Source organism: Podarcis erhardii (genome assembly GCF_964252035.2).
Source record: "Podarcis erhardii genome assembly, chromosome: 7".
In the NCBI taxonomy this organism is placed as follows: Eukaryota; Metazoa; Chordata; class Lepidosauria; order Squamata; family Lacertidae; genus Podarcis; species Podarcis erhardii.
The window spans coordinates 58,074,851-58,342,716 of NC_138511.1; the positions used below are offsets into that span (position 1 = coordinate 58,074,851).

Here is a 267,866-nt window from a genome sequence, read left to right on the forward strand (position 1 = left end):
CTCTCTATCTCTACCTCTTTTTCTTTTTTCGTCCTTTCTCCACCCCCTTATTTTCCTCTGGATCAGTGTTTTTATCTAGATTAACGTTTTAGTTTGGAGGGGGGGAATATTATAAAAAAGGAAACTTTGCAGCTTTTATTTTAGTATACAATAAAAACAGATTAAACAAAACACAAGAGAAGGAACTAGCATAGAAGAAGAAGAGAAAAGGGGAAGAGGGAGGATACAAAGCTATTTACCAGAGGTAGATCTTAACCCTTGCCTCACCTGGGAGCTTCTCTGGGCAGGAATTCCCTCGGCTTAAGTGGGGTGAGGGAAGAGTGGCAGGTAGGGGGGTACCTACCTAGACAGTGAAGCCACATGTCTCTCCAATGAAAATTGGGAGTGGGCATTGTGTGAAGTGGCTGTGGATCTCCTGCCGCAGAAGTGTAGGACTGTATAGAGTTGGGAGGGCCACCCGAGGGTCATCTAGCCCAGCCCCCTCACAATGTAGGAATCACAGCTAAAGAACGCCAGGCAGATGGTCCCCCAACCGCTGCTTAAAAGCCTCCAGTGGTGGAGACCCCCAACAACTTCTGAGGTCACAGAATTGCAGGGTTGGAAGGGAACCCCAGGAGTCATCTAGTCCAGCCCCGGTGGACAGTGGGCACGATCCATCCCGTTGTGCAAGGCTAAAGATGCTGCTCAAGGCTAAAGAGGAAGCGCGCAGCCTGTCCATTGCTCTTTGGGGCTGGGGGGGGAATAATATTTTTTTCCTTGATTTCCCCCTCTAAAAACTAGGTGCGTCCTGTGGTCCGGTGCGTCCAATAGAGCAAAAAATACGGTAAATACAAAAGTTTACCGATCGCTGACCTGTAGTCGTTGTTGTCTGGCAACTGCTTCGAATACTGCTGATTCTTCAGGAAGTCAGTAGCCATCGGTGTAGCAACTGGATATGCGTCTTTCATCTGCATGTGCTCAATTAGCTCGTGGATCTTCTGTCTTTGGCTGAGAAGAAATGAGCCGTCCTCTTCTCTTTCCACCTGGATCCCAAGGTAGTACTGGACATCTCCTAGCTCCTTGACCTCCACCTCTTTGCTAAGGTGTTTTACTATCTGTGTATAGTCTTTCTCACTTGCTGTGGCAATAATCAGGTCATCAACAAATGCTAGAATATGTGAGAATTGTCCATTATTTGACTTACTGTACAAGCACTTGTCAGCGTCGCCTTGCTTGTACCCAAGTTGCGTCAGCATTTTATGCAACTTCTGGTTCCAGGCTCTAGCAGCCTGTTTAAGTCCATAAAGTCCTTTCTGCAGTTTGCACACTAAATGTGCCTCATGTGGTTTTACAAAACCTTTGGGCTGTTTCATATAAATTTCCTCAGAAATCTGCCCATGTAGAAAAGCGGTAGCAATATCTATGTGTTTCACTCTCATTTTCTTGGAGGCTGCAATGCTTAAAAGCATTCTTATGCTGCTGTACCTCACGGTTGGTGCAAAAACTTCATCATAGTCTTCACCAAAACGCTGTGAAAATCCCTGTGCTACAAGTCTAGCTTTGTAGCGCTGCACTTCTCCTTCTGACCCCTTCTTAACCTTGAAAACCCATTTACTGCCAATGGCCTTCTTACCGGGAGGCAGCTCAGTGAGTGTCCAGGTCTTGTTCTGATGCAGTGCATCCATTTCCTCCTGCACGGCCTTCCTCCAGAGACTGTCAGGGGCTCAGGAGCAGAGGCACAGGGAAGAGAGGAAATGGAGAGCGAAGGGGAAGAATCTGAGGGCAGCGTAGGAGAAGATGACAGTGGCCCGAGAGATTCCATGAGCCTCTCCAGCGAATCAGAAGATTCACAGAAGGGGGCGCCGGTGGCCAGGGCAAGGGGGGTCCAAAAGGGGACACTCCAGAAGCAAGGGGCCAGCGGGGACTCCCAGAGCAGCAGTTGGAGATCAGGACCAGCTTCCCCACCAGAGCGTAGTGGGGGGGAAGAGTCCCGGATATCGGGGCCAGCGTCTCCCCCAGCAGGGAGAGAAGATGAGTCAGGGCTGACCACGCCTCCATCAGAGAGTCAGGGAACGGAGGGGAGGTCAGGTCCAGCTAGCCTCCCGGAAGAGGGAAGTAGTGACAGAAGCAGTGTAACGGTCAGGAGGAAGGTCACTGGGTTGGCGCGAGAGCCAAGTTCAAATGTACAGGCGCGCGGGACAGCAGAGAACCTGGATTGGGAACCAGGTCCTAAAGCCCGCCGGAGGCAGGGGGAGGAGTCAGGGGACTCAGCGTCAGAAGAGTCCAGAAAGGGGAATGCCCCAGCGGACAGGAGGACCCAGAGGAGGAGAGAGCAGAGGAAGAGGTGGAGCAGGTCTAGAGTCTTAAACTGGTGTCAGAGGGGAGGAGATTCAGACGGAGCTTCGGCGGTCTAGGGTTTAAGACGTAGAGCTGCGCACCACGGTTTTGAAATAGAGACTGAACTTCAATAAAGACTTTTGTATATAACAACGACCTGGCGTTGGTCCTCTGTGAGCTGGGACTTCGGGCAGCTCTGACAACTGCCAATGGCCTTCTTACCGGGAGGCAGCTCAGTGAGTGTCCAGGTCTTTTTCTGATGCAGTGCATCCATCTCCTCCTGCGCGGCCTTCCTCCAGAGACTGCCTTCTGCAGCTGGCATCTCCTGTATCTCTTCCCAAGTGGAAGGTTCCTGTGGAAACGCCGACCCTACAAAGTAGGACAACCGTAATGGTGGGACACCTCTGTTGGTTCTGGACAAGTGCCTGACCTCTGGTTCTGTGACCGCATCAGCTTCCTCATCCTCCTCCAACGCAGGCATGTCCCCATCTGAGTCCTCCTCTTCGTCTCTGGTGCCGCCAGGGTTCTGGTCCTCTGCGTCTTCTGGTGCGTCGCCTGTAGGGGGCGCTGCAACACTCAAAGGCAGATTATTACTTTGTGGGGTCTCAAAAGGGAAATATACAAACTCTTGAGTCCTTTCTGACTCATCGGAAGAATCCACAACAGTGTTCTTAGTGTCTACTTTTCCATATTCATCAAAATAAACTGCATGGTATGCATTTGTCTTACCAGTTTGTAAGTCCATAATTCTGTATCCTTTGCCTCCAGAGGTGTATCCCACCAGGATACCTGCTTTTGCCCTGGAGTCAAGCTTGTGTCTGTGTTCCTTGGGCACGTGGAAGTAACACGGACTTCCAAACACACGTACGTGAGACAGATTGGGAGCTTTCCCATGCCAAAGTTCAAATGGTGTGCGCTCTGCTCCTTTAGTTGGCAGTCTATTCTGCAAATAGACCGACGTGTATACTCCTTCGGCCCACAGCTTCTGTGGCAAACATGCATCCTTTAGCATGCACCTTGTCATGTCCATAATGGACCTAAACTTTCTCTCAGCTATGGCATTCTGCTGTGGTGTGTAAGGAATTGTGGTTACGTGTGCAATTCCTTCCTTGGCCAGGAGAGCCTGCATTTCATTTGAGCAGTACTCACCTCCATTGTCGCTCATTAACACAGCTGGAGCGCTTTGGAATTTATTCTTGACCATGGCAATGTATTCCTTGAGCTTGTCCACTGTCTCACTCTTCTCTTTGAGGAAATATACAACACAAAATCTTGAAAAGTCATCCAGAAATATTAAAATATATCTATTCTTTCCCAGTGAGGGAACATTCATGGGTCCACATATGTCAGTGTGCACTATGTCAAGCACTTTGTTGCTTCTTTGTTCTGCACAACGTGGAAATGAAGGTTTTACAGCCTTCTCAGTAATACAGCTTATACACTTTGCTGGAGCTTTGTTGCTCTGCTTTACCTGCAAACCTCTTACAAGATCTCTTTTCTGTAGATCCAGAATGACGTTGGTGTCTCTATGTCCAAGCCTTCTGTGCCACAGGTCCAGATCTGCCTCATGCTTCTGGCTGTAATGTGACACTTTTGCAGACTGGTTCTCTGAAAGATCAAGCTCATATACACCATTGATTAGCTTTGCTTGAGCAGACACTTTGTCATTTTTAGTCACCTTGCATTTTCAATTTCCAAATGTGATCTGGAAACCTTTCTTGTCCAAAGTGGACACGCTGATTAAATTGCAGCCCAGCTCTGGTACGTACAAAACTCTAGAGATTGTGTTCTCAATGCATTCATTGTTTATATTGCATTTCAGACTCATGGAACCTGCACCTTTTGCTTTAACAATGTTGCCATCTGCAATCTCAATTTCAGATCCTTCTTCATCATTTATCTCATTTATCTCATTAAAATATTCCCTTTTACATGAAAAGTGCGAGCTGGCACCTGAGTCTAAAATCTATTTATTACGTTTATTTTCACGATTCTGGACAGCTAAATTCCTTTCTTGCAGTAACCATGTGCATTCACATTTCCCCTTCTTTTCCCCTTTTGGCTGAAAGGGGTGGGGTTTCTTTGCTTTAGGAGCCCTGCAATTCTTTGCAATGTGTCCTTCTTTGTTACAATTGAAACAAATCACTTTCTTAGGCATCTCTTTAGACTTTGTACATTGCCTAGATGCATAACTGCTGTCCTTCCTTCTAGCATTTCTCACTGGAGATTCAGCTCTATCTCTGCATTCTTCTTTTAAATAACCAATCAAGTCTTTAAAAGTCAGACCTATGGTCCATCAAACTTACAAATGCGCTAAAGCGTGGTCCAAGTGATGATAACAAAAATGCTATCTTTGTATCTTCATCAAAAGCTTTGGGAGTCAGATCAATTCTTTGAATAATCTCAGTGAACTTGTTGATGTGCTCTGTGAATTCCTCTTTTGAATTCATCCTCAATCTGGTTAATTTACACACCAAGTTTCTGAAGCAGTTTATGCTAGATTCTCCATACACGCGCTCAATATCTCTTAAGATTTGAGATGCATCATCTGTACTATTTATTAATGATAGCTCCTCATCACAAAGTCCACTCAAAATTATGTGTCTAGCTTTGCTGTTCATGCGTCTCCAAGCACTTATCTTGGCTAAAGCTTCCTCAGACGATCCCGTAGGTTGAGGGTTTAAAGCTTCCAAAATGTGCTTATAATCTAAACATGCTATAAAGCGCTGCTTCCAGTGTATGAAATTGTGTTCATTCAGGACAGGCATTCCTAGCTTTGCATCACTATCAAAAGCTGCTCTAGCCATCTTAAAATCCAAAAATTTGAAAATTCTTCAAAATTTCAAAATTTCTCAAAATTTTAAAATCAAAATCTCAAAAATCTCAAAATGCAAAACAATTCTTCACTGCCTTGGGTCACTGTGAACTCTGAGGGAAGGGGGGGCGTTGCTTAATCCCCACTGCACAATGGAACAAAGGACCATGTGCTTACCAGGAAGTTAACTCAGAAAAATACTACTCAACTCAAAATCACAATCCAACGCAATCCTTCAAAAATACGCAGAAATATGCAATACTGGGGCCAATAACCCTTTGTGGGAATGTTCAGGGGTGCAGGAGAGGATATATTGTGAGATTATATCCTAATCCAACTTGTGCTAACAAGTTCCCAAAATATCAGCAGAGTTTATAGACATTCCCCTTTAAGTTCGCAACGGTAACGCTTGCACAGGTTCGCTAGAACCTCTATAGTAATTACTCTGGTAATTTCCCCTTTGTTCCCTCTTAAAATACAAGACACGACACAGTCTTTATAAAAGTATAAAAGAGTTTACTCACGTTCTGTTCACAATATGATCCCAGAAGGCAGACAGCTTAAAAAGGTTACATACACTTAGAATCTATCTTATAGCAAGATAGTCCTTATCTCCTCTCTTGGCTGGGAGCCAAGAGAGCATCCTTAGATGTTTCCTCATTGAAGGAAGATGGCAGAGAGAAAGGCAAGAGAGAGATATGGCTGCCTGCCCTGTGCTTTTATCATTTACCTGCACAGGTGAGGCCACACCCACCTCTGGTCACATGCGGAGGAAGTCCGTCCCCAGGAAGTTTACCTGCTTGCTGGACAGACATCCCTCCCCATGTTTGTACACTCTAGGAATGTTGTCATTGACTGCTCCTGTGTTTTACATCCCACAAGAACCCCCCTGGAATCTTGCTGCCGATTAGCAAGCAATAGGGGTGTAGCAATGAACTAAATTGCAGGGTTGTTGTGAACCACTCAGAACGTGTCCTACATTATTCAAACGGGGCCTTGGGGAGGCAGCAGGTCACAGGTCACCCTTTACCCAGCAGCAGCCCCTTTCAAACTGACTTGGGGGGGGCAATTAAATGCCTTTGCTTTGGGATCTCCATTAGGAAGATGTTCTTTTTTTTAACACCTCACTCTAAATAAGAGCCAAGTTAGAAAGAGTAGGAACCTTGGCTCCTTTGGTGGGGGTGGGGTAGGGGGAGGAGGTTCAAACTTGTGCCCAATCCTGGCAATGTTAAAACGTTAAGCTGTCTCCTATGGGCAATGCTTATTTAAACTAAGCTTGAAAAGGTAAAGGTAAAGCACCCCTGACAATTAAGTCCAGTCGCAGATGACTCTGGGGTTGCGGTGCTCATCTCGCTTTACAGGCTGAGGGAGCCAGCATTTGTCCACAGACAGTTTTTCCAGGTCATGTGGCCAGCATGACTAAGCCATTTCTGGCACAATGGAACACTGAAACCAGAGCAGTGCATGGAAATGCTGTTTACCTTCCCGCCGGAGTGGTACCTATTTATCTACTTGCACTTTTTGGCGTGCTTTTGAACTGCTAGGTTGGCAGGAGCAGGGACCGAGCAACGGGAGATCACCCTGTCATGGGGATTCGAACCGCTGACCTTCTGACTGGCAGGCCCAAAGAGGCTCAGTAGTTTAGACCACAGCGCCACCCATGTCACCAAACTAAGCTTAAGCAGCACTTAATTAAACTAGAGAACTCACTCCCGCAGGAGGCAAGGATGGCTTCCAACCTGGGTAGTTTTTAAAAAGGCATCTGGTTGGCCACTCTGAGAACAGGATGTTGGACTAGGTCAGGGGTAGGCAACCTAAGGCCCGTGGGCTGGATGCGACCCAATCGTCTTCTCAATCCAGCCCATGGACGGTCCAGGAATCAGTGTGTTTTTACATGAGTAGAATATGTCCTTTTATTTAAAATGCATCTCTGGGTTATTTGTGGGGCCTGCCTTGTGTTTTTACATGAGTAGAATGTGTGCTTTTATGTATCTCTGGGTTATTTGTGGGGCATAGGAATTCGTTCATTCCCCCCCCCCCAAATATAGTCTGGCCCAACCACATGGTCTGAGGAACGATGGACCGGCCCACGACTGAAAAGGTTGCTGACCCCTGGGCTAGGTGGACGTTAGCCTGAATCTTATCTTCTTATGCCTAGCCTGCCCTAGCCTAAGTCACACAGAGGCGAGCAAATGGTGGGGGGGAGAGATTCAAAGAGGACACTCCTCCTCCTCCTCTTCCTCCTCCTCCCCTCTGCTCTGCCACATCAATCAACCAATGAGATGGAATCCCCCCCTCATCTCCCTCCCTCCCTCAGACAGCCTCTTTCTGAGCCAGAGTCAAGGGAGGCTACATCTCTTCCCTCCGCCGCACATTTAACCACAGCCACATTGCAAGATTAATGCCAGGGTCCACCTCCCCGCTCCCATGTAACAAAATAATGTAAATGATAAATAATTTAAAACACAAGTGCATCTTTATGTTGAAAAATGGGCTTCCCCCCTACCCCTCCTTTCCAATGATGCTGACCTGGGTGACAAGAAGTCCCTAAGAAGGAGGAGGAGGGGGATGCCTCCATCTGCCCCCCCCTCCTGCCTCCTCTGCTGTGGTGGGCCACGGATGGGCTTTGGTTCATTAATAAAGGCAGCTCTTTATCTCCTCCATCAGACGTGACTCTTGAACCAAAACAACCGCCGGGGCATTAAATATGGATGGGCGGCAGTTGGATGCCACGGTAGCAACCCAGGTAAGTGGGCTTTGCCACCTCCAATTAGCATCCTCGTGGAGCGGCCCCGCCAGGGCAGTTCATTAAGCCTCCAAATGGAAAGGCTAATGCAAGCAGGACTGAACTTTAGGAGCTGCCGACCCCCCCCCCAAATGCCTCAGGGAGCGGGAGGGGAGTTCTTGAGCTGTTGCTGTGACCTGTCCTCTGTGGTTTCTGGCAGCAGCAGGAGAGCAGAAGAGCCTTAGACTGCAACAGGCAATGAATGGATGCCTTTTGGTTGGGGAGGGGCAGGATATACAGGTAGTGTTGATCCTCTCCAAAGGTTGGAAAAGAAGTGGGTGGTGGAGGAAGAGGGGACAATAGGGAGGGGAGACTGCCTAATTGGACTCTCTGTTCCAAATTGGGTTTTATATATGGGACACTAGCCTTCCTGGGGTGGGTAGTGGACAGATGGGGACGAACGTGCGTAGAGAGATTGGGGTCATTGACAAAGCAAAGTTCTCTTCTGGGTGGCCTTCAAATTCTCTGTGGTCCTTCCTAGCTCTTGTAGGAGGGATGGAGACCCCAGAGTCTGGATATATCTGACCCAGGGACTATGCCAGAAGGGTGGCCCACATCCCACCTGGCAGCCTGGGGGTGGGAGCTGCCCTGGAGACAGGAATATCCTTGCCCTGGGCAGAGGGTGGAATGAGACGGATGCCAGGGGACCTTCCAGCTCTAAAAAGGTCTGGTTCTTTATGGGTTTCCCCACCACCACTCCTCGATTGGCTCAAGGACCCACAACTGGGCCAGGTCACTGGGTCAGGGCAGAGAAGGGCGTGGGGTTGCTCTGGGGGAATGGCAAGGCATCAATCACTGCAGAGGTGTGTGGGGTGTGAAGTGGGGGCTGGGAACACGTGGAATTCAGCAGGGCAGAGCTTGTATCCTCATCCATTGCCAGGAGGGGAAAGGCACTCTGGAAGCAGCACCCGCCCTCCAAGCGCATTCCGCATCCAGCCCGGGCCTGTCGAGATCATGCAGGGGTGGGCTGGAGCACCCTGGGCTGCATGGAACATCAACAAGGGAGCCTCTCCCAGCAGGCAGTGTCTGCCCCAAGAGACTCCAGGAGGTGAAGAACGGAAGGGCAGGAGGGCTGCCATGGCAGGTGGGGGCAGCTGGATGCCCCTGGATCGCCTTGCTGTGTCTCATCCATTCTGAAATATGTGCCACATTTCAGGGCAAAGTACTCCCAAGGCAGCTTACAAAAAAGATGAAAGCCACAAAGCAATTTTAAAAATGCAAATAAAGCAACCCAGCTCAAAAAAACTAAAACTAAAACCCACTGAAAACTGAAAACAGCAGCTGTCCTAAGCTATTTAACCCAACATACAATGCTTTTGGTAGAACATAGAATGAAACAGGCAGGATTCAAAGGTCCACTTTCAAATTCACAAGGGTGCAGGCAGCAATGCTTGTGCTTGTGTCCTGCATGTAGGTTTGCAGCATGGCTAAGTAGCTATCAATAGCCCTCTTCTCCATGAATTTGTCTATTATTCCTTTAGAGCCATCTTAGTTGGTGACCATCACTGCCTCCTATAGCAGTGCATTCTACAGATTAAGTGGTTTCTTTTATCTCTCCTGGGGGACGTGGTTGGCGCTGTGGGTAAAACCTCAGCGCCTAGGACTTGCCGATCGCATGGTCGGCTGTTCGAATCCCTGCGGCGGGGTGCGCTCCCGTCGTTCGGTCCCAGTGCCTGCCAACCTAGCAGTTCAAAAGCACCTCCGGGTGCAAGTAGATAAATAGGGACCGCTTACCAGCGGGAAGGTAAATGGCGTTCCGTGTGCTGCGCTGGCTCGCCAGATGCAGCTTGTCACGCTGGCCACGTGACCCGGAAGTGTCTGCGGACAGCGCTGGCTCCCGGCCCATAGAGTGAGATGAGCGCACAACCCTAGAGTCTGGCAAGACTGACCCGAACGGGCACCTTTACCTTTTTTATCTCTCCTGAATCTTCCAATGTTCTACCTCACCGAATAGCCATGAGTTCTAGTGCTATGAACTTGGAAGGGACTAATAAAACTAGGGACTCTCTGGGCTGCTTAGAGAGCACCTCCCCCTTGCAGATCATCTCCTGACCCCAATAACTGAGGCTCCCAGTTTCAGGATACCTTGTAGTGGCATCAAAGGAAGCAAACCATGCCAGCCTTTGCCTCGGTGAGCCTGTTGGAGGCCACATACCCCAGAGGAGTGGAGGCAAGAGCCTTTTGCTCCCTGGCATTGGATCTGCTCCTCTGACAACCCCATGCGCTTCGCACAGAGCAGTATGAAGGAGCCAGAGCCAATTGTTCCAGCTGCCAACATGTCATGGCAGAGCTAGCAAGCCAAAGTAATATGGGAAAGGGGTGGCAGAAGATGGAGGCCACCTGGAATCTCCCCAGAGGGCGCCTGAATGGGATCTGTGCACCTGCCTGCAGGAAGGACTGAGCTGGGTGTGACCCAACTCTCCCTCTCTTCTCTCCCTCTCTCTCACTCCTTCAAAGGCACCGCTGGCTGTTTGGAAGAGCACTGCCTGTGTGTTCTCCAAGTGGCTGCCAAGTGAATCTCCCAAAAGGGCATTTGGGGGACAGGGAAGGAGACCTTGGCCTGCAGCTGGAACAGAAGCAGCAGCAAGAGTTGTTCAGGGGGTCTAACTGGATCAAAAGGTGGTCCTGTAAGTCATGGGTGGGGCTAGATTGATGTCATATAGGTCAACTGCTTCTCAGCTCAGCCACGAAGGGTGGCCTCCCTAAGCCAGAAGGCCTGAGAACTCCTGGTTGCCGGAGGGCTATCAGTCATCCTCATGCACATCAGCATGCTAGAGGGTGGCAAAATTAGGAGGCAGCTGAAGAAAGGCAGCAAAAACGCCATCTGCAGCTTGGAAATGAGTGCCCTCTCTCCTAACTGAACATCAAAGAATAATAGAGTTGTAGGTTTTGAAGGGATTCCCAAGGGTCATGTAGTCCAATCTCCTGCAATGCAGGTATCACAGCTAAAGAAGCCCTGACAGGTCATCATCCAACCTCTGCTTAAAAACCTCCCCTACCCTCTGAGGAAGTCTGTTCCACTGCTGAATGGTTCTTAACATCAAAAAGTTATTCCTAAAGTTTAGTGTGTTGCTCCTTCTGAGGTTAGGGGAAAATTTTGGGCAAAACCAGCCCCTGGGAACCTCCTGTGCCTGGGGGAAAGGAGCAGAGCCTCCTGGGGCTTCTCCAGCTGCAGCCTCATCCCAGAGATAGTGATGCCACCATCCAGAATTCTCCTGCAAGGATCTGTGACTTGAATGTATTGGCTGATTGCAGATCATTCGTTTGATGATATTATTGTCCATTTGTTTCTGCAATATCAGCATGTAGTACTTTTTCTCATCTGTCCTATTAGCCTGAGACCGTGCCCCCCCCCGACACCCCTTTCAGTCCCTTAATCTATGCCTGGGTCTAGGTTCCAGTTCCACCTTGGCCATTGAGGCACCTTGGAGAAGCTGCTTTCGCACAACCAAGGTTCTACAAAATAGGAAAGGGGAAACTCGAGGGGAAGGGCACGGTTGTGTCTGAAGGACAAGAGTCTTGAAAAATAAGGAGCAGTCTCCTGAGTGTTATAAGCAATAATCAATAATTAAAAGCCTTGTTAAAGTATTGTTGGATTGTACTTCAGAAGCAAAGTAGTTAATGCTGCATTTCATGGTTAATTCAATGTCAATTAACTGATTGCTAACTTCCCTCCAGCTAAATCTTACTTGGTTCAGGGAGGAGGCATCAAAAGCATCCTGGCTCTAAAAAGCTGGATGTTCCCATCACTCATCTCTAGCTTCAGGCTTGGAATCAATGTTGACAGATGCACCATTGCACTTTGATCAGCCATTTTGTCATGTCACCATTTCCTGGATTCCACCACCAACCCAATGAGACTAGAAAGATCTTCAAGACAACACCAAGGAGAGGTCATCTCCCCATGGATTGTCTTTTCTTTCCAGAGAAATTGGCCAGCTTCTAAGCCACCCAACCACTGTTGCCTTCCACATGCCAATGGAGAACATGTAGACCCCTGAGGTGAATAAGCCACCAGCAACCAGCAGCCCAAAGGATCAATTATGCTGGGTTGGATTTCAGCACCATGGCCAGATCCCATGGAGACAACTCGGAAGAGGCAACAATCCAGCCATCCCAGAGTGGCCTGGGCACTTCCAGGGGTGGGGCAAGGAACTGTGTTCATCCTCTTCTCCTGCTCGTGTCCCAAGATTCTGCTCCAGAACCTGAAAATGTTTGTAAGGTTTTTTTTATGCAGAAATTTTAAGGCAGCATCTTTTAAGGTGAAAGGGGCAAGGAATCATTGCCTTCCCCTTGGGAGGAACATGGTCAGGCCCGCAAACAAACACTGGGTTCGCTCAAAGCCCAGATCACACCCTTGTTTCTCTACCCAATCTGTGGAGTTTACTGCAGATCCCAGAAAATCTATGTCTGGGGACTCAAATCTGGAACTCACCAGCCACTCTTTCGTTGAGCCACTTCATTTACCTCCAAACGTTCAAGAAAGAAGACAGTGGAAAGGGACAAGCCACAGAACAAGTCATTGATTTATACAAAATAAATTAAAACAAAGGGTTGGATTTCAAAACCTAAAACTCAGTTTAAAGCTGAGAGGCCAAATTGCAAAGCATGTCATTGAAGAAGCTGGTTGAACAGAAAGGTATTACCCTACTTTGGAAAAAATCATAAAGATGGCTGGGAGGTGGGGCAAACCTTACTGAGAAGGTTTTGCATCACTGCAAAAAGAAAAAAGGCCCATCTCCCTTCCTTTGGCTCTTGGAGCAAAGCCTCTGAAGAAAGTCTTAAGGTTCAGAGAGGTAAACATGGGGGAAAGTTGCTTTTCTAATAACTTGGTCCCAAGCTGCTAGGGCTTTAAATTAGGCTCAGAAGCCAGTGTGGGTGACAAGGAAGAGGCATAATCTGGTCAAACTGCTCAGTATCAGGATATAGTTCTGGAGAAACAGCCATTTCTGGGACATTTGTAAAAGGCAGCCTCATGCACAGTGCAAGACACTGCAATAGTTTCAACAGAAGGTGACCAAAGCCTGGGTCACTGTGACCAAGCCAAGAAAGGTCACTGCTGGCATCTCAGCCAAAGCTGGTAAAAGCCACTTCAGGCCACAGAGGTCATCTGAGTCTCTAATGATGGTGCTGGATCAATTAGTTCCCTTCAAACCAATTAGCTTGACCTTTACCCAAAGACTTCTCATCAAGTGGAGGCTGTAACAGCTTCAGTTTTGTGCAAGGTAGCTGAAGGCCCCATCAGCACCAACATCACTGCAGCAATGCAAAGACTGCAGAACTCTGGAGAAAGCCTGTCTCAGAGAGGAAGGCCATTTTCCAACTTTGGAGTATGCAAGTCCTATCCATTCCGTATGGATCACTGATCCACCTTGGATCAGAGGAACACTATGAGCAGACAAACTGGTAGAAGATATCCATAACAGTGGCATGTCAGAAATGCACAAAAGTCTTGTCTCGTAGTTTGGAGTGCAGAGTTTAATCCATCTGCAGTCCTGGGCTCAATAAAACACCATAAGAATTGGATTGGTGGATTGGTGGGCAATAATAAGGACATAAATTGGAGACTAGAAAGAGCCTTTTCCAACTTGTTGGGAGCCATTGACTCCTCTTTGCTTGCCCCCTCCCCCAAGTAGAAGACTGTCCTGATCCCCAGATTTGCAGGTGCCCCCTCTGTGGATGAACAACTGGTTTCTTTTTAATACGTATTAAGCCAAAATAATATTTGAAAGAAACTGCCACGGGCATCTGTCCAATTCTGAAGGCATTTTTGCTTTTGAACTGAGAACACTCATATGATAAGTAAGTAACACTGCTCTCACCAGTAAATATAGTTTTATCTTTATTTGTTTCCCATTGTCTCATGAACAAAATCTTTTCAGTTACAAACTGTGGTCTGTCTCCCCTGGATTTCACATTTTAGGGCAGTTGTGGAGCTATAACTTCCATCCCCCCTGCCCCTGCTTGTTGAGCCAGGTGGGAGTTGTAATTCAGCCATCTCCAGATGGTCAAAGGTTCCCCAAACCTGCTTAAGGATTGGAAAACTCTCCCTGCCCCCAGTTTACCTGTGAGATCACCTTACCCTAAACATGCCCACAGCCGACTCGACCACTTCGATCGACAGAACTGGAACTATTACCGGTGCCACATAATACCCATTCCACATTTGTAAGAAATCAATCTTTTAATGCGAGGGCACTTTACACTTTGGAACTCCCTGCCTATTGACATCAGGCAGGGACCTTCATTTTACTCTTTTTGGAATTTACTAAAAACACTTTTATTTAGGCCAGCCTTTCCAGACGTATAGAACATATAGAATGTTGACGCATGTTCTAATCTGTTTTTAGTCTATTGCTTTTAAAAAAAAAAATGTTTTCAATAGTTGTTTTTAAATGTTTTTACTGATAACTTTATTGTTTCGTTCTCTTTGTAAACTGCTTCCTGGCAAGACCATGACAACCAGCCTCACCCTTCTGCAGCACAGAGAGCTTTCCACGCTGAGATGTGGCAGTCTTCAGGATGGAGGGAAGTTTCTGGTTTCAGCCTCCTCTCTGCTCCAGAACAGCATCTTTGCCTCCACAAGTCTCTGGTCCCTGCAAGCATCCAGGGTACCAACTCCCACCCTGTCTCTCCCCCCTCTTCACCGTCAACTGCAGGCTTTGCATAGCTGGCGATGCTCGGAGTGTGTCACCACCAGCGCGATGCAATCTGAGACACAGCTTGCTTTTCTGCATCTCAGATCTCAGGGCTGAGCCACAAACTGTACATGACACAACTAAATTAATATTTAAAAATAATTACTTGCTGCCTGGAGGTAAACAGAAAAAGGGCAAATAATTGATAGCAGAGGGACTGGCAAACTCCAAGTCTGTCGAGTGTTTGTGATGAGCTGAGGAGGTTCAAAGGGGTTGCGTGCTGGCGGCTCTGAGGAGAGGGTGGCTTTTTTTCCACAGATCAATCAAAGGCACGCATACAGCACCCCAGTCCCACTCAGCCCCCATTTGGGTCTCGGCTGCATTCAGTGGGACTTCTGCACAATTCAGGCAGTTCTAGAACTCAAGGCACACAACTTTTATCCTGAAGATATTCTAAGAGGAGGGGAAGTAGAGGGGTTGTCCCTCTGCCCAGCGACATCTCAAGGAGGAAAACAGATGCTCTCAGCCGGATGCTTACCAAAGACAACAAAGAATTTTGTGTCGCCTGAACGACTAATGCATTTATTACGACACTGATGTTTGTTGCAACAATTGTCCCTCTGGAAATTTAGGATTAGGGATGTTTCCCATTTCTTGAGCACTTCCAAAAGTGTAAAGCTTGTTACAATTTGCATTTGAAATTATGTCAAGTATTGGGAAGGGAATAAAATCTTTTCAGTAAAGGAATGGTACGTTAGCAGCACAGTTCTGTAAATGTCTCGTTATACTAGCATGCACATATATAATGAAATTTGGAACTCATTTATACAAAATACAGTAGGCTTAAAAGTGTAATTGTTAACTGTTAACAATTGTTATAGTGAGATACTATACCCTGTCTTTCTTTCTTTCTTTCTTTCTTTCTTTCTTTACTTTTAAAAAAATACCTTTTATGTTTTGTATTTTTTTTAAAAAATAAACAAATTAGCAAAGGTGAAAATGAAAAATATATTTTAAAAATTGTAAAATTGTTCTATTCAGTTGTTTGGGGCTTACTCTAAAGTAAATGGGTATTGGATTATATGGCAGATGTGGGTGCATTAGCTCATTCTTGCTGCTGCTTAACAAAGTATTACACCAATGGATGCTAAGAATCACATCTGTGAGGAGGAAGGAGGAGGGGAAAGGGTATCTTGTGCCTACCAACTCAAGTCCAACTTCCCTATGAGGACAGGCAGAATTTTGCCACCATCCACATGCCTTTGCTGGAAGCAGCTCAAGCTGAATGGCCTATTTTGCCACATCACTGACAGAGACAAGGATGGTGCCCCCCCACCCCTCACCCACCCTCCCTTCCACACTCCAAAGCCTCTTTGTCATTGAAAGTTTGCATGAGCATCAGAAGATGGGGCAGCTCCAGCCAGAGGTGCACACCCTAGTAACTGGAAGAAGCAGGAGGCAGGAGGCCTCATTGGGGCTGCCAGCTCAGTACTGAGGACTTGGCTGTGTATGGTTCAGCCTTGTCCAAATAGCTGCTGCTAGGAGTTGATTGAACAGGGAACCAAAATTATCTTCCCGGAGCCAGCCTCCCTCCAGTGAATCCAATTGCCTCTGGAGCCCTCTAGAGAGAGTGTGCGGCCCCCGCCCCCACCCCCAGAAGCAACAGGGACCTTCTGCTGGGGGAACATCAGCACCCACCTGTGCGAACCGCTCTCTGGCACCTTCTGCCACCTGGATTCGCTCCTCACCCCCGGTGGGTTATCAGTGTGACGCCAGGCATGGGATTGGCTGTCATTAATAATACATGAGACTGCCACTTGCTGGCTGGGTGCTCTGGCACCCTCTGCCGCGGAATCACCGCACGGAGTGCAGGCAGAAAAGGGGCACCTGCAAGCTCCGAGAAATTGCTTTTAGAAAATAATGTGCCAAGAGAAGCCAGCGGGACTGTCTAGGGCTTTGCATGGAATGTCACTGATATGACTGTCTGACTGCTGGACCAGGCGCTCAGGGCAGTGACTTGCTGGCACTCAGGTGTAGAGTTGCAAGGGATTCCCAAGAGCATCATCTAGTCCAAATCCTCAGTGCAGGAATCACAACTGAAGAATCCCTGGCGGATGGCCATCCCAACCTCTGCTTAGGAACCTCAAATGAAGGAAAGTCCACCTCCTTTCCAAGAGAATCCCTTCCACTGTCGAACTGCTCTTACTGGTGGGTCTGTTCCCTGGAGGTGGCTGACCTGAAAAAGCTAAGAGAGGCACAGAGGTTGGTGGGTGGGGGCTTTCAGGATGTTATACCCGTGTCCTGCATCAAGGGTGACAGCTCCCCTGCCGTCATGAAGCTGGAGCATGTGCAGGGGAGGGCGACCAAGGTGATCAAGGGTCACCAGTGCGAGAGAGCCAGTGTGGTGTAGGGGTTAAGAGCGGTAGACTTGTAATCTGGTGAACTGGGTTCGTGTCTCTGCTCCTCCACATGCAGCTGCTGGGTGACCTTGGGCTAGTCACACTTCTCTGAAGTCTCTCAGCCTCACTCACCTCACAAAGTGTTTGTTGTGGGGGAGGAAGAGAAAGGAGGTTGTTAGCTGCTTTGAGACTCCTTCGGGTAGTGATAAAGCGGGATATCAAATCCAAACTCTTCTTCTACAAACCAGGCCTTATGAGGAATGGCTGGGGGAGCTGGGTTTGTTTATCCTGGTAAAGAGGAGACTGAGAGGAGCAATGATAGTCATCTTCAGATATCTAAAGGGCTGTCACACGGAATATGGAGCAAGCTTCCCCCCACCCCCCAATGTTCTGGAGGGCAGGACCTAAACCAATGGATTAAACTTACAAAAATGAGATTCCGACTAAACTTCCAAAAGAAGTTTGGTTAAGCATTGTTTGACAGTGGAACGGACTCCCTTGGAAAGTGATTAACTCTCTTTTATTGGAGGTTTTTAAACAGAGCTTGGATGATCGTCTGTCATGGATGCTTTAGTTGTGATTCCTGCATTGCAGGGGGTTGGACTAGATGGCCCTCAGGGTTCCTTCCAACTCTACAGTTCTCTATGATTCTATGAGTCAATAATGGTGCATTAAGGTTGGATTTATACTGGGCCGCCCACACCTCATTCTGCTTTCTTAGTTGTTCCGCAATGCTTCCCCACAATGTTCCCACACAATTGCCATCTAGAGAGGCCCTTTTGCATGGTACCCCACAAAAGTGGGACAAAAAATACACCAAAACATTTATTTATTTATTTATTATTTCTTTTTATTAAATATATATCCCACCTTGTGCCCAAAGGAGCCCAGGGTGGCAAACATGTCTGTGAATTTTTTTAAAAATCAATTAAAATAAAAACATATTTAAAACATTTTTTAAAAAAAGTTCAAAACAACACAATAAAGCTTCTTTTTTAAAGAAAGGAAACAATTTTCACTTCCGGTTTGAAAAGTTGCAAGGATTTAACAGGAAACTCTGGGGTGTTCCTCCTGTTGCAAGTGAAGCGGGATGGCAGGCTTTCACAAGTGCAAGTAGATGTGGGTATGATAACATCGTAAGCGAGACAGGGAGCCTCTCTGTGCTGCTCAGATCCCACCCCAATGCTTCCCAGGCGAAAGAATGAACCACAACAGCCTTGGGCTTTCATCCTCCCTAGAGCCAGGATTCCCCCCACTCCCTAGATCAGATTAATTGCACATGTTGCCTCATAGAGATGGTTGCTCTGCCAGCAGTTTTAGGGGAGAGACTCGGGCAGGAGGGAGCACCTCAGTTAAGCAATGCAGGATGGGTGGGGCCTGGGAGCTCCATCAGCATTTCCAGAGAAGGGGTCCTGGAGCAGAGAAATAACTGAAGGCACCACAGCCCCTGCACTATGGACCAGGCCACTTGAGCCAACTTTTGCCACCAGATACTTGCAGAGCCAGCCTGCAAGGGGCAATGGTTCAGCCCTACGTACTTCTCACAGAATCGTACTTGTGATTCCTGTATGGTAGGGGGTGGATGACATGTCCCTTCAAACTCTGCAGGTTCTATGATTCTATGAAGCATGAAGACAAAGTCATGCCATCTCTCCATCCCTTGAGGACAGGAAGAACTATGAGCTTTTCCTGTGTTAACTACCAGGGTAACAGGGCTCCCACTGTACAGTGGTACCTCGGGTTACATACACTTCAGGTTACATACGCTTCAGGTTACATGCGCTTCAGGTTACAGACTCCGCTAACCCAGAAATAGTGCTTCAGGTTAAGAATTTGCTTCAGGATGAGAACAGAAATCATGCAGCGGCGGCGCAGTGGCAGCAGGAGGCCCCATTAGCTAAAGTGGTGCTTCAGGTTAAGAACAGTTTCAGGTTAAAAACGGACCTCCAGAACGAATTAAGTACTTAACCCAAGGTACCACTGTAATTGTTTTCCCCAGCCAGCATTCCCCTGGGATCATGGGAGTTGCAGTCTTGTAATGTCCAGAGGACCTCAGGTTCTCCACCTCTGGCCTAGAAGAATACCACCACTCCTACAGCTTTCCAAATAACTACTAGCCCATGATGGCTTCTCCTCAGAATCCAGGAGACATGGGAGAGGAGCAGGAGGGGAACAGCAGTGTCATGTTGACATCGCTCAGTGGCCTTGTGTCTTCCCAGTGACCAGAGGCAAGGAGAGGTGGGGGCAGTGGCCCATCTTCCCATCATAAGAACACAAGAAGTTCCTGCTGGATCAGGCTAATGGCTCATCTGGTCCAGCATCCTGTTCTCACAGTGGCCCCCCAAAAGGAAACCAGATGCCCCCCAAAAGGAAACCCGAGAGCAGGATTCAGGCACAAGAGCAACACTCTCCTCTCCTGTGGTTTCCAGAAGCTGGCATTCCGAAGCATTGCTACTTCCAGCTGTAGGGGCAGAGCGTAGCCACCCATACCTGTAGACCTCTCGCCACTTTCCCAGGCCACAACTCCTCTCTTCCCACTGAGCTCTGGAAACGGCTCTCAGGCAGCCACCGCCACCAGGAGGATGAAAAGCTCAAGAGCTGCAGCAAGAGCAGCCAATCACCAGCATCATCACCAGCACCATCTCCTCCACCACCAGCACCACAGACGAGTTCAGGCTGGAAGAGAAGCCAATTCCTCCTCGGGGCCTCTTTGACAGCAGTGGGAGTTTGTTGGCGAAACACAGGATGAGAAAGACGAGTTGCGGAGCAGATCTCGGCTCCAGCAAGACGGGTTTGAGAAGTCCTGGGCCTCTGCCAAGGAGGCCCTTGCAACACGCACATCTCAGAGGCAGAACGAAGCAGAGGGAAACTGCTGGGATCCTGGCGTGGAAACAGCGCTGGCAACACCCTCCGAGAAGCCACTGACAGATGCCTCAGACGCAACTTTTCCATCCCATAAGTGATTAACCGCCATGTCACAAAATGAGGTGGGATGTGTGTTTGTGTGTGTGTCTAAGGGTGACTGTTTTTCACTGTGTGCACTGAGATTCACATATCTGTAGTGGGAAATCTCCTCATGTTTCCCTTCACGTATTCCTTCGAAGTGCCTATTAAGTTAAGCCACGTGGAATCCAGTTAGGTGCTCTCCAAATACAGTGGACCCTCTGGATACAAATTTAATTCATTCTGGGGGTCCGTGCGCACCCTGAAAAATCTGTATACAGAGGCGCCACTTCTGCGAACGTGCGTGGTGTGATAGAGCGCTTCTGCGCATGCGCGAGTGGTGAAACCTGGAAAAATACTTCCGGGTTTGCCGCTTTCGCAACCCAAACTTTACATTACTCGAGAGTATCATAACCTGAGGGTCTACTGTATGAAGAGGATGCAAAGGCACCTGGTGACTTAATTGTCTCTTTCTACCATTTTATTATATTATATTATATTATATTATATTATATTATATTATATTATATTATATTATTTTATTTTATTTTATTTTATTTTATTTTATTTTATTTTATTTTATTTTATTTTATTTTATTATTTTATTTTATTTTATTTTATTTTAAAAGATTGATATGCTGCTATGTCATATCTATCTATCTATCTATCTATCTATCACAGGCATAGGCAACCTAAGGCCCATGGGCCGGAAGTGGCCCATGTGGGTTGTTTAACCGGCCCATGGACCCCTGCTGCCCACTCAGTTGGCTCCCATGTGCCGTGCTAAACTGGCACAGAGCAGAGCAGGGACCACCTTCTGCAATGCTGGCCAGCTTCCCATTGGCTGCAAGAAGCTCCTGCAGCCAATGGGAAGCTGCGAACGCCTCCTCCACACTGGAAGGAGTGGAAAAGGTGTTTGTGTGCATGCACAAACACACACACTGGCCCACCATGGTGTCTGCAGGATCGTGTACCAGCCCATGCCCCAAAAACGTTGCTGACCCCTGATCTATCATCTATCTATCTATCTATCTATCTATCTATCTATCTCAAAACTGTTTACAGGCATAAACCGTAAAAACGATACATTAAAAACCATAAAAAGGTTGAAAGAGTTAAGAACCAACCTCAGTTAACCATTGCGGAAGGATGTGTTCCGAATTGCCTGCATAGGCCTGGCAGAATAGAAAATTTTCAGGCAAGTGTTTTATTTGCACATTGACAAGCAGAGGGTTAAAAAGTAGAAGCAAGCGGGACACCTCTTACAGGCAGAGACCCATTTCCCAGGGATCTGACAGCCAAACACATAACAATGCTGGACATTTAGGAAGCAAATCCTTAACACTGAGTGACTTTGGGCCAGTTACTGCCTCTCAGCCTAACCAACGCCACAGGGTTGTTGTGGGAATTAAATGAGATGGGGGCAGAGCCAAGTGTGCGCAGGGGGAGGTGGGATATAAATGCAGTAAGTAAATCAATAAATGAGGGGATTGGAGGAACCTGCAAGTCTTGCTCTACGGATCAACATTTTTAACCATGCAGCTGCTGGAGCATAGCAGGGAGTGAAGGTAACACCTTGGTGGTCCCTTCCAAAGGATGGATCCCCTGTTTCTATTCCCTCTCAGCCCCATATATTGTGCCCAACGATCTCAGCCATGTGGACCTGCAGAACTTAAGGGTCCCCCATGTGGGACCACAGCCTGAAAGGTGTGGGTCACTCAAGCAGAACTGAAAAATAGTCTGCAGGGTTATCTTAATATATCATTTTTTTTTAATTGTGTTTTATCATTTTGGGTGGGAGCTTCCCAGAGAACAATGGTATTGGTGTGGGAGGGTGTGCAGCCAAAATCACAAACACATGATGGTTAGACGGTCACTAACAGAGGCAATGACACCATGGAGGGGACCACACAGAGAGGGGACTCTGTGATGATGTCACACCCGCAAACCTGGTGGCGGGATAAAGAAAATGCATTAACCCCTATCTCTTCCTTCCTGCACTCACTCTTTTCCTGCCTGCAATGGAGGAAGACTTCTCTTCGTTTTCCTCCAGACAGCAATCTCCATTTTGAACTGGACTGTGGATATCTGTAACATTTTAAGGATTGTTTCTTGCCTGGTTTTCATCTGTTGGATACTGGCAAGACCTTTGATGTGAGTAAACTTTGTTTACTAAACAGTCCGAGAGTGACATTTTTGATAATCCAAGTCTGCCTAAAGCATCCTTGGATATCACAATTGTTCCAGAAGGTTATGCAACCTTGTCCTAATAGCATCCAGAGATAAGCTGCACGTGGATGGTGATTTTTAACTCTGCTGAAATAGATATTTGTATTCTCACACAAGTGAGAAAGAGGAAATATAATTACTAAATAAAATATCCTCTCCTACTCATCTAAATCCATCCAACAATTGGGTGTCCTTATATACAGCAAACAATTTAAAACAACAGCAACAGAGCTGCAGCCTCTGAGACAGGAAGGTATGATATCCTAGCTCCATGAGCCTGGCTTGGTCAAATGTTTGCTCAGCTTGATGCCTGCTTGGCTTCTTGAGAGAGTCTGCACATACCTGTACAAACGGAAAACTACCCACAAATCCACAGAAGGTGTTTGTGGTTGATCTGAGATGTTCACCTGAGCCCCCAACTCATCATGCTCCTGACTCAGCTTCCACACAACGGCCCTGTGAGGAGCAAGACAATGAAGTTGTTGCCGGTCCCCCAACAAATCTGAGTTGTGCTTCCTAGGAGGAATAAAAGAGAGAGGATTGTGTGAATTGTTACCGTGGCGTGCACACACACATACACACACACACACACACACACACACACACACACATCCTTGCATGAATCCAGCTGGTAAGATGATCAAGAATAGCACCAATTCCACAGTGGCATGTATGGACAAACCAATTATCCATGTTCAGAATGGTTGGACAGTGGAAGGTGAGTGAAGTGCAATTTGAAGCAAGCATAAGTGAGTGCTTTACTCCCGAGCAAGCAACAGCCGCCAACTTAGATCTTTTAAGCCAATGAAATGTGCCTGAAGGATTTGGAGCAAGCTGCATAAGGCAACCAGACTTCATCAGAGGTGGCCTAGACTTTAAAAAATATATATAAATACTGCCCTTCACCTGAAGATCGCAGGGTGGTTTACAATATAGAAACACTTAAATGCACAACACAGTAACAAACAAGAACAATACCCCCCTTTCCCTTGCATTTTACACCTCATGCTCAGGGCTCCTTTGCCAGGGAGGACACCTTTGTGTGACAGACCTTGGCATCTGATAGCCCATCATGGACATCATGGATGATGAGACACCACTCTTCACCCTTCTCACCCTCCAGGTGATCTATGCAGGTTCTGAACTTTTATTAAACCCTTTTTAAAGGGTTTAATAAAAGGGGAGCCCTTGTGTGCTTATGTAGTCCTTTTAAAAAGTCTGCCATTCTCCCATTTCCTCAAAGATTCTCCACCATTTTGCATTCTAGCAGACCCCCTTCTCTCTTTCCCCTCTCCTCTCTCCCAGAACTCTTTACTTAAATTAACATTTATACCCCATCTTTCTTTGCAGACAGATACTAGGCAGCTCAGAGGGAAACGACAATGCAAAGCCAGAAGCAGCAAAATCACCAATTCTGAAAGCTATACTAAAAAACGTCCCAGAAATTGAACCATTTTTAAAAGCAAGGGGGAGGGACACACACACACACACACACACACACACACACACAGCTAGAACCAGCTATTGCTCAGCCCAGTTCTCCAGAGGACCTCCCCACCGCAGTGGGTTCACATGGAGATATTTTTGTAAAACAAAACAAAAACACCTGGGGACAAGAGCAGCCAAAACCAGAGCAGCGGGTCGTCAGCACCAACTTCTAGAGGACACAAAAGGGCACTGCCAGACCCATCCCAGGACCATCTCACGAAGGAGTTTACAGGGATGTCCAGGGCACTTCCTTGAAAATAAATAAATCCCAAAGTCCATTCCTGGCTTGTGGGATCTTTGCTTTGTTTCCCGCAAGCACCCCAAGATCTGTTCATCGGCCTAAACCAAGTGCAAAAGACAAATGCTTTGCGTCAAAGCATCTCGAGGGCAGCAGCTTCGCCTGAGTGCCCAGAACTGAAGACAGCTCACAAGGCTGCGGCGCAAACTTCCACTCCAGGCTCGCCTCGCTCTCTCGGCAGCCAGGCTCGTTTTGCTGTTGAGCAATGCTGCCTCTCAGCCTAACCTGCTTCTTGCCTCTCCTGCGGGAAGCAATGACAGATCTCGCGCCCCCCCCCAAAAAAAAAACCTTTCGGGTTGCTCGTGCCTTTTCCCTCCTTCCACTTTAGAGGCTATATTCCTGAGCCGCCACGCCACACACAGAGAAGCCGCTTCTTCGGCACTCGCGTCCCAGTAGTGATCAAAAGAGCCTCTGAGCATATGTAGAGTGCCCACTAGCCAACCACTGCACAACCGAGCGCCACCCCAGGCCCTGTCCGCAGCCGCCGAGCGCGGCCCGCCTGGAGTTGCGTCCCCGAAGGCGGGCTGACAGGTGCTTGTGCTCCTGCTTTTAACCTCCGCAAGAATTCGCTTCTGCAGAGCGAGACAAACGCTCCCCTCGAGCCCTTGCCCAGAGGCGAAGGCTGGCGCGAAGAAGCCGCTTGGCTGTCCTGTCCCCTCCGCAGACCACATTTTATCCGCAGAAGAAACCTGCGAGGTAGGCTAAGACCGAGAGGGAGCGAGCTTCATGGCTCGAGTCCACTCCTCTTGTTCGCCTCGCCTTCTTCCTTCTGGCTGCAGATCTGGCGTCGGTCGAACCGGAGCCGGCGCTGCCAGAAACGCTCCGGAGCGGCGGAAAGGGACGCTCGCGTGCGCTCCTTCCAGGCGACTCGGCGCGAGCGACACTCCCGGGCGATTCTCAGGCTAGTGCGGCGGCAGGAGCGGCGCTGAAGCCCTAGGAGCCGCCGGAGCAGGCAGGCCTGCTAAAGCCCCCGTCCCGCCCCCAACTGACCAACATGGCGGGGTCGAGCTCAGCTGCCCTCCTTGTCCACTGGATAAACCGCGTTAGAGAGGAGCTGAGCACCACCCCTGTGGTTTCTGCCCCCGTTCTCTGTGAGGCTCTCTCATGCAATCGCCCTCTGCCTCTTCACCGGCGTGGAAACAGCTACAGAACGAGAAAGTTAGAAGGAACTCAAAGGGTCACCTTGTCCAGCCCCCTGCTAAGCAGGAATCCCAGCACAGAATTTTTGCCCTAGCCGTGCGTGGGCAGTCTGCAAGCTTGTAAAGTCTAGGACTGGGAGGCACTGGAACTGGGGGAGCGGGCGAGTGGTGCCCCCCAGCCCAGCAGCCGTGAAGTATTTTGGCCAGCCACTAGCTTTCAGCTTAACCTACCCCGCAGGGTTGCTGTGAGGATGAAAAGGGAAAAAGGAGGAGCACATGCAACGACTTCAGCTTCTCGAAAGAAAACAGTTTATTCACCAATGCATATATATTGCTCTTTATTAACGCGGGAGGGGGGCTCTTTTCACTCCGAAGCTGGCAGGAAGCCAGCTGCTGACCCAGAGAATGAAGGTCTCATTCATACAACCGCTCGTTAACTCACCAGTGGCTCACGGGCCATCCTGTGCCGGTGAGGATGGACAGCCTGTGAGTCATTGGCCTCCGTGGCTCCTAAGGCGATAGGGTGGTTCCATCGCATCCGTTCCCTCTGAGAAGCAGCACAAACATGATTTGCATAAGGTCAATAAACACATCCTGACGTGGCTGTAGGCTGCGGAGGGATTGGGGCGCAAGGGCCAAATATAAGGTCCACTCTCCTTGTGAGCAAGAAACAAAAACTAGTTAGACCCCCAGCTCTGGAGGAGGGTGACTAGGCTTCTGAGATGATGGGAGCCCCCACCCGCCCCCACCTCTCCAACCGCTTGGCCTAGTTTTGCCCAACAAGCATTTCCGCCTGTGTCCTGCTGCTGCCCTCTGGGGAGAGTGTGAAAGTTGCAGGGGGGTGACTGCGCGCTGCTCTAAATTGCTTGAGGAAAGGGTGGCCAGGGAAGGGGAAAAAACCCTTTTAATTTTTATTTATTTCTTATTTATTGCATTTACATCCCACATTTTTTCTCTCCAAGGAGTTCAAGGTGGCAAACACATTCCCCCCCCCTTCTCATTTATCCCCCAAAACAACAACCCTGTGAGGTAGGTTAGGCTGAGAGGTGGCGACTGGTCCGCCAAGGACACCCAGTGAGCCTCATAGCCCAGTAGGGATTTTAACCCTGGTCTCTTCCAGGTCCTAGTCCGACACTACCCACTACACAACACTGCCCGGTTTTTAGATGGGGGCCACCTTGATGCTGGAACTCAGTTCTCCCGACGCTGCCCGTTCCGTGCTGGGAAGACCCAATGTGGTGCCCTGCAGGCAGGAGCGCCCCTCTCCCCTCTCCCAACTCCTAAATAAAGTTCCCAATGGAAAATGCCCGGAGGAGCCCGGAGTGCTGAACCCGGATCTGGCAGGTGGGCACTGGAAAGCGAAGCCTTCACGAGGGGGTCGAATAAAACCTGAAACGGTTGTGCCCCTTCCAGCTTCCTGCGTGGCAGTGATGCGAAGGAAGGGCTGAGCTCCATCAACGTGGTCTAAGGTGAGTCTCTGCCCCGCCCAGCATGCGGAGCGCGCACTTGGAGTGGCTCAGAAGCCCAGCACACCCTCATAAAAGCAGCTGGGAGGATCGTCTCATCCCCACGGCGTCCCCCATTCTGCAAGGGGAGTTGGGGGAGGAAAGGAACCTCAGCAACACACGAGCCCCTTATCCCATCTTCTCCAACCCAGAACCATCAGACAACTATGGCATCCCTTTCTAGAAACAAGTGACAGGAGAGAGAATTGTAGAGTTGGAAGGAACCGCAAGGGTCATCTAGTCCAACCCCCGCAATGCAGGAATCGCAGCTAATGATTCTATGAGAGATGGCCACCCGACCTCTGCTTACAAACCTCCAACGAAGGAGAGTCCACCACCTTCCGAAGGAGCCCGTTCCTCTGCCGAGCATCTCTTGCAGTCAGAAAGTTCTTCTTAATGTTAAGTCGGAATCTCTTTTCTTGTCATTTGAATCCATTGGTTGCTAGTGCCTAGGATTTACGCTTCTGTCAGCAAGCTTTGGAGAGTAAGGGCCAAACCCGCTCTGGGAAGCTCAAACTCCTTCTGCTTCTCAGAGGAAGCCGTGCGCGGCAGAGCTGTGGAAACAGACATCAGCGTCAGGAATGCGGGCAAAGGAGCGAAGCTAGGCACTCACCCAGCGCTGTGGCCTCAGGGCGCTCCCTCTAGGTCCATCCAGGTCCCACTGCGGAGACAATTCCCGGAGACCCAAACATGCCTGAGGGCATAAGAGAGCGTTGGGCGAGGAGAAGGGCCGGCTTGCTCCCCTTCGGCCTCGCTCCGGAGCAGAGGCGCGCTCTCAGCCTCTCGCAGGCACGTTCCCTCCAAATTGGAGAGGAAGGTACACCCCGCTCCGCCCGGCAGTTTTGCCAAATCGTGGGCCTTATAGTTGTTAAGGGTCCGTCACAAAAGCAAGCCGATCTCTTCTTCACCCCCGAAATTCTCTCCCCCACCCCTTCCCCCACGCGAGACCCTTAGGCCCGAAAAGGAGAGAGAAACTGGGCAATGACGCGAGGAAACCCCCCGCCCCGAGTCTGGAGGGACAGGAGTGCGTATTCCCCCCGCCCCCCCAAAAAAGACCCTAGTGCCAACCCCAGCCGGCAGACTCACCGGGGCAGCGGCGGAGCAGGGGGAACCGGCGCCCGAGCTCCGGGAGGCTCCGCAGACGCGGCGCGATTGCTAGGGCGCCGGCGACCCCGCGCTGACTGGCTGGCTGGCTCTCGCGTCGCGTCCCGTCCCGTCCAGCAGGTGCTGCCGCCTCCGCGGCCGCGCCGCTCCCCCCACGCGCTGAGTGGCCGAGCGGCGCGCCCGGCGCGCCTTGCCGCTCCAATCACGGCCGGCGCCGGCAGACGGGGCGGGGGCGTCTCCCTTCGCCGGGGGCGCCCTATGGAGGTGCGGTGCGGGCTGCCAGTCGCGGGTGGCGGAGCCAATGGGGCGCGCGTGGGGGAGTGGCCGCGCGTGGGGCCGAGCCGGGACTCTAAAGCGCGTCCCCCCGCCGAGGGGGCCCCAGTGAGAGGCGCGCTGCGCGGGCCAGCCGACGACCCGACCCCACGCGGAAGCAGCTGCCGCCATGGCCACCACCACGGCGCAGTACCTGCCGCGCGGCAGCCCCCTCCTGGCTGTGCCCACGCCGGACGCCGAGCGCCTTCACCAGGGCCCCACGTACCGCGAGGTGCAGAAGATGATGCACCACGAGTACCTACAGGGCCTGGCCGCCACGCCGGGGCACCCCATCGGCAGCCTCCCGCACCATCAGTGGCTGCCAGGCGCCACTGGAGACTGGGGCGGCGGCGGCGGGGGGACCCACCTGGAGCACGCCAAAGGGGGCGGCGCGGGCCCGCGAGGAGACCTCGACGGCTTCCACTCGCGCTCACACCTGGTGCACCAGCAAGCGGGCGGCGGAGGAGGCGGCGGCGGAGCGCACTGGGGGCAGGGGGCTCCCGCGCATCACCTGGGCGGCTGCCCCTCGGCCATGTCCCCGACGGCCGCCGGTGGGCACCAGGCGCTGCTCTACTCTCAGGCGGCCTACCCGGGGCTTAACGGGATGCTGGGCCCGCAGGCACCGGCCTTGCACCTGCCCCATGGCCACGCGCCCCACGGCGGTCACCACCAGCACCATCCGCACCAGCACGAGGAGGCGGAGGCGGCGCACCTGGAGGGCTCCCCGCCGCACCTGGGCCACGCGGGGGGCCACGAGCCGGGGTCGGCGGCGTCGGACGAGGAGGCGCCCAGCTCGGACGACCTGGAGCAGTTCGCCAAGCAGTTTAAGCAGCGGCGCATCAAGCTGGGCTTCACGCAGGCCGACGTGGGGCTGGCGCTGGGCACCCTGTACGGCAACGTCTTCTCGCAGACGACCATCTGCCGCTTCGAGGCGCTGCAGCTGAGCTTCAAGAACATGTGCAAGCTGAAGCCGCTGCTCAACAAGTGGCTGGAGGAGACCGACTCCAGCACGGGCAGCCCGGCCAGCCTGGACAAGATCGCGGCGCAGGGCCGCAAGCGCAAGAAGCGCACCTCCATCGAGGTGGGCGTCAAGGGCGCGCTCGAGAGCCACTTCCTCAAATGCCCCAAGCCCTCGGCTCACGAGATCACCTCGCTGGCCGACACGCTCCAGCTGGAGAAGGAGGTGGTACGCGTCTGGTTCTGCAACCGGCGGCAGAAGGAGAAGCGCATGACGCCCGTCGCTGCACCGCACGCGCCCGCCATGGACCAGGACCTTTACGCGCAGGGCGCCGACGCCTCGCCGACGCTCCAGCACCACCACCAGCACCAGCACCCGCACACGCTCCAGAGCCCCGGGCAATGACTCGGCCCGGGCGGGGACGGCTCCCGAGGACTGGACTGGCCTGCTTGGGACTGGCTGCGGGACCTGCCCGCAGGGCCAACGGACTGCGCCCTCGGGGGCCGGCCGAGAGAGCCCCCGGCGCGGCCCTAGGACAGACAGATGGCCGAGCCGCCCCGCCCGACGACGACGCCGGACCGGGCAAGCAGCAGCAGAGCGCGCAGAGGCGCGTTAATTTATTCCTACGCCTGCTGGCGACCGACTCTCTTTCTAATTTAAAGTCTCTGTATTTATTTGAAACTCCACCGACCGAACCTGGAGCAGCAGCAACAGCCTTATGGCCGGCGGGAGAGACGCGAGCGGCCCAAGGTTTGAGCTGGATGCGGTTTCTTCTTGCGGGGGGCGGGGGCGGAGGGGCGCGACCTCTATTGCCAGCCGGGCGGTGTCTGGGAGAGGCCGCCTGGGCTCCCCAAAGCGACCCACAAGGGACTCGGCGCTCGCTTCCACTTTGCCCTTTGAATCCGGCAGGCGCGGAGGCTGAGGGACCGGGTCCGAACTGCCAGCACCCGATTCCCGCCCTGGCCCGCTGTGACTTCCCTTTGCTCGCAGGCCAGGCCCGCCCCGGAGCCGGGCGCCCGTCTGTTGGGCCGGGTCCGCCACTGTATCATCCTGCTCCGTTTTTATTTATGTTACAGCCAATATTTTATTACTCGCATAAAACATTTATCCAGGAACCCGCCTCGTGTCTTTTTCTTTTTTTGTCCCCATAAGCGCCGGGAAAGAGGAGGAGGAAGGTAGGGCAGGGCAGGACAGGGCGCGAGGCAGCTTCCAAGGCGGCGGCGGAGACTCTGGACTCCGGCAGGATTAAGGCGCAGGGGCCCCGGAGACGGCTCTCGCTTCCCGCAGCCCCAGATGTTTTCTTTCCTGCCCCCCCCGCCCCCACTGCCTTAAATCTCCCTCCAACGGTGGAAAAATTCTCCAGTGCCCCCGCTGAGACCCAGCGCCGGCACCCTCAGGCCTACAGGAAGCGGCGGCGACCCCAGTCGGGCCGTGCGTTTGGCTCTCTCGGTTTCCCCAGAAAACGGTATGCTCCGGGCCACCAGGGTTGCTGAAGAAAGGGCCCGCTGCTCTTTGAATGCCCCCGAGGGTTCCTCAACTTCCCTGGGAGGCAGCCATGGGCTGCGGGCATCTCTAGCCGGTCCCGCCCGACCGTACAGAGGCGCTCGCTGGCCGGGTCAGGATCGCTCACCTGGCTGCCTGGTCTCCGCTTCCCCACGGAGGCCCCTTCTCCGTCCTCGAAGCGCTTCGGGGTGGCAGCGAGGCGCTCCTCCCGGGTGCAGAGAGCCCTTCCTAGTAGATTAGGAGGTTGTCGGGACGAAGCCGGCCGGGGAAGGCTAGTTCAGTTCAGACTTGCCAACCAGGTTGCGAAAAAGTCAGTGGAATGCGAGGCGACATTTTTTGTTTTGTTTTGTTTTCCTGCTGGGACCTCTCGGTCCAGCTTTGTGGTCATTGCGGAAAAGTTCTTTCTTTCTGGAGGGTTTTGAACTCTCCCTTTTCAGCGGCTGCCGCGGGGGGCGAGAAATCCTGCCCCCACTGGCCGCATCTTTTGTTATGTAGGAGCCTGGACCAATTTGGAATCCCCGCAGGGCAATAATTCACCAAGTAAAAACAACCTAGCAAACACTTTTAAGACAACAACCTTTGGGAAAAGTTCATAGATTATACAGTGAACTAATTGAAACTGGGTGGTGAACTTTCAAACTGGCGGTTAGCTCATTTTATTTAGGACAATGCTGTAGATGCCTGCGTGAGCTCAGTGAGGCGGGCACAGAGAATGCGCTTCTATGCCACCTTATCCGCTCATCTCTGCAAGGTGGCGCTTGTAAAACGAGGAGCCCTCGGTGTTCTGAGGCCGATCCAAGAGAAAGTTCTCCTTGCCTGAGCCTCACTGAAATGAAAGGGCGACCCAGAGGGCGGGGAGGGAAGCAGACAGACCCCCTACTCCCCAGCCTAGGCCATCTGTCTGCTGGTTCCCCTGAATTCTGCTGCGCCACACGCAGCTCCAAAATTCGCCATTGTCTCCTGGTGACGCCGCTGCCGGGGTCACTTTCTGGCATAATCCGCCTGCTCGCGCTTGATGCAAATGAACACATTTCAGAGTAGAGGAGAGAACATGCATTTGGAAATCTGCTTCCCTCTCTGGATTGCTTTTGTCTTCCTTTTGATAATGCAAATGCCCAGGCGGAAATGAAAATGCAACTTAAAAGAAAGAAAAGAAACCCCCAGAAAAGTCAAGGAGACTCATTCAAAGTGTTTGTTTCGCTGCTGTATCTCCAGGTCAGGGAGAGTTTGCGGTGGAATCTGATAGCCCAAGTGGGGAAGAGTTTAAGGAGCATCATTGGTAAGTCTTTTTGGAGTTAGTCAGTCGCATGGCCTTCCTCCTCTCCCCGCTATTCACATATTGAAAATGCAGAATCCGAGGGGGAAACCAGAGGACCCGTAGTCCGCAAAGTCGGCTGTGAATTAGCCCAAGAGAAGCCGGTAAGGGGCAGGAAGCCCCTCCCTCGCCCACCTCAAGCCAGCCTCAGGCCCTGCTGCTTTCTCCGTCCTTCAGTCTGCACCCCCCCCGCCCCGCCGCCTTTCAGTCTTTCGAGGCCACCCAGGGAGCCCTTTTCCTCTCTTTTTTGTGCTGTCAAAGGTCGTTTTAAGACAACTTTTGTTTAGCCCTGAAATGGCATTTCGTGCGAAAGGCACGACTCGACCAGGGTTGCTGCTGCTGGTGGGGGGGGTGTCTCTTCTTTTTTCTTCAGTTTTTCTTTAAGCTGCCGGAAAGCTGCGCTGAAGGGACCCTCTTTTGGGGGAACCAGCAGCGCCCCCGGATGCGGCTCTTCGGCAGAGCCACTTTCTAGAGTTGTCTCTGCCCGGATGGGGCTTGCTAGTGGCGGGGAGTGGAAGGTGCTGAGCCCCACCACGCCAGTTGCTTTCTCCACTCCCCGCGAAAAAGACGAGGCCCCTTTCCTTGCGTGAAAAAAGAAGCCCTTTGCAAGTGGTGGGGGACTAAGGGGACTCCGTCCAGCTTTTCTCCGCTAAGAAGTCAGAGGAAGGGACGTCTTGGTCGCTCTGCTTAGGCGAGCGGGTTTTCTTGGGGCGGGCCAGAGGAGAAGAAGGCCGGGAGTCTTCGCTTCCAGGCAGCGGCCTCCTCTTCCCTTTGGGAACGTGAGCGCAGCCTATGGAGACGTGGAGGGGAGCAGGGGTGGCGAACCAACCCTCTGGGGAGCCTTTCGAAGCCCCATACGCCTTCCCCGTTTCCCTCCCCAGGATCGTCCTTTGTTGGGGAGGAGAACTGACCGCTCCAGCCCCTTCATTATCGGGGTCCCCCTCTCTTCTGTATCCCGAAGGCTTCTTCTGATGCAAATGGGGGCCATGCGAGAGCAGAGGGCGGCTCCCTTTGTCTCCCCAACAGTCCCAACACCCCGATTTTCTTTTTTCCAGTGGAAAGGGTCTTTCCTGTCCCCATCCTCCCCCCCCCGCGTTCTGGCCCATCGAGGAACTGAGCCCTGTCCCCGCCCATCTGCTGCCCCCCACCCCCACCCCCTGAGGCGCGCAAAGAACCGGCTGCTTCCTTATTGCCACCTTTCCAGAGAAGATGCGCCTCGTCCGCCAGTTGTGTGCCTGCCCTGTAAGCTGAATGACTTATGGAGCCGGCAGCTACTTCAGCTGTGGTGGGTCTCATGGACTTGTCCAAAGGGCCCCTCGAGTGTGCGAAAGTGCATTGTCCCCCAGGGTCGCGCGGGGGGGGGGGGGCGTTTCTGTGAAGACAGAGTGCCCCCTACCGCCTGGCAAAGGAAGCGCAGCAGAATACTAGGTCACTCTGGCAATTTGTGGGGCGTTGCGGGCGGCGGGGGTGCTTCTGCTGGAAGCAGAATATAAATGAGTTGGTAAGTTCCATCAGCTCACGAATGTTGATGAGACGGAAAGCAGGTTTCGGAGTGATATGGAATTCTGGACACATAAGATGCCGTGGGAGGGGAGGCGGCGACGTGGCTTTTTCTTAGGCAGCTGTTTCTGAGCGTGGGGAAGATCCAGGGTAGCTCAGGCCACTGGCTTCCTGACATTTGCTCTTGGCCGGCTGCTGTTAAGCAAGGCCTCCCCCCCTTCATTGTCATGAGCCATTTTCATTTCAGATGTGCTCCAAAATCTTTACATTGTGAGAGGAGAGGGAAGGGAGGGGCGCTCAATCCGTGGCAACCAAAAGGCAGCACTAAGCCCCCTTCTCCGACCCCCACCACGCCCCACTGCGCCAAACCGTGTCCCTGTAAGCCAAACTGGCCTTTGTGGATGCCACCAGACGCGGCCCAGTCGTAACAACCCGAGGTGGGGGGTCCCTCCTCTCTCCCGCAGGATCACCCCAGAGAGCAGCAAAGGGGATGGAGCATACGGGGCCGGGGGCTTGGGAAGCACCACCGATTCAGTGGGGCTCCAAGAAGGGGCAGAGAGCTTGGCCTCCGCCTTGGCACCGTGTCCCGTCCTCTCACACCTCCGCCAATGGCGCGCTGCTGCTGCTTCTGCCACCACTGCACAAATATAAATAGACGGTGCCTGCAGCTTAATCAGGTGTTTTCCTCGGTGACTCACATCAGCTCTATCTGCAAAAGTTTCAATTAGATCTAATAAGAGCGGGCTTTGTTGCTGTGAGTAATCACAGGAAGGGCTGGGGAATTGGGAGGCTGCAAAGGCAGCATTAAAGTGCGCCGGGCTCGGCTTGCGGGGAGGAATAATGCGCGTGTTAAATCAGGCCTCCTGCATAATTCATGCCACTCGGTATCACGTCCCCTTTTCCCGGGTTGCCCTAAACCGATGTGGCTTCCCATAAAGCCCAGGATCATTGTCTGTGGTTGCCGGAGGTGCTTCCCCAACAGCAGGACAGGCTCTGGGGCGGCGGCTGATGCTGCTCCTCGCTCTGGGCTTTAAGTGGAACAAAAAAAAAAAGGGGCTTTCCTGGGTCACATTTCTGGTCACCGGTGCAGAAATGCCCAAAGGCTTAGCTCCAGCATTCAGCTCCCTTTTGCTTCCTAACAGACTGCGGCCCTTTCTCATTCTGTGGGTAGTGGAATGCTGTTCACCAGTACAAAGATTTAAATGAACAGACATAGGATTTCCTTCTAATGATGAGCTTTTTATTTTTATATTAAATTGTGCTCTTCAGGCCACAATGGTTAAAATGTTGTTTTTCAATTTCCCTTTTTCCAGCAGTAGCCCTTAACATGGAATGATGCATTTTTCACTTGTTTTAAACAACTGTAACCTTTTAAACATAACCATTATTGGAGTATTATTCTCCGTGTTTTCATGAAATGAGCTAGAAAATGTGTTTTATTTATTCATGAGGATATTGTGAATTGCACTTAGGACATTTCAATTCAATTAAAATGTACGTGTGCATAATTTTATAATAGTTCATTTGAACTAAAATAAAATAAAATAAAATAACTGGAAACACAAGATTAAAATAAATTAAATACCAGGAAGCCTTTTTGCAAAAACTAGAATTTGGAGAAGTCAAAAGCAAATCCCCCCCCCCCAGGTAATAACTTAAAGGACATCTGCTGGAGGGCAGGGGGACAATTCTCATGATGCTTCCATCTTAAACTGAGTTGTCAGTATCTGAAATTCTTTGCTTAACTTTGCCTTTGCCTAGACTGCCATGAATGTTGCTATAAACTGCACACAAAAGAAAACTTAAGCATTTTGAAGGATTCTTGACAGAACTGGGGGAAAATGCACCACACTTGAAAAAATGGTATAATTATTTGAATTACAATCATTTTTTCCCCTCTTTTAATTTCATTTGTTAAAATGGAGTTTAAAATTCAAGGAGCTCTTATGGATACAACATAAACAGTTCCTTGTTATTCTTAAGGATTTTAATTGTAATCTTGTAATCCAGGTTTTTAATTTTAAAATGGTCAGAAAGGGGATATATTTAAATCTACATGTATTTCTAAATTATTTGGACATGTATTTAAGTCTGTTTCTAAATGATTTGTGAAGCTGCACAGAGCCCACTTGCAGCTCTGTAGTTCCTTGGGGCAGGTATTTCAGGTCCTCAATTCTGGCCATGCATTTGGAGAAAGAAGAGGAATGCCTCTCCCCCACCTCTTGTCCTGTGGCAAGTCTCTGATGGAGGGGTTTTGGTGCAAACTCTTTGGCTGCTACAGCCCTTTCTCTTTGACTTGGGAGGAGTCACCCCCACAAAGCACTCTATAAGGACAAGAACTGGACAGCGGTGGCAAGCTTTGATTAAAGCCCAAATTCTTCACAACATCTTCATTCTGTTCTGTTTTTCACCCTGAAGGTTTTCAAATGTCTGTCACTGAAAGATGCCCCAAAGGGTCCCTGTGGAAAGGGCTGTTTTCTTCTCCTTTGCTGTGTTGGGGCAGGCCAGGGCAGCAGGCAGAGTGTCCTCCATGCAAGTTTATCACCCCATTTCCTCCAGTATAAACAAAGTCAAACAGAACTAGAATGCATCGTCTTTGCAAATAGGTTTCTAGGGAGAACCTTTATGCAGAAATGTTTCTTGTTCATACCTATTTTGCTTTTAACAAATGTTGTGGGTTGCTGGTTTCTTTTTTTAAAAAAATCCTGCCTTCCTATATAGAAACGCGCAGTGAAGTTTGGAACATCTTAGTTTGTAAAAAGTAATATGAAATGGGGTGCACACACATGATAGAGGGGTGTAAAATTGTGCATGGCATAGAGGAAGTGGAGAGATGGAAGTTCTCTCAGCCCCAACATTTTCATAATAGCACAGGAACTCAGTGGGGGGGGTGTGAAGGATGCTTCTTCACACAGCACGCAATTAGACAGTGGGAGTTGCTCCCACACAGTGTGGTGTTGGCCACATTGTGGGGCTTTGGCCTAAAGGAGGATCAGGCAAATCCAAGCCATGGTGTCTGTCTCCAGCCTCTAAGAGCAGAGAGCCATGCCTCAAGGCCAGATGCTGTGGATCAATGGGGAACAAGAGCCTTTTTCCCCACGGACTGCCTGTCAGCTTCCGAGGGGCATCTGGTTAGCCACTGTGGAAACAGGACTTATTTATCACTTATTTATTTAAAAATGTACACTGCGGTATCATTTTATAAAAATATAAAATCAAAGCAATTTACAGCAATAAAAACATAAAACTATAAAATTAAAAACAGCCATGAATTAACCATTGTGGAGGAGTGCGTTCCGAAATGCCTGGTGGAATAGAAAAGTTTTCATTTAAAAGTTGGCACAGAAGGCGACTGCTGAACCTCTATTGGCAGAGTATTCCACAGCGTTGGGCCCATGATACTAATGGCCGATGACACTGAAGAATGATGCTGGCCTAGCAGCAAGCCCTTTGGTCTGATCCTACAGCCAGGCTCATCCTTCCACCACCTCCCGGGCAGGAACACGGAGCAATCTGGCAGCTGATGGCAATTTTGTTTTAATTTTCCTTTGACTTTTCCACGCCAGAGTTTGCTCCGCTCTAGGGGGGGAAGAGCTGCAAATTGCCAGCTCTGTGAGCTTTTCTGCCCGACTCTCAATCCATCAGCTCAGTCTGCTGCAGAATACAAATATTGCTGGAGGAAGATTAAAAACAGGCCTGGAATGGCAAGCAGCTATAACTCTTTCCCTTCACACCAGAAGTTCTTGGCTGTCAACATCCTAAGGGTGAGAACAACGGGCCCTGTTTGTGCCAAAGCCAAGAGGGATGGAGGCCAGATGAGGGGTCATGGCAGATCTCAACCTTGCCCATCTCATCCAGAAGGTCTAATAGAATCCATGGGCAAAAGGATGGAGGAAGTCAAAGGGAGCAGCAGACTTAAGGAAGTCATAAGGAGGGCGGGGGAGGGACTGAAAAAAAACGAAAAATGGCCTGGTCAATTGATCCGCCAAGCCGGCAAAGTAAGGAGCCACTCAGCAGCCTCTGAAGCATGGATAGGATCTAAGGGAGAGACGTCCTAACCCCACCCCAACCTTGTTGCCTTTGGGCTTGCATAAAACACATCACTCCTGGTGGATGGGGGGGGGTTCTCCTAGCAAGCATTCAAGATCCACAATGAATGACTTTTTATGCACAGTTGGTTAGAGCGTGGTACTGATAATGCCAAGGTTGCAGGTTCTATCCCTATATGGGAGAGCTGCATATTTAGGTTGGATAAGATGATCCTCAGGGTCCCTTCCAATTTTATGCATCTAGGTCTCACATGAAGCAAATATGATCTTATGCAAGAGAACTGGAAGGATGGCAGAAATGGGGGGCGGGGAGAAGGGCAAAAGCAAGAAAAACACCAAGGACCTTTGAAGAAGGGCTTTGGCTGTTGGTTGAATGTTTGTTCTTCCTTTCTAGTAAATGGTGCTTAATGTTTATTTGCTTGCTTGCTTGCTTGCTTGCTTGCTTGCTTGCTTGCTTGCTTGCTTGCTTGTTGCATTTATTATACCCCACCTTTTTCCTCCAAGGAGCTCAAGGTGGCATACACAGGTCTCTCTCCCCTTTTTATTTTCACAACAAACCTGTGAAGCTAATAGACAGTGACAGGCCTAAGGTCACACCCAGCAAGCTTCATGCCTGAATGGAAATTTGAACCCTGGTTTCCCAAGCACTAGTAAAACCATTTCACCACACTGGTGTTCTGTTAACAGCAAACACACACAATGGGATAGAAAATAGCAACTGGAACATAAAAACAGGTCTGCAAAGCATTATTAAAACAAAACTAGTAAAATTGAACCAATTCAAAACTGAACCACTGCTCATTGAACCAATGCCCCTCTTCACCATAGACCTGGCTTTCTGCTTTGTTGATGGGCAGGGAAATTCTCCTACTATTTTGGAGTCCTGGGAAGAAAGGAGGGAGGTGGCCTCTGCATTGTTTGATGAAGGTGTTGAAGGAACAAACTGCAAAGCTCTCAGATCTCAGCGTCAACTGTTTCCATGCCTGTGAGTGGCTGGTTGTGGCAAGGGCAGCCCTTGAGCCCTGCCTGCGTTGGCAGTCAAAGCCAGGCTCAAGGGGCAGGGACCTTGCTCCCTGGGCCACCCTTGGAAATTCTGCTGCGCTGCCCAGTGGAGCTTTGGCTCTGCCTTTAATTGCTCTTCCTGGAGGCTGGGAGGTGGGAGCCAGGACGAAATGCCAAGGGATGATCAATGCGACATGAAATCCTCTTTATTGACCACCTTTCACCTCTGCTTAAACTAATGACAGAGCCTCCACTTATCTGTCCCAGGGCTCTAGGCACATCAATTTCACAAGGCCACATAAATAACCAGGGGTCACAGGGCACCCCAGAGCGGCCTGTCAAGTGACCTGCCTGTCTGTCACGGAAGGAGTGGTGGAGCTCCAGCTACGGAGGCCAAGGTGGGCCCCAGATCTCTCACCAGGCCAGGCCTTGCAGTGTCTGGGTCTCCCTTCTGTAAGCTGCAAACCAGAAACTGCTGGGTCCATCAGCCACCGAGGGGGGGGGTGTTTCAGATGGACAGTGAGAAGAAACTGGTGGGCTGGTAGCCAGCTGCGGCGGAGGCAAGTGACTCAAGTTGTGTGGCTCACAAACTGGGCTAAAGGCAAGGGGCTCTCAGAGGCATGCAACAGGGCAGCCTTAAGGAGGGGATTTGCATGCCGAGGTGCCACCAACATTACCCCATTCCAGAGCAGCAGGATTTTCTCTTGGGTTCTGCTGCGTGTGAGATGTCTCCACCAGTGTACTGGGTAAAGAGGCAGATGGAACCTGCCCTTCACATTTGTTGCTGATGCAAGAAGGGGGAAAGTGGGAGTTTGCCTCCGTTCTCCACACAGCAACCACAAGAGCTGCTCACAGCAATGGGAGATGCTTCTCATCTGTGCAAGTTTTTCACAGGGTTCACATGGCATCATTGCATCAATATGTCATCTTGCACGTCCGCACACGCACACACAATTTAATCTGGATTTAATCTGGATTTATCCTTTCTGGGGGAAATATTATGTCAAAACAAAACGGTAGGTGAGCCACCTGCAATGTCTGGAAGACCCATTGATAGCACTAAGCCCCCATCTGGAATGACCCTCAGTTGAAAATCCCCTGCTATAAGGAACAAGTTCAAGAAAGATAAAAGTAAAGAGAACACTTCTCAGCCAAAATGGTGGAGAGGCTGCTGGGATCTCTGACCCAACTGAAGTAAAGAAGCATAACAACAAGGATCTTGCTAAAGCATCACCTTCAAGGAATGTCATTTGGGGTTGCACCAATAATTCCAAAATTGCAAGCAGGGGGTAGTGCTTGTGTTTGCCCTAGTGGTAGGTCAGGGCCAATGTGCTCTGCCCAGTTCTGGCTAACACCTTAAAGAACTGCAGAGGACAGAGTCAGAGGAACACCACAAAGATTTTCTCTCTCTCTCTCTCTCTCTCTCTCTCTCTCTCAGACACACACACAAACAGAGAGAGAGAGAGAGAGAGAGAGAGAGAGAGAGAGAGAGAGCAGGCAAAGGCCAGAGCAACTCTGGGTATTAACTTATGTGATTGATGCAGCGGGGCACAGGTTCTATGCAGCGGCGAAGCTAGAACAGGAGGCAGGGCTAGCCATCCATGGGGATGGCCACCTCCTGCTCAGATAGAGGGCGGCTGAGATGAAGCTAGCTGTTCCAGCATCTGGAGTGGCGCACATGCTGTGCACCCGGGGGTGGGGCTAGCCACCCATAGGGATGGCGCTAGTGTCCCAGAGGGCGGGATGGCGATGACACCCCCTTCAGGGATGACACCCGGGGCGGACCACACCCACCGCACCCTCTTCATCCACCAGTGCGGCCGCAGCCAGGAAGGAGGCAGCTGGAGCACGCTGCAGGCCGCGCACCACACATGTCCCATGCTGCATTTTCAGGCAGCACTGGGCCCATCCACTGGAGGGCACCCTGCAGCTCCAATGCCACCTGTGGCCCCCACCACCCCCTTCCTCCACAACTGCTTCTAAGGATGCTTCACTCCTTTCTCCTGAACTTGGTGCATGGATCAGATTGTTCTCAGCTGATTTGGAAGAGTTCCAGACTATTAAGCTCAAGGTGAGCTGTAAAACATGCACCCTTTTCCACACAGGTGCTCTAAGAAGGCCTGTGCAGTGCTTGTCTGAGACCCAGGTGGGAGTCTTGTTAGAATAAAGTTATAAACTCAAACCAAAAAGTAGCTGGTCCCTGACAGCTCCCCGCCCCACACTAGCCAGCTTAGCCCTCTGAGGATTGGGGCAAGTGTACTTGGCTGTCCCCCTCGCCCACCCCCCACCTTTGCACAAGCCTGGCCCTAAGTGTGTAAGTTGGAAGGTGGTGGACTCTCCTTCCTTAAGCAGAGATTGGATAGTCACCTGTGATGCTTGCATCGCAGGGAGTTAGACTAGAAGACCCTTGAGGTCCTTCCCAACCCTACAGTTCTGTGATTCTCAGTTCATTCTGAAAAATGATGTTTAGAATGCCCAGATCCTATTAGCAAAGACATTCCATTCCATTCCCAAATCAGTCGGGCAGATCTGTGCCAGCTAAAATAGGCAGAGAGGTCAGGAACGACCCAGCAGTAGGCTCTGTTTCCGATTCTCCTGACTAAAGCCTGACCCTGGAGGAAGGTTCAGGATCCGGTGGCCGCAACAGCAGCTCCTCTCCCCCTTCTTGGCAGCCTGGCCAGTGTTGTGCAGGAGGGCCTCAGCCCCACGCCAGCCCAGCGCGCGTCACTGGCTCAGGGCATCCCTTCCTTCTGACGACAGTTGGCAAGCAGCTGCATAGATGGGATGGTTGCTGCTTCCGTCCACCCGAGGCCTCCTGGCCAGAGTTCAGCTCTCCCGTCCTGGAATGCAGCTGGAACACGGAGTGCATTCAGCTGGGGCTGGGCAGGGCGCTGCACTTCACCCAGATGTGCAGCAGGCAGGCAATGCCCCCCCCGACTGTTCCAGCAAGGAGAGAGGCTCCCAAAGCGATCCCACGCACAGGCAGGGCTAGCCAGATGGGTGGCATTTGCCTGTCTGCATCTGGCAAGCACAGCTGTCCCTGTGCCAAGGGCAGTGGGCACATTCCAGCAGCCCACTTTAACTACTATTTATTTTATTTCATAAAAACTATACGCCACTTGATTGGTTTTAAAACAACAACAACAATAATCTCAAAGCGGTTTACAAAAAGGATAAAACTACACAATTACCACTAAGAAGAATTAATAACAATTTAAGACTTTCAAAAAGAGAGTAAAATAGAGTAAAAAGAGATAAAAACTCGCATCCACTTTCTGAATCTGTGGGTAGGCTTGTCTAAGCAAGGATCCTTTTAGCAGGCGTCAAAAAGAGTACAGTGAAGGTACTCGCCTGGTATCAATAGACAGGGAGTGCCAAAGAACCTTTTGGCAGCCATGAACCCTGTGGTGGCCTGGACTGAAGGGACCCCTCTTGCCTGGTCGTTCATGCTCCCACCACCTGTTGTGGGATGTGACATCACTGTAGCAGTCACATACACCATTTCCTGTTTGCCCAGAGTCCAGAGTGGACACACATGGGGATGTTACTCCAGCCAGGAGGACTTCCTGTCACACCTGTCTGGAGCATCCTCCCCCTGCGTGTGACCAGGTAGATGGTCATGACCCTGGGAGACCCCATAAAAGGGCTGGTCACGCAGCCATCTTCCCTTCTCCTTTTGCTGTTTCACCTTGCTCCATCTTGTTGTTCTTTTGCTGTTTGCTGGCTCTTAGCCAGCAGCACATGGGCTCAGTCCCCATATGGGATGAACCCACACTTTCTTCTGTAACTGCAAGCTAAAGCCTGCCTTCAGGATCACACTGTGAACTGAATGTATGTAAACTTCTTATTACTTTTAAGAGAACACTGTTGTGTCTTTATTCTTTTTAAGAGGGAATCAAAGGGGAATTTACCAGGAACAAATCCAATCTGGACAAGCCAGACTGGATTGCTTAACTCAAGAGATTCTAACGAATCTACCAACTAGCCTCTTGCAATATACAGGGGAATGTGCTCTGCTACCAGCTCACTAGCATAAGTGAGGAAAGATAATATTTAATCAAGATATCCTCTCCTACTATCCTCACCATTCCCACACCTGTCACCCTGATAGGATCTAGGCCAGGCAGCTCTGTTAACAAGGCCCTCCATGATCCCAAAGCAGAACACTCTGCCCCTGACCTAGGCAGAAAAAGGGGTGGGGATGTGACTTTTCCAAGAGATGGGAGTGATGGGGTTCAGGCACACCTTGAAGCCCTTTCGAAAGGGTACTTGGCACATGCTCAGAAGCCTCTTTTGGGAAGCAGGTGTTTCCTTTTCAGAGGAGAGCTGCATCGTTTGATCTGGACACTTTGTGCAGGGGGGCTTACTGACTGCTTGAGAGGGGCTGCTGAGCTAAGCAGCACCGCATCCTACCCTTTGTCATTTATGGGGAGGGGGGTGGACTTTCTTACTTTGATCTTCCCTTTTCCATTGACTCTTCTTCCACCAGCCCCAGGTGTCCTTGTTGCCCTTCAAGCCAAGGGGCAGAGGATGTGCCCAAACAGTGCCAGGCCCACAGCCCTCCCCTATTGTTGCTTGCTCTGCTGCAGGAGCTTCTGCCCTCATGGAGCTTCCGCCGGCCATCCCAGGGGAGCTGCACCAGCCCAGCAGCTCACCCACTCAAAGGAACATTGGAAGCTGCCTTATCCAGAGTCAGACCACTGGTCCATCTTGCTCAATACTGTCTACATTGAGTGGCTCTCAGTGATTTCTCCCAAGCCTACCTGGTGATGGTGGGGATTGAACCTGGGACCTTCTGCATGCAAGGCAAATGCTCTACCACTAAGCCGTGTGACTCCTCCTTAGCCTTGGACTGGTGGGCTGCAGCCTGATCCAAGGGCAGTTGCAGCACAAAAATTAAGAAATACCGGTAAGTCCCCCAAATGCATGTTTGGGTTAAAAATGGGTCCTGAATCTGAAAAGGCTAGATATACCGGGATTGTACCCCGAGTTTGTGGTAATTGGGCCCCTTTAAAATCAAATTTGCAGATCTCCATAGGAACTGAATGGAGCCAGCCCAAGTTTCATGAGCAGCTGTGATGAGAGATTTCACCTTTGGGGGGCCGAGACTGTGCTCCCAAGAGAGCAAGCGAAAGGCCTGACGCAGGCAGCCACCTCCCTTTGTGTGCATTTATGTTATTATATGCAGCGAATGGAACATTCTTGCCCAGAAGATGCCCGGGGAGGGGCCGAGTGGCTGCCTGAGCTCCCTTTGTGCAGCCTCAGCCTGCGTGGGCTGAGCCATGGATCGGGGTCCCTCCATGCAGTGAGCACAAGGGCCACCCTGTGAGCAGAGCGGGCCTGGGAGGGTGCCAACAATCCTCGGAAGAATCAAGGCTTGTTTTGGAAGGTCAACCCCCTGGCCCTCGTGTAGGTGGGAAGCAGTAGATAAGAAGGAAACATTATCTCTCACCACGCAGGTCTGCAAGTCCCATTTTGCAAGGCTGGCACAGACCACAGAGCCCTCAAGCCCCTGGGGAACAAAGTCCCCAGTGTGGGCATTCAGCAAAGCCTTTTCTTCTTGGGGGAGGAGAGAAGGGGTCTCAGCATACACTCAGCAAAAGCACACACTGCTGACAAGTCCCCTACAAAGGGCACTTGAGCCTCCGGCAGAGCCCCTCATAAGCACACAATTGTTTATTTGCTCGGGCAGCAGAGAGACCACTCCAAAAATGTGACTCCTGGAACCACAGTGTTTCCCACCCCCGTGCAGTGGGAGGCTAAAGCCACCTTAGAGGGGGCCGGTCACTTGAGGACACGCACATGCCTCCCACCCACCCCCAACACATTCCTTGGTACTCCACCCTGTTTGTTGAGGGATTCGGAAAGACTTGGGGGCATAAACACAAGCAGGGCTCAAACTGGGCTTCTTCAATGCACTGAACCCCTGCCAGCTGGCCACCCACCATGTGCAGCTGTGCGGACTCCTGTCTCTCTGTTCTGCTGTGGTGGGATAGCCAGGTGGAGCTGGTGACCAGCTGCTGCTGGTGGTCCTCTTTGAGCCAAGGCAACCTTATGATTTCCCTGTATGGCCCAGTAAAACCAGATGCTGTCTTTCAAAGGCAGGCAGACAAGGCTTGGTTCAAATTCATACTCTTTAGATGAGGTGGTGGGCTCAGTGATGACTTCTTCTTCTGAAGCGGGTAGCTCAGTCACCACTGCTATCCCACCAGGCCTTTTAACCCCAACCCCCCAGAGAAATGATGGTGCAGGGTTATTTCTGATGCAAGAGGCCTTATTCAGGAGGTGGGGGGAGGATTGCTACCCTACGGGCATTTGTGCTACGAACTCCTTGGAAGTAGGGCATACATAACACTATGACCACAAGGGCCTTTTGAGTTACAGTTTCCCGTCTATGGAATACTCTCCCCAGAGAGGTCTGCCTGGCGCCTTCGTTGACCTCCCTGTCCTAAATGAGGTTCCATACCCTGGAAGGTTGAGGTCCACGGTTTAGGAGCACTCTTGGATGTTCAGGGGGCAGCTGTGGCTCCAAGTGGTTTTACCCAATTTCCAATGTGTATTAATTCCACCTTTCCCTGGAAAAAGAGGTGGTCACTGTCAAACATGCTACCATCCTATCAAGATTAATACCTGAAAGATGCTCTCTGTGGGGCTGCCTTTGAAATAGGTCTGGAAATCAAGAGGCAGTTGCCAGAACTTCACCCGGGCTGTCTCCAGAGTTGTACAATCTGCACAGACTGCCATTTCCTTTCTGGGCCCAATTCAATGCAGTTTGGGGCCAGGATTTGTGAAGGGCCATATTACAAGAACTTACTGATATAACATGAACCTGCTGATATCACACTGTGTTTGCCTTGCTCCAGGTCACATTTCCATTAGAGGTTCACTCAGCTGGGATACAGGAGGCGAGAGGAGTCTTTGCAGTTGCAGTACCCAGGAAACCAAAGGAGCCCACTCATTTAAGACCCTTTGGGCAAACTGTAAAAACATGTTTATTTCACCAAGCACTGAGTGTTTTCCTCCCCTCCACTGCATTTTTTTAGTTAGTTCCAATTTAACATTAAAAAAATGTGTAACAAGTTCTGCATTTTATTTTTTACTGATACATTTTTAAAGATTGCAAGCCACCATAGGGCCCATTTGGACTAAAGAAAGGGAAAGAAAATCCCTGGAGACTGTGCCAGGAGATGGTGCTGTGCTTGCAGAAGGATGAATCCCTGGAAGTGGAGCTGCCAACAAATAGTGGTTAACATCAAAACAGCTCCCCACCTCCCTGCAGGACTCCCACACCTTTGCACACCTCTGCCTCATTTTATCTTCTGATCCGCTCCCCTGTGACCAGGCCAGGCCTGGCCTGTCCACTGCAGATGAACCAGATCTCACAGTGGGGTCTCCGAGGAAGCTTCCTTGCTGTGCAGAGGAACCAATACAGACTGGAAGGAGGGGGGTGTAGGGGTTCCTTCACTGACCATCTTGCATCTTGTCCTCTGCCTCCCTGCAGCAGCCTGGCATGGATCACCCAAACTGGTGGGAAGGTGCTCCTGCCATGCATGGAGAAGGTTAAAGCTCACTCAGGTAGTGGGGCAGGCAAGATTCCCTTTGGTCCTCCTTCTCACCTAATTACTACAACAACCCTGTGAGGTAGGTTAGGCTGAGAGGCACTGACTGGCTGCCAAGGTCACCCAAGTGAGTTTCACAACTCAGGTGGCGATCTGAACCCTGGTCTCCCAGATCCTAGTCTAACACTCTAAGCACTACACCACAGTGGCTCTCCAAAGCCTATCCTGGTCTTGGTGGACTGAGAGTCTCTTTCAGTCAAAGGCTGGAGAAAGAGCCAGGCCTTGCGGGAGCGCCCCCAAAAGGGCATGGAGGGACTACTAGTCAGTAGGAAGATATTTGGGCAGCTGGGGTGGATGGGTGTAGACCTTGCATGTACTAGCAGGGCTCAGAGGGTGGGCTGCATGAGGCCAGGAGCATGGAGTGTGTGCTGGATTTTATGAATGACTGAGGGGGAAGGAGCCTGGGTGCATCTCTCTGATTCTCTCTCTGGGCTCAGGTTTGCACGCAGGGTGGGTGTTTGTTTGCTTGCCTGCCTGCCTTTGCACCTTGGCAAGGCTGCGTCTGTGTCTGTCAAGGGGGCTGGGAGTGGGAGAGCCACGCCTGGAGCTGGGAAGGAAGGAGGCTCCCTCCCTCCGCGTCTTGGCGATAAACTGCCCGCCGTTGCCAAAAATAAATGTTCACGTTCCAAAGGCGCGCTCAGATCGCACCAGCAGCAGCTCATTAGAGATGCATATCGCTTGGCGGAGGTCCCACACCTTCCAGCTCATTATAAATATGCAGTTGCTGCTGGCTCTACCCCAATCATCTCTGCAATCAGAGCTTTTAATTAGGTTAATTAAATTGTATCAAACCTCGCAGGGACACAGTTCCCTGATGCTGATGAGCAGCCAAAACAGACCTCGGCTCCAGCTCTGACTAAGAAGAAAGCCTGCCTGTCCCCCTGCCCCCAGCTCATGACAATGCATGAGGAAACTGCTCACCCCTCCCAGAAGAGCAGCAGAGAGGGCTGACCAGGGGCTGGGGGGTGGCTCCTGGCAGGGTGTCCAGGGCAGCCCATCCATGGGGCTTTCAAGTGCAGGTGTGTGTGTGTGTGACTGGTTTGACTGCTTGGTCCTCTCCACCAGCAAAATTATTTCCCCAGAGCGGACCCCATGCCACTTCTTTGGGATGCTCATTCATTCTGCCCTGAAACTCCACAGAAGCCCCCAGGCTGGATTTGGCTGACCCGTGCTTCTTCTCGCAGCACACAAGTTAAACTATGGAACTCGCTCCCACAGGAGGCAGTGATCGCCACCAACCTGAATGGCTTTAAAAGATTATAGACAAATCCATGGAGGAGGTTATCAATGACTACTAGCTGCAACGGCTATGCTCTGCCTCCACAGTTAGGAGAGGCAGCAATGCTTCTGAATACCAGCTGCTGGGAACCTCAGGAGGGGAGAAACTGCCCTTGTGCTCAGAGTCCTGTTTGCTGGTTTCCCTTTGGGGCATCTGGTTAAGAACTGTGAGAACAGGATGCTGGCCTTGATGGGCCACTGGCCTGATTCAGCAGGCTCTTATGTTCTTCTGCTGCATGCCGGGGACTGGCTTTCAAAGCTGCTGGGGCTGCTTTGGTTCAATGGAAGCCTTGTCAATATGTTCCTGGCACAATGTGGCAGCTGTTATTAACTGCCCTGACCTACGTGGGATAGAAGTAGAGGCTACCTTGGACCTCCTCCTCTGAGGACTCCTCAAGCACAAGGCACCAAAGGCCCCTTGCCAAGGACCCAGCGTGGGGCTCCAACCATGCCAATGCCATGACTTCCTGTGACGGAGTGACAGCCCATGTTCAAGCCACGGGAGGCCTCATGTTGACAGCTGTGCCCAAGATGCAGGCTAGCTGCTCCTAGCAGTGGCAATGGACACAAAAGTGCAATTGGGTTGCTCTTCCTCAGAAGCCACTCTGGAATATATCAAACTACATGCAAAAAGTCCCAGGTTCAAACCCTGACCTCTCCCCTTCCTTTCAGCAAGACACTGCCTGAAACCATGGAGATTCGCAGCCAGTGCCAGTGAAAGCAAGGCTGAGTGAGATGGGCTGGCATGGTGGTCTAGGACAGCTCCCTACTCTATGCAGGATAATGGCAGGGAGGAAAGCTTCAGCCTGAATTAGCCCAGTGGGATTGCGGCCAAGGTGCTCAGTTGCCTCCTATCTGACAGAGAGAAGGCTGCTGCTGCTCCTGCTCTGGGACAAACTCTTGATCAATCTGCAGGCTTGCAGAGAGGATTTAAAAAGAAGCCTGCAGGGCTCTCTTCTCCACAAACACACCTATCCTCACACACCTCTGAGGGAGGCCAAGTTCAGAGAGCAGGGATAGGCAAACACTCTTGGCTTCCCCCGATCAGCCACCCAGAAGCCCAGGCAAGTGGCCCCCAAGCGGCCCAGGCTCAGGGCAGCAAGCGGGCAGCTGGCTCTCTGCCCGGCTGTGGCACAAGCAAGTAGGTTATTTCCCAAGAGGGCTCCACCACCCTTTGCCACACACTGAGTCACCTGGAGCCCAGATGCACCATCACCCAGCAGGGAGACGGGGAGGAGGGAGGAAGGAGCTCCCAGAAACCTGCCTGTTCAGTTCCTGTTACTATAATTATCCCGAGCTGCTTCTCTCCCCCACAGATCCCTCCAGGCAGGCGCTGGGGGCTCAGAGACCCCACCCCATGCTTCCCACTCCAGACTTCACCAGGGTTGAGAAATACAGGAAAGTCCTGCAGTAAAAGAGCTGTATGGGTGCCTCAGCACACCGTGGGGCTGAGCATTGTCCCAGGGACACTGGAAGAGAAGAGAGATCTGAACAGCGGCCCTGGTTGCCAATCAAGGCACTTTTCTGGGCTTCTATCTGTAGCGGGAAGGGCCTGGAGGACCTTATGGAAGCCTTTTCCACATTCCAAGCATGAATGATGCCAGAGCTGGCCAAGATGACCCCAAATCCAAAGAAACTGGGTTGGTGGTGGTAGGGCTGAGCACCTCTTTTGACGAGGTAAGGAGAACCTGGCAACAAGCCTCCAGCAACCCCTAGGCTCAGGAAGCTCCATGCTGACCTGCTAGAGACAGAGGCATGAGAATCACCTTCCTACAAATGGCTCTTAGAATGCCTACTCAGGGAGGACGTTACCAAATGCTACTGCTCACACTGGCTGCATCACCTCCAGGCTCAGAGATGGGAGCATGTTTCTGAATGCCAATTATTGGGGGATCAGAAGGGGCAGGGAAGTGCTCTTGCACTCAACTCCTGCTTGTGGGCTCATTTGGGCCTTGTGAAATAAGAGTGCAAGACTAGACGGGCAGCCTTTCGTTAGATCCAGCCTCCAGGCCCTTCTCATGCTCCTCTGCAGCCTTTCACCTTCACAAAACCCTGTAGGGATTGGATGAGGATGCAGGAAACAATACTGCCCCAGGTGTGAGATGAGCAGGGCGAATCTCTGCAAGTTTGAGGGCCAAACAAGGAAAGGAGGGGCCGCCCTTAGCAAAGATTTTACAAGCCTTGTCTAGGAAGCAAACCTCCCTGCACCTAATCCTGGGTTGCTGAGCTACAGCGTTCTTGTTGTAGGTGGGATTGAACACCTGCCACAAGTGGGCAGGCACACTTCCAGCTGGGATGTCTGCCCCAAAATGCATTTCAGATCCTTCCTTTCCCCTTCTGCCTTATATAATACTGGTGTGGAGAATGCAGAGGATTCTGATGGTGTGCATCATACCAAGTAAACAGGGCTCTGCAGCATCATCAGCCTGGATCACCAAAGCCTACCGCCTAACATACAACCATCAGGAGCCCAGAGGAAACCAGCAATGGCCCAATTTGAAAGAATGCAGGATGCCCTTCACTCTCTTGCCTTCTCATATGGTTGGAGAACAAGGGGGGGACCAGAGGGGCACTCATCAAGGTGAGAGCCTGCAGCCTGTGGTGAGGGTGTCCCAGCTGGGCTTCCCTCTCCTGGCAGCAGAAACCCATTTGCAAAAGTCCACCTCAAGAATGCAGTTCAGCCACACACATTAAGAACAAAAGTAAACAGAAGCCCCAATTGATCTTGCTGGAGACAAAGACCTGAGCCACACCACAGGGGTTTGCATGCTGAAAGCAGAATCAGCATCAACTTCATCAAACAACATTGGCTCAGTTCTTTGGTATCTAAGACGGGAGTCAAGGCAAGCAACCTCTGGCTGAGTGGTTAGGAGCACTCCAGCAGCTCCCTTTCTGCTCTGGCTGGCTTTCCCCCAACTAGCACAGTCCTCTGCAGCCACAGAGCAATACTGCCACCTGCTGGGCATTCCGCACTAAGCCTCCACTGCTAGGCAAAGTCCAAGAAGCTCAGATGGGCAATGCCAGCTGGCTGCTCCTCTGGAAGGCTCTCCCTGCTACCCTATCTGAGTGGCACAATATATTGTACCTGTGGAGAGCAGAAAGTGGGGAGAACTTTACCCTCTCCACATCCCAGGCGGGGCTCAGCCAAACCCCTTCAGAATCCTTCAGAAGCAAAGCAGCCTACGGCAAGCTAGTCAACCAGCACAGCTCACCGAGTGGGGGAATCTGGGGCTGCTATGACTCCCAGCCAATCCTTCCCCTTAGCTCTCTGCCTACACAAGAGGAAACCAAAGTAAGCCCCATCCCAGACAGGGAAAGTCAATATTCTTGTAATCTCAACTGCCAAATAACTTAATACATGGAGTGAAGAAATGAAGTACCTTCTTTATGCAAGTCCCACTTCTCATTTTGGTTTGATTTGAATGTATTATTATCCACCCACTTGTATTCCATACCCAGGTGTTCCAATGCTGAAGTTCAAAATCTGGAGAGGAAGAGACATTTTCTTCCCAGTTCTGATGGGTTGACAAGGCCACCTTAGGGCCCCATCTCTGCATGTTCAATGAGCCCCTTCACACAAGCAACAGAAATCAGAATTGCTCCCACTGGATTTGTTTGAAAAGAAAGTATACAAGACAACATTTATTCTGAAAACGAGAAAATGAATTTGTGCAATGAGACGGCTCCACCAAGAAAGGCCACTTGCTGGAGTGGGGGAACCTCCTCTAAGTTATCGTGGAATAAGATGTCCTTCATCATACCCACCACAGCACACGGCAGTCAGCGCTTCCGCCTGAACTGGAATTTGTAAATAGCTGGCTGGTTGACGGTCTCTTTCTTCAGCTTCACTTTGTGGGCTTTGTCCTGAAATTGGGGGAGAAGAAAGTGGGGCTTCTTAAAGCAACATACCCTTCTCATAAGGCTCAAGAGAGAAAAGCCAGGCATAGGGTAGGGGGTTGGGAAGCAGCAAGGAGTCAAGCAACCCATCTTAGATCTCTCAGTCTCTCAAACTGGTTGTGGAACTGCCCACATAACCCTTGGGAGGCAGAAAGGGCTGACTGATCCTCTCTGAAGACACACATTGACCCCCCCTCCCATGTTCCCTGGAAAAGAGGCAGGAGAAGCCACTATAAGGCAGTAGCAAGATACTGCCACCTCAGCCATGAGCCAAGAGCAAAGGGAAGCAATAGTAGGTGGAAGGCAGAAACACAGTCTGCTCCCTCACCAAAAGGTCCTTCCGGGTCTGGAGCTTCTGAGCGATGACAAACATCTTCCGCTCCCTCTCAATGCGCTGCTTCAGGAGGCTGTACTGACTCTTCCTCTGGCGGGCTAATTTCTTAAGACAAAAGAGAGAGAGAGAGGCACTTATTGCTTTCGGCAATGGACAGAAACAAGTCCTCCCTGAAATGCCAGGTGTCTCCAGCCGATCTTAAGGAGAAGACACCATGCCCAAGGCTGCCTCCAATTCTTTCTCGGAGGGTTAAGTGAAAGTTCCCAGTATACCCCACTTTCAACCCTGCAGGCAAACCTTCCCTACTCCAATGCTCTCCAGGTGTTGTTAGACTTCAATTCCCATCATCATCCTTGACAAGAAGTCATGCTGGCTGCTGTGAGTTGTAGCTGAGGAAGGGCACCTTCACCAGAGCCCATCTCATAGCTAAACATTCAACATGGGAAGAAGCAGGATAATAAGTAGCCTCCTGCAGCCAGATTCTCAAGAGAAGCCACAGACACCCTGCAGTCAAACTTCTCCCCTGGATTCTCAAAGGGACTTTCCCAAAGGAGCATCTTCCTTTCAACCCAACCCTTCCTAACTATTCACAGCAACAGGCCATGGAAGGACATAAACATATACCGGGCCAGTGGGATGGGGTGGGTTGACAAAAGCAGGCAGGCTGCTCTGGGAACCCTGGAGGTCTCACATCTCACCAGAGCAGGTACAGAGGAACCTTGGGCCTCTCCTGTGGGCCTGGCTCAATGCCATTTCCAGGGAGCATGTTGCCGATCTCCACGGCACCCAGGCCCCAGGCTGCCAGACCCAGCTTTCCCGAGCAAGGCCATCTCACGGCAGGTGTGAGCTAATTAGCACCATTGAGGACGACGGATCCAGACTTGTCATACCTTCAGAAGGTGACTCAGTTCTCCTGGAAGAGGAGAGAACCCACCAGTCTGAACTAGCACAGTGACTTCAGCAATATGCCAACAGGAGGGTGGGGACCTTATCTCCCATCTCCCGCCACAGCTGTCTCTGCCTTAGCAGTTCTGGATGGCCTCTGCATTCCTCTCAGGCTGCTGGGTATTGCCCAATGTTTCTGCTCCTCTAGGCTTCCTCCTCCTCCGTATCCCAGGCAGGAGTCATGTGACCTTCTGCAGAGCTTCCTGATAGGCTGGAGCCAATCAAACTGAAAAGGGAGGAAGAAAGGGGGGAATCCCCTTTCCCCACTCTCAAACACACTGAGCAGACGTCTGGCTCCCTCTGGCCCATTTCCCAAATCATGCAAGCCTGAGGACTATAAATAAAATCAGCAGCCGCCAACCCCGGGCTGAGAAATATTTTCCTTCTTATCTGCCTACCTAGATGAACACGTCACCCTTGTATCTGCAGGGAGCTGAGAGAACTCCAGCACCTCTCAGCTAGTCCTTGTGGCACTTGGGGCAATATTTAGCATTACGCAAAGTACCCATAAAAAACCCCTTGAAATCAATAGCTGAGATCCATTCATTTAAGTGGAGCAGAACTCCACTTAAATGAGCAAAACTCAGCTGTCTACAAGCCGAAGTATGCAACCAGGATGAGAACGTGGGTCCTCCCACTTTGATACCCTCAGTTTAGCTCCCAAGCAGAAGACTCTAGGGAGCTGATAAGCAGCAGCTGCACAGACCTTCAACTGGGCCTGGGTGGTGGCCCCCCGAACGGCTTCCTTCCGCAGAGTTTCAAGGGTCGGCCGGTTGTACACTCTGCCCACCAGCTCCGGTGCAGTGTTCAGATGGGTGGCAATGTCAAATCTTTGCACTGGAAAAAAGAGAAGGCCCTGGGGTTGGCAAAGTCAGCCAAGAAACACCACTCACCAGACACTCAAGAGCCCTAAGGAAGGGTCATGCAGAACAGGAAGCAGCCTGGGGGCTTCTGAATACCAGGTGCTGGAGGGCACAGGAGGAGGGAGGCCTCTTGTGCTCAAATCCTGCACTCGCAGGTTTCCCCTAATGGGCATCTTGTTGGCCATTGTGAGAGCAAAATGCTGGACTAGATGGGCCCCCTTTGGCCTGATCCAGCAGGCTCTTATGCCTCTGGCAGCTCCCTCCCTTCCCCTCTTCCAACTTCTATCCCACAACCCCCACAACATTCTTCAGCACAAGTGCATTAGAGTCAAAGGAGAAGGATGAGAAGGAAGGCTCCTCTGAAGGAAAAGTAAACAAGAAAGAGGAGGGTGGGGAGAGAACAGCCAAGTGCCCCCCTCACCCGCCGTACATGCCCCCCTTACCTTCCTTCTTTGTGTCAAAAAAGAATGTGTGCTTGTTCGGCTGCTTGCCCTCAGCTTCCAGCAGGTGGAGCTCTGACTTCAGCCTTTCAATTTTCTGAGGGAGAAAAGAGACTCAAGTCTTCATCTTTGCTGAGAGCCACAGAACCAGGCAAGCTGGAAGTGGTGGGGCAGGACCTGAACTCAGGCAAGAGCACAGGCTTTGCATGCAGACTGTGAAAAGCACAGTCCCCAACACCTCTGCCTGACAAGCAGAGGCCTTCCTCTGCCTGGGATGAGTTACCACCAGTCAGAGTAGGCAACAGAGAACCAGCAGGACCAATAGGCTAGCCTGATAGAAAGGAGGGTCCCCAGGCTCCCTGAGGCCATCTGTCTAGGGCAGCCTCCTAGCACAAGGCATGGCCATCCAGCTGCCAGGCAGCTCTCCACGATCATTCATGAACAAAAACTAGACCAGGGTGCCTCACACAAAACAGAAGCATGGTGGAAAGCTTAGCACATGGCTCTTGCAAGCAAGCCAAACCACATATAGGGCAGCCAAACACAACCACTATTCCTTCCCAGCTCCACATGTGGTAGATCAGGGAGCAGCATTTACAGGGGTGACTGTTAACCCTTCACACACCCACAGTAAGTGCCAGGAAGAGAATTCCCTTTAGCTCCAGTGGGAATCCCAGAGGGTGAAGGGAATGTGCTCTAACCTTGACTTCAGCTACCCGCTTCATCTCAATGTATTTCAAGTCCTGTGTCTTCATCAGCTTCTGCTGCTCCAGCGTGGTTTCTTCTTCCTGCTTTTTAATTATGTGAACTCCATCCTGCCAGTAAGAAAACGTACATACTTTCCGGTCAGACACAGTCAGTGGTGCCATAAGAGCTTAGATTGGGCTGGGGCAACAGAAACCTAAAATGACAACAATCTCTGCAACAGATCTGACTGGTTAGGCACTGTAGAACAAGCCAATAAACCCCCCCCCCTTTCCCTTTGGCAAACAAACAAGCAAACAGAACAGGAAAATTAAACAGGAATACTCCAAAGACATAAATAGCAAGGATGGGGTTTCTTGTGCTCCACAAGATGTAGGAAAGATGGAGCGGACAAATATACAGATGCAAACAAGGGCATTTATCCCTACCACCACCCAGTAAGTCAAGCCATGACGGTCAACAATAGAATCTACACTGCAACTGTTTCTCCCCCAATGCAGCCCCACATAAGAAAAGCCCATCCATCTGGATGAGGCCAAAGGCCTATCTAATTCTCTTCTTACAGTGGCCAACCAAATGCCCAACAGCAAGCCAATAAGGAGGACTTGAATGCAACAGCACTCTCCCCACTTCCAGTCTGCAGTAACTGGTATTCAGAATCAAACTGTTTCTGACAGTGGAGGTAAAATAGAGCCTAATCGTCTATGCATTTGTCTAATCTCTTTTAAAGCTATTCAAGTTGGTCACAGAACACACACACCCTTCAAAAATAGCCCCATCCTATTCTCTACTAAGGCTAATAAGACCATTTGATCCACTATCTGCTTCTTGGACAAACAAGCAGGAAGCCATGCTTCCCAAGGGAGACTCTCACCTGGAGCTGCACACGGGTCATTTTGTAATAGAATTCATCCGGGTTCTTCTCCTCGGCCTTCCTGCGAAGCGCCTGGAGCGCATTCCGCTTCTTATGGTAGTCACTGAAAGGCAACAAAACATCCACATTAGCACAGCCTTTCCACACAAAGAGTTTCCTCCACAGAGAGGCTACGAGTGGGCTAGAAAAGGGAGACAGGGAAGAGTTGCTCCTTCCTTTACGCTTCTGAATATCAGCTGCCAGGCATCACAAATAAGGAAAGTGCAGTTGCACTCAGTTCCGGCTTGGAGGCTTCCCACAGGGATTTGGTTCTCCACTGTGAAACTAGGATGCTGGACTAAAGAGGCCTTTAGTTTGGTTTGATCCAGTGGCATGGCTTTTCTATTTCACCAGGAACTAATGCAAGCCTCTGCCATGAACACACAAAAGTACTACAGATGATTAGGGGAATGCTTTACCCTCCAAATGTTCCAGATTAGTTTACTGTAACACACTCCACATGGTGCTGCTCATGAAGACAACTCAAACCTCAATTTGTTCAAGCTGCAGCCGTCACATTGCAGCCTGGGGCTCCATTTAGATGGCACACAACCCTTATTTTAAAACAACTACATTGGTTGCCAATTCATTCTTGGGCCCAATTCTAGCTACTCACAAGAATTGGGCCCAATAAAATTTATTGAATTGATCAATTATAATCAAGAAAAATACTTAACTAACTGAGGTTCTGCCCCCCCCCAACAAACACCTGCCCCCCAACAAAAAACCTGCCAATGCCCATGGCGGAGACCCCATTTCCTTGCCTGCTGCAAGAAAAGCCTTCCCGTTCATCAAGTGTTGAGCAGGGAAGTGAAGTAGCAGAGACCTCCTGCACACCATTTTGGGGTCAGCACATTTAAGGGTCAGACAAACTTGACACAGCCACATTAGTGTGGTGCAGTGGCTAGAGTGCTGGACTAGGGACCTGGGAGACCAAGGGTTGAATCCCCACTTGGACATGACATTCACTGGGTGACCTTGGGCCAGTCCCTGCCTCTGAACCTAATCTACCTCACAGGATTGTTGTGGGGATGAAATGAGGAGGGATGGGTATTAAATGAAGAGTGAGGAGAACCATGTACACCACTTGGAGCTCCTTGGTGGAAAAGGTGAGATATAAATGCAATAAATGATGGTGATGATGATGATAATCACATTGCTGCAGTGCAAGACACTGGCAGGTCATAGTGAGCAGCTGCAGGAGGCATATTGTGAGAGTGAGGGACATTACTCACTTGGCACGGAGCTTGTAGTCCTTCTTCTTTTCAAGGATTCCAAGATTCTTTCGGGAAGCTGGCTGGGGGATGGGGAGCAGGGAAAGAGAAACAAACACACATGGGAACAAGTGCTCAATAAACATAGTAGGTGGATATATGTGCAAGGTGTCTTATTTAAAACAAACAAGTAGACTACTGAAGTTTAAGCTTGTTTTATAGCACATGTATTAATACCAGGGGAAAGGCCTGTAAGGTCAGTGGCAGGGTGCCTGGCTTCCATGCAGCAGGCCCCAGGTCCAATCCTTGCCAGCATCTCCAATTAGACCTGGAGCAGGACCCTGGAGACTGGCCACCACTGCCAGTCAGTGCAGACCATACTGAGCGAAGTGGGCCCAGTTGTCTGACACCCAGCTACCTTGGAAGGTGGCGAACTCTCCTCCACTGGAGGTTTTTAAGCAGAGGACGGAAGGCCATCTCTCAGCGACGCTTTTGCTGTGATCCCTGCACTGCAGGGGGTAGGACAATATGAACCCTTGGGGTGGGGTGGGGTGGGGTTCCAACCGGGCATTTCTATTGAACTTCTGGACCGTCCGCAGAGACCCAGAGGGCAGAGGGGCCTTTCCGTAGGGGAAGAAGGAGGAAACCTTCGGGTGCCCTCCTAATGCAGCTCCTCGTACAACAGGGAGGCGTCGGAAGCGACACCCCCGAAGGCGGAGAGAGGAGCTCCAGAGACGCCGCGGCCTCGGCTCTTGAGGGGCAGCCCTAGCCACAACCTCTAACCTCTTCCCCACCCAGCCAGGGCGCAGGGCAGCGGCCTCTAAACCAGGCGAGGCCCCTGCGGGTGTCCCTGGCCCTTCCAGCCCAAACCTGGAAGCGACACCCGAGGCGGGGGGGGGGAGGGAAGGAAGGGAGAAGCCGCCACCGGAGATCGTCCGCCCGTCCCGCTCCCCGCAGCGCCTCTGCCTGGTCCGCCCACCTGGCTCCGCTCGCGGTGCTCCCGCTGGCGGGACTTGCCCGCCTTCTTGAACGCCGCCGACATGCTTTCGAGAGCCAGACACTTCCGCGCCGTCGACTTCCGGTCCCCATCTGGCCCACTTCCGCTCGGCGGGGACCGAAGAACTAGGAAGGTGCAGAGGAGAGCGCGTACACGGATGGCAGAGAAGCGACGCCTCCCGTTGGGATGGAACGAGGGAGAAGCGTCAGCCGCGGGGCGAGCTCAGGAGGCTTCGCCGGAATTCCTCACTCGAGCTCGCCCTGGTCCCAAGCGAGGAAATACATCTCCCTCCTCCCATCCACCCCATACCCTGGATCAGGAATTTCCAACCTTATCAGACCCGTGACCCACTTTTTTATAGAATCATTGACCTGTAGGGGTCATTTGGGGTCCCTAAATAGGTCACCTGGTCCAACCCCTTGCAGTGCAAAACGAAGCAGGCATTTGGGGACCCATTTCTTACTCTTTTATCATATATTTGCATGATGGAGTGCGCTTCTCGCAAACCACCTTGGATTAGGACCTATTAGTGAGTCCTGACTCCCGACCCATCCAGTGCCCTCCTGGGGGATCCTGTGAAGTTTAAATGTGGCACAAGTCCTGCTGCCATTTAGTTCAGATGGGAGGGACGAGGGTGTAAGAGGAGCCCCACCCCCAGTTCCTCATTCTCTTCTCATTTGTGGTGGAACAAAGCATATTTTTAGGGTGTTGCTCCCCTGCCCTAGTTTCTTATTCTTTATTTTATATTTCGGCTATAAAGGAAATTTTTATAATACATTCCGTTGTGTTGTATTCGCGTTATTGAAATACCCTCTAATGCAAGATTTTAACCTAAATGTTCCGAACGTAGATGGAGGGGCTCAGGGGAGAAGCGCTGTAGGAGACAGGCACACAGTAGCAAGCAAGGGTCAGTGCCTGGAGCGCCTAGCAGAGAGCTGAGGGCATAGGAGAGGTTTGTAAGGGGCAGAGGGAGGAGAGGGGATGGGTGTCCCCTGAGTACTTGTACCTCAGCCTGGGAGGACCATAGTGCACTCTCCTTCCCTGGAGGCTTTTAAGCAGAGGTTGGATGGCCATCTGCCAGGGATTATTGAGCAGTGATTCCTGCATTGCAGGGGGTTGGACTAGATGACCTTGGAGTCCCTTCCAGCTCTACCATTATATTCTATGACTAAGGCCATACTTACCCTTTTCCCTGCTCTCTACATCCAGGTTGTGATTCCCAGAGTGATTCCAGGCCTTTGCAAATAGGAAGCTTAACTCCATGTTTGTGCTGAATGCTTCCCTTGGATGTGGGGTTAGGGTAGGGTTAGGCTGCTCCCTGCGGTGAGGGAGGAAGCGTCTTACAGCAGTGCAGTGTAGAAAAGTGGTGCAGGGGAGAAAAAGAAGACCTTTAACAGCAGTTGCACTTTGTAGAAAGCCAGTGTAGTACAGTAGCTAGTGTGTCAGGCCACTACTTGGCCATGAAGCTCACCTTGGGCCAGTCACTGCCTCTCAGTGATACAATCCAGAATTCTGCCACCTTCACTTTGCTTTTGAGGTGTAGATCAGCTCTCCGTCTCTGGGTAGTGGCAGCGAGAAAGATGGCAGTGGAGAGGCAGCCCCCCAATGGAGCAGAACCTCCCCTCAGCCGAGGAAGAACTCACTGCAGCTGGGGACCCCGCTCCTCACCCATCTATCCCTTCTCCCATTGACCTGAAACAGCTGCTTCTGGCACTGGCTGGATGAGAAAGCTGCCTAGAAGAGGACCAGGGATGTGGGGACAGGGAATAGAGTCCACTGTTTAGGAAATGCCCTCCACCACCACCACCACCCCGACTTGTGCTGGGACAGCAGAGAGGCCTATACTGCTGCTGTGGGACAGAAATGTGTGTGACAGGGAGGCTGTATCTATGGGAAAGGCAAGGCTAGCTGCTAGTTTACTGGGAGCAGCCATTCCAGCAGTGGGAGAGCTGGGAAGCAGAGCTCACTCCATTATCAGTTCTGCTGGGACAGGCCAGTCCCATCAGGTCTCTTCTCCCTTCCATGTCATCCTGGGGACAGCCATTGCATCAGTGGCAGAGATGGGAAGCAGAAGGCTCATTTCATCAGCTTTGCCCAGCTCCACCAGGCACCTCCTGCCCCTGAACTGAGCCAGCTGGCCAATATAGGAACTGTTCAGAAACTGGTGCCTGAATTTGGAATTTGGTTTTCCTCTTCCCTGCCTGTCTCTTTTCCCTTGTGTGTCATGTTTTGAGTTTTCTTTAAATTGTCAGCCTGTGGGTAGGGACTGTCTTGTCTTGATTGTACCTAGGCTGCCCTGAGAGCCTTTCTTTCCAAATGCTCTAAATAAAATTAATAATAACGTGGGCCTGGGGATCTTTGCTCTTGGAACTAGTGAACCAAACCACTGTGGTCTCCGCAACAGCCCCACAGTTGCCACTTAGGCTCCACCTTCCCTGGCTGTTCCTTTGTGCAGACTTGCTGTTGCTGACCACCTTCCCATATCCCAAGCACTTGCCTGTAGCTCCTTGAGCAAGGTGATGGGAGGCTGGCTCTGTTCTAGAGAGCCTTTCCCTGGAGGCTTTGAGCTGAGGCCGTGTTGTGGTTGGGAGGGGATGGCTGAGTCCACCAGGTGGCATGTCAGGGATTAGAGAATTCAACTCACAGCCTTGGGTCAGGTCGACCCATGAGCTCATCAGTGCCTAGGCTACATACCTTAGGCCAGCACTCACCTTCAAGTTGGGCAGGCTAAGCCCCTTTTGGGAAGAAGCAAAGCCCTCGTTCCTCTTGCTGGGGGTTCCCAGCGGACAGGTAGAATGTGGTGCGTGTCTCTATAACTCAGCACACCTTGATTTGCACATCTCTCTACAATCTTGCCATGCTTCCTGTCTCAGCAGAGCCACCTGTGGGGCACAAACCTTAAGCTGTCCATGTTTCCCCTTCCCATCATCAAAGTAGCCTCCTCACAGTGGGAGGCAATTGCAGAGGCATTCAGGACCATGGCTGGCACCCCTGGGTGGAGGCAGTTGCTATTTGTGCTCGAGTCCTGCTTGTGGACTTCCAATACAGGAACATGGTTAGCCATGGTGAGAATGCTGGACCAGATGGGCCCCCTCTGGCCTGACCCAGGAAGCTCTTTTCCCAACACTGCAGAAATTTTAGGTCCCAGGGCCCAGTTTTGCTCCTTGGAAGTATGCCAGTTTTCCCCTCGTGGAGAAGGCAGTGGGGTGGGTTTTGCAAGTAGCCCTTGGGGAGAGTCCTAGCCCACCTCCCTCTGAAACTATATACTGTCCCAGGGAAGACCAGGCTGCTGCTGGTGGGGACTGAGGACCTCAAGCCATAGTCCTGTCCAGGGTGCAAGTGGCTGAACCAGAGGCAGGGGCATAGGAAAACTGCTCTTCCTGTTGGGGCATGGGAGAGTGCCAGTGGAAACTGATTTGAGTCTCTGCCCTGGACAGCACTAAAGGGGCATTTTTGGAAAGGAAAGGCATGCAGACTTAGATAAACAGGGCCAGGTGCCGAGGGAGGGAGGGAGGGAGCAGGCAATTGCATGGCTGAAAAAGGCACATGGGTATGTGTAAGATTCTCCCCCTTTCACTGTTCCAAAGCATTTTCTCATTCCAAGACTGTGAAGCTGGCAAAGGGAAGGGGCCCAAGGAGGAGTGGGTACCCGCCCCCTGTCCCAGCACACACAGGTGAAAACAGGTCCAAACAAGCCAGCAAGTGACCAGCTCATCTCTCCTGGAGAGACTTCCCTGGACAGAACAGGCGGTGGGCATCTAGAACTACCCAGCCCAGTGAAGCAAGCCCAGCATGGCTCACAGGGGGCAGCTTCTGCTTGGCAGCACAGGCCTTTGCCTGATCCAGCAAGGCACTTTTTCCAAGGCTTTAAGAACTGCTGAGCGTGCACTTTTGCTTTGCAACTTAAACCCTTGAGTGGCCCACACTGGGGTTCCAGGGAAGGAAATGTAGAAGTCAGCATTGAGGAGTGCGCTGCAACTCCTAAAAATGAATGGGTGGGGGTGGGAGAGAGGCACATCTAAGAGCAAAGCAAAGGTCTCAGGCTTCACAGACTGCCTTGCAAAGCCTCCTTCCCTGCCTGAGCCACAACACACATCCCCCCCATGTCACACAGCCCAGCAGTTTCCCTCCCTGTGGTTCCCCAGCCAGAGGAGCCTCCTGCATCCAAGGCCATTCCCACCCCCACCGTCGCCTTCCAGCCTTGCCCCATTACCTCACCACCCTCCCACTCCCTCCCCACAAATAAATCAGGCAGGCAAAGCAAGTCGTGACCCATTCATGTTGGGATGGGATCCAGATGTTGCCGGCCACAGGCAGCTGGGCCATTTCCTTTTTTGGAGAGGAACGCCAGGCCGAGGGGGATCCCAGGGGCCCAGAGGTAACAAAAGCCTGGTAGCTGGATCTGTGGGGGAGGGGGGAGGGCTGAGCACCCACCCCCCTGCGCTCAGAGCTGGATGGGGGAAGCTGCTTTCAGAAGAAAAAAGGCTCTTCCAGAGATGCACAACAGTTCATTGCCCAAGTTTGCAAGAGCGGGAGGGGTTCCACTGCATCAGCGCAGAGATCAGCTGCCCTGAGTCCATGTCCCAGCAAGTCCAGGGAGCGGGACAGGGTTGCAATTTCAAGAATATTTTGTCTTCTGTTTACAAGAGTCCTAGGAGCCCCCACCCTGCTGCAAAGAAGGCTGTATGCAGACAGATTTGGATCCCAGAATGTGTGTGTGTTCGTCCTTCTGACAAACACAGAAGGGGTGGAATTATCCAATTTTCCTTCCAAGCAGCCACAGGGCAAAGTTTTGCATGTTCTCAGCCTGCTCTGAAAGCCACAAATGGGAGGTGAGGTGGGGGGGGGGGGAGAGAGGCACAGATTGCCCTGCCGCCTCCCCCCCCCCCCAATGTGAGAAAATCATTGGGAAATCAAGTGCAAATTCCTGACGGGGCAAATGCAATATTTCCCCCCTCCCTCCCACAAGTTGCTAAGAACGACATCCATGGTCCAGTAACATGGTTTATTATATAAAGCCAGAAAGCGGGGGGCGGGGGGGGGGCAGACACTGGCCAGATAAGGGCAAGGCTAGGAGGAGTCCCCCCACCACCACCTCCGACAGGCAGAGAGAGAAAAAAAAACACACACACACACACACTGACTCCCCCATTGCAAAATATCCAAGGAACTGGCTACACAGTACATGAACAGGACAGGATGGGGAGAGAGAAGGAGCCAGGAAGAAAGTTTAGGATATAGAGAATAGGAGCCGGAAGTGGCTTCCTGCAGCTGGAGAAGATGGGGGGTCACTTTGGTATCGTTCTGGAGATTCTGCTAGGCAGAGCAACTGGCGCTGAGCAGGCCACAAAGTCACTGTGGGTGGAGAGAGTGCCAAGGCCCACCTAAAGGGTCCTGAGCACGCTCAGCGCCCACCCTGCAAGGGAGACCCACTGCTGGAGCCTTGCCTGTTTTGACAAGTTTGCTCCCGGGTCCACTCACCCTCCCCTCCTACCACTGCAGACAACACTTGGGGGGAGAAAGATGGGTGGGGGCAGGACCCCTGGGGGGCAGGAAGGAGCAGCACCCTCCCTCAGAGGCTGCTAAGAGGTGGGTGGGGCGGTGCCCTCCCTCCAGCCTCTGCTTCCACCTCCCTCACTTCAAAAGCAGGGAGAAGGGGGGACTCTTGGCAGGGGGGGAGAGCTTGGAGCTGCTAGCCCCAGAAACTGGAGATGCCACCCTAGAGGCTCAGGGGGCTGAAGGGGCTGCAATTGCTTCAGACATACATCCCCCCTGCATCCCATGCTGGGATGGCCTTGCATAGACAGGCTTTGCTTGGCTGCAATAGCAGGAGACAGGGGACAGAGAGAGGGAGCGGCCTCCCACCTCGCAGCACAACCTCTGGGGACAAAGTTAGGGGGGCATGTGGATCCAGCCCCCGAGGCCCAGCCACAGAGAGGCAGGGAAAGGGGAGCAGGGAGGGAGAATCCTCTCTGCCCCACTGCTGCTGCTGCTTCAGGATGCAGGAAGCCTGGAAGACAACCGGCACCAGGCCCGGCCTCAGAGGTCGCTAGCGCAGTCGCGGCAGAGGATCTCGTCGTTCTCCGGGATGAAGCCCTTCCCCACGAGGGAGGCGGCACAGCGGGAGCAGCTGAAGCAGTTGTGGTGCCAGTGGCGGTCCTCAAAGGAGACGTATTTGCCCCCTCCAAAGCCTGGGGGGAGAAAGAGAGGAGGATGGAGAATGGGATGTGGGCACGGCTGGGACTTGCAACAGGGCACCCCTCCCTGGCCCCCATCCTCAGGGGCCGCAGGAGGCCTCCGTGGCTCCGCCCACCTCCCAATCTCACCTGTGATGGGCTTGGTGCAGGCGCTGCACTTCTTGGCGTAGAGGCTCCCAAAGCACTTGACACAGTAGGGCTGGTCTTCCTGAGAGGTGAACTGCTGCCCGGCCAGGGGGGTCTGGCAGCTCGTGCAGACAAAGCACTCCTTGTGCCAGGGCTCATCCCGGTAGGTCACGCCTCCCTTGGTCAGCGACTGAGCGGGAGAACAGAAGAAAAGTCCAGTCCAGCATCTTGCCCTCACACTGGCCAATCGGATGCCTCCAGTGCAATGGCAGAAAAACAACAACTACATTTTGAAGCTGGAACTGTCATGGGGGCTCCTATGCAACCAGTAATGAAGTTTGGATCACAACCGTTAGCTTCTTCAATAGGGTTGTCCCAACACCTTTACAATGTCTGTGCTGCTGACTGTCAAACTTTGGGATTGTTGAAATATATACAACAAAAATAATCAATTTGTGTTGCATCACTCCAGTTGGGTCTACTAGACCAAAATTGTTAAGCAATGTGGACTAAATTGCTTCTGGGGGCCCTCTGGGGTTAGGGGCTGTGAAGCTTCAGCTTAATTAGTTTCATAGTAGATCTGCCCCTGGTCCAGTGGGAAACCCACAAGCAGAATTCGAGCCTGAGAGCAGCACTCTCCCTTCCAGCTACAGTGGTACCTCAGGTTAAGTACTTAATTCGTTCCAGAGGTCCGTACTTAACCTGAAACTGTTCTTAACCTGAAGCACCACTTTAGCTAATGGGGCCTCCTGCTGCTGCCGTGCCGCTGGAGCACGATTTCTGTTCTCATCCTGAAGCAAAGTACTTAACCCAAGGTAATATTTCTGGGTTAGCGAAGTCTTTAACCTGAAGTGTACGTAACCTGAAGTGTATGTAACCTGAGGTACCACTGTACTGATATCCAGAAGCATTGCTGCCTCTTACTGCACAGGCGGAAGAACAGGAGTAATACGCAAAAAGCCCCCTATTCACCCACCCAACCCAAGCCTGCAGGGCTTGAGGTGCCCCCTGCCCAGCCGTCCCCCTCCCCCCCCCACTAGTTGAAAAAGCAGGCAGGGACCCACCTTCTTGCAGTGGGTGCAGCGGGGGGCGAACTTGCTCTCGTAGCACGGGACGCAGTAGTAGTCCTTCTGCTCGGGGATGAAGGAGCGAGCCCCGATGGGCTGCTGGCAGCCGCTGCAGAGGAAGCAGTGCTCGTGCCACGTCTGGCCGTTGTACTCCAGCTTCCGGGAACCTGTAGTAGGGCATTGCAGGAGGTTGGACTGGATGACCTTTGGGGGTCCCTCCCAAACCAACAGCACTATGATTCTAGGGAACCCACACTAGCCATGGTGACCCCGGCTGCGGAGGTGGCTCCCCTTGCCCCCCTCCCTCGTGGCCGGGGGGGGGAGGGGCAAAGCAGCCCACCTGGCATGACCACCTGCTGGCAGGCCACACACTGGGAGGAGAACTCCCGGCAATAGCAGTCGTTGCAGAGCAGCTCCTGACCCTGGCAGGTGAAGGGCTCGTCAGCTAGGGAGCGGTCGCACCGGAAGCACCGGAAGCAGCCCTCGTGGTAATGCCGGTCCTCATAGTAGAGCTCCTGGAGTTGGAACGGAGGAAGAAGAAGAAGAAGAAGAGTTTGGATTTGATATCCCGCTTTATCTCTACCCGAAGGAGTCTCAAAGCGGCTAACATTCTCCTTTCCCTTCCTCCCCCACAACAAACACTCTGTGAGGTGAGTGGGGCTGAGAGACTTCAAAGAAGTGTGACTGGCCCAAGGTCACCCAGCAGCTGCATGTGGAGGAGCGGAGACACGAACCCGGTTCCCCAGATTAGGAGACTACCGCTCTTAACCACTACACCACACTGGCTCTCTGGAGAGGAGAGGTCAGGGGGCAATTGCAGTGACAGGCAGTGGGAGGGGGCTTGTCTGAGAAAACAACGCCCTTTCGCTATGCTCATGGGGTGGAGGAAAGAGGCAAACACACACCTTTGAGGAGGAGGAGGAATTCAGAGCTCTCCCTTACCTATCTTTCTGTGGAAGAGGCTCTAGGAGGCCAAGAAGCAAAGCACTGCTGCATCATAGGGAGCTGGACTAGATGGGCCCTGGGGTCCCTCCCAATTCTATGATTCCCCAAAGGTCACCAGCGTGGGCCCATTTCCACCCATTTTGGGGGTGCAGTCAGGCCAAAGTGGGTCTACCTGCCCCAGCAGCCTCTTCTCAAGATGCTCCAATGGGAAGCCCCAAGCAGGGCAGAGGCGGTGGCCCCCCTTTCCCATGCTGCCTAGCAGTTAAAGAGAGCCATTTGCCTTCCCCAAGGAGGTATTGTTCAGCTCACCTTGCTGGCTAGCAAGCAGGGGGGCGGGTGGCAGGTCATCTCATTATCCACGAGCAAAAGGTCCTCCTTTCCTAGCCTGTCCTTTCCTTGTATCACAGCTGGTCCCTTTCAGGAGGCTGCACATACACCCCCCCCTTTGCTCACGAACTAGAGAACTCGCTTTAGTTGCCAGAAGGACCTACCAAGTGGGGACCCCCCCACTCCCCTTAGGGGTGCTGCCTGCTGGATCCATTTAGCACATGCTTGGAAAGGGGAGGAAGATCAGCTTAATCAATGGGACTGCTTGTTACAGTGGTGCCCCGCAAGACGAATGCCTCGCAAGACGGAAAACCCGCTAGACGAAAGGGTTTTCCATTTTGGAGGTGCTTCGCAAAACGAATTTCCCTATGGGCTTGCTTCGCAAGACGAAAATGTCTTGCGAGTTCCTGCGGGGGTTTTCCCTCCCCCCCCTTTTCCTAAGCCCTAAGCTGCTTATCAGCTGATCCGCTGATAAGCCGCTTATCAGCTGATCCGCTAAAAGCCGCTAAACCGCTAATAGCGCTAATCCGCTAAGCTGTCAATGGTCTTGCTTCGCAAGACAAAAAAACCGCTATACGAAGAGCATCACTGAACAGATTAATTTCGTCTTGCGAGGCACCACTGTACTTCTAAAGGTGCTTGACATGCAGGAGGGGCGCTGCAAAAATCCCCTGTGCTTGGAGGATCCCAGCTCATACCTGGGCCAAAGGTACCAGGAAGACAAGGAGCAGCCACCGCCCCCAGGGTCAGTTGAGCAGAGGCCTCCCCCCGCCTTGCCCCCTTACCCTGCAGTCGTGCCCGATGGGCTCCTTGCACTCATCACAGGTGTTGGCAAAGTGGGTATCATAGCAGGGGATGCAGAAGGGCCCCTCGTCCACCTGGATGTATTTGCGCCCGTAGAGGGACTCCTTGCAGCTGGCGCAGTCAAAGCCTTCAGTCATCCTGCTGCGGGCCAGGACTCTGCACAAGGGTCCTGGGGGAAGAGAGCGGCTGTTAGCCTCCTTGCCCCGGAAGAGAAGAGGGGGAGTAGGAGAGGACTGCTGCCTTGCTGGCTGGCAGACTAGCAAGGTCACCCAAACGCTTGCAGGCAGGACTGAAAGAGACTCAACTCGTTTTTTCCAACCCCTTGTTGCTTTGGGGAGCTGGTAGAAAGGACAATTCCAAAAGTACTGAATTGCATGCACCCAAATTTCCAGTGCAGTTCCACACACCTCCCTCAGCAGCTCCTAACCCTGACAAGGGTTAAAGTCCCAGTTGGCAGTGACAGAAAGCTGAGCCAAGGCTGTTCCTGAGCATGTGTTCAGCTGGTGGGGAGGGATGCGGAAGCCACTCAACCCTGTAGCAAAGGGGAGTGCCAAGTCCCACTCTGGTTTCACAGATCCAGTCACCTCTTACTCTCTCTCTCTCTCTCTCTCTCTCACACACACACACACACACACACCCCAAGGCCTGTCATTTAGGGCCCGCTTACAGCTGCCCTTTTCTGGAAGCAGCAAATGTTCCGGGAGCCCTGGGTTGATACACTGCAGATCAGGCGCTTAGGAGGACCGAGGTTGCCTCTCCAGCTTTTTGCAGTGGGGGGGGGGGCTCTGCTAACCCTCCTGGAGAAGAGGAGCAAAGTCCCCTTCCGAGGAATCACTGCATTCCCCCAGCCCCGCAACCTGCAGCCCCTTCCTGCTTGTTCCCTGTGCTAACAAAGAGGTCAAGGAACCCTTGGAAGGCAGGCATCTGCTGCTCTCCAGATTGGAACTTCTGCCGCGTGCCTGGACTAGCTGGCCTGGAACCAGAGGAGGGTGAGCCATAGTCCTGGCCTCCAGGAAATTCCAACATTTCAATCCTTTCGAAACAAACCAAAGACAAAGGGGAGGAGGAGGAGGAGGCAAATCTCACGGCCCCCCTGCAATGCTGCTTTGAAATGGGCGTCCCTGCCTGAGCTCCCTTCGGGCCATGGGACAGGGGTAGAGGGTAGGGCACACAATGGTTGGTGGTGCAATCCTATGTGAGAGTAAGCCTCACCAACACAGCGGTGTTTACTTTTTGAGTAAAATACGCATGATTGTGTTAGTACTCGCAACAGATAATTCTATGTAGTGACAATCTATCATTCTTGTAGAGAAGCCAGCAAGTATTATCTTCAGGAAAAGGGTTACAGTACTTGACCACATCTGGCCCAATCCAATGCTGCACGCTCATGAATGCACCAGGACTTGCTCTCCAGTAAAAGTAGACTGGGACTGCAATCTTGGATCCTCAACTTCTCCTTTCGGTTTTATACTATTTGTTTTGTAAAAAAAATTATATACTGCTTACAGTGGAGAACTTTGGGCTCTCAAATTTCTCAAGACCGCCTCTGCCGCTTGATTGCAGAAAAACCTCAAAGCTGTTTAAAAAAAATTGGTTCTATTAGCTGCGCCTCTTAACGGCCGCCTGACATGCAGAAATTCACCAGGTGAAGCTCTTAATGACATGGCTAGACCAGTGGTGGGAAAAGCAGGTTGCAGCCAGAGATTCTGCACATGTCCTTAGAAGAAAAAATACTTCCCTTCTTAGAGCGGAGACAGAACAGGGCAAGAGAACAATGCAGGGCTTTGATCACGGCAAGCTGGGTGACTATTCCCTTCCTGCAATAATACCTGGCATGTATCAACCCAGGTCAGAGAAGCCATGCTGAAGCTTGTGTGCATTGATGGGACATGACTCCTGGGAGGTTTTCTCAAATTTGCCCTAACGCCTTTATGTCGGAAGGACTGCACAGAACCTGGCAATTACTGCTCTAGGTGGTGGTTCTGCCCGCAGCCTCGGCCGTTTAGGAACCTGGTTTTTGGAGAAAAATTACGCACCTCCCCACAAACAGGACCCTGCCGTTGACTCACGTGAACCTCTTCACAAACCGAAATCGGAGCAAAGCTTTCGTGAACAGTCTGCTGATGGCAGCCGCCTGGCTCTGGCAAAGCTCAGGGAAGACTGAAAGGGGAGTATTATCATCGCTGGAGTATTATTGGTATTGTAATTAAGGGCCTCTAGCAGCAATGATTGAGAAATTAATTAATGCAAAAGCTCAGGGTACTAAAAGGCCTCTCAAAATCCAACAAGCTTACTAAAGTGTTTTTATTAGGTGTATTAACTAATGCAAAATAGCTTTTTTATAGCATATGATTTTGCACTAACTTTCCTTTAGAGAAATTATCAGACCTATGCATTTATCTCTTTATCCAAGCCCCACCCCCTTTGTAGGGAGATTTGTATGCTTTTCTGTTATTGGTTATCTTTCTGTCTTTATGGTATCTGTCTGGAAATGAAAAAGGAAAAACAGTAACTTTTCTTTTTCAAGCAAATGCACTCCTGGCCATACATAAAAGCCAAAGAGCACAAACTCTGACATGCTGCTTTAGGAAGCTTCTTGCCGTGGGGCCTTGCCCCAAAGCCAGCCACAATTTTCAAAGAATGAGGAGGAGGAAGAGAATTGACTTCCTGGATACGGGATACAGGAGGAGCAACTCTGTGCCAGAGGAGGCCAGTCCCTTTGCCAGCTGAAACTCTGTCTCTGCAACTGCCAAGGCAGCATTAAGCCCAGCCCAGGCAACACCACCGATCTACCTTCCTTTCTGAATTTAGAAGAGCCCTGTCTGTCTCCTCTTGCTCACCTAAGAGGGTTGCCAGTGCTACCCCAAGGCAATGTGTGCAACCAAGGCCCACACGCCAGGCTTGTATCAGCTGGACAACTTTGCTTCGGAAACCCCTGAAGGTCAGCTGAGCTCCAGGGTTCAGAATTCCTGCAGGACTTGCGTATGGCCACCCAAGAAGCAAGAGGCATTGTGGAAAGTGGCCTTTTGAGGCCGAGGGGAAAGAACAAGACAGGCTGCAAGGCATTTTACAAAAGGCACAACACAGAAATGGGGGCTTCTCAGGGTCCTGAAGCCCGCTGCCCACAAAGCAACAGAGCCCTCCCAGGGAAACAGAGGCACCCTGTCTCAGCCTTGCACAAAGGGGGAGACACCAGCAGTTGGGTGCTCCCCCAGTAGGCAGGTCTCTCTGGCAAGGGCTCTGCTGCATTTACTAAGCACCCAAAGGGGAATCAAGTGCCACAACTGTCCCTCGCTGAGCCTCCATCTTTGAGTATCTCCCCCAGGACAGGGCGGCGTCCTGCTGCTGCTGCTGCTGTAGGAGCAGCCGAGTTTCCCTGGTGGCAGAAGAGGGGGGCCGGCAGAGGCAACAGGCTGATATTGCTCAACGACTGAAGGAAAGTTTTCTCCAAATTTGGTCAAAACAGTCCCTCTCGCTGTGGCTCTTTGTTTGGAGAGCTGCAGCTTAGGAGGGAGTTATTTCCAGCGGGAGGGACATAAATCAGGTATCCAAAAGTGAAGGCACAGTGGCAGCACTTGGGCTGCAGCACAGCCAGCTTTCCTACGTTTGTCCTGTTGCGCCCGATATCACCACCGCAGTGAGAGTTCAAGGGAAGCCATGGCAGGGAGGGGGAGAGAGTGTGCAGCCAAGACCAATCCTGATCCGTTTTCCAGGCTATTAGACAACCATATTCCTCCCCCTGCCCCCCCCCCCGGCAAGCCCTTCAAAATCTGGAATAGCACCAGACCCTAATGAGAAGGAAGTCACTCAGTTTACCATCCCTCATGCAGGCATAGGAATCCAGGCCATCTGCCATGGGCAGGGATGCAAATGGCAGCCCTTTGGGGATGGGAAAGGGGTCTCCAAGAGTGTGACTTAGGGGGCGGGTGATGCTGCAGGCAGGAGGGGAACACAGAGCACCTTTTCCTCTTCCCCCATCAGAGCAGAGGTGGATTGAATTTCCATCTGCACAGCTGAGATTTTCCAGACCTGGTGAGAGTGGGCGCGCACACACATCATCTGGTATCAATTACAGTCCCAGCACAAGCCGAAGCTAACTGCAAATCCGTCTCTGCCATTGCAAAATCTCCCCATGGGGACCAGGGCTCCTTCCTTGCCAACTCCTTCCTCTGAGCAGCCTGCAGAAGGAAAGCGGCTCACAGCTCCAGGCTCTGCTGGCCAGGGCACCAGGTGGTATTAAGGGATCTCGGAGCGGGGAGCAGAGTGTTCTTTCAACAACAGGCACTTCGACTTTTTGGTGCCACAACAAACCGTTGCTTGCTCCGAGATGCCAATTTGAAGCAAAACATTCCATCCTCTTGGGAGATGTCTGGAGGTGCTATGGGACACCTGGCCGCCTTGAGTCCATCCATTTAGGACCAAGCTAAAGGGTGCTGCCCACACGACCTGTGGAAAACAGCAGGCTCTTGCCCACAAAATCAACTGGACAAGACTGCAGAGAGCAAAAGTCTGACTTCTCCTGGCCTGAAGGGTCGAGGCTGAGGGAATTCCCTCTGCTTTCTTAGGAGGAGAGATCAGAAAGTCCAGAAACTGGTGGAAATAGCCTAGAAAAGACAAGATCCCTCCGTAAGGAAGGCCTCCAGAGAAGACAAGCAACCCAGTGGCTGGCCCTCACTGCCTTAAAGAGACGATCCAGAGGATGCCTTCCCCAGCCGAGGCACAAGAGGGGAAAAGCTACCTTTGCACACCTGACACCCCAAAGCACCCACCTCATCAGCTTGGCCCCCTTTGGGGTTTCTCGTCTGCATTAGTCAAACAGGCACAGCTTCCTCGCTGGCTTTTTCAAAACCCTGTGAGGATTTCTGCCAAGTTGCAGAGCCAGATGGGATCTTGTGCTGCTAAAATGGGTGAGGGTTTCTTGAACTGAGGACCACTGAACACATGAAGAGCTTGGCTGCTGGATCAGGTCAAAGGGGGCCTGTCTAGTCCAGCACTCTGTTATCACAGGGGCCAGACAGATGCCTCTCTTCTGGAAAGCCACCAAGCAGGTCAATGGCAGGGCTATCCCCACCTGCTTCTCCAAGCAGCCCATGGTACTCAAAGGCCTCCTACCTCTGGCAGGGCAGGTAAGACCATGGCCTGGGGCAATCTGTTCCATCTTCCCACATGAGGGAAAATGAGGTGCAACCCTCCCACCAAAGCCCTGCTTACTGGGATCGCGTAGTGGCAGCTTCTGGCGAGATCCCACATGAGCTCTGCGAGATCTTACAGAAAGCCGCCAACACTTCTCCTCACTTCTCTGGTGGTGGCGATGGCAGGCTGGCCCTGACCCCAGCCATCGTGAGCCTGATCACCCTCCATGAACTTGTCCAATTCTCTTTTAAAGTCATCCAGGTCAGCAGCAGGTGGCCATCACTACCTCATGGAGGCCTTCTTCCACTGGAAAAGGGAACATTTGCTTACAGGCAGGCGAATCTTGGTGGGAAAGGAAGGCTGACACATGCAACACAGAATCTTCCACCCAAGCTCCATGTGTGACATTTTGGGTAGGGTGTGCAATTGATGGAGGCAGATACTGTGAAAGGGCTGACGGAAACAATTGCTAGCAACAGGCAGGTAAGGTAAAAATTCCACCACACACCCACAGGAAGAGCTACAGGGGTGTGGTTGGCATGATCCAAGAGCCTATAAGGGGCCCCCCCCACCCTGCAGTGCCATGGACCAAAGGGCCTACATTCTGCACAGGGGCCTCACAGGCCAGGTGGGTCGAAGAGGCTGGAGGTGAGTCGCTTTGCCTCACCCACCTGCAGAGAGACAAGCCAGCGACTGTTTGCTCAACTGAAAGGAAACACACACTCAGAGCAGTGGCATCTCCAACCCACCCACACAGGCACAGCTTGCAACACTGGAAGGAAGACGTTTGTCTTCCTACATGCTATGCTGTTTGGTCACAATTTCCATTCGCTGCGCACACAAGCACTTTTTCTGGCCTGCCAAGGTTAGGTGAATCAGAAGGCCCCGTAAAGATGAAAATAACTGAAAAGGACATGTCGCCCGCTGGCTTCAAAGAGGGCTTCCTTGCTTCCTCCCTAGCGGATGCCCTGCTTTTTGCACCAGGTGTTAAGAGGGCACAGCACTGGCACCAGCCCTTTTCACAGCACACGCAAGCCCCTCGGCATGCCCTTGTCACAAGGGCAATGTGGAAGTAGGCATTCCCTGTTGGGGCCCATTGCCAGTGGGGATGGTATTTCCCCTGGGCAACTCAACCCTCCTTTTCTCAAGAGCACTCAATGACACCCCAGACACAGGCAACATCCAAATGGCAGTCAAGCTCATAATAGCGGTGTCTGCTTTCCACTGGAAGGCCTTGACCTTCGCTGTTCCTCTGGCCCACGCAGCTATCAGAAGCAACTTCTCTCCAACTGGAAAGGAGCTCCTGTATTTGGGAGGCAACCCGAGTCAAGCACAGACTCCTGACAGTTGGTGAGTCATTTTCTGGGTTTCCTCTAGCACCTCTCTGAGCAGCAGGCTGAAGCATGAGCCGAGGTCCCTTCGGACTCCCAGCCAAGGAGTCGCTGGCTCACAGTCTCCGCGGCACTCGAGAAGCTACGAAATTACCCCTTTGTGGAGGCTCTGTAACCTCTGCCGTGGTGCGGTTCAAACAGATACCACCAGCAATTCCTCCCAGCCCAGAAAGTTCAGACAGTTTTCATTTTCTGAGTAACAGAGCATTTTTGTCGGGTGAGGTAAGCATCCTCCAGCTGCCAGGTCCTGCTCTCCGCTAGGATTGCTTAAGAGGATTGCTGCAGGAGGTTTGGGTGGTGCTAGTGAGAGAGACAGACAGACACACACACACACACACACACACAGCAGGCGAGAGGCGGCAGGCAGCAACCCAAAGCAGAAGAAGCAGAAGCGCTCCTCTCCATGCAGCTGGGCAGGAGGACTCCCTGGGGCCTGGATTTCCCCTTTGGCACACAAACAAGGCAAAGCCCATTGTTTTGGGGGGAGGGAGACACAAGGAGGGACAAGGAACATGGTCCTCCCTCTCCAAATGCACATTCTGAATGCATTCTCACCGAAACATAAGAGTCTGCTGCTGGATCAGGCCAATGGCCCATCTAGTCCAGCATCCTCTTCCCACAGTAGCCAACTAGATGCCCTACTGGAAAACCTACACACAGGATGCAAGCACAAGAACTCACAGGGCTCCTTTGGTTTCCAGAAAATGGTATTTGGAAGCATGGCTGCCTCCAACTGTGAAGTGAGAGTAGCCATTGTGGCTAGTAGCCATGGATGGCCTTCTCCTCCATGAATCAGTCGAATCCTCTTTTAAAGCCATGCAAGTTGGTGGCCATCATTGCCTCCTTCAGGAGCAAGTTCCATAATTTTAACTACGCCCTGCTTGAAGAAGGACTTCCTTCTATGTGCCCTGGAAGCCAAGCTAGGGCGTCTGTGTGTGCAAATGTCTGCGTGTGCGCACAGTCCCAAGTGTGAATGTGTTTGTTTTCCACGGTTTGCTGCTTTTAAGTTATATGCAGCAGGCAACTGGGGAAGCATCAAGTCCCACTCATGTATCTTTCCAAGTGCTGAAAAATATGCCCAAGTGCCCTGTGCTGCAGACGGCATTCATATCCAGTAAGTGATGAGATTCAGGCCATCCGAAAACAAAAGGCACTATAAGAAACCCATGAAAAAGGGTCCTGATGGGTTTGTCAAGGGGGAGGTTGCTGCGCCAGAGAATGGTCATCCAGGTGGACAATGTCAGCAGGTGAGCAAGCAGCGCCTGAGAGGTGCAAGTGACACATCACAAACAAAGCTGGGGGCAAAAGAAAGCAGTGACAGGGAAGGAAAACCATTGATGCCAAAGATCCCCCCCCCCACTTCAGAATGGGGCCCCTTGCCTCTCTAACTGTGCCTGAGCCCTACATCAGACCAAACAGAGATGGTCTTCCAACCTCCCCCCCCCCCCCCCGCACACCACCCATTTCTCCTGGAGTTTGGCCCCTCATCTCTCCAGACACCATGCAGAGACCTCGGGGCTGGCAGGAGGGGCCTGAAGGTTGACAAGGAAGGCAGATGTGAAAATCCTCCGGTCTATTTTTTGCCCCTGCACGATCCAGGCTCAAAAAAGAATAGGGAGGCATCTCCCGAGGATGGTGAAAACAGCAGGTGGGAAAGGGCAGGCTCTTAAATTGGGAACGCACCAAGACAGAGGGGGTCAGCTGCCTCTGACATTTTGTGCGGCCACGTGACGGGGCACAAGGGGGACCCCTCTTCAAGAGCTGCCTCTATTCTGGAGTTGTATTTTTAGTCTGGGAGATGCCAAACATTCAATGAACGTGTGTGTGTGTGTGTGTGTGTGTGTGGAGGGGGGGGAGAGATTAGAGACCTGGAGGCAGCAACTGCTCTTGGCTCAAGGCTGTAGCTAGAAAGCAGAGTGGCAGGGAGGGTGTCCTGAGAGGGCTAATGCCACCAACACCCACCTGCCAGGCTGCGAAGGTGATGAGATGGATCAGTCGCCCCAGAGAAATGTGGAGCTTACAGGAGGTGCTGCAGCCCCAGAAAGTAAAGCCACCCAGTTGGGAGGCCAGAAAACTTTCTTTCCTGGGCAGCTTTAGAAGGACGGGGTACCTAAAAAGCAGCTGCCGACACATTACACTCAAGCTGTATAGAGGCACCCTCTGTGCAGTGGAGAAGCCTCCTTTTCCCACCACAAACCTTCCCATGACATGCTGAGAAATGGGTGCAGAAGACACCGGTCCAGAGGGGTATCTGGGCAGGGGTGCTGGGTTGGGTGAAGGAGCCCAAGGGACCAATGCAATGAAAAAGGTCCCTTGAACCTCTCAGTCCAAACATCCAGAAACACTTTGTCAAGAGCAGCATGAAGGTTTTCCAAGCTATACTGAGGTTTTTCCTCTCTTTTTCAGAAGTACAGATTTGGATCTGTTTGAAGCCTCTTAAAACTTTCCTTCTGGGGATACCCAGTTCTGCAGAGAGGCTGGGGATTGAGTAAAAACATTCCCAGCACCCTCACACAGCTACGATTCCCAGGGGCTGCTGTGACAGTCAAAAAGGATTTTCATGCGATTCAACTCTGCTCTGCAGACATGTGCACACAAACACTAAAGGGTGTGTCTGATGTCACACGCAGAGAGAAAGAGCACGCCTTACCCAGGGCATCCAGCAGGCCCCTCTGTTGCACAGCATGGAAAATGCCTGGAACAAGTCCAAATCCCAGGCAGGGCTGAGCCCCAATTGCCATCAGGGGACCAGGCAATAAAGGCTGGGAGCAGCCCAGAGAGCTATTTGGACTTCCACCACCAGATCTCTCATGAAGGGGCTCTCTCAGGGGCTTAGGAGCTTCCAAAACTGATGGACGGGTGGAATGGCCTATAGAAACAGGGCAGAGGGCAATGCTTGCAGCTCCTGGCTTGGCTGGAAAAACCCCAAAGCAGCCCCCATTTCCGGGAGAAAAACAGAAAGGCAACAGCCTTGCTGTACCAGGAAACCCTCTGGGGCCAGATGGGGACCTCCCAACGAGGAACTTTCTTCGGATGAAAGATGTCCCATCCCTGTGAACCCAGGATGTCTCCTGGGAGGAAGGAGGAGTGATGGTTCCCTGGAGGAGAGCTGGAGAAGGAACATTCCAGGCTGCTGAGTCAAACTGCGGGGGGAGAAAGGGGTGGATGTTGTGGCTGCCTCACTAGCCTGAATAACTGCCAGCCAAAGGTAACCTAGGGGTCTCAGAGCGGGTCTGGGCATGCACTGGGTGAAGCCAGGAGGAGCTCCCCAAGGGCCTAAGGCTGGGGCCAGCTTGAGGAGCTGTCCAGGGTCACAGATGCTCCAAGCTTTTCAGGTCCTGCAAGAAATCCTGGCCACTATTCCTCTTAGGGACACTGTGAACCCTCCATATGAAGTTCAATGGCCAAATAGGAACACTGAAGTCATTTCCCAAAGTGGCTGTTTCAGCCCTGAACATAAATTCAGGCAGCCCTTCAGGAAGCACCTTTGACCTTCCCAGGTGCAGAGAAAAACCAGTTAGCATGGCCTCTTACATGACCTCCAGATTGCAGCAGAGCTGCCCATCAACTTGAAAGGCGAGAACAGGGGAGATCCAGCCCCAGCCACCTTACGGAGCCTCGTTCCCCAAAGAGAGCAGTCTGCTGGGGCAGCACAGCAGACCTGGACAGTCCTGAGCTGCCCCAACATGCCCTTTTTCCTCCAGAAGGAGGTGTTCTCAGCAGAAGAGCTTCCACCGAAACACACCAGAAGCAGCGACAGAGCCTGTCCTCAGCAAGACTCCTATGGCCCCATCATCACTCAGGTGCAGGCAGGGTGAGCCCAGCCAGGCACGTAGCTCCAGAGAGGAAACCCCCCTCCCCTGGATCCACCTTCGTTAATGATTTCCTAGTGCTCAGAGACATTTAACCCTTTCGGATGTCTCCCCAGCCCACAAGGGAGGCAGCTTCTTCCCACCAAGGCAGGAGCAGCCAATAAAGAAGGAAAGAGCTGCTTTTCTGCCATGGTCAGACCACCCCCCACCCCCTGGAGGCCTGTGTCCAGTTCTGGGCACCACAAGGATATTGACAAGGTGGAGTGTTTGCAGAGGAGGGCGACCAAGATAATCAAGGGTTTGGAATTAAAGCCTGAAGACGAACAGTTGAGGGAGTTGGGAATGTTTAGCCTGGTGAAGAGAAGACTACCTAGAGTAGGCAGGGCTGGATGTATGTGAGAGAGACAGACCCAAGAAAGGACAATGAGCTCAATTTAGTTCTAGGACTGAAAGCAAATTCCTGGGCTCAGAATGTTCTCCGAGGAATCCACTGTGTTAATTCGGTGTCTTTGCACCCGGCTCTGGTTGGCAGATCTTGGAGTTCTAGTAAAAAGAACAAGGAGATCTGACAAGTCTGAAGTGTGCCCACCTCCCAGAGGTCCTGCTTAAGTTTTAAAGGAGGTGCGGAGTGCTGTTGGCTCAAGCCAGCCTGCCTATGGCTGGGAATTCCACCACCTATTGGAAATCTGGATTATGTGGGGATTGTTTACGCTACAAGTTATAGAGCGCAATCCAGACAAAGGATGTCCTGCATGCCCACAAGAGCACCCATTTGCAGGCTGGGCCCTGGCACTGAACACAGATGGCACTGAGACTGAGCCCCATGGAAAGAGTGGGCAGTATGGTCATCCCAAGCTCCTGGGGTGGGACACGCTGCCAGCTGGCCTTGTAAAGACAGGCAGGGTGATGGTTAGCAATGAGAGAACTACCATCCTTGCTGCGAGTGGACATATTTGCAGTGATGAAAGCCAAGAGAGAGGAAAATCCTGGCTGTGCAACAATGGAAGCCCCACTGAATCTGTCATCAGATGCAGCTGCTTGGCCCCAGATTGGCAATGAAGGGCACTCCATGGGGAGAGAGGCCAGGCTGCTGGGGTGGGGAGGGGAGGTTTTTGCAGATCCCTCTGCTGGGATTCCAAGCTGCTTGCATTTCCTGTGCCACATCCTCTTGCTGGGGGGCTGATTCAGCAAGCAGTTCCCCCTCTTGCCATAGAAGGGTGGCAGGCAGACGGGAGAGCTTGTTTGTGGCACACTGAGTGCAGGCTTGGTTCTGGTTTTCAGAAAACACTGGGCACCGAGAAGAAGTAAGTCAGTCTGGCCTGCCCAAGTGCTACTGGGCAGAAACACCACTGACCGGAATTTTTTGGGTTCTGGACTGGAAGGGTCCAGTGTCTCCTGCTGCAGGGAATCAAATATGGTATTTTAGTAGAAAAGGAGTGTGCCTGCAAAGATGATAGACAGCTAAGAGATGTTCCTACAGCCAAGTCAAGTCTGTGGTGCAGTGGTGAGGGTGTTGGCCTATGACGGGTGACACCAGGGTTCGAATCCCCACTTGACCATGAAGGTCGCTGGGTGACCTTGGGGACCAGTCACAGGCTCTCAGCCTAGCCTACCTCATAGGGCTGTTGTGGAGATTAAATAAGAACAGGGAGGAAAAGCAGGTAAGCTCAGTGGGGAAAAGGTGGGATATTAATGCAATAATAAAATAATAATAAAGGAATAAATAAAACGAGTCATTTGTTTGTCTTTAACCTAAGAAAAGCCCTGCAGCTGCATCATAACAAAGGTCCCTATAACAGATCAGCAGGTTCTTGCAGCAGCCAATCAGATGTGCCAATGGGAAGCCCACAAGCAGGATCTGAGACCTGTGATTCCCAGCAACTGGCATTCAGAGGCAGAGCACAGCCATGGTGGCAACTGGGAATCAATAGCCTTTGTCTAATCCTCTTCCAAAGCCATCCATAATAGTGTCCATCACAATAAGTAGGAGTGGATGGCATCCTTTAACTTGGTGTGTTACGTGAAGAGGTCTTTGCTGCTCTTTGAATGCTTGCAAGCAGCAGCAGCCCAGCAGAGCATGGACCTTCCTCCCCGTCACCTCCAGCCTCCTCTGTAATGAGTCACTGAGCACGAGTCCCTTTAAGAGCTGAACAAATAAATATTAGTAAAAATGAGGAAGCCAACAGAGGCTGGGTCTGCACTCTGCTTCTTCTGCCTCGCACATTTCCCACAACAGGAAGCCCCACATCCGCTGCCTTATTCCAGCAGCCTTGCGGAGGGCTTCCCATGTGGGGAGAAACAGGATGCAGAACCCCAAAACCACCTGCAGCCTGTTCATGGCCCTCAACTGGACGGCCCTCTCCACTTCTTGTGCAGAATCGCTGTGTCCTACTCATTTTGGGTGCAAGCAACGCCGTGAAACAAGGTGTTGTGGTCAGAATGTCAGACTAGGCCCTGGAAGCCTAGAGTTCAAATTCCCACTTGGCCGTGAAGGTCACTGGGTGACCCTTGGGCCAGTCACTGCTTCTCAGCCTCTATTTACAGGAATCTTTTGAATTCTGGACTGAAAGGGTCTAGTGTCTCCAGCAGGGAATCAAATGTGGTGCTTTAGTAGAAAAGGAGTGTGTTCACAAAGATGATAGACAGCCAAGAGATGTTCCTACAGCCAAGTCAAATGTATGGTGTATTGGTGAGAGTGTCAGACTACAATCTGGGTGAGACCAGGGTTTAGGATCCCCATTTGGCCATGAAGCTCACTAGGTGATCTTGAGCCAGTCACTGCCTCTCAGCCTCACCTACTTCACAGGGTTGTTGTGCGGATGACATGAGGAGGGGGAGAACCTTGTACACCACCTTGGGACCCTTGCAGCAAAGGTGGGACATAACTGTGATAATAATGAAGCACATGGCTAAGAAATGGTTTTCAATAGGATTCGGAGGCACCAGATTCTGACACTCCAAAGCTAAACAGCGAAATGTGTGCCAATCCCACCACCAAGCCTACACGGCATTCTGGGGACACCCCAGAGTTAAGCTGGGCTCCATACCACACAGCACCTCCTTTTTGCACATACAGTACTCTTTCTGTGCTTTCAGTAGTTGTCCAGCAACCACACTGCCCCACAAGCATGTGTGAAAGGCCCAGGATCCTGCCCCCGAGGTCCCTATGAGGCATAAGCACAACCATGAAGTCCCCAGGAGTTCTGGTACTCAACCCCCTATGAAGAAGGGTTGAGCACTGAAGGAGCCACGCTTGCCAAAATCCAAACCCTGCTTTGGGAAGGGGCATCTCAGCACAGAAAATCTGTGTATCAGGTTCCCCTTTGGGAGCCAGGTGCCTAAACTCAGCAGTTCTTGCCTCCCAGCCTTGGAGAGCCACCAGTTTTAAGAGCCTGGGGTTGATCAGCTGCTTTGCATGCAGAAGGTCTCTGGTTCAATCCCCAGTGGCATTTCCAGGGAGGGTTGGGAGAGACCCCTGCCTGAAAGCTTGAAGAGCCACTGCTGCCAGTCAGTGTAAACAATACTGAACTATCTGGACCAATGGTCTGACCTGGTAAAAGGTAGCTTCATATGTTCATATCTCTCATTTCCCTAAGCATCAGAGTGAATGCAGTATCTGCAGCTTCACCTTTTTCCAAATGCCTCTCCTTTCAGAGTGCAAATATCTATCTCACAGTTATATGTCTTTGGATAAGTGATACTAGTAAAAAAGAGAGAGAGCATGAAATGCTGCCGCCGCCACTACAAGCTGGGTCTCCTGTGGTCAAGGCAGGCTCTGAGTGCCCCAAAGCAAAAAGATGCTTCTTCCAGGAAAGGCACCCACAGCCTTGGCAGCAGAGGAAGATTCACCAGATGAGGTGCCAGATTGGCATCTCCAATATGATGCTGGCACCATCTCAAATAGATTAGTCAGTCTATTGTCTGCAGTGGATTCCTTTGTCTGAGGATCTCTTGACGTGATAAGGCAAGGCTGCCCCCAGAACACTGATGCAACAGCAGCCTTGGAGCCCGGCCTCCAGCCTAGCCCCAAATGGCAAGGAGCCCTCCAGCGCAGAAAGCGCAGGCCGGCTGGGTATGGTCAAGGGTTCAGGCCCAGCCGGCCTCCCCTAACTGAAAGAGGAGAGTCAAAATCTAGCTATGAGGCATCTATGCAAAGAGACCACATTGGCTTCCAGCTGCAGGCCCAGCACCCAGCAGGTTGCACAAGCCTGTGGGGGCAGGCCAGGTCTGAGCCAGCAACACCCATGTTTGTCAGCTCCTTAAAACGCCGCCCATTTAGCTAAACAGACCTGTCCCTTATGCTCAGTGCTGCCATAACAAGAGAGGAGTCAGGGGCAAGGTCTCCTCTTCTAGACCAAGGGAGGGCAACTTAGGTGGCATGCACACCCATTTTACAGTTTGCTTCAGCTGCTTTTAAGCAAACATGGGATGAGAGTATTCACACATCATAAGAAGATTCCCCTGCCACCCAAGTGTTGAACCAGAATGAAATCACATTGGGCTCTTTGGAAGCTTATCAGAAGCTCTACAAGAGGAGTTTGGCCAAGCAGCCCAAATGAAAACTTCTTGCCTTACTAAAGTAGATCTTCTCCTGCCATGTTTTGCTGCAGAGCAAGAATGAGATCCTCAAGTAGATTTTGAATGGCATAAAAAGCATCCCTCGATGGAAGGAAGTCATAATCCACCAAGGAGCATTTGCAAGAGTGAAGCTAAAAGCAGTGGCTTCTCGTGAGAAAGGCCCTAAAGTTGGTTCAGGCTGAGGGCCCAACTAGTCCAGCATCTTGTTCTCATAGCAGCCAACTAGAGAGCCAGTGTGGTGCAAAGTGTTGGACTAGGACCTGGGAGACTGGGTTTCAAATCCCTACTGGGTCATGAAGCTCACAGGTTGACCTTGGGCCAGCCAGTCACGGTCTCACATACTAACCTACCTTGCAAGATTGTTGTGAGGACAAAATGTGGAGAAAGAGTAGCATGAACTACAGCACCTTGAGCTCCTTGGAGGAAAGGTGGGGTTCAATGTGTTTCTCAAACTTGGGTCTCCAGCTGTTGTAGGACTACAACTCCCATCATCCCTGATCACTGGACCTGCTAGCTAGGGATGATGGGAGTTGTAGTCCAACAAAATCTGGAAACCCAAGTTAGAGAAACACTGCAAACTAACCAGATACCTATAGGAAGCCTACAAGCAGGACTTGAGCATAACATCTACTCTCCCCACCTATAATTCCCAACAACTTCAGAGGCATACAGCTTCCAACAGCAAAGGGGGAACAAAGCTTTATCCTCCCTGAACTAATCTAATTACCTTATAAAGCCATCCAAGTTGGTGACCATCACTAGAGCTTGTGGTAGTGAATGCCATAATATGCACTGAGCAAGGAAGGACTTCCTTTTGTCTGAATCTCTGAACATTTAAAGTCAGGAGGCAGCCCGGGGGCTCAAGGCTTCATATTTCCTATCAGTTTCTTGTTTGTGCAAAGGCAGTTGCTTTTACTGCATTGCATTTGGTATGAATATATATATATTCTCTCTCTCTCTCTCAATTATGTTGGAAGCCATTTGGATGAAATATTTTAATTTAAGAAAACCATGTATGAAATATATTACTCAGCCACCCTGCTGACTCAAGATGAAAAGGTGTCCCCATGTGCTGCAGAGATGAGCCCAGTCACCTTGGGGCACAACACAAACTCAGAAAAGTGGATTTCCTTGTGAACGACAACACATCCTTCCTTTCCTCCAGCCCTGAACTGTCCACAGCTGGACAGCCCAGAGACACCCACAGCAGCAGCAGCAGGAAGAGAGGGCAGGCTTCCCCTTTCCGCAGGAAAAGCAAACATGGAAGGCAGGGTAAAAGAGCATGGTGGCAGTGGAATGAATCTGGAAATCCTGGAAACTTGATTCCCAGCACACTTTTTCAAAAAACAATAACGCACAAAGCATCTGTTCACAGGGAGTTCATTTAAGCCAGTAGCCATAAAAACAAAGGAGCTGGAATGAATCCATTTACAAATGTTGTGGGTGGGTGGGAATGTTAGTTAGACATTAACAATCAAGAAGCCTGGTGCTTCAACTCAATATCTTATGCCAAGTCAACTGTGGGACCCTTGTGGCCACAGCTGGCTCCCCTGCCTGCACAAAACTTATTTGCCATATTCGCTGTGCTGCCTCCTCGGAACCCTGTAATTGGAGCACCTACATTCCCAAGATTGTCAATTAGAGCATGGTCATATTTAGGACACACCCATTTGGGACAGGGTCTGCACTGGGATGGAAGAGAACCTGACTTGAATCATTCTGTCTCATTGACCAAAACTGTCATCCTGTCCAAAATTGAAGGGAAATCTGGCTGTGCTCATTTCCCACATATAACCCCCTCTCCAAAATTTCTTTGAGCGTCCAGAACTCTCAGTTGAGGTTACAGATAGGTAGCCGTGTTGGTCTGCCATGGTCAAAACAAAATAAAAAAATTCCTTCCAGTAGCACCTTAAAGACCAACTGAGTTAGTTCTAGGTATGAGCTTTCGTGTGCATGCACACTGTGTATCTGAAGAAGTGTGCATGCACACGAAAGCTCATACCTAGAACTAACTCAGTTGGTCTTTAAGGTGCTACTGGAAGGAATTTTCTCAGTTGAGGGTTCAACAGTCACATGAAGAAAATTCTCTCTTGGGGGAGGAGATTCATAACACAGGAAGCAGCAACCTGAACCTGAGGGTATGAGCTCCCCCCCACCCTGCAAATCCTGTAACACATCCAAACGAGATGGGGCTGGTGTTGAAGATGGACACAGCCACATGCAGCAGCTGGCGGGGGGGGGGCGTGTAACCCGGACCCCCAAGCTCAGCTCTCAGCTGGTCTTTGCCACTCACAAGACACGGAGTGGAAAACAGATCAGAATGGAAGGGGTCTTGGGGGAAGGCAAGGGATTTCTTCTCTTTATAACTTGGTCTTACTCTCAAAACCTTGTAGAATGTTGAGGGCAGGCATACCCTACCGTTAAACAGGGTCAGGCTGTCCCAAGCGCAGATTTTGGGGAACCTTTGCAGGGCCCACCCCCCAGGCCAGCTGTTTAGCACAAAACTCCTAGTGGTCGTCGGAGTTTTCTGTGATAACCATCGGCAGGGACGAGTCAGCGCCATTTGGGCTTCCTGACTCAGGGACTAAGCGGGGGGGACACCCCCTACCAAAGCGCCATGGAATTCCCAGGTATTATTCCAACTTTCCGCAAATTCTCCTGCCACGAGTTTTCTCCCGCATCCTCTGACCCACACGGCGCTCATTCACACATTTGCTTCCGACGTGAAGAGTGCAGGTGGGAAAAGGCCTTCCGGAGACGTGGAGACCCCTGGGCCTGTTTTGTTGCCCCCCTCCCCGGCGTTGCTGGGCCGGAGCGCTTTGTCTCGGCGCGTCGGAAGCTGCACGGGACGGGGAGGTCCTCCCCACCCCCTCTGCCCTACCTGGGCGAGGCTGCACAGCGCGCTTCTAACCGCGAAGCCGGGGAGGGGAGGGGAGGGGACGCCTCCCTCCGCCAAGCTCGGTTTTCAAGCCCCCCGGCAACCGTCGGGGAGGAAAGTTCCAGGGCGCGTTCCCTTGCGGGCAAACTTTCGCTGCCTCCCGGGACCGGTGAGGGGACCCGCTTGCCCGGGGGTCAAAAGGGTCTCAGCCCGCGCCCGACGTGGGGGAGAGAGAAACGGGTCTGAGCTCTTTTTGCGCGCGCGCACCCGAAAAAAAAGGACGCTTTCTTCCGTCGCGCAGGCAGCCGAGGAGTCGCGCGCCGGTTCGCCGTGTGCTGCTCCCGATGCCAGGCGCTTGCCACGCGGAGCCGGCCAGGGTGCGAGCGCCGGGAAACAAAGCCGAGGCGGTGCCACCCCCCCCCCTTGCCCCCCGCCTCGCTCCCTCCAGCCGCCGCCGCCGCCGCGCCCACCTGCTGCGCCCTGTCCAGCCGCGGCTTCGCCAGAGGCGCTCGGCTTGTCCCTCTCTCCGCCTGCCCGAGTCGAAGTGGCGGCGGCCGCGCCTGCTTCCCTGGCCTGCCCTCGCGGGGCGGAGCCGGAGCCGCCGCCGCTGCCCACTAGGGAGGGGAGGGGGCCGCCGTCGCCGCCAAAGGGCCCACCCAGCAGGAGCCCCCTGCCGCCGGCCCAGAGGCCTCCTCGCCGCGGCTTGGCCCGGCTTCTTCCTGGGCGCGGGGCAGGCTGCCCCCGGCCGGCCGGCTGGAGGGGCAACAGCAGCAGTCTTCGCCGGGCGTCCGTCCTCTTGATCCTGCCCCGGGACTGGATCCAGGCGGCTCCGCTGGCCCGACGGTGCCTGCCCTGTCCTGGAACAGCAGCAAACGCAGCATAGCGTACAGCAGCCCCAAGGCGGTTGCGAGTGGTGGCATCGTCCCGGAGCCCGCAGTTCCACTGCCCCGGTGCGCTAATTCAGATCAAAGGCGCAAGAGGCTTCCGCTGCGGGTTTCCTTGGAAATGAGACCCCCTATACCTCGGATTTAAATGGGGTTCATGTCCAAATAAGCGTGCACAGGATTGCGGCTTTGATCTTATACTGCTCGTGGTTATATTATACTAAAAGTAAAGTTCCATTTAAGACATCCGTTTCCCGTTTAAGGCAGCCCCATCCATTAGGACGACTCCAGTGGACTCTTAACATAGTAAATAGAAGCCCTCCCCGCTCCGATGCTGCTGGGTCAACCCTGAACGCGGGCTCTTCCCGGGCTTAGCCTGATAAGTCGCATCAGACCTCTGCTGCCTCCCTCCTCTTTGTTGCTCTGGGTTGAATTCCCTCGAGCCAGGCTTTCCTGCTTTACAAAACAAACAAAAAACCGTGAAAGATTTAGCAACCCCCAATCCTCGTTGCTTCGATTCAAGTTGGAACTAGAGTCTCTGCAACTCCGCTTCCATTTTTCCAAAAGGGCTCGTCCTCTTTTCAATACAAAATGACAAGAGTGTTCACAGCATCCCTAGAAACAAAGCATGGCAACCTGGGATGGTCCTGGTGATGACGCCAACACACAAGCATGAACTTACCACAATAGGGAACACACACCCCTGCCAGAGAGACCCGCCTCACAGCTGATACCTGCTACTGTCTGTCTCCACACATAGGGGGAACAGGAGGCAAGAGACAAGGATCCCACAGCCCTTCTGGGCCAAGGGCTCAAGACCCACTCAGGGAAGCAAAGTCTTTTGACAAGGAGCCAATGGGAGGGACAGGAGACCCTACAACAGCTGCTGTAGCATGCCTCCTGTTGGGCACTTGTCTGGGGAGCTGGGGACGGAGATGGAGCCTCTGCCCCCTACTCACCTTTGGCATATCTTGGGGGGGGGGACCTCTAGTCAGGGGCAAAAGAGAAAGATCAAGGCCACAATACCAGCAGCTCCACAGGGCAGGTTCCTAACAGCCACAGCAGCACACAGGAGTCAGGCACTGAAGGAGGCTTTTGCTACTCCACCCCTTGCCCCACTGCCTTAACTCCTGATTATGAAGGGCTGGCACCCTGGAGAGGTAGAAGAGCTCGTGTTTGTCATGCAGGGGTCACAGGTCCCCATGCAGGATATGACCCCACACCAGGACACCCACCCTTCATTCATATGTACCTAAGCGCATCAGGTGAGCATTGATTAGACCAACCTTCTGGCTCCTGTATTTAGCCCCCCACTCTCCCCCCACCCTATGACCACTTTCTCTTCTGCCCTATTGGCCAGCCCTGCCCTGCTGGGCAGCATCTCAGCATGACTCTTCATTGCTGCCCACAAGTGATTTGAGAAGCCTGCAGGGAACCTGAGAGGGGAGAACAGGAAGTAACCTATAGAATTTAAAGGACTGGGGTACAGACCCATTACACCCACACATTTGAATATCACCATGGTGCATCTGCAGCAGCACAACTGGACACCTTCATCTGCCCCAGCTGCAACAAAACATGTCTCTTCCACATCCATCTCTGCAGCCACAGCCTCTGGGCAAATTAAGGTGGATGGTTGTGGTTTCACCTGCATTGTGTTTTGCAATTCACCCAGCCACCCTGGAAGAAAACTTGGGTTTTTTAAATGAAGTTTTTAAAGGGGAGGAGAATGGGTCAAGAGATGGGGCCGTGGGGGTGGGGCGTTGCCCCCTAACAGTGCCTGAGCCCTTCAGACTCCAATCCCTCTCTATCATGCCCTATCAACAAATATGCAAGTTCACAGCCTTTATTGAGCAGCATCCAGGATGGAGGTGATTCTGAGCAGCAAAGACACAGGAATGAAGTTGCTGAGCCCCAATCAGGAATCCCAGGAGAGCATCTGAGCCTGGGGCAGTGGATTAATGTGTTCCCGCTACAAACAATACTAGGAATGTCTTAACATGTTGCCTTAACTGTCATGGCGCTTGCCAAGGACAGAGCAAAGAGGTAAACCCCATGCAGGAGCATCTCAGCCACTTCTGCGGGTAATGGGGTGAACCTCCCTGCTGGATAAGCAGAAGGGAGGAATTTCAACTGGAGCACACAGTTCCTGAGCCAGCATACTGTTAAATGTGTGTGAAGTGGGAGAGAAGGGAGATTGTGCCACCTGGGTACAATGCTGTGATCATGACTTAGCCTCTCCCACTCCCACCCCAAGCTAGGAGGGGAGGGGAGATGGCAGTGACTGTGTGTGTACCCACACACCCTGTCCTCTTGCAAATTACGGGGGTGGGGGAGTGATCCTTGAAAGGTGTGTTTGGCCAGTCACTCTCATGGCTGGGCAGCATCATCCTGGAGGAGAAACTCTCTTAAGAATATTAGGGGGATGGGCAAGGGAAGGACTACACCACGTGAAAAATGAACATAATATTTTAACTGCAGTTCATTTATTTTCAGCTTTGTATTCTTGTTATAAAAAGTGTGCCCGTAACCTAGGTTTAAGGTGCCATTCAGCTCCTAGCTTTCTTATCTCAGTTTCTAACACTGTTACTCATATGTAGCAAAGGGAGGGGACAAGAGTAGGTTGTTGGTTTGCTGCAGACAGCACCTTGTTTCAGCAGGAAGTTGGTGAGAGTTATGATTGGGAGTGACTGTGCTTTTTATCATTATAGTGATGGGTGGTTTGGCCTCCATTGTGAAGAGAAGAGAGCTTATGCAAAGAGAATTCCCGTGGAAAGTCTAGGAGCCTCTGAGCCCTCAACAGTGATCTTCCAGCTAGTCCCCCACCATAATATTAATGAAATGTTCAGAAGGCTTTTTTTTTGTAGGGTTTGGATCCCTTTTGAATTTAATAATTAATATTGTACAAATTTACGGCCTGCCTTCACTCAACAACTTTGTTCCCCCCCCCCCCAAAAAAGTTTTTGTGTCCCTATTTATGGGACACAATTTATGTGTCAACCCTATTTATAACTTCCAGGACAAACAAGTGTGGGAATGTGCCCTGGCCCCCCTGAGCCCCCTCTCCATAAACACCCCTGCAGCCCCTAGCAAACTTGTCAGAACATTACCAGGTGGGGGAAGGGACCAATTTGCCATTTTGTGGAGTACAGGGTGGCGGCAGAGAATGAGCCAGTTCAGCTTCACAGTCAAAATGCCCCCTGCTGCTTTCACACTCATTGAAGAAATATGGGTGAGCAATAAGTGCCCAGGAATGGGGCACTTATATGCAGCTCTCAGACTAAAATTAAAATTAAAAAATGTTCCTTGCTATAAGGTAGGGGTGGCCAACTCCTAAGAGACTGTGATCTACTCACAAAGTTAAAAACTTGCAGTGACCTACCCCCTTTTTGGGGGTTCAGGTCAAAGTTTTTTTAGGGAGGGGGAAAGCCCCTTTTTGGTGGTCGCAAGGCAGTAATGTTGAGCTTTTTTTTAGGGGAGACAAAGTTGTTTAGCTTCTTTGGGGGGTGCCAGTGATCTACCGCAGATGTCTAGTGATCTACCAGTAGATCACGATCTACCTGTTGGACGTGCCTGCTATAAGGCAAGCATCTGACATTTACAAGTTATGAGGAAGAAAAGGCACTGCTACTGTGGCACAAAGTTGGAGGGCAACTTTGGGCGATCACGAGTTCTGTATTGCTCGCGCGCATCCCCGTCCTCCGCCAGGGGTTGCTACATCGATGGACAGGGCAGCTTCGCCCCACTGCTGGGGATGGGGAAAGTCATGAACCTCCCACTGAAGGCAATAGCCGAATCCAAGACGCTACTTCCCTCCGTGCTCCACCAAGCCCAGGACGGGGCACAGCTTGATTTGAGGCACACCCCATCCCCACCTCATCCCACCTGCTGCAAGGGAAGGTCCTCCGGCAGGGTGTCCCTGAAAGGCTCCTGGCCCGTTGGGCGCCAGCAATCGCCACGCAGCAAGTAGGGGAGTGGGGTACCCCCACAAAGAGCTTCCTGTCTCATCACTTAATCAGGCGCCCCCAAAACACACACACACACACACACACACACACACACACGTGTCTCCTTTATCACGTCTGGCCCAACGGGGGCTTCTTCCGGGGCCAGCAGGAGCCGAAACAGCCATCTCTTTAAAAATAAAAACAATGGGCGACTCTCTAACCCAAACCCCACGAGACATTCGCGTGTCGGAATGGTCACAAAACTGGGCACGATCCTCTTCCCTTCACCCCCGGCTCTGCAAGGGTTAATGTCGCTCGCGGATGAAGGGGCGGTGCGAGGGTTCGTCCCCCACCCTCGCCAACCCCGAGCAGCCCCATCCGCCTCTGCACATCCCGCGCCGACCCCCATAGTGTTTCCGCCGGAACTCTCCTGCGCCGGGGAAGGAACTGCGAGGGACCGCTGGAAGAGTGGCTTCCGGTTTTGAGGGTTCGCCACTTCCGGTCCCGCCGAGCGGGACTCGAGTCGTAATATCGGCCTCCTCCTCCGCTGCTGCCGCTGCCGCCGCCGCCATGGAGACCATCCTGGAGCAGCAGCGCCGCTACCACGAGGAGCGCGAGCGGCTGATGGACGTCATGGTCAAGGAGATGCTCACGCGGAAGTCCACGGTGAGGAGGGGGAAGGGGAGGCTGGGGGCGCCGGCCCCGCATCGCCCCACACCCGCGATTGACCCGCTCCCCCCTCATCCCTCTTTGTCTCTCTCTCCCTCTAAGCAGCTTCGAGACCAGATCAACTCGGACCACCGCACGCGGGCCATGCAGGATGTGAGTAGGCCGGGCCTTGTCTTGTGGGGAGGGGGGCTTTACCTTACTGTTTATTCATATGCCGCCTTTCAACTAAGAAGGCTCCCAAGGCGGCTGCCCAGAATAAACGGGTATATACAAATGCAAGAAAGCAAGTCCAAAACAACGCAAATGCAAATGATAACATATCTGAAGGATTCCAGCAGGATTGAAAACTGAACATATCCACACTCCTGCCAAAAAGGCAAAGAGCATTCCCTAAAACAAACCTTAAGAAGAGATAAGAATGCTTAAGTCATCATCTTTGCCTTATAAGGGTTCCAGGTGGGGCTGGGAGGGGACAAGGCAGGTGAGAAAGCTGGTGCCTCTTGATGGTCCCAGCAGACTCTCCCCTGTAGCAAATGATTGGCATTTGACATTGGTTACATTGGCATAGGTGGCACTAAGAAAGCTTGGAAAGCAAGTAGGAGGCATAATTCAGTGACACAAGATGCAGGAGCAGTAAGTGCCTCAAGACAACCAGAGAGGCAGAAGGGACAGCTGATGGTGCAAGGTGGGCAGGGAGCTCTGCTGCCATTTTACCATAAAGCCCAGCCCCTTCAAACTTGGGGAGCCACCTCCTGCTGCCACCAGAGCTGTTATGGCTGACTCGTGGGCCCTGTCCCTCTTTTCCTTCCAGAGATACATGGAGGTGAGCGGCAACTTGAGAGACTTGTACGACGACAAAGACGGGTAAGAAGGGTCTTGTTACCTGGCAGTTACTTTGAGGAGGGGGCAGCAGACTTTGAGCTGGCAGGACCTGGTGGGGGCCTCCAGTTGAATGGATACTGGAAGGGAGGGGGAACACTTAAAATCCAGAAAGCATGCACTGCTGTTGTCCTTGTTCCATGTGCAGCACCAATCAGGCCAGAGCCCTCATTTCTTTCCCCTTCTGCAAGCAATCCTGCTAGCCGATCTGAAAAGGCTTCCTCCTCCTGTTTTCTATAGGTTGCGGAAGGAAGAACTCAGTGCCATTTCAGGGCCCAATGAGTTTGCTGAGTTCTACAATCGTTTGAAGCAGATTAAAGAGTTCCATCGGAAACACCCAAATGAGGTGAGGTTGTGTGTGTAATGAATCCTCAAGGAGTAGCACCACTGACTAGTTGCCCTACTTGGTCTGAAGACCCTGGGATTTCATGGTTGCTTCTGGTATTGCTAAAGTGACTTGACTGTCTGTGACTGTCTTGACTGCCTATATGCTATATTTTCTAGTTTGAACTTTGCTTCCTGTATGCATCTTTCCATACTAGAAGCAATCTCCACTACCTCTTTTCATGCTGTCCTTTTATGCACCAAATACACATTGTTTTTCTTCCCAAAACCTTTAGGCAGTTGTTCAACTTCTCTCCTTGTCTGCCTCCCAAAATTTGGTAGTGCAGTGGTTCCCAAACTTTTTCATTCTAATTCCCCCTTGGTTCCATAAATTCACCTCCAGTGCCTCCTTACCTTACAAAAAGCATTATTCAGAATAGTGGTTTGCACAACTCACTAAAGAAGATAATAACAATAAAATGCAAAACAGTAACAGTTAATTGCACACTTATTCAAAAGCCAATTAAACTATTTATCTTAATTAATTCAACAGAATTGATGAACTTGATCCAGTAATACTTGCTTTTCAAAGTCTGATGGTTATTTAGCAAGATTATTAATTACCACATTTAGTATCTACTTTACTATTCAGTAAACTCTTAATGTGATGGACAGACTTAATAAAGTGAAATCCATTTCCCAATGTCTGGTTTAAAGTCACTTTGCAGGAGCCTTAAGTCTCCATGCTTTGTAAGAGTTGATTTCTTTGCTTGGAGAGAAGTTGGATGACTACACCAAAATCACATTCCACCAAATATGATGTTGGAAATGCAACAAGAACCATTGTCAATAGTGCAGGATATCAATCAGAAATTGCCTCAAAATTGATAAGAGTAAAAGAAATAAGCAGTAAGAAGTGAAGAAAGTGTTTCATTCTAGGCTCTATCCTGGTCAATCATAAATAAGCGGAAAACATGCTTGTAGAAGCACATCTGCAGCAGCCCCTAAGTAACCCCACCCCACCCCAGGAGGCGATACCACCCACTTGGGGAACCACTGTTGTAATATGTCTGTTCCCTTAATCTTCTGTTGTCTCTTTGCAAACATTTCTTTCCTTCATGTCTTGTCTAACTATTAGCATAAGGTCTAATGTATTTTGGATCAGGTATCACTGCATTTATTACCTGTTCATTATCTGGCCTGTTAATCCTAAACACCTGTAGTAATCTGTCCCTTGTAGATTTGTGTGCCGATGTCGGTGGAGTTTGAGGAGCTCTTGAAGGCCCGGGAGAATCCCAGTGAAGAGGCTCAGAGTAAGTTTTAAATCTAACCTGTCTGGCATAACCCCTTGCTTGGCCTCCTATTCTGATGCCCATTACACTTTCCAGATAGTTGGAACAAATGGGCAGAGGACCTATTGCTGCAAGATTGCTACTTGCTTGTCTTCATCTGCACTGTAGCCAAGCTAGAGGAAATGCTCTTTGTTCTTGGCCTGGGGATTCAGTTCTCTTCCTCATTATGCCAGTTCTGAGTTGTCTGTCTCTATTTGTTTTCTGCAGACCTTGTGGAGTTCACTGATGAAGAAGGATATGGCCGCTACTTGGACCTGCATGACTGTTATCTCAAGTACATTAACCTCAAGTCCTCAGAGGTGAGATTTCCAACCAGGTTGTCTAGGATTTGGAAGCAACAGGTGTTCAAGCACTAATTCTTAATAGCTTCAGAAATATTTAATAACCAGGGAGACAGTTCTGGGAAGAGCAAAATGGAGGCAGGTGGTCCCAGCTGAACCAACATAGTTGGCCTTTCTGTCTCCCTCTTCTGCCTAATGGAATGCAGTTAAGGGGGTGAGCGGCAGGGAGTAGGGATTATCTAGGAAACGATTCAGTGCCTGCATTGGGATCTTGCATGAAGTCACAGTTAATTATCTCTTTTTCCCTGTCCTCTGCAGAAATTGGATTATATCACATACCTGTCCACTTTTGACCAGCTTTTTGACATTCCTAAGGAGAGGAAAAATGCTGAATACAGGAGGTGAGAACTCAGAACTTTTGGGGGGGGGCGGGGAGAGAACAGACATTAAACTCTTCCAAAGCCTCTAATGTATCTTTATCAGTCTGGACTATTTTTTTGTGTTCTGCTCCTAAGGTTATTAAAGCCATTCAAGTTGTTTTATGCCCCCCAAAATCCATTGTGACCAGATTTTCTCTGTCACCCACGTGGGCTTAGTAACAAGCCGAAAGAACCATAAACCTTGTTTGGCATCTTTCTGTGTAGGATCTCTGTTGGCGGGCTCCTTGCAGTGGGGTGAGGAGCATTGTTTGAGTATGAGGCTGTCACCTCATCCCTCTCTTCCCTTGATGATTGATACAGGTATCTGGAGATGCTCCTAGAATACCTGCAGGATTATACAGACCGAGTGAAGCCATTGCTGGACCAGAACGAGCTGTTTGGCAAAATCCAGGCAGAATTTGAGAAGAAGTGGGAGAACGGCACTTTCCCTGGTTGGCCGGTGAGCAGTGCCCAGGATGGGGTGGGAGCTGGAGGTTTGGCAAGATCATGGTCTCATGGAGCAGGTCTCTGCTGACAGCCTCCTTGAACCACCTTAGGAGCTCTAAGTAATTGGCCACCAAAGCTTTGGACTGTGTTTTGGGGGATCTTGAGCCACTAACCCTCTTGTTGTCTCTTGGCAGAAAGAGACCAGCAGCGCCCTCACCCATGCTGGGGCCCACCTGGACCTGTCAGCCTTTTCTTCCTGGGAGGTTTGTTTGCCTTTTTGAGCCTGTCTTGTTGGTGCTGGGAAGGGAGCAGGAGGGGAAGGGCTGCTGCTCAGAGGCAGAACACCTACTTTGCATGCAGAAGGTGCCAAGTTTGATCCCCAGTGACATCTCTGTTTAGGGCTGAAACCTTGAGGAACCATTGCTGCTAGTAAGTGTAGACGATACTGAGCTAGATGGACCAGTGGTCGGCCTCTGTATAAGGCAGCTTCTGAGCTTTCCAGAACAGTTGTTGCTGCCGCCTTTGCTCTCTGTGCTGTGCGGGGACTTTGGCCAGGCTCCTGCTACCCATTGCCCAGCTAGACGAGGGAAAGGAGATGGTTAACTTACACCTCTGTGCATTTGTGCTTCTCCCACAGGAATTGGCCTCCCTTGGACTGGACAGGCTGAAATCTGCACTGCTGGCTTTGGGTCTGAAATGTGGTGGGTAAGTAAAGGATTTGTTTAGAGCTGGCTGTGGGGGAGGGTGTTGTTGCTACTGGACCCCATGTATGACACCCAATGAAATTAAAAGAAAATACTTCTTCATGCAGCACAGAGTTAAACTAAGGAACTTGCTTCCATAGGAGGCAGTGATTGCCACCAACATAGGTGGCTTTAAAATAGGGTTAGATAAATTCACGGAGGAGAGGACACTTGATGGCTACTAGCCCTGATGGCTATGCTCTGTTTCCACAGTTGGAGGCAGTGATGCTTCTGAGTACCCTTTGCTGGAAACCACAGGAAAGGAGAGTGCTCTTATACTCAATTCCTGCCTGTGATCTTCATACTGGGGCATCTGGTTGACCACTGTGAGAAAAGGGTGTTGAACTTGATGGGCCACAGGCCGGATCCAGCAGGCTCTTATGTTCTTATGTGAGAGGTCTGGTTTTTTGGATGAGCTCTGGGTTTGTCCAGATCTGGAGATACAAGCACATAATGCATTTCTTCTCTTCCTCCTCTCTAGGACGCTAGAGGAACGTGCTCAGAGGCTGTTCAGCACCAAGGGCAAGTCTCTGGAGGCCCTTGACCCTTCTCTCTTTGCCAAGAACCCAAAGACAAAGGGGAGCAAGCGGTGAGGCCCATGGCTGGGGTGAAGTTGAACATGTCCTGCTCAGATCACCTTCCTGCAGAGGGGCAGCTCCTTCCTTCCTTCCTTCCTTCCTTCTCTGTCAGTGGCTGGGTGGGAGAGATGCTGTCCTTGGCCTTAGCTTTGACTAGCAACCTGAGCTGTGCGACCCATGTGGGTCCTCCTGGGGTGTGTGTATCATTATCCCTTCATCAAGCCGTTTCCTTGACAGGGACACTGAGAGGAACAAGGACTTGGCTTTCCTGGAGGCTCAGATCTACGAGCACGTGGAGATTCTTGGGGTAAGCTCTGTCTCCCATCCTTCTCCCTAGCCATTGGGGTTCTGTTGTGGGTCAGTAGGCCTCCTACTGTACTCACTGGCTCTCTTTCCCACCCCCTTGTAGGAGCAGCGGCAGCTGACTCATGAAAATGTGCAGCGCAAGCAGGCACGGACTGGTGAGGAACGCGAAGAGGAGGAGGAGGAACAGATCAGCGAGAGTGAGAGTGAAGACGAAGAGAACGAAATCATCTACAACCCCAAGAACTTGCCCCTTGGGTGGGATGGCAAAGTAAGCCCAGCTCATTTTGGGGCTCGCAGCACACCCCAGGGGATGGGAGGAAGCGACTGCTTTGTGTGCTCACTCTCTCTCTCTCCCTCCCCCCCACCTCCTTGCCTTCCAGCCCATCCCTTATTGGCTGTATAAGCTCCACGGCCTGAACATCAACTACAATTGTGAGATCTGTGGGAACTACACCTACCGTGGGCCCAAAGCTTTCCAACGACATTTTGCGGTAGGACACTGGAAAGTGCCACAATATTTATTTGGGGGGGGGTGTGTTTGATTGGGCCTCAAAACAAATTATCAGTTTGCATAAGGTTCAGGGCTCTTGCTAGGCAGCAGCCCTCGAATCTTAACACTTGCAGAGCCCCCACTGTGCAATGGGGAGGGGGACCCTTCCCAACTGGCTGCTTTTTAGCTTAGCCTTCTATTTGAGACCCAGGTTGTGTGGCAGTTCTGCATGGAGGGCAGTGGCACAGGCCAGCCTCTTCTCTGCCCTCCTTCCCCCCTCCCTCTGGAGCACTTTGGCTCCGTCATGGCCAAGCCTTGATGCTCCTCTATGTTCCATAGGAATGGCGCCATGCCCATGGAATGCGATGCCTGGGAATCCCCAACACAGCTCACTTTGCCAACGTCACACAGATTGAAGATGCTGTTTCATGTAAGTGGCCACAAGTTGCCTTCCTGGCCCTGGGTTTGCCTGTGGCTGCCAGTTTCACATTGTGGGGGGTGGGGGCCATCCTGTCAGAGTGATGGACCTGCTCTGTCAGCTACTGGCTTGTTCTGTGATTTGTTTACCTCTTTGCTGTTGTGCCAGGATCAGCAGAGTGACTGGGTGGGTGGAGCTTCTCAGAGGGGCAACTCATGGTGTGGCAGGAGCCTGATCCTTTACCCCTGGTTGGGCAGGGGTGCACAGCTTCTGGTGCTTCCCCAAGCAGAGTAGCAGCTATCCCTCCACCTGGGCATCTTGGGTTGTGACTGGGAGCTAGCAGTTGACAGTCGCCTCTGACAGTTTGTGCATGTGTGTTTACAGTGTGGGCAAAGCTGAAGCAACAGAAGGCTTCGGAGAGGTGGCAGCCGGACACAGAAGTAAGCTGGGTTGGGACATCCCTTGCAGTTGTCTGTTCGGAATGGGACTGGGAGGACCAGGCCGGGGGTTAGTGGTGTGTGTGCCTTCAGCTCTGGTCACCATGCCAAATTCTACCGAGGTCCCCAATGTTTAGCAAAGGGAATGCAAAGGCTGGTGCTGGCTAGCAAAGCCCACTGAAGTCAAGGGGGATAAGAACTATTGGTTGTTACTAGTCATGTGACCAGGGGAAATGTCCCAGGGTGGAGAGGAGTTCCTCCCATGTCTAGATTGGCTGTTTCCTCCATAACTGTCCACCCTATTTCCCCTCCTACACAGGCATCTGTTGTGTGTCCCTGCCCCACTCCCAGCATGTAGTTAACTAGCTGGGGGGTTTCATTGGTCTAAACATGTTTCAGTGCATTGGTTTTCTCCCTTGGCTACTGATTCCTCCCTTTTGTGTTTGGGTGAGGCTGTTTCAGCCACATAAGCAACAGCACTCGGGGCTGAATGTCAGAAACAGGGCATGACAGCTCAGTGGAGCCTCCATATTCAGATGCATCATAGAGGGGTGCTGGAATGCTCTCTGTTGTTCTCCTGCCTTGCTTCAGGGCTTCCCAGAAGCACCTGATTGGCCAAAGGAGGCTGGACTAGATTGGCTCCTCAGAGAGTCTCAGCAGAGGCAGTGCATCCCACTTTGCCGCTTGAGGCCGATGCCGCTCCACTTCTCCCCCAGCGGCAGGGCTGGCAGGGTGCCTGCAGAGGCTTCTGTTGCCTGTGGCAGCAGCTTCTGGGTTTCAGCGCTTTGCTGTCTCCATGGTGGGGGAGACCTTCGCCTTAGGGCCCGGGTACTGCTTTCCTGGTTTTCCCCACACTTGGGCTTCTCTGTCAACCTAGGAGGAATACGAGGATTCCAGTGGGAACGTGGTCAACAAGAAGACCTACGAAGATCTGAAGCGCCAAGGCCTGCTGTGATCAGAGGAGACGTTGGCTCGACGCACCCCACCCCAGACCTCCCATGTTGCGTGTGTGCCTGTTCTTCCCTCCTCCATGGGAGCGGGTGCTTCAAGGACACTTACAGCTCACAGGGTGATGATTCCTGTAACAATTTTTTCATAAAAAATAAACCTTAGTTTTAAAGGCAGAAGGAATGGGCACCTGGTGTGGTCTTCAGCTTTATTTGATAGACATGTTCAGGCTTCCAGCTTCTTTCACACGTAATGCATCCTTGTTCACTAGAAGTGGAACACAAGGCACAGATTCAGTCCCTCACTGAGAACTAAGCCAGAGTTGAACTTTCGCTTCCCAAAGATACAGAAAATACTCCCTCAGAAGCTGGTGGACTCTTTCATTGGATATATTTAAGAAGAGATTGGATCGCCATCTGCCAGGGATTATTTAGCTGCGATTCCTGCATTGCAGGGGTTGAACTCAAGCCTTTGGGGTCCCTTCCAACTCCACTAGTCTATGATTTTAGGGTTGTTCCTTTGTACCTCCTTGTAGTTCACTAGGCCCGTTTCTGTTTCAGTTGAGCGGGGAGGAAAAGAAGAAAGTGCCTTTGTTTGCAGCTACTCAAGGCCTGGCTGTGACAGGCAATTGTGTTCACTAGGTTTCCCCAAACCCACCCGCTTCTTCAGCAGCTGCTGGTAAATATCCTGCTACTGCTTCCAGCTCCTGGGTCCTAATGCCTACAGGCACCTTTCCCTCTGAGCAGAATGCTTCTCTTAAGGGCCATTTGCTCTGGAATACAGCTATTGTGGCTCTGAGGCAGGGAGTTGCTGGGTGGAAAGGACAGGCATGCCCTTGCAGGTCTCACATGTGTATGGGGCAAGGGGGTTGCAATCTAGTTGGAAAAGGAAGTAAAACCATCCAAAGTTGCTACAGTGTTGGTGGCGGCAGCTGCTGCTCTGGCAAGCCACAAGGGAAGAGCATAACGACCCACCACATGTAACATCTGTATCTTCTGAAGTCTCTGTTTGGGGAAGGACCACACCTCAATTCTAGAGCATCTCCCTTGCAAGCGATGATCCCAGGTTCAGTTTCCTGCAGCATCTTCCGGTTGTGTTGGAAGAGACTCCCACCTGAAATCCTGGAGAGCTGCTGCCAGTCAGTGCAGACAGTACTGAGCTAGATGGACTAATGGTCTTGATTCAGTATAAGGCAGCTTTCTGCGTTTCTCTTCTCCCTGGGTTTAGTTCCTCTTTTTCTTGTTATTTCTCTGCTGCTACCCAAGGACCCCAGAGACCTGCTGGGAACAGAGAGTGTGGCTAATTACCCTAATTGGGATGGATTTGTTGCTGTAATTGCCTGAGGAAGGCGAGGCCCTGATGGGCACCTGGGGGTGGCTGCAGCCTGATTGGAAGTGGGAAAAGGGCAAATTGGCTGAGCTGTGTTCTTGGGTGCCCTGGTTGGGGGAGATTTGGGGTGTTCTGCCATGGGGAGCGGGGGGGCTAAGTTCAGAACCTATTCCATCTCACTTGAGGAACAACCCTAGACTTGTAATGGAACAGCAGCATTTATATACAGTCACACAGACTCCCTTTCTTGATAAACTGTATTGGCAGCATTTAGACACACACCCAGACTCTTCTTTGAGAAACTCCCTCCCGACCCTCCCCAAAGTGGCCACTACACTTTGGCTGGCAAGGACTTCATTTCTGCCAAGTTTCTGCAATGCATCGCCCAGGTGAGGAGGTCTCTAGGAAAGGGTGGGGTGTAGGTTTTGCCTCCTAGCTGTGGCTTTCAGCAAGGCAGCTGCTCCATCCTCAAAGCTGGCAGTCTCTCCCTGCTTCCATCCCAAAGATGCCTTCCCTGGCCATTTCTCTCAGAACAATATAAAATCCTCCTATTGACTCTTCCAAGCTTTTTAAAAAAAGAAAGGGTAGCCCCCTCTCCCCAGGGGTAGTATGAGGGTGGTGGTCCCAAGTACTGCAGGTCTCCTGCCCCTTCACTCCACCCCATCCTTTTCGTTTTGTTGCATTGCTGGTGAGACCCCCCCCCCATCACCCACCACCTTAATTTATCTCTGTACACCTACACCAGTCTATGCCAATCAGTATTGTGGACCTGCCCCCCAAGTAGTACCCCTCTCCACAGCAGCCTAACCTTTTGTCCCATTGCAAGATGTTTCGTAGGTGGAGAGGAACTTCCAGCTGTTGAGCGGCACATGCCGGTCTTTCTGATACCAGAGGTCTGCCTGAAAAGCTTGAATTGTCAGATCCTTATTGTAAACAGCATACAGTCTTTGTTGGGGGGAAGGATGGAACTCCTTTCCCCATCTTTTATGAGGATTATCTTAAGTGCTCTGATGCCTTTACTCAAAGACTCCCTGAAGCCAGCCTTGGTGACTGTGCCTCATCCCGCCATGTGTTCTGGGCCCCATGTGGGGAGAGCAACCCTCGGTTGCCCAGAGCATCATGGAAGCAAACCCCTCCTTTCTCCCACCACTCCACTCTATCTGCTGGTTGGTGCCATCTCTGCCTGGGCGGGGAGGAGGGCTCCCCAAGGGGCACCTCTTCTGCCAGCACAGGAGGAAGACATTGCTCAGACAGGCTTCTAGGGCGAGGTAAGTGAGCGCAGCTGGTGGGTTCCTTTGGGGGACTAACTAAGGAAAGCGGGAGGGGGGGTGCATGCTTGAGAGTGTGTATGTATGAGAGACCTGCCTGCTACAGAGGGGACTGGTCCTCTAAATGTATTGAGTTGGGCTTCTGAATGAGACAATCCATCCCTGGATGAAGCAGAGTTGGTTCCTCAACCTGCATCCTTAGCGTACGATGGGATCCTGAACGAGCAGTGATCAGGTGGGGTGGAGGCCCTCTGAAAGAAAAGACATTCCCCAAACCGTACCAAGCTCCAGCTCCTTAGCTGGAAGGATGGTCTGTGGATTATACATTTTTCTGGATTAGAACTTGAATGCTTTGGTTCCTGAGGACTCCCCTGAATTTGCAGCGCTTCCTTGAGGTTCTAAGAGGGTTGAAACCAAGCAAAGGAACAGAGCATCGTGGCATGAGCTTTGGTGTTCAGTTCCTTTCTGGCAGACCTGTTTTGGGAAAGTGAATGGGCTGCACTTCATCATCCAAACTGGTATCTTTCTCAGATATGCAGTGCCTTTAGGGAAGAGCCCAGACCCTGCTTTTTCAACTAATGGCTCAGCTGGTCCCCCAAGCTTCCAAAGTGGTTGTCAAGAGTGGTGGGGATGACCCAGGGCTGAGATGATGAGGTTTTTTGCTGACTGTTGAGTGTAGGTTGGCTGGCCGGAGGTGCTGGTAGGATATAGGCTTCTGTTCTTGAGGGTTTCAGTCTTTGATGCCTGTCTACAGCTTTCCCATTTTTCCTCTGGGGCTCAACCAAACACAGGGTTGCTGGGCCAACGGCACATGTCATTAGCGAGGAGCCCTGGGCCTCTGGGCGTGTCATTTTCCAGTCTCCATGGCAGCCACTGCTTGGGGACCTGCAGGGGTTCCTGGAACTCAGCCCACAGCCTTCATAGGTCTTTGTACTTGTTGCTGCAAGTGCTCTTACCCCTTTGACCGCTTCACCAGCAGCTGCTTTAATGGCCTTAACGAAGCACCACAAGAGATCAAGGCCTTGGAGAGTTATCAGGCTAAAGGCTAAGCAGATTTGACCAGGGAATGAGACACAGAGCAGCCAAATGCTCAGTGTGAGAGCCGTTGTTGCTGGTGGGAACAGATAATAGAATCATAGAATTGTAAAGTTGAAAGGGACCTCAAGGGTCATCTCATCCAACCTCCTGCAATGCGGGAATGTAGGAATCTTTTGAAGGATGTTGACTGGTGGTCAGTCTTCTTGGTGGCACAAGTCAAGGTCCCACAGTGGATCAGTGAAGCTTCCGATGGTATGGACTCCTTGAATTTAGCCTGCGCAATCCTGCCAATATGCCCAGCGCAGATAATGGGGGTGCCCTAGAGATGAGGCAGGGGCAACTTCTGGTTACAGGAATGTGCTCCCTGGAGGAGGCTTGCCCATGGCTGACTCTGTTGTGTTTTCTGCACCGATCAGAGACATTCTCATTCTGCCTTTGACTTACTGCTTGTTAGATTTTTCTATGTTCCTGCATTAAGTATGTATTCTGTCCTGCTGGTTTTTCTCCCCCCCCCCTCTATTTTTCTTGGGGTTTCCTTGTTAAATCCTTTGTATTTGTTGCTAAGCCCCCTGAGAATAGTTACACTATTAACTGTTTTAATGACTTGCTTTAATTAAGAAGACATTGCAAGATTTCCCAAGGAGGAGGTGGGGGGGGGGCGTGATACAACACTGCAGGGAAAGGCTATACCAGCAACAACCCATAATGGCACTTCCTGTCCTCTTGTAATTTGGATAAAGCTTCACATGGAATAAGATGCATGAGACTAATTGTAGAAGACACAAGAGAATCATAGAATGAGAACTATGTAGAGTTGGAAGGACCTCAAGGGTCACCTAATCCAACCCCCAGCAATAGATAAAGTGATCCAGAGCTGAAGCTGCTCACCCCCCCCCCCCCCATCCATCAGTTTGCAATCAAAAGCAGCCAGACTTTCCCCAAGACTTGCTCAGTGTTAGGTTTTGCTGAGTCTCTGAACAAAGAAAGCTTGGCAGTTACTAAAAATGCACCTCAATGTGCACAACTTGATGCTCCAAATTGGCACTTACTTTCTTTTGTCAAGAAAGCTCCTTAGGTTGAGGTAACTATGCCTTTTCCTTTAAAACATAGCAAAACTACATAAGAAGAGCCTGCTGGATTAGGCCAATGGCCCATCTAGTCCAGCAGTTTTCATTTTGTGAGGAGAGATTGTCATCTCGTCACCGCCATTTATTAGACTTGCCTGCCGCAAAGGTTAGTTCAGGCACCAGGAACTGCCCTACACTATCTGCCGTGAAGAGAGCTGCAAATAATTCATTCAGGTTCTCTGCAGCTCCTATGACTCCTGCGGTGTATCCCCCCACTGTCAACTCTCATCTTGTCCCCGCTTCATCTCTAGCACACTGCCAACTAAACATTCACCATGTCACTCTACCAGAAAGTGACACTCCACCCATCTGTACACTGGCTCCCTGTCTGCTCCAAATCCAGGATGCACCCCCCTGCAGAGCCTGGCATGGCCTTATTCCTTTGCTGCTCTCATAGCTAAAGGCCTCTCTGCCTGTGACCTTTCCACAGCCTTCAGCCATCCCAAGGTGGTCTCCCTCCAGCAGCTCCTCTTGCATGCCTAGAGCTGCCTCCCAGGATGCCTGCCTGCAAAACCCCATCCCTGGCTTTCTGCAATGAAGCCCAAGACCATGCAGCCAAAACGGAGGCATATCCAGCTTGCTTGCTCTCCTCTTTGTGGTCATATTTAAGACTGGAAGCTCATCAAGGGAAGGTGCTACCCTCCTGTAAAAGCATCAGGCACACAGATGACACCACACAGAAATAATGGGGAAGGGGGACGATCTTCCATGCGGGTCTTCTCCTTTTGCTGGGTTTGTTTAGCACTTCATGGTTCAAAATTGGCAGCATCTGTTCCAGGAGGTGCTGCAGGGCTGGGATCTAGCAACAGCCTGAGGCAGTGAAGCTGTTGTGAGGGACGGGGAACAGCAGCCTGTGCATAATCACTCTCATAGAGAAAGACCCAGCTGACTTTCCCCAGGAAGGCCGGGGTAATGTCTTCTGTTCAGACTCCCTCCAGTGGATGTTACAGTACTTGGGGCAGCTCAAGTTCTGTCCTTGCAGACTGTGACCAGATCCAGATGCTCTGCACTGGGGCGAACCAGCTGGCTCCAACTATACTGGCCAGGTGGAGAAAATGGCTTGGCAGTCCAGAGCATCTCCTTCTGCCTTTTCTCCTTGAGTGAGCCACTTTTCAAGGGTCCACTGGCAACCGCCTTTCTGACTATTGTGGGCACAGCTGATGCCCTGATCAGATTCCTAGCCAGTGATTGCACAGCCTCATTACCTGGATGAGAAGAACAAAACAGAGGAATGTGCAAAGGGCCCTGCTTCATTCGACCCATTGCTCCTAGTGAACCGAGATAGGTCCTGCCAAGACCCTGTATAGGATCCTTTCTACAGCTTTGTCTTGAGTTTAGGGGTTGCTTGCATTGCCTCCTTGTGCTTGGGGTGTGCGTGCTGAGAAATCTGAGAAACGCATACATACTGTATGTTCCTTCCCTGTTGCCCACTCTGCAGGGTCCTACAGGATTAGATCCCCTTGTCTCGAGATGGCATGTCCCAACAACCACCGGATTCTCCCAGCCCAGGGTAAGAGGCTTCATTGTGGTGGAATTTCTGGCAGAGGTGACAGCCTGACATGTGACTTGCTCCTTGGCGAAGGTGACATTTGGAAGACACAGAGTGTCTCCTGAGCAAGTCAGAGGAACCAGGGTAGTATTGGGGAGTGGCTGTTTGTTGGATTTCTGCTTGCCCAACCATCTGGTAAAAGAACAAGAGCCCCACCCTAAAGAACTGACGGAGGAAGAGGGGGCAGGGGGGAGTGCACCGCCCCCGGCACCACGATCCTGGTGGGGTGCCATCGTGGCTGCCCCTCCCATGCTGGCTGCCCCCCTGGACATGTGCCAGCCATGCCCCCGCCTGCTCTCCACCCCTGGTGCCGGAGCATGAAGCTCCGCCACTGCCCTAAAGAACAGTGGTCTGCAATGGGATCCATCAGTGACTTGATGGGACATTGTCTATGGTCCCCTACAGTGAGCTGTGGGTGACAGAGGTGCCTTTTCTCTCTCCCTTTCAAGAAACAAACAAACATGGTCTTTCTTTTTTCCATCTGCAGGCATCTTTCTCCTCTGGGTTGTTCTGCACTTCAGCACTTGGAACTCTTGTATACTGGCAGGTGAGAGGGCTGGCTGGCTGGCTATGTGCTGGGAAGGGGAAGGTTTTGTGTAGGGCACAGCTCCTGGGGCACAGGTTGAGGAAGAGGCGGATCCTTGGAACTTCCTGCCACTTTCCTATATGCAGCTCCTGAAACATAAGCATGGCTTCAGTTGCAGTCAAGGCTTCTGCTCCACTCAGGAAACCATTAGCTGGAGCAGAGACTTCCTTGGCTTGCACACCAAGGGATTTACTAACCTCTTGCTTCCTCTTTCAGAGCCTGGGCCCATTTCAGGAGCACCCCTCGTCCCCAGCAGCTCAGCGAACAGCACAGGCATGATGAACGTAAGAAACTGACCCAGCATGACGCTGCTGTATGTGGGGTGTGTGTGTTGGGCATTTCCCAGTTGGAGGTGATGGAATGGGACTGTGTGGGTGGGGGGCAGGCATGGAGTGTCTGCTCCTGGCTGGCTGCAGCCCTTTGGTGAGAAGGGACGTCCTGCCGATGGAAGTATTCATTGGGCAGGTTTGTATGTGAGAGAGATGAACCAGGAAATGATTCAATTGGGAGGCCCAAGTGGAGGTGGCAGGTTAGGTCCAGGTTGCAGGTGAGAGGTGCTACTAGGGCAGAGGATGCTTGGCCTGGGGAGGCCAAGGCAGCTGTCTAGTTTTCTTGCCATGAAGGTTCAGCTCCATCTCCCTCTGCAGCTCACATGCCAGAGCTTCCAGTGTTCCGGGGAGCGATGCTACCATGACGAAGCTCATGGGAACAACACAGAGACCTGCCACAACGCAACACACTGCGAGGTAGGGAGCCAAGAGGTGTTGCCTATTTGAGCGGGGTTGTTTTAAACAGTTTTAAAGTGTTATATGTCAATTTGTAGTTTGTCTTTGTATTTTTTGGGTTTTATAAAGTTGATTAATACTCTATAGCCTTTTAAAATGTGTTTGGGAGGTATTGTTCTGATGTTTTTGTTTTAACTATTGACTTGTGTTTTTACTTTGTATTTTTATCCTGTGAACCACCATAAGATCTTGAAGGGTGGTACAGTATATAAACCAATAATAATAATAAAATAAAGCCCCCCCCCAAAGAGGCTGCAAAGGACTGTGGGTGGCCTTGGCCTCCATCCTGGACTGTGTCCTTACAAGTGTGGGGGGGTGTCAGCTAAGGTGGGGCTGTGGGGTCCAGCCACTCCTGCTTCTCTACATGGATCATAATGCAGCGATGGTCAGTTGTCAGCCTTGTCCTGCTAACCCTTTGGTGGGTCTTGCAGCTCTTCCGCCTCAACACTACCAGCTACACAGCCCGGTGCAGCAGTGAGTGTGGGGGAATCAACGGCACCGACATGTGCATGCAGAACGGCACCATCAGAATGAACTTGTGTTCGATGGAGTGCTGTAGCTCCCCAAACTGCCTGCTCCTCAACGCTACAGCCTACGGTAAGCTCCCCCAATGGGAGGCCTCTTAGGATGCTCTGCTTGGCAGGATTCCCTCTCCCTGGGGAGGCTGAGCTGACCTATGGGGCTTCTGGGCTGCCAAGCAGAGAGGCCTTTCTTGGCTCTGGGGACTCAGTCCCTGGAGCAGCTGAAGGGCAGGATTTCAGCCTGCAGCCAGCCTCTCTCCGACCTGCCAGTCTGGCATGACAGCTTCTCCCATCGGTCAAGAGGTCCTGGGGGCCTCAGCCAGCTCCTCCATCTCTCATGTCTGTTCTAGGTGACCTGCCACCCACCACCACGCCAGCGCCCACCACTACCACCACCAAAGCACCTCCCAAAAATGTAGGTGTCACTTCATGTTCTGGCAGGGATGGCTTGTTTGCTGGCGGGGCAAGTGGGCAGGTGGCATCCTCAGAGTGGGTGGGTGGATGAGTGGGAAATGGGATCCTGGTTCTTTTCCTATGTCCTCCCTCCTGCCCAACACCCGGGCTGCACACCCACCCACCCCACAACACATTGGATCAATCATTCAATTGATGAGCTGTTAAGCAGAGGGGGAAATCCCTGGGAGCAGGAAAGAAGTTGGGCCCACCTCCTCCCAGAAGAGTATGGGCTTTTTTGTGTGGTTTGTCTGCCTTGCCTGCCTCTCCTTCCTTCCTGACAGCCATGGATGGCTCCAGGCCATCCAGTCCAACCTGCAGAGATGTGTGACTGTCTGAACCCAACTTGACAAATGCCTGCGTCCTTCTGAACAGTCCTGATTTGTCTGGGGATTTGGCTGAATCCAGTGCACAGCCCTGGTGTCCACAATTCAATGGCCTGCCTCTCTTTCCTCCCTCGCTCCCTCCCTCTGTAGGGGAAAGTGTGCTCAAGCTTCACCTGCCACGGAGAAGGATGCTACAAGGGACAGAAGCACGCGGCCAGCTGCATCGTGGGCTTTGATTTTTGCGAGGTACCGTTCCTGAAATGATAACACCCCCTCCAAACGCCCAAGCTCTTGTTCTGCCCTCTGAATGAAGCCCTTCCACAGGGCAGGGTCCTGAAGTGTTGCTGCAGTGCCTTAGGATGCAGCTGCAGCCTTGTAAGCTCCTTACAAACCAGCAGGAGCTGCGTGCCTCAAGAGAGCAGCAGGTACCACAAGGCAAAGTGGAAGGGGGTGGGCAGTGGCCAAATGTACACCCTGATGGCTGTCGTGAGGATTCTGAAATGAGAATAGTTAGCTAAATGGGTGCTGGAGCATCCAATGGAAGTCTGCTTTTTAGGACGAGAGATCTGAAGTCTGAAGAAGAAAGGGGGAAGCCTGCCAAATCCCCATCGGCAGCCCCGAGTGCCAGCTGCCCTCTGCAGGCACCCTGCTTGATCCTGGGCCCCCACACAGCACCAACGCCTGAAACAGCAGCCAAGCTGGTTCCTGTGTCTGCTACTTGTGTGGGCCAACACCTGCTCCTTTCTCTCCTTCCAGATGAAGAAAACCGGCCCCCACTTTGTGGCTGGATGCAGCAAAGTCTGCAAAACGGCTGGCCCACCCTGCTCCGCGGGGTCCAAGGTGCCCTGCTACCAGGAGTGCTGCCCAGCGATGCCCAAGACCAGCTGCCTGAAGCTGGATGGCAAAGTGCACTTCAATGGAGCCAAGCAAGTGGTAGCCCTCACTCCCCTGCTCCAGCTGCTGGCGTGTGCAGCCATCCTCAGCCTGAACTATGCTCTACTGTTCTAAGCTGGGCATAACTGAAGCTGAGCTGGCCTGTTCGGGTCCTTAGGTGGTGGCAAAAAAGCAACTCTCCCTTCTCTCTCTCTCTCTCTCTCTCTCTCTCTCTCTCTCTCTCTGCCTTGGGGAATCCACTTGGTTTGGGCCTTTCTCACAAGGCATCCAACAAATGCCTTCCTCCCTTCCCTCCTTTTTCTTCCAGGGCCAAGTGATTTATGAACCTTTGGGCTGTGTGAGCTTGCGATAAAGGGTGATATATAAATCAAATAAATAATAATAATAATAATTTAGCTCAGACCTACATAATCAAGAGTCACTTTCCTTCCCTCTGCCCTGGTCTGAAAGATGGCAGATCTGAGCTGGAGCCAGCAGGTCACAAGCCTGATCCTGGGGGCAAGTGACAGAAGCGACAGGAATTCTCTTTTGGATTAAATAAGGGAGGATCTCCTATTTATCCAGGAGCAGCTATTTAACTGTTTTGAGACCGTTTCATGTTTGCAGAAAGCTGAAGGTTGCCTTCTGTTATTTGACAGAATCCCAAGGGCTGTACAGAAAGCCTCTAATCAGGGTAGGGAGGTGAAGGAAAGGGGGAGAGCCCCCCCACCTTCTTCTTTAAACTAGAGTGACCCTGCTCTCTCCTGGCTTCCTGCTAGCTGGCTCTGTGAACCCCCTTCTGGCTCTGCAGGGGTGATGGGCCAAGGGAGAACTTGGGGGGGAGTTTGCTTATTCCCCTTAAAGTTCCTTGCTGCTATGGCTGATCTTAGCTGCTGCCTTAAATGAGGGACCCACTTTCTCGCTGGGCTGCCTGTCGTTCTCCACCCACCGCCCCACTCCTAGTATCAGAAATGTTTCTCTTGCCTAAAAATTGCAAATAAATCTATTTAACTAGATGAGCAGTGTGTGTGTGTTTAAAGTCCACGTCTCTGCCTTGGGCCTGCACCGTGTCTCCTCCACAGAGGCAGAAAAACCACCCAAGGTTTTGCAATCACTACAACAGGTAACTGCCAAGATCAGCGGCAGATCAATGAGGTCTGGCCCTGGGCGCCTCCTTGCTTTTCGGAGGTCGCTTGCCGTCCTGGGCCTTCTCAGGCGGCCACACTATGTACTGAGGGTCGGGGGGGGGGCTGCACCTTCCAGGGGGAGCTGGCAGCATCATTTTAGGGAAGTGGCAAGCTGCGCTGCCTTGCTCAACTGCCTTGCTCAACTGGGTGTCTAGCTTCGGCGAGTCTGTCGAGCAAGAAAAGGGTTTGCAGCCCGGGCAGTAGCCGCTCCGTGGGGGGGAAGGCCGGTGGCAGGAGCCCGGAGCCGCCCTTCCTGCGCCTCGTCGGGGCCTGTGAGCGCCCATGCGTCGGCGGCCTCCTCCTCTCGCCTTCCTGCGCCCGCCCGGGAGGCTGGAGCTGCCAAGGCAGCCGCGGCCAGGCCAGAGGCGGGACCCGTCTTCTCCCCCCGCCCCGCCGTGCTCAAGGAAAAAGAGGCCTGCAGGCTCCAGCGCCGCCGCTTCCTTCTCGGCTCGGTTCCTGACGCTCCCCGGTTGCAGAGGGGGCTGCCGGATCCGGGCGACCCTCTCCCTCCTGCAGCAGCAGCGGGGAGTGCCGCCTGCTCCGCCGTCCACGCAGGATGGATCAGTCGGTGCCCATCCAGGAATCGCTCTCGGCGGGGGAGACCTGCCTGGTCGTATCCTTTGGGGGCCGCCCCGGGAAGGACCCAGTGGGAGGGCGGGCAGTGTGGGGCGGGGGTCGCTCGCCACTCCGGCACTTTCCGGCCCCTTCCTTGACCTCCGGCTGCAGGCGGTGCAGGGGCTCCTGGCTGGTGGGGAGAGCCGGCTGCTGGGCCTGGTGGAGAGCCACGGCAAAGCCATGTAAGTCCGCCGCGCCCGGCAGGTGAGACAGGTGAGGGCAGGAGCTGGGCGTGGAATGGAGGAGGCGGGTCTCTTCCTTCCTCCCCGCCCCTCCGTGCGGCTGCGGCTGCTGCTCCTCCTTTCCCGGCTCCTCCGTCTCGCGCGGCCCCGGAGAGGAGCAGGTTCCCGGGAGCGAGCGGAAGGGGGCGCTGGGGATCCCAGGAGGGGGCCGGGGGAGGTGGGCTGCGGTGGAAGGAGAGGGACAGCAGCATCTCCGGGGTGCTGAGCCGTGGTGGCCGAGGAGCTGGGGCCACGATCCTGGTCTCTGATGGGGAGGGCGCGGGGTCTCCCGGTTCTGTCTCCGCAGGATCTGCCTGTACAGCCACCGGCGCATGGCCATCACCGCCGAGGACGTGCGCCTGGAGAAGGTCCTGCTCCTGCAGGAAGGCTGTGCCGTGGAAGAAGGTGAGGAGCAGCTCTCCTTCCTGCCTTATTGACTTCGTTGCCACATTCCTCTGCAGGGAAGGCTCAGCTGCCTCCTCTCCCCCCCACCCCCGCGACTCGGGGCACATGAAATGATTCCCGTTTTCCCACTTGAGTAGGAGGAATCCAGGACAAATAATCCCCCAAAGAGCCAGGTAGTGGATGCACTCTTTGGGGAAGTTGTCACCTGTGTTTCTGTCCCTTGGCCACCCCCACCCCCAGATAATGAATTGACCAGGCCTTATGGGGGGAGCTTAGGGGAACCCCTTTGGTGGCATTTGTATGTTTTTAGCTTTCTGTATTTTATCTGCGTTGCTTTAATTTGTGTAAGCCGCCTTGAGTCCTGGGCTAGGAAGAAGGCAGGATACAAATAAATAACTAAAATAATAAAAATAATTTCTCCTTTGACAGTCACCGGGGAGAATGACCTGCACATTGTAGGTAAGCTTCTGCTGTGGTTCTTGTAAACAATGATTCCCCAGAAGTGTGATGGTGCCTGCCCTTCACTTCTTGGATTGCTTCACTCACTCCCTGGCAAGCAGAGCTGTGAGCAGCACCAATGGGGCCATGGATTGTTCTCCACACTACACAAATAACCATACTGTTGTACCTGGGAAATGCTACAGCATTCACTGACTGGGCAAAACGCAGGCCCAAGCCAGCCAGTTCCCACTGAGATGAGCTCCTCTGCTTGCTTCGTTTGCTTCCACTAAGTCTTTGTTTCTTATTTAATTTCTCTCTCCCTTCCCGCCTCCTGCCTTCGTCATGCCCCACCCTCTCTGAATTCTGAAACTTCACCAACCACACACTTCAAAGCCAATCTCTGTAACCCATGTGGGCTGAAATATTGCTTTTTGAAAGATTAAAACTTGCCTTGTTTTTGTGTACTAGGCACACATGTGGAGCTTTGCCTGAAGGTGCTGCCACTGATCCCCACTGCTACGTCCATATGTATATTGTTCATTTTATAAGTGTCAATGGTGCCCTTCAATACAGATATTTCCATGGTCGCTTATGGGGAACGCGAATGATGTAGCCATAGGCTTCTGGGTAGCTTTAGCTGTGCCCAGGTTTGTCCATGCTGCTGCATGGTGGGGCAGCAATCGGAGTGCTCCTGCAGCTTATTCTCCAGAAATGCTTCTCCCAAGGTCAGCCCACAAAGTTGTTTATGCTGCTCTCCTTTCTCCTTCTCCTATAGGCTCTGATGTCACTGTCCAGATCATCTCAAGCGACGCCAACTTGCTAGTGCAGCTGCCTTTTGGTTCCCAGACACAGACTTTCTTGACAGAGGTCAGGAAGCGCTGCAGCCCAGCAGGTTTGAGACTCTGTTGCTGATGGGAGGACCTCAAAGTTTGGGCTACATTTGATTTTGCAAAGGACTGGAGTGGGGGTTAGTGTTGAAGTCCTGAGGCTTGTATGGGAGCTTGCCACAGTGACCAATTCTTTAAAAGGCTTCAAACCACCATATACTTGATTGTCACTGATGCGTTCCAGTGCAGCATTTCATGATAAGAAATATGGTCTGGGCTTCCAAGCCCTGGGCTTCCCTTGGTCACAGAGCTTGGCAAGGTTACAGGAGCCTATGTTGTGCAAGTAGTCTAACAACCCACTGAAGAACAGCTAGAAGTATCTTGGTCCCTGCTGCTGGCAAGGGTGTTGCTTGGATCCTCCTTGTTACAATAGCTCCACTGTTGTTACAAGGCTGCCTAGTTGTTTGCAGTTCAAAACGCTGGTTGTGACCATAAAACTCTATATGGCTTGGGTCCAGGCTATCTGAAGGACTGAATCTCCCCAAATTAGCCTGCCTGGGCTTTGAGATCTCCTAGGAAGGCCTTTCTCTCAGACTCATGACTTTCACAGGCCTGTTTGGTGAGGACATGAGAGAAGGCCTTCTTAATGGTTGCTCCCAGATGGTGGAACTCCCTTCCACAAGAGGCTAGCTTTCCTTTAGCCAGCAGTTAAAAACTTTTTTGTTTTGACAGGCCTTTGGCCACTAACTGGCTGTTGTGGTAGGGTTTCTGAGCGGTGGTGTGTGTGTGTGTTTGTTTGTGCGGTTTTAAATGGTTTTAAGTGGTTTCAGTGCTGTTTGTAATAGGGTTAGTTTTTAATGTCTGTATTGTTTGTTTGTGCTTGGTTATACTATATATGTTTTAATTTATGCTGTGAGCTGCCATGGGTCCTGCACTGGGAGTATAAGTCAGAATATAAAATAAACAATTAAATCCTCTGCCTGTGAGAGGATGACCTGGAGAGAGCAAGTGAGCAAGATGCATTTGTCATGGTGGGACAGATCCGGTGCTTGCTTGCTAGTGCAATGGGGCCTCCACCAGATGCGAAACCCCCTCTCCGGTGTCACTCTAGGGCAGGATGGCAACAAGACAGCAACAGACAGTTAGGACAACAAGAAGGAAGAATCCAAACTCTTTCTATGTGCTGTTGTAGTTGAGTGGAAGGACTAACCAGAAAGAGAGCCTCCGAAATATATCCCAGTGCAGCACAGTGGGTCTTTCTACCCCCCTCCTTCCATTAATGGGGTCCTCCTTCTACCTAATTTATTAATTTCATAAAATTTACACACTGATTGATTGCAAACAATCTTAAAGTGGTATACAAAAAAAAAAACACAACCAGGATAATGTTATAAATAAGAAGCATTAACAACAATAATAATTTACTTAATAGAAGTAAAAATAACTATAAACAAAAACAGATTCAAACTCACATAAGCTTCATGAATATCTGGGTAAACTAGTCTAAACAGATGTTTTTAGCAGGTGCTGAAAATAGTAGGGTGAAGGTGCCTGCCTGATATCAATAGGCAGGAAGTTCCAGAGTGTAGGTGCTGCCACACTAAGATATTGAATTCTTACAAATGTGGAACGGGTATTATTATGAGGCATCTGTAATACAGTGGTACCTCAGATTAAGTACTTAATTCGTTCCGGAGGTCCGTTCTTAACCTGAAACTGTTCTTAACCTGAATGTGCGGGTCGTCAGCGCACACGGAGCTTCCCAAAGCATGAGGGGGCCGGTCCGCTTGCAATGCGAGAAAACGCTCATTGTGATGGTCATGACCATCAACGATGAATCAAGGCATTTTTAGCCGCGGCAGCGCGAGGCGAGGGAGTCCGCATCTTGCCAATCCTCCTGTGGGGGCGCTGCTGAGCTCCGCTGGGCTGATCTGGATCCGCTCCACCCTCGGGCGGGGGCGTTTCTGGAGGCGAACCCCACTGTGATTGGCTGAGCCGAGCGAAGGGTGTGGCCTGGTGGGCAGCCGCTCCTGGGATTCAGACCGGGCGATGTGCGCTTCTTGGCTGCGGCGCGCAGGTAGGAAGAGGCGCGCGCTGAGGACTAGGCGCTTGATCGCGACTCGGGAGGAAGAGATGGCCCGCCGTTGCCTGCGGTGGCCGGCTGGCCAGCCTACTGGCGGGAAGCTCCTTGGAGCAGGGGGTTCTCCAGACTGTGCCCTACCTCGCAGGGCCGTTGTGAGGGAGGCAGGGCCGCCGCCACTTGCATCGCCTGGAGAGGCGACAGCAGGTCCCGCCCATACTAGAGCCCGGTTAAGGGAAGGAAGATGCTGGGCCCCTTCCCCGACGCGCGCTGCAGCCCTAGCAGGTGCTGGCTGGGCGGGGGCAGCCCCGAGGCGCGCCCTCTTCCTGCTGCTCCGGGCTACCCGCCTTTTCCTCGGCTGGCGCTTCTTCCGCGCAGGCAGCTACTCGGGAGGAGGAGGAGGATTTCACCCTTGTACTTTGGCTGCATTTTCCACACACCCAAAGCGGCTTTTGCCCTGCCTGGAGGGATGGAGAGAGCCGGGCTCCTCTGCAGGGAGGAGTCGGGAGAGATCCGTTGGCCCGGCGGCAGGAAATCCTTTGGCGGCAGACTGCCCGCCTCGGGTCCCTGGTTGCTCCTGCAGCAGCAGCACCTGCTGGTTTCCTGGCTGGGAGCCCATTCTTCCTGCGGGGAAAATGCTCTCTGGGCGCGGTGGGCTTCAGGGCTAAGGGGTCTCCCCCCCCAACACTTTCCTTCTCTGCCCGAGCAGCCCCCACCTGCTGCCTGGCGATGCTCCATGTGGAGGCAGGAAGCTCTTTGCAATGTTGCAATTTCAAGGCTCTTTTCCCCAGTCCCAGGCACGGCTGGCTTCAGGCTTTCCTGGTGGGTGGGGGTGGTGCAATCCCCCACCCCACCCGATGCTCTTGCCTGGCCTGGGCTTGTCTGCAAGGGCAGCAGCGGTTGGGCTGCTTTTGGCCTCAGAGAAGTTCGGCTGGTTTCTCTCCCTCCACCCCAGTGCCTCTTCCTTTCGTCATCCTGCAGAAAGTGGATTACCAACAGGAGCGGATGTTGCCGTTTCAGCCAAAAGAATATAGAGCTGTTGAAAGTGGAGCTTACTCACAAACACTTGATCCGTAGTCTACCGAAAGAAAATTCTTTACAGACAGTATTCCTCATTTTGGACACTGGGATGTTGGGCTTTAGGAGGGAGCTTAACCTGCTGTTTAAAAAAGTTCAGGGTCCCTAAAGCATTAATCAGAACTCAGTTTCAAATATTCAAACTTCTGAAGTTTGAAGGTTTGCTAAATTGTGACTGTGGTTGCACTTCTTTTTCAGTACCCTGGAAGCCCACCCCCTCCCCAGTATGTGGATCCATTGGCTCCTTGAGCTTTGAAATGTGACTTAAAAACAAAAATACAGCACCATCAAAAGCTCAGTATCTAGGAATGTAAGAGATTGTGAGTGATTGGTGTGTCCGTGTGCTATTTGTGGACTCAACCTCCCCCCCTCCCCCATGCTGCTGAATCACTTTAGATGTTTCTGGCTTTGCTCAGGCAGGCTTATCTGGTGCAGAGAGGGTTGCAAAATGGGCAGCTTTGCCTGCACCCCATGATTTTAATACTCTACTTCTGGCCTGGAAGAAACATAATGTGAAAAACTGCTAATAACACCATTGGCATTCGGATAATCTGCTAATAACACCGTTGGCATCTGTCTGTCTCGGGAGCTGATGGAGGGGTGTGCTTTTGCAGGTGAAGTCAAAGACCACTTGTAATTAAGTAGTCTAAAAACCCAGTAACGTGAAGCACAGATGACATTGTCGTTTCTCTGGGGCACGTGATTGTCCTGCTGCCTGCTTTTCAGACTAGTAAGGGGTGAGAGAAAAGGTGGCTTTTGTGTAGGACCAGAACATTAATCCCTTGGAGAAGGCAGGAGCGGGAATTTGAATCTGGGAGGCTGCCATTGGCTATGCTGGATCCTCTTCCCTAGCCCACAGGGCTCGCTGCTTCTGCTCTCATTGTGGCCCGTGGCTCTGATCTTTGCTAAAAGGCAGCTTGCTCGCTTTCCTCCCAAGTTCTCCCTCTTGCTATGTTCATCTTTTTCCGCTTGGCCATCCCTGAGACCAACTGTGAGGAGCGCAGCATTCTGGCAGCCTGCCCTTCCCCCCACCCCAAGGAATGGTGTAGCCGAGATAAGGAGGAGCCTCCTCCTTCTCTGAGAGTCAGCCTTGGGCAGGCTGAGATTTCCCAGGCACTGGTCAGAGACAGACAGCTTTCATGGGCTTCCTTTTGCTTCTAGGAGTTGCTGGGAATGAGGACCCAAAGCAGAAAGGGAAACAGCCACCAGCTATGAACCAGATGGGCAGCACAAGTGGTGCCAGTCCTGCTGCCGCCGTCCCCAAGTAAGTTGAACATGACAGCCACAGCCAGCCTTGGAAACATGTAACGTAATGGGGTCAGAGTGCCTCTGTGCCTTTTGCTTCTAGGGTTGCCGGGCTTGGATTGCAGTTCAGAGAGTGTCTTTTTCTCAGGCAGACTTCCAAAAGTTAACAGGAGCAGAGCCTCCCTGAAATTTCTTTTACTATCCCTTCCCTCTCTCTTTATAGCAGTGGTTCCCAAACCTTATCTGGCCACTGGCCCCTTGGTTCTATAAAAGGCATTATTCAGAATAGTGGTTTGCATGACCCACTAAGGAAGATAATAACATAATAATAGCACACAGTAACAATTGCATATTTATTCATAATCCAATTACAGTGGTACCTCGGATTACATATGCTTCAGGTTACAGACGCTTCAAGTTGCAGACTCTGCTAACCCAGAAATAGTACCTCGGGTTAATAACTTTGCTTCTGGATGAGAACAGAAATCGTGCTCCAGCGGCGCGGCGGCAGCAGGAGGCCCCATTTGCTAAAGTGATGCTTCAGGTTAAGAACAGTTTCAGGTTAAGAACGGACCTCCGGAACGAATTAAGTACTTAACCCGAGGTACCACTGTAGAACTAATTGGTTTAATTCAACAAAATGAATGAACTTGATAATAATAATAATAATAATTTATTATTTATTATTTATACCCCGCCCATCTGGCTGGGCCTCCCCAGCCACTCTGGGCGGCTTCCATAGAAACCAAAAATACAGTAAAATATCACACATTAAAAACTTCCCTGAACAGGGCTGCCTTAAGATGTCTTCTGAATGTCAGGTAGTTGTTTATCGCTTTGACATCTGCTGGAAGGGCGTTCCACAGGGCGGGCGCCACTACCGAGAAGGTCTGCCTGGTTCCCTGTAGCTTTGCTTCTCACAATGAGGGAACCGCCAGAAGGCCCTCGGCGCTGGACCTCAGCATCTGGGCAGAACGATGGGGGTGGAGACGCTCCTTCAGGTATACTGGACCGAGGCCATTTAGGGCTTTAAAGGTCAGCACCAACACTTTGAATTGTGCTCGGAAATGTACTGGGAGCCAATGTAGGTCTTTCAAGACCGGTGTTATATGGTCTCGGCGGCCACCCCCAGTCACCAGTCTAGCTGCCGCATTCTGGATTAGTTGTAGTTTCCGAGTCACCTTCAAAGGTAGCCCCACGTAGAGTGCATTGCAGTAGTACAAGTGGGAGATAACCAGAGCATGCACCACTCTGGCGAGACAGTCTGCAGGCAGATAGGGTCTCAGCCTACGTACCAGATGGAGCTGGTAAACAGCTGCCCTGGACACAGATTTGACCTGTGCCTCCATGGACAGCTGTGAGTCCAAAATGACTCCCAGGCTGCGCACCTGGTCCTTCAGGGGCACAGTTACCCCATTCAGGACCAGGGAATCCTCCACACCTGCCCGCCTCCTGTCCCCCCAAAACAGTACTTCTGTCTTGTCAGGATTCAACCTCAATCTGTTAGCCGCCATCCATCCTCCAACCGCCTCCAGACACTCACACAGGACCTTCACCGCCTTCACTGGTTCTGATTTAAAAGAGAGGTAGAGCTGGGTATCATCCGCATACTGATGAACACCCAGCCCAAACCTCCTGATGATCTCTCCCAGCGGCTGCATGTAAATGTTGAAAAGCATGGGGGAGAGGACAGAACCCTGAGGCACCCCACAAGTGAGAGCCCAGGGGTCTGAACACTCATCCCCCACCACCACTTTCTGAACACGGCCCAGGAGGAAGGAGCGGAACCACTGTATGACAGTGCCCCCAGCTCCCAGCCCCTCAAGACGGTCCAGAAGGATGTTATGGTCGATGGTATCAAACACCGCTGAGAGATCCAGCAGAACTAGGAAACAGCTCTCACCTTTGTCCCTAGCCCGCCGGAAATCATCAACCAGTGCGACCAAGGCAGTTTCAGTCCCATGATGAGGCCTGAATCCCGACTGGAAGGGATCCAAACGGTCCGCTTCTTCCAGGCATGCCTGGAGTTGTTCAGCAACCGCTCGCTCAATCACCTTGCCCAAGAATGGAAGATTTGAGACTGGGCGATAGTTGGCCATTGTGGCCGCATCTAAAGATGGTTTTTTAAGCGGTTTAATAACCGCCTCTTTCAGCGGGTCTGGGAAGGCTCCCTCACGGAGGGAAGCATTCACCACCCCACGAAGCCCATCGCCCAGTCCTTCCCGGCTAGCTTTTATAAGCCAGGATGGGCAAGGATCCAGAAGACAGGTGGTTGGTTTCACTCGTCCAAGCAGCCTGTCCACATCCTCGGATCTAGTGATCTAGTGTTACCAACTTTTCTAAGTCTGGTAGTCATTTGTACCGGCGGCACTCCTCCCCCCCCCCCTCTTAGTACCCCCACGCAGGGTATCTCACAGCCCCTCAGAGGGCACCACTTTGGGAACCACTGTTTTAAAGAGTAACCTGCCTGACAAGTACTATAGCAATTTGGAAGCAAAGGACAATCCCTACCGTGTGCTTGTGCAAGGCTCCCAAATTGGATTGGGCCCACAGTTGGGCCACTCCAAAGTGCCAGATAAGACCCTGTATCTAATGGGGGGGGCAGTCCTCACCTGTCCTCTTGCAGACCTGTAAGGGGGGCAGTGGTCCTGTCTTGAGGATGCAATCCTTGTAAGTCTAGAACAAAGTGGGCTTTCCCTCCTGGCACTGACTCAAGGCAGTGAGGAGGAGGCATGTGGGCTAGTGTTGCAGCCCCACTCTGGCCCTCCTTGTGCCAGCGTGGGACTCCTGGCTCCTCTTTGCTTTCTGCCGATAGCAACAACACCTGAAATAAACCAACCCCTGCCCCCCTCCCCAATCTCCCTCCCTCCCTCCCTCTGCCCTTTCCTCTCATTTCCAGGCCCAAGAATGACATCACCAGCGAGATGGTCCGGTCCTCCAGTGTGCTGGTGTCAGAGGAGATGCGGGGCTTGTCCATGCAGACCTTTGGGCTGAGAGACACCATCATCAAGTCTCAGCTCCTGCAGAAGGAGGACGAGTACACATACCTCCAGGGCTTCAAGTAAGGGTGATTCTGAGAGCAATGCCAGGTGTGTGTGGCAAAGGCAGCTCCACGCTTCCCCCAGAGGGATTCCTTGAATGACGCTGAGCCTTTTCCACCACAAATGCACAAGCCCCTTGGCTATTTGCCTACTAAATTTATTTATTTATTGCATTCATACTCCACCTTTTTCTTCGGTGAGCTCAAGGTGGGATAGGTGCGTGTTTCTCCCTTCCTCATTTAATCCCCACAATGGCCTTGTGGGGTAGGGTTTGCTGAGAAGCAGTGACTGGCCCCCAAGGTCTCAGTTTCATAGCTGAGAGGGGATTCAAACCCTGGTTTCCCAGGTACTAGACCAACACTTTAATCATTGCGCTATGCTGGCTCTCACTTGGGTGGGTGGGCCTGGGTGTAGAAATGGCAGTGGGGTTCCTCCTCCTCATGTGCTGGTGGGGTAGAGGTGGTTGGCAAGATCCGGAGCAAGATTTTGTGTGTTTCCTGGCAGGTTTTTCGTGGGCACATACAACGTGAACGGCCAGTCCCCCAAGGAGACTCTCCAGCCCTGGCTGAGCCACGATGCTGAGCCCCCAGACATTTATTGTGTGGGGTACGTGTGGGGTGCTTCTTATCCATTTATTGTTTTGTTTCTCGTCCACCTCTTATCTCCTCCAAGGAGCGAAAGTAACATGCATGGGTCATCCCCTCCTCATTCTGTCTGTACATCAGCCATGTGAGGTAGGCGAGCCTGAGAGGCCGTGACTCACTCTCAGGTCACCCGGTGAGCTGGGCGGGAGGGATTTGCACCTGCCATCCCCTCCTGCCCTAGTCCTCCTCCTCCTCTTGATGAGCATTGCCCACTTGGATACACGTGTGTGAGCACTTGAACACTTGGATGCCGTCTGGTTTAATTGACCCTTCATCTTTCTGCTTCACTAGGTAGAGGAGGTCTCTTGCTCCTGCAGTGCCTCAAGGCCACAGGAGGCAGTGTTGGCCACCAACCTAGACTGCTTTAAAAGAGGATTGGACAAATTCATGGAGAGGGTTACCGATGGCTATTAGCTTACAATGGCTAGGCTCTGCCTCCAGAGTTGGACACAGCAGTGCTTCTGAATATCATTTGCTGGAAACCACAGGAGGAGAAAGTGCTGTTCTTGTGCTCTATTCCTGCTTGAGGACTTTCCATGAGGGCATCTGGTTGGCCGCTGTGAAAAGAGGATGCTGGACTCTATGGGCCATTGACCTGATCCAGCAGGTCCTTCTTGGGTTCTTCTCCATGGAGGGAGGGTATGCCCCTAGCTCATGGTTTGCTCTCTTGAATGCAGCTTCCAGGAGCTTGACCTGAGCAAAGAGGCCTTTTTCTTCAACGACACGCCAAAAGAAGAGGAATGGTTCAAAGCTGTGACCGAGAGCCTTCACCCGCAGGCCAAGTATGCCAAGGTGAGCTGGCTTCAGCTGCCGAGAGGGCCCAGTGACCCCCTCTTTCTCACTGAGGCTCTTCTGCCCCTTTATGCAGCCCTCTCTGTGTGTGTTTGGGGGTGGGATGTTCTGCAGAAGAGGTTAATGGCAGGGGTTGGGGACAAGGGGACTCTGCTTCCCTGTGAAGGACTGTAAAAGAGGCTCATGCCTTCTCCAAGTCCACAGGTGATGGGGAGGCAAAAAGGGGCCTTTTGCAAGGATTGGGAGGAGGCAATTCCATTCTCCTTCCAGGGCAATGTGGGCAGCAGCCAGTGAGGTCACACCTGGCATATTGGCAAGCTGGAACGTTAGCAGAGGGCAACCAATAAAGGGCATGGAAAACAAGCCTGATGAGGAACAGTTGAGGATGTTTAACCTGGAGAAGAGGAGACTGGGAGGTGATATAAGAGCCATCTTCAAATATCTGGAGGGCTGTCACATGTAGGATGGAGAAAACTTGTTTTCTGCTGCTCTGGGGGTAGGACACGAACTAATGGACTCAAATAACAACAAAGGAGGTTTCGACTAAACATTAGGAAGGACTTTGATAGTAAGGTGGTGGAGTTTCCTTTATTGGAGGTTTTAAAGCAGAAGTTGGATGGCCATCTGCTGGGGGTTCCTGAGCTGTGATTCCTGCATTGCAGGGGTGTGAACTAAATGGCTCCAAGAGGTCATTTCTCTACAGACCTATTAATCTATAGCCTTTGTGTCTTTGTTTCCCTGGTTAACATGCAGGTAAAGCTTATTCGGCTTGTTGGGATCCTGATGCTATTCTACGTCAGGACTGAGCTCGCTGTGCATGTTTCTGAGGTGGAGGCTGAGACGGTTGGCACGGGCATCATGGGGAGGATGGTAAGTATTCATCACCCTCAAACTGGGGGTGGGCAGGGGAGAGTCTGCTGTTGCCATTCTGGGGACACCCAGACCTCTCTCTATGAGAGCCTTGCAGGGTGGTGCCCCCTCATCCTTTCTGGGGTGTGATGAGGCTGCTGTGGGCTGCCTGTTAATATTCAGGTTTTACTGCCGTCACCAGCATCTCATCTACTCTTGCAGGACATGGACATTAGGGGGCCTCTGGGCTTTGTTTGGCCTGGGTACCAGGCTCCCCTGCAGAACATGGGCTGCATCTGGACCCTCAAAAGGTTTTGAGGGGTCCCAACTCAACCCCACCCCCACAATTTGCCAAACTTTTAAAAAAAACATTTTTTAAAAAGTTGTTACTATTATTGCATTTATATACAGTGGTACCTCGGCTTAAGAACTTAATTCGTTCTGGAGGTCCGTTCTTAACCTGAAACTGTTCTTAACCTGAAGCACCACTTTAGCTAATGGGCCCTCCTGCTGCCACCACACCACTGGAGCACGATTTCTGTTCTCATCCTGAAGCAAAGTTCTTAACCTGAGGTACTATTTCTGGGTTAGCAGAGTCTGTAACCTGAAGCGTCTGTAACCTGAGGTACCACTGTACCATTTTTCTGCAAAGAGTTCAGTGTGGTGCACACACTTCTCTTTTGCATTTTATCCTCACAACAGCCCTGTGAGGTAGGTTAGGCTGAGAGGCAGAGACTGGCCCAAAGTCATCCAATAGAATTTGTGGCTGAGCGGGGATTCAAACCCTGGTTTCTCCCTGATACTAGTCTGACACTATAACCACTCTCATCCTGCACTATCTGCTCCTGTGGGTCCTCTGCAATGATTCTGTTATGCCCAAAAGTTTTTGTGAGTCACCAAAATTTCTCCTTTAATTAAAACTTGGCCATTCCTGCTATTACATAGTTTCGCTTTAGCCCCTTGGCCCCCAAAAGGTTAGCCACCCCCTGCTTTGTAGGCCCTCTCTTTGCACCTTCCTGCTTGCTTCAGAGAGGTCTTGGCTGGTTGCTTTGGAGTCTGTTCTGCCTGCTCCTTCCATAGCAGGCAGGGAATAGAGTCGCCACCTTCTCTCTCTCTCCTGGCTTCTCTTCTGCTGCGAATGAAGGGCAACAAGGGGGGAGTGGCCATCCGCTTCCGGTTCCACAACACCACCGTCTGCTTCGTGAACGCCCACCTGGCAGCCCACACCGAAGAATATGAGCGGCGGAACCAGGACTTCCGTGATATCTGTGGACGCATGCAGTTCTGCCCGCCAGAGCCAGGCCTCCCACCCCTCACCATTGGCAAGCACGAGTAAGTGGGGGCAGGGGGAGGGAAGCAAGTGGGAAAGGATCCAGCCTCTTCTGTGAAGTTGTGGAGCAAATATGGAAACTTGGCTTTATGGGTTTGAGAATAATAATAATAATAATAATAATTTTATTATTTGTACCCCACCCATCTGAACTGTGTTTTCTGTTGTCTTCTTATGGTATGTCTCCTCAGGACCTTGTCTCTTCTCTTCACCCCCCCCCACCTCACCCCATTTCCCTAATTTTTAATATTTGTTTGGCTTCACGTAAATTTGATTCTATTACCTACCATTTATTTCTTTTTAAAAAATGAAAAGTAGTTTAGGGAGTGGCTGCTTAACCCCATTCCTTCCTGCCATTTTCCCTTTCAAAGTACAACCCCACCCCATCTTGCACGGTGTCTTTCTCCCATGAAGGAGGGCATTTTGGATGGAGAAACAGCTGGAAGGAAAGGGATTCAGCAACAGCAGCCCTCCAATCTTGTGCTCATAGACTTCTATAGTTGCTTCTCATTTGCTTTTGGAAAAAGCCTCCCCCAGGAGACAGTTGCATGTATCTGCTGTGTAGTTTGGTTGTTCTGCTTTTATTTCATCAGCCAAGACAGTTTGCCAGTGATGGGAGTCCTCTGGACTACAGTTCCCATTATCCCTGACCTTGGCTGTACTAGTGGGATTTGGAATCCAACTGGAGGGCTACAAAGCAGCTCTCTTTGCCAGCACTGTAGTCTGCTGCCTGTCTTCCACCTTCTAGCTCTGTGAGGTGGCTTCAAGTCTAGGACTTGTGTGAAGGATCATCTGTTTCCCAGACCTTCTGGTGGTCACTGATTTGCTTCCAAGTTAGTAGGAGGAACTAGGAAGGTTGTGGGTGGGCAAGGAGCTGGGAACATCTCTTCATTTGCTGGGTTGACACTGTGCATCTTGGGGCTACGTGGCTGGGAATAGGAGCTGTGAAGAGCCTCAAGGGTGCTGGAGCCATTTCCTTACACAGGCGCCTCCCTTGCAGTGTGGTCTTGTGGCTGGGAGACTTGAACTACAGGCTGGAGGAGCAGGACGTGGAACAGGTGAAGAAGCTGGTGGAGGCCCACGATTTCGCCACCCTTTATCAGCATGACCAAGTATGTGAGCGAGCTTTCGGTAGGCAGGCAAGATCTGCCTTCCAACAAGGGTCAACCTTCCAAAGAGAGAGTGCACAGCATTCATGGGCAGGTGTTGGGGGAATGCTGCTCTGTTGCTGCAGCTGGTTCCAGAAAGTGGCTAGGAATGGCTGGGGAATCTTTCAGCTACAAGAGTCCCTTTACTTCTCCTTTGAATAAATGTTTCCATTCAATTTTTGAGAAATCTGTAAGCAAATTTAACAAAACACAACTGGACTGTTGTTCCATCAAGACTGAAAACAGTCCCAGTGAGTTCCAAAGGAGCCTTAAGACATGTAGCATAACCAATCAACTATTTTGCTCTACTAAGTCAGGAGTTCTAATGGACATGGTTGGCCTGCATCAGGAGGCAGGATTTGCTGCAAGAAAGCAGGAAGGGAGGCGTGGACAGTCCCGAGGGAGGCTTGGGTTCGAAAGATGCTTTGCTGCTCAGTTTCACCTCTCTGCTCTCTTTCCTTCTCAGCTGAAAAAGCAGATGGAGGCCAAGGCGGTCTTTGAAGGCTTCCTGGAGGGAGAGATTTCCTTCCAGCCAACGTACAAATACAACACTGGGTCTGATGATTGGGACACCAGGTAGGCTTGTCAGGAGCGCCACAGCCATTTTGGGTGCTCTGTTCTTTGCATGCCACCATCTCTAACAGGGAAGTGGTGATGGTCCAGAACAGCCAGAGGCTTCTCTTGTGCAGATGCTTCTCTGTAGCATCTGCACAAGACTAGACCAAAAAAACCACACGCATGCAAAGCCATTTTAACCTGTGAGCTTCTGTTTTGTTTTTTAACATCCAGTTAGTAGCTCTTAGAATGCTGCTTTGGAGAAAACCCCCCTGAAATACGCAAGCTGGTGATGGCCCCACCTCAGAGGGCTTACAAACTGGGGAAAGCACAAGCAAAATGTTCCCCTTGGCTTAATGCTAGCAAGGGGATGTGGCAGCCCTTCCCACCATTTTGAAAGCTGCCACTTTTGGTTAGTACAGTGGTACCTTGGGTTACAGACACTTCATGTTACAGACTCCGCTAACCCAGAAAAAATACCTTGGGTTAAGAACTTTGCTTCAGGAAGAGAACAGAAATTGCGCCGGTGGCGGTGCTGTGGCAGCAGGAGGGCCCATTAGCTAAAGTGGTGCTTCAGGTTAAGAACAGTTTCAGGTTAAGAACAGACCTCCAGAATGAATTAAGTTCTTAACCCAAGGTACCACTGTAGTTGGACTTTAAAATGGCATGAAAGGGTGTATTTTACTGGATGCATCCCACGACGTGGGAAAAGTCATCTCTGTTTAGAAAGAGGCCTTGGAGATTTCTAGTGCAGAAAGACTGCAGATCTAAAAATAAGCAACTATGAACTTTCGGTTACCTTTTATTACATGTTACTGTTATTTTTATGAGATGTTATTTTTTGTGGTTGTATTTTTAAACTAAGTTTTTTTTTTAAAAAAAAGTTTTTAATGTTGTATTTTAAATTGTTGCAGTCTGCACTGAGATTTTGGAGTGAAGGGTGGGTAATAAATTAAACAACAACAACAATGTCCCTGGACTTAGGAAGCTAACCTCTCCTGATATAGTTTACAGCAGCCTTGTAATTTTATTTGGCAGTTACATATTTCCCTTTTGGGAGGTTTCCAGTGGGGTGCACTGTTCTCTTTCCAGGCTCATCCCATGTGGCTCTTAAGCCTGGGGCCAGTCCACTCACACTCTCCAGAGCAGCTGAATTAATAGAACAGGAACATCCGTGTGTAGTATGGGGAAGCTAATGGAGCAATGTGGACCACCATTCCTAGGACATCTCTAGAAACCGTCCCTGCAGACTTCAATTGTGGGCTGCCAGTGACTCCTACATCTCAGAAGATGGCAAGGCTTTGTTCTTGGGTTAAAAACAGCTGGTACACCCAGAGCAAAACATTCCTCCACATAATAGATCACCACTCCATAGAAAACTAGCCTATTGGGGAGAAGGCTAAGCTGGAACCAGCATGTCTGATATGCTAGTTTTCTTCTGGCAGGGACTCCTTTGGTTTTGGGTATGGAGTGACTGAGGTCTCCCATCTCTCAGGGTATTGCAGACGCTGTCTGCTGTTTCCACAGTCTTCGTGTGCTCTCCTCCTGACAGAGCAACAGCAGAATGGACAAGAGCTTCCACGCCAAGTCTGGTAGCCGAAATGACCGTTCTTGTCCTTGCTTTGCCTCCCATGCAGTGAGAAATGCCGCACGCCAGCCTGGTGTGACCGGATCCTGTGGAGAGGGAAGAATATCTCTCAGCTGAGCTACCGGAGCCACATGTCCTTGAGGGGCAGCGACCACAAGCCAGTCAGTGCCATCTTTGACATTGGGGTAGGTATCCGCCTCCTTCAAGCCCGGCTGGTGTGAGAGCCTGGGGAGGGCTCCCGTCACTCTGGCTCCCTCCGTTTTGCCACCCTCTCCTTCTCTTCTACAGAATCATAGAGTTGGAAGGGCACTCCAAGGGTCATCCAGTCCAACCCAGAATCCCAGCAACCTTGGCTAGCTCTGAAGCTGGCCAGACACTGTGCTGCACAAGCAAATGCTGCATCTTCCACCTTCACTCCCTCCCTTGCAAAAAATAAAATAAAATCTTGGGCCTCCTTTCTGTAGGTCTTTCCTGTGCACCTACCACATGGTGACATCTCTCCTTATCCGCTGAGCTTATACAGTCCAGGGGTGAAAGGGCTGGAACAAGGATTATGGCTGGTGTAAGCCAGAGGAGTGGGATTGCAAGACCCTTGATCACTTTGGGGGGGGGGTGCCCCATGGGATGTGTTTGACAGCCAGCTTCTTCTGCAGCTTGCGTGTTGGGTGCTTAGTTAATATGGCAGGTGATGCTGAGGACTCCTCGGAGGGGGAACCTCCTCCCCTCTGTCTCTTCCCCCCAGTGACCCTTCTGCTGCTGCATGTTCCATTCAGGTGAAGGTGGTGGATAAGGAGCTCTACCGCAGATCCTTCGAAGAAATAGTGCGCTCCTTGGACAAGATGGAGAACGCCAGCATCCCGTCGGTCACCCTCTCCAAGAGGGAGGTAGGATCTGCTGCTGCTGCTGCCCTGGCCAGTGGGCAGCATCAAGAGGCTTGCTTCTGGAGATACAGCCCCACTGGGCCTGCTGGCTCAAGGCCACGTATGGGGTACTGCAAGCTTGTGGCATCCCACAGAACGAGCTTTCCAGCAGACCTCTTTCCCAAGCTTGCCGCTGGGACCTGGATGTTCAGTGGAGCTTGGAGTCAAGCCCTTGGTTCATATAATTGTAGAGTTTGAAGGGACCTCAAGGGTAATTTAGGGTCCATCCTCTGGCATGCAGGAATCACAGCTACAGAATCCCTGACAGCTGTCTGTCTGACCTCTGTTGGAAACCCCCCAATGAAGGAGAGTGCACCACCTTCTGAGGGACTCTGTTGCACTGCCGAATGGCTCTTACCCTCAGAAAGTTTTTCCTAACCTCTAATTGGAATCCCCTTCCTTGTCACTTGAGTCCATTGGTTCAGGTCCTCCCCTCTGGAGCAGGAGAAAACAAGCTTGCTCCATCTTCCACGGAGACAGCTCTTCAGTTATTTGAAGAAGGCATTCCTATCTCCCCTCAGTCTCTTCTCCAGGCTACATATACACAACTCCCCTTTCCCTTCCCACCCTTCTCCTCTGTGTTTGTGGTTCTTTCCCCACCCACAGTTCCTCTTCAAGGATGTGAAGTACATGCAGCTCCAGATGGCGTCCTTCACCATCCACAATGGGCCTGTTCCTTGCCAGTTTGAGTTCATCAACAAGCTGGATGAAGAGGCTTACTGCAAGCCATGGCTGATGGCAAACCCCAACAAGGGCTTCCTGTTACCTGGTGAGCTGGGAGGTCACTGTCATTTCATTGGGTTTTACCACTCTTCCTGCCTGATCTTCCCTCTGGGTGACAGCCACAGATTGCTCTTGGCCAGCCCAACCTGCTTCAGCATCCTGTGGCTGTGTGCACCTGATCCATCCAAGGCCCTCCAAATATGCTCAGTTTGATTCAAGCTTCAGACAAATAGCCACAGTTGCTCACAAATTAAAATATCACTTCATTGATCTGGAGAACAGCCATGTTTTTAGCAAAAACAGAAAAAGTCCAGCAAAAAATTAAAGACAGATTTATTGCAACACAAAGTACCTTTTGCATTTCACCAGCTGTCAGGGCAGGGAGGGCTCTGGGTGTCCATGAGCAGACTCTGTCAATGCCTCATCCAGGGATCCAGACAGTCTTCTGCCTGCAGCTCTTTGGACTCACAAAGCAGCCACCCCTCCCTTTTCTTGGAGATGTTGTCAAGTGAGCAGCTCCAGGCCCCTCAGTTTGCATTTATTTATTTGCATTTATACCCCGCCTTTTTCTCCAAGGAGCTCTAGAGTGGTGTACATGGTTTTCTCCCCTTCCTCATTTAATCCCCACAGCAACAACCCTGTGAGGTGGGCTGGGCTGATTGGCTCAAGGTCGCTGGGTGAACTTGGTGGCCAAGTGGAGAGTCAAACCTTGGTCTCTCCCAAGTCCTAGTCCAGCGTTCTAACCACTACACCACACTAGCTCTCAGTTTATCCTTTGATGCTTTTGACTCTGTGGATCCTGGTGTGTGTTGACAGTGGGGCTGGGTGAGCATTTTGTGGGTTTGCTCTGGAATGTTTCTTTCAGCAGAAGCTTGCTCATCTTCCATCAGGGACCTTCCTTGTAGGGATCCATCTTTCCTCCTCTTTCTCCCCACCCCACAAACTACATGTGGTTGTGAGATGCTTTGAGGCTCGGTGTTGTCAAACTGTCCATCTTCCTTCTCCCTGAAGATGCCGAGGTGACGGTCGAGTTGGAACTGTTTGTGAACAAGTCAACAGCAACGCGCTTGAACTCTGGAGAGGACCAGCTGGAGGACATCCTGGTGCTGCACCTCGACCGGGGCAAAGATTACTTCTTGCCCGTGTCAGGGAACTACCTGCCCAGCTGCTTCGGGTGCCCCCTGCAGACCCTGTGCCACATGAGGGAGCCCATCCAAGAGATGTCACCAGAGGCCATCAGGAAGCTAGTGAGTTCTTATGGCCAACCAAGTCTGCTGCCCTTCATCCCAAAGACATTTTGGGGGAGTTGGCTTGGGAGGAGGATTGCAGACTAGGTGACTCTTTGGGGACCTTCCAACTCTGCTTCATGTGCAATGCTGCTTTGCAGAGGATGCTGCCTTAGACTACACAGTCTTTCCAGTCCAGGACTGTTCACACTGACTGGCTATGGCTCTTCAGGCAGGGGGGCATTCCATGTCCTACCTGGAGATGCCATAGGGAATTGAGCTTTGGAGTCTTCTGCATATAGAGCAGGTGCTCTACCACTGGGATGATGGCCTTTCTCCAACCCTGTTGCTCCCTTCCAGGTTCTGCTGCCTTTGTGGTCAAGTGATGATGATGCCTCCTGGCCCGAGAAGCCCTTGGACATTCCTAAGGAGTTGTGGATGATGGTTGACCACCTGTACCGCAATGCTTGCCAGCAGGTTAGAAGGATGCCGCTGGACCTGAACTTCCTTTTGTGTGCTTGGCCTTGTTATGGGAAGAGGGAAGGATACGAGCTTAGCTTTGGCAAAGCCCAGCAGGAGCAGGAGTGCTCATTAAATGCTGGGGAACAAACAGTATCTATGGTGCTTGCTAACTAACAAGGGGGTTCTACACTGTTTGTGCCCTGGAGTTTGGCTGCATTGGGTTCATTGTGCCCTTGGGATGTGTGATTGTATTAATGTGTGCAGCTCCACAGGAAGGCACTTCCAGCAGATCTAGCAAAGTGAAACTGATCTTTTTTTGCCTTCTTTGCCTTTTACTGTGGCTGCTCACGTTTGCAGGAGGACCTCTTCCAGCAGCCGGGCCTGAGGGTCGAGTTTGAACAGATCCGTGATTGCCTAGACACAGGGATGATGGATACGCTCAGTATCCTTGGAGGAAGTGTGTTTGAAAGCGGGACTGGCATTATCTTTCTCTCTCCCACCCCTTGTAATTCAGTACAGTACAACTGCATATTATGCACGATTTCAACCATATGCGGTTGAAGGCAGGCTGGTTGAAATTCTCAAGTTAAATGCAAGCAAGGCAGAGGGCTTAAATGCTCTTGCCACGCTGGGAAAGCCTTTTAGTGTTTCTGGAACGTAACCCCTGCATAAGAGGCAATTGTACTGCATTCCCTTGTGGAGTCTCTCTGCAAAGTACAGTGGTACCTCTGGATGTGAACGGGATCCGTTCCAGAGCCCTGTTCGCATCCTGAAGCGAACGCAACGTGCGTCTGCGTGTGCACGGGTCGCGATTCGCCGCTTCCAGGTAACGTCATTTTGAGCGTCTGCGCGAGCGGCAAAATCTGGAAGTAATGCGTTCCATGACTTCCGGGTCGCCGCGGAGCGTAACCTGAAAACGCTCAACCTGAAGCTACTTCAACCCAAGGTATGACTGTGCATGTTTACCCCCTCCCTCCCTTAGCAGTTCAGCCAACCCGATCCCCATCCCAGCTACCTATGAACTGGGTTTCTGTGCCAGATGAGGCAAACATTTCTCCCCCTGTGAATACCTTATTGCAGCTAGTTGTCATCTTGCATTTTTTTACTGCCTCTGTGGTTGTGCGGCCCCCTACGCTGGGGCCTCCTTATGGATGAGTGGGCTTTCCCAGTGTCTCAGCATTGCAGCTGGCACTGGCCTCATCTTGGCGACTGCCTGTTCCTTAAACATCACTGGCCAGATGGCAGCAACCACTCGGTGGCAGAAGCTTTGCTGCTCTTCTTGGAGAGTCTCCCTGAGCCGGTCATCTGCTACATGCTGTACGACAAGTGCTTGGAGGCTGCTGACAGCCATGTGCTGAGCAATCAGGTGAGCCAGTAGAGGCCGGCTGCCAAAATGGGAGACATGTAATGCCAAGAGGCTGCCTGGTCCCTTGGTGGGGGAAGTGTGTTTGCATGCATGCGACAGCTTCCTTCTCTGTTGTTCCCAGGTGGTTTCCACGCTGCCCAAGTGTCATAAAAACGTCTTCAGTTATCTGATAGCATTTCTGCGGGAACTACTGCAGCACTCTGTGAAAAACCACTTGGATGTGAATATTCTTGGTAAGAACTGATCCTAGCTTTGGTGGATGATCCTAGAATGAGTGAACTGGGATAAACGGGCTCGTGACCTATTTGATTTAAATGTTTTGGCATGTCACACACCTGACAGGAATGCAGCTCATTAAACTATGCCCTAGAGCAGCTTGTTTCAAAACATAGGTTGAGCCAAGTGGAGGTGGTGAGTTGGCATCTCAACTCCTGTGCATTTAATTATTCGGGACACCGTGCCAAAAAACTATCAGCTGGTGCGGTGGGCCTTGAGAAGGGCAGTCATCCCCCTTGATAGCTCCTTACATGGAACTCAGATGCCATTTATGTATGCAAACACTAATGGATTTTTTTATCATGTTTCCTGTGCAGGTAGCATATTTGGGGGGCTACTGCTCCGTCCCCCTCCTGGTCACACCAAGCCAGGCATTGCCGAGAAACGGAAATCTCAGCAATTCATCCAGCAGTTCCTCTTGCGGGAAGAGATCACACTGTGAAGGCCGAGGACTAGTAACTATAGGCAGGGCTTGTGTAAAAAATAGTTTTGTATATTCAGAAAATTAGATTTTGCAGTAATTGTGTTTTTTTTTTTTAAAAATGTAAAGACATGTACATACTTTTTAATTCTGGAGCACAGGTCAGGTGGGAAGAAGCAGCTGCTACTGTGTTAGCAGCACTATAAAGCACAGTGAGTTTTTATATTAAACCAGCAGTCAGTCTGCACACTGGATCTTGACTGTGGTATGTCATGTTTTGTGACAAAACAATGTCCTCCTTTATCTGCCATTGCCTTAATGCTTAATCTTTGATAACCTAAATCAGCTACTTTTATAAGCAAAGAATGTAACATAAATATAATTAAACATTTTAACTTATTAACGTCCATGCTGCTTGCTCTCATTTTTAATCCAAGGAGGTGTCTGGCTTGGCAGCAGCAACACCTGAAGAGCGCCTTTGGGATCTTAACATAAGAGCATAGAATCTGTTGCATCAGGCAATGGCCCATCATGAGCATAGCCATCATGGCTAGTAGGCTTCGATAGCCCTCTGTTGGATAGAGATCAGGAGTGTGCACAAAGCTGGCTTAAAGCTAAATCTCTGGCCATTCAAATGCCACACTGGCTTCATGTCTAGTTCATGGCACTTGCTGGGAACCTGGTTCACTCTTTTTGACTGGAGGGAGTCTGTTGATTCTCTGAATGGGGTTGGAGGCCCAGGACTGTGATCACATTTTGTGTTCCTACAAGGTATGAAGGCATCACAGCCAGGATTTGCTGCCCTGACTAGCAACAATGTTTGATGCTGTAACTGCAGGGGAAGTTCTCACTTCTTCCTTTTCAGTCCTGCCTTCCTCCTCTTAGTGGTCTTACCCTCTGGCCCTCCTAGCCTAGAAAGTTTCCTGTGCCCCTCTAACAACCACAGTGGAGGGTTAATGGAACACACAACCCTTCATAAATTGAAAGGAAGTGTGTGGTGGGGCTCTGAGGATGTGTGCGCATGCCCCGTGAGAAGTGAGAGAAACATTTCTCTCCATTTTCTACACACTAAGCTATTGTGTCCCTTTCATTACCTCTTTCTTAAGTCTTCAATTGTTGCAAGCCTACTGCTTGATTATTTTGGCTGCCTGTTTCTGCCCTGCTCCCCTGGTGTGGTGATGGGGCACCTGCCAGGTTCTTTCAAGCAAAGAGCAGCCTTGATTGACTGGGTTACCACCTACACGGAGACTGGAGTGATAGGGAGTCGAGTAGGCAGGCAGGAGACCCCCCCCCTGCTCACTTGGGGCCCCTCCAGGCAACCTGCTCATTAACGAGCCTTTTAATTAGCAAGCCTCTAAATTATCGAGCCTTCTCCCTGACTTCAATAGTACCTGCTCATCCTGGGGTGCTTTTATAAACTGCTTTGGCATTATTATTGTTTTCAAATGAAATAGAGGTCTATAAAATAGATATGCCAAGGAGCGAATCGTCCTGCGTTCTTCAGGCTTTTAAAGCACCTCTCAATCAGTCATTCACGCCACTCTTTTCCAGTGCATTCCCTCGCCCGCTTTCCAAGCTGCTCGAGCCTTTTTCGGGTGGGCAATAAAACCGTTTCAACTCCAGCTGCGCGCCGCGACCTGCCTCCCGCCCCGGCATCTTCCCGTCCACTTCCCGCAAAACAGATGCAGCCTGGACTCGGTGCCAGAAGAGGCTTTTCGCTCTCCATAAGGGGAGGGAGACTGCAAGGCCGGCCTTGCCAGGGTCTCGGATGATTCACAACAGCCCTGCAATGAAGACGCGCCTCGCCGACGCTCCAACTCCTCGCGGGTTTGAAGGCATCCGTCCCTCCCGAGTAGACACCGCCGACGCACCGCTCTAGCCCCTCTCCATCTGTGGTAGGAGGGGGCGTGGCCGGAAGAGGTGCTTTCCCGGCCTGCCCCGCGCTGCTCGGAAGCGGAAGCGCGAATGTCTGAGGAAACCTCGGGCGGACGGACCGAGCGAGCCGAGCGAACTGACGGGCGGGCGGGCGGGCGGGCGAGCGAGCGAGCGAGCGAGTGCTGGCGCTCGGGCTGCGCGTGGCAGCCGGGCAGGCGCCATGGCACTGACACGGGCCGGGCTGGGCCTGGAGCTGGACGCGGCCGGTGAGATGCGCGCGGGGCGGACAGGCGGCCCTGGAGCGAAGCGAGCCTGGAGCTCGGGCTGCCCCGAGGCTGGCCCTGTCCTCCTCCTCCCTGTCAGAGAGCCGCCCTCACGCGGCGACTCGTGGGTCACTGTCGGGGGTGGCGGCGAAGCGGGGCCGCGAATTCCTTTCCCCCACCGGGCGCGGCGGCAGCTCCTTGGGATTGTCGAAGCGGAGCTTGTTGGGGCGACAGAGCCCTCCTTCGGCTGAGTCTCTTTTCAGCCGCCGCCGCCGCCTCCTCCTCCTGCTGCTGCTGCGACTCTTTCAGTATTAAGCGGGGAGGGGCAATTAGTCAGCCAGCCTGGTGACCGAAAGAGTGACCCACATAATGTAGCCTTTCGGCTGGGACATTTGCAGAATTTAACAAGCAGTCGATTTACTGTATATACACGCATATCGTTGGCTTGTTTCCTTCAAAAGCCAGAAGGCGCCATGCAAAACCCAGCAAGTCTCCAATGCTGCGGGGGGGGGGGGGGAGAGGGAGAAGTAAGACTTTAAAGATGCATGTTTTTTGTAACATTAGCACGACACATTTTGACTCAAGTTATCTGTAGAAAATATAAGGGTGCTGGCTTCACTGCACTTTAAAAACCTTGTAAAGCACGAAGAACTGAAGCAACTGTGCAATAAAGGAATCCTAAGACAGTAAATTGGGTGTCAAATGGAAAACAGTACTACTTACTGAATGTTCATGAGTTCTGACTGCTCTGTTCTACGTGATCTTTTTACAGGTGAGCTGTCTTATGTTCATTCTGTGACCCTTCTGGAATGCCACTAAACCATGGGGGAAAACAGTCCTGAGAATGTCATCTATTACAAAGTGGAGGAAGATGACTTGGCCCAGGATGATAAACTGTTGTGGTTTGTGGACAAGAATGGCCTTGTCCCATCCTCATCCAGGACAGTGTATGACAGAACAACAGTCCTCATTGAACAAGACCGAGGGCCATTGGAGGACGAGGAGGATGAAGGGCAGTGTGGGGATCACTTGCCTTTTCTGCCTGATGGTCACGAGGACAGATTTCCTTTGATAGCTGACCATGAAGGAATGTCCCAGGGTTATGTTCAGCACATTATTTCTCCGGATCAGATTCATCTGACGATCAATCCTGGCTCAACTCCTATGCCACGAAACATTGAAGGAGCCACCCTTACTTTGCAGTCAGAGTGCCCTGAGACGAAACTGAAAGAAGTAAGTAGCAGACTCTAATCTAATCCTGCTCCTCTATCGGGAGGCCTGTCATATGACTGTATGGAAGCCTGTATTGCTTTTTGTGTTGCATTTAAAACTCACAGGGTCAGTTCTGGAAAAGTCATCATCCGAAAACGCCCAAGAAAACAAATTTCCTGATTCTGTAGTGTTTGGCCTTTTCCCATACTTGTGTCAGAGAGGCCATGCCTCAGCTGATCCTGGATGTTTTCACATGTTGCTCTTCAAGTCAGGTTTATATAATACAAAAATGCACTGTTACATTTCCAAGTATCTTTAGGAAAAGAGTGAGCAGAGCTTCTCAGGTTTTGGGGGTGAGAGAGAGCAGTGGTTTCCCTTATATAGCAGCCATATAGACTTGCCTACTTTCCATACTAAGCAGTGCATGGTTGAAGGGAAGCTTTTGCTACTTTTTAATGCTATACACCCTGCCTTGGGAGTTTTCACAATAGTAGAACATTATCGCTAGGGCTGTGTGTGCCATGTGTGATTTTTTAAATAAACGTTTCTGCACTAGAAAACAAAAATCTATGACCAATATACATTATTAAGGTTTGCGCTGAGTGCTACATCCTGTAATAATGTATAGTCAACACTGTGCATAGGTGAGACAGAACAGACAATAACGGAGAGAAGCTCCGAACTGTCTGAGTTTTGATTTATGGATTAGCAGGAGGGTGTATGCTTTAGAGAGGCAGCTAAGAGATATTTCTTGACTTAAATCTTGGAATCACTCACAAAATAATGAAGAGGACCTTTAGTTTTTGGAGTGCTGATAATGAATAAAATTCCTCAAGCTTTATTTTTTATGAATTAATCTATCTTGAATTTAAGGGTGTTTTATTTTTATTGGTTCAATTCATAAACAAGCAAGCACATACATTGAAACTGGCTTAAGATTTAAAAAACAGAAAAATCCTATTTTTAAAAGGCAGGATTTAAACGTTACATCCACTCAAAGCCACAGATAATTAAGAGCCAAAGTCCTAGCGAAAAATAATTGTTTTTGCCTGACATTTAAATCAGTTATCATACATCCAGTTAAGGGAACCACCCATTAATGGTGCGTCAGTCTTATCTGAATTGTGCTTCGGTTTATTGGCTCTCATCAAGACCATTACCAAGGCAAGACATTGGTTCAGCACATCCACTGCTGTACCCACAAATGTAAAGGAGAAGTAGAACTTCTCTTATAAGGAAGTAGATTGAAACTGCACAAACAGAATCCTGAGAAAGTGGGCTTAGCAGATTGTTTCTGGCCCTTTGAAATCGTAGGTTGCAGTTTTAAGTCTGCAGATCTTAAAGCTGTTCTTTTGGTTTCAATATGACTGCCACAGTTTGGTTTGACGACTTCAGCCGTATATAAGCCCAGTACTTCTGCAGATTTAGAGAAGGGCTGAAAGTTCATTTGATAAACCTTTTGCCTTCTCAAAAAAAATTAGGAATATTGAGACTGACTTAACTTCAGGTATAATAGATTAACTATCTCTTTCTGCTGCTCTTATGGAGGACAAAATCCGCCAGGAGCTTCTAGTCTATTGCCTTATGTTCAGATGATTATTGAAAGCAGCTGCTTGGGAAACTATGGAAGAATACATATTTGTGTATGTCTGATAATTACAGAAGGGGGCAGCATTTAATAACTTATTCTGAAGAAAAACTACTGTTCACATATGATTATGACATGGCCTTCTCCATGCTGGTAGACTCCCAACTCCCATGTCACCCCTGGCCATTGAGCAGGCTGGCTGCTGGAAATTATAGTCCAGCATACAGGTGTTCTCCACCCACCCCGGTGTGAATAATACTTTGTTTAGTTGTAAATTAACATAACTTAGAAGTCACTGTTTGGGAAATATATGAATTAATATCAATGGGAAACTTGATTTGATGCATATGCCCCTTTGTCAGAGTCCCATGTGCTCCCATGTGGCACAGAAGAGTCGTGTGCACAATTAATTGCACATTCTGTTGCCAACCAACTCAGACCTGCACATGGAGAACAAGCGCACCCTGTGCCAAAGGGAGCTTCCTTTGCAAGTTGTGCTGCTCACTGCTTTGGGAACCTGGCCAGAACTACAAAGTCTGGTCATCAACCCCACAGCTGGCAATGGGAGTACAGGAGCAGCACATGGCAACCTTGGCAAAAAACTAAGTTAAGCCACTGAAATTAGTAATGTTGCATCAGTTGCCAAAAAAGGTCTCTGACCCTTCAGGTATCCAGAAAGATTACATTCTGCGGTTGTCCCTGTTTGTAAGTGGCACCAAACTGGGCAAAGTCTGAAGAGCTGAATAAAATATCTGAGCCTAAAGCACCGGCGACAATCCAGGGTCCATTGAGAAAGGGACAACAGTGGCAGCAGCAGGGTCTTTTCTCCTTGGAAACAGCACAGTCCACAAGGGAGTGATAGCAGCTCAACCAGAAGGAGTAGCAGCAACATCTGTGAAGAGGGAGTTGGGGAGTGCTTTGCAGGGAATTGGGGGATGCACTTCTCTGCCTTAGGCCTCTCAAAACTAGGCAGGAATCTCTAGTCTCTCTTGTAATAATTTTAACCATCTGCAACCATTTCAGGAGTCTTTTTAGGTTCCAAAATTTTGCATGTGCAAACCCACAAGCTACATAATCCCTTATGTTCATTTGTTTTCTTCTTATAACTAGCTTTCCTTTCCTTTCTTATTTTCGATACATTTTGCATGCTTTCTTTTTTTACCTGTAGAGGGAACATCTTTAAAACCTTCCCCTACCTACAGGGTCTTTTTTTTTTGCAGCCAGTATTCATGATGGGCCTTTGGCCTGATCTAGCAGAGCTGTTTTTATGGTAACTCTTGAAGTTAACAGTGGAACCCTTTATGATTCTTTGATCAAGAATGGAGACTTAAAGTACATAATGTTTCTGGCAGGTGAAGCGTTACCAGTGCACATTTGAGGGCTGCCCTCGGACCTACAGCACCGCAGGTAACCTGCGCACCCACCAGAAGACACACCGCGGGGAGTACACTTTTGTGTGCAACCAAGAGGGGTGTGGAAAGGCCTTCCTAACATCCTATAGTCTCAAAATTCATGTTCGAGTCCACACCAAGGAGAAACCTTTTGAGTGTGATGTCCAGGGTTGTGAAAAAGCCTTCAATACACTGTACAGGTAAGAGCAGGAGCATTTCCTCCTCTGTCTCTCAAGACAGTGCCTTATTATACACACACAAATGAAATGTCAAAGATGTAAGCACAATGTTAAGCCCAAGGGCAACTAAGTTGTGGCTCTCCCAATGTTGTTGGACCTCCAACTCCAAGTAAACCCCAGCATGGCCAAAGTTCAGGGATGATGAGAGTTGTAGCCTAGCAACATCCAGAGAGGGACCTACAGGTTAGCCACCCATGCATTAAGTGAAACATCTTTCCTGGAGAAAATACTATTTTCTTTGCAGAAATCTCTCTCTCACAAACACACCAGTTCTTGTTAGCTCCTCCGAAGTTTATTTCTCAAAGTCTAGTTTCCAATTGAGAGGCTGCTGTTCTAAGCTGCCTGCAAGGGTTTTGGAGAGGAGCCTACTTGACTGCTAGGAAGGTGCTTGGACTACTGCAATGCACTCTATGTGGGGCTACCTTTGAAGGTGACCTGGAAACTGCAATTAATCCAGAATGTGGCAGCTAGAATGGTGAATGGGAGTAGCCGCCAGGAACACATAACACCAGTCCTGAGAGATCTGCATTGGCTCCCAGTACGTTTCTCAGCACAATTCAAAGTGTTGGTGCTGACCTTTAAAGCCCTAAACGGCTTCAGTCCTGTATACCTGAAGGAGCGTCTCCACCCCCATCGTTCAGCCCAGACACTGAGGTCCAATGCCGAGGGCCTTCTGGTGGTTCCCTCATTACGAGAAGTGAGGTTACAGGGAACCAGGCAGAGGGCCTTCTCGGTAGTGGCACCCGCCCTGTGGAACACCCTCCCATCAGATGTCAAGGAAATAAGCAGCTATCCTGTTTTTAAAAGACATCTGAAGGCAGCCCTGTTTAGGGAAGTTTTTAATATTTAATGCTGTATTGTTTTTAACACTCAATTGGGAGCCGCCCAGAGTGGCTGGGGAAACTCAGCCAGATGGGCGGGGCATAAATAATATATTATTATTAATATTATTATTATTAGCCGATTTTGCTTCTCGGATAGAAGCTGCTGTTTCCCTGTGCCTCCCTTGTTGGTGAGGCTCAGTTCAGAAGAAAGAGGCCTGTGGTAATGGAGCCCACTTCTTTCCTTGTAGGTTAAAAGCCCATCAGAGGCTTCACACGGGAAAAACATTTAACTGTGAATCAGAGGGTTGCAGCAAGTACTTCACCACACTCAGTGACCTGCGGAAACACATTCGGACCCACACCGGAGAGAAGCCATTCAGGTGAGCCACCTGGCTGGAGGTCCTGATGAATCCTGGGTCCTTTGTCAAGCCTTCTGCTGTAGAACAGGCCTGGTTTCTCCTAGCTTCCTGTCTGGCCCTACATGGGAGTTTTGGACTCTTACTCTTGAGCCACATGGCTTTTGACTCCTCTCTGGCCTGCAAAGTGTTTGTATTGAGGCTTTCTTGCCCTGGGTCCACCTCTAGTGAATGTCCTGTGTGTCTGGCAGGACCCATATAGCCTTTCAAATACATCATCATCCACCTAGTATTTTTGTTGCCCTGTGGTTGTAGTCCATATGTGGGGAACTGGTGGCCCTCTAGATGTTGTTGGACTCCCACTTCCACCAGTCCCAGCTTGTGTTGCCAAGGTCAGGTGAGGAGAGTTGTAATGTAATGTAGCAACACCTGGGGGTCCCCACCACTTTGCTGCTTAGGAGGGAGAATTTCAGCAGCAGTCCCAGTACTGCAGTAGTGGGAGAAGTCACCGGTGCAGGGTTTTCTCTCATTGCAGGTCCTCAAAGGCCCAGGAGCCCTGCCCCATGCTGATGGTGCCCTGGTCAACCACTGAGCTCCATCTCAGTGGGATTGTGAGACTACATTGGCGGATGTTCTGCTTGCTCTCTTTAAGTCTTCCCTAAGTTATAATACCATGTTCAAGAGCAGGGCTTCCCTTCTGCAGAACTTTCCACTACCCTGTGTGCAGATTAATGCATGGCCTGAGGCTGCTAGGAAGCAAGAGGTGTGATTGGAACTGGTTTCTGCATGAAGCTCCTTGCTGATTTATCCATCCCTCTCCTGTAGGTGTGATCATGATGGCTGTGGAAAAGCCTTTGCTGCAAGCCACCACCTGAAGACGCATGTCAGGACCCACACTGGTAAGGCTGGGTCTATTGAATCTCTTTCCTGCTTCCTTAATGCTAAGCAGCTGCAGCCTAGATGTGGCCTCATGGAGAAGATGTTTGGCGCAGCTTGCCTGATAGGTCTGAGTGGTTAGATGATGCTGACTCAAAATAAAAGGCCAGTTAAAAGTTTAATAAACTCAACCTTGCTGAAAGCAGCCCAGGATATCTTGGGAAGGAGAAGGAAGCACTTTATGAGGTGACAGTCAGGCCACATTATTTTGTGTTGAAGCCTGCTACATCAGGATCTTGTACAATGGGCTCCTGGGCACCCCTTACCCCTTACACACACTGAGCATGGGAGTGTGATTTAGTCTCTGGCTCAGTATTAGCGATCCTGGAGCTGCTGAGCAACAAGGAACCCAGAGGGTGTTGGATGTGTACAAATCCATAGATTTTTGCCATTGTAGGTGAAAGACCTTTCTTCTGTCCCAGTGATGGCTGCGAGAAGACTTTCAGCACACAATATAGCCTCAAGAGTCACATGAAGGGACACGAGAAGGGGCCCTCCTATGCTATGCTGTCCAACAACAGCATCTCTGAGGTGGGTGCCTTTTTCTCAGAGAAAATGTCGTTATTGGTGCACTAGATAGCATGGTGTGCCTTGGTGAGTGCCTGTCAGTATCCAGAACTCTTGTGGAAATCCAGCCCCTTTGGGACCTTTGCAGGTGAAATTACACATGCATGCAGAAAGGTAATCTGCTTTTTCACACAGTGCATCGTGCTGTGGAACTCTCTGCCACTCAAAGAGATTGATGGCTTGATATGAGCAACACTGTCTGTATCTGTAAAATATGTTTTCATGCTAATGCTATAATCGTAATGCTGGTATTCTTGTTTTTATGGAAGGCTAATGATGAGCCTAGTTAGATGTGTAATGGATTTCAGTAATGCTGATTTATTCGGTTCAGAGAAATGCTAGATAGGGATACTGAATATAAATGCAGACTAGAGAAACTGATGGGGGAAAGTAGCCCAATAAGGGTTAGAATTCCTGAAAAAGGAGCGGAATCACAAAAAATCCTAGTGAGACAGAGAAATGGGAAACCTCTAAGAAAATGAATGCTTCTGCACAACAATCTTTTTAAGGAGTTCAAATAAATGAAAAGGCATGTCTTAAGAAATTGGAGGGGCAGGTCATCAAAGATGGGCACAGATAAGCAGCTCAGACTTGTAGGGACAGTGTCAGAAAAGCCCCTGTCTGTGATCCCAGAGAGTCACTGTTAGCCACGTAGACAGTGCTGAACTATTGATCAAGGCCTGGCTCAGTACAAGGCAGTTTCCTCTTTTCCTGTGTCATCCCAACAGCCATAGTGAGGGCCTTTGTGAATCCTTGGAGATAAATGGCATTTGTTGTAGTTTCCTTCTGCTACCAGCTGCCTTTCTCAGTTAGTGATCTGTGACATTTCACATAAATTTTTTTAAGAAAGAGATAGAAAATGTATTTGGGCCTAAGACTCTGATCACCCTCACTGTTGATAAGTCAAGGACTGGTGCTCTTGAAGAGACTGGCATTGTAGGGCTAACCCAAGCTCATAGTTGCAACTGCTGCATTGCTTAATGTAGGCTTCCTCTCCACCTCTGCAGGATACAAACCACTCACTCTGTCTCAGTGACTTGAGCCTCATGTCCACAGATTCAGAACTGCGGGATAATTCAAATCCAGTAAGTATCTCTTCTGACAGCACAGTGGACAGTGTGGGTCATAGAAGCAGCCTTCTGCCATTTTTTAAAGAACTCACCTGCTGCCATTCCCGTGGTGGACTTCTGTGGTGTGGCTGGAAGCAAGCAGGCTTCTTGTATCTCCCTGAGCCAGGTGCTTCAGGGATGTCTGTTCTGAGCAATGCAGCCTGAATGTATTGGTGGCCTCGCCACCAGGCTCAACCACAGACCAGCTGTCTTTGCATGCCTCACTGCTCCCTCCTTTCCCCAGATGCATGGACAAGACCTGAGTACAATCTCACCAGCAAGCATTTTTGAGTCCATGTTCCAGAGTCCGGAGCCTCCTGTAAATCAGGAAGACGCTCAGCACACAGGTACAAGTCTGCATCTTCTCTTTCATTTGCTCCATAGATCATTATTAATCTTGGACAGCACAGAGAACTTAGTGAACTGCCCCAAAAGCTTAACAAGTGGAGGTCTTGGTAGGCTTTTGGTGTCAGGTGTGCAGGTGTGTATGGTTGGTGGGAATTATACGTGCTGCATCATACTATAATTCACAGAGCAAAGCTGTTGAAGAAAAACACTCTCTGGTAGCCCTGGGTGGGAGAAAAAAGGTCCAAAGGGAATTGGCCTGTTTGAGGAAGCCTGAGATGGACTGCACTGAATAAAAATGCAGTGATTACGTTTTCTGTCTGTGGCTTCCACGAGTCTCACCAGATCTCAGACAGCAAGAGCAGTGTATGGCCAGTGGGGCCTCCCTTTTGCAAATGCCCATGGGCCTTCTTGATATAAAAACTGGTGCTGTTTCTGCCTGGGCTACCATCCAGACGTATCCTGGCCACAGCTGGGATCCTGCATGAAGTGCTTTTCAGGATCCTACTAGAGCTTTCTCACCATATGCTTCTCTTTTGGCAGACACCTTGGTTAAAGATTTTGGTGGTGATGCAGACCCAGCCCCTGCTGCCCAGCCACCCCTCGGAGAAGCTGCTCCTTTGCCTCTGCCACTTGTTCTTCAGCTTGGCATCTCTGAGCCTTCTCCCCCAGCACTGCTTCCTGCCTCCACTGGCACTCAGCAAGCAGCCTACGGAACCCCTGCCGCTGTCCTCCAGTCTCCAGAAGTGCCTGCTCCTAATAGCACACTCTTTGCACCCAACCCCCAGGACTTCCTACAGCACATTCAGGCATCTCCGCAGCCTGTTGGGAATCCCCCTGTCCCAGCAGCAGCACCGAGTGTTGCTGAGGTCCTCCCCAGTGGGGTTCAGACTGTGCCTGTTGGAGGGAACTCTGTGCTGGCTGGCAGCCCAACCATCACCATCACCCCATCACAAAGTGCAGCCATTCTGCAGTCCAGCATTGTCATGGGAGAGCAAAACCTCCAGTGGATTTTGAATGGTGCCAGCAGGACCTCCCAGAACCAAGAACAAATGGTGAGTGAACTGAATCCCATGCTTCAGCCCAGAACGTGTTATGAAGAGGGATTGAGGGCTCTAGAGGTGGGGTAGAGCTGGCACTGCCCTGTTTCCAGAGTGGGCTGGGGTACTAATATACTGTTTGTTGATTTCTGGACTTGGCCCTTGCATTCAAAAGTCTTTCTTCTTTCCTTATGCCAAAGCCACAGGCTCCAGTGCTGGAGAAGGTCTTCTTTACCACTGCCCTTCCTGTTGCTGGTAATGCAGGTAAGTGACACATCCAGGGATGACAGTCTTCCCTTTCATCACTGACACTCACAAGGGCAGATGCTGAATGGGCTGGAACTTGTGTCATGTCAGGCAGGCAAGGGGGCCTGGGAGGGGGACGTTGAGGAACTTGCCATTAGTTTTCTTCTCTGGGGTGTATTAGCACTCAGCGAGGGATAAATCCTCATCCCAGGGCATTTGCTTCCCTTCGCTTCTCTCAGTGAGTGAAATCAAAGGAAATACATCACCTTCCCATGTATTTGACCTGTGTGCGTCCCTCTGTCATATTATTTCAAATTTATTTATTCTTCATGAATAAATTGTATAAATTCCAAAGGGAGCCCAGCCCAGCTCACAAGAATAAAATGACATAAAAACATTGTTAGCATTGTTGAAATATTACAGAAAGCAAATAAAACCAGCCATGTACAAGCTTCATAAAACTATTGGCCAAATGCCTGGATAAATAAAATAATTATATGTTTCCTGAATGCAAGTAAAGGGGCGGGGGGGGGGCTTCCTGATTTCCCTTGGGAGGGAGTTCCATAGCTGTGGATGTGCCACCAAAAATTCCCTGTGTCTCAGGTGCCTGTCCTTTGCACTAGTGAGGTGCCTCTTTCCCCAGATCACTGGATGGCACTGGTGAGGCCACTCTTAAAGCTACTTGGTTCTAAATATTCATATTAACCCCTTAAATTGGGCCTAGTGGCTTATGCAGTGGCCTGAGGAGTGAGATGATACAATCTCTTGCCATACTGCAATAGCTAGGTGGCACAGCAGTCAGTCAACCTGGGAGAAAAATTGTGAGAGCACCTTTTAGCTATGAGTGACTGGGCCATGTGAACTTTAACCCCAGGTTATGGACTAACAGTTGAGCCAGAGAGAATGATTCATTCCTCTCTGAGCAGAAAATGGTTACTGGGTGACACAACCCTGCAGCCAGGTCGGCTGCTAGAGAGTCTGTGTCACCCTGTTTGGTTTCTGATTCCTCCAGTTTTGTTCCATCACCTGAGCTACTTCCTGTTGCCTCAGCCTCGGGCCAGGAATGGGCATAACTTGATCCCAGCAGCACCCAAGCTTTGCACCTGGTGTCAGGCATGCAGAGGGAGAGAGGGAATGTGGGGGAATCATGTCATGTGAGAACAGGCTGGCAGCAGTGGTGGGTGGCAAAACATGCATTTCTTCCCATTAGCATTTCTGTTGGGAAGCCCTGAGAGGTGCAGATGGACAGGCGCAGGGGAGTGCTGGTGCCTCTGAACTGATTGTTGTTTGTCCCCAGGGAGCTCTGTGCAGCAGATTGGCCTGAGTGTGCCCGTGATCATCATCAAGCAGGAGGAAGCCTGTCAGTGCCAGTGTGCCTGCCGGGACTCAGCCAAGGACAAAGCCAGCAGCAAGAAGCAGAACTGCTCCTCACAGGGCTCCAAGGCATCAGGGGAGCCTCCTGCGGCAGCACCAGCGCCTCCACCTCAACCCTTTCCCATCAACTTGGCTGCCAGCACCTCCTCTGCTGCTGCTGCTGCTGTTGGTGCCGCCACCACCCTCTCTTCCACGTTGCCTCCTTGCGAGCAAAGTACTCTGGCAGGGAACCCCTCAGACTCACAGAACCACTCCCTAAGTGCCATGGATGTCTCAGACTTCCTCTCTCTCCAGAGCCCCGAGGCTTCTGCCTCTGCCTCCTCCCCACTGATTCCAATTGAAGCCCTGCTACAAGGGGAGGAGGAGCTTGCCCTGGGCGGAGGCCGTGGTGGCAGCTTCCTCAAGTGAAAAGGCGAAGGCAGTCCTGTCTCTTTATTACGTTGGCTTGTTGTGACATGAACCCAAGCATCACTCTGAGCGAGTTTTGAGGGCCAGCTGCTCTCTGGTTGCACCTTGCCAGGGGCATGGGAGGTTCTTGTTACAGCTCCTTGGGGGTGCCTTTACTACTAAGTGTGCACTATTATGGGGGGAGGGGGAGAGAGAAGAAATGTTTGTTTGTGAGGGAGGGAGGGAGGGAGAAGCAAGACTGTGAGGCGATCTCTTGTTGTAGAGGCAGCTGCACTTTGGCAAGGTGGTGGACGGGGAGACTCGAGTGCTGAAATGCAGGCCAGGCACATCATCATCATCTTCATCATCTCTCCAGAGTTTGCACATGTAACTCAGTCGGCTTGCTCCAGAGTAGGGGCCCTGTGGTTTCCACATCTTTTGACAGATTAGCTGCTTGGAAGGGCGAGTACTGCTGCCTCTTTCCAGGTGGGCTGCTTGGGGGTTTGCACAAGTTCAGGGGCTGAGAGGATTTGCACTGATGCAGCTTGATCAGAAACAGTCACCCAACACAGCAGCTTCTGGGGCCCAAAAACGCCCCTGTGGAAGCTTGTCGGGCCTTTGCAAAGGTGGATTGGCAGAGGTGCCTGTAGACGACTCAGCTAGTGAGGAGGGGCTGCTTCTGCCACTTAGGACCCACCCAGCTAGTTCTGGTAAAGCCCATTCCCTGAATGTCTCATGGCTGCGTCATTTCATGAAAGTGCTGGTGCTAAGCTGGCCAGTTCCCCCAACCCTCCAGTCCCCCCCCTAGGTTTCATCTTCACTGTTCAGCCTTCCCAGTCCCGCCCTCAGCCTGTGCATTGGAAGGGGCATCCTTTCTTCTAACTTACTCAGGGTAAAATCCTAACACGGACTCTCCCTCCCTCTCCAAAAGCCTCTAAGGTTTCAATGTAGCCTTGGAAATGTTTTATTTATATGCCATTGTTACTTTTAAAAAAATAGATGCCATTCATAGTGTTGTTCTGTTTGGTAGCCAGCCTCCTTGTGTTCTAAGGGAGACTTCATTCATCATGTAGGCAGAATATTTGCCTGGCAGACAGCGGCTGTGGGGTGATGGCAGGCTTGACAGGAACACCAACAGGAGTTGCGGAGGAGAAGGGACTTGAGTGTGTGTTTGTCTAGCTTCAGTGACAAGCTACCTCTGCTGAAATCCCCTCTTCTCCACAACTGTTGAAAGTGTGTGAGCAGCCCACCTGGCCTCCCAGCCTCAAGGGCAGGCTTATGTGTGTTGATGGGTAGCAGAAGGATCATCTGCTCTCATATCCTAGGCAGTAGCAGGGCAGAGACTGTCCTTGGGCTGGAGATCTTTTGGCTGCAACAGTTGGTTGGCCTGCTGCCTCTTGGCCATAGGGCATAGGCAATTGCTTGTCCTAGAACTCCAGGTGTGGCGGGACTTGGTACTCTTTGCAGGGCTTCTCACTTTAGCAAACAGCTGAGGACTTGAGTGAGCAGAGCCTGGAGAGCTGCCCGTGACAGCAGCCTGTCCTGTCTTGCAGGCTGCTTTAGGCAAACTTCATCTGGCATTGCTGCCCTGCTTGGGTGTCTCTGGGAGGGCTGCACATGGTGGTGGAGAACAGGACAGCCCTTGGGGTTCTGTTCCTTTATTTATTTATTGTGTTGTTGTTGTTGTTGTTGTTAATTTGACCATACAGACTGAAGCCTTTTGAATCCCTCTCCTCCTCTTCCTGTGCTGATGAGGGTTGCAGAGCCCAAGGTACCCCATATTCAGGCGTGGGGAGGGTGCCAGGCTGGGCAGTCAAGAACTGGGCTTTGCACAGTTCAACCCCTGGGCTGCTGACCGTCTGTGACTTCCAGGCCTGCAGGAAGGCTCAGGGTTGGGTGGCTTGGTCAGGTGAAGGAACCAGGGGGCAACTGAGGACTTATTTCTGACCCCTATAAAGACCCTACTGGGGGTGGAGTCTGCTGCATTTGCTGGAAGCTGCTGCTGGACTTTAGAGAAGGAAACATTTTGCTGGGGCTCCTCCAATGACACTAACATGCTGGGCCCTAAAATGCACTTTAGTTCTCTTTAAACTGACTGCTGCAATTTTCTTTTGTAAATAACTTTTCACAAAGTTATTAGGGTTCTTTCTCCCCTTTACCCCCTCTGAGTAAAAGTTAAATGTGGTTACGCAAAAAGAGCACTTAACCTCTGTGCAATATGTGTAGCTAGTCCTCGTATGCTCTGTGTGTGCGTCCAATGCGTGTCCATGTGTGTGTGTGAGAGATTAACAGAATTGATGTGGGAACTGGCTAAGCTGTGTGCTCTGCCTTCTTCAGACTTATGCATGTTTTAAGCAAATGTCCAGTCTATGCAAAACTTCCACTAGGAGCCTGAACTGAATGGGATCAGGTTGGGTCACTCACTCATTCCGAGGTGACTTTGGTTACAGTTGGATACTTTCATAGGGTCGCAGCTGCCATCCTTGTCTTCTGAATGCCCCAGAAAGGGAAGTGGAGGGCAGGGAGGCAGATGCAAGCCGTCCTTACATTGGCATGCGGCACCTTCTAGGGTGGATGTCACATTCCTGCCTTACTGCACTGCAAGGGTCTCTACTGCAAAACTGGAAAAACCCTTCATTTCCCAAAAAGGAGTGGTATTTTCCTCTGGCACCTTCTCCAAGCACATTGCTAGTGACTGATCTGTAGAAGTGAGCTATTCAAAATGCTAAAGGTGCCAACGAGAGAACCTACTCTTGAGAAATAAGAGACACAGAAGGAGGCAGCTGCATTGCCTGCTAGCTACCCTCTGCAAAACCACAAAAGGAAAAGCTTATTCTTTTTAACATTACACACTCTGGATTTTTCTTTTTTTTATCAGAGTATTATTTCTCCTTTATGTCTTTTAGAAATTGTGTCTCCACTTTTGGGTTTTTGTTGTTTAAATAAGCATCCCATGTAGCTGGGTTGGGGGCTGACCTTTCAGCTTTTTCCATCTTACATTGTTTCATTTGGAGGTTTGGACTCTGGTTCTGCACTGAGAAATGCCAAGGAAACTGGATATTTATGTAGGGTGTGTGTGTGTGTGTCTGTTTGTGGAAACAGTGTGTAGCCCACACTGTCTTCTTAGTCGTATGCATGCTGGCCAAAAATGGTTTCTATGCAGTGGACACTTTCAAGGAAATGCAGTTTCTACTTTCCTTAACAAATGGGTGTTTTGGCTTTTTGTTCCCCTCATATGAACTTCACTGGTAAAGCCCAGGGAGATATTTTAATTTTTCTTCTTCTGCAATCTGTTAATAGAAATGACTCATTCCTTTGCTCTGCAGTGTTGTGTCTTTCCAAATGCTCTTTTTTGTGGGGAAATGGGAAGGAGCTGCCATTCATTCTGGTGGAGACAGAAGTTAAGGTTCCTGGGGTACCTGAGAGAGGGTTTAGGCTGCCTCTTTCCCAGTCACTGGGTAGGGAGATGTCACCATCTGTTAAGACTGCATGTGTGAGATAGAGGTGGGGGGGGGGAGAGAGAAAAACCTTGCACAAGGGGGAATTTCAAGCCCCTTTCCCATAACTGCCACCTTCCCACATGGTGTGTGGGCTTGTGCCCTATTGTGGTGTAATTGGAGGCCCCCAAAGGCTCTCGGGTAACTTTTGCAAAGTGCCTTTCTGGGTCTCCCCTCCTAGCCCGGATTTCCTCCACAACAACACATGGCATTGCTATGGCTTCATTCCAGAGCTATGCAAGGAGTGAAGCGGAGATCATTTGAAGTTGCCAGTTTCTCTCAGGAGTATGTGTTTTGTGTTTAAACCAATTTAATTTAACTGAAACATGGGAACAAATGTCCTTGCATTGAGTGATGTGAAGATGTTAGTTACAGGTACAGTACTTCCAAAGGAAGAGCCTCTCCAAAACCCCAGAAGCATAAACATGAATTTGTATTTTTGAAGAATGTAAAATGTGAAATAACCGTGTTTGCTTAACTGCTCCATTTTGTATAAAATTAATATTGTACTTTGAAATACCTGCAAGGAAGTGGAAATTAATTTTTTAATTGAAAGCAATATTAATACCACAGGGATCCTAATTAAATGCTTATTTAAATCTGGTGCCTTTGGACGAATCATTTCTGGAGGTGATGGGAATTATTTTCAGCGGGTTTCAGCTTAGTGACAGAGCATGCACTTTGTATGCAGAAGGTCCCTGGTGTTCGATTTCTGGTATTTTCAGGTGAAATTAAGTAAAGGCTTCCCTGAGATTCTGAAGACCCACTTAGACAATATTGAGCTAAATGGACCAAAAGTATGACTTGGGATAATGCAGCTGCTTGTGTTTCAATGTACTGGAGAAGGCAAGAATGCAGTGCTCCAGTCTGCCTGAGCTGAAGTTTAGGAGGAAGTGGTAGCTGGGGATTTAATCCAATAATTAGCTGACCCAAGACCCAGAAGAGTGACATTGCCCCGTGAGGTATTCCATCTTTAGTTTGTGGTTAGTGCATCCACAATGCCCCATGCTCTGGAAAGCTGCTGACTAAGCTACTGTAATGCATTGTAGAGGGCTTCTCCCACAGGCACCTGGCTGGCCATTGTGAGAACAGGATGCTGGACTAGATGGGCTCTTAATTTTCACCGTGTGTCCTGCGAGGGCAAACCTGATCAGTCGATGAGGCAGGGTGGAGCCTTCTCTGTGGTGGCGCCCCATTTAGAGAATGCTCCCTCTCCCTCCTGGTTGACTAGTGCTGAGGAGGAACCTGGGTGAAACGGGGGCGGGGGGGGGCGCTTTGCCTAATCACTAGGAGGAGCCCAAGGGGCAAACGCTTCTCTCAGCTGCCTCAGTTGCTGCTTGTTTATGGTGCTTGGCTGCTCTCTCCTTTGGACACTTCTAATTATATTAATAACTTTGTACTAATATTAATAATAGTACTTATATCCTTAGCACCTATTAATAATAATGTTGGGGTGTTAGGCTGCGACCGAGCAACCTCCACCTTTTATTTATAGCAACTATTATGTTACTAATTATAACGGCCGCTTGCGGCGCGTGTGTGTCTCAGAGGGTTCCATGTCCTTCCCCCCCCCCCCGCCTCTGTCCAGGATGGCGCGTGTGAGGAGGGGTCGTGCCTCCGCAGCCCCCCAACCCAGTCCGGTTCTCGGAGCTCCACCCGGCTAGCAGGGGAAGAAAGCAACTGCGCAGCCGCAGAGTGGCGAGCCTCTTAGCACGCCTCGGGCAACGAGACACATAGGCGGACTCTGTCCCCTGGGAAAGCCAAGGCGAGGTCAGTCTACCACTTCACACGTCTATGGTCTACAATTGGCGTCCGGGGGCTCACGCAGAGCCTAAACTTCCTGTAAGGAGCGGAAGCAGTGCTTGCTCGGGACTGTCTAGGGTTATCGCCTCTCTCGGCTTTCTCCTGGGCGGCGCCGCCACTCCTTCCGCCCCGATAGCCGGCGCCGGGCAGAAGTTGCGTCATGGCCGCGGCTTGCGACACAGGAAGTGTCCCCGTGCGAGGCAGCAGCGCCAGGCGGATGGAGGGGATCGGCGAAGCGGCGAGTGTCGTCGTGTTCGCTTGACTGGCTGAGCCGCGGGCCAGAGAGGGACCCCTTCGCCTTCGCCCTTCCTTCTGCGCATGTACAGAGCGCCTCTCCTGCTTCGTCTGAGGCTCCGGCGTTGCTGGTGCTCCTCGTCCTTCCCTGTCAGACCTTGGAGCGGCGGCGGCGGCGGGGCTGCTGCTTGTGAGGAGGGCGCACCTTCCGTTCCTGGACTGCCGGCCATGGCGAGGGTCCCCCTGCCGATGCCTCTGCCGGCTTCCGGGCCGGACCGTCAGTCGGCGCTGGTGGCGGCGGCGTCCGCGCTGCGCGAGGGCGGCCTGGTGGCGCTGCCCACCGACACGGTCTACGGCGTGGCCTGCCTGGCGCAGGACTCGCGGGCGCTGGGGGCCGTTTACCGCCTGAAGGGCCGCGCCGCCAGTAAGCCCCTCGCTATCTGCCTCGCCGACGTCGAGCACGTCTACAGGTGTGGCGGGGTCGACGAAGGAGGTGGGGGTCTTGCAATGGGGGGGGTGGCCCTCCCTCCGCCTCTCCTCCTCCTTCCTTCGGCGAAGCAGGGAAGTCGGTGGATAGGGCCCCCGGCCGCTTCTGCCCCTTCTGCTTGCCTTTGGCTGCGTGACAGAGGATGGGCTCACCTTGTGCATACTTTCTCCTTCCCCTTTTGTAGGTACTGTAACGTTTGCGTGCCTGACAAGCTGCTGCAGGAACTCCTTCCTGGGCCAGTGACGCTGGTCCTGGAGCGCTCAGACACCCTCAACAAAGACTTGAACCCCTTCACCCCAGTGAGTCTTGGCTAGCAAGTTCTATAGAGACCCTTTTACCTTTTGGAGAGCTCCCATTTTCCCAATAGGGTGCTTACCAGTTGGGTGTGCTCTTAGGTTGACATCAGAGTGGACCTTCCTCCATTCCAGGCTAAAAGGCAAATCTGATTGGTTGGGAATATTAGTGGAGATTTTAATTTTCCTCGGTATTATTTTTTTTAAAGCTATTGCCGAACTGCAAGTCTCAAGCTAAGCATGGCTACTTCTTTTCCTGTTTGAGTTTCACTTAGTTATGTGGCCTGGGAGGGGTGGCTGCATTCTGAGATGGGTGGGATAAAGGTGCAACAGATTCCTACTTCCTGTCCTATTCAAATGAGGAGGGGGTGTATGTGGGTTGTTCTTCTCACAGTGCAGAGTGGGGAAATCTCCATACCAACCTGCCCACAAGATCTGCTAGGGATGCTCTTCATGACCTGGTGGTAGTAGTGGAGGCTGACTACTTAGGAATTTCTCTGTGTCTGTGCATTAGGAAATTTGTTGATCCCCCTTTCTGTTGCCTAGCCTTTTTATATTCTTATTCCAGCAGGCATTTAATTTAGTGTGTTAAGGGGTTTCCTGTGTTTTGGTAGATGAACTTCTTGTCTTATTTGCTACACCTGCCCTCTTACGTTTTTTTTTTTACTGAATTTAACTTGTGTTGGACTTCACTGTAAGCTATCCTGAATGCTGTTGTGCAGTGGAAAGTGGGGCATATACTGTACATGTATGCATGCTTTCATATACATGCATGTATAAATATCTTGCCTTTTAAAACTATATATACATAAAAGCTAAAAGTAAGTAGTGGTACTCATTCATCTCTTTCTCTCCCCCACCCCGCTTTTGTCACAGTTAGTTGGTGTCCGCATCCCCAGTCACTGGTTCATCAGGGAGCTGGCCAGGGAGTGTGCTGGCCCTCTGGCCTTAACAAGCGCAAACATCAGTCAGGGGGCAAGCTCCCTCACAGTCACGGTAAGGGCTGCTTGAAACCTGTAGGACGGGATGATAATGGAAGCCTGGGTGGCTCTCCAAGTCCCCAGGGAAAGGCATTATGTTCCATTTTGTTTTAATTGGCTTGCTCCTCTCAGAGGGTAAAGCCACTGTGTGTCTAAGCAGGAGCTTATGGTACCCTTTTCTCTGTGGTGGTTGGCTATTAGCATCTTGTGGCGCACACTGGCTCAGGAGCCTGCTAAGCTCTTATGCTCTTCTTTTATATTTCAGGAGTTCCAAGAACTCTGGCCTCACCTGTCACTTGTAATTGATGGGGGCCCCACTGGGGACATCCATAGACCAGAGTCCCGCCTAGGCTCTACCGTGATTGACCTTTCTGTTCCTGGCAAGTTCAAGATCATCCGGGGAGGATGGTAAGCCTCACACAGCCTCCTCTCCACCTGAGTGGCATTTGTAGGCTGCAGAGTTGTCTTCCTCTGAATAGGATGGAACTATTTAGCCCTAGGACAGTGGTCCTTGGGGGGGGGTGGTCCTAAAGGAGGCAGGCTCCTGCTGCAAATGATTCCAAGAAGCACACCTGCTTACTCCTGCAGGTGGAGTGCCTTGTGAATTGGGTCAAACCTCCTATTTTGACTTTGCATTTAACACACAGATGATGCTAAATTAGCCTTCAAGAATATTAAGCTGTAAACAATGCAGATCTTGTCCCCAGCATCTTACTCCTTCTTTTCTTTTCTGCAGTGCACTTATTCAGACCGTTGAGATCCTGGCAGTCAAGTATGGCCTGACAGCTGATCTGCCTATATGTGGTCAACTCACACAGTCTCTGGGCAAGTAGATGGTGTGTGACATATCAGGAGGCTGTTTACAAGAGCCTTGTCCTGGAAAGTATAACTCTGCCCTTCTTGGGTGCAAAGGGAGCCTCCCCTCCTTTCCCAGTTGACTTCTGTGACTCCAGAAGGATCTGGCCCTGCTGGGGCCGAAGTATTTTCTCCTTCCTGGCATTTCCTTTTGGATTTAGGGAGGGGCACACACTTCTGTGCCTAAGTATCCCTCCCTTTTAGGAAGTCTGTCCTCTCTATCCCTTGAACACTTGGCCTGGAGGGGTTGAAGCATTTGAACAAGACAGTGCAGCTGACAATCATGGAGTGTATAGAAAAGCAGGAAGATGCATTTTGAGGGGCCCTGGTAGGTGGAGCTTGCCTGTGACCAGGGGGGACCAAACTGCCTTGAACCCAGCTCTACTGAAAACAGAGACCAGACCAGCCACTGACGGGGAAGCAACAGGCTGCGTTTTTGACCAATATCATTAAAATGGAAACCTAGTGCATGTTGGCCTCCATGTTCTTTAGTATGCGGAAGGTGGGGAATTCTAAGACTGGGGGGAAATTACCTATTGGAGGGTGACATACAGTATTGATAATCCTAGTGGTGTAGGATTAATGGTAAAATGAGAATCTAGCTCATTTTCCCCATGCAACCACTGTAGAGTTCACTTAGTAACTTTGCCTGAACTGCAGGCATGGGGCCCAAACAACACACTTGCTCGTCTTTCCAGCCCAGCCCAGCCCCCAAACTATTCATAGGATGGAGTACAGCACAACTCACTCCACAAAGTCTGCAACAAGCTATTAAGGAGCAGTCTCCATTTGAAGCAAACACCAAAACTCCACGCCCCATTAGGTCACTGGAGCATCACTTTTTCTGTTCTTGCTGCCTGTCTTGAAGGAATAAATGCCAACACCAGTGAGGTTCTTGTTTTATTGCAAGACTGGGTGCATTTCTGATCATTGGAATTCCAAAGACATAATACAGCATGTGGTTTCTGAGAACTTTCCTGCATACACAAATTGTCTAGGTTTTGTTTTTTTAATAAGGGTAGGGCTCCATCAGGTTATGTTTGCTGGGAGCAGCAACAGGGTAGAGGTCTAAGTAGCAGTGGCAGCAGAGAAGGAATAAATATCCCTGGAACTGAATAGTAACAGGGATGTGCTGTTCAGTTTAGCACCTCCTGCAGAACTCAGATTTGAAATGCATTGTCCTCTTGGCTTGCAGCAGGCAAAGAGATTTATTCTTTTAAGGAAAGCTGAGGGCTTGGAGTGAGGAGGATTGCAAGAGCACTAGCCCAACTATATCTGGGGAGTTTTGCACAGCCGTATATCGGTGTGCTGCCCTGCAGGAGCATAGCAAACCTCTCAAGAGGTATTTCAACATGAAATGCAGCTCATCCCTCTTCACCCAGGTTCCAGAAACTTACAGCTCTGAGAGCAGCTTCCTCCACCTGAATGGCTACCAGCTTCTCTCTGGGTCTCTTCGTGCCCAGGAGAATCAACCCTCCACAGCTTTCTCACATGAGCCACTGCTCTTTCTCTTTGCTGTAGTGCTCTGCCCACCTACGGGTTAGTTCCAGGTACATGTCCGGCTGGTGGGGCAAGTAGTCCAAGTAGAGCCGGGTCAGGGTCTTCTTCGGCGTGGCCTTCTCGATCTGGGTGCCTTCGTGCCATTCATTGAAGGACGTGATGGAGACTATCTCCGGGCGCACCATGAGGGCGGCCTGCAGGGCCGTCTCGTAGTACTTGCCGTTTACCCTGTTCCTTGTGTTGTGGTTGTTCCAGGGGCGGATGCTGGTGTCGATGTAACCAGGGCCCACGCTGGGGATGAAGAGGAGGTTGTTGGAGTCACAGAAGGCCTTGATGGCTTTCCAGTTCTGGTGGGAAGAGCCGTAGGAGAAGCCGTTGGAGGCAAAGTAGGTGTAGAGCCCGTTGTAGCCGGCGGAGAGGATGTCGTGCTTGTGCCCCTCCTCCACCAGCAGGGCGATGAAGACGGCGTCATAGGGGGTGTTGCGGAGAGAGTGGGAGCCGGAAGGGGTGAGCAGGTTTGCCCATGCTTCGGGTGGCGTAAGGTACGAGTCATAAATATAAAATAAAGGCAGCCTCCGGCCCGTGCTGGTCTTGTATCTGTAGAAAGCATCATGTGTTCCGTACCTGCCAAGATAATAGGCTGTTTAATGCCCCACATTTGGCCTTATAAGTCCACAAGCAGCCTAGAGAAACTTGGTCCTGCTCTTAGCAGAGAAGGCAGGTTGCCTGGTTTTTCCCTGCTCTGAATGTTGCATCAGCACACTCTTCGCTTCCAGTTTCTCTGATTCTCTGTCTGCCAACAGATACCCAGTGAAAGCTGAGCTCTCCAGCACTGGGGTCCTTTGACAGGGAGCAAAGAGCAAATACTGAGCAAAGAGCCAGCTTCTCCCCCTTCCAGCCAGCCCAGCAGGCTGACTGCATCACCAGTATCTGAAGGTTTTTAGGTTTTCATATGCGGCCATTTTTCTCCAGCCAAAAGAGCAGATTGCCACAAATTCAATAAGCATTTAAAACTTACAGTTTAAACACTATTTATTAAATAAGCAACGCTCACCTTCAGCCCTGTGTTCTTGGGTTTCACACAGGCAAAAGTGGCCCTTTGTTCTACCCAAGCCTCTCAAGGGTAGGAATGGCCTCTCCTATCTTTTTAACCCTTTGCTTTCCAAATTGGCCACTTTCTTGTCATTTGGACTCTGGCTGTTGTCATCTTTGGGCCTCTGAGTACTGTACTTACCTGTCTATGATATATTTCACATTGCTGTGCAGAGTGTTGTCGTCGCGCCCTTTATATGGCTGTATGTGGAAGGTGACCTGCAGAAAAGGAACACGGGGCAGCAGCAGTTGTGCAGCACCCCCAGCCACACAGTCAGTGGGCAGCAGCAACTGCAGGAGTAATCTCCCACCCCCACTCCCACCTACATTAGTCCTATCCCTTCACCACAACAGTCAAAAGTTGTTAAAGGAAGGTGGTGGACTCTCCTTCACTGGAGGTTTTTAAACAGAAGTTGGACAGCCACCTGCCATGTAAGACTCATTCTTTCCCTCCATTTTTGTTCCTTCTTATGTATCAAAATCAGTTTTAGGGGTGGAGAGAGAAAAGACTGAACTGTCACAGGCAAGCATGGCTCTGTAATACTACAGTCATACCTCGGGTTGAATGTGCTTCAGGTTGAGCACTTTCGGGTTGCGCTCCGCAGCAAGCCGGAAGGAACAGAGCGCGTTACTTCCGGGTTTTGCCGCTCGCGCATGCGCAGACGCTCAAAATGATGTCACGCGCATGCGCAAAAGTGGCAAAACACCGCACACGCAGACGCGCCATTGTGACTTATGTTCTATTCAGGATGTGAATGGGGCTCCGGAACGGATCCCGTTCGCATCCCGAGGTACCACTGTATTCTTATTCCATGAACTTCCAGATTTCGCCACCCCATTACAAGGCTTCAAGCAGGGAGAAGCTAACCAATTAACAGGGATCCCCTGTAGTTTCCCCTTGCACCGTGGATGACTGCTCATGAGTGGAACCCCCACCAACCCTGGCTGCCACATAGTTGGAAACAGCTGTCATAAAACTCGCCTAATAGCCCCAAGCAGTGGCAACAACAGGCACCTGGATTGCGTATCTGTGTGCGGCGTCCAATATGAAGGGCACCAGGCTCTCAGAGGGTTCACCGTTGTCATCTGCTAGGCCAGGGGGGTACCAGGACAGAACCATGACTCCTGCAGAGACAGAGAGGATTGTGCCCACCTGCAGGAGCTAAGACTGCCTTCAGCATCTGGCCTCTTTACAATCTGAAGATGATGATGCCCCCCTTAAATATGGATGCTGAAAGCCTGCTAGGCCAAAAAGATAGTCAAAACCATTGCACCTACCAGCCCCCACCCCTCAAAGAACTAACCTGCCCCTTCTTCACTTGATGCATAGAAACTATGGAACTCCCTCCCACAGGACGCAGTGATGGCCACCAACTTGAATGGGTTTAAAAGAGGTTGAGACAAATTCAGGGAAAAGGTTATTGATTGCTAACCATGGAGGCTATGCTCTGCCATCACAGCTGGAGGCAAGCAATGCTTGGGTATAGCTGTTGTCCTGTATAGCAGTTGCCCCCAAATCCTGCTTGCAGTTTCCCACAGGCATATGATTGGCTCTTGTGAGAACAGGATATTTGGCTCTGACTCGGTAGGCTCTCTTTCCTGATCCCTTGTTCCGTGCCTGCCAATAGCAAGACATCTGGCCTCTGCAGCAAAAGTGGTGATGGGGGAGGAGCTGTCCAGGACAAGGCAGTGCTGAAATTTCATCTGAGGTCCAGATGCTGAAATTTCAGACTCCAGCCTCTTGGGGTTGCCTGGAAACCCCAGAGGAAAAAAAAGAAAGGTCTTTGGCTTTGGATGCCGCTAGCGCAGATGGCATTTCCAACCCCCCCTCCCACCCGCCAAAGCTAGACGAGTTGCTGGCAGGGGAGGCTGTTATCCTTTGAGGAGCATCTCTGGGCTTCCCCTCTGTGATATGAGGGACATTTTGCGGCCTTGGATGCTCCCAGAGATTTCAGCAGCCGCTGATTCAAGGGGCGACGAGGGGCTTTATGGGGCAGCTTCTGAGCGGGGCTCGGGGTCTTGTAGGGTGCTCGGCCTCTGCCACCCCTCCCCCGGCCTCCTTCCTCTCCGCACCCCTACCCCGCGGTCGGCTGGGGACGCGCCCTCACTGACCGATGGCGGCGGCGCGGAGCTGGCGCATGTGCTCCTCCAGGACTGCCGGGTCGCGGGAGCTGTAGGGCCCGAGGGCCGGGTAGAAGCTGGCTCCGATGTCCTCGGGGGGGCTGTGGCGGCCTTTCGGGTAGCTGGCCGAGATTTTGGGGTCCCAGTGGGGCACCATCACGTGGTCCCAGTGGAGGTAGCGGCTGTCGAAGCGCGGCGTCCCATACCACGTGTAGTAGAAGACGTGCAGCGAGGAAGAGACGGACGGGGCGTCCCGGTCGGGCGGGGGCTGCGCCCCGAGCGGGGGCGCGGGGGAGTCGGCTCGGGCGGGGGCCTCCTTGGCCTCCTTCTCCTCGGGCCAGGGCCCCGGGAAGCGGCGGCGCCGGGGGTCGTCGGGTGGGGGCTTGAGGGTGCGCAGCGCCAGGAGGGCGCCCAGGACGAAGAGCGCGCAGAGGAAGAGCGCCAGGCAGGCGCGGCGGCGCAGGCGCACCATCCCGGCCCCGAGCCCCAGCTGCTGCCGGCCTGGGCGGGCAGCCTCCCCGCTAACGGCCCAGGCGAGGCGCCGGCGCGGCACTTGGGCCCGTTTGCCTCCCGCCCTGCCCTCCCAGGCGGAAGAGCCCAACGGGCGGCAGGCCGGGCGACGCGCACTCTTCCCCCCGCTCCCGGCCGTTGGATGGTACGGTCCATGCATAGGGGCGGGGGGAGGAGGCCGGCGTTAACCTCTCATTGTCCAGCCAGACTGCGCTGGGCCTGGGTCAAGGCACGGCAGCTCCTATTCCAGGCACGGGCGTCTTTTCTCACGAGGGAGAGGACTGGGCAGGCGGCGAGCCGCGGAAAGAAGGGCTGATGGCAGTTATTGCAGCGATGACCGAAATGTTGAACAGAGAGTTCCCCTGCACCAGGAAGGGTACCCGTTAGAACTGTACAGTATAAGCCATATTCGGCTGCTGTGCCCAGCCCTAAGTCGCCAGAGGAGCCCAGCAAGCCTCTATCTGCCGTTGAGCCATCCAACTCAGTCTTGGTGGTGCTGGCTGACAGGTGCTCCCTATCCCTACTTGGGCCTTCTGCATTCACGTGGGTGCGCTGAGAGAGAGAGAGAGAGAGAGAGAGAGAGATGTGCAGCCTGCTCTTCTCAAGAACAGCAGGCGGTGTGAGGGTACATGCTTAAAAAAAAAAAAAGCGGGGAAATGATAGCCCCAAGAAGAGGGCAAAACACAAGTGGAGGATTGCAAGTCGATTCTTCAGCTGGAGAGCTCCTCTGCCTTGGACAGTGCATTGACACATCGCAGGATAGCAAATCTCTTGTTCCCAGAGGCGTAGCATGGGGGAAGGGGGAGCCGTGGCCCCAGGCGCAATTTTGAATGGGGGCGCAAACAGTCGCCCCCACAGCAGGCTCCTTCATTGGAGCCTGGCTCCGTGCCAGAAGGAGCTGCGCCTTGGCTGCGGCGCTTGTGCCTGGTGCAGCTCCGCCCCCCAGATCAGGCCTGACCTGGGGGAGAAGAGCAGGAAAGTCGGCGACAATTCTGACGTCCACCCACCTTGGCAGCTTCCCGCCCCACTCCTAACCCTGAACTGTGGCGCGTGGAGGGTGCCCTCCGCGCCCGCGCCCCGCACACACACACTGGGTTGTGCCAGCATACGGTCCGATGCTGCCTGTTCCTTCTGGCACCACCTGGAGTCTGGTCCTAAAGCTCTAGCTGGTGCAGAATGCAGTGGCTGGATTGCTGGTGGGCAGTCAACTGACAGCATGTGTGACCCCTCTGCAAAAATATCAACACTGTCTGCCCATAGGTTCCAATTCTTTGCATGGTTATTCTTCAGCTTAGAGGAGCTTGAGGACCACTGGAACCTTTATATCCCAGTTCAGTCACTGAGGAGTGCTGCTAGTTGCCCCCCCCCCCGTTAGTTGCCCCTACAAGAAACTAGAAGGGAGTGTCTTCGTGTAAGGAGGAGTTCCCTGTACTCCAGGGGTGATGAGATACTCTGAAGAAATATGACTTGCTTGGGCTGAGGAGGAGCAAGGTATCAGTCTGGGTCTTTCCAGGGATGAATTACTGGGTGTGGTGCTTGGGCTCAGCTGAATGAGTGCCCTGGCAGCCTTGCATTACATGCAAAGAACTGGAAATGCCAGTGGAGGAAAGCCAACTGGAGTTGGACTGTTGGGGGGGGGGGTCACACCCTATCGGTTTCCCTGCATGGTATTGGAGAGAGCATCCTCTGCCAGATCTTGTGATACAGGTCTGCTGTAGTGGGAATCTTCTGCACAGGTCTCTCTTACTGGCCACTCCCTTTGAGGCTGGTGGCCAGGGAAACCTGGGCCTTACCACTGCCATTCTGTATGCGGCGGGGCTCTGTTCTGTTCTCACAAGGGAGTCCCTGCCAGATGAATGCCTGCTGGGTGGCACTGTTGCTCATCCTCTGCCTACTCCATTGTTCTTCTAGTTCTGGACCTCAGTTTACATGATAAGCAGAGTTCACCGGATTAGTGGTTCCCAAACATTTCCAGGCCATTGCTTCCTTGGTTCCATAATTCCCCCCCCCAGTACCTACTACCCTACCCTATAAAAACATTCAGAATAGTGGTTTGCACAAGCTGAAGAAATCAACAATGGGATCAAAGTTTAAAGCTGTAACAATTAGTTGCACATTTATTCAAAATCCAATTAAAACTATTTAGTTTAAATAATTTGATGAAGTTGATGAACTTGATCCAGTGATACCAGCTTTTCAAAGTCTGGTAGTCTTTAATATCCCCTTCCTCTTAAAAGCCCCTTAGGCAACCCACTTTGCCACTGCACTAGACAAAAGACAGTAGATGCTGGTGGAGGCGTATCTTCCTGTTGGATGCAGTTTGGTAGATGGGCATTAGATGGCACTTTATCACTGTGGGGAGAGAAGACAGGAAATAGCAACCCCCCCCAAGTGCCAGGGATTCTGCTTGCCTCATGGAATGCCTTGCTGCCCCTCCATCCAGAGTGCTGTCTCGCAAGAGGCACATCAAGAAGATGTTCAACTCTTTCTAGAAGTGGAATATGGCCTTTCCATTTGCTGCATAACAAGCAGGAAGGGGGCGAGCCTAAGACTTTCCTGACTAGTGAGAAACTTGTTAGCTCAGTTGGTTGGAGCGTGTTGCTGATAATGCCAAGGTTGCAGGTTCAGTCCCTATATGGGCCACCTGCATATTCCTTCATTGCAGGGGGTTGGGACTACCTTCCAACTCTACAATTCTGTTGTTTAGTCATTTAGTCATAGAATCATAGAGTTGGAAGAGACCACAAGGGCCATCGAGTCCAACCGCCTGCCAAGCAGGAAACACCATCAGAGCACTCCTGACATATGGTTGTCAAGCCTCTGCTTAAAGACCTCCAAAGAAGGAGATTCCACCACACTCCTTGGCAGCAAATTCCACTGTCGAACAGCTCTTACTGTCAGGAAGTTCTTCCTAATGTTTAGGTGGAATCTTCTTTCTTGTAGTTTGGATCCATTGCTCCGTGTCCGCTTCTCTGGAGCAGCAGAAAACAACCTTTCTCCCTCCTCTATGTGACATCCTTTTATATATTTGAACATGGCTATCATATCACCCCTTAACCTCCTCTTCTCCAGGCTAAACATGCCCAGCTCCCTTAGCCGTTCCTCATAAGGCATCGTTTCCAGGCCTTTGACCATTTTGGTTGCCCTCTGGACACGTGTCCGACGCTTTGTGACCCCATGGACCAGAGCACGCCAGGCACTTCTGTCTTCCGCTGCCTCCCGCAGTTTGGTCAGACTCATGTTTGTAGCTTTGAGAACACTGTCCAACCATCTCGTCCTCTGTCGTCCCCTTCTCCTTGTGCCCTCAATCTTTCCCAACATCAGGGTCTTTTCCAGGGAGTCTTCTCTTCTCATGAGGTGGCCAAAGTATTGGAGCCTCAGCTTCACGATCTGTCCTTCCAGTGAGCACTCAGAGCTGATTTCCTTAAGAATGGATGCGTTTGATCTACAATTCTATGGTTCCCCAAAGATGCACAGATTAATGAATCACTGCATCCTCCAGCTGGTACTGGGCCATTCTGCAAATACTAGCTTTCAAGGTGCCTCAATGCAGGTGCATTGCTTCTTCAGCTCAGCTTAGCTCACCTCACAGAGTGAGTGAAATGTCAGCTGCTACCCAGGCACCCTCCTCTCCTCAAGAAAGTGCTTGTCAAATTGTGATTGTGTAGAGTATGGGGGAGCACAAATGTGTGTGTATTGGGTGTGTGTGATTATGCACTCCCAACTTAACAACTTTTAACCGTCAGCTACAGGAAAATTAATCTAGATTCATGCTTGCTATGCTAAATGCAACCAGCCCACAACTCTTCTCTGACATTTTGCTCATCAAGGTCACATCAGAGGAAGGGGTTGCCACAGAATTAATCTAGGATTTGGGAAGAGTTAACACTTCTGCCTGCTTTTATGGAGGAAATCACAGCATGTGCAGCTGCTTGACCCCTGTTCCCTTTTGCGAAAAGCCGCATTCCCTTCCCTTGTCTAAGCTAAGGTTGACTACATTTTATTTCATTTCTGACTAGGAGTCTGCTTGACTTACATTCGTCCTTATATGACCAAAAGATAAGGCGGGAGGGCATCCATGGGCCTTTGTGAATAAGGGAGGTATAAACTGGGCCCATGGAGCAAAGGCGGGGAGCTAGCAGCCCAGGTGTGACTTGTTGGATCTCCTCCCCCCCAGCACCACATTTAATTGATGACCAATTAAGACATGTATAGATGCCCCTTTGTGAAAAGGCTGCTGGGCTCTTTACATTGCAAGTACAATATAATAGCCATGCAACATGAGCACTTACATGCAATGAAAATATATATATATATATATATATATATATATATATATATATAAAACAGGAATGTCAAACTGTTCACAGATCACTTCAGTTGCCATTCCCCTCACCTCAAATCTCCCAAATGCCTTCATTTGGAGGTACCAAGCCCCTAACCCCAATGGCTTGCTCTCTCTGCAGTGATTGTAGAGAGATGCAGGAGGGGGTGTGGGGGAGAAGGAGGCTTCTCTTGCTTGGTCTTCTGCCTTCTTTAAGATCAGGGCAGGTTCACATCTGGCTGACTTCTGGGAGCCTGACCTCTTCAACAGCTCGGAAATTCTGCATCTTTTGTTTGGTGACTGTAGGGAAAGTAAAGTAGTAACTTTATTAAAAGTGGCTTCTGTGAATTAGAACTTTGGAATCACACAGAACACTTTGTCAGACTTGGTTAGGGTTTCTTTTCATTTTGTTTAAAGTGAAGGAATGGGAGGAAGACCTTGGAGGAGCCTACGACTCCAGGAAATTATTATTTATTCATTTGTTGCATTTATACCCTCCTCTCCCTCCCTCAAGGAGCTCAAGGTGGTGTATGTGGATCTCTGTTTCCCCATTTAATCCCTACAACAAGCCTGTAAAGTAGGCTAGGGCAAAAGGCAGAGACTGGCCCAAGGTTACCCAGTGAGCTTCATGGCTGAGTGGAATTTTCAACCCTGGCCTCCCAGGTCCTAGTCTGACACTCTAACCACTGCACCACACTGCCCATCTCCCCTCCCCTCAATGCCCCCACTCCTTTGCCATCTTTTCTTCTCTGCAGGCTGGACTGCCCCACCTGATAGGGATGGAATAAAAGGCTGTGGGCAAGCAAAGAGGGCTTTGTGGACCGCTTGCTGTGCTTCCAGGGACTGCTGGTGTCCGTGGGCTCCAGATTCTGTAAGCAAGCAGCTGGGTGCAGCTCAAGGAAGGAGAAGTAATCCTGGGAATCACTTTGCTTTGATCCCTTGCAATGGCAGGGATGGAGTGCCCTGGGGCTGGAGGCAGAGGCAGCTCTGCTCCCTTTGGAAATGACTCCTCTTAACTAAGCTGGCTGCTCAGCCATCCCACTGTCAGCATCAATCTGAGGTTAATTGTCAGGAGGCACCTCCAAGGTGGCCTTTGCTAGTTAGCGCAGGACAGGAAAGGAGATCGCATTGATGGGAGCTGGAGAGAAACCAGCACTTCCCTGCTCATTTTCTCTTTTCTGTGGAGGGAAAGAGAAGCCAAGGCAACTTAGCAGCATTTACATTTTAATGGGAAATGTCTTGCCTGCCTGCTCCTCGAGGGCTCACAAATTGCTTTCCAATTCTGGGCAGCTGCCTCATATGACATCAAAGAGGCCCCCCCCCCCATTGTAGCTCAGTTACAGTAGGGGGGGACATTTTCCCACTTATGGTGGGAGTGCCCCCTGGCATCCAAATTTTGGACTAATGTTTTTGAAGCACTCTTCAAATGCTCCATCCAAGCCTGCCCCACAACTTGCCCTTGTGAACTTCAATTCCAATCTCAACCCTTGATCAGCATATAGACAAAATCCTGAAAGGTTCGATACAATAAAATCACGCAATCAAAACCTGCATGTAACAACTGAAATACTGTTGTACTGTACATAACATTCACAAATCCTCATTGTGTGTTGTAGATCCCCATCCCAGTTAAATGTTAGAAAGGCCACCTTACATTCACCTGACTGTCACTCCCTGTTAACAAAGAACTGATCAATGAACTTGCGGTAATCAAATTGTCTGATACAAGGGGCTGTGCAAAAGAACCTGCTAGAGTCAGACTGATTCTATATGGCTCTGTCCACAGGGGCATAGTCTCTCTGTGGATGGAATCTCCCCTGTAGTATTGCCGATGGTAGCTTGCTAAGAAGAATCTACACCAAAATGCTGAATAATTTTCATGAGGATCTTTTTTAAAGCTGCAAATAGTTGCTGAATTTAAGAGATCCACAAATGACAGATCCTTACCTCCCTAGTGCGGACCTCTCTCTCTAGTCTAGAGGGCTCCTAAGAGGGAAGGGACAGCCACCTTGAACAGTGAGCTGCATTGCTCTCCATCTGGCCTACAAGGTACCCTCCAACTCTGCATGGGACTGATCCAGGAGTGATGTTGTGGCAAAGGCCACATCACTAGAGGAGGAGGGTAGGGAATGTCTTTTTCTCTGTGTCCTGCTTCCCCCTCCCTGAATTTGGCCAGGCTGCTTCCCCCTCCTCCCTCTGCTCAGTGGCCCAAACAAGCTCTCTAAGGATGCTCACTTCCAACATGAGGATCAAAACTATTAGCCAAGTGATAAGAATGAGCACGGGCACAATGGAAGCGTAATTACTCTGTAGTTAATTGAGTTTCATTTGTCAGATGTTCTTCTAAAGGCACACCAGAGATGAATGAAGCTTTCCGCAGTGATCTATATTAAGAACATAAGAAACAGGCCAAAGGGGCCCCATCTAGTCCAGCCTCCTGGTCTCACAGTGGCCAGACAGATGCTTGAAAGAGAAGCCTGCAAGCAGGACCTCAGTAAATCTCTTACAGCTCCCAGCAACTGAAATTTAATAAATAACCGGTATTCAGAGGCACAATGACAATGGAGGAAGAATGTAGCCATCCTGGCTAGTGGCCTTCATGAATTTGTCTAATCCTCTTTTAAAGCCACCCAAGTTGGTGGCCATCACTGCCTCCTGTGGGAGAGAGTTCCATTGTCGTGTGAATAATTTCCTTCTTTTGTCCTAGATCTGCCAACATACAGCTTCATTGCATGGTCCCAAGTTCCAGCATTGTGAAAAGACTAGGGAAAACTTCTCTCGGTCCAGTGACTCCACATAATCTATAGTTTAATGTGCCTCCATCATGTTCTCTAACTTCTCATTTCCGTTCCCCTCCTAAACTAAAAACTCCCCCAAATGTTGTTTCCTCTCCTTTTAAGGGGACTTGCACCAACTACCTGATCATTTTAGTTGCTGAACCTTTTCCAGCTCTTTCAGAGGCAACCAGAACTGTACACAGTATTCCATGTGTGGTCACACCACATATTTCTATAATGGCATTAGATACCTGCAGTTTAATTTTCAACCCCTTTCCTAATGATCCCTAGCATGGAATCTGCCTTTGCCACAGCTGCTGCACACTGGCTCAACATCTTTTAACAAGCTACCTGCTACAGCCCCAAGGCCTTGTTTCTGATCTACCACCACCAGTTCAGTTTTCATGAGGGTATATGGGAAATAATAATAATTATTATTATTATTATTATTATTATTATTATTACTACTACTACTTGCCCCAACATGCATCACTTCACACTTGTTTCTGTTGAGGCTCATCTGCCATTTTACCACCCATTCACTCAGTTCAGTGAGGCCACAGCCAAAGGCCTTATCAAAACCCCTTCCTGGGTTCCTGGGCCCACATTTTGGCCTGTTACATGGTTGGAAGCATCACTTCCCATTCAATGTAGGCCTCTGTCTTCATCTACCTATCAAAGCCTGTAACTAATTGACTGTTGACCACGTGAGGCCCTTGTGAGCTCCAGGCTAAGTTGCTGCAGGAACTTTCTTCCAAAAGAAACTTGGAGAAATTGCTTGATTAGCAATTAGTAGTGCAAAACCAGCAGGTTGGGACTTTCGCCAAAGGTGGACAAGCATCAAAACGGGCTCGTGGCCTCGGCTGCTGCTGATTGTGCCTGGCAGGTCTGTCATCTAATTTTTAGAAGCTGGTGGGGGGTAGGAGACCTAATCTAATTGTGTTGGTCATATTTTGCATCTTTTAATTACTTGCCCTAGAATTAATTAATGTTTATACGCCTGGTTCAACAGAGGACAGTTCTGGAAATCTCAGTTTGGAGATGCTAGGAACAGGCATTTTTGCCCAGGTGGCTCTTCAGAGCCATGCAAGGGCCGCACTCCCAGGTAAAGGAAAATGGGGTTTCTTTTTCACAGCACCTTCAGCTAACATCTGAAGGAGGCCTGCTCTGGGGGCAAGGTGAGGGCTGGCTTCATGGCTTCTAGTCCCCACATCTGTTCATGCAGGATAGGGCTCTCAATAGCCATGACCCATGAGGACAACATGGGACTCAGAGGCACCTCTGATTTTGCATCTCTGGAGGCAAGCACCAGAGAATGGCTCTGCTCTTCTTGGAGACTCCATAGGAGCACCTGGCAGCCCATTACAGTAGTACCTTGGTTCTCAAACTTAATCCGTTCCGAAAGCTCGTTCCAAAACCAAAGTGTTCCAAATCCAAGGCCTGCTTTCCCATAGAAAGTAATGCAAAATGGATTAATCCGTTCCAAACTTTTAAAAACAACCCCTAAAACAGCAATTTAACATGAATTTTACTATCTAACAAGACCATTGATCCATAAAATGAAAGCAATAAACAATGTACTGCAGTCATACAGTCAATCAGTACCTGAACTGGGTTCCACACAGTGATAAAAGCAAAACAAAAAAACCGCAAAAACAAAAACGCAAGATAAATAGCAAAAATAGACAGACCTCAGTGTAACACTCAAAATAGAGCATGTTCAGTTTCCGAAAAAAGTTCACAAACTGGAACACTTACTTCCAGGTTTGCAGTGTTTGGGTTTGAGTACCAAGACATTTGAGAATCAAGGTACCAATGTACTGACAAAGGACTCAGTTTAATGCAGCATGAAGGCATAATTTATGCCCTCACTATAACCCTGGAGTTCCAGATACAGTTGGACAGTAGGCCAGAGGGCTGTTAAGCTCTGCTCCCAAGCCTTGGACACCTCTAAAAGCAACCTTGAGATGGAGGATCAGTATTGGGACCAGGGCTTTTCGGCTTGTTCACAAACCATTTGGAGTAAGGAATGAGCAATGAGGCAGCCAAGTTTGGTGGTGGTAGTAAATTGCCCAGCCTGGCAGTTGTTGTGTCCTTTTGAGGTGGCAGGTAGTGGGGTCCACTGGTGCTGGGAGGTGGGCTGCGAGCACACCATTGGTCTCTGTACTCTGCACTGTGCCTAGTTTCCTCAGCCTCCATATGAATCCAGAAGTCTGCTGCAATCCTCTGAGGGCTGTTGATCATTGTTAAAAGTCTGTCAGCATCGTAGAGATGTGATTTATACTTGGTAATTTAGATCATGAATTGCTTCTGAAACATCAAGCTGTTCTTATCCTAAGCCCGTTGCACAGTTTTCAAGGTATTAGGAATTAACGATTCATATAATACTCCCAACCAGTCAGGAGAGATGAGGAGTCTAAAGGAGGGTAAGGGGGCGTCTCCTTCTCCCTTATGGAGCCCCTGAAAACTGAAGGCTCTTGTCCCACGCATAGGTGTGAGTGGTTGCATGCTTGCCCCATGTTTTCTAGGCATGGGTCTCAGCAGTTTTGCCTTTGCTATCAATGCTTTCCTCTGGAAAAGCCATTATTTAGTACTAAATAGGAGCAAACATAAATCCAGAGAAAATCCAATTGACATTTGCTCTGATTCAGTGAAAAACAGTGTTTTCTTGGGTGAAAGTGATGGGGCAACAGAAGGGTGGGTGAGCCCTCGCAGGCGGCCGTGCTCAGGCTGTGTATGGTTAAACTATGGAACTTGTTCCCAGAGGAGGCCATGATGGCCACCAGCTGGGTGGCTTGCAATGACAAATTCATGGAGAAGAGGGCTATCGATGGCTGCTAGCCATTATGGTGGTGCTCTGCCTCGACAGTTAGAAGCAACAATGCTTCTGAATACCAGTTGATGGAAATCCTGCCGGTGGACATCTCTTTGGGGCATCTTGTGGCGGGAGCAGGATGCTGGTCTAGGTGGGTCATTGGCCTGTCCCAGCAGACTCTTCCTCTGTTCTTATGTAATGCACTGTGTAGGTTGCGACTGCGTCTCTTACGTCTGGGTGGTGAAGACATAGGGCAGGCATTGTGCTGGCAAGTGGATTATTCAGACTTCCAGAGGAGACATGCAGCGAAACGGCAAGAGCTGCCGAACGGACGAAGCAGGTTTTGCATAGCTTCATGAATGAATCATGAAGTCCTCAGTGAAGATCTTCAAAGGTCTACATCCGACTGACCCAGTTGTCCAAATTGCCAGCTCAGCACATTTCCAGGGCTTCCTGTTGATATCAGAATTATCACATGAGTGTGTGCGAGCAATAGCACTTTTTGCAGAAGCACAGAGCAACCACATCACCTGTATGAGCCTGCCCAAGTGCTCAGATAAGCCACAGAAGTTCTACTTGAGTGACCACCAGGTGGGGTTATTATACATCAACTATAAGTAAATAAGTTACATAGTTTGAAGAGCTCCTTTTGGAGTTCCTCACAATCTCCTTTTGTGTTTACCACTCTGAATATATCCCAAATATTAGCTAGATTATGACATTCATTAATGTATTGGGTTCAAAACAGTAAGATCTTTGTGGTGCAGCAATAAAACTGCTAGCACGTTTAAGCTAGCTAGGGCTTCAAATTGAGTGGGGAAGGTTGGACTTGGGGTCCCTTCCAACTCTGTGATTCTAAGGAAGAGATGGCTCTTCCAATTGGCTGCAGCATTTCTGTTTAAATGTAACGGAAAAGCAGAATGTATTGTGTGGCATTATTGTCTCTGGGAAGCAATTATATCCCCTAATGGAAATTAATTGAAATCTAAAGCGATCAGCTGAGCAGTTAATTGCAGCTCTCTTTAATAAAGGTGGAACAAGTGTGTGTGTGAGAGAGAGAGGGGGGGGAGGGAGAGGGGGGGAGGGAGGGAGAAAGAGAGAGAGAGAGAGAGAGAGAGAGAGAGTCATCATGGAGGCATTCCAGATCCAGTTTGGCATATCAGGTGGGATATTGTCAGTCAATACCCCATTAAAATTCCTGCTCCCCAAAGCCCCTTTTGGAGCTGTTCTTGCACAACAATAATTCTTGCCAGCCTCACTTTTAGCTGTTGCCTGTTAATGGATTATTGCAGAAGGGAAGTCAATTCATTAGTAACACAAGACAGGCATTAGAGGGGTGAAGGAAGAGGATGTGTGAAGCAGCAAGGGACCAGTTCTGCTGAGCCTTCATGCCTTTGGGTAGAGGGTGTTTGAGCTCTGAACTGTCATGGAGCACAGGAATCAGGATCAGGGCCTTGAATGCTGGGACCAGCACCTCCTGAGATCAGGTTGGCTTCTTCCCATGCATTGCCAAAAAAAAGAGGACATAAATTTACATAACATTTGCATATGCTGAATAAAATGGTATAGCTGCAGATTTAGGCAGAAATGCCAGGGAGACAAGAAACATCTCCAAATGCTACGGTCTGGAACTGACGCTACAGGTAGGACTGGGACCACTGTAAAACAGGACCTGACATCTGAAAATGAGCCATTCCTGGAGGACTCCCTGACCATGGAGATATCAAGCAGAAGCAGCAAAGTCACCCCTCCCCCTGTCCCTCTCCCAATAAAGATCCCCCAAAGGCTGATTTGGTTCACAAACCACGTCTGAACACAAACTGAAATGGGTCTATGTAATGTTTTATTAGGCTGAGTTGTTTTCTATAATGACTAGATGTTGTTGTTGCAGGTGTGTGTGAGCGTGTGTGTTTTAATGGTAGCCTGTCAGAATAGTCCTCCGGGTTGAAAACGCAGTGTAAAAAAATAATTTTAAAAAAATCTGAGTGATGATAATAAAAAGAGAAGCAGGAATTCCACAGTGGCTGTTTCCTCCTCTTTCTGCATCTCATAAAATCATAGAATTGTATAGTTGGAAAGGGCCTTCAAGATTCATCTAGCCCAATTCCTTGCAGTACAGGAATCGCATCTGAAGAATCCCTGGCCAACAGCCATTCAAACACTGCTTAAAAACCTCCACTGTCAAACTTACCACCAGAAAGTTCTTCCTGATGTTTAGTCTGAATCACCTTTCTTGTAACTGGAATTCATGGGTTCAGGTCCTCCTCTCTGGAGCAGCAGAAAACAAGCTTGCTCCATCTTCCATGCGGCAGCCCTGGAGCTCTTATATCATATTGGCATGTGTGGAAAAGCTTTCCTCACTGGTTTTGTCTATATTCTGCTTCTGATGATGCCTCTCTGGTCCCCTGCAAAAGCTGGCTATGAAGGGCCTCCCCCCCCCTCCTGTTCCTGCCTTTTGCTTCAGCTCCCCTATCTGGCAACTGCTCTGAAGTGGGGATCACGAGGCAGAGGCTGCCTGATGTCTCCTTCAGCAGCAGGGAAAGGACCGGCGGACTTTCCCTGTCCGGGCTGGTGCTGGTGCTGCTGGGTTTGCCAGCTTCAGTCTGGAAGGATATCCAAAGGGCTTGGCGAGCCATTGCATCTAATCCCCTCCAAGTGGCAGGAGATTCAAAGGGCAAAGCAACCAGTGCTGGCTTAGGCAGGGATCCCAAGAGGGGAGTGACTTTCCATCATCTTGGCATCTTGAGCAGCTATCAGAGGTAGCAGAGCCAGGGAGGGGATTAAGAGCTTAGCAAAGGAAAGGGAGCAGAGCAAAATGGATTAACATGCCCCCACCCCACGCCACAACCTGGTTCTGTTGCCCTGCGCCAAGAAGAAGAGCCCCCTGGGTCATGGCTGTTTCCCCAAGGCTGCAATGAGCAGAGAAGGGCCGCAGGACAAATTAGTTAAACCCACATTTTGGCATGAATTTGGGGTGTTCTGGCACCCCAAAGGCTGCCTGGAACAAAGCCATTCCTTCTTATTTGTTTTCTCATTTGGAGGAGGAGACTGATGGTGCTCTTTTTTTGGCACCACAAAATAATGTTCCATGTTATGGAGAGAGAAAAAGACAGAGAAGGAGCTAAGTGCAAGGCTTTCAGTTTTGTCTTTCCCGTGACAGCCCCTCTTTTCCTTTGCATATGTTTTTTGCTCTGTTGCTACTGAGAGGGAGGAACTTTGTCTGCCATAAGTGAAATGTGGGCTAGGTGTGGGAATGTTAAGGAAGGTAGGAGAGGATATATTGTTTTGATATTATCCCTCATCACTCATGCCAGTGAGTAAACAGCAGAGCACATTCCCTTTGCAACTTATTGGAAGCAAGTTGTTGATTTGTAATTAAGCAATCCGGTCTGGCTTGTCCAGTCTGGCTTGTAAGTTTCCCCTTTATTTCCCTCTTAAAATAATACTGTAACAACACAACACAGTCTTCTTTAAAAGTAAGAATAAAGTTATAAAATTTTTACTTGCATTCAGTTCACAGCAGTAATCTGAAGGCAGGCTTTATCTTGTGGTTACAGTGAAAAGAAGTCTGAGCTACATCTTAGACTTTCTACTTGTGGGCTACATCCTATGTGAAGGTTGAGCCATGCACTGTTTAGAAGCCAGGAGAGCAAGAGTCCAAGACCAGGAGAGAGATGGTTGCATGGCTAGCCTTTTTATTTGGTCAGCTAGGGTCATGCCCATCTACCTGGTCCCAAAAAGGGGAGGAAGCTCCAGAGCAGGTATGACAGGAAGTCCTCCCTGTCTGGAGCCACAGACCCCTGTGTGTCCATTCTAGGCAACAGGAAAATGATGTACTTGACTGCTCTAGTAATAATACTAGTAGGAATAATCCAGTAGGAACAGTTGCCAAACCCATGGGGTTGTTTAATCTATTTCAATTTGCGTGATCTTTTTTGTTGTTATGTGGGTATTTGGTTAAATTGGAAATATTATTTTTTGCTGCTGTAGTTTTGCTTGCTTAGCATATGATAGAATCATTTTGCTGTTTCTTAATCCTGTTTATACAAGTTTGTAATTTTTGTACATTCTCTGTTTGTTCATCTTTTTATTTTCCTCCCCACCCTGGGATTGAATACATACAATTAAGAGTGGGCCATAAATACTGTTACTAACTAACTAACTAACTAACTAACTGAATGTTACATAACCTCTTTTTATAGTAAAAATAAATAACTCAGGCATTGCTTTCCAATTCACTGCTGTAAACAACTAAGTTTCTCAAAACTGAGTGGATTCCTGAAAAGGAAGCTGAAAGGCCAAGTCAAGAGGGTGAAATCACTCAAAAGCGCTTGGGAGTTGGTTTTTTAAAAATACATACATACATACATACATACATACATACATACATACATACATACATACATACAATATTACAATCTCAGCTGGAATGTAAACCTCAGATCAGGAAGGGGACAACCAGAGCCATGAGGATACCAGTCAAAGAAGTCATTAGAGGCAAGAAGGCTTCCTTCCAAAAACAAATAGGAGTCTGGCCCAAACAGGAAAACAAAAAGGCACACAAACAGGCAACCCCCCCCCCCATAAAAAACCCCACATGCAAACAAATAGTAAGGAATGCTTTTTAAAAAATGAGAAGCATGTTGCTAGAAAGATAAAGTGATTGTTTTAAGGTATGCAGCTAGTCACCTTGGGTTCATTGAGGAAAGGTAGGGCAATGAATGTTTAAATAAAGAAATCAGCTCCCAGACTTGTGGCTCCACAGCAACATTGCTCAACTCCGGAGTGTGCACAGATCAGCAAAACTTTCTCTGGATTTAATCCATTAATGTGGAGCATCTCCCTTGGCTTGGCTTTCAGATGTTGAAAGTCAAACTCAGCCTCTCATCTCTGAAGGAGAGAGCTGAGCAAATGGTTCCTCTTGGGGAGGAAGAGCTCAGCTCCCTGGCCCCGTCTCCTGACCTTTGCCTTCCTGCAGAGAACATCACCGATACGCCCGCTTTTCCTCCAACCTCCTTGACATCCTTTGTGAGTGAAGAAAGAGACTTGTTAATTACTATCTCTTTTGCAGGCTTAAAAAACTGGATCATCTCCCAGTTGGCAAAGCAGGAAGAAAGAAAAAAGCTCAGCTCTTAGATCATGTCACTTCTGCAGGAAGAGAGCTGCCTAAGCGCCTCTCTGGATTTTGCCCTCCTGAGGGTTTCATCGGCCTAAAGGTGGCTGCGGGTGAGAAGGAAGGAGGAGGCAGCAGGAGTTGTCTGGTGAGACAGGCCTGCTTGAGAAAGTGAGGCAAGGAGCTGGGGATGAAGGAGCTGGAGACCTTCAGGTCATTGGGGATAGTTCAGTGAAGACGTTAATGCAGTGTGCAGTGGATGTGAAAAAAGCAAAATCCATGCTAGGGATCATTAGGGAAGGAATTGGAAATAAAACTGCCAATGCCATAATGCTATTCTACAAATCTATGGGGTGTGACTGTATTTGGAATAGTGTGTACAGTTCTGGTCCCCTCACCTCAAGAAGGATATTGTAGAGTTGGAGAAGATTCAGAAAGGGGCGACCCAAAGGATTAAGGGGGTGGAGTGACTCCCCTATGAAGAAAGGTTGCAGCATTGGGAACTTTTAGAGAAAAGGTGACTAAGAAGCAGCATGATAGATGTTTCTACAATTAGTCATGGCATGGAGAAAGCGGAAAGAGAAAAGTCCCTCTCCCCTCCTTCTCATAACACTAGAACTCATGAACATCCAGTGAACTGGATGTTGGAAGATTCAGGACACATAAAAGAAAGGACTTCTTCATGCAACAGAGAGTTAACAGAGAGTGTGGAACTTGCTCCTGCAGGAGGCAATGATGGCCCTAAACTCAGATGGCTTTAAAAGAGGATTTGATGAATTCATGGGGGAGAGAGATATTGATGGCTGCTAGCCATGATGGCTATTCTTTGTCTCCACAGCAGTGCTTCTGAATGCCAGTTGCTGGAAACTACAGGAGGGGAGAGTTGCTCTTATGTTCAGATCCCACTTGTGGGTTTTCCATAATGGGCATCTGATTGGCCACTGTGAGGAGAGGATGCCGGACTAGATGGGTCATTGGCCTGATCCAGCAGGCTCTCCTTTTGAAGGTTTCACAGAGAGAGGGAGCTGCCTGTTTGCTTGGGTGCCCTGTGTTCTGTTGTCACTCCAGGCAGATGCTTCATGCTTCAGCTGCAGATGGTCCAGGCCTATAGGTGGAGGAGGAAAACTGTATCTCCCTAAAGTCACCCTTCTACTGTTTCTGGTGGAATTGTAGCCATAGCAAAGAAGCAAGTCCTTGCCCAGGGACAGGCTCCCTTGCCAACCTGCCAAGGCCCCTCTGCTGATTCCTAGAGAGATACCTGGATGAGGGCATGAGGAATCCGAGCCCTCCCCTCATTCTAGGTCTGCTGTTGTCATTTGCTTTCACCTTGGGATAAATTCTGGCACTACTGCTCTTGCCATGATGTCTTTGTTTCTTTATGTGTTTTATATGCACACATCAAATGCCCCCCTGGCCCATCCCCCTAGGCTGCTCCCATTCATTTACCCCAACACTGACTTTTATTTCAGCCTGGGCTGTGCTCTGTCTGATGCTATCAAAGCCAATGGTGCTCAGCACCCCTCTCCTGGGTCTTTTTGTGCCAATAAACATCATTCAGGCTCCAAGTGTTTACAGCTTCAGCAAGAGAGTCCTGTAGGAAGCAGCTCAGCTGGGCACAGAAGTACTGCTGCGCACTGCACTTCTCATTGCAAAATCTAGCAATTAGCATTATATTTGCAAAACCACCTTTAGAACCTGCCACAGGCTTCCTAACTCACAGACATACAGGAAGGAAGATTCAAAGGAATGCAAAGGCAGTGTAAATACAGCCTCTTGGAAGGAAAGGGAGGAAGGGCCACCAGACCTAGGAAGTGCGGGTGCTAATTATTTCTCTGCATTAGGCAGCCACTGGGGCTGTCTGCTGCTTAGGGACCCCCTCCCATCCCTCTAGGTTGCAATGCCTGCCGCAGGCTGACTTTTCAGATGCTGAGAAAGCTTAACTGGGGAAGGGCTGTCGTATCTCACCTGTTCTGTATGCAGAAGGTCCCTCGTTTAATCCCTGGCACCCCCAGGTAGGACTGGGAATGGCTCCATCTGAAATCCTGGAGATCTGCTGCCAGTGAGAATAGACATTACTACACTGGATGGACTAATGGCCTGGTTCAGTTTAAGGCACTGTCTGCACCCCCAGTGTTCAGTGGAGAATGCCCATCACTATCCCTTGACATATTACATCAACAGGTTAGGTTCACCTGAACTTTGGAAAGAGATTTTTTTCTTTGGGGGGGGGGGAATCCTTACAACCATCAACTGGTAACTCCAGAAAGCAATTGCAATTGTGCTTCATGATCTCCCTGCCCCTTAAAATTGTTATAATAAATAATAATAAAATAAATTTTTATTTATATCCTGTGCTCCCCAGCCGAAGCCGAAGCCGGGCTTATAGCAATAAGATGTAGAACTGTAATACTGTAAGCTGCTTTTGGGGGGCCCTTAAGGTCACTAGCTGTAGGGACGTGGGGCAGATTCCTCTTAAGCTATGGTCCACACAGGTGTCTTTTATAGGCTGGCAGAGAGAGACAGACAGAGAAAGAGACAGAGATTGAGAGAATTCGGTAGCCCAGAACCCCAGCTCCTGTCTAAATTGTGTTAGTCCTAAGAACACAAGACGAGCATGTGGGCTCAAGCCTATGGCTCATCTAGTCCAGCACCCTCTTCTCACAGTGGCTAAGCCGATGCCCCAATGGGAAACCCACAAGCAGCACCCATGCACAAGAGCCCTCTCCCCTCCTGTGGTTTCCAGCAACTGGTATTCAGAAACATTGCTGTCTCCCACTGTGGAGCCATTGATAGCCCTCTCCTCCATGAATTGGTCTAATTCTCTTTCCAAGCCATCTTGGTTGGCGCCCACCACTACCTCCTGTGGGAGGGAGTTCCATAGTTTAACTACACACACAGCATGAAGAAGGACTTTATTTTGTCTGTCCCATATGGCAGCAGTCAGGGTACCAGTTTCTGACAGATAACTCCCTCCTCTTGCCTTCTGCAATAGTGGGCGGGCAGGAGCTGTCTCAGGTAAGGATGGAATTCTCTCTTTGATCCATGACACAGATAATTTTGATTCCATTGTGTGTCAGCACCTAAACCCTCTTATCAGATAATTGATTCCCTTTGTTTACCCCTAATCCCTGTCAATTGTCTCTCAGATACCAATTACCTGTCTGGGGATTGCATTGTCTCATGTCTCATAGGACAAAGAGCTCCCCAGAGAGGTTCATTCTCTTCATTTGAATCCTCGCTGATTCAACAGAAGAAGCACCAGTCAGTCATTTGCCCAGGGAGAAAAAAGTCTGAGTCTTATTTTGGGATGGATGCAGCTACAACAGGTAGAGAACAAACACCACAAATTCCTATAAAAATCTGGATCTCTTTGGAAGCTTAATCCAGGCTTGTATGTGTAGCACTGAGAGGCCTCCAAATATGTTTTGTATGCTCTCTGCCTTGTCCCAATTTAATTCATTATTCTGGTCTGAATTTGTTCTGGTGAGGCTCTATTTCACCCGTGTTTATTGTAACAGGGGATCTAAAAATGCCTGCATCCTTTTTTCTTTTCAGATATGCGGGTGAAATTTGCAGGCAAGGAACCTCCAGAGTGGATTAAGCCTGTCAAATCCTGCCTCCTGAGATTGATGGGGGGGGGGATCTCTCTGAGCCTTAGTAATGGGGCTTCCCTGTTCTGCTTCAGCTCTTGGTCTTATACCTAAAGGAGTGTCTCTACCCCCATCATTCAGCCCGGACACTGAGGTCCAGCTCTGAGGGCCTTCTGGCAGTTCCCTCATGGCGAGAAGCAAAGTTACAGGGAACCAGGCAGAGGGCCTTCTTGGTTGTGGTGACTGCCCTGTGGAATGCCCTCCCATCAGATGTCAAGGAAAGAAACAACTGACTTTTAGAAGACATCTGAAGGCAGCTCTATTTAGGGAAGCTTTTAATGTCTGATGTTTTATTGTATTTTCAATATTTTGTTGGAAGCCGCCCACAGTGGCTGGGGAAACCCAGCCAGATGGGTGGGGTATTAATAATAATAATAACAGTAGTAAAGGTAAAGGTAAAGGTAAAGGTAAAGGTAAAGGTAAAGGTAAAGGTAAAGGTAAAGGTAAAGGTACCCCTGCCCATACGGGCCAGTCGTGCCCGACTCTGGGGTTGCGTGCTCATCTCGCTCTAGAGGCCGTGAGCCGGCGCCGTCCGAAGACACTTCTGGGTCACGTGGCCAGCGTGACGAAGCTGCAGCTGGCGAGCCAGCACCAGCGCAGCGCACGGAAACACCGTTTACCTTCCCGCTATAAAGCGGTACCTATTTATCTACTTGCACTTAAGAGTGCTTTCAAACCGCTAAGGGGGCAGGAGCTGGGACCGAACGACGGGAGTTCACCCCGCCGCGGGGATTCGAACCGCTGACCATACGATTGGCAAGTCCTAGGCACTGAGGTTTTACCCACAGTGCCACCCGTGTCCCCAATAACAGTAGTAGTAGTAGTAGTAGTAGTAGTAATAGTAATAATAATGATGATGATGATGATGCAGTACTCCCTAGGAAAAGACAGGTGCTCATCTGCCTCCATGATGATGTAGCCTAGAGGAGATTTGGGGGGTGTCAGGCCGTCTGAGCTCCATTTTCTGCTCCTCCATAGCCCCACCATCACCAAGCTCACTTTGTACCCTTCCTCCCTTCAAGGCAGGCCTCTACAGCTGTTTTTCCTGGCTGACTCATTTTGCAGCTCTTACACTTGTTAGGGGAAAAGTCATCTGTCAGCAAAACTAGTCAGTTTTGTTCTGTACTCCCGTGGCTTCAATTTCCCCCTTCTCCCATGGAGGCTTTCAGCTCCTGTCTCTGGAATTTATGTCCTTAAAGTCTCCTAGGGGTTGGTATTGATTTCTGAGTGTTATTTTCACAGTTGTTTCAAACACTCTTTCAGAACCAGCTCAGAAAATCTGTGCCTATGGGGGGGGGGCAGAGGAGCTGCTCTTGGTCCCTTGGGTCTCCCTGACACCCTCTTAAGAACACAGGAACATTACGAAGAATGTGCTGGATCCGGCCAATGACCCGTCCTAGTCCAGCATTCTCATCTCATCATGGCTGACCAGATGCCTGTGGAAAACCCTCAAGGAGGATTCAAGTACAAGAGTCCTTTCCACTCTTGTGATTTTCCAGAAGCTGGTATTCAGAAACATTACTGCCTCCATCTTATAAGGCTATAACTATTGACAGCTACTCGTCGTGATTGATACATCATTATATCTGTATGCCACCTTTATATCTGTATGCTCAAGCACGATACAACATGGAAAAACAACATACGGTAATTACAAACATAACCAAAGTGATCATAAACAATATATGATGGCTATGCTCCCCCTCCATGTTCAGAGGCAGCAATGCTTCTGAACAGCAGTTGCTGGAAATCACAGTAGGCAATGGTGCTCATGTGCTTGGGTCCTGCTCTCTGATTTCCCACAGGCATCTGGTCGGCTACCATAAGAACAGGATGTTGGACCAGATGGGCCTTATCCCAGCAGGCCCCTTTTGTTCTCATGCAAAGAACTGACCTTAGAGAATATCAGAGCAACTGAGAGATACAAAAATCCATCCCTGCCATGCAGTTGCTGTGTTAACCCAAGGGCATCTTTTTTGCCCATCCAGAAATGAGGTTTCTGTCCAAACCACAGCATTGCACAGACATCTGCATGGGTTTCTAGGCAGGTATCCCTCAGGTACTCAGTGTTTAATCAAATGGGGCCCCAATGAAAGGAGGCATATAAGCCATTTAATTTGGAAGTGGCAGTTCATCACAGCAGGAGGACTGCATTTTTGATCCTGAAGTGAGAGTTGCAGCACCAGGGTTGCTTATTATATAGAAATATAATCATTACTCCTGCCTCCTCAAAAAAGAAGTTGCTCAAAGAGGCAAAGGAAGCCTAAAAACAAACACCATTATCTCATAATTGAATGAAGTTACACAAAAACCCCCCACAAGACTAAAACAGCATCAATAAAACAAAGCTCTCCTGAGAGGCAGAACGAACCACAAATAGATTCAAATGAAATTAAGATGCAGCAGAATCAAATGTTTGTTTTAAAAGATATGCTTTCAAAGGCCAGCAGAGAACAGATGGAGAGGAAAGCTTGGACCCTCATGATCTCCCAATGCTCGCCTCCACACCGACCCCTCCCACCCCAGCTTCAGCCCCTGGAAGCAGATGGGCTGCTTTCCTTCTTTTCCCTCCCTGCTGATCTGGGAGTCCTTCCACAAAATCCCCTGGATGTGTGGAAAGTGTTTTAACTCACTCAGATGGAAATGCACTCTGTACTCGCACACACGATTATGCAGATGGTGGATGTGAAGACCAGATCCCCAAAGAGCAGGTCATGTGAGTTTACTTCAGTGGAAAAAGACGGATCAATTTGTATGTGATGACTTCAAGGGTGGATGGATTAAACGGCAACTTTTCCAAAGCTTCATCCTATTTGTGATGTTATCTCAGTACAGCTTCAGCCTGCAAAACCCACTGAACGATTCACCTCTCTTGTCACTCTGACCACATAAGCTTAATGCATCCTTTCACTGGCTTCCTGCTCACTCCTGGATCCAGCACAGTTCAAAACCCTCCTTGGCAGGGTCTCTTTAATAAGAGATTTGTTAATCCTCCTCATCAAATAATCTTTGTGTTTGTTTGTTTTTTTTTTTTAAAATATATGGATGAGCTTATTTGATTGACAGTATCTGAGTACCAAGACCAGTGTTTCTCAACCAGGGGAGTATATGTATGAAGATCGGCAGGGGAGGATGAGTGCTTCCAAAAAATATGTACAATATAAGTAAAAAAACCCAAACCCACCCAAATTAAATTATGAAAGTGTGAAGTGGTATGTGAAGATCACGTGCCGCTTATTACATGATCAGCATGCCATCATGGGTGCACAGGAGTTCAGCATTACCTCTCGGTTGGTGTGATGTACAATATATACAGCACAGTAGCGCATTATGCAGGCTGCAGTGAATTGTGAGAATTTCACACATACTATATATGCCATTGCTATTACCTATAAAATTATCTTTGATTTAAGGGAGATATTTTTAGTGTGTGGTTGAAACAACAATTGTGCAGCTGGAAAAGTGGGGAGGAAAGTGGGAAGAAACACGCCAGGTGGATGTAGTTAGGAAGCACTTCAACGACTGGCAACAGCTGTGATTCTGGCATTTCAGGAGCTGGACTAGATGATCCTTTGGGCAACTTCCAACTCCATGGTTCTATTGTTCTATAGATCAGGCACGTCCAGCTCCCAAGAGCCTGCGATCTACTCCCAGTATAGAAAAACTGGCAGTGAGCTTTTTTGGGGGGAAGGATTGACCAGAGTTGTTGAGCTTTTTTGGGGGACCAATAACGATCACCCAGGAGATCACTAGTATAAGTGATACCGTGATTGACCACAAACATCCCCGCAATCAACCGGTAGATCGTGATTGACGTGTTGGACATGCCTGCTATAGATGATTAAATCAACTTAGTTTCCGCTGAGTTAAACTGCTGAAGCCATGATAATATGTGTCCTTTTTCTTTGGGGCCAGAAAAACAGCCTCTGCTTCACTTACACCTTCAGACAGGCATTTTTTCCTCATATCCTTCTCAATACTCTTCAAGTCCTCCTGTTTTTGTATCATTGCCCTGTCTAGCACCCCATGTTCCTTCTTCTGCAGACAATGCAAAACAGAGCTGGTCTAGGGTCCTTCTCAGCCAATGGTGGCATATTATTATAGATGTAAAATTAATAGGTTTTCTGTTTCTACAGGTAGTTGGGCTCTGAACTAAACAATTTTTTGTTTTCTTAGAAGAGTACTACACTCACAATTCTCTCCCCTGCCACTTCAGCTGGGCATGAGAGACAGAGGAGCTCCATTAGCAAGCCAATCCAGGAAACTCATATTGCGGTAATTTTTCAATCCCTTTTGGTTTCGCTCACCAAATGCCTCAATCCCCTAGTCAGGCCTCTCGGAGTCACCAGACCTGGACTGAGACCATCTAGAAACCCTTGGGGAAAGCAGCCTAGGTTGGCAACTTGATTCTGCACACAATGGATAGCTCAGTTGGTTAGAGTGTGGTGCTGATAACACCAAGATTGCAGGTTTGATCCCCATACGGGACAGCTGCATATTCCTGCATTTCAGGGGATTGGACTAGATGACCCGTTAGGTCCCTTCCAGCTCAATGGTTCTGGTAGAGGGAACTGAGCAGACCATCCTGCCAATTGCACAGCACCCTGTGAGGAAGCCTTTCATCACTGCGCTCCAGTCCTTGCTAGAGCATCTCCAAGAGGAGTTTGGGAGAATCAAGTGTGATTCAGCTGTCAAGGACGTTTTGATCCAAATATCTTTGTGAAGCTGGTCTTCCTGCTCTTATGGCTATTAAAAAAAAGACATTTGATAAGCATGCAACATCTGTTCACAGATTAATAATAATTAAAAAAGAAAATTAAAAGTTCATGTCAAGTTTTTGATTTTTTTGAAAATTGTAAGCACTTTGATTCATTGTTATTTTTTAAACCCCAAAACTTTGGAAGGCGGCGAATTCTCCTCTCTCGGAGGTTTTTCAACAGAGGCTGGATGACCATCTGTCACGGATTCTTTCGTTACGATTCCTGCATTGCAGGTGGCGCGGCTGGGCTAGATGACCGGGGGGGGGGTCCCTTCCAACTCTGCAATTCTATGATTTGTAATTAAAACTCCCGGTATTGCAGTCGTTTAACATAAGGGGAGCCAGGTTTCAAGGTGGGGGCGGGGGGCATGGGATTTTTATATAGCTAAAAGGGGGAAACACTGACGTAGACCAACTACTGACCACGCCCCCGGGCAACCCCGCCCGCCCGCCCCGCCTCTCTCCTTCGCCCGCCGAGCCCTATTGGCCGGTGGGCGTGGCGGCGCGCGGAGGCAGTTGCCTGGCAGCAGCGGGCAGCTGGAGCGGGTTGGCAGCATGAGGAGTCTCGCCGGCGCGCGGGGCCATGGCACTGCCGCGCCTCGTCCTCCTCGGGCTGGTCGTGCGCGCTGCCTCCGCGGAGCAAGGTAGGGGGGAGGAGTGCGCCTAGCCAGGGAGGCTCCACCGAGGGGACGCCGCCCTCCGCCAGGGCCAGGCAGTCCCATTGGAGAAGAGCCACCTCTCGGAGGTAGAGTGCCCACGAGCATGGATGCTCTGCTGGGTCATCAGCCCCCTCCCCCCCCCCCCATGGAGGGGTAGGGCGGGAGGGCGATGCTTTCCTAAAGCGCACCCCCCGCCAGGGTATCCCAGGGGGTTGAGCAACCAAGGAAAACCCCGTCCTCTTCCTTTCCTCCCCTCCCGCAACCCTTTCTTGGTGTTTTTGTGGGCCGGGTGAGTGCTTGCAGGGAGCGAGCCCAGACGGGACGGAGGGGTAGACTGCGGCGGCACATGGAGGCTCCCTTTGGCTCTGCCCCGAGCGCTGCGCCGCCGGAAAGCCCGTCTCCTTCGGGGAACGTTGCCGCCAGCGCCTCCGGAGGGTGTTTGGGGGGCGGCTGAGAACGGGGAGCCCGCCGGGAGACTCAGCGGTCGTCGGGGGTCCTTAAGGTCGCTCGCTTGCTTCGGGAACCCTCTTCCTGGCCCTGGCAGGAAAGTGGTTGCGGAGGAGCGCCATCTCTCCTCAATGGGCTCGGCGCGCCCCTTCTCGCCCAGTGGCCCTGGCAGGAACGCCGCTGCCCAGCTTGGCGGGGGGGGGGGGGGGCGGAGGCGGGACGGGACCGTGCAGCGTCAACGGGGCTCGACCTCGACGGCTTTCTGGGCTAGGCTTGTCACCCCCGCAGATGTTTAGAAAGCTTCCCTCCCGACAGCTCCCGGGCTCAGGCAGGCAGCTCTCCCATGCTCCTTGTTCCTGCTGCCTCCGACACCCCCCTTTCCCCAATCCCAGTCTTTGCCCGCGGGCAGGGACAGTCCTGGTTGCTGCACAGAGCTGAACCTCCCATGCCCAAGAGAGGCCGCGTCCAGAGATGCCAGCCCTCAACTCAGGGCGGTTTCAGTGGCAGCTCCTAGCAAGAGGGTCCAGTAAGGTTTCCTTCAAGAAGTAAGAGGATGGAGCCGCCTTTGAGTCTTGCTGGGGAGAGGATGTTCCTCCTGCCAGGTAAAGCCTCTCCTCCTTTGTTGCCTGCTGTCAGCTGTGGGTTTTGCTGCTGCCTCCAGATGAGCTTTTGACTGCAAATATGCTGCCTGCTATGCCTATCATCTGTTCGGTTTGGCTCTAGAACTGCTTTTGATAAAACAGGCTGGTGTTTTGTTTCCTTTTGTTTTTTGCCCTGAGAATTTTATTTATCAAATTTATATCCCACCTTTCCATCACAAGATCGCAGGGCGGTTTGCAGAATAAAATACAAGATAAAAACACAAGTAAATAAATAAAACTAAAACAATAACCCAATCCCCTCCCCGCAAATTTAGAAGACCGTGGAATATTAACCAGCCAAAGGCCTGGCTGAAATGCTTTTTATTATTATTTAAAGAAAGAAGTGTGTTACAAATAGGGAATGAAATAACCAGAGCACGCTGCTTCTGTTCCTGCGCTAGCTGCTGTCTGGCTTGCAAAGAGCAGTGTCCCTAGCAGACGAAAGCATTCACTGCTTGAACATTGCACTGCTTTGGTCTTGTGGGAATGAACTGGCTTGGATTGGCAGGAGCGTCCTACGAAATCTTTATTATAGTCACTGTGGCAGCTGCTGCTGCTTTGCTTGTCAAGGGGAGGATGTGCCCTGAATCTCTTGGTCAAACAGCTTCTTCTGTGAGATGCCTGGGCAGGATGATGAAGCTGTCATGAGATCAAGATGACTCTTTACCTCTCTCCACCAGTCTCTGCTCTGCAAAACTGCCCCCGGGGGACGGAGGGAATTGAGAAAAGGAGCCTTGGTTCAAAGTGGGAGCATCCATGTTCAGGGTCACAGAGCAGAAGCAGTTAAATCACATGACTGGCACCTCTGGGCATGTAAGGCAGTCAGGGCTTCAGGGCAATGAGCAATTGGCAGAAAGGCAGAATTAAACCGTTTGTGGCCTCACCACAGAACCGACTCTGGGTGGCCTAGTCCTTCCAAGTTCTGGGCCTTCCCTCAAGTACTTCCCAGCTCTGAGGGGACCTCTCAGATATTAGGAACAGGCCTCCTGGGAGCCAGCAGTTCTCAGAAGCTCTGGCAGGCAGCAGCTGAGCCCTCAAGCCCAGCTCTGGTAGGCAGCAGTCAGGCCATAGATTTGCTAGTTTCCATTTGGATTACTTCCCTAAAGATCAACCAGAGTGAACCAAGAGGGCCTGTAAGGGAGAGTTCAGGGACAGGCTCCCCTGCATAGTCTCCTTCTAACGTTTCTCTCTCTCTCTCTTTCAGTCATTTTGTTGGATTCTCAGGAATCGCAAGCTGAACTGGGCTGGACGTCACACCCTTCCAATGGGGTGAGTGGCTGTTCTGGGGCATTTGTGGTTCTAAAACACACTTACTGAGCCTGGCCTAGTAGGCCGGCTTGGGAGTGGTGGTGGTGGTGCTGCCACCAGCAAAGCTGCTGAGGACACCGAGGCCCAATGTCATGTCTTCTCTTTGGCCAGCTGGTGATCTCCCCCCCCCCCCAGGTTAGTTTTGTTTACTGATTAAGAGAATGGCTGCTTTGCGTCTCCCTCAGCAAGGACCCTGCCTGCTGCCTGAAGTCACTTTGGTGGCAGAGAGAAGGGCACTCATGGTCTCTCAGGATGGGCAAGCTGTTTCGCTAATGGCCAGGCAATTGCAAGAGGATGGCTCCCCATTGGCTTTAACTGTTGAAATCTGGTTTGAGAAGCCCCAGGTGGCCTCAGAAGCCTGCTAGGCTTTTTCTTTTTTCTTTTTAAACTTTTAAAGTTTGTTATTAGTAAGTAAAATAAACCAAAGAAAAATTGTGTGAAGAAGTACTCACAATATTACAGCAGGGTGAAAGCATAGAGTCATTATAGTTAAATTTATTGCTCCAAAACATTACATAATATACTCATTTCTTCCCCATAAATCTGTTAGGCTGGTTTATTTGTATTCTTTTGTAATAAGTTAGCTTTAGTTACTATAGCCCAAATTTTAGCAATCCATTTGGATGTAGCAGGAAATATGTCCAACCCCCCCCCCCCCATTTTTAGCTACCATAATCCTAACAGCAGTTATAAGATTAAACACAATTCCTCAATCATTCTGTGGAATAACATCTTATAGATAACCAAGTAGAAATCTTTGACGTTCTAAGGGTATACGATACCCTAGCATATCAAGGATATTGGCCTAAATAGATTTCTAGAATACAGTGGTGCCTTGCAAGACGAAATTAATTCGTTCCACAAGTTTTTTCTTCTTGCGAGTTTTTCGTCTTGCGAAGCACGGTTTCCCATAGGAATGCATTGAAAATCAATTAATGCGTTCCTAGGGAGACCGCCTTCAGACCAGGTCCGGGGACAGTCTGTCCCTGGACCTCTTCTGAAGGCCGGCGGGGGGGGGGGGAGAAGGACTTTTCTCCCCACCGCCAGCCTTCAGAACAGCCAGGGCTGCCTAGGCTACGGATAGCAGCCTGCTGCCCGGTGCGAGGGACGCTCTGAAGCAGAGCGCCCCTCGCGCGGGGCAGACATTCGCAGCTTGGGGAGCCCTGCAGGACTTCCCCGCAGGGCTCTCCAAGCTGCGGATAGGGGTAGCAGTCTGCTATCCGCAGCTTGGAGAGCCCTGCGGGGAACTCTTCTGAAGGCTGGCGGGGGAGAAGGGCTTTTCTTCCCACCGCCAGCCTTCAGAACAGCCTTCTGAATGTTGGCGGTGGGGAGGAAAAACCCTCCTCCCACCGCAAGCCCCGGGAACAGAGGAGAGGCACTGCGCGCCTTCTCCTCTGTTCCCGGACCTCCCACCGCAAGCCTTCAGGACAGGTCCGGGAACAGAGGAGAAGGCGCGCTGCGCTTCCCCGCTGTCCCCGGAGATTTCCCTATGGGCTTTCATCTTGCGAAGCAAGCCCATAGGGAAATTCGTCTTGTGAAGCTGCTAAAAAATCGGAAAACCCTTTCGTCTTGCGGGTTTTTCGTTTAGCGAGGCATTCGTCTTGCGGGGCACCACTGTATTGGTATCTGAGAACAGTTCCAAAAGATGTGTATATAATCTGCTTCATTTAATCACATATCTTCCTTTTTTCTGCTAATTCTCATGGACTATGAAACAAACACCAGAGCACCAGTCCTATTTTTCTAGAAAAAAGAGGTGCTGGAATTCTTATAATGGCAATGGAGCCTACCCGAGAGGTAACAGAACTGAGTTCCAGTAGAAAAAAAAAGCCCTCATTGGCACCAATGACAGACGGGCTCCTTTGCAGGGAGGACCCCAAGCATTGCGAAGTAGCCATTTCCACGGAATAACAGGTGTGTCTCCTTTCATATCCTCTGCAGTGGGAAGAGATCAGTGGGGTGGACGAGAAGGACCGGCCCATCCGCACATACCAGATCTGTAACGTCATGGAGCCGAACCAGAACAACTGGCTGCAGACCACGTGGATTTCTCGGCAGGGTGGCCAGAGGATCTTTGTGGAGGTGAAATTCACCCTCAGGGACTGCAACAGCATCCCAGGGGTGGGGGGCACCTGCAAGGAGACCTTCAACCTCTACTACGCAGAGTCTGACTCCAGCCTGGGCCCCAACGTCAGCGAGCAGAAGTACGCCAAAATAGACACCATCGCTGCTGACGAGAGCTTCACCCAGGGGGATCTGGGCGAGCGGAAGATGAAGCTCAATGTGGAGCTGAGGGAGATCGGGCACCTCAGCAAGAGGGGCTTCCACCTGGGCTTCCAGGATGTGGGCGCCTGCGTGGCACTGGTGTCCGTACGGGTCTATTACAAGAAGTGCTTCTCCACGGTGCGGAACTTGGCCACCTTCCCCGACACGGTAGCGGAAGCTGCCTTTGCCACCCTGGTGGAAGTGAAGGGGGCCTGCGTCAACCACTCTGAGGTGGAGGCAGATGGCCCTCCCAGAATGCACTGCAGCGCAGAGGGGGAGTGGCTGGTCCCCATTGGGAAGTGCACCTGCAGGGCTGGCTTTGAAGAAAAGGGCAGCAGGTGTCAAGGTAAAAGGAACAGCTGTCTGTACCCTTTCCCTTACGCCGAGGCTGCGTCATCCACCCACCCCGTCACCTGGTTCTAACGGGCAAATCATGTGTTTTGTAGAACTCACCATTTGCTGCAACCAGCCCTTACTGTGTATGTGCACCCAGGGCCTTTGGGCTAAGATATGATGGCATCTAAAGGCAACTGAGATTGTGGAGCCTCTCCTCTCCTCTCCGTGCCAACAGCAATACTCCCATTGTTGGATTTTTCTCTCTTGAGTTGTGGAATCCCTGAATCATTTAACAGCCATCCTTAAAAATATTACGAGACTGGACATGATCTCATGCGCTGCAGTCTTAATGAGCCTGCAGATGTAATCATTTTCAGGATCAGCAAAAGCAGGAGAGTCTTGTCAAGGGGCTTGGTTAAATTAAAATTACAGTAATTTAGAAACACTTTTTTTGAGAGAGAGAGAGGAAGTGGATTTCTTCCAGTCTTTGCTCTCTTCTGTTGATTTACGCACATGCTCTGAGGGCAACTGCCCTAGGTCCATCATGCGAGGCTGACACATTGTCCATCAACTGCCCAGCTCCTCCTGTCAGGGTGACCAGAAACCTGAAGGGTTTGCAAGGTGGTTTTTACCCCTGCTTGGTGTCCTTCTTCTCACAGTTGATCTCAATGCTCCAGGCTTGTGGGCTGCTTAGTTTTGCTTCTGACTTGATGCTCTCCTTGCTTTTCTTCATTTGGAAGTGGGTCCAGAACCTGGGCAGGAAGACAACTCTGCTCTTCCAGATGTGGTTGGTTGGACTCAGATTTCTGCTGAGCTCCATTCCGCCCCAGCCAGTGATCGGCAATGATGGGAGTTGTAGTCCAGCAACATTTGGCCTAGAATGAAGGTGGAGGCGTAGGATGCAGGGCAGTTTAGGGGACTTGCAGCATTTGCTAAGGGGGGTGGAGTCGGGAAGGGGCAAACGGGATGTTGTCCCTCAAAGTTATTCTGACTGGTTGAGAGTTTCCACAAGTCTTATCATTGGGCAACTGTAGATGAGAACTTAACTCCAATGACATCTTTGGAGAAGCTTAAATTATCCCAGGGCAAAGTGGTGATTCTGGCCTCAGGGCCCCCCAAGTCCTTGGCAGGTGTTGGGCAACAGCCAGTTCTAACACACAACTTTGACACAGCTCTTACGGGTTGCCAGGAAGGCTTGAGAAAAGCACACAGTCTTCCCAGCCCCTCAAATTGGCAGCAATCCCTTTTTTTTCAGTGTAATATGACTTTTGTGCATTTTAATTAAAAATGGCTTGGCCAGCCCACCCCACCCCCCTCATTTCTTTCCATGACTGGCCTGGATTTGTCTGCAGAAAAACTGTGTTTAATAAGCATTTTTCAGTTTTGCATATTTGGCTACTTGGGGGGAAGACACTCCTTATTTAGTTTTCTTCTCTCTTTTTATTTTGACTTCTTCCAGTTTGGGAGCCTGCTTGCAAAACCCAAAGCACCAGCAGTATTGACCGTCTCCTGGTTGGCTTTCATGCCCTGCTTTGACCTTGTGGAGATGATGGGTGTCTCCCCCTCCCCTCGCCTCCCCTGCTCCATGCAGCAGTTCCCCCCTAATGACATGATCAAACACCCCTGACACATGTATGCTAACTAGGGCAATTTCCTGATTAAAGAAAGTTGATTAACTGATTAAAACTGCATATATTTGAATATGAATGAATGAAAATAACCCTGAAAGAGAGGCCCATTATTCCTTTCCTTTTTTTGGAGGCTATATCTAGGAGGTTTGAGGTGAGATTGGAAGAAGGGAGGGAGGTGTCCAGTTCTGCATATTGACAAGCTAGAATGTATGCAGAAGAGGGTGGCCAAGTTGATCAAGGGTCTGAAAAGCAAGCCTTGTGAGGAATAGTTGAGGCATATTTAGCCTGGAGAAGAAAAGACCGAGAGGGGATACACTTGACATCTTCAAATATCTGAAGGCTGTCCCATAGAAGATGGAGCAAGCTTTTTTTCAGCTGCTCCAGAGGGTAGGACCTAAACCAATAGAATCAAATGACAAGAAATGAGATTCCAACCAAGCATCAGGAAGAAGTTTCTGATGGCATGAACTATTTATGAGAAATGGGTTCCCTTGGAAGGTAATGGACTCTCCATTGGAGGTTTAAAGCAGAATTTAGATGGCCATCTGTCAGGGATTCTTTAGCTTGATTCTTGCTTTACAGGGGGCTGGACTAAATAATTATTGTGATCCCTTCCAAATGTACAATTCTGTGATTCTGTTCCCCTGATCATGAAGTGAAGTCCATATCTTGAGGACACTGGCAAAGCAGGCATTAGGTGACCTGATGGTGACAGCTCCTCCACTAGCTCAGCAGACCAAAAAATTTCCTGCAGTCCATCTATTTTCATAGTTCTCTATAAAGAATGGAAATGTTTGCATGATATTGGTTCAGCTGTTTACTGTTTTAAAACCTGTCTCAGTTGGCAACAGCAGCCACCTTAAGGATGTGGCAAGTTTATTCCCCACTCCCCCCAAAAAAAACTTAAGAGGAACTCTGTGACTGTGTATTTGCAGTCAAATGCTCCTCTGTGCTTATTTGGGTCTCAAACCTCACCCTGATTCCCTTGGAATGGAGGGGGCGATGAGCCTGCCTAGCTTTGTGACTGCTCATCTGCTGGTCTCTCTCTGTGCTGAAGTCACTGGCTGTGCTTGGATGTTACTCCAGTGAGTGGAGCTTCATGATGCAGTAGATGAAGGAGAAGCCTCCCCTCCCTTTCAAGTTCTGAACTCCCCCTTAACTCTGATGCAGTCACAAGGAAGCTGAAAGATTCAACTTCACTTATTGATTACCTATGGTTTAGCTTGTCATCTGAAGTTCATAAACTGTGGTTAATCTTAATTATAGTTTTAACTATGGCTGGTGCAAAGGAGCCAAGATCATATCATACATGGTTTACACTAGCCATGGTTAAAACTGGATGATTTGTTAAGCTGCAGTTAATATAAAACATAAGTAAAGTCTTCTAGTCTTGTTGCACCTGTGCTGGAGGGGAGGCACACAAGCCCCAGAATAGGATAGGGTCATTCTCATGCTAAACTATGGTTAGCAAGCTAGCCCACTGGGCCTTCCATCACTGGCTGTAGGAAGGCGAGAAATGTTTTCGCATCCTGCTGGGCACGTATTTTTGTGAATCTGGAGCCCTCCAGCACAAGAAGCAGCTAACAACTCCTACAAACGCTGCCCATCTTTCTCACACCCTTCGCTCAGCAGCAGCAAGGAGACTTCCAGCGAAGTCCAAGGTTAATATTTATCAGCTGGGTTTCTTGCAAATGAGACAACTTCAACCAGCCATCAAATTAATATGATGGAGATCCAGTTCCAAAAATAACTGTCAGCCACTTCTCCTTGACAGAGGCATAAATTGGTGCTGCAGGAGAATTTCTATTACAGCATGTTCCTCTCTGGCTTTGACAGCAGTGGTGGGAGGCTGTACTGTGTTAATATTCCGCTGGCTTTGTGGCAGGCAGGCGTGGCTGAGGAAAGTGGCCGCTTTGCAGGGAGCCTCTGTTGCAGAGGCAATTGCCAGCCCTGTGCCAAGAAATGAAGAGATAATTTTTTGGCTGTGCCTCAGGCCTCTGAAAATCTTCTGAGCAAAGGTAGTGGAAGAGCCTGAACTCATTTCAGGGTGGACTTGGAAAGAGGCTCAGAAATTAATTTCTTTCCTTTGGGTTAGGGAAAGGAGTTCTGCCTCTCAAGTCCACCTACTCTGTGAGAAGCGCTTGCAGGATTTGCCCCTCCTGTGTCATTACAGACAGAAGTCGACTTGCCGCTCACAAAGGAAGGACTTCATCTTGTTCTGCCTGCTGTTAAATTTGGCACGAGACAGTTGGAGGAGGGGGGAGAAGGAGGAGGAAGGATCCTGCCTCTTAATGGCTCCTGTGCCCATTAAACCAGGGGACAACTTTAATTGGCTGATGGATTCTACAGAAGTGTCCAGGAACATAATTAAGCTGCATGGTGTAATTGGGGTTAATAATAATTAGGCAAGATGGAGTGAATTGCTGTCTGGGCCCTTCTGTTTCTTTCTCAAATTTGACCTTCAGTAACTGATAGCAGTCTGGAATCTGCATAATCCTCTCTTGCAGAAGCCGGTGTAGCTGAAAGGCCCTGCTGGGGCAAACCAGGGTTCGTATGCTCTAGAAGTTTGCCTGGTATCAGTGTTGAACTCTCTGGTCTGTAGTTTCTGCACTTTTCTCTTTTTTGCAGTTAGGGAGTGGAGGACATTCACCCATCTCCACTTCTCAGGCAATTCTCAAAGGCTGCAGTCAGTGGCTCTGAAATATCATAATAGCCACAATCTGCTTTCGCAACTGAGGCTGCAATTCATCTGGCCCTGTAGACTTAAAAATCATTTGTTAAAATTTTCAGTATACTACCTTGTCTTTCAAAGGACTATCAAGGCAGTTTACAGGGCAAAAAAAAGCAGAGCATAGTATAACAACAAAAACCATGTAATTTATAGTAGTCTGGTTTCTCTAACCATCTCCCTATTTATTCTGGGCTACAAGACCCTCATTGTGTCATTCCTTCCACTTTCAAGATCAAATCAGAATCTGGAGCTAATCTGTGGTGATTTGTCTATCATTCCATCTCCTGCCCACCTCCCCTCTTCCTCTCAGCTCTCCTGGTCAGATTTCCTGGTCAGGTTCATGAAGCTTGTCTTCTAGGAGAAAAAGCCATTCAAAGAACCTGCTTCCTCTGTCTTCACAATTGTGTATGTGTGCAGATTAGACAGTGGAAGAAGAGCTGTCTGCTTTCTCTGTGTCTGCCAGATGGTTGCAAGAAAGGCACCCCTGCGACTGTGGAGCTTTCCTCTTTTCCCTCCTGGACTTGGCAATGCATGAATTGGCCCTGCCAGTTTGTGTGAACCACAACTCTGCATGTAAACATAGCTGCTCTGATCCTGCAAAAGACCAGTGGCCTGTCCCTTATGGAGGAGTTTCTTGCATGTCCAGACAATGGCAAGTCTAGCCTGATGTATCAACCGTGTGGTTCACTGGAAGATCAACAGGAGCTGCAGCTCAGGCCTCATGCAGCTAGACTGTGGACTCAGAACAGCTGAAAGAGCCGCTTCTAATCTCAGAATTGCATGAGTGACGTCTGCCACCCGAGAACTCTGTAACACCAGAGCAGAGGAATCAGAGACCTGCTGCTTGCTTTTGCAGCATGTCACTGATCCTGCCACTTTCTGCCTCTTTGTTTCCTTGGCGCATCCTCCCTCTCATAGGGTCCCTCAAACCTCCTGCTTCATTATTGTGCTGAGCCACATATTACATTGCCTGTCTGAAATAATTACGGGTATGGAAATCACAGCAGAGGCTCACACAATTTTCCCCCTGACACTTAATTTTCAAGGAGACAACTCTGAAAATTACAAGCATTGCTACTTGTTTTGTGCAATCCTTGTCAAGCGAATGGAATCTTTGGCTGCCCTGGGGGGGACCCATTTGTTACACAAGCGCAGGGAGTAAATGTAGTGGGTACCAAGTGAGAACAAAATTGGTAGGTGATTTTCTTTGGGGGATTAGACCTATCCATGCCAAGAGCTTGCTATTTTCTCTGCCATGCTACATATTGCATGCAATGACTTGAAGAGGCAGAAGCAGAAGTTGCATTTTGTGTGTGATCTTCCTCTCCTGACATTTTGCTGAGAACTCTGTGGAGAGTGATGTGTCTATGCTAGGGTTGCCTGATTTCTCCCATAACCAGAATACCCCAAGCCAGCCTTCTGCACTAACTTTCCACAATTAGTTTCTCCTGTGTAAGGTCTTGGTAGAATGGTGAGGAAGATGCATGATCTAGTAATTTGTCGCTGTGATGCACAGTTTTACAAGGGACAAACCTTAAGGAGGTTTTGCATTCGAATATTTGGAATGTATAGCTGAAAGACCACTGGCAGAAGTTTTCATAGTTTCCCCCAGATAGTAAGTTGAAAGAACCATTTTAAATGGAGACCTTGTGATGGGCAAAGGCATCTCTGACTCTTTTGATCGCTGGTTTGTTGTCTTCTTTTTGCAAAGCATAAAGAGAAGGAACAAGGTTTGCCTTCTCTACTGCTCCGTGGGGTTCAGTCTTCATGCAGGGCTGGAAAAGTCTTCTGCTTGGAACCCACGAGAGCTGCTGCCAGCCGGGGTAGGCAGTCCTGAGCGAGATGGAACTGATGAGCTTCATGTATTCCTCTGGGTGCAGCAACACTTCCCCCAATACACCTTTTAAATATATTCCCCTCTTTGCAACTCATTGCCCCAGTTTTGTGCTGGGTCCTTCCCCAGGAATGGCTTGGCCTCAGCTCTGTTGCCTCTTGCTGTCTCCTTTCAGCCTGCTCCCCTGGATATTACAAGAGGTCTGCTCGGATTCTGCGCTGCTCTCCCTGCCCTCCACACAGCTTTACACAGCAGGATGGTTCCACCTTTTGCTTCTGCCAGGCGACCTACACCCGGGCCCCTTCAGACTTGCCGTCTGCACCCTGCACCCGTAAGGCATCCTTTTCTTTCTGGTAGTAGAGATTGCAAGGTTGGCTCATCCATCAGTGAGGGGTGCTAAGAGGCATCCTCAATCACACAAGCACCTTTGCAAGCAGGTGTGTGTGTGTGTGTGTAACCAATGGGTGTGTGGCTTTTCTGAATCTTGGGCCTGGAGTTGCAGCACGCCATGATGGCATTGCATTGCATGACAGCTCCAGAGGCGGAATAGCAAGAAAACTAGTGGCAGAATGGCCACCTGTTTTGCTTATTTAAAAACAGGGCTCTACCATTTAAAGTGCCCTTTGAAGTTAGGCTGCCATGCAACATCCCCACCCCTTGCCGCTGATATGCCTAACCACCGTCTTGTTTGCAGGACCCCCATCGGCACCTGTGAACCTCGTCTACCGCTTGAAGCAGTCCACCCTAGTCCTCGAGTGGAGTCCCCCGGTTGACTTGGGGGGGCGCAGCGACATCTTCTATAACCTCCTGTGCCTTCACTGCTCCCCCTCCTCTCAGTGCACACCCTGCGGCCATGGGGTGAGCTTCGTGCCCCAGCAGAGGGGCTTGGTGGGCAGGACAGCCACCCTCATGAACTTGCTGCCCCAGGCAAACTACACCATCCGCGTGGAGGCTGTCAATGGTGTCTCAGGCTTGGGTAGCTCATCTGAACAGCCATATGCAGAAATGACCATCTTTACTGGGGTGACAGGTAGGAAAGCAGGTGGGGTGTTTTGTGGGGGGAGGTATTCTCCCTGCTTGATGTGCCTGCCTTTCAGCCTGTTGCTTACGAAAAATTTTATGATCTCTGTGTTTAATGCATTTATATCTTTCCTTTGAGAAGCCTAAGGAGACACACGTGATTCTTCCTCCTTCCTCATTATTCCCCACAACAACCTTGTGAAGTAGGTGAGGCTGAGAAGCAGTGCCTGGCCCCCAAGGTCTCCCAGTGAGCTTCATGGCTGAGTGATGATTCAAACCCTGGTCTCTCCCAGGTCCTAGTTTCACACTCGAAACACTGCGCCACACTGGCTTTCAAGATGGCTTGTGGGTGAAGGGGAGAGAGATGGCCTCAGAAGTAGCTGCAAGTTATCTTGAGAAACTAAGTACTGATCTTGTGGGGGGTGGAGGAGGGAAATCAGAGGCTGAACCTGGATTTACCTACCTGGCCTCTGTAGGGCACTCACCTCTTTTGCCCTACACTCAATACCTATTTGCAGGGCTACAGCAGGGCAGGAAAGAGAAAGGGAGAAAAAAACTGTTCAGAGTTGCCTTGAATTCCTCTCTGCCAGAAAAACAAGATCATAATAGATTACAGTGGTGCCCCGCAAGACGAATGCCTCGCAAGACGAAAAACCCGCTAGACGAAAGGGTTTTCCGTTTTTGGAGGCGCTTCGCAAGACGAATTTCCCTATGGGCTTGTTTCGCAAGACGAAAACGTCTTGCGAGTCTTGCGATTTTTTTCGCTTTTTTCTCCCTTTTTCTAAGCCGCTAAGCTGCTAATAGCTGCTTAGCCGCTAAGCCGCTAATAGCCGCTAAGCTGCTAATAGCGCTAATCCGCTAAGCCGCTAATAGGGTTGCTTCGCAAGACAAAAAACCGCAAGGCGAAGAGACTCGCGGAACGGATTCTTTTCATCTTGCGAGACACCACTATACTAATAGACAGGGTTGGGCATTATGGGGGGTGGGTGGAGCTCATTGCCCTCTTTTCAGCTTAGTGGGGCCCATCCCTGAGGCTCACCCCACTGCTGAGCCAGAATCCTCCTATGGCCTATGTGAAACCAGTTCACAGGCAGGGTCAAACTCCTTATGAAACATATCTTCAGGTCTCTGCAAAGCAAGAGATCAGAGTCTTCATTGGAAAGTGGATGAGAAAGCAGCGGGGAGCTGTTCAAAATCAGAGTTGAAAGAGCCTGTGACACAACCTTTGCTTTCTCAGCCTGTTAGATAGCAGTGGGGGTGGTGAGAGAGAGATTTGGTTTGCACTTCCTGGAACAATATGTGAACTGAAATGCAGCTCCCTTTCAAAATTTGCTACGCCGATCTTCAACAGAAAGGCTGGACTCGCTTCCTGCGAAGCATCTTAAAGTGATTTCACAACACAATAAAAACATATATTTAAAAACGGCATAGCTACAAAACCTATCTCAAGTCTAATATTAGTGAAAGCATTATGCAAATACGCATTGGAAGAGATTCCTTTCATTAGTGTGCCTCTGCTTGGGGAAATGAAATGCTGACAAATGCTCAGGCTTGACATTAATAAATTGCAAACTGATGTAGACATGTGGAGAAAGAATGAGAAGCTGAAATAGGCTGTCCTTTGCCCACCCTGAAGGCTGCAGCTGCCCAGAGTGGCTGCGGCAACCCAGTCAGATGGGCAGGGTACAAAAAATAAATTTTATCATTTTTCTCCACCACCCCTCAAAGCTAGGCTCACTTGCTCAGTTTGTTTCCTTTCCCATCCATGCTCCTATGCTGTCCTTTTCCTCCCTCTTGGTTGGCTTCTTAATTAAGGAGAGCATTGGTGTCCCAGGGAGCCAAAGTGATCAAATCAAGCTATGGGGTAGTGAATAATTTAATGTTTGCTTTTCCGGAATATGGGCAATGTGGTGGTGGTGGTGGGGAGGTGTGTGTGTCTGAAATATGAATGAGCACAGAGTGTATTTACAGCAGTAGTTCACAGCATGAAAGCTTGTGTGGTGGTTTTAGCCTCTTTAAAAGAGCTTGCATGCTTTCTGCTTTCCAGCTTGTTGGTGTACGTCTGTCTCAAGAGATAGTGGAGTGCACCTCTGTGGGTGAAGTCAAACCTGATGCGTTAGCAGCCCCAAAGTGACCTCTCTGGGGCGCAAGCCTGGGCAGTGTGCATAGAGGCTCTGGGCTGCCCAGACGACAAGACTCCCCTCTTGGCCATGCTGATGTGGTTCAAAGGAAAGCAGAGCAATATGTTTGGCACCAGCTTGGCTGCAGGAGCTGTCAGAAATAGGCATACTAAGCGCCATCCAACTCTCTTAGGGACTCCACTGTGGATTTGTGTAGGGTTTACTGCTTAGCCTTTTCTTGTCCCAAAGATGTCCCACAAGGCAATGGAGGTTTAGGACCAGAGTTTTTCTTTTGGAAGGGCTACCTTCCCAGGTTGATGGGTTCCCTTACCCCCTCACTTCCTTCTACAGCATGTGCAGAAACCGCCTTCTTGATTATTGGGCTACTATTGGTCTTGTCTGCTCAATCCTTCACAGCTTGTCTTCACACTCAGGGGAAGTCCCTAAACCCATCATCTACCCTCACCTGGTTTAGCCAGCCAGCCAAAACCATTCCTTGGGTTTGGCCGCTGTCACAAACTGACAACTTCCAGGAGCCACAGGTGAGAGCTGAGTGCAGTGTGGGGACCAAAGGAGGACAAACTACCCCAGAAGGAGCACAATGTGCCCCCCACCAGAGATACTACCCCTCCCCTAATATACCCCACCCCACCCCATGCTTTCTAGATTCTCTTCAGAAAATTATGTTCCTTTTCATACTGGACTTTTGGAGCCTTCCAGCCCTTTGCTCTCAATCCTGGCCCAAATAACTTTGACTGGCACTAAACTTGATTTATTTATAGGAATAGCAAACTGGACTAGGCTGGTGGGTTATGCAAATTGCCATTCTGAATAATGGTTTTTATGGGGTTGAATAGGGGGAGGAGTTTATGGATCCAAGGGTGTAGTGAAAAAGTTTGGGAACAACTGTCCTACAGCTTCATGGCAAAAATAAGGAGCCCTACAGGGGTTGCCTAAGGTCTTGTGGGCCAGTCATGCCCAGGCAAAGCTGCTGGCGACCCACCTGCCTTTCTTCTCTTTGGCTTTCTTAGCCCAGAGGCTCGTCACTGACATCCGCGCTGAGAGAATTGAGCAGAAGAGCATCTCCTTGTCCTGGCAAGAGGCCAGTGCCCTGAGCGCCAATGAAACAGAATATGACATTAGCTTCTATGAAAAGGTAACTGTTTCAGGAGGGGTGCTGTTGTCTTCAACTCTGAAAGGCAGGTCCCCTCATTTTCTGCACTGAAGCTGCTCTTTGGGACATGGTCTCTCCCCACCCCACCACCCAGCACTTCCACCATTGCTGCTTATAAGAGTTCAGGGATGGTGAGAGAGAATATGGAATCCACACACCAGCAGGGTGGAGAGGGACAGCACCTTCATCTCTGCTTGACTTAAGCTAGTTCCTGGTTTGTTATTTATTTACAGCATTTCTGTACCGGTTCTTCACCAAATTCTTGAGGCTGTGTACATATTAAAAGACACAGCAATATACACAGTAAATATGTTAATTTTTAAAAAAGGAAAATATAGCTGTGCACCACCCCAATTTACGAGCAGAGAAAGACCCTGGGGGTTCCAGGCTCTTACCCAGGTTCAATTTTCTTGGAATGAAGGTTGGCAGAGACAATGTCTTTGGGATATGTGGTTTTATTTACACATATATACAACCTGAGCATAAGATGGAGGGGCTTTCAGCATCAACACACCAACAGATCTTGCTTCTCCATTAGTCACAGCTTTGGATCCAGCACAGAGCAAACATTTCACTGTGTCTCCAGATTCCAGATTGCTTCTGGCTCAACTCGTACACAACCTCTGGCTATTGTTTCCCTACCTAGCAGCTGGATTGGGGTGGGTGGGTGGAGAAAAGTCTCACCCATTAGCCTGGAGGGCACCATCACTTAGTTGCAGCTGTCACAACCTAGCTGATTCTTTCGGGATATTGATGAGGACACTTAAGTGGACAAAGAGACTTTTCTGACTAGTTCAGCTATAGAATCTTCTATTAGATTTCAACCCTCATTTGATACAGGACTCCAAGAACTGGAGGGGACTCAGGGCATCATTCAGACTGACCCCCCAAACCCACAACTATATATAGAATAAAATGCAGCTGTAGGAGGGCAGAACACAGAGCCCTTTCGTTTTGTGGCCTGCCGTGGCTGGAGCCTCCACATACAGCCTCTTGGCTGAGAATCTTAGACCTTAATTGAACAAAACCAGACGTCTGTGTCTTTTCCTTGCTGATTTGATTTACGTTTGGCTTCTAGCAAAGCCCATCCCAAGTGCCTTCTCCCTTCTTAACAACCTAGAGTGGAGCAAAATACCAATCCTAGAAGAATGAGCTAGTCTCTTAGATCTGGGGAGCAGCGTCTCACCTAATCTGAAACTCTGGGGTCCCATAGGGTCAGAAAGAGCAGAGCTACTCATCCCTGAAGACCACCTTCCCAGCCGTGACAGTGGACAACCTGAAGCCCAGCACACTCTATGTCTTCCAAGTCCAGAAGTCGTCTTCCGCTTTCCAGGACCACGGGAACTGCAGCCACAGCATTGAGGTGGAAACGCTGGGGGAGAGTGAGTGTGCAAGTGTCTCTCGAGAGGCTGCAACAAAACCACTTGGGAGGCTTGCACCCTCTGTGACTCCAACTGGCTTACTCTTTGCAGCTCTTACCTGGCCTAGCAGCAGCCCCTCAGTCCCCCAGTGAACAGGGAAGGGGGGCCGAGAAGGCCAGGTTTCAGCTTAATAACTCTGTCTAGCTGGAAATGAAAGCACTGGGGTGATGCACCCAGTAGGAATTCTACAGGCTGTGTTTAATGGGGCTTTAAATTGCATCCATTTGCCACACAAGATGCTTTTGGAACAAACTGAATTGAATAAAAAATTTCTCATAGAACGTAGCCATTTGCAAAAGCCAGAAAGCCAAGTCTTAAAGTGTTGAAGTAAAACCACTTTGTAAGCCATACATTTTAATGCCTCTCTTCTAAAGAATATTTCATTAATGCTGCCTAACAGACCATGAGGCAGGGGGTGGGAGGATGAAAACAAGCTCCTGGCTGCTCGCCTACAATGCTTTTGCACTGCCCTTTGACCCATTCATGAAGTCACTTACTCTTGAAATTAAATGAAAATAGCAGAGGAAGCAATAAGTACCTTAACTAGTTTATGCCAAAGAGAGTTTCCAGAGGTAGAGGGAAATAAGTCTGCCTGGATCAAAAAGAAGCAGGTAGGAGCATTAAATTCCAAAGTCCTAAAAGGCTCTGACTTGGATTTCCTGATGCATCCAGTGACTTTTGCCCACTGTGAGTTTGCCCAGAAGTCAGTCCTTGGTGGCAACTGGATTCCTTTCCCACTCCTTTAAATGCCATAAAGCCCCTTGCTGAGAAACTTCTGTTTCTTGGACCACCAACTACAGCGAAGTGGTCTTTGTTTCCAGGGGCAACATGCCTGATCTTTATTTATAAAAAATATCTGTACCATAAAAATATATATCAAAGCTGTTCACAGCAACAAAACCATACAATAAAAACTATAAAAAGTTATAAGCAGACATCAGCTAACCATTATGAAAGGATATATTCTTAACTGCCTGCATAGGCTTGGCAGAATAGGAAAGTTCTCAGAAGGAGAAAGATGTCTCCTCTCCCAAGGTAAGGAAGAAGAAGGAAATGAGGAAAGAAAGTATGAGAGTATCAGTCTAGTACCCAAGGGAAGGTCAGCACAGGTTAAGGGGCAGTCTGGGAAGTCTGGAGGTTCCACTTACTCTCTTATTTCTTCCACGTATTCCAACACCTCCAACAGTCACAGCTTTCAACAAGGAGTGGGAGCTGAAAGCTCAGACCGTTTCTGCATCTCCATCCTCTTGGGACTTAGGACCAGGCCAGATATGGCTTCCGTTGCAGGACTAGCAGTAACATTGGGAGATTAAAAAAATTATATTAAGGCTGCAGTATGCAGAGAGGGGCGTTTTATCACCTCCACCCCCAGCTGTGATCCTGACAAAAATGGCCTCTTTGGCAATGGGAACTTTTCACCATAAAGCTAACTAGGGCACAGGGTATTTCCATCAGGATTACAAGTAGAGAGGGACAGAAAAGCAGAACTGTGGCCCTAGGCATAGAATTGTACAGTCGTACCTTGGTTCTTGAATGCCTTGCAACTCAAATGTTTTGGCTCCTGAACGCTGCAATCCTGGAAGTGAGTGTTCCAGTTTGCGAACATTTTTTGGAACCTGAACGTTCAACGCGGCTTCCAATTGAGTGCAGGAAGCTCCTGCAGCCAATCGGAAGCCACGCCTTTGTTGTTGAACGTTTTCAGAAGTCAAACGGACTTCTGGAACAGATTAAGTTTGAGAACCAAGGTACGACTGTATTGTTAAAGTCTCCCAGCTTTGCTGCTTGCCAGTCAACCACACAATTAAAGCAAATGTCCTAGTGAGGTTGTCTTTGGCCCTTGAACAGGCAGTTGCTCAAGATAAGCCAGGCCCTGCCGCTCTTGGCTTCTGTGGGTCTAACTCCCATTTCCTTCTATTTCTCCCCCCCTCAAACTTCTTCCTGCAGCCACTGCTGTCGCTTTCCATGAGCAGAGCCCCATAGTCCTTGTGGTCATTGTGGCGATTGCTGGGCTGATTGTGTTGGTTTCTGTGATCCTGGGCATCCTGACCTGGAGGAGGTGAGCACATGACCATCCCATGTTGCCCACTCCCTCCCACTCCTCTGCTAAGAGGTTTCTGAGTAGGGCAGCTGGAGCATGATCATACTAGCTTAAAAAAAGACAAGTGAGTCGGGCTGAGGACACAGCTCTTTTTGGGACTTGACGCCTTTCTTCACAGCTTATATTGGGGCTTTGCTTGAGGCCACTTCTGGGGTAGGTCCTGGCTGAGAAGGTATAATGTGGCTTTTGCTTCTCCCCCTTGCAGGCAGTGTGACTACAGCAAGGCCTACCGGGATGGAGAGGAGGAACTGTACTTCCACTGTGAGTTGAAGGCAGAGGGAGGAGAAAGATGCAGGGGTGGCAAGAGGCTCTCCTGGAGTCCAGCTTCTGAGATGAACTACAGTGGTGCCGTTTTAGACTCCAAACATGACAGCCATCCTGGGCCTCCCTCCTCTCCTCTCTAGACTGGCTCTGAAGTGTGCATTTGCAGGGCCCCCTCTTCATTCTGCCCAGGCAGGTGCCCTAAGGAACTGCTCCTGCAAGGAAGCCTCCAGGGCCTTATGAGGCCCTCGTGAGGCTCTTGTTTTCATGTACTCGAAAACGGCTGCAGCTCGCCAAGTGGGCACATCCTGCTCTGGGTTAGGCTTCAGCAACTGCTCTGAACTCCACAAACTGTGGCACTGGAGTGGTAGAAGGAAGGCACCAGAAATGCATGCTGGATTCAATACTAAAGCTCAGGGCAGATAAAATACGGCACTTCTCCACGCAGCAGATAGCTAAGCTAGAGAACTCCCACAGGAGGCAGTAATGGCCACCGACTTGGATGCCTTTAACAGAAGATTGGACAAATTCATGGAGGAGAGGGCTCTTGATGGCTACTCATCATGGTGGCTATGCTCTGTCTCCATGGCTGAAGGCAGTAAATGCTTCTGAATGCCAATTTGGAGAAGAAAGGGCTCTTGTGTGCAGGTCCTGCTTGCATGTTTCCCATAGGGGCATCTGGTTGGCCAGGATGCTGCACTAGAGGAGCCATTGGCATGATCCAGCACACTCTTCTTATGGTCTGATGTTAAGCTACAGCTTGGTCCTTCAGAGGACTCCAAGGCAGATGGAACAGAGGCCATCAACAGTCAAGTAGCAAAAGCATCTAATTTCTTGGCTGTATAGAAAAGCAGGAGACCAAACAGTGGGGCTCATGAATTTCAGACCCCCTCAGAGGGTCCAGGCTGAAGGCAACCAAGACCAGTGGGTGAGACTAATGGTACCTTTTCTCACCAGTTCCAAACCTTCCTTCAAAGTGTGTCCAAAGCAAGTTAAATACTTAAGTTTGCCAAGGCATCAAATATAAACTTATTTCCTTCATGAACTTGGAAGTTTTAATACAGTCACTTACAGGATACTTTCGGTAAGTGGTTAAACTACAGCATTGCTCACACACATATCTACCTGGTCTGTGCCGAGATGCCTGTGTTCCAGCCAGGAAGGAACTGTTGCTATGTATTAACTCCCTAGAAAGATGTTAAATGAGACTGGTTTTCCCTTTTCCCTCCAGTAAGGAGAGAGATCCTGGCTTGTTGTCTAACTGCCACATTAGTGGGTTTCTTTCTACAGGTCCAGCCTCAAAAGTAACTTTATTCTGGATCAGTGACAAAAACGGATGGACATGGAAGGCAGGTTTCCATGATGGAGAAGACATAGGGAGGGGGGAGGATGGCAGGAGCAGGGGAAAATATTTGTTTCTTGGCTGGATTCTGCCAGGTCAGGGAAATTTGCAGCACCTCAGTGTTGGCAAAAGGCCTTAATGCCATCTCTGATGCCCCACTGTAGTCAAGATACCAACCCGGAGGATGTATGTTGACCCCAAGACCTGTGAAGACCCCCTACAGGCTGTCTCTCTCTTTGCCAAGGAACTCGATAGCTCCAGCATCAAAATGGAAAAGCTGCTCGGGACAGGTGAGTGTTGTGGATCCAGGCCCTTTGTTTTTCAGTGGGCCTGTTGGGCAAGCTCCCCTGAGGTCCCTTCCTTCCATGCTTCATTGTGCTGGGGAGGCAGCTGTGCACCTATGTAGAAGCCCCTTGACCTGGAGAGGACACAGCCCTGCTGCTGTCTTCTCCATATGTTGCATGCCCCCCTCCTCTTCTTAAAGAACCTAGGAAGCTACCTTGTACTGAGTTAGGTCATCAGTCCTTATAGTTCAATACTGTCTACAATGATAATTGTGAGCACTGAGAAAAAGGATGTTGTGATTGCTTAAGACCCAGCATGGGTTTCTCAAAAATAAGTCAGGTCAGACAAATCTCCTTCCTTCCTTCCTTCCTTCCTTCCTTCCTTCCTTCCTTCCTTTCTTTCTTTCTTTCTTTCTTTCTTTCTTTCTTTCTTTCTTTCTTGGAGTTACAAACTTGGTGGATAAGGGGAATGCTGTGGACATAGTGTATCTTGATTTCAGTAAGGCTTTTGACAAAGTCCCTCACAAATTCTTGTGAGGAAGCTGGTAAAATGTGGGTTGAACATGGTATCTGTTCAAGCAGGGGAAGCCTGAGGATAAACTGTAGGAACTGATTGCATATGGTTAGGTATTAAAACAATGATTCCCAAATGGGGGCAGTGGGATTACCTTGGGCGGGGGGTAGCAGGGGAGCAGCAAGGGAGCACTGGAGTGTGAATTTGACTTTGAAAAGCTCCTATCACTGAATCAAGTTAAATTAGACTTTGAAAAGCTGGTATCACTGGATCAAGTTAATCAGGTTTGTTGAATTAATTAAAAAGTGTTAATTAGATTTTGAGTAAATGTGCAATTAATTGTTAGTGTTTTCAATCTTATTGTGTTATTTATTATCTTCCTTAGTGGATCATGCAAACTGCTACTCCGAATAACACTTTTTACAGGGAAGGGGGCACTGGGGATGAATTTATGGAACCAAGGGGGCAGCGGCCCGCAAAAGTTCAGGAACCACTGTGTTAGAACAGTTATGGGTCCTGAATCATAAAAGGCAATAGATAATCCAAAACAGCACAATAGCACAAACTAGATGAAATTTAAGAGAAACAACAACAATGGCATTGGGTCTTCTCCCAGAGCTGCAGCAGCACCCCACCCCCACCCCTTTCCTCCCTTTCTCAACTGGCACATGCCAGCTTTTGCCTTTCTCTGCCATTCCTCTCTGCTAGAACTTTTCCAATAAAAAACCCTCTGTAGGAAGCCATGAGGGACTGAGGGGGCCTCATATTTTGGCAGTGGCTCCCTTTCCACTTTCAGAGTCTGGAGGGAGGGTGCTGTTGCATGTGGATTTCTTGCTTACGCAGATAGGGAGTTTGGTTCTAACTCCGGGTCCTTCTTCCGGGCAGGAGAATTTGGAGACATCTGCCAGGGGTGCCTGAAGCTCCCCAGTAAGCGGGAGCTGCCTGTGGCCATCCGGACCCTGCAAGCCAGCTGCTCCGAAAAGCAGGTCCACACCTTCCTCACTGAGGCCAGCATCATGGGCCAGTTTGACCACTCCAACATTGTCCGCTTGGAGGGAGTTGTTACCAGAGGTAAGAAGCACTTATGGATTCTGCCCATTTGCATGCCAGAAGATGGTGCTTCCTTCAGAACGCTAGGTAATCATTCCTTGCATAGCCCCTTGAAGCGCCTGTGTTGCACACCTTCAAGGGAGGTCCAAGACTGTGTATCAGGCACTGACCTCTGCTCCCTTGCCAAGTGTATGTTGAGAAGATGCCCAAGTTTCATTTCAACTCTCTCTCTCTCTCTCTCTCTGTGTGTGTGGAGGGGGAGAGAGAGAGAGGTGGCTCTCTTCCGCATTTGTATTCTGGAACCTCAGGCTGCTCTACCTGGGGTTTGAGATTATTTCCAGGCAGTGCCCCTAACTGTTCCTGCTTGAGGGCATTGGGAATCTCCTTGCTGTGGTGATGCCTCTTCCTTGCTAAAATGGAGGTGTGGTGTGTTTGTGTAAAAAAAGTCTGCCTTTTGTGTGGATAGAATGTATCCTATTGCCATGGGTGTAGCCAGGATTTTTTTTGGGGGGGACAGGCCTTTTGTTTTTTGGGGGGGCAGAATCTGTTAGCTATGTATTTTTATTAATTTTTATTGATTAAGGGGAGCAGCTGCCCCTCCCTGCCACCCCTTGGCTACGCCCATTCCTACTGAACAAGGATAAGGGTCACATTCATTGCCGAGCCCATTACTAGTGTGCAGCCCCAAGACCTAGGAGGGAATGCAGCCCTACAAGTGAGAGAACCTGCTGTCTTTTTTCTCCCATGGGGAGTGAAGAACACATTTCTCTCTCTTCCATATCACTAGAACTCATGGACATTCAATGAAACTGAAGGAATATCGATGCCTACTAGGTGGACCATTGGTCTGATCCAGCAGGCTCTACTTATGTTCTTAGAAAAGATGGCTTTGCATTGAGGCAGTGGTTGCTGATCCTCCTGCACATGGCGCTCCTTCTAGGAACATGGTGTCCTATGCATGAAAAGCAGCAGGAGCCACCAGGTTTGGTGTTTAAGGGCATGCTGGCTTCACACTGTGAGGCAGTTCAGGTGGTTCTGTGAACAGTTTACACCAGGGAAAAGTGTGATCAGGCAGGCAAATGCCCCAATGCCCTTCCTCTCCTTAACAGTCATTAAGGGACTGGAATAATTACGCACTTACTTGTGGCCAGCAAAAATGAAAGCAGCCGCTGCCTGGCTTGGGTTTTTTTTGTGTGTGTATAGCTGCAGTTCTGCCTAATTGCCTGGGTGATTTAAAAGCCATCTCAGGAAAGTGACTGTCCTGTGTGAAGGCAGGGAGAGAATACTGATGGTTTTCTTAATTGCTTGCAGTGGAGTCTGTGGTGGTTAATGTTGTTTAGAAAGACGATTATCCAGAAATGCTGGGACTACACACTCTGGAGGCCAAAGGTTCATTTATGTGTCAGTTCCAGCCCACAACATTAAGATGCTTAGGGATTCTGTAGCTAATTTAATAAGCTGGGAAGCCAATCTCACTGCAAAGGGTTCATTGAGCAGCTGGTCTTCATTCATCAGGCTAGTCCAGAGAGAGGAGAGTTTTAGGGCAACAGCATAAGCAGGTGGGCAATTGCTCCTTGTGTGGCACCGCTCTATGGAACTGCCTTACTGGGACCAAGCAATTGCTTCCTCCCACAAGGGCACTTCAAAGGTAATCTACTCCAATTTGTTACTAGTGCAGGAAGTACAGCACTACAACACTGCCTCTGTGTGAACATGCATGTGATGTTGCTACCAGCACATGATTAACAACTTCCTGACCTAATGTCACAGATAGAGCCCTCTGTCTCATCCAGCTGGTTTTCAGACAGACAGACAGACAGACAGACAGACTGGATTCTTGTTTCTCTGTGTAGGGAACCCGATGATGACTGTGATGGAGTACATGGAGAATGGGGTGCTGGACTCCTTCCTGCGGGTGAGTAAGACCTTTCCCCGATAGTGGGAAGAGCTTTATGCCAGCCACCTGCCTGGCAGAGTCTTCTGCTGATGCACCTGCAGCCAGCCTCATGGATCTTTCCCCTCCCACCCACAGCGGCATGAGGGGCAGCTCATGGCTTCCCAGCTGATTGGCATGCTGCAGGGGATTGCCTCCGGGATGAAATACCTGACCGAGATGGGCTACGTCCACAAGAAACTGGCAGCGCATAACATCCTGGTGAATGGGGAGCTGGTCTGCAAAATCTCTGGCTTCAGGGTAGGCCATGAGGAGAAGATGGAGACGGTTTTCAGCATGCTGGTATGTATTTGGGAGGGGGCAGGAAGAATAATAGATCCTTGGAAGGGACACCAAGGATCATCTAGCCCAACCCCTTGCAATGCAGGAAGCACAGCTCACAGGTGGCAATCCAAACTCTGTTTAAAAACCTGCAAGGAAGGGAGAGTCTTGGAAGACCGCCTTCTGAAGTAGTCTGTTACACTGCCAATGGTGGTGGTTTTCCACCTGTCAGGGAAGCTTCAGCTGTGATTCCTGCATTGCAGGGAGTTGGACTATATGTCCTTTGGGTTTCCTTCCAACTTTATGATTCTGTGCACATTTTAAGTATCAAAATACACACCAAAGCCTTTGAATGACACCTTCCAGATGCCACCAGGATGAGCATTTTTGGAGCATTTTGATGAAAGCAGAGGAGAAGGCAGGCAGCGGATATACAGTAAGCTGTATGTGCAGAGGCATAAGGGGAGCACTGCAAGGGGCATTGGAATCACCCCTTGGTGTTTCCTGTGCTTTGAATGAGGAAGCCCTCCTGGCTTCCCTGTTCTTTCTCTTCCTGCTGCTGCTGTGATCTTCCTTGATGAAAGACATTAAATGGGTTGTGCTGGGCAAGCGACAAGCTGCCTCATGAAATATTAATTGTAAACCATCTAGCAGGAGAACTTAACTATTGCCTGAATATTTCAGGACTTCCCTTCCTTTCCCTACACACACACACACACACACACACACACACACACACACACACCTTGCTTTGAACGTTAACTAGCTCATTTTAAATGAATTTGGGACAGAGTTTCGCCTGAGCAATCCAGCTGTGCTGCATGTGCAGTATAAAGGCCAGCTTTCCGGTAGCAGGTGGGGAAGAGAGAGAATGGAAACGGGGATCTGGCAGCAGGAAAGACCTGAACTTTGTTTCTCATTTTGTATTTTTATGCTGTGAACAACCCTGTGATCTTTGGATGAAGAACAGTATACAGATTTAATACATAATAATGATAACGAGGCAGATGTGTGTGTGTGTAGTGTTTTCTGTAGAACAACAGAATTGTAGAGTTGGAAGGGATTCCAAGGGTCATCTAGCTCAACCCTCCGCAAAGCAGGAAACAGAGCTAAAGAATCCCTGACAGGTGGCCATCCAACCTCTGCTTAAAAACCTCCAGAGAAGGAGAGTTCACAACCTTCCAAGATAGTCTGTTCCACTGTCAAACAACTCTTACCATCAGAAAGTTCTTCCTAATGTTTAGTTGGAATCACCTTTCTTCTCATTTGAATCTCTTGGTTCAGGCCCTCCCGTCTGGAGCAGCAGAAAACAAGCCTGCTCCAGCTTCCTTGAGACCACCCTTTAGATATTTGAAGATAGTTATCATAACACTTCTCAGTCTTCTCTTCTCCAGGCTAAACATGCCCAACTCCCAAACTGTCCCTCGTAGGGCTTGGTTTCCACATTCTTCAGCTTGTCAATATACTTCTTAAATTATGATGCCCAAAACTTGACACAGAACTCCAGGTGGGATCTGATCAAAACAAAATAAAGTAGTACTAAAATGTCCCTTGATCTATAAATCTATAAATCTATCACTATAAATCTGTTGACGCGGTCTAGGATTGCATTAGCTTTTTTTGCTGCATCATCACACAGTTGACTCATGAGACTCATGTTAAGGTTGTGACTTACTAAGACCCAGATCCTTTTCACATGTACTGTACTGCTGGCAAGTCAGGTGTCTCGCAGCTTATATTTATGCATCTGGTTATTCCTGCCTAAGTGTAGAACCTTACATTTGTCCCTATTGCAATTAATTTTGTTTCTATTGTTACTTATTTTCTGGTCTTTCTTCAATGCCTTTTCTTTATGCGTGCCCAGGGTGGGAAAAGCTTGGTGCTGTGGTTGGCCCCTGAAGCATCCCAGTACCACCGTTTCAGTTCAGCCAGTGACATGTGGAGCTTTGGCATTGTCATGTGGGAGGTGATGTCCTATGGAGAGAGGCCTTACTGGGACATGTCAAACCAGGACGTAAGTGGCTCCCCAGTCTGCTGGAGGTGGTGGTGTGGATGAGGAGCAGAAAATGGGCAGGCCAAGACTCTCTGGGCCTCTGCCTCTCCACCACTCTGTTGTGCTTGGTGGTGGGTGTGGTTGTGCTTTTGGTAAAGGTTGCAAGCGAGAGCATCCTACCACGTTCCTGCTGGGTGTGGCTTCTATCTCCAACAATTGCTTCTAGGTGATAACAGCCATCGAAGACGGCTTCCGGCTTCCTGCTCCTGCAAACTGCCCACTGGCTCTGCACCAGCTGATGCTAGATTGCTGGCAGAAGGACTGTACTGAGAGACCAAAATTCTCCCAGGTCCATAGCACACTTGGCAACATGCTTCAGGCCCCAGAGCTATCGAGAAACAGCATCTTCACCTATGCCAGGTGACTGCATTATCCCCGACCCTCCCACCTTCAAGCCCATGTAGAAAACAGCAGTGACAGAGGCTGTATTTGCACACATCTGAGCTTAGGGGGAGGTGGAAGGTTCTGGGGCATAAGACCTTCCTTCCTGTGATGTCCCCACATAGCTCCTCTCTCTTTCTTTCCAGGACTGCCAGCTGCTCCCTCCCTCCCCCCGACTGCCCCTTTTCTTCCTTCCCATACTTCAGCTCTGTTGGGGAGTGGCTGGAAGCCATTGAGATGAGCAGGTATAAGGACAGCTTTGTGGCTGCTGGCTATTGCTACCTGGATTCAGTGGCCAGAATGACAGTACAGTAAGTGAATCTCCCCTCCTCTAGAAGGATGCTGCCAGCCAGCCACACCTAGGCTTGGCTACACCCAACTATGGCCCCTTGTAACAGGGAAGGGCCCAGAGAGCAGGGCGGCAACCTGGCTCTGGGGTTGGCTTCAGGCTAACCTGAGAAAGCTGCTGCTGCTGCTCCTTGGGCGGCTTTCTCTTTTGAGTGGTGGCAGCTAGGAGTCTGACGCACACTTCCTGGGCCTCCTGAACAACTGACTTGGCTTATGGTCTCTCAGAACTCTCCTCAGGGGTGTTCTGCTGTGCTTTGCACCCAGTTCCCACTTGCTGGCTCTGGTACTGCTGAGGACCTCCTCACCATCCATCAGCCCCATTTCCCAGTCTTAGTTGCTTGATGGGACCAGGTGAGCTGCTGTGCTCAGACTGACTCTGGTATGGAGTGGGCTTCTCACTTTTTTTTTTTATTCCAGAGATGTTCTGAGCTTGGGGATCACCTCTGTGGCACACCAAAAGACCCTCCTAAGTGGGATCCAAGCGCTCCGGGCTCAAGTGATCCAGATGCATGGCCACGGAGTGCAGGTGTGAAAGCAGGGCAGCGGTGTGTGTCTGCAGAACCAACCTGAGCTGCCCACTGGCCCTAGTGAGGCCACGTCTCTGAGACTTTACCTGAGAGCAGATGATGTTGGCTGCTATGTCCCGGAGACACAGGAAGGTAGTGGGAACCAACTGCCCCCTTCCATGGGTGGTCCAGAGCGACCTCTCTGCAGCAGCTGAAGAGCTGGTCTTTTTCTTCCCCATCTACCCCAATGGCACCTTGGAGAGGAGACTGAGCAAGAGGGTCTGCTGGTGACCCTTAAGCCCCTTGAGAGTCTGAACTCAGAGCAATGCATCTTCTGAGAAGCTGCCAATTATTGAAATTTCCTCAATGGGCAGTAGAGTGACTGTTTCTCCAGTGAGCCTCCTTTCCCAGCCTCCTTCCATCACTTCTTGGGCAGATGGGAAGACTGCACACCCCACCTCTACCTGGAATGAAGGCCACATGGGCAAGAGCAGGAAGATGCACAACTGGGAACAGGTTTACTGCAAGAGTATGGGCTACTTTGATGGTACTGTGTTGATGCCAACCTTGTCCAATATGACTGTGCACAGCCAGAAAGAAAATCGGTTAAAGGGTAGAAGGATGATGGCTCCTGCCCTGGAAATCCTTTCTCAGTGGGCACTGGAATCCTGCCTCACATGCTGCTGAGTTCCAGCCCGCTCAGCTGTTGAGTGCCAAATGCTTGCAGCAGTCAATTATGATGGCACCTCTTCCTGAAGTCATTAGCCACAGACACCTCTCTCTCAGACTCCCATTGCTCCTGACTCCTCAAAGCAGAACAGCCTTCGCAGGATGCAGAGAAATTATCACAAGCTTCAGCTGACTTAGCTGGTCTCTGCAGGACAAGCAAAATTCAGGAGTCCTTCCCTCGTTCCTGATCTCAGCCAACAGCAAAGCTGCAGGTTAGCATACCTACTTGCGCTCTTGGAGGCCTGGACCATAACAGCTCCTAGCACTTTATTGGCTTGGGAGCTTGCATTGGGTGATGGGGAGATCTCCCCAAACTCTGGACCAAATGAACAGAGCTGATGGGAGGTGGAAGCAGAGGCAGGCCTCTAGGCTGTCCTAGATCAGGGACCTTTCCTTTCTGGACATTGGGTTCTTTCCCAGGTCATGAGTTGGAGACAATATATGTTGCAGGCAGCAAGATAAGAAGCATCTGTGTGTGCTGTCCAGCAGGTGGTGGTTTGAGCCATGATGGAACCCTCTGGCTAGTCTTCAGAGGCCACACTGGGCACCCAGGCAGGTATCCTGATGCAATTTTGAAGGCCACGGCAGGTACTCCTGGGAGAGCCAGACTCCTCTTTCTCCTCCTATGTTGGTGGGTTTTTCCCTTCACTGCCCACTCCTCTTTGTCTCAGTGTGGCATTTGCCAAATAGACTTATGCTTTTAGATAGACTAACTTAAGTGGGCCTTTGCAATCCTCCTTTGTTTGGGTCCACAGCAGTTTACTGTATGCTTATCAGTGTACATGGTGGTTGTTTTTTACAACTCCATAATCACTGGAGACAGACAGATTTGAAAGGGAAAGGAGTCCAAAGGGGAGGGCTCTCTTGTTCCACCCATCTGTGTTCCCAGCTCTGGAGCACAGACAGTGGGCATGCTGTTCTGAATGGCACCACTGCACCTCACGTGAGCTGCAGCTGACATTTCTTTGTGGTGGGGATTGTGGAGATCCAAGTCCTTCCATGCCAGCAGTGCTTTGGAGAAGAGGCCTCCTTCCCTCAGGATGCCCACCTCTTCAGCCCAATACACACAAGCTATAGAGGCTTCAGACTCAAGGGAAGCTGCAGGTGAGAACTCTGAGCAATGCAGAAACTCACAGCTGTCCCTTGTTCTGGAAGAATACAGGAAGAGCTGATGAACGTTGGGAAGGAGAAGACCTGCTCTTTTGGGCAAGCCAACCAAGTACATGCCCTAATCATTGGTTCCACGTTTGGCTACTGAAAATATTAGTGCCTGCTGGACTTGAAAGACAAGTGGATGGTTCTCACTTGCCTTGCCAGCCAGTTGGTCCAGATCCTCTGTGGAAAGACTACCTTCCCTTTATGAGGCACCATCTCTCTGAGACTGTGCAACATGAATCTTTTTGTTTGATCTAGAGAATATTTTAGAGCAAGAAATTGAATCACTTGATTCCTGTTCACCTCACCAGATGGGGAGTTTGGGTGACCTTGGGCCAGTCACTGTCTCTCAACCTAACCTACCTCACAGGGTTGTTGTGAGGATAATATGGGACGGAGAACTCTGCACACCACCTTGAGCTCCTTGGAAGAAATGTGGGATATAAATGCAATAATAAAATAAAATAAAGTACAGTATGCTTGAATTAGCTGAAAGACACATGCATGGCTGTTAATGCAGTGTTTCCCAAGAGCAAGAATCCTTCACCATTTTATGTGTTCCCTAGCAAGCACCTTTTCTCCTTAGTTTATTTTTTACCTGTAAAGGTGAGCTAGGAAGGATCTAACTACACAGAGCAACTCAAGTTGCAAGTTTCCTACGGAAACTCTCTATTGCCATGGAGAGAGGAGTAACTCCCATCTTCTAGTCAGCTTGTTTGGGACCTCCCGAGATCACAAATGCACAACTTCCTCCAGTTCTAATCAAATCTTCACTCACTGATTGATCACTGGGAATGCTGAGAAGGGTGATATGCAACAAGTCCTGTAAAACTCCCACTGTAGCCTAAACCCCTTTTTTATTTTATTAAACAGAGGCCTCTCCTTTGGGGCATATCTCAAAATTGCTTTCCCAGGACACCTCCCTTTGTGCAATAAGCCTCCCCCACCCTCCAAGTCTAATATGCCCTCGCATGCTAGAATCCCCGAGTCTGCCCATGCCCTAAAAACAGTTCTGTCTCTCTGCCAGTTCCCCCCTGGGCTTCAACTCCCGCCCCCCGTTTCTCCCGTCTTTTCCCTCCCTAGAATTCTTGAACTCCCAGGTGGTGTCCATCCTTGCACTCTCTTGAATCACCACCTCCTCTGGTGCGCCTGACACAGAGTGGAAGGATGTATGAGAGAAGGAGTAATTCTCCCTTCTTTCTCACTGAACCTCTCTCCTTACCTTTCTAAGGCCGTGTACACACTCCTGCTTACTCTGCATCCAGTGCATTCCCACCGTTGGTTTGGGAAGTGGGGTATACACTTTAGTCACAATCCATAGCTATCCTGTATCTTTGAAAATACTGTGTTTTGATGCAATCAGCTTAGATTCAAATTGAGAAAAAGAACAAGCCTGCTGAGTTTTAAGCTGGTAATGTTTATGCTACAGTGAAGTCATCCTGGGCAACTGTGCCATGGACTCACTCTCAAGTCCTCTTTCTCTCTCCCTGGGAAGCCTTCCCTGGCTTACCGTTAATTGCTACTTTGTGCTTTTTTTCTCGATAAAAATAATTCATAGAAAGTTTCTGCTATCATATCCTTTGCTTCCTTGAATACTAAATGATCTGAATGTTAACCCAGCTTGGGTGTCTTATATTTTGGCTAAAAAGTGCCAGCTCTGGACTAGCTTTAATCAGACTGACAGCAGCCTGTTCTTTGCAATGAAGCCCGGATCACATAGGAAAACAGTCTCCTGGCACAAGATCAGAACTAAATTCTCTCATGAACTGAGTTTGTTAGCTTTTCCAAAGGCCCCTCAACAGGTCAGAGGGAAGAAGCTCTGAGCACTTCACAAGAAACAGCTGCTTGGGAGTGTGTTTAATGGCACAAGCTCCAGCAGGCTGCTTGCTCCGCCCCAACAGTTGCTTGCAATGATAAATGCTCACTTTGTGGCATATCCGAAATAGCTCTGCAGCCAATGTACACATCCATCACGGTGCTCTGCAGAGAGGCAACAATTGAAGTCATTATCTTACCGAAGGTGGCTGTTTGGTGCTCAGTGTCAGCCACAGCTCCTTATCTTTCTCATTATGTTTGGAAGATTAAGTGTTTCAGTTCCCATCATGAATTCTGGAGCCACAAAAAGACATATGGCAAAGTGCATGCATTGCTTATACACTGGAATGGCAAGGAAACAGTCTAGATTGGGTTTAGCTGGATGCATTTTCCTCCATTAATAACATTATCATATTCCTGTTGTCTAAATACAGTTCACACCTCCTCAGTTTGCTCACCCACATGCTTGTTTATTCTGCAGCAGGAATTAGGCTTCCAGGTTCTTGCTGTTCCTGCTATCAACATGCAAGTATTATGGAAATGGAGAGGGAGGCAAACTCTGGAGCCAAAGGAAGGCTTTTGGCTTCTCTTCATGCAGAAGGTTCTAGACTCAATCCTTAATGCTTCCTGACAGTGCTGGTCAAAACTGCTGCCACACAGTGTAGACAAGACTGAACTAGTTGGGCCAATGGTCCACAGCTATATTTGCACCACGAACTAACATCTAGAACAACAGACTCAGCTCTTTGGACTCCCAAAGACTAACTGTTATCAAGACTGCAGGGCAGGGGGATTAGGCTGATTCTAGATGTGCCTGGGACAATTCATCTGGGTAGAAAGATGTGAACTCTGAATCTATGAGATTTCATCCTTCCTCACCCTGTGGAACAAAGGGAGGGAGGAGGGTGACTTTGGCTTTACTGACAAGAATGCAGAGCTGTGATATTAGGAGGATGAGAGCAAAGGCATGCTCATAATGGTATCAGACAGCTATACAGAATCCCGCTTTCAAAACTGCACCTGCAGACCTTTCAGGGTGAACGTACTGCCTTGTTCCCAGTCAGTGCGGGTCCTGTAATCTCTTGCTGAAATCCTATTACTTTTTATACTATGAATGCCCCACTTTTGTTGGGTGATAGTGCAAGAGTCCCAGTTCTGAGGGTAATAACGTGGTAACATTTGAGGACGCACTGAAAAACACAGAATACCGTAGAATGGCATGTGGATGGTCCAGTATAAAGATGCTGCTAACGCTCTGTTGTTGCATCAGTACACAAGTCTCGAGAAACATGGAGAATGTTCACAACGAGGGGCAGGAGTTCCCTAGTGATGCCCAGCTCTGTTTCTCTGCAGCATCAGTGTGTCAGGAGTGGCCCAGAAAAACCTGGCTCAGGGCCTGAGCTTTGTGGTGGGTTGAATGCGGACCAATATGTAGATTCTGAATCCTGGCAACGGGTGGAGGCGCTGTGGGCGGATCACCAAGTCTGGGCCGCCTGCTTTGGGGGTCTCATTGCAGGAGCAGGGATCATAGCCTGGGATGCTGCTGCTGCTGGATCCATTTATTCACTTCGAGCAGTTTACACAAATCTGGCCTTGAAAGAGGGAGGAAAGGAGCGCTCTGCACATGCTCCAAGGAAGTGTAGTCTGCGTCGCCAGGCAATAGTCACCTCGCCGCTGCCGTGTCGCCATGGCAACCGAGAAAGAAAGCGGCGCGCGAAAAGCCCGTTCGGCCCAGCCCCTTCCCATCACCTTCGGAGCAACCAGCCAATCAGAGGCGCGGGAGTTGGACCAATGGAAACTCGGCGGGAGGTGGCAAAGCGCGCAAGCGCAGATTGAAAGAGAGAAGGGACTACATTTCCCAGCACACCCCACCCAGAGGAGTCCAAGGCCCGAGCGGCACTCGCGTAGCGCCGGCCAGGAAGGGCTGAGGTAGGTCCTTGCCTGGCAGCAATAGGCTTTTGTGCCGGAGAGAAGCAGGTAGGTCAGGAAAGCTGTATTGTCCCTGCTCACCACCACCTCCGTCCAAGGAAGGCAAAGCACATCCTTGGGGCGGAGGGAGCCGTGTCAGCTTCACCTACAAAATGCCGAATATTTTCGGTATTTAAATCCTATCAGCCTCGTAAGAATTTTCTAGGCAGGTGCTGGTGAGGAATAACATGCCCAGAAGTCTTGAAAATAATGAATTATATGAAATATATATATTTTAAAAAAATAAAATTTAATACACCATTTGATCGCAAAGAAAACTAAACCCTCAAAGCAGTTTAGGGCGCAGGAGAAAACACGTGGCAGTTTGCTGCCGACTTGCTGGAGAAAGGAGAGCAAACCGGTTAAAATAGAAAAGCAGTGCTTCATGAACTTGCACCAGAGATTCAAAATAAATAAAACCAGAGCAACATTAAGGATGCAATTCTCTGGACACTTGCTGGGCGGTGCCTGGCATCTCTGCTGCACCCCCAAATGCCTGATGGGGACCAGAGGAGGTTTTGCCAGCCTGTGGAAGAAGGAGGACCTTCTGTGTGTGGACCTTCCGGGGCAGAGTGTTTCAAGCCTTGGCAGCCACTGTGGAAAAGGTCCTGCTGTTTCTGCTGGATAGCATAAAGGGAAAATCAGTTGCTTAATTTGGGAGTGTGCTGCATTGAGCACCATGGGGCTGCGACACTTAAGCATCCAAGGCTATAAAGCTGAGCAACTTTATTCTCAGAGTGTCATGCAAACACTGAATGCTCCAGAAGCTCACCCAACACTTCTGGTATGATCAGCGTCCTGACACCTAAAGTGACTGCTGGATGGCTCTTCAGTGGAGGTGGCAAAGTTGTCATTCTTTCCTGCCTTCAGCACTTCTTGGTAGGCAGAATTATGTAAACTACCAAGCACTTGGTCAGCTTTAGTACAAGTTTCCTGCCACCTGCACTCTGGTCATCTACCAGCTGCTGCAGCTCAGTAAACAAGGTGCAGAGCAGACTCTGTGACATCAGAGAGGACTCCTGGGAGCAATTGTGTCAATATCCCATCTCATTGCACCGCCCCACAGTGCGACCCAGGCTTTGACTAGATCACCAGCTCTATCCACTGGAAACCTGCACCGTCCCAGCCTGCCGAGCATTCAGGAACCTACTAGGTTCCATTAATCTCTGGGGGCAGACCATAGAATTGCTCTGCAACCCCTGCAGAGTGGGTCTGCTGCCCAAAGTTCATACATTCTGGCCATGACAACAGGGTTACCATCATCCTTCTCACCATCCCTCTCCCTGCTAAGAGTAAACACTAAATCAAGAGTATGTTGGGATCGGCAGATGGCAATGTGAGACTTTCCATGGAGGCCATGAAATCCAGAGCTGGCCCTGAAAAGTACCCATGAGGATAGCTTGGTGATGGAGCATTATCTGCTTGTAGCAGTTAGGCTGTGCTAGCATTGCTTCAGAAAACAGTATTAAAAAGCACTGTAAATGACTGGCATGATAGACTGTGGCTGAGAAGTTCACCTAGGAAATCCACTCGGCTATAGGACTTGAGAAGGAAATTTTAAAAAATGAAAAACCGGAATCTATTTATTAACTTGGTTAATAGCATGAGGAAATCCCAGCTAGCAACCTTCAGCCCTTCTAGAAAAAGGCAGGGAAGATGGGTTTGTTCTCCTCAAAGCTTTACCTAAACTCTGAGGGATGAGGGACATAGTTGGCACCCTCCTGGTGTTGTATTAAACTAGGATTTCATTTTAAACCAGGTATTCTTTTAAAAAAAATGATACACAGTAGTGTGTGTGTTTGTATGTGTATGGTTTTGAATCAGTTTTGATTCAGCCTACTGCTATGACTTAACTAACTTGTTTTGAGTCCTGCAAACATGTTTGATGTTCTGCAAAAGGAAATATCTGCTTTGTTTTTGATGCAGATGTGTGACAAGCCAAGTGAGGGGAAGGGCAGGTTGAACCAAGCCTGGTGTTGCTGGAGTCTTGTTATCTGGGCTGCTTCTTGACCTGACTTCTGTGTTTTGTTTCCAGGATGGCTTCTGGGGACTCCAGTTCCCTGCACACCATTCACAGTGCCCTGCAGGAGTGTTTCCGTGCTCTCCAGGAGCAACACGAGGCTTGGAAGAGAGTGCTAGCTGCCTGCACACCTCTTCTCAGTTCCTTGGCCAACCTGGCTGAGCAGATGCAGGCCTCCCAGAAGGTCTCCTTTGCCAACACCCCCTTGCGAGACTTCCCAGATCTGCCAGAGAGGCTGAGGCACAAGCAGCAATGTGCCATGGAGGCTTTGCTGGAGGTGCTGCAGCAGGACCACCTGTAAGGGCATCTGCTTTGCATTGTGGGTAGGGCAGAGGGGAGGGGGAATTGCATCTCTCTGAGTCATTCACAGTGTGAAAAAAGTTCACGTCAAAATTATTTGGTAGGAGGCAGTTTTTTGCAGGCATGAACAATTCTATATTATTACTCTATAACTTAAAACTGTGGCATCTTAAAAGTACATCTAAATTTATTTGGGTTGGTGTCAGATCTTAAGTTAATTGAACTTAATTCCCATTGAAATAAGTAAGTTCAGCTGACTTTGTCTAGCTTCAGTTAGTTATTTATGTTGCACTTTCGCAGTTAAAAAAAGTAGTTTCATGTTTTTACTTATTTTCATAACAGCAGCCCACATGGGGTAGCTCAGACTGGCTTCCCTTGGCTCTACCCAGTGAGCTTTGTGGCAGTTCCTAGTGAGCTGCCCAAGCTCAGCTCACCATTCCCATTGCAACAGGTTGAATTTAGGTAAGACCTTTGTTCATATTAGCAACGTTTGCCTTTTGCTGAAGTTGTCTACACAGCTTTTAGAGCAGGCATAGGCAAATTCGGCCTTCCAAATGTTTTGAAACTACAGTTCCCATCATCCCTGAGCACTGGTCCTGTTAGCTAGGGATTATGGGAGTTGTAGCCCCAAAACATCTGAAGGGCCGAGTTTGCCTATGCCTGTTTTAGAGAATCAGCCAAAAATTTCTCATCTCCAACCTGAGCTTGGGCAGCAGAGATGCGCAGGCCAGATTCTCACGCCGTCTTAAACTTGTGCAAGGCCCTTCAGACAATATGGCGGAAGTGCAAACAAGAGAGAATGTAACAATGTATGATGAAAGCCAGTATTAGCACACTTAAAATGAACCAGTAGTTTCTCTGGGCGATTGATCTCTATGGAAACCACCCCAGAGTGTGACATGAGTGGTCTTTGTTTTGTGTAGACTGGAGCTCCAGAAGGTGAGGGATACTGTTGGGGTCCGTGTGGACAGCGTTTTCTGGCTCTGTGAGCAGCCAGGAGATGGCCTAAGCCTGGAGACGACCTTCCAGCGCTCTGCATCATGCCCCTCATTGGCAGACATGCTCGAGTGGCTTCTGGATGTTGAAGAATTTTACCACCGTGTGTATCCTTTGAAAAAGTTCTGCATCTGCAAGGTCCTCCTGTTCTCCAGAAACAGACCTTTATTAAAATACTTATCTATGCAGCCTTTATGTCTGTCTTGAAAAAGACCCCCAAGATAGCTAACAGTTCAGTTTAGCAATAAACACTGAAACACAAGCCAGTAAAAGAAAACAACATTAGCACACCAGAATCCTTGTTGCCTCCAGCTCTGGATAAGATGCCTCACTGTTGATTCAGTTGTCACTTGTGAGAGTTGCAGGGCCCCAGCCCCAAGGCCATTCTTCCACAACTTTTCAAGCTGTGCAAGTGTGGAGGAGGCAGGTTTCAAGCCCTCTGCCCCCAGAAACACTCCTTTCCTTCCATGGAGTTCAGCTCTTCTCATCGCCCCTGAAAAGCTCCTGTTGAGAGCATCTGGCAAGATGTAAATTTACCAAATAAACCTGTTCTGGACTGCTCTCATTTGCCCCTCTGATTTGTGTAGCTTGAAATGAGTCTCTGTCATTCCACTTTGAGCTGGCTGCTTATCTGTCCTTAACACCTGAAAAGATACTTGGGGCTCAAGTTTCTCCTCCTTCAGGTCAGCTACACGAACCTGATGGAGATGCAAGCTCTTCCAAAGGCCTGGGAGCAGGTGCTACAGCAGGGCCTCCAAAACACAGCAGAAGGTAATGACACCAATGTGGAACATGTCTTTGGCGATGAGGTGGGGTCAGTAGCAGACACAAATCCTCAGCTTCTAGTAGCTGGATAGAGGTATAGTACCATGAATATGGAGGCTTCATGTTTGGGTATCTTAAATGTTAATACTGGGAGAGTGTTCAGTGCACCTTCACGTACACTGCCTTGTTGTGATCCTTACACCATTCCTGCAACATAAGGCAGTGTGCTAGTGCTGATGCAGGGCAAGGTTTCATGGCAGAGGTAAGATTTTGACGGGAAAGTCTTAGTCACTGGCAAATAGCCACCAACAGGCCCATCATCTGTGAACAGATGCACAACTGAACCAATATTGGCCTATAGAAAACAACAATGCTTTGCACCTGCAGTATCCCTGCTTTGAAGTTTTACCCATGACCTGTTCCTCACAAAGAGTCCTCTTCTGATCTGTCTCTCAGAAGTGTTGCTGAAGGTCTCCTTCTTTCTGGAAGCCGTGTGAGGACATGGAACTTGCTCATCTTCCCAAGAGAGGCCAGCTTTCCTGGGACAGCTCACCACCATGTGAAGAGGCCCAGACCTTAAACAGGGCTGCTTTTTGTTTGGATGGAGCTCCCCAGCCCCGTAGTCAGAAGATGCACAATTCCGGATCCTGCTCTGTGTGAAGACCTGGGCTGGTGCTGGCCCTCAGATTTGAAATGAAGAGTATGTGAACCAGTAGCTGGGGATCGTTCCTTATTGAGCCACATGCCACCATTTCTGGTAGGCGCCTCTTTGTAAATTAAACTTGATGTCGCACTCTTGGAGTGCAAAATGTCCCTTTTCCTGTTGTGCCTGTAGCTGTCCAGAGTGGAACAGCTGCAAGAAGCATAGCCTGGGTGAGGGTGTGTGGGGTAGTTTCTCCAGAAGATCAACCAGGTGTCCCTTTTTCCAGGAACAGATGCATGTAGCCTGGCTGAATTTGTATTTAGCCACAACAAAGAGGCAACATTTCTACATACTCTAATGACAGTTGGTCGTGGCACCAAACAGAGGAGAAGTTATGTGCATCATTTAAGTGGTGCTCAGAAACGGGTGTAAAATGTAAGTGTTGGTGAACTGATTTGGAACAGTGACCACAGTGCTATCAAATTCAACAGATGGGGAACAATGACTAAGATAGAAGGAATTGGAAGAAGGTCAATATAGCAATGCTGTTATACAAATCTATGGTGCAGTTGCACCATATGCAGAAATGCAGAAATGGAAAAGGTTCAGAAAAAGGCTACCATAATGATCAAGGGGATGTAATAGCTGCCCTATGAGGAACAGTTACAATATTAGGGGCATTTTAGTTTGGAAAAAGGGCAAGTAAGGGGTCTGGGGGAACTTGGGACCATCCAACAAAGCTGAATGTTGGAAGATTCAGGATGGAAAAAGAAAGTACTTCACACAGCATATAGTTAAACTATGGAATTCATTGCCATAAGATGTAGTAACGGCCACCAAATTGGATAGCTTTAAAAGAGAATTAGACAATTCATGTCTCCTAGCCATGATGGTTATGTTTTACCTCTACTGTCAGACGCACTATTGCTCTGAATACCAGTTGCTAGAATCACAAGTGGGAAGGGTGCTATTGCATGCAGGTCCTGCTTTGGCGCTTCCTATGGGCATCTGGTTGGTCACTGTGAGAACAGGATGCTGGACTGAATGAACTCCCTTTGACCTCTTAGAGTTTTAGGAATTGCCTTGCAGGAGTTGTTAGGAGCAAAGATGAAAAGGGTTGTGCCTTATCCCTCCCACAGCTTTCCCCCACTTTTGGTGGAAGTGCCGTTCCCCTTGAGAAGCAGGCTTGAGCAGTCAGCTACTGTAAATCAGTTTTGATTGTATTACTTCGGTGGTACTGTTAAATTGCAAAGTGTTCTGTCTCGACAGCCCTGTGAAGAAGGTTGGTAATATTCCCATTTCTATACTGTGGCATCACTGTACAGTGGTGCCTCGCAAGACGAAATTAATCCGTTCCGCGATTCTCTTCGTCTAGCGGTTTTTTCGTCTTGCGAAGCAAGCCCATTGACGGATTAGCGGATTAGCGCTATTAGCGGTCTAGCGGCTTTTAGCGATCAGCTGAGAGGCGGCTTGTCAGCGGAACAGCTGATAAGCGGCTTAGTGGCTTAGGAAAGGGGGGGGGGGAAAGCGAAAAAAACCCGCGGGAACTCGCAAGATTTTTTCGTCTTGCGAAGCAACCCCATAGAGAAATTCGTTTAGCGAAGCGCCTCCAAAACAGAAAACCCTTTCGTCTAGCGGGTTTTCCGTCTTGCGAGGTGTTCGTCTTGCGGGGCACCACTGTATCTATGGAAGGAAACTATTCAGCTTTTAAAGTGTTTGTGACTGTATAACAAAATGGGATTGAGTTCTTACTGCTTCCCTGCATGCTGTGTGTCCACTTGAGGGCGCTTGCAGACCTTCCTACTGAGGGAGCGGCTGGGGCAAAGCAAAACCCTTTGCCTCTCTTACTTGGCATATTAGGTCAGTGGTTGTTCCTCATTTCATACTCTGGTATTTTAAACAGCCCTGCTGCGCACCTGCTAGAGGAAGATCCCACCTCTGCGCAACGGGAAAAATCGCCTGCCTTCAAATATAATTGGTTTATTTTATTATTTATAACACTTTATTGTGAGTTGTCTTGAAAGCTGGGATGAAAGTCATTACAATAGCATTGTAACATTACAATAGCATTGTAAACTCACCCTGGTTTTATTCTACCTCCTCTGTGCTTGTTTCTCTTTTTTGAATTTCTTAAAAGGCTCCTAAAAACTTCTTAAAATTAAATAGCCCAGTGCTTTTAGCTCCTGGTCCTCCTTTACTGCATTTTCCATCTCTTTTCTTTTTACCAAATGCATTTTTATCATCCCATATGATAATACTTAAAATACACTAAGCAGCTTGGAGTGGGTGATGGCATCTCGCACAAACACTCCCTTGCTGCATCCAGGAGTGAGCAGCGCAGGGCTCCAGCAGGACACGTGACCAGCAGGTGCCTTTGATCCCTCCCATCTGGGCAATCTGCGTCAAAGCTGTGCATTCCTACGGTCATCTGGTGCTTGTGCTTGTTACCCACAAAACACCTGTCCCTGTTAACATTGCACGGCTCTACTAATGTAGTGTTTCTGGCTGGAAATGGTGATGGATGGGTTTGAGGCAACACACATTAAGGCACCCAAGAGCATCCTGCACCGCTGCTGCAAGGAGCTTCCCTGCATTTGGTGTTGCGGCTGTTGAAGCGACGAGCTGTGTTTCTGCCTCTTGTGCTCAGAGCATCAGCTCTTCCACCTGCTGAGTCTGCACTTGGCTGTAGCTTTCTCTCTTCCATGTGGCCTCCAAATAAATCAGTCAGAAGAGCAGCCTTTTGCAGCAAAGGCAACAAGAAGCTGAAGAATGCAAGAAGTGGCTGTTGAAGTTGGAGGGTCTACAGACTCTGAAGCTAGAGCAGGGTTTCCCAAACTTGGGTTTCCAGCTGTTTTTGGACTACAACTCCCATCATCCCTAGCTAGCAGAACCAGTGGTCAGGGGTGATGGGAACTGTAGTCCAAAAACAGCTGGAGAGCCAAGTTTGGGAAACCCTGAGTTAGAGAAAGGGAAAAGGGGCTTCTCTTTCTATGTATCTGTCCCAAATGCTTTCTGTCCATCTTCACGCATCCTGCAGAAATATGTCATTCAGGCCAGTTGTGAGCATGGCTGTGTCATAGTAGCGAACATGCTTAGCTTGCTTTCTCATTTGCTTTGGTGGATCTGGCAGGGTTTATCACATCTTGCCAGCAGTGCATGGAAATGGCAGCCTTGTCACATTTCTGGGGCCAAGCCCACAGCTGACATTTCTGGATCACGCCCCACCCCAACCCCACACAATCGCTCTGGGGCGATGTCACCCAAGGAATCATTTGTGATTTCTGCTGGAGGGCCTTTTGGGGAGTGGAGGTTGCCTGAGAAGTGCCACTCACCCCAGCAGAGCAAAAGCCAAGCCCGTCTCAGACTGCACCCAGCTACGGACCTGAAACCAATTAGGCAGGGCGGTGTGCCTTTCCGAGGCAGTAACCCCAAACCGTCACACACATTAGGCTGAGATGGACGTTGAGAAGCATTTGGAATTCGTTACAGAGCAAAACACACAACTTGTGGTGCTGAAATAGAACCAGGTTCCGCTGGTACGACCCCTTCACATCAGAGAACTTAATAGAATTATCCCATCAGGGGACATTTGTTGAAGGTCAATTTATTCAAGACAAATGGAATCTTATAAAAACAACAGAGTCTTGTGGCACCTTAGAGACTTGCTAATTAATTATGGTGTAAGCCTCTATATGCCGTAAGAAGGCACTTTGTTGGTTTTTGCAGCAATGGGCTGACGCAACTATTCTGTCCTTCTGGAAATGCCAAAATGTGGTTTGTTCCAGAGTGTCTGAAAAGGGCCAGCTGGGAAGATGGGATTTTGAATGGACCCCTCAGAACAGGCATCCCCAACCTTTGGCCCGCCAGATGTTGTAGACTACAATTCCCATCATCCCTGACCACTGGTCCTGTTAGCTAGGGATCGTGGGAGTTGTAAGCCAAAACATCTGGAGGGGCGCAGGTTGGGGATGCCTGCCTCAGAATAAAGGAACCCCAAAGAGCCACTCTAAGCCACCTTCTTGGATAAATGAGAAGATTAAACTGCTTTACAGTGAATAAGACCATCTAGGTTAGTTTTCTTTACTCTGGCGGTGGCAGCAGCAGACCCTCAAGGACTGGGGCAGAGGGAGGCCTTTTCCAGCACCTGCTATTGATTCTCTTTAAGTGCAGTTGCTGGTTCTGGACTGGGAAGGTCCTTTGCATTCTTGGTGTGCAGGAGGAGAATGGTGCCATTTTGACCAGGGACATCTGTGTGGTGAGCTGAGCTTCCTTTTTGTTCTGCCCATCTCTCCCCCTTCCTCCCTGGCAGGAGCGCCCAACCCACCAGAGTACTGAAATAGGTGATGTTCCTTGTTTGACTGAGTCCCACCAGAAAGCCATTGGGGGAGACGGAGAACGAAGCCTTGGTTTGTGCAGGATTTCTGATGCTACGCATGCCCACGAGATGCTTTCTCACAGCCTGCCACAAGATGGAGACATCCTGGCTGTTCCTTCCTTCGCAGTTTTGCTCCTTGCCCAAAGGCAGCTGCATGTGGGCTGGCTGAAGGCCCAACAGCGGAGAAGGGAGAGGAATTAGATCTCATTTAAGCCCACTTTGGTTGTAAATAAACTATAATCACTTCAAATGTTTTGCTTAATAAGGAAAGGATGTTAACCATTAGGCAAACACTCAGCGAGCCCGTTACTGCCAGACTGGAGATACCAAAGGGGAAGGCGATTCAACCCAAGCTGTTAAAACAAACCATTTGCGGGTCTGCAAAAGGCGGGTTTGTATTTCTTTAGATCTGGCCCCTTTCCGGGTCCAAATAATCAAAATTCGCATTGGGGATGGAGGGGAGAGGAGAGTTAGTATCACTTCTGTAATGCCCCAAGGGAGAAGAGCTGCACAAACCAGGATCTGCTCATAAAGAACTGCTGATTCCCCCTTTCCCCACTTCTGTGGCAATTCTGTACCTCTCCCATCCCAAAAGCTTTTCACTAAGAACTTTAGTCCGGCTCACAAATGGGGGCAGATGACTTGCAAGGGTGAATGATGCCATTGCATTAGGTTGTGACAGAGGGAGAGAACGGAAGGAGGGCTGCTGCTCCACGGACTCTGCTGAGAGACTAGGTCTCTGGCTCTTCCTCAGCCATTACCCAATAGCATCCACTCTGTCAGGTTGCCGCAGTGTGAGAGATGGGAAGCAGGGCTACTTTGCTGGCTCTGCTGAGAGAACAGCTGCCTTTTGGCTCTCCCTCATCGCCTAGTGGCAGCCATTCTGCCAGGCTGCAGAAGAAAGGGAACGAAGGGAAGCAAGGCCACTCCACTGGTTCTACTTAGAGATTTGGCTACTTTTCTGTCTCTGAACTGACCTATCCCAGCTGGTCCATGTCGGTACTTCGTAACTGAGAACTGGTGCTTGACTTTGCTTTTCTTCCTCTCTCCCTCCACCTTTGCTTATGTTATGTCCTTAAGGACAGGAACTGGTGTTTGTTTGTCGATCTGTAAGCCACTCTGGGAACCCTTTTTGGCCGAAGAGTGAGATTTAAAAAATATTTAAATAAAATAATCAGCTATACAGTATTTCTCACATACATATGTGCTGCATGTGTGCAATCGAAAGCATGCAAAGGGGAGCTGTTTGCAACCGGGGAATGAGAATTTCAGTGGCTGCTGGGAAGATCACCTCCAGGACTCGTCTACTGCCACACTCAGCAGTGACCCTTCCAGAGTTGTCTTCTTCCTCCATCCCCTTCTCCTCCTCCATCTCTGCTGGTCTTTTTCCATCTGGCCAGCAAGAAGACCAGCTCACTCATAGCTGCTTCAGCGGAAGGTACCCAAGAGACCCTTGACCTGTGGGTGCTGCAAGACATCCTGCTCAAGACGCCTGGAGACAATCGTGGGGGGTGGTAGTGGTGGTGGTAATGTTTTATGGGCTTCTATTAGACCCAAGATTTAACTTTGGTTGTATGTTATTTTTTTCTGTTTTTGTGATTCTGTTTTTGTATTTTGTTGTAAGACATTATTATAAGGGGTTTATTTAATTTTATTGAATATTTTTTGAGATGCCTTCATTAACACTTACATTTTGTTACATTTCATAACTCAGTGAATTATGTAATTTTTTCCTTGCAAACTGTCTTGGCCATAGTTTACTATGGAAAAGTGGTGTACAGATAAGTTATGATGTTGATGACGGAACATTTGGCACTTCCAGGCAGATTTGTTTCTTTTTGCACATCAAAGGGAAACATTTTTCCTTCCTTCCAGTGTTGCCCGTGGATTGCCACTCCTTTGTTCTTCTCTGACCTTCCACCCACCAGCATGAAGGGGCAATTGGCTTTTCCCCATAAGAGTCCAGGCACTATAACTGTCTCATCTGTAGGCGTGTGAGTGATCAGGGATCTCATAGTTGCCATGGTCTGACTTTAATGGGATGTGTTGCTCATTCCCCAGAACAGATTACAGGCAAGGACAGAAAGATGCTGTGAGGACCTCTGCCAACTCTCTTGACTCGGGTGAAATAAGCCAGTTGCACAAGTAGAGAAGATCAATAACAGCTGTAGAAAAAGCCAAGAACAGCAGCAAATAGATACGGTTCTCAACATTTTTTGAGGAAACCATTCAAGCAGCATGTTTTGTTGAGCTGGAGTAGAAAAAATTTCCCCAAGCAGTTTTTATCAAGAAGCATCCAGCATTTCCCTTAACAAAAGAGCGTTCTCGAAATGCTTTGAGGACCATGTCCATTGGGCAGCTGCCTCTTCTGTTGCTGTTTTTCTGGGCTGATGAAGCAACGAACATGTGGTAGCGATTGGCGCCTGCTACTTTCTCTGACATCATGACTGAGGGTTAGAGTTGAGCCAGAAGCCTGGGAGAAAGAAGGGGGCATTTTGGAGTTGGGGGTGGGGGTTGGAATCCTGGACTGATTACAAAATGTTATTTATGAAGTGGTGAGCTCATAAGCAGCCCAGATACTGCCAAATTTAAAGGTTTTTTCATCTAACAGAATGAACATAATTTTAACATGAATATCCAAGCAAAGACCCATGGATTCTGGACAGCTTTATGGACACAAGCAATAAATTCTGTGCTCAAGAGCCTCTGCAAGTTGAGTGAATTGGTGGTAAAATGACAAATGCAGTTCAATGTAAAGAAGTGCAAAGTGATGTGTGTTGGGCCAAAAAAAATGTTAATTTCATATATGCGCTTCTAGGATCTGAACTGGATGTGACTTACCAGGAGTCATAGTGGATAGCTCCGTTAAGATGTTGGCAGTGTGTAGCAGTTGTGGAAAAGGCAAATTCTGTGCTAGAGATAATTAGGAAATGAATTTAATATAAAACTGCGCGTAATGCTGTTACGCAACACTATGGTGCAGCCACTTTTGGAATACTGTGTACGTTTGTGGTGGCCTCATCTCAAAAAGGATATTGTAGAGTTGGGAAAGGTTCAGAAAAGGGTACAAAAATGATCAAAGAGATGGAGCAACATCCTTGTAAGGAAAGGTTGCAGTATCTGCCACCAGGAACATTAGAGAAAAGGTGAATAGGACATGACATGATGGAAGTTTATATAATTATGCGTGGCATGGAATGAAATGGGTAGAGAGAAGTCGTCCCCCCATAACAGTAGAACTTGTGGACATCCAGTGATGTTGAATATTGGAAATTCAAGACAGATAAAAGAAAGTACTTCACGTAGCTCATGGAATCCGCTTCCACGGGAGGCAGTGATGGGTATCAACCTGTATGGCTTTACAAGAAGATTAAGGAAATTCAGGGAGAAGAGGGCTATCAGTGGCTGCTAGCCATGATGATTATGCTCTGCTTCCACAGTTGGAAACAGCAATGCTTCCGACACTGGTGGAGGAACAGGAGTGCGGGGGAAGCGCATCGCCCCCGGCGGCATGATCCCGGTGGGGTGCCATCGCGGCCCCCCCCCGCTGGGACCATGTCCCTGCAGGCGGTGCACCCCCCCCCCAGGACATGTGCCATACCCCTGTGGGCGGTGCGCCATGCCCTCAGGGTGCATGCCAGCCACGCCCCTGCCTGCTCTCTGCCCCTCCACCGGCGCTTGAAGCTCCGCCACTGGCTTCCGATCACCTGTTGCTGGAAACCACAGTTGGGGAGAGTGCTCTTATGCTGGAATCCTGCTTGTGGGTTTTCCAAAAGGGGCCTCTGGTTGGTTACTTTGAGAACAGGATGCTGGACTAGATGGGCCATTTGCCTGGTCCAGCAGGCTCTTCTGTCATGTGATGTCGCTGGGCTCACTGACCAGATGCTTGTGCAGCCCACTACTATAGATGCTGCTGTCGATACGCCAACAAGTGCAGAAGCCAGCAGGCGAAATATTGTGTGAATGCAATGACACCTGAAGAAATGTGAGGAAGAAATCGCTAAGGAAAGACACTGCATTTATTGCACAGTAAAGCAATTTGTCTGTGCGGAGGTTCTGCCATGTCAGTTCTCACAAGGCCTGAGTGTAAGCAAGAGACTGGTTTCTGTGATGCTCTTTTGTACATCCCTGCAGAGGAGTCTCACAGAGGGGAGGGGAAGCTCATCCTGTACAGATTCACCCCCTTTGCTTTCCTTTTTGAAAAACGTGGCTTGCATTAAACTTACAATGTTTTCTTTGAAAAAAATTATGTGTATGTATTTCCACATTCCAAATTTGGAAGATTTAAAATGTATAAATAATCCAATAATTTGGGGGCACTGCAATAAGATTTCATGTGAGGAGATAAATCAACCTCTCATTTACATGCTTAATTCATTCCACATTTCGTTCACCAGCCTTCTTGGAAAAGGCTCAAAGGTATTTCTCCGAAGGATCTGTCTTTTGCAACTTCTCCCGCTGCTGCTTAGCCTGGAGGCAGAAATGGAGCTCCACCCTAGGGCCAAATGTTGCACCCAGATGTCACAGAGTCAACCTTCTTCCAAGAATGCAACAGCTTCTCTGGGTTTGCCGTCATCCTTACCAGGCTGGGCAAGGAAGACGATGGGTGTGCCTTTTTTGGAATTCTTCTGCGGGGCCAGGAGGGGTGATTGGGACCAAATCCCCACCCAACCATGGCTGACCTAGGGCAAGTCATTATCTCTCAAGGAAACCACATCGCAGATTTGTTGGGAGGAAAAAATGTGATGACCCTTTGTGAGTGACTGCACTGAGCTCTGTGGAAGACAGAGACTGCCATGGAGGAAGGAAGAGCCTTGGACTGTGATGTGGCCTTTGCCTGTTATGATAGCTGGTGTTCCTGGAGGCTCCCCCCCCCCCTGGTTCTGCCCCGTCTCTCAAATCTCTCCCAAAGTCTGCTAGGTGGAGCTTGGCTTCCTCTCTCCTTCCCTGAGGTTTGTGATCTTCGTGCCTAGCACAGGAAGATGTGCTCAATGACGCCATCCAAGAAGCTTGCCCACCCTTCTTCCTCAGGGCCTGTTCTGCTTTGTGTCCAGGAGAAACAAATCCTGTTTTGTCTGCTCCAAAGGCTGAAGAACAGGTGCGGAGACACCTGCGTCTGTTGAGATGTTGCAGAACTTGGCAGCTTGGGCTTCTTTCTCTCTTTTTATAGGCTCAAAGCATTTTTCCAGAGTGATAAATTACCCACCCAGTTGTCAGCAGATGAAGATGGCAGGTTTTATGGACTCACCAGCACTTTAGAGAGGGGGTGGGGGCTGTGGGGGCAACAGGTGCAGGAGGCCAAGGAAAGAACCCTACTTCCAGGCATGACAAGAAATGTCTGGGGCATGTCAGTGTCTCCCCACAGTTGTGAGTGATGGCCTGACAAATGGGGATGGACTCTTGATTCTTGGGAATATGACAGCATGGCAGGAGTGGAGATCGAAAAGCCCAGGCCAAAAATTTATTTATTGAATTTATATCTCACCTTCTTCCCCAAGGAGCTTAAAGTGGCATACATGGTTTTCCCCCACCTCAGTTATTCCCCACAACAACCCCGTGAGGGAGGCTAAGCTGAGAGACTGTGACTGGCCCCAAGGTCACCCAGTGAGCTTCATGGCTGAGTGGAGGTTTGAGGCCTGGCCTCCCAGGTCTTAGTCCAACATGGTTTGTTGAGGCTGACAGTGAAGTTGAATCCTCTTGCTGCCACCAGCACCTTTACTGACACTCAAGTCACAGCAGAGAGCCAGGAAGCAACAGGGAGGCATCAGTGGGAAAGAGCAAGTGAGCATAAGCCAGGCTGGGATGTCAGTTTCTACCAGCCAGTGGCCACTGACTTGGGAGTGGGCAAAATTCCCCCTCAGTTCTTTGGCTTGTGGCTACTCCAGGCTGCCTCCTTCCTTTCCCAAATGCAGCCCAGCCCAGATTCTGGGGCCATCAGCTTTGATTGATTGGTTGGTTGATATGCTGCCTTTGTACACTACTCAGTAGCCATAAAATCTCGGAACGGCATAAAAGCTGTTCATCAGAGGAGAAAAGAAATGTAACAAACACAGCAGGGCCGCAGTACTTGCAGGTCTTAAAACTTCCAGAACCCACAGAGTCATAAAAGACGTCAACGTTAAAAAGATTAAAAGGCCCTGAGAAAATATAAATATAAAAAGGTCTTCAGCTGGCACAAAAAAGCCACAGCAGAGATGTCAGGTGAACCTTTCTGAAGGATGGGGATGCTTCAGGTGGCTTTCATTTTTGCTAGCTGCCTGTTGCCAAACCTCCTTTGTTGGGGGCAGCCAGGCAAGAGCCTGAGAAGGTGACTTGAATGTCTGTGTGGGCTTCCTTGGGGGGAGGCATCTACTCCAAGCTCAAACATATGCAGGAGGCAAGAAGGGAGGAGGGGGCGCCTCGTCAACTCCTCTTTCCTGCTTCACTCAGTGGCAGGCTTCCATAAGAGGTGTAAAGCTGGTGGTGATCTTTGCTGAAGTGACATACTAATACCATAGCTTTCTTTACCTGTGCTTCCTGCATTGCAGGGGGTTGGACTGAATGATGCCCTTGGTCCTGTCCGACTCTACAGTTCTAGGATTCTAGGCTTTGCCGATCCTGCGTGTTGGTGGAAGCACATCAGTTTACCTGGCAGGAACGGAAAAGGGCCAACCATCATTGGCGCCTTAGAGACCCCTTCTGATGAGACATTTTCAGCAGCTGCTCTACTGAGTTTTGAGTTCTGAGAAGCTCAGCCTGAGCTGGTCCTCCTCATACCCTTCATGGCCAACAAGAATGCCAGAGTTGGGGGAAAGGTGCCAGCGGGGGTGGGGCGTCGGTGTGCCCACAGTTCACTGTGGCTGACTCTTCTTGACAGCTGTCTCCACCATGTCTCCCTTGTGGGGAGCCACATCCCTTGAACCAGCTCTTCACTCTCTCTCCAAACCACTGTCTGGCTGAGGAGTGAGAAGTTCTGCCTTCCCCACAGGGTGTCAAGCTGTGGAAAGGAAGGAGGAGCCAGTTGGCAGGCAGGCAGGCCCCACAGTGGAGCCAGGGGAAGGGGGGCACTGTGGCAGATAGGGGATAGGGGGGCAGCAGTGCTTTCAGGTCCTCATCTGCCTCCACCTGGCACTGCAGGGTTCTAGGGGCTGGAGCTCCACACCATATTCCAGGCAATGGAACAAGCAGGCACTCAGGGCAGTGGGTCAGTCACTTCCTAGACAGAGACTTCTTTGCTTTGAAGCTGCACAGGCGGTGATTCTCAGGCTCTGGTTGCATCCAGTGCATCCCAAACGCAGGTTTGGGAAGTGCTGTGTGCATGGTGTTGGCTGCACTCCATATCTAGCCTATGATTTCTTGTGAAAGGCTGTGTTTTGATGAGTTCCCCCTACACTCAAACCAGCTTTGGTGTGAACTGAGAAAAATTGCAGCCTTGCTGTATCTGAAACCAGTAATGTGTGCCCCAGCCACAGGTTGCACATAAGAAGAGCCTGCTGCTTCAGGCTAATGGTCCACCTAGTCTAGTATCCTGGTCTCACAGTGGCCAACCAGATGCCCGTATGGGAAACCTGCAAGCCAAACCCAAGCACAAGAAGACCCTCCTGAATTTTCCAACAATTGGCATTCAGAAGCATTGCTACTCCAACTGTGGAGGGAGCACACAGCCATTGTGGCTAGTAGCCCTCTCTGTGGATTTGTCTTATCCTCTTTTAAAGCTGTCTAGGTTGGTGGCTATCACTGCCTCCTGTGGGAGTGAGTTCCATAGTTCAACTCTGTACTGCCTGAAGAAGACCTAATCAGAAGGCCTGATTGGACTTGTCAGCTTTCCATAGAGAGGCATGGGCTTGAGGCAAGGGAGCTCGCCCAGCTCCTGCCATCCAGGGCCTGCGGCTTGAGGGCTGAACCTGCCTCTTGTTGCAGCCATAGGCGCCGACTCCATGGGGCCTGAGGGGGCCCGAGCCCCCTCAAAAATTCGTTTGGGGGGGCTCAGCCCCCCCAATAATTTAAGAAAATTATTAGTTATATTATGCTTTGTAAAATCACAAAATTATGTTGGTATTTTTTATTTTCCTTGTTTGACGATAGTTACCTTTTAAAATACATTCAGTAATGAGTTAAAACAAAGCCACTCCCGATCTCGACCCATCAACAATCTCGCGGGGCTGGCGTCAGCCCCGCGAGAAGCGGGGATTCCCCCTAGCTCATTAATATTCACCGCCCACGGCGGCAGCCAATCGGCTGCCGCAAAGGGCGGGCCCTCACAGGTTCACTTAAGGTCGGGGCAGCCCGGGCTCGCCCCTTTCGTTCCCCCAGCAGCAGCGGTTTGGAGGTCTTGGGCCCCCCCAATATTTTTTATAAGTCGGCGCCCCTGGTTGCAGCTGATGGTACTGTCTCCCAGCACCCACCACTGGAGTAACCCAAGTCCAAAAGGAGGTCCCCAGATGAGCCTTGAATTTGGCGGTGGGCAATCTTTAGAGGTGAAGGCAGCTCCCAGCCACACAAAGGGCATCTTTCCACGAGCTGCTCCTGCCCTTGTGAGGAGGACAGGCAGCCCGGTAGAAGACACTGTTACATCAGCAGCACCATGAACATGCATTGCAGAGCATCTAAACCAATCCCAGGTCTTGCCCAAAGTCCAATTTTACTAGCCACAAGAGTCAGTCTAGATGAGGGGAGAACAATTTGCAGGCATTTCCCACCCCCCTGCTGGATGGCAAAATAGCAAAGTGGTGTGTGTGTTTCACACTTGGGACCTTCTCTAAGCCCCAGCTGACATTCTGAGGAGACCTCAAAAATCCTGAATGAAAACAAATGTAAAAATTATAGGTACATTTGTAACCTATTACCACTCAGCCTTTATGAAACCCTACACGTGCTGGCAAGGGGGAGAAAGAGTGGTGCCGTCCAAAGTATTTCCTTTTAAATGAGAAAGTTGCTCCAGACCCCATCTGGGCTCAGGCAGCTGCCTCTGGAAGGGGCCAGGCTCTGTTCTTGAAACAGAAAACACTGAAGGCAGGGGGAAGATGCTATGATGCAAATGATCCCAGTGCTGTCTCACAGCAGGGCAGGGCAGAGGCACAGGGTTTAGTCTCACCTCTCCAAAGGTGGGAAAGAGCTGGGCATCTTTGCTGTGTGACTGGGCCTACGCCATGGAGACAGGCTGCACTCTCCCCACCTTGGGACTTGCTGGAGAAAGGGCTTGTGAGAAAAAGAAAAGTGGGGGTGGGCTAAAAACAGGGCATCCAAAGTGGGCAGGGGAATAGGAACACCTCCCTGCATTGGCCTTCCATTAAAATGCCCAGTCATGGGTTCAGAGAAAAGGTACATATGAGGCGGAACATGGAACTAGAACTTATGGACAGCCAATGAAGCTGATTGCAGGAAGCTTCAGGACAGATCAAAGAAAGGACTTCTTAATGCAGCACATCGTTAAACTATGGAGCTCCTCCAGGAGGCAGTGATGACCAGCAATTTGAATAGCTTTAAAAGAGTGTCAAAATCATGGTTGAAACGGTGATTGATGGCCACTAGCCATGATGGCTATGCTCTGCCTCCACAATTGGAGACAGCAATGCTTCTCAATGCCAGCTGCTGGAAACAACGGGAGGGGAGTGCTCTCGTGCTCAGGTCCTGCTTGTCTGTTTCCCTTTGAGGCATATGGTTGTTCACCATGAGAACAGGATTCTGGACTAGATGAACCAGAAGGTTATTTTTATGTTCTTATGTCCTTATGCAAGTAGTGTCAGTGTAAACCACTTGCAGGTGAACTTCAAGCTGGTGGCAGCCATGCCTTTAATGGCCTTGCATCTGAATTCATGTTGTATTGGAGTAGGGCAGGTGGGTACGATTTCAGGGAAATGGCTCTTAATCATACCTACTTGCCCAGAGGCTCTTACCCTTTTCACCCCCCTCTAAACCTCCCTTAAAGGAAGTACCCAGGGAAATGTTGTTGCTGGCAGAGTCCCTGCTGTGGCAGTGTTTCTAGAGACCCTGGTGCCATGACAGTCATCTTCACGCCATCTATTGATTTTCTCTACAGCATGTATCCCCCTGAGTAGCAATGCACCCCCACACCCTTGCCAGCATCATTCAAGGCCTTTCAAAGGAGGGAAGTGGAGAGAAATCATACAAAGACAAGTATGTTTCTGAAAAAATGATCCAGCAACATTTAATAGGGTACCTTTTTTGTTTTAAAAAAGGTTGATGCAGTAGTCAACTCTTGGCCAAGTTGACAGCTACAGAAGCAGTTAGACCAATGTCCCAGATCACTTCTCTGACAGTACAATACTATGCATGTTTACTCAAAAGCTTGTCCCACTGTGCTGAATGGGGCTTGCTCTCCAATATGCACACTGCCTCCTAGAGCGGTTTGGCGCCATGTTTCCCTCTTGCTGGAGCTCAGTAGCAGCTCCCAGAGGAAATGCAGATCAAGAAGCCTCAGAGAGCAGTGACCACATGAAAGAGCCCCCTGTCCTGCCCTTCCTCCTCCAGAGGCTTTTGTGGGATTAGCAACTCACCAGAAGGATTAGGGAGAGCAGGGAAAATACTCCAGAAGCAACATCTTCCCTCCAGCTTTGGAGGTCTGATTCCAGACTAGGCAAGAGCTGCACTGGGGGAAAAGCAACACCAGGAAGGCTCTGTGAAGATGATCTCTACAAAGGCAGCTGAGCAAGCAGAGAGGAACCAATGAGGCTGCACAGGCAAGGAGGTGAAAGCTGGAGTTTGGCTGGTGCAATGAGAGAGATGCAGCTGCAGTGAGGCCATGGGGCCTCCCCACACCCAGCCCTCTGCACAGTGTAGTGTGATAAGCATGTGAGCAGCTGGTGGCCCTTTGGGGTCCCCAGGATCCCCATATGTGTCCCTCTTTCTGTTTTTGTGAGACAGAGCTTCCGTGAGACTCTCAGTCTGTCTTCCATCTGGGCTCAGATCAGCTGCATCCTGCCTTCCGAGTCCCAGGGCTAGAACAGCAGCAGTTTTGCAGGTATGGGCTGTGGGCCAGGCTTGGAGCCACCTCCTCTTCTCATGCAAGCCCACCTAGTACAGCAGGTACTCTTCTCAACCAGCTGAGCTTTTGAGGATCCCTCATCTAGAGAACCAGTCTTGCCCACAGCCACTCCCCATGGCAGTTTTGAAAGATTAGATAAATTGATGTGTTTGAAAGTGTTAGCAGTGATGGCTCAATGGAGCCTTCATGTTCAGAGGCAGTCTGAATGCAGGTGCTGGGGCAGGTGCTGGGGATACACAATGGCAGGTAGTTCTCTACCCCCCAGCTGTCTACATTGGTTTGCAAGTGATCTAGAGGCATCTGGGAGCTCTGTAGTTTAGTGGTAGTCCATCTCCTTTCCATGCAGAAGGTCCCAGGTTCAGGAGGGCTAAGAAAGACTGCTCCCTGAGTCCCAGGAAAGTCAATGGGGATGTAGTTCTGAGCTAGAAGGGCCAATAGTCACACTCAGGAACATAGGAAGCTGCCTGGTGCTTCCTGTCCAGTCACTGTTGGTTGAACTAAAAGGATCCACCTTGGTCTCATCTAACATGTCACTATGGATATTCCTATTTCCTTCCACTCCTCCCTGGCTTCCTAGTATCACTAACAGTGGGGCTCTAGACACACTGCCACCTACCCTGGCTCTGGTGCACTCCCACTGCTGGTGTTGGAAGGTGTGCACATGTGACACGAACCACAAACTGTATCCATCCTGCAGTTCCTTGAGGAATACTTCTATTCAATGTCTTTCCCCTCAAACCTGCTTCCACCCCACTTGGAAAAGTAGGCTGGGGTTAAGCTGAAGTGCGTACAGTTCAAATAGCCATCATGCAAGTGCAGAGAACAGCTACATGAATAGGAGTTGGTGGGTTCAGGAGCAGGGAAACTAAACAAGTGAAGACATCTCCTTCCCCACCCCTGTCTCTGGTATGTACAACCCCATGTGCAAATGTGACTTGAAACATAGTGGGAGGAAAAGACCTCACTGTATTTTCAGCAGCTAATGGGTCCATAGCCTCAGTGCCAGAGGGTGACCAAGATGGCCAAGGGTCTGTAAACCAAGCCTTATGAGGAACGGTTGAGGGAGTTGGGTATGTTAGCTTGGAGAGGAGGAGACTGAGAGGTGATAGGATAGTCATCTTCAAATATCTGAATGGCTGTCCCATGTTTTCTGCTGCTCATGAGAGTAGGACCCAAACCAACAGAGTCAAATGATAAGAAAGGAGATTCCTACTAAACATTAGGAAGAACTTTCTGATGGTAAGAGCTGTTTGACAGTGGAATGGACTCCCTCGAAAGGTGGTGGATTCTATTTCACTGTAGGTATTTAAGCAGAGGTCCAATTTCCATTTGTCAGAGATTCCTTAGCTGTGATCCTTGCATTGCTGGTGGTTGGAGTAGATGACCCTTGGGACTCCTTCCAGTTATACAATTTTGTGATTCAATGGAAAGAATAGGGTGGGGAGTGAGAGGCCTGTCAAAAGCAGGAGACCCTGCCCAGGCTCTTAAAGCCTTGTAGCGAAACCAGGGTTGGGAGATGGCTTTGCCAATTGACCTCCTTCACTCCTGGACTCTGTCTTGGTCCCCCAGGGGCCCTGCTCCAGAGCACCCAGCTCAAGTATCTTGCAAGGACTGTGATGAAAGGCATATTTATTGTACTTCATTGAGGCAAGTTGTTTCAGATGTTTCCAATTCATTGGCTGGTTCAGACATCTGTTCTTGGTTGAATAAAAAAGAAAAGAAAAAGGGCTTAACTTGCAAGAAAAAATGTGTTTATCTTGGAGACTTATGACATTCTCTCTAATCCCAGTAAGTTGTCTATTATTGCTAATGGACAGGTGAGCTACAGCGAGGGCCAGGCATCTTACATCCAGGGTTAGTTCAAAGCAGCCATGGAGAGGCCAAGCAGGTCAGCTCCAAGCAGCCCTCCCTTCCAGCTGAAAGGTTGGCCGGTCATCTGCGTCCCTCCCATAGCACCAGAATTTCAACTGGGCTTGTACTCCCATTGTGCTCAGAGGGACCCAGAGATAAACTCTAGCACCTAGAAGCAGGGATGCTTTTGGACTTGAGTATTTGGGATATTTGCCTCAAGTATGCTTAATGGGAGCTTATGAAGAAGGGCAATGGCTTAGTGGTGGAGCATCCGCTTGGCCTGCAGAAGGCCCTGGGTTCAGTCTCAGATTTCATCTCCAGGTAGGGTTGTGGAAGACTCCTTGCCCAAAACCCTGGAGAGCTATTGCTACCAGTTTGTGTTGACAATACTGAGCTAGATGGACCAATAAGGACATGAGAAGAGACAGCTGGATCAGGCCAATGGCCCATCTAGTCCAGCACCCTCTTCTCACAGTGGCCAACCAGATGCCTGTGGGAAACCCATGAGATGAACCTAAGCATAAGAGCCCTCTCCCCTCCTTTAGTTTCCCACAACTGGTATTAAGAAGCATTGCTGCCTCCAACTGTGGAGGCAGAGCATAACCATCATGGCTAGTAGCCTGGTATGTCCCACGGAGGTCATACAAAAACATCTTGGAGGTCCCGGGCCACAGAGAGGTTAGGCTGGCCTCAACCAGAGCCAAGGCTTTTTCAGCTGTGGCTCCAATCTGGTGGAACGCTCTGTCACAAGAGACTAGCGCCCTGCAGGACTTGACATCTTTCCACAGGGCCTGCAAGACAGAGTTGTTCCACCAGGCCTTTGGCCAGGACACAGACTGACCCCCTTCTTTGGCAATCTTCACAGAACTCTAGCCCAGTGGTTGTCATTAATCTGATTTGAGCTGATTTTATAATGAAATGATTTTAGAATGTTGTATATTTTACTGTTGTTAGCCCCTCTGAGCCCGGCTTCGGCTGGGGAGGGCAGGATATAAATAAAAATTATTATTATTATTAGCCCTCTCCTCCACAAATTTTCTGACCCCCCCCCCCTTAGTAAAGCAGTTTCCTACCCTCATAGGATTAGCCAGAGGGATCTGTCACTTCCAGCTGAAGGAGGGAACTTAGTCCATGGGTTTTCTCATCCAGTTCCAGAACCATCTCAAAGTAAAAATAGGGTGCAGAGAAGGGAATCCCAGGTGGGACTCATGGCAGGAACATTATGGAGTCCAAAGGCCAACAACAGTGTTGGGCTTGCAGTGCAGAAATGTCTGGGCTCTCCTGATACACTCAGCCAGAATTCCCCCAGCTAAAGGACTTGACGTCCTTCATGGGCTCAGCCCCACCATTCTCCCTGCGTTGCACCTGCAGGTGGAGAGGGCACCGCTTGGACATCGTCATCCTCACGGCATCTTTGCGGTTGCCCTTCCTGCCCCCCTCCTGAGCCAGCCCAGCACTTGTTGCAGCTGCTGCTTTGCTTCCAATTAGCTCACATCTGTTACAGCTCCAGTGCCGCCCCCAGCACCCCTCCAGCAGAGCGCTGAGCCGCCTGCAAGTGATTTCATGTGGCAATAACGGGAATCACGAAACCTGAAAAGAATCTAAACAAGAGAAGCCACTCCAATTAACCTTAACCCTTGAGAGGCTGGGCGACACCCACCACTGAAGGGGGCTTCATGGTGTCCTTCAGAGATCCGATATTAGCTGTGACTTAGGGGACCTGAGGAACTTCAGGGACACAGGCGTCTGTATGTGTGTCTATGTCTTTAAGACAATGTTTGGAGTCAGGTTGCTGAAAGGGTCTGGCTCAAGGAGGCTGCTCAAACCCTCACCCCTGAAAACCAGAGAAGGCTCGGAAGAAACCAAAATGGTTGCAACACCAACATGTTTAAATGCATTGAGCACAAACGGCCTCATGCTGCTTCTCCCAACCCCACATTCCAGATGTGCCTCCGGTTGCCAGAACCAGACCAGATCCTTGAAGGATGTTGTGACACTCTGGTTTGTGTTAGGCGATGAAATAGTGACCTTTTAAGTTTCCCAAAATTCCTTGGGGTTTTTTTTTGGGGGGGGGGGTTGAACTGCTAATCACATCGCTCATGAAAGTAATACCAAAAAGACCACAAAAGTGTTGTTGCTAAAAAAAATAAATTAAAATCAATTCAGAACTTTCCTTAAAAATGTTAAGCAGAACCAGAAATTTCCGTTTAATGTTTTGAATCTGCAGAACTGCTAATTTCAGAAATAGTAAGTTTCAATTCTGCTCCAAGCCTATGCAGATGTCAAAGAGCATTTGCTGCTGCTTGCCAGGGCTCCCCCCCCCCGAACAATTCCCCGTTCCGCCTGGATAGCAGCTGAACCTGAGATGTGCCTCCATGTCAGGGAGCTCAGCAGGGGCCTGTGTACCTTTGCAGGCTCACGTGCCTGGATGGTGCTCTCATGAAGCACATGCCTGCTGTTTGTGCTGCCTTTGGCATTTGAGCTGAGACCCACCTGGGCTCTCCAGCAGTCAGGGAAGAGGAAGCCACCCTCTTGCATCGTCTGGAGAATTGGAGGCAAAGAACCAGAATTGGGATCCACCATGATCCAACTGGGGGAAATGTTTGTGGGTTCTCATGAAGTGGCCCCATTAGCCATAGATGATGACTGATGCTTGCAGTTGCCACACCCCTCCATCTTTGTTGAGAAACCAGGGAGGCCACGTGGAGCAGGCCATGCAAAACTGCCTCCATTGCTACCCAGTTGCTGCAGAGTACACTTTACAGAGGGCAGAACATGTGTTTGGATTAGTTATTTCTTTTATGGCATTTCTATCCCACCTTCCTTTCATCCTGAAACTTAAGGTGGCCTACACGTTCTCTGGAGGCCCTTCCCCATCCAGGTCCAGAGGCACTTACTATATTTTTCCATGTATAAGACAATGCTTTTTGCTAAAAAGAAAATAGGCAAAAATTGGGTGTCATCTTATACATGGATAGTGAATGCAGAGGGGGGATGTGTGATTAATGGCAGCGGCAATTGGGTGGGTGATTGGTGGCTGCAACAAGGCCTGCTGGTGATTGGTTGAGGCTGTGGCAATCGGCTGTTGGCAAGCAATCTGCAGTGGTGAGCAGGCGGGTGAGCGATTGGCAGAAGTGACCTCCCCCCACCCCCACCCCCAAAAGCTAAACAACTTAATTTCTTAATTTTGGTTTTAAAAAATAGGGGTCGTCTAATACATGGGGGCGTCTTATACACAGAAAAATACGGTAGCTTCAGCAAGGTGGTGGCCTCAGGCACCTGCATCATCCAGAGAAGGAGCTCAGGGGGCAGAACTGGGTCTTCTTGAGAACTCCCAATGCCAGCAAGGGCAGGCAGGGTTGGGCCAGGGAGTTCCACTATCTCTTGCACCTTGTTGGATTGTGTTTGGCAATGGGTGGATGTGTGACAGTAGGTCTTCCAAATTTCCAAACACTTCTTTGTTTTTAATGTTCTAGTTATAACTAATGCTGCATTATTAGTGTGCTTTGGCCTTTGTTGTAGAAGCAGCACAGTAATGCCATGAAATATACTCAGAGTCGCAAAGTGATTTCATGCTCTTTATTCAGCTCATAGTGGTGAGGAGGAATGAATGAATGTCCCCTCAAAGTATCTGCTTTATATACATTATTTACACAATGGGCTGCACATGATTGGCTAATTCCAGGATTCTACTGTAGGCCAATCAGGTTGTGGATTCACTTCTATCTGGAGCATGATTGGGTGGTTCCTGCTAACCAATCATACTGCTGCATTGTTCTAGGACCAATCCAACTGCTGCATTCTGAATCCTATTCAACTCAGTACATAACACCCCTCCCCTCTAAGTTCCAGTCCTGCCCGGAAGGTCGCATTCATAGTCCTCAAGGTACGCCGGTGGCCTACGTGTGCGTTGCGGCCTGGGGTGTTCCCTGGTCCGGGGTTCAGGTTCTGGCTCGTGTTCCAAGGATGGGGCTGTTTGGTCTGGCGCAACCGGCTCGCTCAGTCGTGGTTCTGGTTCCGGTGTCCTTTCGGCCTCGCGGGTCCTCTCTGTATTTACTGATTCTGCCTCTCCTGCTTGCCCCTGCTGCTCTATGGGCCTCACTGCCCCACTGTTCCCTTGGGACTCCTCTGACCTGTCCTCCTCCTCCTGGTTTTCTCCCGGGAATCGTCGCCGTATCTGGTCGCAGTGGCGGCGCCAGCATTGCCCCCCATCTGTTAGCACCTCGTACGACACGGGGCCCGTGACCCTGGTGACTGTGGCAGGTACCCATGCAGGGCCTGCCCCAAAATTCTTTGCGTACACTGGGTCCTGGGCCTCGAAGGTCCGGGGGTTCCTGCCTTCCCCCACCACTACCTCATCCTGAGCTCTATCGGGGTGAAGGCGGTCCAATCTGATTGCAAGGCGCCGACCCATTAGTAGTTCAGCGGGGCTCCGGCCAGTCGTTGAGCTGGGGGTGCTGTGCTGTGCTAGAAGGAATGTGGCAAGGCGGTACTCCCAATCCCCTTGCGTCATGCGGCGAAGGGTGTCCTTGGTGGTCCGCACCATGCGTTCTGCTTGGCCATTGGTGGCAGGGTGGAATGGCGCCGAACGGATGTGGCGGATGGCGTTCTGCACTGTGAAGGTTTGAAATTCTCCTGATGTAAATGCAGTCCCGTTGTCTGAGACGAGAGTGTCAGGGAGCCCGTGGGTTGCAAACAGCCTGCGTAGTACCCGGATGGCTGCGGACGTAGAAGTGGACGGTACCAGTGCGACTTCCAGCCATTTGGTGTAGGAGTCCACCACTATGAAGAATGTTTTCCCCTGAAAGGGGCCAGCGAAGTCCACATGCAGGCGTGACCATGGTGCTCGGGCGGACTCCCAGGACTGGACTGGGGCCCTTGGGGGATCTGGGCGGGATTCCTGGCAGGCCTGGCAGTGTTTGACCCAGGCCTCTATCTCTCCGTCGATCCCCGGCCACCACACATAACTCCTGGCAAGGGCCTTCATTCTTACTACCCCTGGGTGTGTCTCGTGTAGGGCTGTGAGGACCCTTTTGCGGAGGGGCTGGGGAACAACGACCCTGCTTCCCCATAACAGGCACCCCTTGTGGGCTGACAGTTCATGTTTGCGGGTTGTGTAGCCGGCGAATTCTGGCCCGGGGCTGCGGCTGGGCCATCCCCTCCACACCCAGTCCAGGACCCGGGAGATGACCCTATCTTTCTTGGAATGGTGTGCAACTTCTTGTGCCTGAATGGGGCGGTCAGGAAGCAGCTCCAGGCTCATAACCTCTTGTGCAGGTGCTGGGTCGGGGCCTGTTTCCGGTAGTGGTAGCCTGCTGAGGGCGTCTGCATGGCCCATCGCCTTTCCAGGGCGGTGAATCAGTGCATACTGGTAGCTGGCAAGGAAAATTGACCACCTGAGGACGCGAGGAGACAGCACTTGGGGGGTCTGCTTTTCGGGGGCAAACAAGCCAAGCAACGGCTTGTGGTCAGTCACCACGGTGAAGGGCCGCCCGTACAAGAAATCATGGAATTTTTTTACTCCCTTCACGATTGCCAGACCCTCCTTGTCGATTTGCGAGTAGTTCCGCTCGGTTTCGTTGAGTGTCTGGGAAAAGTATGCTACCGGTACCTCTCTTCCATCCGGGAGTTGGTGTCCCAGGACAGCGCCGATGCCATAGGGCGAGGCGTCGCATGCTAGCACCACCGGCAGCCTCTCGTCGAAGTGTGCCAAGATCGAGTTTGAGACAAGCAAGTCCTTGACTGCCTGGAATGCGGCCTCCTGGCGCTGGCCCCACACCCAAGGGGCCCGCTTGTCCAGGAGTCTGTGTAGGGGCTCCGCTACCGCCGCCTTGTGGGGAAGGAAGGAATGGTAAAAGTTCAATAATCCCAAGAAGGCCTGAAGTTCAGTCTTGTTCTTGGGCGCTGGGGCATCACAAATGGCCCGTACCTTGTCCCCAGTCGGGTGAACCCCTTCTGCATCCACCATAAATCCCAGAAAGTCCACTTGAGGCACTCCTAGTAGACATTTTTCCTGCTTCACCTTGAGACCCGCCATCTGGAAACGGTGCAGAACAGTGCGGAGGCGGTCCTCAAACTCCTCTGGTGTGGGCCCGGCAATCAACACATCATCAAAGAAGGGGGTGACACCAGGAATCCCTTTAAGGAGAGAGTCCATTAGATTCTGGAATATGCCTGGTGCCACGCTGACCCCGAATTGCAGCCGCTTTACCCTGAACGCTCCTCTGTGCGTCACAATCGTCTGTGCCTCTGCTGTGGCCTCATCTACTGGCAGCTGTTGATATGCTTGGGCCAAGTCCAGCTTGCCAAAAATTTTCGACCCAGCCAGGGTGGCAAGGACATGGCTGACCACTGGCACTGGGTATGCATGGGCCATGAGGGCCTTGTTTATGGTACATTTGTAGTCTGCGCAGATGCGGACCGAACCATTAGGCTTGACGGGTGTGACGATTGGGGTTTCCCAGGGGGCATTAGGCACCGGCTCCAGCACTCCTTGCTCCACGAGTCGGTCCAATTCCTCGTCTATACGGGGTTTCAGGGCGAATGGGACCCGGCGGGCCTTGAGCCTGACTGGTCGTACTGCGGGGTCAAGCTGTAGAGCAATGGGGGGGCCCGTATACTGTCCCAATTTCCCATCGAAAACCCCCGGAAACTCCTTGCATATGGCGTCCACGTCCACTTGTAAGCTCATGTGGTTCACCCCGGTGATGGCTAGTCCCAGTGGTCCAAACCATGCCAACCCCAGTAAGCTAATGTAGGGGCCCTTGACCACAAGCAAGTCCAGTTGCCGCGTCCGCCCTCGGTATTGCACCCTGAAGGTCCCCACCCCCATTGTGGGGACCTTACGTTTCTGGAAGTCCCGGAGGGTGAATGGGGCCGGCCTGAGTTTGGGACCCCCAGTAGGACACAGTTTCCTTAAGGTCCTTGCCGAGATTATGGATAGAGTTGAACCCGTGTCAAGCTCCATGCGGCATGGGGCCCCCTCTATCTGTACCTCTACATAAATTTTCTCTACGTTGGGGTGGGGCAACTGGTATACCTGGAAGTCTGTGAGCTCCGTCGAGTTGCCTTGGTGCGTTGGGCCCCGGGACCTGGGGCTCTTGGATTGGTCATCTGATGCCTGGCTTCGGGTGGGCCGAGCCCGACACACCCGGGCGATGTGTCCCAATTTTCTGCACTGCCTGCACTCTGCGTTGCGGAAACGGCAGGTCCTCCTCTCGTGACTTTCTCCACAGCTTGCGCAGTTCCCTCCTTCTCGTCGAGGCAGCTGTGGTATGTGGGCTGCTTGAGTGCGCTGCTGTACTCGGTGCACCTCCTCCCTGTCGGATCCCGAGTCGTTGGTGAGGTCTTCGTGGTGGACCCTCGGTTGGGACGGCTGGCTCAGCCGTGCCTCTTGCGTCGACCTCTCAGCAGCTTCCGTTGCCAGGGCCTCCTCCAGAGCGACCTGGAACGTTAGGTTCTTCTTAGCGTAGAGGCGTCGTTGCAGCTTCTCATCCTTCAGGCCACCGACGAGGCGGTCACGAAGCATGTTCTCCAGCTCTGAGAAGTTGCAGAACCGGGCAGCTTGGCGGAGAGAGGTCACAAACCCAGTTATGGTTTCCCCAGGGGCTTGCCGCTTTGCGTAGAAGGCATTTCGACGAGCCACCACTGAGGGCTGTGGCGAAAAGTGCCCCTTCAGCTGTTCCATTATTGTTTTGTATGGAACAGTAGCGACGTCTTCAGGCGCAAGGAGAGCCCGGGCGATTTCAAATGTCTCCTCTCCGCAGACGCTGAAGAATATTGCCCTCTTCTTGGCGTCTTCTTCATCGGTGACCCCTTTGGCTTCTAGGAGGAAGGTGAAACGGGAGGCGTACGCTTCCCAGTCTCCAGATGCTGGGTTGAATGGCGAGAAGCTGCTGTCAGTTGCCATTCTGAGTTCCTTGTGTCCCGGAGCTGAAGCCTGGATACACGGTGCGAGGCAGCGGTGCGGCAGGTGGCGGTGCTGCGGTGCTGTGTGTGGCAGTCAGCTCAGCGGGATCCCACCTTCGTCGCCAGTGAAATATACTCAGAGTCGCAAAGTGATTTCATGCTCTTTATTCAGCTCATAGTGGTGAGGAGGAATGAATGAATGTCCCCTCAAAGTATCTGCTTTATATACATTATTTACACAATGGGCTGCACATGATTGGCTAATTCCAGGATTCTACTGTAGGCCAATCAGGTTGTGGATTCACTTCTATCTGGAGCATGATTGGGTGGTTCCTGCTAACCAATCATACTGCTGCATTGTTCTAGGACCAATCCGACTGCTGCATTCTGAATCCTATTCAACTCAGTACATAACATGCCACAAGCCACTCAGTGATACTGAGGTGTCCTCTGACAGGTGGCCTTCCAGCCTAGCCACCTTCTCAGACTGTGTTAAGGTCTGATCTGGTTGACCATCCTCTTTGAAAACTGATACCAAAGAAACTAAATTAGCCCCTCAAGGTGCTGTGGTCAATTTTCCAGTTATTTTTCCAAGGGACACATACGCAAATATTTAGTTTTGTAGTTCCAGTTTTGTACTTCCCTTTTCCTGTCGTTAATTAAAAATAGCATTTGGGTTTGGGTTGATCCCATGATATGACAATAAAAAAAGGCTAATTGAATGGTGTAGGGAGTGATGGGGGGGTTGTGTGCAGAGAGCCCCAGAAAGCCACATATGGTGTAATAAAAACAAATGAAGAGACTCAAATGTGTTTTGTGTCAGGCACGAGACTCATCAACATTAAATATCACTAACATGGAGAATGCATTTGAACTTGTAACATATCACAAGACCTTATTGGCTGATGAATTCAAAGGAGAACATCTTGGCTTTGCAATGGAGTCTTCTGAATGGAACGTGACCTCATAAGTGAAGTTGATTCCTGGGGGGGGGATTGTGGCCCCCGCAGATTCCCGAGGTGAGGGTGCATTCGCCCTTTGAACTTCCAGACTGTTACCGTGGAATGTTTTACAACCATTCCTCGGTCTTCCATGCACCACTTTAAAGCCTTCAAAGTGTCTGTGTCTTCTCGTTCTCTCGGAATTTGCTGCATATGGCTGAGGACTATCCAGAGCATTTGAGCAATTGCAAGAAGTCGAGCCGCAGGGTTGGCTTATTTACTGGGAAAGGTCTGTGCTCAAGACAGCTAGCAGTACAGCTACCAGAACAAAGCGATTCTAAACCCCAGATATGTTTGTTTGGAGGGGCTGGACTGGCAGATCAACATCCACCTGTGGATGGAGACTGCTGCAGATTGAAGTCCAGCCAAGTAGAAGCAGCAGGGGCAGAAAGGGCCAGTATGGGTGTGTCAAGGGCAGGGTGAGAGGCATGGTTCTGCAGTGTCCAAACCCCTGCCATCCTCTGTGCATGCTCCAAAAAAACACAGCCCAGCTTATACCACCGAAAGGGCAGGTCTAAGAAATTGCAAGCCCCTAGGGGGAAATGGACAGGCCCCAAGAGGTCCATATTGGCATAGGAGTGCTCAGGATTCAGTACAACCCACCAGCCAATCACCTGGCACCACCAGACATCTTTATCATAGAATCATAGCATTGTAGAGTTGGAAGGTGCATCCCCTGCAATGCAGGAACCGTATTTGTGGAAAGCCCCTGAATTGGTATGCATTCTGGATCCAGGTCAGGTTTGTCCCTGGTCAGATCGGGGCTGCTCCAAAATAAGGTAAAGGGACCCCTGACTATTAAGTCCAGTCGCAGAGGACTCTGGGGTTGCAGCGCTCATCTCGCTTTATTGGCCAAGGGAGCTGGCGTACAGCTTCCGGGTCATGTGGCCAGCATGACTAAGCCGCTTCTGGCGAACCAGAGCAGCGCACAGAAACACCGTTTACCTTACCGCCAGAGTGGTACCTATTTATCTACTTGCACTGGTGTGCTTTTGAACTGCTAGGTTGGCAGAAGCAGGGACTGAGCAACGGGAGCTCACCCCGTCACAGGGATTCGAACCGCTGACCTTCTGATTGGCAAGCCCTAGGCTCTGTGGTTTAGACCAAAATAACCTGAGCCCTAATACAAATACTTGAAGTAAATACTCCTCAATCTGTCCGGCTGTCTTTAAGGTGTATTTGGAAGCTGCAAATGCAGCAGCCGGGTTGCTCACTGGGGCATGTTCTGGTGGTAGGTGGCACCTACTGCCAATTCATAGGGTCCCCCCCATCTAAGAATCCATTATCTCTTACCAATCCCAAGCCAAGACTCTGTGGTTGGAATGGGATTCCTTCAAAGCCTCAAGTTGCGCCAAGGATGATGTGCTCAGAAACTCTGTTAACACAAACATTCACAAACACAAACTTGTTTTTTGAGTAACCACCGCAGGGGTTGTGACTTCTGCAGAGAGAGCCACTAAGAGGCTCATTTACACAAGTGACATAATTTCAAACATGTCAGAATATGGATTACAGAGGCTGGGGTGGTGAGGAATGCTCTTGGAACAGAACAAGAGCAGAAGGAAACTGTTCCTGAATGGTGGATTCTTCGTGCCTCTCAGTCAGTAGTTCCCAAATCTTTTGGGGCCACTGCCCCATTGTTTCCCTAAACTTATCCCCAGTACCCCCTACCTTACCCTATAAAAGGCATTATTCAAAGCAGGGGTTTGCATGACCCACGAAGGATGATAATAACACAATAGAATTTGAAGCAGTAAGTTAATTGCACATTTATTCAAAATCTAATTAAAACTGTTTGGTTTAATTAATTCAACAAAACTGGTGAACTTGATCCAGTGATACCAGCTTTTCAAAGTCTGATAACCATTTACACCTCCAGGACTCCCTGCCACTCCCATGTGTCTTTGTGTGCCCCCTATGCTATCCCACTGCCCCCAGGGGGTACCCACTGTGGGAACCACTGGTCTATAACTGGTGGGTCAGGACCCATTACTGGGACACAGCCTAAACAGGTGCAACAGGCAAACAGCACAATTCTACCAAACTAAGACCTTGATCATCTAACATGGCATTTGTTCCATTTATTGTAGTTTTCAAATACAAGAAGGAAGAGGGGTGGGTGTGTCACTCTGTCTGGATAAGAGGAGGGCCACTTGAGCTGGGATCCTTTAGGCAGAAGAAGCCAAGCCCACCACCCCAATGGCACTTGGCATTTGCTTTACTCATGCTAGCCTTGTTGGAATTGCAGCTTAAAAGAGAGGAGGTAAATGGAGCTGTAGCTGCTAATTGTTCTCTCTCTGTTTAGAAGCCTCTGGCTGCCGGCCAGGCCTGCAGAATCCAGAGCTTCTCAGCTGTGGAACTTGGCACTGGTTGGGTGAGACGGGGCTTCGGTCTTTGGCCCCCTGCCCTCGGCAAAGCACCTGAAGTCAATTAAGTTGCCATTCTGTTCTTTTTAACTTTGTCAGTCGATGGGGGGACGGCACGCAGAGGGAGGGAGGCCTCGAGCGGTGGTAAGCTTTGCCCCGTCACTGTCTCAGCAGGCAATGCAAATATGGAGGGGCACTTTGCCAGAACAGGAACATCCTATCCAGGACTTGGAGGAAGGCATCAGCACTGCCCTGCTTACCTCTGGACTTTGTTCTGGCTTGAGCTGGGCTTCCAGGCTTGTACTGATCCTGAGTCTGGAAGCTCAGAAGAAATTCCAGCTGAGATCCACTCATGCCTCTGAAGTGCGACTTTGATCATGATGGCCAGGGGTTGTGCTGAAAGACCCACAACTTGCAATCAATAGAGTGGAGGTGCATTTTTTTAAAAAAAATGTGGGCAATATTTTGCAGTTTAAGAGCTGCTGTGAGCTTGTACCTGCTCCATCCCACAAAGAGCCTCTTCCAAACAACTATCTTCTCTGTCTTTCTCTCTCTTTCACTGACTACTAAAGCAGACCTGGGGAGTGTTTATGGAATCTCCCTAAGAAAAATCTATCCCTTTGTTCTTAACCCTGTTCAAAATGTAGAACTGACAATATACATTTAAGCTGCCCCAAATCTTGGGAATAATAAATAAATAAATGCAATCTGAAAATATTTCTTACCCCTGTTATGTTTTTCACTTATCCCCATCCCTAGTGATGGGAATCAATACTTTTGAAACCAAAGGCAGGCCATGAAATACAATATGAAGTACATAAGACTCTGCCTCTTCTACAACATTAATGGCTCCCTGGCATTGAAGGAAAATCCAGCCCCCATGTTTGCAGGAAGCAGGTCAGATTCCGGTGGTAAGGCCCTAACGGGAAGGGTTGTATAGGCCCCAAGGGACATTTGAGGGCAAGCCAGACCTGCAGAAGAGGGACAGAATCCCTAAGAGGTGAGCGGTAGGGAATGCTTCTGATCCCCAATGGCAATGGGGTAGAAGAGCCAGGGGATGAAAGTGCACCAGGACCTTATGGTAGATCAAAGAGGGAAAAGAGCCTAATGGGGAAGTTGTTTTCCTACATGGATTTTGTGAATTGTCTTGCTAGGCATTGAATTGGAACAGAAAGGAGGGGTGGAGGTGTTTGCCCGAACCCACCAATATCCCCTAGTGCACAGAAGGGTCTGTACCAGCTCCAACCCCCCCCCCCCCCCGCAGTGTGCGCTAACGGGAGACACTGAATATGCTTGCCTAAGATGCAGAACCACCTGCTTGCAGCCGGCTGCTGCTGGTGGACAGCGCCAGGAGCCACCGGCAATGTCTGAGGGATTCACAGAGGCATGGAGTGCCTGCCCAGTCTGGTGTGATCTGGCCCCTTCAGCTGGTCTCTGGGAAGCTGGATTGAACCCGGAAGCCTGGCTCCAGGGATAAGAAGGGAGCATCTCAGGGAAAATAAATGCTTTCCATTTGCTGCCTGCTGCTCAAGGTAGCAGCAAGGGACTTGGTGGGTGCAGGAGGCCACTTGGCAAGGCCACACTAAAGCTCTAATGCCTTTCCCCCCAAGCTTCCTCTCTGTGGCTGCGAAGGAGAAACCAAAGGGCCTCACCCTGTCCAGCTCACTTTCCTTACAACTACCTGGGAAAGGCTGTTCAGAACAAGGGGCATGAATTTAGTTGCTGGGCTGGAAGGCGGGATGCTTGGTGTCATGGGCTGGATGAGTCCAGCCCTCGCTCGGGTCCTCATCATCCCAACTCATCCAGTCTATGGCACTTGGCCTGATTCAGCACAACACTTCCCACATTCTTCTTAAGCAAGGAGGCATTCTCTAGGTCATCTCATACAGATCACTAACACAGCCGCTCAAGAGGCCCTACATATGTACTCCTGCTGGTATATTTAAATTCCATTCTTGCAAGTAGACCATGCAGGACCACAACAGCCCTTTCTTTTGAAACTGACATTTCCTGCAAAGCCCTGAAGTTTATAGTAGCTGATGAGATAGTATTGATTTCATAGGAAGCCTTGGACCATAAGCCTTTGTTTGAAATCACCGGGAACCATTAAATGTAATGTAATGGCAATCCAGACCTAAAAACTAAGTGTTCATATGACCTGACAAGAAAAGTATAGCACCTGGCACTTTAAATCCTTGCACCCAAAGTTGAAAAAGAGGTGTTGTTATACCTGGGCATCCTTTTTTATTATTTAAATTTGTATGCCACCCTTTATCTGAAGATCACTGGGTGGTTCACAACATAAAAATACCAAATGAGAAAACAGAATACGTAATAAAACAAGAACAAAGACAAACCAATAACCTCCACCCCACAAACACATTTAAAAGGCCATAGACTGTGAAGCAGCCAAAATCCTGGTTATAAAGCTATGTAATAAAGGCACCAGGTGAGCCTCCCTGGGCAGAACACCCCACAAATCATTTATTAGGGATGGAGGGGTGTTCAGTAATGCAGAAGGCTGTATTAGCTTCTCCCTCTTCTGGAGGTCATAAATAGATGGCGCTTTGAGGCTGCAGTTGCCTATGGAGATACTTCAGGTTTTTTCTCAGAGATCCTTTCCTGTAAAGCCCTTTCCCCTGTTGAATGCAGTGATTTTTACTGGGTTCCTCCATCCTGGCTACTAAATGCATTTGCAATAATTTTTAAGCTACTAATAATCCAGCTGTATTCAAAGTTCTTAAACACACCATAGTTCTTTAAACACATCCTTAGTGCATCTACCTGTCATATTTTCCCCAAGTAGCCAGAAAGCCCATGGGAGGTGGGGGGGAAGGAGGTCTTCAACTGTTGCTGGAAAATTGACCAAGTGGGCACCATCCAGACTTGGGTGGGGAACTTGCCCCACAATTTGGGTTGGTCGTGGTTGTTGATGACTCATAGATCTCCTGACCTAGCATGGGCCACTACCAGAATGGCCTCCCTAACAGACCTCAAATTCCAGGTAGGACAATATGGGGAAATATACTCTTTCAGATAGTGAGCTAATGGATTTTAATGAGCTTTACCGTATTGGATATAACTCTGGTAGCAATCACATCTACTGAGATTGGATTTTATTGTTTTTGAAAGCCACCTTGAACTGTAGAAGAAAAAGGCAGGCTATAAATCTTTTAAATATATAGGCACAAGCAAATAAGACCTGGAAGTGAATCCCTTTTCAGTTCAGCCAGCTGCTCTATTACTGTGACCCAAGATAGGCAGCTATGGGGGTCCATGCACAGACACCATGATCTGACCATCTCCCAGCTCAGTCTCTCATCACCTGCAGTGCTCTCACACTGACTTGGGCCCCTGCCTTTGCCCCTGTGCTAGCCCCACCTTTAGACCATCTCCCTCACTCTATCGCTGCAGGGGGTTGGACTAGATGACACTTTGGGTCGCTTCCAACTCTCCAAGTCTATGTTTCTATTATTCTCTCCCTCTCGCGTGGCTGATGCCTCCATGGCCTTCTTGCCCATACAGGCCAGCAGCAGGAGCAGCAGCAGCAGCTGGAAAATGTGGCAGCCACATGTTGGCAGAGGCTGAGTCCTGGGCACATTTTTTCTCCGCGCAGCCTTTAAGCGGTGGGAAGCATTTCAAAGGAAACCATTCCCCCCATAACATGCTTGTGATCTGAAGATGACTATTTAGAAGGCAGCCCGGCATTAATTTAGCAATTCACTACAGAGTTTGGCGTGAGGTTGAAAGCACTAAAATAAATTGTGGTGAAGTCGTTTCCCTCAAACCAGATTGTGTGGTTTACATTATTTGTCAAAGTTAAGTACAACTGGCAGGTTTGTATCATTCATGCGCAGCTCAGCAGGGAGAGGAGCCTGAGGACAGGCACTCTGCGGGGCTTTGGGGTTGTCGATGTTCCCCCTAAGATGCTGTTTGATGGGATACTGCACAAAGCTGGGTCAACTGGAGGCCAGTTCCCTGTGTCTTTAGCACCATGGCGTCATCACCTCTTCTTCTTCCTTTCATGTTCCCTATAAGTTGATTGGTTTATTTCCCCATGATCTCACATGGATGAGGGCGCGAGGGACAAAGCTCTTTCCCATACCTGCTCCCTAGCCACTGGCACAGACAGGCATGCTCAGTAGCTATGAACCCTTGTGGCTGTATCCTACCTCCACTGTCTGCAGTACGATGCTTCTGAAAATCAGTTGCTGGAATCCTCAGGAGGGCTTGGCAGCCAGGCAGACTTGGTCCAGGTGATACAGGCCTTACTCTGGCATGGTGGTCAACAATCCTGTGCTAGTTTTTTACCTGGATTCTGCTGGGGAATAGGGCTGCTGTTACCCAGGTCTCAAGGTGTGACAATTCTGGGTTTTAACATCCTTCTCACCAGAGTCTCCAAGGGAGTGAGTAGAAAAGACAGGATGATTGGGCGGAATCAGAGACAGGGGAGTTGACTTCGTGTCCTATGAGGTTCCACCACAGTCCCAGGAGTGTGTGAATCCTCACCTTGCTACTGTGCATCTAAACCAGGTTTCTTCAAACTCGGCCCTCCAGATGTTTTGAGGCTACAGTTCCTACCATCCCTGACCACTGGTTCTGCTAGCTAGGGATCATGGGATTTGTAGGCCAAAAAAATCTGGAGGGCTGAGTTTGAGGAAGCCTGATCTAGACCAAATCCCTCCCCAATTTGCCCTGTTCCATATGCAAAAATAGGATTTTGTCAGTCCTTCCCCATCACAGTGAATTATATGTTTTTGAACCAAGCTTGCATTTTGAAGTCTTCACTACACTTTCATTGCATAAGAAATCATGTATAAGCAGTGCCCACTCTAATCTTAGTCAAACAAGGTCCTTATACTGAGTAGGTAACCCGGCACATTCCCTCTCCCTGACCCCATCCAGCCTTGTGATTTCATACCCTGTTATTGTTTGAGACTTCAACATCAACTTTGTTGGACTGGTCATGTTGTTCGGATGCCTGGTTATCATCTTCCAAAGCAACTACTATATTCCAAACTTAAAAATGGAAAGTGTAATGCTGGTAGTCAACAAAAGAGGTTTAAAGATTCTCTCAAGGCAAATCTAAAAAAATGTAGTATAAACACCGACAATTGGGAAACTCTGGCCTGTGAGCGCTCCCATTTGAGAACAGCCTTTACCAAAGGTGTCATAGACTTTGAAGACGTTCGGACTCAGGACAAAAGGGAGAAACGAGCTAAGAGGAAGGCACGTTTGGCAAACCCTCACCATGATCAACTCCTGCCCGGAAACCTATGTCCCCACTGTGGAAGGATGTGTGGATCCAGAACTGGCCTCCACAGTCACTTATGGACTCACTGTTAAGATCGTGTTCACGGAAGACAATCTTACTCGACTACTACTCCTGACAGTAAGAGCTGTTCAACAGTGGAATTTGCTGCCAAGGAGTGTGATGGAGTCTCCTTCTTTGGAGGTCTTTAAGCAGAGGCTTGACAACCATATGTCAGGAGTGCTCTGATGGTGTTTCCTGCTTGGCAGGGGTTGGACTCGATGGCCCTTGTGGTCTCTTCCAACTCTATGATTATATGATTCTACAAGTGATCGCCAAAGAAGAAAAAGAAGAATTGTTTGAGTTCTTAAGACATCCCTATTTTGAAATTCTGGGGTCTTAATCTGAGATACTTGCCGACTTCAAGGCAAAGTGAGGAAATGAGAGCATGTTACATTCTCTTCAAAGGCAAATGTGATTTTAAATTTAATTTTATGTAAGACAATATAATGGAGATGTTATAAGTGAGATGAAATAGCCTTGTTAGACAGCCTTGTTCCAGGCAACCATCACCCCTCCTCCCAACCGTATTGCAGTTTCTTCTTTCAAACTGCTAGAAAGCATCCACCTGCTGAGCCAGAGGTTATGGCCAGCTCCCATGGTTATGCCACCTTAAAGACCCCTCAGAGAGAGGCTGTCGTTTATTGCCCATCTTAAGAGGATATTTCCTGTGAACATTTATTAAACACAATCCCACCTATCGCAAATGCTTTGGGATGAAATAGCCGAGGACTGGGTTTGTTTCCTTCTGCACAGATTACCATTTGTGCTATGGTTGCAGAGCCTGCATTGAGCTTCTAACACCACTAGGAAGGCCACACAATTGCTGTGGGATTAGTATGTCTGGGCAGCAGCCGGATCCCCTATTATATTATTCCAACGATGTGCGGAATCAGCTGATGAGCCTCCTGCAGGGGGGAAGCCAGGATCGGAAGTTCTGTCATGCAGCTTTGGAAGGGAATGTGAGCAGGGAGCATTTGCGGCAGCTGTGAGACACCCCGGGAGCAGCAGGAGAAGGTTGGAAGGACCAGGTGGGGCTGTCTGGTGACAGCAGGGCGCCAGAAGCACCAGCCAGTATCCACAGAAGCCATAGAGGGCAGGGAGGGCTTCGGGGCTGGCCAAATGGGAACACTTCCTTGTGGGCTGATGGGCACTTTTCATTCACCCATTCTTGAGGAAAGTGCCTTGAAAATGTTGTGTTTGTCCTGCAAAAGACAGCATGACTCTTTCTGGGTAGTGTTTATGGTAAGTTGCTGGAACAAAGCAGTGAAGTCTGTACCTGATGGAAAGGAGCAGGACTAACTTTGCTACTGGCAAAACCCTGCCTGTTGATGAGGGCAGGGCTGGATTAGCTATTAAGCAAAATAAGCATGATGTGTTTAGGGCATCAAGGGAAGGGGTGCACCCAGAAACTTTCCATTCCCGGATTTACCATGGACCATATGGTGCAGCTGAACCAGGTTCTGCACATTTATTCTATTTATTCTCCCACAATAAATAAAAAAACCCAAAACCATATACATGTATATAGACAATAATACAAATAGTAATATTAATGATATGTTGTTTATTATTGTTTATATTTTGAATTAGAAATATGGGGGGGGGGATCTTTTAAGTGTTTAGGGCCTCTAAAGGTCTAAATCCAGCCACAGATGTGGGCATCAATCTATCCATCCATGTACCTTATGGAGTTTCACAGAGGCAATTCTGACAGGCCCCTGCCCACAGGGAGCTTACCATCTAAATCAAGCTGTGCAGAAGCAATTTGCGGGGCTGGGGGCCAGGAAGAAAGTGAAAGAAAAAAGGAGAAAGGGAGGATGGTGAGCAAATACAGGAGCTACCATTGTGGAGTAAGACGCAAGCCATTTGCTAGAAGCAAGAAACGTATGAGGGAGCTCAAGAATGTAGGAAAACCCGGGGGGGGGGCAAAGGAAATTGCTTAGACTTTTAAACTGGCATAACTAGATTGGAGGGGGGAGGGGAATGAACTAATGATGCACTTGAGGCCAAGAAGACTGAGAGGTGATATGAGAGCCATCTTCAAATATCTGAAGGGCTGTCACGTGGAAGATAGGGTAAGCCTGTTCCTGCTGCTCCAGAGGGGAGGACCTGAGCCAATGAATTCAAATGACAAAAAAGGGAGATTCTGACTAAACCTTAGGAAGAACTTTCTGACAGAGCTGTTCAACAGTAGAACGGACTCCCTCGGAAGGCGGTGGGCTCTCTTCCATTGGAGGTTTCTAGGCAGATATTGAATGGACGTGCGCCAGCGATTCTTCAGCTGTGATTCCTGCCTTGCAGGGGGGTTGGACTAGATGACCCTTGGGGTACCTTCCAACTCTACAACTATATGGCTATATGAAATGTCAGAGGGGCATCACCTCATAAGGAGCTGGTGACATCCAGTCACTTTGTATCCATAGCAAAGCATAGGAAAGGAAGATCCCTTTTGTTTGCCTATCCATCACAATTTAAGGGTTTGGCCTTTGGAAACAGTGTCTGGGCGGAAATCACTGAAATGTCTGGGGAAATCAATTTCCCTAAAAATAGCTCAAAAACTTTTTTGGAAAAAAAAAGTGCAACAACTTAATTGTCCCAGCTAATTCAGAAGTGTGTGTGTTCAGCTAAGTCTGAGTAGCTGGGGAAACCCAGCCAGATGGGCGGGGTATAAGTAATATATTATTATTATTATTATTATTATTATTATTATTATTATTATTAGCACTGAATAGGTGGCCTAGGTGAGGCTGGGCCACCAATTCTTTCTATTGCCATAGAAGCTGAGCCGATGAAGTCTGTAGTGTTTGTGAAGGTAAGAAAAATGAAGCCACCCTCGCTTTGCCACCCACAGTAAGAGAGGCCCCCTCCCTTCCTGCCCCACCAAGCACCCCTCACTTCTGGTGATGGGAGAGGAAGAGACCACACATTCCGTTCCCTGCCCTTACATTCCCTCCTTCTCCTCCTTAAGTTAACCCCAGGAACCTTCCATATCCATCTCACATTATCTCTCTTTGCAGACGGCAAATATTCGAGGTCTTTATCAGGGGTCTAGCCCACAAGAATGTTCTTCCCTAAACAAGATAACAAGTGGGGAGGGGGCTACCTGGTCCTGAGTCTAGCAAGGAGTTGGCTTCCAGGACCGTGCAAGGATTTGGGATCACAGGCTGCAGCTAGGCAGGTTGGGAGCCACCACAGGGGAGCTGAGACCAGAATCTGGACCAGAAATTTCCAGAGCTCTTTGCTGACACATAGGCCTAGTCAGGAAGAAGCATGGGAAGAAGGTGTCCTTTTGAAAATATATCTATTAAAAAAAGACATCCACTTATTTTCTGCTCCAGATTCAGTTGATGCATCTGTGAATCAGGCCCAAATGAAACAAAGGTACCACCACGTAAATAATAAAATCAAAGAATTGTAGAGTTAAGAGGGACCCCAAGAGCCATCTAGTCCAACCTCCTGCAATGCAGGAATCACAGCTAAAGAATCCCTGACAGATGTCCATCCAACTTCTGTTTAAATACTTCCACTGAAGAGGAGTCCACCACCTTCTGAGGGAGTCTGTTCCACCGCCAAGCAGCTCAGAAAGTTCTTTCTAACGTTTTGTTGGAATCTCTGTCTTGTCATTTGAATCCATTGGTTCAAGTCCTGCCTTCTGGAGCTGCAGCAAAGAAGGACGTAGTCTTTTAGGTACAGTGGTACCTCGGGTTACAGACACTTCTGGTTACAGACGCTTCAGGTTACAGACTTTGCTAACCCAGAAATAGTACCTCGGGTCAAGAACTTTGCTTCAGGATGAGAACAGAAATTGTGCGGTGGCAGCGCAAGGCCCCATTAGCTAAAGTGGTACCTCAGGTTAAGAACAGTTTCAGGTTAAGAACGGACCTCCAGAACGAATTAAGTTCTTAACCCAAGGTACCGCTGTATTTGAAGTTGGTTATCATATCTGTCCAAAGCCAAGCACAGAGAAATGATAGTAGTGAGGCCCATCATTCAGCACCAGAGAAAGAGAAAGAGAAAGTGTGGCTGCCCCCAGGGCCTACGAAGGGGGGTGCGGGGGTGCAATCCGCCCTGGGTGTCATCCCTGAGGGGGTGGCAAAATGGCACACTGCACAGGGTGGCACTTACCATGGGGCCTGGCCTGCAGTGCACCCAAGCCATGCGTCTCTCCTGGGAGTGACGTGGTGGCTTGGGGTCCCCTGCTGCCTGAAATGGCAGTGTGGGGCTTGCATCTGCCAGGCGGACTCCATGGGTGGCTCGCTGCCCACCCCAGTGCATGGATTGCTGCCACACCCCCGTGGTTGGCTCACCCCGTCCCTGCCACTCCAGGTGCCGAAGCAGCTAGCCATGCCCCTGGCTGCCCTCCCCACCCCACCCCATGAAGGAAAAAGGAGCTTTCTACACAGGGATAACCTAGCTTCTGTTGTCTAACCTCTAGGTTAAATTACTGCAATGTGTTATATGTGGAGCTGTCTCTGAAGATGGTTTGGAAACTTCCGTTGGTGCAGAATCTGGCAACCAGGGCAGCACGGTTTAAGCATATAACACCAATCCTGGCCCAACTGCACTGACTGCCAGTTAGTTTCTGCACCCAATTCAAAGTACTGGTTTTGTCCTATAAAGCCTTAAATGGCTCAGGACTGCAATACCTCAAGGACTGCTTCTCTCCATATGAATTGATGCAGACCCTGAGATCAGCATCTGAGGCCCTTCTTTGTATGCCCTGCTCACAGTAGGTCCAGAGGGTGGCAACACAAAAACCAGCCTTTTCTGTGGTGTTTCCCCATTTGTGGAATGGTCTCCCAAGGAAGCCTCGCCTGGCACCTACATTATATATTTTTACGTACTAGGCAAAAACGTTTGTCTTCAACCAGTCTTTGGCTGATTAATCTATGGCCTTTTAAATGTGTTTGTGTTTTTGGGTGTGTGTTTTTTTAATGCTGTTGTAGTTTTTGTTACATATTTTGTGGTTTTTATTTTGTGTTTTATGTTGTAACCTTGTTGTGATCTTTGGATGAAGGACGGTATCTAAATTGAAGGAGGAGGAGGAGGAGGAGGAGGAGGAGGAGGAGGAGGAGACATCTCCAGATTTTAATAGTGATGATGGCAGAATGAGTAAGGAAAATCGTGAGGAATTAAGCTTGACAGTTTGCATTCTTGTCAGCTTCCTTTCAAAAAGCATTTCACTTTGGGATATTTGCATTTCCCATGACTGGGAGAAAACACCTGAGGCATAAGGGGGCCTCCCACCCACCCACTCACCCACCCAAGCTTTGTCTGAGGCTCACAGTGGCCAGTCAAAGCCAATGAGCTGTCACTGTCAAATTATCCCAGGTCTCCCAACTGCTTACCCTTCCTCACCCCTCTGAGTATTTTCACCGTGTGGGGTAAAAGATCAACATGACTGACATTTGGAGTGAGGCAAAACCATCCTTTATCTGCAGCATCTTATTTCCCCCCTGAAATTCATTTCACAACTTGCCTGATGCATGGCTTGAGTTAAGGAACTAGCAGGCAGCTCTTACTGAGAGGGACATTGTGGGGAAAGAAGATGGAGGAGGAGAAGTGGTCAGAAGATGCCAGGATCTGGCCTGCTCCTCTCCCTAACAGCATGCAAAGGTCCACCTGTGGAGCAGCAGGCTGTCCTCATCATGAAAGTCTCACAACCTGAGACAAGCAAAAATCCTCAAGCAAAAGGGCAGAGAGCTGTATGCGGGTGTGTGTTTTCTGTCAAGACTATGGCCGCTGTGTCTCCATCTGAAGTTTGAAGGCCACAGGGAGGGCAGCAGTAGAGCCATAATTGAAAACTAGACAGTCCCGATGCTGAGAGACGCCCCAAAATGCCTTCATGCCTGTGGTGGCTGTTAGTCAAGCTGATATTCCAACCCCTGGAACACTCAGCCTTTCCCTCACAAACCACCAGCTGACCCAAAGGAGTAAAATATCTAATGTGTGTTCGTCAGGAACAAAAATTGGAAGCTGTCTGCAACAAATGAGGTTTGTTTGGTGTAACCTAAGCTCTTCCATGGGGAGTGGAAGACAGAAAGCAGCAATCTTGGGCCCTGGGAAATAAAACCCTTTCCCTCCCAACCTCCGTTCCGTCTTGCCACATTTCACAAATCAAACTTCTCAGGCAAGGAAAGTAGGGCTGCTCCTCAGGAAACAGACACAGAAAGGTTTGAAATTTTATAGTTAAAAATAATGGCTTTGATGTGAAAATTTGAAGCTTTCACATCAAAACCCAACATCCTTGAGGGGAAAACGATCAAGAGAGGAAAAAACCCTCACACACTCAAAGACTACAACAAAGTTCTGCAATTTTTGCAGACCCTCCAGGTAGGCAGAACTGTACCTCAGAGTGCAGCAGAGTCCCCTTTTTAGGGTTGCTGTGTGTCCTGCCCAACCCTTAAAAGAGATGGGGGAAGGTCTGCCCCATAATTCATTACAAGCTTTTAGGTTTAGCAGGGGGTGGTTCTTCCTCTCTGCTTCAGTCAGAGAGGCCTCAACCCAGGTGGGTGGATAGGACCTGCCTGCCCTGCAGCATGGCAGAATAACGGGAGAAGAAGTCCAGAGTAAGGGACCATCTTTCTGTCCCACCCCCAGCTCCCCAAGATCAAGTTTATTTCGAGACATCTTCTGTCTTGCTGCCAGAGTGCATACTCATAAACTGTCTGTTCCTCATTTATCCACTCGTTGTTAGTAATTAATTTTATTCCCACACACTTGATTTGATTTCTCTGCTTCCTCCTAATTCTAGATTGTTTATAAACAACTTAAAAAGCACAGGTCCCAATATTGATCCTTGGGGGAATTCCACTTTCTACTTCTCTCCACTTGGAGCACAAGCACTCTCCTCTTATTCCTTGACTGCTCAGCTTACTCAGGAGTCTTTGGTGAGGTACTTGTTGAATTTTTTTTGAAAGTCCCAGTACACCATGTCAACCAGATCTCCTCTATCTGTATGTTTGTTGACACTCTTAAAGAACCCAAGCAGGTGGTTGAGATAAGAAGTTTCCCTTGCAGAAGCGATTCTTTTTGTGAACCATTTTGAGGTTTGTTTGTTTGTTTGTTTGTTTGTTTGTTTGTTTGTTTGACAATCAAGCAGTATATACATTTTAATAAATGAATAATAAAATGATGTAATCAGGAAATATGGCACTGTAGGTGGACTGTAAATAAATTTCTGTAAATCCAAAATACTACTCATGACTTTCATGCCAGAGGTACAATGTAAAATGCAAAACTTTGACTTGCTGCCTTAGAATATTTAGGGGTAATGATTCCCAAGAGTTTGGTCCATGCTGAAAAATTCCAGTTTACACAACTTCTTAGAGGTATTAAAAAGACCTTTTATTTATGGAATACAATCAAGCTCTTATGGATGAGAAGGATGGTGACAATAAAGATGGTAATTGTACCCAGGGTCTTTGTTTTTATTTCACATGACACCATTAGCTATTTCATCATGAGGGCCCGTCTTTCTGAGATGGTTTCTGGTAGCTGTGCAGGCTGCTGTGGAGGCCATTTACAAGGTCACCCAAGCCAGTCCGCCAGCCCCCCACCCTACATGTCTCAAGCCCCTTTTGAATTAGGTGATGGCCCCTTCAGAACATGAGATCTACATTTGGCATCAAGTCTGATCTTTTTAAAATTCAGTTTTAGTATCCATGTCTTCTTATCTTGCCCTTTTATTTCAAACTATTCTCTACACCAACAAGTCCTGGAAAGAAAATATTTGCTTCCTTGATTCAAGCTGAAGGATTTGTGATTTGAAACAGGTGTGGGCAGCCTTCAGGCTCCACTCTTTGTGTTGTGCTAGAACCCCAAGGCCTACTAACCAGAGCCAGGTGGGGAGAGGGGAGCTGGCGGGCAGTGTCATCAATTACTAACTGCACCCCATGAGCCACACTCTGGCGTGGCCTGCAGAGGCAAGGACAAATTTGCTCCGGAGCTACTACAGGCAAGGGATTCAAACAGCTCAATTTAGAGGAGAGGGAGAGAAAAAGGCTTTATTGTTCTTTTTAAATCACTTTGGAGTCAGGAAACTTTGCCAATGCACTGCAAAGCACCTAGTGATCTATCAATAGATCCTACTCCTGATGGAGGCAAACACCCCCCCGCTTCAAAACTGTGTAAGACCTAAGTAGCTAGACTTCAGGTGGCAGACCTCAAGAGACTGGCAGCTCAGCCTCACCTCCTACTTCATTGAAGAGTGAGGCAAGAAAAGGCAGAGGCCAACATCTGAGGAGGATTCAGTCCATGGTGTTAATGCAGGGGAGCCCTGGTTTGTTGGGTGGTCTAATCTGGAAGGGTTCAGAAGGGCTCCGAGATCTGGAACCAATGAGTGCTGTGATTCCTGCATTGCAGGGGGTTGGATTAGATGACACTCTGGGTCCCTTCCAATTCTACAATTCTATGATTCTATGGTCATCTGACCATCTCTGGCTCTGGGATGTGGTTCTACCAAGCAGAAGAAAGGAACATACTCGATAAATATAAATATACTTTGCAATATAGAGCTGTGAACAACAATTCTTCCATTCAACATAATTCAGGGCAGGGTGTGTGTGTGTGTGTGTGTGTGTGTGTAAGGGCGAAGGATATAGAAAGTTGGCTTATACCAGGTAAGACCATTGATCCCTCTAGCCATGGGCGTAGCCAAGGGGGAGCAGGGAGGGGCAGCTGCCCTCTATCAATAAAACTAAATAAAAATGCATAGCATACTAAGGTTCTGCCCCTCCCAACAAAACCCCTGGCTACGCCCATGCCTCTAGCTCAATATTTTTCACATGGACTGGCAGCAGCTCTCTAGAATTTCTGACAGAGGACAATCCCACCTCTTACTGGAGATCCCGGGGATTGAATCTGGAAATTTCTACCTGAAAGATAAGTTCTCTACCACTGAATTATGGCCTTTCTCCACGAAGCATGTCCCTTTCCAGATCAGTTATCAAAGCAGATTGCAGTAGGAGAGAGGTTAGGAAAGAATTTTCCCCTTGTGGCAAACTCCCCACTCACTGCTGATGTCAGTGGGATCAATCTTACCCAAGCAATGTGGGTATTTTGCTCTGCAGTCCTCTGTAATGCCAAAATGAAGTATCCTTGCTTGGGGCCTGATGAAGGAGACCTCAAGCCTACCCAGAGAATCAATTGTTGTTAAAAAAGAAAGAAAGGAGGGGACTTGACCCCTTATTTCTGGGAAGGCCCTCAGATGTTGGTCAGCTGCTATCAGCCAACATGGCCAATGGCCAGGGATGATGTTGGGTTGTAGGTCAACCACATCAGGTATTGGGATGGGACGGGGCTACAGGTTCCTCATACCTGCATTTGTGGATCCACATTTGGCTCAGTCCAAGTCAGCACCAAATATCTTCTGCTGTGCTCCTGAGCCCTTTCCATAAGGAAGCAGCTGGAAACGAGAGAGCTTGACATTTTGATGCAAGTGTGATGACCGAACAGGCCGAGTTGTTTTCAGACAAAGGGTTTTTAAATATTTATAGTCTGGGAAAGTTATTTATTTTAGCATTCTAGCCAATGCGTCTCATCATAACCCCTTCATAAATGGTAACAAAATGGTGAGAATGTTTAGCAGACGAGCAACCAACATTCCATCCCCTCTGAGCATTCCGCTCTCGGCAGGGGGGTGTCTATATGACCCACTGATTGGCTGGCACCAAGAAGCAAGCCCACAAAAGCATCGGAACACAAGAAGGGGCTGCTGGATCATGCCAATGGCCCATCTAGTCCAGCATCCCGTTCTCACAGTGGCCAACCAGATGCCTGGGGAAAACCCACAAGCAGGATTCAGGCACAAGAGCACTTTCCCTGTGGGTTTCAGCAACTGGTTTTTGGAAGCATTGCTGCCTCCGACTGTGCAGACAGAACATAGCCAAAAAATTGCTCCAAAGGTTCCAGTATATTTTCCTCCTGCTGCACATGGCCTCCTCCTGGCTTTTTTTTAAAAAAAAATACTACTACTATGACTTTCATGTTTCTGATTCTGTTTGTGACTTTTCCAGCTTTAGTTTAGTAGCTAAGACCATTTATTGACAGGGACAGCCTGACCAGTGTAGTTCATGCATTGATGAGCCTAAGGCTGGATTATCGGAGGGTTCTCTACATGGGGCTGCCCTTTGGTCTGCTCCCAAGCTCCAGCTGGTGTAGAATGCAGCAGCCAGATTGCTGGTGGGGCGGGGAGGGCATGACCCACAAAATGTGATACCATTGTTATAACACCTGCACTGGCTGCCCATCTACTGCTGAGCCAGACTCAAGGTATTTAAATTAATTCACAAAGCCCTAGACAATTTGTTTCCAGGATACCTTAGGAACCACCCAAACCCTTATATCCTGGCTCTGTCACTGAGATGCTCTGCAGGCATGGTGTTGTTTTTTTTTTATATATAAATATTTATTAAAGTTTTTGAATACAAATACACAAATAATAAACAATCTTACTTCCAACGCAACGTGGTTTTATCAATTCTTTGGACTCCCTCACGTCTCCCGCTCCCATTTTCATCGTAAAACGTTTTTCCAAGCAAATTATCAACTTGTTTACGGTCTTGTATCCACTCATTTAAATATAATCTAGCAATTCTCCAAAAAAGAAAATTATGTTTTCTTTAATCTCACTTATCATCGAATTCAAATCTAATTTAGTGGTGGCCAATTTTTTATAATCTAGCATCCTTCTTAACTTTCAACCAAGTTACAATGTTTTTGTAAGTACATCTTAAATTTCTTCCAATCTTCTTCAATCCTCTCTTCTCCCAGGTCTCGGATTCTGCCAGTCATCTCGGCCAGTTGCATATAGTCCATCAGCTGCATCTGCCACTCTTCCAGTGTGGGTAGATCTTGAGTTTTCCAGTTTTTAGCAATGAGTATCCTTGCTGCCGTTGTTGCATACATAAAAAATGTTCGATCCTTCTTTAACACCTTCTGGCCGACAATACCCAGGAGGAAGGCCTCTGGTTTCTTAGTGAAGGTATACTTAAATATCTTTTTCAGTTCATTATATATCATTTCCCAGAAGGCCTTCACCTTAGGGCATGTCCACCAGAGGTGAAAGAATGTTCCTTCATTTTCTTTACATTTCCAACATTTATTATCAGACGAATGGTATATTTTGGCAAGTTTAACTGGGGTCATGTACCATCTATATATCATTTTCATTACATTTTCCTTCAGAGCATTACAAGCGGTGAAGTTCAACCCAGTGGTCCATAACCTTTCCCAGTCCTCAAACATGATGTTATGCCCAATGTCCTGTGCCCACTTTATCATAGCCGATTTAACCATTTCGTCCTGTGTATTCCATTTTAACAGCAAGTTATACATTCTAGATAGTACCTTAGTCTTTGGTTCTAACAATTCTGTTTCTAATTTCGATTTCTCCACCTGGAACCCTAACTTTTTGTCATTTTAAAAAACTTCTTTAATCTGAGCGTAATGTAACCAGTCTCGCACTTTATCCTTCGTTTTCTCCAAACTCTGCAATGCAGGCATGGTGTTGGTTGTCCCTTGAATTGGCAAGGCTCATTTGCCATCAACATGAAATAGAGCCCTTAGTGTCTTTGGTCCAATCTTGCGGAATGCTGTGCCGATAGAGATTAAGCAGGCACCTTCTGTTTAAGTCTTTAAAAGCCTGCTGAATATGTTTCTATGTTGACAAGCTTATGCAGGCAATTAAGAATGCATTTATGCCCATTAGTTAGTTGATGTTCTCTGAGTTTTTAAAATTTTTATATATAGATATTATTGGAAACCACTTCAGTTTTTAAAAACGATACTTATACATATTTTAAGTTAATTAATTTATCAATATTAATAAAAAATAACACCACTGATTAATATACTGGGGGATCCTGCAATTCTATTTCCCTCTAAGGAATTTAGTTCTGCTATTTTCCTAGTTAGTATTCGGTATACCCTGTTGCTCCCAGTCTTTTTATGTCTTAGTTCTAAATTCTCAATTTCTTGTAATAAAAGCTCTTTCTTGTCCTGTCTTCTTAATTCAACTCCATTCCTGTATAAAGGTGCCTCTCAAAACTGCCCTCAGTGTATGCCATACCAGATCAGTGGAATAAGCCTCCAGCTGATGAATTACAAAAAAAAAACCCCAACCCCTGTTTTATGTCATCTATTGGGTTTTTGTTGTTGTTGCAAGCCTGCTTTGTAGAGGTGAAGGGTTTAATTGCCAGGATTGGGTTTGTTTTGTGTGAAAGGCATAGTCTAATTCAGTTTTGACCGGAACATGGTCAGAAATGGTTGTTAAAGCCCATGTCTGTTTCTTGGATATTAAGAGTTTGAGGCAGGGCTTTTTTCAGCCAGAGCTCACACAGGAGCTCAGCTCTGGCATCTCTCAGGTGGGCGCCATTGCAATTCTAAGAAAACAAGGGTGAGCTCCAGCACCTATTTTTCTAGAAAAATAGCACTGGTTTGAAGTTATTATGTAGTCAACTTGCTTATATAGTGTATTCACTCCTGAATAATTCTGGTCAGTTTTACCTAGCTGAGGAGGGAACTCTCAACCATATCAAGATCAAATGACATAGGCATTGACCTCACCCATATTATAGTATTATTTTGCTATATATTTTTAAGAAATTGCAACAAACAACCCCTCCTCCACTCCACATTTAGAGGAAATGCCTGCTGAAAACTTTTCTGTTCTGCCAGGCCTATGCTGGCAATGAAGAATGCATCCTTCCAAAATGGTTAATTGATGTCTGCTTTTAACTTTTTTATGGCCTTTACTGTACTGTTTTATCCTTTATTGCTGTAGATTGCTTTGATACATTTTCATGACAAAGCAGTATATAAATCTTTTTTTTTACAAGTAAATAAAAGGGCCTAGAGATACACTAGCTATTCATCTTTAATTTTGGGGTTAGCAAGACTTTCATGGCATAAAGTTATGGTGTTATTTTTTTATATTTTGCATGACGTACCATGCATGTTGCGTATCTGTAGACTTGTGATTTGGGGGAGGGGGGGGTAAACCACACACTTGGTGCAGAAGCACCCTTAGCTGCTGAAGCCAAGGAGCTATTGGCTAACCAAAGCAAATAGTGGTCAAAGGTAATGAAATAAAAACACCAGAAAATCCCTGCTTCTAGTTTGGGATAAAGGGGAGCCGATCTAGTCCAGCATTCTGTTCTCACAGTGGCTAACCAGATGTCCTGCCCACAAGCAGGATTCAAGCGCAAGAGCCTTTTCCCCTCTTGTGGTTTCCAGCGACTGGTATCTAGAAGCATTTATTGCCTTGCGCTGTGGAGGCAGAGCATACAGTAGCTGTT

The 267,866-nt window shown here is 49.9% G+C and overlaps 11 protein-coding genes and 1 long non-coding RNA gene across 17 annotated transcripts; 8 read left to right on the top strand and 4 right to left on the bottom strand.

Annotated features, from left to right (window-relative positions):
- Positions 1–21,087: 21,087 nt before the first annotated feature.
- Positions 21,088–27,740, bottom strand: LOC309347735. Of its 2 annotated transcripts, XR_014159021.1 has the most exons (5): positions 27,642–27,740; positions 26,870–27,109; positions 25,493–25,597; positions 22,468–22,641; positions 21,088–22,043 (listed from the first exon to the last, which is right to left on the bottom strand). It is a non-coding gene; the product is annotated as an uncharacterized lncRNA (long non-coding RNA). The 2 variants fall into 2 exon arrangements; XR_014159020.1 differs by lacking the exon at positions 25,493–25,597.
- Positions 27,741–28,034: 294 nt separating this feature from the next.
- POU3F1 (POU class 3 homeobox 1) lies at positions 28,035–29,431 on the top strand. The gene has a single exon (XM_081872464.1). It carries the CDS (start codon positions 28,102–28,104, stop codon positions 29,332–29,334), a length of 1,233 nt encoding a protein of 410 aa, XP_081728590.1. The 5' UTR covers positions 28,035–28,101; the 3' UTR covers positions 29,335–29,431.
- A 21,374-nt stretch (positions 29,432–50,805) lies between these two features.
- UTP11 (UTP11 small subunit processome component) lies at positions 50,806–57,601 on the bottom strand. The gene is made up of 8 exons (XM_081870521.1): positions 57,486–57,601; positions 56,528–56,589; positions 55,254–55,356; positions 54,376–54,489; positions 53,678–53,771; positions 53,078–53,208; positions 51,421–51,531; positions 50,806–51,059 (listed from the first exon to the last, which is right to left on the bottom strand). The coding sequence occupies exons 1-8, from the start codon at positions 57,546–57,548 to the stop codon at positions 50,976–50,978; spliced, it is 762 nt and encodes a 253-aa protein (XP_081726647.1). The 5' UTR covers positions 57,549–57,601; the 3' UTR covers positions 50,806–50,975.
- A 4,893-nt stretch (positions 57,602–62,494) lies between these two features.
- FHL3 (four and a half LIM domains 3) lies at positions 62,495–85,362 on the bottom strand. Of its 2 annotated transcripts, none has more exons than XM_081872481.1 (6): positions 85,232–85,362; positions 66,951–67,138; positions 65,234–65,408; positions 64,891–65,060; positions 63,830–64,016; positions 62,495–63,694 (listed from the first exon to the last, which is right to left on the bottom strand). In XM_081872481.1, exons 2-6 carry the CDS (start codon positions 67,104–67,106, stop codon positions 63,543–63,545), a joined length of 840 nt encoding a protein of 279 aa, XP_081728607.1. In that variant the 5' UTR covers positions 67,107–67,138; positions 85,232–85,362; the 3' UTR covers positions 62,495–63,542. The 2 variants fall into 2 exon arrangements, with proteins under 2 accessions (XP_081728607.1, XP_081728608.1); XM_081872482.1 differs by lacking the exon at positions 85,232–85,362 and adding an exon at positions 74,175–74,340.
- A 4,709-nt stretch (positions 85,363–90,071) lies between these two features.
- SF3A3 (splicing factor 3a subunit 3) lies at positions 90,072–98,070 on the top strand. Its single transcript, XM_081871624.1, has 17 exons — positions 90,072–90,258; positions 90,367–90,414; positions 91,073–91,125; positions 91,381–91,486; positions 92,705–92,777; positions 93,024–93,115; positions 93,416–93,498; positions 93,838–93,976; positions 94,158–94,226; positions 94,601–94,668; positions 95,188–95,295; positions 95,522–95,591; positions 95,694–95,858; positions 95,971–96,081; positions 96,420–96,510; positions 96,883–96,938; positions 97,813–98,070. Exons 1-17 carry the CDS (start codon positions 90,163–90,165, stop codon positions 97,888–97,890), a joined length of 1,506 nt encoding a protein of 501 aa, XP_081727750.1. The 5' UTR covers positions 90,072–90,162; the 3' UTR covers positions 97,891–98,070.
- Positions 98,071–98,215: 145 nt separating this feature from the next.
- LOC309347256 (uncharacterized protein) lies at positions 98,216–108,980 on the top strand. 2 transcript variants are annotated; one of them, XM_081871626.1, is made up of 9 exons: positions 98,216–100,480; positions 104,084–104,155; positions 104,682–104,741; positions 104,997–105,064; positions 105,428–105,526; positions 105,997–106,162; positions 106,437–106,501; positions 107,016–107,111; positions 107,622–108,980. In XM_081871626.1, the coding sequence occupies exons 2-9, from the start codon at positions 104,116–104,118 to the stop codon at positions 107,871–107,873; spliced, it is 846 nt and encodes a 281-aa protein (XP_081727752.1). In that variant the 5' UTR covers positions 98,216–100,480; positions 104,084–104,115; the 3' UTR covers positions 107,874–108,980. The 2 variants fall into 2 exon arrangements, with proteins under 2 accessions (XP_081727752.1, XP_081727751.1); XM_081871625.1 differs by lacking the exons at positions 98,216–100,480; positions 104,084–104,155 and having other exon boundaries at positions 104,467–105,064.
- A 382-nt stretch (positions 108,981–109,362) lies between these two features.
- Positions 109,363–131,584, top strand: INPP5B (inositol polyphosphate-5-phosphatase B). The gene is made up of 22 exons (XM_081872218.1): positions 109,363–109,538; positions 109,652–109,722; positions 110,069–110,166; positions 110,596–110,625; positions 111,383–111,499; positions 115,753–115,855; positions 118,736–118,897; positions 119,382–119,483; positions 120,199–120,313; positions 121,067–121,183; positions 122,307–122,494; positions 123,493–123,604; positions 124,107–124,216; positions 125,833–125,968; positions 126,557–126,667; positions 127,310–127,472; positions 128,438–128,673; positions 129,013–129,129; positions 129,472–129,556; positions 130,353–130,480; positions 130,602–130,713; positions 131,074–131,584. Exons 1-22 carry the CDS (start codon positions 109,482–109,484, stop codon positions 131,196–131,198), a joined length of 2,595 nt encoding a protein of 864 aa, XP_081728344.1. The 5' UTR covers positions 109,363–109,481; the 3' UTR covers positions 131,199–131,584.
- Positions 131,585–133,173: 1,589 nt separating this feature from the next.
- Positions 133,174–149,030, top strand: MTF1 (metal regulatory transcription factor 1). The gene is made up of 11 exons (XM_081872217.1): positions 133,174–133,318; positions 134,088–134,548; positions 137,468–137,706; positions 138,818–138,949; positions 139,751–139,824; positions 140,259–140,392; positions 141,436–141,513; positions 141,782–141,884; positions 142,426–142,937; positions 143,123–143,186; positions 144,466–149,030. Exons 2-11 carry the CDS (start codon positions 134,138–134,140, stop codon positions 144,948–144,950), a joined length of 2,232 nt encoding a protein of 743 aa, XP_081728343.1. The 5' UTR covers positions 133,174–133,318; positions 134,088–134,137; the 3' UTR covers positions 144,951–149,030.
- Positions 149,031–150,426: 1,396 nt separating this feature from the next.
- YRDC (yrdC N6-threonylcarbamoyltransferase domain containing) lies at positions 150,427–153,548 on the top strand. The gene is made up of 5 exons (XM_081872479.1): positions 150,427–150,933; positions 151,135–151,249; positions 152,120–152,239; positions 152,489–152,631; positions 152,960–153,548. Exons 1-5 carry the CDS (start codon positions 150,548–150,550, stop codon positions 153,054–153,056), a joined length of 861 nt encoding a protein of 286 aa, XP_081728605.1. The 5' UTR covers positions 150,427–150,547; the 3' UTR covers positions 153,057–153,548.
- A 417-nt stretch (positions 153,549–153,965) lies between these two features.
- On the bottom strand, positions 153,966–158,263 carry MANEAL (mannosidase endo-alpha like; the record flags this gene model as incomplete). The annotated part of the gene is made up of 4 exons (XM_081872463.1): positions 153,966–155,202; positions 155,813–155,889; positions 156,686–156,795; positions 157,783–158,263. 4 exons carry the CDS (start codon positions 158,261–158,263, stop codon positions 154,566–154,568), a joined length of 1,305 nt encoding a protein of 434 aa, XP_081728589.1. The 3' UTR covers positions 153,966–154,565.
- A 15,055-nt stretch (positions 158,264–173,318) lies between these two features.
- EPHA10 (EPH receptor A10) lies at positions 173,319–212,842 on the top strand. Of its 3 annotated transcripts, none has more exons than XM_081872419.1 (17): positions 173,319–173,443; positions 184,691–184,755; positions 186,736–187,405; positions 193,767–193,922; positions 194,286–194,621; positions 197,763–197,887; positions 199,119–199,287; positions 201,271–201,382; positions 201,630–201,685; positions 203,192–203,317; positions 204,711–204,896; positions 206,729–206,790; positions 206,908–207,111; positions 208,955–209,104; positions 209,310–209,503; positions 209,671–209,835; positions 210,290–212,842. In XM_081872419.1, the coding sequence occupies exons 3-17, from the start codon at positions 186,802–186,804 to the stop codon at positions 210,402–210,404; spliced, it is 2,760 nt and encodes a 919-aa protein (XP_081728545.1). In that variant the 5' UTR covers positions 173,319–173,443; positions 184,691–184,755; positions 186,736–186,801; the 3' UTR covers positions 210,405–212,842. The 3 variants fall into 3 exon arrangements, with proteins under 3 accessions (XP_081728545.1, XP_081728543.1, XP_081728544.1); XM_081872417.1 differs by lacking the exon at positions 173,319–173,443 and adding an exon at positions 182,289–182,383; XM_081872418.1 differs by lacking the exon at positions 173,319–173,443 and adding an exon at positions 183,189–183,447.
- A 2,907-nt stretch (positions 212,843–215,749) lies between these two features.
- On the top strand, positions 215,750–220,927 carry AIRIM (AFG2 interacting ribosome maturation factor). Its single transcript, XM_081872478.1, has 5 exons — positions 215,750–216,006; positions 218,081–218,362; positions 219,289–219,468; positions 220,014–220,132; positions 220,583–220,927. The coding sequence occupies exons 1-5, from the start codon at positions 215,765–215,767 to the stop codon at positions 220,621–220,623; spliced, it is 864 nt and encodes a 287-aa protein (XP_081728604.1). The 5' UTR covers positions 215,750–215,764; the 3' UTR covers positions 220,624–220,927.
- The last annotated feature ends 46,939 nt before the right edge of the window (positions 220,928–267,866 follow it).

What these genes read in the sequence shown, in the direction of transcription:
- POU3F1 (XM_081872464.1), top strand. Translation starts at nt 28,102, where the DNA reads ATGGCCACCACCACGGCGCAGTACCTGCCGCGCGGCAGCCCCCTCCTG.
- UTP11 (XM_081870521.1), bottom strand. Translation starts at nt 57,548, where the DNA reads ATGTCGGCGGCGTTCAAGAAGGCGGGCAAGTCCCGCCAGCGGGAGCAC. An exon ending in AGCACCGCGAGCGGAGCCAG is followed by an intron (nt 56,590 to 57,485) that starts GTGGGCGGACCA and finishes CCCATCCCCCAG; the next exon opens with CCAGCTTCCCGAAAGAATCT. An exon ending in GACTACAAGCTCCGTGCCAA is followed by an intron (nt 55,357 to 56,527) that starts GTGAGTAATGTC and finishes GTTGCCTTTCAG; the next exon opens with TGACTACCATAAGAAGCGGA.
- FHL3 (XM_081872481.1), bottom strand. Translation starts at nt 67,106, where the DNA reads ATGACTGAAGGCTTTGACTGCGCCAGCTGCAAGGAGTCCCTCTACGGG. An exon ending in CCATCGGGCACGACTGCAGG is followed by an intron (nt 65,409 to 66,950) that starts GTAAGGGGGCAA and finishes TTCCAACTCCAG; the next exon opens with GAGCTCTACTATGAGGACCG. An exon ending in CCAGCAGGTGGTCATGCCAG is followed by an intron (nt 65,061 to 65,233) that starts GTGGGCTGCTTT and finishes GCCCTACTACAG; the next exon opens with GTTCCCGGAAGCTGGAGTAC.
- SF3A3 (XM_081871624.1), top strand. Translation starts at nt 90,163, where the DNA reads ATGGAGACCATCCTGGAGCAGCAGCGCCGCTACCACGAGGAGCGCGAG. An exon ending in AAAAATGCTGAATACAGGAG is followed by an intron (nt 93,499 to 93,837) that starts GTGAGAACTCAG and finishes TGATTGATACAG; the next exon opens with GTATCTGGAGATGCTCCTAG. An exon ending in GGTGGCAGCCGGACACAGAA is followed by an intron (nt 96,939 to 97,812) that starts GTAAGCTGGGTT and finishes CTGTCAACCTAG; the next exon opens with GAGGAATACGAGGATTCCAG.
- LOC309347256 (XM_081871625.1), top strand. Translation starts at nt 104,861, where the DNA reads ATGCAGCTCCTGAAACATAAGCATGGCTTCAGTTGCAGTCAAGGCTTC. An exon ending in CCTCAACGCTACAGCCTACG is followed by an intron (nt 106,163 to 106,436) that starts GTAAGCTCCCCC and finishes TGTCTGTTCTAG; the next exon opens with GTGACCTGCCACCCACCACC. An exon ending in CCAAAGCACCTCCCAAAAAT is followed by an intron (nt 106,502 to 107,015) that starts GTAGGTGTCACT and finishes CTCCCTCTGTAG; the next exon opens with GGGAAAGTGTGCTCAAGCTT.
- INPP5B (XM_081872218.1), top strand. Translation starts at nt 109,482, where the DNA reads ATGGATCAGTCGGTGCCCATCCAGGAATCGCTCTCGGCGGGGGAGACC. An exon ending in CCCTTTATCAGCATGACCAA is followed by an intron (nt 123,605 to 124,106) that starts GTATGTGAGCGA and finishes TTTCCTTCTCAG; the next exon opens with CTGAAAAAGCAGATGGAGGC. An exon ending in ACCGCAATGCTTGCCAGCAG is followed by an intron (nt 129,130 to 129,471) that starts GTTAGAAGGATG and finishes TCACGTTTGCAG; the next exon opens with GAGGACCTCTTCCAGCAGCC.
- MTF1 (XM_081872217.1), top strand. Translation starts at nt 134,138, where the DNA reads ATGGGGGAAAACAGTCCTGAGAATGTCATCTATTACAAAGTGGAGGAA. An exon ending in ACCGGAGAGAAGCCATTCAG is followed by an intron (nt 138,950 to 139,750) that starts GTGAGCCACCTG and finishes CCTCTCCTGTAG; the next exon opens with GTGTGATCATGATGGCTGTG. An exon ending in CCAACAACAGCATCTCTGAG is followed by an intron (nt 140,393 to 141,435) that starts GTGGGTGCCTTT and finishes CCACCTCTGCAG; the next exon opens with GATACAAACCACTCACTCTG.
- YRDC (XM_081872479.1), top strand. Translation starts at nt 150,548, where the DNA reads ATGTACAGAGCGCCTCTCCTGCTTCGTCTGAGGCTCCGGCGTTGCTGG. An exon ending in ACTTGAACCCCTTCACCCCA is followed by an intron (nt 151,250 to 152,119) that starts GTGAGTCTTGGC and finishes CTTTTGTCACAG; the next exon opens with TTAGTTGGTGTCCGCATCCC. An exon ending in CAAGCTCCCTCACAGTCACG is followed by an intron (nt 152,240 to 152,488) that starts GTAAGGGCTGCT and finishes TTTATATTTCAG; the next exon opens with GAGTTCCAAGAACTCTGGCC.
- EPHA10 (XM_081872417.1), top strand. Translation starts at nt 182,323, where the DNA reads ATGGCACTGCCGCGCCTCGTCCTCCTCGGGCTGGTCGTGCGCGCTGCC. An exon ending in GGTGGAAACGCTGGGGGAGA is followed by an intron (nt 199,288 to 201,270) that starts GTGAGTGTGCAA and finishes TTCTTCCTGCAG; the next exon opens with CCACTGCTGTCGCTTTCCAT. An exon ending in GGGACATGTCAAACCAGGAC is followed by an intron (nt 209,105 to 209,309) that starts GTAAGTGGCTCC and finishes AATTGCTTCTAG; the next exon opens with GTGATAACAGCCATCGAAGA.
- AIRIM (XM_081872478.1), top strand. Translation starts at nt 215,765, where the DNA reads ATGGCAACCGAGAAAGAAAGCGGCGCGCGAAAAGCCCGTTCGGCCCAG. An exon ending in GTGCTGCAGCAGGACCACCT is followed by an intron (nt 218,363 to 219,288) that starts GTAAGGGCATCT and finishes TGTTTTGTGTAG; the next exon opens with ACTGGAGCTCCAGAAGGTGA. An exon ending in CCTCCAAAACACAGCAGAAG is followed by an intron (nt 220,133 to 220,582) that starts GTAATGACACCA and finishes TCTGTCTCTCAG; the next exon opens with AAGTGTTGCTGAAGGTCTCC.